This window comes from Ahaetulla prasina, chromosome 14 (assembly GCF_028640845.1).
Source record: "Ahaetulla prasina isolate Xishuangbanna chromosome 14, ASM2864084v1, whole genome shotgun sequence".
In the NCBI taxonomy this organism is placed as follows: Eukaryota; Metazoa; Chordata; class Lepidosauria; order Squamata; family Colubridae; genus Ahaetulla; species Ahaetulla prasina.
Genome location: NC_080552.1, coordinates 16,000,217 through 16,234,914, shown reverse-complemented (window position 1 = coordinate 16,234,914; position 234,698 = coordinate 16,000,217). Strand labels below are relative to the sequence as shown.

General features: G+C 44.8%; 1 protein-coding gene and 1 long non-coding RNA gene across 2 annotated transcripts; both read right to left on the bottom strand.

Moving 5' to 3' along the window:
• Window positions 1-2,128: 2,128 nt before the first annotated feature.
• On the bottom strand, window positions 2,129-15,095 carry LOC131185276 (uncharacterized). Its single transcript, XR_009152115.1, has 3 exons — window positions 14,753-15,095; window positions 9,836-10,052; window positions 2,129-3,323 (listed from the first exon to the last, which is right to left on the bottom strand). It is a non-coding gene; the product is annotated as an uncharacterized LOC131185276 (long non-coding RNA).
• A 3,261-nt stretch (window positions 15,096-18,356) lies between these two features.
• On the bottom strand, window positions 18,357-223,729 carry XYLT1 (xylosyltransferase 1). The gene is made up of 12 exons (XM_058156862.1): window positions 223,136-223,729; window positions 165,235-165,273; window positions 129,784-130,312; window positions 89,878-90,053; window positions 87,344-87,546; window positions 63,477-63,557; window positions 53,002-53,218; window positions 48,650-48,826; window positions 47,075-47,337; window positions 45,709-45,904; window positions 34,406-34,739; window positions 18,357-26,488 (listed from the first exon to the last, which is right to left on the bottom strand). Exons 1-12 carry the CDS (start codon window positions 223,535-223,537, stop codon window positions 26,166-26,168), a joined length of 2,940 nt encoding a protein of 979 aa, XP_058012845.1. The 5' UTR covers window positions 223,538-223,729; the 3' UTR covers window positions 18,357-26,165.
• Window positions 223,730-234,698: the final 10,969 nt, after the last annotated feature.

Below are 234,698 nucleotides of genomic sequence, written 5' to 3'. Positions count from 1 at the left end.
TTTTGAGTAGTTCGGAGAACCAGCAAATACCGCCTCTGGCTTGCCCCAGAGTGGGGTAGGAATGGAGATTTTGCAATATCCTTCCCCCCAGGATATGTTTGCAAGCACTGTACCATTTTCAGGGGAACAAGAGTAAGAAAAGGGTATCACCTACCCTTTTCTGCTGAGGATCATCTAGTTGGCTGTTCCAGACAAACCAAATGCTAAATTAACTCCAACAGGGCTACTGTTCTAAATTTTAGGTGGGGGTGACCTTTTGCTACTTAATGCTCACATGTCTCCCTTTGATGCTAAAAATATGATGAGTCGAGCTGGTACTACCGAAGAACATTGAATAGACATCACAGGGTTGGAGGGTCTATTCAAACTATCATGGATGATTATCCATGGACCTTGAGTTCAATACTCTGTTGTCTTCTGACCCATCACTTTGAAGGGTCAATTTGAAGACCTATCAATCATGTTAGATCCTATAAAAAAAAATCCACTTAATTTTCCTGGGATTTCTCTAGTTCAGATGGGTGCTTGGACCCCACTCTTCTTAATGAGGGTCCTCATTTGGATTCAGCTAGCGAACGTATTTTCATGTCCTCCTGTTTTATTTCAGATTAGAATTCCAGTTCTGTCAGCTACTTTCTGACCTCATTAGGTTCTTTTTTTTCCCCTTTTGTGGATTGCTTTTTTTGTCCATTTCTGGGCAGAAAGAGTTATTTTGCTTCATCTCTTTAACCTCTCCATTCCTTCTGATTCTTGCCAGTTTCTTCTTGGGGATTCTTCTGTTGTTGTTTTTTTCCTTAGTCTGGTGCTATTAAAAATAGCAAGCCTAAAGAATGATAAACACTTCTTTTTAATCCTTAAGCAAGTGCTAAGAAAAAACCAACAGTTGGCAGGGAAGATTGAGGAAAGAATAGAATAGAATAGAATAGAATAGAATAGAATAGAACAGATGGAACAGAATGGAATAGAATAGAATAGAATAATGGAGTGGAATGGAGTGGAGTGGAGTGGAGTAGAGTAGAGTAGAGCAGAGTAGAGTAGAGTAGAGTAGAATAGAATAGAGTAGAATATTAGAATAGAATAGAATAGAATAGAATAGAATAGAATAGAATAGAATAGAATAGAATAGAATGGAATGGAATGGAATGGAATGGAATGGAATGCAATGCAATGCAATGGAATGGAATAGAATAGATGGAACGGAACGGAACAGAATAATGGAACAGAATGGAATAGAATAGATGGAATGGAACAGAACAGAACAGAACAAAATAATGGAATGGAATGAAATGAAATGGAGTGGAGTGGAGTGGAGTGGAGTAGAGTAGAGTAGAGTAGAATAGAATATTACAATAGAATAGAATGGAATGGAATGGAATGGAATGGAATGGAATGGAATAGATGGAATGGAACAGAATAATGGAACAGAACGGAACAGAATAGATGGAACGGAATGGAACGGAACAAAATAATGGAATGAAATGAAATGAAATGGAGTGGAGTGGAATGGAATAGAATAGAATAGAATAGAATAGAATAGAATAGAATAGAATAGAATAGAATTTTTTTATTGGCCAAGTATAATTGGACAGACAAGGAATTTATGTCTGGTGCATAAGCAAACAACAGTGATAAGTCATAGATCATAAATCATAAGATACAAACAACAATTGATAAATCATAATTTACCAATAGGAGAAGGTAGTAGGAAAGATGAGAGGTGAGAAAGATGAGATGATGAGAATGACAATTCAAGCAAGAACTGATAAGACCATAAAATAGACAAAAGAATAGAAAATGAAGAAGCTAATGTGCTCGGGGATTTTAAGATTAAACAGACAAGCACCTGCCATGTAACCCCCCAAATCTCAGTTGTTGATAAGAAAGACCACAATGTCTGGATAATGGATGTGGCAGAACCTGGAGACAGCAGACTAGAAGAGGAAAAACTGAAGAAAAACACAAAACACAAAGGCCTGCAAATAGGAGTAGAACGACTGTGGCCAAAGAAAGCAAAGATAGTACCAATAGCGAGAGGTGCCTTTGGTGCAATTCCAAAACATCTGGAGCATATGTCAGCTTGCCTCAGAACAATGTTTAAGAAAATAAAGACCCAACTCCATCATTTTGAAGAAATTGGTAATTTTTACTAGATAGCAAACAAAGCTAAGCCAGAACTGAAAGTATATTAAAAACACAGACGTCATATCCTCTCCTGAACCCTTCTCCCACTAGAGTTCAAACAGTTATAATCCAATGTCGTCTTCCTCCTTGGCCACGTGTAGTTTCACTTCTGATATTCCGATATTCTCCCTCTATCAATCTTCTGGATGGAATGCGAAGCAGGCAACTCCCGTTACATTCACGTGCCAAATTAGTTCAAACGTCTGTTTGAAAGACTATCTCCCCCCCCACACACACATGCAATGTCAGCGGAATGCTGGCAACAGTACAAACCTCCCCCCCTCCTCCATAAATCATGTAAGACATTCAGTAAGAAGAAAACCTTTAACGAAGTAATAAAACAGTAAGACAGTCTAGTAGGAGAAATACACTTAAATAAAGCGGAGACCGACAGCATCCCTTGAACACCATCGGCATTGACAAAACCAGCACCAGTCAATTGCAAAAGGCAGCTTTTTTTGAAAGCTAACATCCTGTGACGATACATCTAACTAACATCATCAAACAACATCTGTCTACCCCATGTTCTTGGGAAGGACTCCACAAGTGGACCAAAATGCCAACTCCAGTCTGAACATCTGGCTGACTGTGCAACCAACCATAATGCAAAAAAAGAGTCACATTCATTTGAGCTAGTCATTTGTATAGCAAAGTAAGTCTGACTCGCTGTTATTTTTACGTATTTATTGCCCGGCTATATCCTAACTTTCCATATATTATATTTCTCAGATCGTACGAGGCCTTTTCAGAAGCCGTTCGTTTAAGAGGGTTGATTTTGTAGCGACACTACTAGCAAGTTCATGGCGAGATCCTTCATCAGCTCCTTTGTGTCAAAATACTCCCGTCCTCTAATATTTCTCCTTAATTAATTTCACCCTATAAACAGAAAATATATACCGGTACGTTGAAATCCGAGTCTTCCCTGATAGGGCTTAATACGATTAAGAGAAGATTAAATCTTTGCTATGTTTTAGTTTCATTCTCGCTGCTCTGAAGACTCTACGGAAGAGATGCTTCTCAAAAGATTCCAGCTGGGTGTTCACTCAACCGTTAAAAAGATTGTCTATGATGTCTGGTCCAAAAGAAACATCGACAAAATCAGGATTATCTTCAAATAGATGTCCATATGTCTGGAAATGATCCTGCACGAAAGACATTTTTGAGATATTTCAACAGATTTCAGAGATGGAAAGTGTTTTTTTTTGGTCACAACAGTATACACAAACATAATATATAAGCAAAAGTATGCATCAACTATATTAATTTGATATAATGAAAGGGAACAATATGACAGGAACGGGAGGCACTTTTGTGCTCTTATGCACGCCCCTTACAGACCTCTTAGGAATGGGGTGAGGTCAATAGTAGACAGTTTTTGGTTGAAGTTTTTGGGATTTTGAGAAGAGACCACAGAGTCAGGTAGTGCGTTCCAAGCATTAACAACTCTATTACAGAAGTCATATTTTCTGTAATCAAGATTGAAGCAGTTAACATTAAGTTTGAATCTATTGTTTGCTCTTGTATTATTGCGATTGAAGCTGAAGTAGTCTTTAACAGGAAGGACATTGCAATATTTATTTATTTTTATTTATTTATTATTCATACTTTTATACCGCCCTATCTCCCTAGGGACTCAGGGCGGTGTACAGCCATATAAAAACACATAAATATACAAAGTAAAACATTAACCTAAAAAACTTATTATATAGGCCGAATATTTAAAATAGAAATATAAATAATAAAACCCGATTTAAAACCAAATTTAAAATTTAAACATTTAAAATTTAAAAAATCTAGTCCAGTCCTGCGCAGATAAATAGATGTGTCTTAAGCTTGCGGCGGAAGGTTCGAAGGTCAGGAAGTTGACGAAGTCCTGGGGGAAGCTCATTCCAGAGGGTGGGAGCCCCCACAGAAAAGGCCCTTCCCCTGGGCGTCGCCAGTCGGCACTGCCTGGCCAACGGCACCCTGAGGAGTCCCTCCCTGTGAGAGCGCACGGGCCGGTGGGAGGCATTCGGTGGCAGAAGACAGTCCCGTAAGTAACCCGGCCCTATGCCATGGAGCGCTTTGAAGATCATTACCAAAACCTTGAAGCGCACCCGGAAAACCACAGGCAGCCAGTGCAGTCTGCTCAGGAGAGGTGTTACATGGGAGCCCCGAGGGGCTCCCTCTATCACCCGCGCAGCCGCATTCTGAACTACCTGGAGTCTCCGGGTGCTCCTCAAGGGGAGCCCCATGTAGAGAGCAATAGATGATTCTGTGTGTTAAACTCAGGTCTTCTAGTCCAGCCCTCTGCTCAAGCAGGATAACTCATAACATTGCAGACAAATGGCTGTACACTCTTCTTAAAAACCTCCAGTGTTGGAGCATCCACAAGTTCTGAAGGCAAGTCGTTCCACTGATTAATTGTTTTCAAGGTCAAGAAATTTCTCCTTAGTTCTAGATTGCTTCTCTCCTTGAGTAGTTCCCATCCATTGCTTCCTGTCCTGCTTTCAGGTGTTTTGGAGAATAGCCTGACTCCCTCTTCTTTGGGGCAGCCCTTCAAGTATTGGAACTCTGCTATCATGCCACCCCTAGTCCTTCTTTTCACTAGACTAGACATACCTGAGATTTAGCTGAGATTTGGCTGAGATTTAGCAACCCTGAAATGATGACCAGAAGATGTTTTTAGATACCAGCTAACATGTTCTCTCCATGATTGGAACTGTAGGGAGTTAGCACCCAACTCTCTCCTAGGAAAATGAGATATTTTAGGAAATCTTAAAAGGGCAGAATATTTCCCCTAAAAGCGAGGCAGAAACTCAGCCTCCCCACACCTTTGTCAATGGGCCATTAAGGCCTGGGCCAGCCTATTCTACATAACAAAGATCTACCTCCTTCCGGCAGAGCCATAGTAGGAATTGCCCAAAGCCCTTTCATTACATCATCACCTAGCAAGGCTCAACCAAGCCTGGGAAACAGACAACCGACAGTTACCCCTGCATGGCCCCATGGGAGTCTGACAACCAATCAGGATACAAGCTCAAATTCAAAGCCCAACAGAGGGTATAAATCTCTCTCTCCCTCCCTCCCTCCCTCCCTCCCTCCCTCCCTCCCTCTCTCTCCCATGCAGTTCTTTTTTGCCCAGGACCTCAACGCCATGTGGTCCTATCCATCATTAAAAACCATCTTTCCAAGCAGTCTCCATGTTTCCAGAGTCTTTCTCCCCACTTGGAACGGAACCCAAAATGGACCTTTCTTCCAACAGAACCATTAAGATGGACATAAAGCTGCTATCCTTCTTTAATTTTTCCTGATGCAGTTCGGCAATGTCAAGGTAATGTTAAGGACTTGATAGCTGAAATCTAAAATGACGGTGATCAGGGGAAAAATTTTTTTTATCTTGCCCTTCTTTTTATCGGTTCTTCGTTCACTGATGAAAAGGACTTCTTTCATCAGGGTCTTTCAAAGGGGAAGGGAACTTAGGTAGCGCTGGGCGACGCTTTGATTCAAACTTTCAGCAATTCCATCAATTCAGGCGCTTTGAATCAATCAGCTTGATGGGCCTTTTCACACGCAGGCACCCATGTCAATCAGAGCTAATCCAATTGATATAATGACTCAGATGACAAGCTCATAGAGAGTCAACTTGACCCTTCAAATCACAGTGTGAATCTTGGTTGGGTTGTATACCTGAGGATGAAACAGATATATTTTAGAATAGAATAGGAATAGGAAGGGAAGGGAAGGGAAGGGAAGGGAAGGGAAGGGAAGAGAAGAGAAGAGAAGAGAAGAGAAGAGAAGAGAAGAGAAAGAGTAGAATGGATTGGAATGGGATGGGATGGGATGGGATGGGATGGGATAGAATAGGATAGGATAGGATAGGATAGGATAGGATAGGTAGATTGAAATGGAAGGGAAGGGAAGAGAAGAGAAGAGAAGAGAAGAGAAGAGAAAGAGTAGAATGGATTGGAATGGGATGGGATGGGATGGGATGGGATAGGATAGGATAGATTGGAATGGAATGGGATGGGATGGGATGGAAGGGAAGAGAAGAGAAGAGAAGAGAAGAGAAGAGAAGAGAAAGAGTAGAATGGATTGGAATGGGATGGGATGGGATGGGATGGGATAGAATAGGATAGGATAGGATAGGATAGGATAGGATAGGATAGGATAGGATAGGATAGGTAGATTGAAATGGAAGGGAAGGGAAGAGAAGAGAAGAGAAGAGAAGAGAAGAGAAAGAGTAGAATGGATTGGAATGGGATGGGATGGGATGGGATGGGATGGGATGGGATGGGATGGGATGGGATGGGATAGGATAGGATAGATTGGAATGGAATGGGATGGGATGGGATGGAAGGGAAGGGAAGGGAAGAGAAGAGAAGAGAAGAGAAGAGAAGAGAAGAGAAGAGAAGAGAAGAGAAGAGAAGAGAAAGAGTAGAATGGATTGGAATGGGATAGGATGGGATGGGATGGAAGGGAAGGGAAGGGAAGGGAAGAGAAGAGAAGAGAAGAAGAGAAGAGAAGAGAAGAGAAGAGAAGAGAAGAATTGAGTTGGAAGGGACCTTGGAGGTCCTTTCTATGTGGCTGACTAGGAGGTTCATAAACATCGTCCATGTCCTTTCAGGACGGAGAGATCTCAAGGGCTTTCGGTTAGCTGGCTTGGTTGGGCATGGATGACAAAGAACTGACTCCAAATATTCTTTTCAGAAGATGAGAAAAAGTTGGCGATTTCCTCATGGATGGTGCTTGGTGTTCTGGCAATTAATGACTCACTTGCACTACAGTTACATGTGAATGTCCCGCCTTTGTTATAGAACAGAACAGAATAACAGAGTTGGAAGGGACCTTGGAGGTCTTCTAGTCCAACCCCCTGCTTAGGCGGGAAGCCCTACACCATTTCTGACAAATGGTTATCCAGCATCTTCTTAAAAAACTTCCAGTGTTGGAGCATTCACAACTTCCGGAGGCAAGTTGTTCGTTCCACTGATTAATTGTTCTCACTGTCAGAAAATTTCTCCTTAATTTTGGGTTGCTTCTCTCCTTGATTAGTTTCCACCCATTGCTTCTTGTCCTACCCTCAGGGGCTCTCAGTTTGTGTTGCTGTCATAATTTTGAGGTAGCCAAGTGAAGTGTTGGGGGGGGGGCGTAACTTCGAACCATCGCTAAATGAACTATTGTAAGTCCAGAACTAGCTGTACTGGTTCTTATGGTCTGTGAGAAATGAAATGCTCTCTATGCAGTGTTTTCCTTAGCAGTGATAAGGTAAAGGTAAAAGGTTCCTCTCACACATATGTGCTAGTCATTCCCGACTCTAGGGTGCGCTGCTCATCTCCGTTTCAAAGCCAAAGAGCCAGCGCTGTCCGAAGACGTCTCTGTGGTCATGTGGCCGGCATGACTCAATGCCAAAGGCGCACGGAACGCTGTTCCCTTCCCACCAAAGGTGGTCCCTATTTTTCTACTTGTCTTTTTTACGTGCTTTCGAACTGCTAGGTTGGCAGAAGCTGAGGCAAGTAACGGGAGCTCACCCCGTTCTGCGACACTCGGGATTCGAACCGCTGAACTGCCGACAAGCTCAGCGTCTTCACCTCTGCAAATCTCTCCCAGCCATCTTGAGTGAGCATTATTCTTCAAATTTCCAAGGACTGCATAGTTACCACTCCAGTAAGCATCTCAGACGTTTGTGCTAATGTCATCTCCTTCATTTCAAACTTTTTCTCTCTCTCTTCTCCTCAGTTCTCCCCATGAGTGCTTCCTTGGCTCTGAGAGCGTCAGAAACAGCTGGTTTGAAGGGTATTTAAACACTAAAAATACCTATTTTTTTTAATTGCCTATTACAACAACAGAACAAGCGGCATGCTTCCACCCATCGCGAAACAGACGTCAATCCCAAGCGAAAATGGTTTTTGTGTTTAATATTTGTTCCAGGTGTGCTTAAACAAGAAACAACAATAAACCGGGTTCCGTAGGCAGCGGCTCGTGATGTTTCAAGGTATATATTTTCTTTTCTTTTTTTTTAGAAGCACATGGGTAGCGCATTCAGGATTTCTTGATCCTTCTTAAAAACCCAAACCAGCAAACAAGGATGGAAGAGAGAGAGGGAGGGAGGGAGAGAAAGAGAGAGAGAGAGAGAGAGAGAGAAGAAGAAGAAGAAGAGGAAGAGGAAGAGGAAGAGGAAGAGGAAGAGGAAGAGGAAGAGGAAGAAGAAGACGAAATGGTTAAACCATGGCTCCGAAATGAGTGAAAACTCAAGAATGAGGTTTGGTTTGGTTTGCTTTATTTCATCCTGACCAAAATTTTGACATCCTGGCTGAATATTAAAATAGGATTATTAGATCTGGGTTGCAAACATGCAGACAACCTCTGATGGATGGATGGATGGATGGATGGATGGATGGATGGATGGATGGATGGATTGACTGTTTATATATCGTCAAGTCAGCGTCAATTCTTAGCAGTCATATAAATGAATCTTGATCAAGTGCTCCTTCGGGTCTTCTGACTAAGCACCCAATGTGTTTGCCCTTGAGCCCATCCCCCTTATTCCTGGTTGTTGTTGTTGTTGTTTACATTTATATCCCGCCCTTCTCCGAAGACTCAGGGCGGCTTACAGTGTGTAAGGCTTACAGTGTGTAAGGTTGAGTTCTTCGTCTCATTATTTCCGCTTTTTCTAACATTAAGAACTTCTCAGAGGAGATGATTGGCTTCTCTAAAATCTGGTAACTTGTGGCTGAACAAGGCAACCTGTAGATGGCAGCAAAGCCATTAAAAATATATAACATTTTACTGCCATTAGTGGTGGTTCAGGTCACTGCAGCCCAGATGTGCTAGCCCTATTAAAGCCCACTGCTGGCCTGTCTTGTTACCCTTCCTTCCTTCCTTCCTTCCTTCCTTCCTTCCTTCCTTCCTTCCTTCCTTCCTTCCTTCCTCCCTCCCTCCCTCCCTCCCTCCCTCCTTTCCTCTTTCTCTCAATATTATTCCTCCCGTTCCTTCCTTCCTCCCTCCCTCCCTCCCTTTCTTTCCTCTCTTTCACTCTCAATATTTTTCCTCCCGCTTCTTCCTCCTTCCCTCCCTCCCTCTCTTTCACTCTCAATATTCTTCCTCCTGCTCCTTCCTTCCTTCCTTCCTTCCTTCCTTTTTTCCTTTCTTTCACTCTCAATATTCTTCCTCCCGCTCCTTCCTCCCTCTCTCTTAATATTCTTCCTCTTGCTCCTTCCTTCCTTCCTTCCTTCCTTCCTTCCTTCCTTCCTTCCTTCCTTCCTTCCTTCCTTCCTTCCTTCCTTCCTTCCTCCATTCCTTCTTTCCTTCCTTCCTTTCCTTTTTTCCTTTTTCACTCTCAATATTCTTCCTCCCGCTCCTCCCTCCCTCTCTCTTAATATTCTTCCTTCCTTTCCTTTCTTCCTTTCCTTCCTTCCTCCCTCCCTTCTTTCTCTTTCACTCTCAATATTCTTCATCCTGCTCCTCCCTCCCTCCCTTTTTTCCTTTTCTTTTTGTATTAAAACATTGTAATATATCCATTACAAAGAGGCAGACGAATTTTTGTGAAGGCATGCCTCCAGTTGTTGACCCCTAGTTTCAATATGGCAAATAAAGTCAGTGTTATTTGCCAGGAAGTAGGGAGAAGGAGAACCCCCCCACTCACACACCACAATAGGGTCTTTGATCATGTACTTACAATTACCATCATGACTTTTTTTAAAAAAAATCCCCTTCCTCTCTTTTAATGGCTCCAATGGCTCCTGATGAGCTTTTTTTCAAAGGAGGACAATGGAAAATTCAGCCTGAAATAAAAGCGGGCTTCTTCAAAATTGTGTACTCGGAGTTGTTTTCTAGCTTGGCCCGAAGTCTGGATTTTCTTTGGTTTAGCTTGCACGGAGGGAGGTATTGGATGGCTGGGGAAGACGGAAGAGGATAAATTAAGCAATTTCAGGATTTGGCAATTTTGTCTTATTAGCAGTCAGTTCCTTAAGGGGAGAAACTGTGGTGGAGTAAATTGCATTAGGAGAAACAGCTGAATTGGATTTACAGAAAAGAGAATCCAGCTTTTAGTTCTTTTGCTGTTTAAAAAAAACCCACCAGTATTGTAAATGTGTTGTTAAAGAGGATTGTTTTATTTTATTAGCTGGTTTACTATGCACATTTTCCCTATCTAAGTTCCATCAAAGGTTATCCACCAAGGCAACTCCTATTATTCTTTTTTTTTCTTTTTCCAATGAAAAGTTGAATAGGGCTGATGAGCTTTTTTGTGTGTGTGGCTGAGTCACAAGATGCAAAACTAATTTGAACCTTAAGTCACCGAGAAGAACTTTTATTGTTCAGCGGGCCGCACGATTTTTTTTGATTTTTGTTTTTTGAGAGAGAGAGAAGGGTGGTGGTGGTGGTGTTGTGTTTTTAGAAAGAGCGACATCGCTATGTATTCACCAGTTATTTGCAGCACCGCAATTGAAGCTTTATGGAAATATATTTGGGCTATATCATTTGTGTTCTATTTGCACTATCAAGATGTTGAGACTTTACAAATAGTGCAACAAAGAACAACAAAGAGGATTAGGGCAGTGGTGAAATCTGAACCGGTTTACTACCGGTTTGCTGGCTGCGCATGTGCACTGTGCGTCCATGCGCAGCGCACACCACGCACCAAATGCGAGGTGGGCGCGCAGTGCATGCCAGAAGGAGGCATGTAGTAAGTAGATCACCACTGGACATAAACTGTTTCAACTCCTACCCTCTAAATGATGCTACAGAGCACTGCACACCAGAACAACTAGACACAAGAACAGTTTTTTCCCGAAGGCCATCACTCTGCTAAACAAATAATTCCCTCAACACTGTCAAACTATTCACTAAATCTGCACTACTATTAATCTTTTCATCGTTCCCATCACCCATCTCCTCCCACTTATGACTGTATGACTGTAACTTTGTTGCTGGCAATCCTTATGATTTATATTGATATATTGACCATCAATTGTGTTGTAAATGTTGTAACTTCAGCCTTCCATCCTTTATAAGGTAGGTAAAAACCCAGATTGTTGGGGGCAATAAGTTGACTTTGTATATAATATACAAATGGATGAAGACTATTGCTTGACATAGTGTAAGCCGCCTCGAGTCTTCGGAGAAGGGCGGGATATAAATGCAAAAAATAAAATAAAATGTATCTTTTCTTTTATGTACACTGAGAGCATCTGCTCCAAAGACAAATTCCTTGTGTGTCCAATCACACTTGGCCAATAAAAAATTCTATTCTATTCTATTCTATTCTATTCTATTCTATTCTATTCTATTCTATTCTATTCTATTCTATTCTATTCTATTCTCTGCATGCGTGGGGGGAGGTGGTCAGCTGTGGTGTGATCTTTGTTTCTTACTTTTAAAAGCAATTTTTTTACAACCTCTTCTGCTGAATAGGTTGTAGAAAAAAGGCTTTTAACAGTAAAAAAAAAAGGCTCTGACAATCGCGTGGCTCAGCTGGGGGGGATTTTTGCTACCGGTTCTCCAAATCACCCGCTGCCATTACTATCAGATCAGCTGATCTGGTCCAAACCGGGAGCATTTCACCCTTGAATTTGGGAACTGGAGGCTAAAACATATGAAGAACGGTTGCAGGAACTGGGTATGTCTAGTTTAATGAAAAGAAGGACTAGGGGAGACATGATAGCAGTGTTCCAATATCTCAGGGGCTGCCACAAAGAAGAGGGAGTCAAGCTATTCTCCAAAGCACCTGAGGGCAGGACAAAAAGCAAGGGGTGGCAACTAATCAAGGAGAGAAGCAACTGAGAACTAAGGAGAAATTTCCTGGCAGGTAGAACAATTAACCAGTGGAACAACTTGCCTCCAGAAGTTGTGGATGTTCCAACACTGGAAGTTTCCTGTCTGGGCAGGGGGTTGGACTTGAAGACCTCCAAGGTCCCTTCCAACTCTGTTATTCTATTCCATTCCATTCCATTCCATTCCATTCCATTCCATTCCATTCCATTCTATTCTATTCTATTCTATTCCACCTAAGGAGACAGTTAGAACAATTAACCAGTGGAACAACTTGCCTCCAGAAGTTGTGGGTGCTCCAACAGTGTAGGTTTTTAAGAAGAGATTGGGCATCCATTTGTCTGGAATGGTATAGTGGTATATGGTAGTGCCTCCAAAATTTAGAAACTAGAAGACCTCCAAGTTCCCTTCCAGCTACTCTACTCTACTCTACTCTACTCTACTCTACTCTATTCCTATTGCAAAGTAGCCAGATTGGGAACAATCAGAGATGCTTGTTTATTTGGTCTACCCCCTTTTCCAACCACAGGGACTTCAAGAGGTTTACAGGTAATAGCAACCTTAAAGCCACAGGTAGCCCTAACATCACAATAAACAAGGACCATCATAGTTTTCCCATCTGTTTTTAGTTTTCAGGCCTTCCGTCACTTGCCGGGAGCCTGATTTGTTTAAACGTTGGGTCATTGCACTCATAACATTGCATTACTTACGCTTGTTCTCTTTCCCATTTTAATTGAACACGTAAACAGTTTTTAATCCTTCCTCGTGACGCCATCCTGGAATTTGGTTGCAAGGCTCTCCCCGGGGTCCCCCCTCCGCCCCCTGAGCCAGCCAACACCTCCTTGACTGGGATGGTTAGTCACAGCTCCCTGCCAGCCAAATCCAAGCCACCTCATAGCAAGGCCCATTTTCCACGGTGGATTTTACACCTTGAAGAAGGCAGAAGTTCTGTTTGTAAGTGTGCACGCTCCATTTACGAGATGTGCGCTGGCTTAACGGATGCTTGCTTTTTTTTTTTATTGAAAAAGTTTTTACAAAAATTTACACCACCCTTTTTTCCCCCCTCTCCCCCACTCCATCCCCTCCCCACTCCCTCCAAAACCACCCTCCTCCCTCCTCCCCCCACTCCCGACTTCCCAGAACAAACACACAAGGTATAGTTCAAAAGAAAAAACAATCATTCGCTAAATTTTCCCTAACACAAATTATAATCCTCCCCTTCTTCTCAAATCTTAACTTCCCCCATACAAATCAGAGATAAATACATCCTAATCATTCAAAGGCAATCTGATATCTCTTAATCTGATATCTATTTTGCATATATTCAATCCATTTTTTCCATTCAGATATTTTTCTTGTGTAGTGTCTTTCAAAAAGGCTGAGATTTTAGCCATCTCAGCCAAATTAGCAACTTTCAATATCCATTCTTCTATTGTAGGTAACTCTTTTTTCTTCCAGTATCGTCCTATCAGTAGTCTTGCCGCTGTTATTAAGTTGGATGCTTGGTATTTGAATGCTTGCAGAGATCCCAGGCTATGCGGCCCTTTTCTCTTCTCCAAATTAGATAATTTGCGAACCTCTGGAAGCCACTTCATTGTTCCACCATCCTGCAAACTTCAGAACGGGCTGGTTGAAATTTACGACGCATGATTTGATGGGTTTCAAATTTTTTTTACTACCGGTTCTGTGGGTGTGGCTTGGTGGGCGTGGCATGGCTTGGTGGGCGTGGCAGGGGAAGGATACTGTAAAATCCCCATTCCCTCCCCACTCCAGGGGAAGGATACTGCAAAATCCCCATTTCCTCCCGATCAGCTGGGACTCGGGAGGCAGAAAATAGATAGGGGGCAGGGCCAGTCAGAATTTTTACTACCAGTTCTGTGGGTGTGGCTTGCTGGGCGTGGCATGGCTTGGTGGGCGTGGCAGGGGAAGGATACTGTAAAATCTCCATTCCCTCCCCACTCCAGGGGAAGGATACTGTAAAATCTCCATTCCCACCCCAATCCAGGGGAAGGATACTGCAAAATCCTCATTTCCTCCCGATCAGCTGGGACTCGGGAGGCAGAAAATAGATGGGGGGGTGGGGCCAGTCAGAATTTTTACTACCGCTTTTCCGAACTACTCAAAATTTCCGCTACCAGTTCTCCCGAACCGGTCAGAACCTGCTGAAACCCACCTCTGTAATACAACGGTGGCCTAACCTCGACATTAGAGCTTCAAGGGTCTTTTAAAAACCCTTTTCCTTCCTTTTATATTCTGGCAGTTTTGCCGTGGATTGAAATGGGAGTTTTACACAGTCAAATCCTGTTATGAGTTCTGACAGGCCCGAAGAGAAGGCATCCGTTTTGAAGAGCTTTGATGTTAAAACACGTTTCAAGGAACTGATGTTTCTTTCTCCCTCCCCTCCCCTTTGCATTGTGAGGATAGTTATAAAAGGGCTGTGACTTTCTGGTGGGATGACACATGACAAAGAGGTTTTGGGTTGGGATGGAGAGCGGATTGACTTGGAAAGGTTCTTGATCTTCTTAGGAGGCAGCTTATGAATCAGAGGAGAACAAAGAACTGGCTAGTTCTTTCCTAAAGTCTTAAGATGACCACAGGGCAGCTCTTTTGAGCCCAGTTATTATGTTTTTTAAGTCTCAGTACTTCTGAGCGGTGGCTCAGGGTCTAGGACGTTGAGCTTGTCGATCGAAAGGTCGGCAGCTCGGCGGTTTGAATCCCTAGTGCTGCCGTGTAATGGGGTGAGCTCCCGTGACTTGTCCCGGCTTCTGCCAACCTAGCAGTTTGAAAGCACGTAAAAAATGCAAGTAGAAAAAATAGGGACCACCTTTGGTGGGAAGGGAACAGTGTTCCGTGTGCCTTTGGCGTTGAGTCATGCCGGCCACATGACCACGGAGACGTCTTTGGACAGCGCTGGCTCTTCGGCTTGGAAACGGAGATGAGCACCGCCCCCTAGAGTCGGCAACGACTAGCAGATATGTGCGAGGGGAACCTTTACCTTTACTTCTGAGCCAGAATCTTGCCCTAGGGAAAAGTTGGGAAATTCATTTTTTCTCTTGGAAAAAATTCCATTACATCCATCATAACTCTATAAAGCTATCCGGAGATGCTTGGGATAATGAGGTGAGTGGGATGTAAATTTAGTAACTAACTAACCAACTAACTAACTAACCAACCAACCAACTATTTGTGGGTTCTTGGTGCTCTGCGAGCTTGGCTTTTCATTACCCAACTAGGTAACAGCTTCAGTGCTAGCTAATGCACCGTCAGACTTGATGTTACCTAGTTGGGTAATGAAATGTCTACAAACCACCATGCTCAGAGAACATTAAGGACCTAGCAGTCCTCCTCCTCCTCCTCCTCCTCTCTGCAAACCAGGGATGAAATCCAGCAGGTTCTGACAGGTTCTGGAGAACCAGTAGCAGAAATTTTGAGCAGTTCAGAGAACCAGCAAATACCACTTCTGGCTGGCCTCAGAACGGGGTGGGAATGGGGATTTTGCAATATCTTTCCCCTGGAGTGGGGTGGGAATGGAGATTTTGCAATATCCTTTCCCTGGAGTGGGGTGGGAATGGAGATTTTGCAGTATCCTTTCCCTGGAGTGGGGTGGGAATGGAGATTTTGCAGTATCCTTTCCCTGGAGTGGGGTGGGAATGGAGATTTTGCAGTATCCTTTCCCTGGAGTGGGGTGGGAATGGAGATTTTGCAGTATCCTTCCCCTGGACTGGGGTGGGAATGGAGATTTGGGGGTGGGTGGGAATGGAGACCAAGCCACGCCCACCAAGCCACTACAGAACCCGTAGTAAAAAAATTGAATTTTACCACTGCTGCAAACCCCACTCTCTTCTAGCATTGATGATGTTACTAGTTGGATAATGAAACATCTGAAGGAAACACCCAAGCTCAGAGAGCATCAAGGACCCCACAGCTGTTCTCCACAGTGCATCCCTCAAATACACCTTGACCTATGACAATTGAGCCCAAAATTTCTGTCACTGAGACAGTTACATGAATTTTGCCTGTCTTCCCTAGTCCTTCTTGTCACTAGACTAAAAGGTAAAGGTAACGGTTCCCCTCGCACATATGTGCTGGTTGTTCCCGACTCTAGGGGGTGGTGCTGATCTCCGTTTCGAAGCCGAAGAAGAGCCAGCGCTGTCCGAAGACGTCTCCGTGGTCATGTGGCCGGCATGACTCAACGCCAAAGGTGCACGGAACGCCGTTCCCTTCCCATCAAAGGCGGTCCCTATTTTTCTACTTGCACTTTTTACGGGCTTTTGAACTGGCAGAGGCTGGGACAAGTAACGGGAGCTCACCCCATTATGCGGCACTAGGGATTCGAACCGCTGAACTGCCAACCTTTCGATTGACAAGCTCAGTGTCTTAGCCACAGAGCCACCGCATCTGTTTTTACTAGACTAGACATACCCGATTCTTGTAACTATTCTTTGTTATATTTTAGCTTCCAGCCTCCTAATCATCTTTGTTGCTCTTCTCTGCACTCTTTCCAGCGTTTCAACATCTTTTTTTGTTTATATTGTGGTGACCAGAATTGGATGCCGTATTCCACGTGTTTTTTTTTTAAATTTGCATTTATACCCCGCCCTTCTCCGAAGACTCCAAGCGGCTTACACTATGTTAAGCAATAGTCTTCATCCATTTGTATATTATATACAAAGTCAACTTATTGCCCCCAACAATCTGGGTCCTCATTTTACCTACCTTATAAAGGATGGAAGGCTGAGTCAACCTTGGGCCTGGTGGGACTTGAACCTGCAGTAATTGCAAGCAGCTGCTGTTAATAACAGACTGTCTTAGCAGTCTGAGCCACCAGAGGCCCAGTGTGGCTATGAATCAGGATCCTTGAGAGTCTCCATAGACTTACGGTGGAGAAAAACCAACTTCCTGTATCGGGAACTCTTTAAAATGGATAGGAAGCCGAGCAGCCTCCAAGAGCCATAAAACAAACAAGCCAGAGATTTAAAGACAAACCTCGACTGGCCCTTTCATTTCAGGACATTGCATTGTGCAACTGCAGACACTCGGTGATGGTTTAGTGCGCTGAGCCAGCAAATTGTAAATAAATACTGTGGTTTTTTTGGTTGCCTTATTATAGGCATTCTGCATTTGGAGAATGCAAGTGGCACAGTGCTAAGGTTTTTCTTTTGTATTTTTTTTACAAGATGCAGTTTTTTTTCTGCAAATGTTCGCTGCATCAGATCATTCTATCTTACCCTTCTACACACATACCCCTCCCAACCTGAGTCTCTGGAGTCCTTTTGGTATAGCTAAAGCACATAAGGCATCAGCTAAATGTTTTTTTAAAAAGATGACTACGCTAATTCATGCAAACGGGGTCGTTAGCTGTTAAGAGGCTTGGCGAAATGAACATTTAAAATAGGTCCCTATTTAGCTGGAAAATATAGCGGATAATGATGACCCGATCATTCTGTCCTAACCTCAGGGTTTATTCATAAAATTAATTGAGGGGAGGCGGGAAGAAACCCCTGGATGTTTATATCTATATCTATATCTATATCTATAAAGGTAAAGGTTCCCCTCGCACATATGTGCTAGTCGTTCCCAACTCTAGGGGGCGATGCTCATCTCCGTTTCAAAGCCGAAGAGCCAGCGCTGTCCGAAGATGTCTCCGTGGTCATGTGGCTGACATGACTCAACGCCAAAGGCGCACGGAACGCTGTTCCCTTCCCACCAAAGGTGGTCCCTATTTTTCTACTTGCATTTTTTACCTGCTTTCGAACTGCTAGGTTGGCAGAAGCTGGGACAAGTAACGGGAGCTCACCCCATTACGTGGCACTAGGGATTCGAACCACTGAACTGCCGACCTTTTTGATCGACAAGCTCAGCGTCTTAGCCACTGAGCCACCACATCCCCGTATACACCCCCCCCACACACACATATAATTTGAATAAATTTGAACCCTTTTTCAACCTTTCTTGGTAAGTGAATTCTCTGCTGTTGTCAAGTCAGTCACACGGTTGTTAAGTGAATCGGGCTTCCCCGTTGACTTTGCTTGTCAGGAGGTCGCAAAAGGGGATCACGTGACCCGGGGTGGGGGGTGGGAGAAACGGATGACGCTACAGCCGTCGTAAGTATGAGTCAGTTGCCAAGCATCCAAATTTTGATCACGTGACCATGGGGACGCTGCGATGGGGGTAAGTAAGTCTGAAAAAGGTCATAAGTAAGGTCAGGACTTTGAACGGTCCCTAAATGAATCGTTGTAAATCAAGGACTACCTGTAATCTTAACCCCATGTGTTGGACACGATAATTATGCAGGAACGGAAGAAGAAGAAGAAGAACAAGAAGACGAAAAGATCAGAGCCGTTTGAAAGTGCGTTTTTTTTGTTTTTTGTTTAATACATTAACCATTGTCCTGGAAGAAAGAACATACAACAGCTAAAACTTCCAAACACGATTGTTATTTATTTATTTAATTTTTCGTTTTAAGGCCACGTTTAAAAAAACAACAACAACAACCACGATGGGAGGACCTTAAGGCTTCTTTTTTTAAAAAAAACAAACAGGAGCAACTCATCGGATGCCATGGCAAGAATACTGAGTTGGAAATAAGGATTCCCATAGGGAAATCTGTCAACCCACAGCCCAAGTCTCAAAAACTTCTGAAAACAAGCTTTTTCGCTTTCGTTCTTAATGGCAACGGACGGATCAATGGAGCACATATCCAGCATATTCCCAGCAAAAAAATTGAAGCTGCTAGTCGTCTTGACAAGGGACAGAACCTCTATTATTATTTTTGTGTGTGTGTTTTTTTTTGTGTTTTTTTTGTTTCGTTTTAAACCCATCAAAGGTGATATATATATTTATATCTATATATATATTTCCTTAATCACAAACGGAATCAAAGAACGAGCCATTATTATTATTATTATTATTATTTATAATATACAAAGGCAGCACAACCAATTGCGCCGGATATGAAAGTGCTCTGTTATCAGAGACAACTGTACAGTAACTTGCTGTTTAATTGGCAAGGTTTTTTTTTTTTTTTTACAAATCTAATACTCAAGAGTTTTTTTTTTCTTTCCCCATCTTCTACTTTTATTGATTACCAAAATAGAGAAAAAGAGAGAGAGAGAGAGAGAAAGACACAGAGAAAGAGAGACGGAGAGTGAGTGAGAGAGAGAAAATTTGCATAGATTGTACATTCAACTCAAAAGAGATATTTTTTTTTTAAAACCCCGTTTTCCTCCCCTGTCTGGTTTTTCTGTTCCTCAAACGAACGTAATTTTTGAAAATTATCAGTGAGGTAGTACCTTTGGTAGCACCCGTGAGCAAAAAAAAACGAAGACAGAAAGGATAAAAACGAAAACAACAACCAGAACAGACGGAAACGAGAGTTGGTCGGCAGGGGAAATTGGCCTTCCTTTCTAAGGTTGTACGATCATAGGGGGGAAAAGTCTATTCAAAACCGTTTGGAGAGGGGGGCTGTGTCTACAAGTAATCCTCGACTTACGGCCACAATGGAGCCCAAAATTTCTGCGGTGAAGTGAGACGTTTTATGTGAGTTTCGCTCAGTGGTGGGATTCAAATAATTTAACAACCGGTTCTCTGCCCTAATGATTTCTTCCAACAACCAGTTTGCCAAACTGCTCAGAAAGTTAACAACCGGTTCTCCCGAAGTGGTGCGAACTGGCTGAATCCCACCACTGGTTTCGCTCCATTTTTGCAACCTTTCTTGTCCCGGTTGTTAAGTGAATCGCTGCAGCTGTTAACATTAGCAGCCCACATAACCCCGAGATGCTGCAACCATCTTCAAAGAGGAGTCAGATGCCAAACATTTTGAATCACCTGACCATGGGGGATGCCCCGACGGTCGTAAGTGTGGAAAAACAGCCGTAAGTCCCATTTTCCTGTGCTGTCGTTAGTTTGAACGGTCGCAAAATGAACTGTTGTAAGTCAAAGACTGCCTGTAGTTGTCACTCCCCTCCCCCCCTCAATTCAGAGGAACTGTTTTGGTCGAGAACTTTAGCTACTCAAATTGCTTCCAATGGCTGGATTTTTTGGGGGGGAAATTGCTTCTGAATCCTAGGATGAAAATAATTATTTCTTATTTCAGGTGTCCTGCGGTTATCGGATATTTTCTACTTGGCTGAATCTCAATCCTTTGGCTCCCCTTGCGCTTGGGAACGGCAGGAAGTGAGATCAAAAGAACTTCTGACTCATGATTAGATGGGTCAAGCTTTGGTTTGTTTGACCAAAGAAACTTTAAGGGACAAATAGCATCTGCCAGTGGGATTCCTGGCTTCTTGACGGGACCTTCACAAACCATCTAGGGCAGGGGCATCCAAACGTAGTAATTTTGAAGACCTCTGGACTTCAACTCCCAGAATTCCTCAGCCAGCATGAAGTTGAAGTCCCCCAAGTCTTAAAAATAATCAAAATTGGATATCCAGGTTCTAGGGTTACTGGTTTTGCACCAGAGGTGGGTTTCAGCAGGTTCTGACCAGTTCTGGAGGACCGGTAGCAGAAATTTTGAGTAGTTTGGAAAACCGGTAAATACCACCTCTGACTGACCTCGCCCCCATCTATTCTCTGCCTCCCGAATCCCAGCTGATCAGGAAGGAATGGGGATTTTACAGTATCCTTCCCCTGGAGCGGGGAGGGAATGGGGATTTTGCAATATCTTTCCCCTGGAGTGGGGAGGGAATGGAGATTTTGCAGTATCCTTCCCCTGAGTGGGGAGGGAATGGAGATTTTGCAATATCCTTCCCCTGGAGTGGGGAGGGAATGGAGATTTTGCAGTATCCTTCCCCCAAGAGTGGGGAGGGAATGGAGATTTTGCAGTATCCTTCCCCAGGAGTGGGGTGGGAATGGAGATTTTGCAGTATCCTTCCCCTGGAGTGGGGAGGGAATGGAGATTTTACAGTTTCCTTCCCCTGCCACACCCACCAAGCCATGCCACACCCACCGAGCCATACCCACAGAACCAGTAGTAAAAAATTTTGAAACCCACCACTGGTTTGCATGATCAAAACCATAGAAGATAGGAAAGCAGAAAGTCAGCGGGAGCAAATCCGGAGCCATTAGATGTGGATAAAGGATTATTCCCCTCTTCCCTGGTTATTGGCGATGCTAGAACTATAGGACAACTCTATGTGAAGGGCCAGGTTCCTTTTTAAAAAAATAAAAAATAAAAGCTTGTGTAAGATGCAGAGGAGAAGCAGTTAGGGGTGGGGCTGCTGGGGGTTCACAGGGGTTCGGGAGAACCTCTAGCTAAGATTCTGTGCAATTTGGAGAACCCCCAAATCCCATTCCTGGCTGGCCCGGCCCCCCACCTGGGAGTCCTGTTTTGGATGCAGGTAAGTACAGGGAGTGCACGGAGGTTTGTGGAGGGCGAAAAACAGGCGTACTGGAAGTTCGGGAAGGCTAGAAACGGGCCCGTTTCCAGCCTCCAGGGGGCCTCCAGAGCATGGGGAGGCTGTTTTCACCCTCCCAGAGACTCGAGAAAAGCCTCCGGAGCCCAGGGAGGGCAAAAATGCACCCCCCCCTGCCGTGGTGCAGGAGGCCAACTAGGCCACGCCCACCCAGCAACCGGGCAGAGAACCCCTTGCTAAAATTTTTGAAGCCCACCCCTGGAAGCAGTCTTGACTACTTGGTGTGTCCTCTGGATATTTAGGTCTGTGACCCCCTCCCAGCTTTGACTGGAAGGCATATTTGGAAGGCACTGACTGGAGTAGAGTAGACCCATATTGTATAGTAGAGTTTCTTAGATTACAGGTCTGGAAAGGAATGTAAGATCCACGCAACCTTTCTGGCTCATAATCTCAGGAGGAACCTTGTTGCAAGGCAGATTCTAGATGGCGGAGACATATGAGGGGAACCTCTTCTTCACCGATTTCTGAAGCGGATCTTTCTTCTGAAAAACAGTCCCAACAGCCTTACCCCACAAAACCTCTGCACCCTCCAGATAGGTGGACGTCAACTCTCGTTCTTGTTTCAACACACATGAGGCGCCTCTTAAATATCAAATTCGTGCTGCATTCAACCCGTTCTCCTGGCCTATCTGTCCGCCGCCGTATCACAAATAGGTTGGCCTTGATCCTGAACTGTATATTTTGCTTCCTTTGACAAATACACCTTGCAACAGACTAAAAGGTGAGTAGCGAACACGACGGCAAGAGAGGAGTGTTGATCTGAAACTTATTGGTCCTTTAGAATTGAGAAGGTTGGGTCAGAAATAAAGGCCATCTGATCCCCATCATCTGATCTTCAGCAGAGACTTAGATGTTTCTCCGTTTGGGTCAGAGGAAAGTTCTCTATGGAAGAAACGAGGTAATGTCTCCTAGGATAGGTGTCTCCAACCTTAGCAACTTTAAGACTTGTTGTTGTGACTTGTTCTCCCTCCTCTCCTCAGTTGGGCCCCTCCCATCTCCAACCGGGTCTTTTATCAGACTCCGAGTCTGATAATGAAGATGAACGGCCTGTCATGCCTCTTTCCCCTGGCCCTGGCCCCATGCCCAGAGAGGATGCCAGGAGTGAACGAACAAGCCCGATAAACCTCACTCATACGGTGTGTGTTCCTTTAGCTCAGCCGTCAGAGGAAGCCAGCCAGGTGCTGGAATTACTGAGAGCAGATCCAGCTGAAGACAATTCAGATTAGGAGGACCCTCACTTTCGGAGATCTGAGAGGCGACGCCAGCAGAAGGAGGGGTGGGGCAGGCCTGGATAAATGCTGAGTCATGGAGCCACACCCCACAGCCTATATAACGGACCTGCTTTTGGCATTCCAACCTTGATCCAAGCAAAGTCTTATCGAGTTTGCTCATACCGGACCCTATCGCTGAAGTCACAACTTGGACTCCTGCCTGCCCTGATAAACCTCGAAGGGACTTGGCAAGCTGCAGAGGCTTCGTTGCCAAGTTTGCCACGGACTTCCTTGACTCGTTCGTCAGAGTGGGGGGTGGGACACGACACTTGTGGACTTCAACCCCCAGAATTCCTCAGCCAGCAAAGCTGGCTGAGGAATTCTGAGAGTTGAAGTCCACAAGTCATAAAGTTGCTAAGGTTGGAGACACCTGTCCTAGGATACGTCTTGTGACAGATGTGGATGGCTGAATGGACAGATGGAGATACCATATGAAGGCCACAGACAGCTCTTCATGATGGAGATGCTGGTATGGAATGAGACTTTTGACTGGATGGCTTGTGATGGAAGAGTTGTCTTCTCACTTGGAGCGACTTGAACATTGAGTAAAATATCTCCTGGTCTTAGGACTCTAAAAAGCTCTAAAAAACTCCTACAAGCTCTGACTGTACAGGTAGTCCTCGACTTACAACCACAACGCAGCCCAACATTTCTGCCGCTACGTGAAACAGTATTTGTCTCAACAAGATTTCTCCAGTTTTACGACCTTGCTTTTGCCACAGCTGTTAAGTTGGTCGCTGCGGTTGTTACATTAGTATCACGGTTGTTTAAGTGAACCCGGCTTCTCCGTTGACTTTGCTTATCGGGAAGGTCGCAAAAGGGGATCACGTGACTCCGGGGACACTGCAACCGTCATAAGTACATGCCAGTTGCCAAGCCTCCAAGTTTTGATCACGTGGCCACGTGGAGGGATGCTACATCGATCGTGTGAAAAACATAACGCAAGTCACATTTTCAGTACCGTTGAAACTTTGAAAGGGCCCTAAACAAACTGTCGGGAATCGAGGACTACCTCTACATGCTTGGAGATGATGTCATTCCTACACTGGGGACCTCCGTTCTAGTGACTATTGTCAGTATTGGGGGTGGTTGAACAAAAGCAAAAATGGAAGGAACAGAAAGGAAAGGGGGAAAAAAAAAAGACGATTTTTCTTTCGTTTTAAAGGCCTTTCCTTAACAGGGGCAGCGCTAGTTCGCAAGCTAAGTTCGCTCCCGAGCTGCGTGTAAGCGTACTCTAACCATTAGTCACTGACTAAAACACAAATAAATAACGTCAAGTCGTCGTCTCCTTTCTTTCTTGCGCCAGCTAAACATTTAATGCTCTGCCTTTGCGCCACCGCAGCTGACGCTGCGACTTCAAAAGTCCCAAAAGCAAAACTCTCATAGCTTTCAAACCATGGAGGAAGGCAGCGGTAGAATTCGTGAGCCCAGTCTTCCCAAGGTCAAGTTTAAATCTGAACTCGTTTTAAATGGGAAACCAGGTTTTGCTGTTGGGTGGTTTGTTCCTGGTTATCTTTTCAGCCCTTCTCCTCTTCTTGTGGTCTTTAAATGTGAGCGGGGTTCGAAATGAGAGGAAGGACCCCCCCAAAAGGAGAAAGACAGCTTGTGTTAAAAAAAATGATCGGTTGGATCCCAGAGGATCCCATCAGCGGATATATGAACTGAAGATCCAGAATAACAGAGTCGGAAGGGACCTTGGGAGGTCGTCTAGTTCAACCTCCTACTCAAGTAGTGCGTCTCTCCGCACAGAAACCTTTGTCCCTCTGCTGTCCGAGTGCAATCTAGGCTAAAGTAATTCACTAGAGATCAGTTAGAATGAGGTCATTTAATTAGGAATAAAATTGGGCTTTTTTTTTTTGCACCCTTGACTTAATCTCAACAGCTCCCAAAGCTAAAACACGACTTGGACGGAGCCTGCAAAGAGTTAAAAAATAAATAAATACAAAACTGGATTAAAACGGATGCTCCTTGGTTTTAGGAGAAGTCTGAAAACGGCCTTTCCCATTTTTCTCCACCAAAATGGAATGCTGTGTAAGAGTAGAAGGCAGCTAATTTCTTTCCAGCTATCAGTTTCCCGTCTGAACGTTTTTTAAAAAGCACTTTCTCCTTTCTTTACGAGGCACCACACAATAGATCAAAACTAAACATTGGTGTTTGTGTGAGTATGTGTGTGTGTGTGTCAAAGGGATATGCCTTTCCAGCCTGCCACTCTGTGGAGCATATGATGTGTTCGTCTCGTGCGCTGCAGAATGGAGAAACCGCTTGCTTATGCCGTCTCATTTAGCCTTATGCCGTCTCATTTGGCTTATGCCGTCTCATTTAGCCTTGGTTTGTCTATGTTCACACAACAGAATTAACCTGCTTCTTGAATCGACCCTTTTCTAGCCGTTGGCAAAAGACGGAACCGCAAGCCGACAAAACAGGTTGGACGCCTACCATCCCTAAGTCATGATTAGTCAAGTTGAAAACCCACAAGCTTAGCGCATTAAGAATTGAATCACTTGATCCAACCTGGTTAAAAAGATGCTGAGCACAGCTCTTCGAACATGACCCATCACTCATGCTTACTAGTTATCGATTGCTTTCTGAGCGATCAACCAAACTTCCTTCAAAAGAAAATACTGAGATTCAGATGGTAACAGTCTAGTGTCTAACTAGACAAACAAAAATCCCTAGACAAAAGGAATTTTTTTTTTTTTTGGATTTCTGGAAAACTACTTTCCAGTCTGACTTGGGAATGTGAAAAATTCAACACAGGACTTTTTACACCCCAAATTGACTTTCTCCTTGGAGCTGACTCCCTCGATAGCTGTATTCGGAAGAGCAGACGTCTCCAAACCTGGCAACTTTAAGACGTGTGGACTTCAACTCCCAGAATTCCTCCACCCGTGCTTCTCTTTAGTCTAGACAAGTCTTGGGTGATCATTAGCTCAGCGGGAGGACCGAACTCCGCATCTCTGTTGGCATGAGAGAATGAAATTAACCCTGTATAATATTGTACCATCTGTGGATTCAATATAATCAAACTTGCAAGTTTGGCTACCTGGAGTAATGATGTCAATGTTTTTGTGAGATGTCAAAGGTGGAGGTTTGAATAATGAGGACTACTGTGGTGGGGGGGCGGGTGGGGGGGGAAAGAGAGGAATTTTAGCAATTGTGGCTAAGCTGCTTTGCTAAGACTTTTGGGAAAATGAAAAAAAAAATAGTGGCCGGGATACAGCATATTGTTCTTTGAGATTGGGAAATAAATTAGCTCTGATCAGAGTTGGAAAATATGCTGCCCCCGCCTTTAAAAACTTCAGTCGTTTCGTACAATGGGTTTTGCCTTTCCTGCCTGTTCCCCAACTTCCAAAACCTTTGAGATGGCAAAACTGGTCAGTAAAAGAAGCTGGGATTTTCAGCCCCGGCCGTCTTGAACACATGGATTCGTAGGTTTTCTTAAAGACCACTCCATCAGTTCACTAGCAACCTGTGCCAACCCCATCCGAAGATGACCGCGAGAGCAAAACGCTCAAGATTCCCTTTTAAAGCCAGCGAAACGGGGCACCGGGTGCTACCTCAAGCGTCCATCTGGTCTCACCGGGCCCAACTCGGACTTTGGATCGGGGCTGAGGGAACTCCAGGATGTCTGGCTGCAGGCCTGCATGACCGAACAGGAAGTTGGGCCTGTAGTACAGACATCGACCGCTGACCACACGCTTCCCACCAAACTGTCCACCCAGCTCTCCAGCTTGGTGCCCGTCAACATGGCGTTCTTCTTCAACTGCTCCAGTTGTGCAGCGCTGACTGGAATGTTTAGCACAGGGTTGAGCCCTTGGAAGCTCTGCTCCATGTAGGAGTTCTTCGGGGGTCCGCCATGCAGTTTGGTGGCTTCTTCTAAAGGCAAGAGAGAAGTATTTGGGTTAGAAAAAAAAAGTAAAAATCTATTTCCAGAATAACAATGCTAAGGAGTCGATCTACACCTGATTAATTTTGATCCCTTCTGAAGTTCCTAGAACAGAAGGAACCTCTCAGCCTCTGGTGGCTCAGACTGCTAAGACAGTCTGTTATTAACACAGCTGCTTGCAATTACTGCAGGTTCAAGTCCCACCAGGCCCAAGGTTGACCCAGCCTTCCATCCTTTATAAGGTAGGTAAAATGAGGACCCAAATTGTTGGGGGCAATAAAGTTGACTTTGTATATAATATACAAATGGATGAAGACTATTGCTTAACACAATGTAAGCCGCCCTGAGTCTTCGGAGAAGGGCGGGATATAAATGCAAATTAAAAAAAAAAGAGTTCTATCTAGAGTTCGTGAAACCAGCTTAGTTCTTGGCTTCAGCTCTTGAAGAAGTGCACTGAAGCTGAGCGAGGTTCTGATTTAAGATAGAGCTCTCCAAATTTGGGAACTTTAAGCAGTGGTGAAATCTGTACTGGTTTACTACCGGTTCGCTCGCTGCGCATGCGCAGTGCGTACCATGCACCAAATGCAAGGTGCGCGTGTGTACGCAGGGCATGCCAAAAGAAGGCGTGCGGTAAGTAGAACAGCGCGTGGGGGGTGATCAGCAGTGGTGCGCAATCTTTTTTTTTTAACTTTTAAAAGTATTTTTTTACAATGTGTTCGGACGAATAGGTTGTAAAAAAAATGCTTTTAAAAGTTAAAAAAAAGGCTCTGACGATCACACGGCTCAGCTGGGATCATCACAGCCTCTTTTTTTAGCTTTTAAAAGCATTTTTTTTACAACCAATTCAGCCGAATAGGTTGTAAAAAAATGCTTTTAAAAGTAAAAAAAAAGAGGCTCTGACGATCAGGCAGCTCAGCTGGGATTGTCAGAGCCTCTTTTTTTTAACTTTTAAAAGCATTTTTTAAAAGAAAAGGCAAGTGGGAAGGGGGCAACTGGGCATTTTATTTTTTTTTACATTTATATCCCGCCCTTCTCCGAAGACTCAGGGTGGCTTACATTGTATAAGGCAATAGTCTCATTCTATTTGTATATTTATATACAAAGTCAACTTATTGCCCCCCCAACAATCTGGGTCCTCATTTTACCTATTTACCCATTTATAAAGGATGGAAGGCTGAGTCAACCTTGGGCCTGGTGGGACTAGAACCTGCAGTAATTGCAGGCAGCTGTGTTTAATAACAGGCTTCTTACAGCCTGAGCCACACCGCGGCCCTCGGTTGGTTGGGGGTCCAGGGATTTTTGCTACCGCTTCTCTGAACCACCTACCGCCATTGCTACTGGATTGGCCGAACCGGGAGCATTTCACCGCCGACTTGTGAACTTCAAATGCCAGCTATGAATTCTGGGACTTGAAGTTCACAGGTCTTCAAGTTGCCAAGTTTGGAGATGCCCTGACTTAAGACCTAAAGACCATCTCTAAGAGTAGAAGGCAGCTAATTTCTTTCCAGCTAGCAGCTCCCCGTCTGAACTTTTTTAAAAAGCACTTTCTCCTTTCTTTACGAGGCACTGCACAATAGATCAAAACTAAACATTGGTGTTTGTGTGGGTATGTGTGTGTGTGAAAGGGATATTTCTCTCCAGCCTGCCACTCTGTGGAGCATATGATGTGTTCTTCTCGTGCGCTGCAGAATGGAGAAACCGCTTGAGTTTGGCTTATGCCATTCTCATCTAGCCTTCGTTTGTCTATGTTCACACAACAGAATTAATCTGCTTCTTTGAATCAACCCCTTTCTAGCTGTTGGCAAAAGATGGAACCGCAAGCCGACAAAACAGGTTGGACACCTACCATCCCTAAGTCATGATTAGTCAAGTTGAAAACCCACAAGCTTAGCGCATTAAGAATTGAATCACTTGATCCAACCTGGTTAAAAAGATGCTGAGCACAGCTCTTCGAACATGACCCATCACTCATGCTTACTAGTTATCGATTGCTTTCTGAGTGATCAACCAAACTTCCTTCAAAAGAAAATACTGAGATTCAGATGGTAACAGTCTAGTGTCTAACTAGACAAACAAAAATCCCTAGACAAAAGGAATTTTTTTTTTTTTTTGGATTTCTGGAAAACTACTTTCCAGTCTGACTTGGGAATGTGAAAAATTCAACACAGGACTTTTTACACCCCAAATTGACTTTCTCCTTGGAGCTGACTCCCTCGATAGCTGTATTCGGAAGAGCAGACGTCTCCAAACCTGGCAACTTTAAGACGTGTGGACTTCAACTCCCAGAATTCCTCCACCTGTGCTTCTCTTTAGTCTAGACAAGTCTTGGGTGATCATTAGCTCAGCGGGAGGACCGAACTCCGCATCTCTGTTGGCACGAGAGAATGAAATTAACCCTGTATAATATTGTACCATCTGTGGATTCAATATAATCAAACTTGCAAGTTTGGCTACCTGGAGTAATGATGTCAATGTTTTTGTGAGATGTCAAAGGGGGAGGTTTGAATAATGAGGACTACTGTGGTGGGGGGGGGCGGGTGGGGGGGAAAGAGAGGAATTTTAGCAATTGTGGCTAAGCTGCTTTGCTAAGACTTTTGGGAAAATGAAAAAAAAAATAGTGGCCGGGATACAGCATATTGTTCTTTGAGATTGGGAAATAAATTAGCTCTGATCAGAGTTGGAAAATATGCTGCCCCCGCCTTTAGAAACTTCAGTCGTTTCGTACAATGGGTTTTGCCTTTCCTGCCTGTTCCCCGACTTCCAAAACCTTTGAGATGGCAAAACTGGTCAGTAAAAGAAGCTGGGATTTTCAGCCCTGGCCGTCTTGAACACATGGATTCGTAGGTTTTCTTAAAGACCACTCCATCAGTTCACTAGCAACCTGTGCCAACCCCATCCGAAGATGACCGCGAGAGCAAAACGCTCAAGATTCCCTTTTAAAGCCAGCGAAACGGGGCACCGGGTGCTACCTCAAGCGTCCATCTGGTCTCACCGGGCCCAACTCGGACTTTGGATCGGGGCTGAGGGAACTCCAGGATGTCTGGCTGCAGGCCTGCATGACCGAACAGGAAGTTGGGCCTGTAGTACAGACATCGACCGCTGACCACACGCTTCCCACCAAACTGTCCACCCAGCTCTCCAGCTTGGTGCCCGTCAACATGGCGTTCTTCTTCAACTGCTCCAGTTGGGCAGCGCTGACTGGGATGTTTAGCACAGGGTTGAGCCCTTGGAAGCTCTGCTCCATGTAGGAGTTCTTCGGGGGTCCGCCATGCAGTTTAGTGGCTTCTTCTAAAGGCAAGAGAGAAGTATTTGGGTTAGAAAAAAAAAATTAAAAATCTATTTCCAGAATAACAATGCTAAGGAGTTGATCTACACCTGATTAATTTTGATCTCTTCCGAAGTTCCTAGAACAGAAGGAACCTCTCGGCCTCTGGTGGCTCAGACTGCTAAGACAGTCTGTTATTAACACAGCTGCTTGCAATTACTGCAGGTTCAAGTCCCACCAGGCCCAAGGTTGACTCAGCCTTCCATCCTTTATAAGGTAGGTAAAATGAGGACCCAGATTGTTGGGGGCAATAGTTGACTTTGTATATAATATACAAATGGATGAAGGCTATTGCTTAACATAGTGTAAGCCGCCCTGAGTCTTCGGAGAAGGGCGGGATATAAATGCAAATTAAAAAAAAAAAGTTCTATCTAGAGTTCGTGAAACCAGGTTAGTTCTTGGCTTCAGCTCTTGAAGAAGTGCGCTGAAGCTGAGCGAGGTTCTGATTTAAGACAGGGCTCTCCAAATTTGGGAACTTTAAGCAGTGGTGAAATCTGAACCGGTTTACTACCGGTTCGCTGGTTGCGTATGCGCAGTGCGCACCACGCACCAAATGCAAGGTGCGCGTGTGTACACAGGGCATGCCAAAAGGAGGCGTGCGGTAAGTAGAACAGCGCGTGTGGGGGTGATCAGCTGTGGTGCGCAATCTTTGTTTTTACTTTTAGAATAGAATAGAATAGAATAGAATTTTATTGGCCAAGTGTGATTGGACACACAAGGAATTTGTCTTGGTGCATATGTTCTCAGTGTACATAAAAGAAAAGATACGTTCATCAAGGTACAACATTTACAACACAATTGATGGTCAATATATCAATATAAATCATAAGGATTGCCAGCAACAAGTTATAGTCATACAGTCATAAGTGGAAAGAGATTGGTGATGGGAACTATGAAACGATTAATAGTAGTGCAGATTCAGTAAATAGTCTGACAGTGTTGAGGGAATTATTTGTTTAGCAGAGTGATGGCCTTCGGGAAAAAACTGTTCTTGTGTCTAGTTGTTCTGGTGTGCAGTGCTCTATAGCATCGTTTTGAGGGTAGGAGTGGAAACAGTTTATGTCCAGGATGTGAGGGATCTGCAAATATTTTTAAAAGCAATGGGTTGTAAAAAAATGCTTTTAAAAGTCTCAGCTGGAATCATCAGAGCCTCTTTTACAACCAATTCAGCCGAATAGGTTGTAAAAAAAATGCTTTTAAAAGTAAAAAAAGAGAGGCTCTGACGATTAGGCAGCTCAGCTGGGATCGTCAGAGTCTCTTTTTTTAACTTTTAAAAAGCATTTTTTAAAAGAAAAGGCAAGCGGGAAGGGGGCAACTGGGCATTGGGTGGGGGGTCCAGGGATTTTTGCTACCGCTTCTCTGAACCACCCACCGCAATTGCTACTGGATTGGCCGAACTGGGAGCATTTCACCACCGATTTGTGAACTTCAAATGCCAGCTATGAATTCTGGGACTTGAAGTTCACAGGTCTTCAAGTTGCCAAGTTTGGAGATGCCCTGACTTAAGACTTAAAGACCATCTCTAAGAGTAGAAGGCAGCTAATTTCGTTCCAGCTAGCAGCTCCCCGTCTGAACTTTTTTAAAAAGCACTTTCTCCATTCTTTACGAGGCACCGCACAATAGATCAAAACTAAGTATTGGTGTGTGTGTGTGTGTGTATGTGTGTGTGCGCGTGTGTGTGAAAGGGATATTTCTCTCCAGCCTGCCACTCTGTGGAGCATATGATGTGTTCTTCTCGTGCGCTGCAGAATGGAGAAACTGCTTGAATTTGGCTTATGCCGTCTCATCTAGCCTTCGTTTGTCTATGTTCACACAACAGAATTAATCTGCTTCTTTGAATCAACCCCTTTCTAGCTGTTGGCAAAAGATGGAACCACAAGCTAACGAAACAGGTTGGATGCCCACCATCCCTAAGCCACGATTAGCCAACTTGAAAGCCCACAAGCTTAGCATGTTATGAAGTTTGGAGATATCCTGACTTAAGACCTGAGACCAGTGGTGAAATCCAATTTTTATTTACTACCAGTTCTGTGGGCGTGGCTTGGTGGGCATGGTGTGGCTTGGTGGGCGTGGCAGGGGAAGCATACTGCAAAATCTCCATTCCCACCTTACTTCAGGGGAAGGATACTGCAAAATCCCCATTCCCTCCCCACTCCAGGGGAAGAATACTGCAAAATCCCCATTCCCACCCCACTCCAGGGGAAGGACATTTCAAAATCTCCCTTCCCATCCCACTCCAGGGGAAGGATACTGCAAAATCCTCATTCCCACCCCACTCTGGGGCCAGCCAGAGGTGGTATTTGCCAGTTCTCCAAACTGCTCAAAATTTCCGCAGCCGGTTCTCCAGAACCTGTCAGAACCTGCTGGATTTCACCCCTGCTAGAGACCATCTGTAGAAGAACATTCAAAGAAGCTTCTACTTCTGCTTTGAAAGCCAGGCTAGCATCCAGGGAGGGTTGGAGGCCAGGAATGACATCATGACTCGTCTACAATTCGTGCCACGTTGCTTTTGACCCTCTAACAGCAAGCTCCAATTTTCAGGAAAAGCAACATTTCTGCATCCGCTGGAACTTACAAAGTCTCGCCTTGCCCTCCTGCCGGCTCGGGGGGACGCAGACACAACACCCAGCCTGTGTGCTCTTCCTGTTGAGCCATCTAACTAAAGCTTGATTAAAGTTTCAAACAGGAAGCACCCCAATTATTTCAAAGTCATCATCTATTAAATATGTGCTGGGGTGTGTGTTCTCCTCCCCTACCATTAATGACAGCCTCTGGGTTATAAATTTGTCCAACTGTTCCTTGCTTGGCCTGAGGATAAGTCTTCCTAGCATGTCTCCTATTTTTAAATTTTTTTAAAAAGGGCACTTGTTCTTGTAATTTCCTGTAAAATTTTAACTTTGGTATGTAAGTCGTCTGTAAGCTTGAGCGGAACTCCCGAGCCACAAGCTGAGCTGGAGCAACGGAGGCAGACAGTTACTTGTCCGCGGAGCTTTTCTGAGTAGCGAAATCCGCTCCGTTAATTCCCCAAAAAACCCCAAAAAACAAAACCCCCCAAAAAGGGATCCTGCGGAGAAAAGATCACAACGGAGTCTGCAGGGGACGGTCAAAAAAGGCAAGACGCGCGACACACACATCAAAAATAAGTAGAACTTCAATCGCACCGCCACAGCTGCCTTCCTAACCTTTTGATCACACCCCGCGGACACAGCTGGAAGAGCAAAAAAAGAAAAAAAAGAGAAGCTTTCTCTCTTCTCAGCCAAACCTAAAATGATCCAGGCTTTTTAAAGGTGCGTGAGGACAGGAGCGAAAGAGATCTACCTTTCAGGTACGTATTATAGGGGAAAGGTTTCCTCTTTTCAGTCGGGTTCAACTCTAGGGAATGAGGCTCATCTTCATTTCTTAGCCAGCGTTGTCCAAAGACGCTTCCGTGGTCATGTGGCTCACCGTCCACTCAGGCCCTAATCACTTCCCATCTTGACTACTGCAATGCGCTCAATATGGGGTTACCCTTGAAGAGCATCCGGAAGCTCTAATTGGTGCAAAATGCAGCGGCCCGCATGGTTTTGTGCAGACCCTGGTGTGCACATGTATCACACCTCTCCTGCAGGAGCTGCATTGGCTGCCGATTTGCTTCTGGGTGCAATTCAAGGTGGTGGTTCCCCGCCTTTTCAGTTGAGACAAACATCTTCAGCAGTGGGTGGAATATTCTGATTTTAGAAATACTGTATCTAGATTGAATAGCCAAGAAGCAGATTCTGACAGAGAGCCAGGAGAGGAATTTGGGAGGCAAATTAAAAAAAAAAGAAAAGCATAGCAGTTAAAGTATTGAAGCGGGCAAGAGATGATGGATAGATGATTTTTCTTTTCTGTTAGTTTTGAGTTTCCGTTTCTCTCTCTTTATTTTCCTATTTCTTTAGGTAAGTGACTTGACTAGAAGTTAGGTAGGATAGAAAGAACATGGGTTTTTTTTAGTAAAAGGTGATATGATTAAATGTTAGAATAAGTGATAGAAATAAGAGAAGGGGGGAGTGTACATTTATTATTATTATTATTATTATTATTATTATTATTATTATTATTATTTATTATTTAGATTTTTATACCGCCCTTCTCCCGAAGGACTCAGCCAGATTAAAACAATACAATATACAATTTTAAAACAACAAATTAAAATAACATATTCTATAATGGCCGAAAAATTTAAAAACCGTCAAATTTGATCCAATAAAACAGAATAAAAACAATAAACAATAAAACAAAAGTAACAATAAGACAAAACATGGAATAATTGAATAATGGCAGATTGCAACTGGTTATAATTGTGTATCCTGATTAGAAATATATATGTTGATTGAATGTTATAATTAGGATTAATTTTACTAGTTTTATTTGTATTAGGACGTATGACACTCAGGTGCACACGGTTCACACATTGATTTGATATGTTTGTAAACAATAAAAAAAAACTTATTTTTTTTAAAAAAAGCAGTGGGTGGAATGCGCTGATTTTGCTTCAATCGGTTTTGTTCGCTCTCTAATTTTGAAATAATAATAATAATAATAATAATAATGGCTTACTTACCTTGTCGGATGGCTTGCTTGTTCAAAAATGTCAGAGGGGAAACCAGGAATTTGGTTTCTGCCACAGGGACCCAATGATGCAGGATTTTAATCGTCCATACTCCGGGCCGGAGGGGTAAGTTCAGAGGTGGCTTGTAATGGGTGAATTCGGCACTGGATTCGATCAGGATATCGTAGGTGGCAGCGATGACGTTGACGGGGTCCACCCAGATCACCGTCACGGTGACGTTGGGACCTTTCGCCCACTTCTGCATGCCCACCGGCTCATCCGTCGGAGAAAGGAGGCCTCCAAAATTGCGGAATATTCTCTCTTTCGCATCCCAGTCTGTTCCAACCTAAAAGAACAGGAAGTGATGGTGTCAGAAATAACTCTGTGATTTTATCTCTGCCGTTTAGGAAAAGGTTGCATATGACTCATACCCTGTGACCGTGATGGCAAACCTATGGCACGCGTGCCACCCATATCGGTGGGCACATGAGCTCAGCTCCAATGGGACCGGAAGTCGGCAAACGGGCCATTTCTGGTCTCTGGAGGGCCTCTGGTGGGGGGAAGGCTGTTTTCACCCTCCCCAGGCTCCTAGAAAGGCTCTAGAGCCTGGGGAAGAGCAAAAAATGGGCCTTCCAGTCCCACCAGAAGTTGGCAAACAGGGCCTCCAGGGAGGGTGTTGAAGCCTGTTTTCACTCTCCCCAAGCTCCTAGAAAGGCTCTGGAGCCTGGGGAGAGAGAAAAACGGACCTACCAGGCCCACTGTGCCATCGCGTGCCAGGAGCAAGGGGGAGAGCAGGAAGGGGGGCGTTGTGCATGCATGTGCGGGGCACATAGAATTATGGGTGTGGGCACATGTGCGCACGATCGCCGTCTCTCCCCCGCTCCTGGCACATGATGGCAAAAAGATTAGCCCTCACTACCCTATGAGAAAATTTCGGCATTCATTGATACCTCCAGAATGTTTAAAAAAAAATTGTGGCTGGGGAATTCTGGGAGTTGAAGTCCACCCATCTTCCTGTTCTGATCTAGGCTTCCTGAGTCATTAAAACACATGAGTAGTCCCAGAAACCTCTTTTATCGCAACAGCTGTGAATTCTGTTCACTCACAGAGTAGTCCAGATTAGTTGTAAAGAGTCCTTTGGGATAAGGCTGATAATCACCCACCTTCATCTCCTTTGACACGCTGCCAAAGACCTCATTGGCAAAGCCACACGGAGTCCAGAATCAAACAGAGCTTCAGGTTTTAAGCTGAGCCGAATGAACAAACGTTGTTTCCTGCAAAAGCCCACTTGCCTTTGCTCCTCCTTATGTCTTATGGGAGGGGCCAATCATCTCCCAGCTCTACTCCTGAGTCGTCCCTTTTGTTTTAGCTGTTTTTTCCTTCTGGCAGCTCTGCATATGCACACGCTGGGAACAGGGTCCCCCTGTTACTCTGTCTCGCTGATGTCCAACTCTGGAGGCAGCACATAACTCCCAGATGGCCCTGGCCCCATCTCTGCCTCTGATGCAGAGCCCTCATCAGAGCCTTCCCCAGACTCCAGGACTGGCCCATGGTCCTCCCTAGCCTCCTCACTGTCCGACTCTACTGCACATTGGGTTGATTTGAAAATAGTGTGATGATGATGATGATGATGATGACAACGATGTTGTCATGGAAACTCTCCCAAAAATAGCCCCAGAGGAAACTTACCGTGTGGAATATTTGGTGCTCTCTGAGCTGAATTGTTTTCTTGCGGACATTTCATGACACAACTAGGTAAATCACGTCAAGTGATAGAAGGGAGACAGAGAATAAACCTTCATGCCCTCCTAGTTTTGATGATGTCACTGAGTTGGGTAGTAAAATGTCCACAAAAACAACCACCACCAGAGAGCACCTAGGACCCCTTATTTCAATCCTGAGCTATATATATTTTCTTTTATTGGAAACTTGCCATGTGCAAGATGCTTGCTGGGGAGGCTAATCCCCCAGAGGTGGGATTCTGAAATTTTAGCAACCGGTTCTCTGCCTGGTTACTGGGTGGGCCCGGCCATAGTGGGCATGGCCTAGATGGCCTCCTGAACCACAGGGGGGTGGGCTGGGGGTGTTTTCACCCTCCCCAGAATCCGGAGGCTTTCCTTGAGCCTCCGGGAAGGCAAAAACAGCCTCCCCCAAGCTCTGGAGGTCAGAAATGGGCCCGTTTCTGGACCTATAGTACTTTTGGTTGGCTCATTTTTCACCCTCCCCAGGCTCTGGAGGCTTTCCTTGAGCCTCTGGGAGGAGGAAAAAGGCCTCCCCCGGGCTCCAGAGACCCTCCGGAGGCCGGAAATGGGCCCGTTTTCAGACTTCCAGTACTTTCGGTAGGCTCATTTTTCACTCTCCCAGAGCCTCCGTGTGGACCTCGCACTTACCTGGCATCCAAAACAGGCCATGTGGAGACTCCTAGGAGGGGCAGGGTGGGGTGGGGTCAGCTAGTCCTTGCAGCAAGCGGTTCAGCGAACCAGATTAAAATTAACATCCGGTTCGCCCGAACTGGCTGAATCCCACCCCTGCCAATTACCTTGGTTCTTGGTTCATTAGATATCCAAGCTCAACAACAATAGTGGTTCCACACCAAACAATGCTGCTTGCTCATTCACCTTGTTACAAAAATTCAAGGCAACATCATCATAATAATAATAATAATAATAATAATAATAATAATAATAATAATAATAATAATAATAATAATAATAATTTAATTTGTATACCGCCCTTCTCCCGAAGGACTCAGGGCGGTGAACAGGCAGATAAAATAAAAACGATACATTTCAATAAAAACAATATTTAAAAAACTTATTCCAATAGCCTAAATTTAAAATACAATACAAAATATAAAATAAAGCCCAATAAAATCCATATTTAAAAACCCTATTAAGCCAGTCCTGCTCGAAAGAATAGATATGTTTTAAGCTCGCGGCGAAAGGTCCAGAGGTCTGGAAGTTGTCGAAGTCCTGGGGGAAGCTTATTCCAGAGGGTAGGTGCCCCCACAGAGAAGGCTCTCTTCCTGGGGGTCGCCAGCCTGCACTGTTTGGCCGACATGCATAGAAATACCTGTTTTCAACGGCTTTGTGAGGTTGTTGGGTTGTCCCAGAGTCGCCCAGGTAGAGACCATGGGGGACTCTGGAACCTGGGGCTCCCCATTCCTGAACCCATAACTTCACGGCAACATAGTACCAGTTTAAATAACATGTCAATAAATGATTTTTTTTTTATAGGTAGATGACAAATTATATATAAAAAGAGCAAATTCTACCCAAATTCATTAAAAAGTTGACCTAAGGCCTAAGTATTGATCTGGTTTACTCAACATGCATTAGATGACTTCAGTTCTCCTGAATATAAAAGCAAGTGATATTTAAATATCGAAGTTTCTAATACCAACTCCAGATTAATAATGCTGTTTCTTCTGGCCTTTTGCAATTATTCCAGGAAGAAGCCAAATACTTTTTTTTTTTTTTAAATGGCTTCAATATACAATTTCAACCCTTTTAAGCATAATTCCAGAGGGGAAAAGGACAAATTTACTAATGCAGGAACTGAAGCACAGGCTTTCAAGATTCAGTTAAGTGAAATGTTTCATGAATGATTACGGCTGTTACACCATGAGTTTTCAAAAGATCACCTTCAATTTTTGGACCAATCTAATACATTGCCTTCTCTTTGTTTTGCAATAGATGAATCATTTCCACGATGCTATACACCCTAACGATGCCATTTTAATTAATTAGCATCAAGCATTAGATGTTTCTTCTAGCGAAGGAGAGAGTTGAATACGTCTCTATGTTTCAATGAGCAAATATTAATTAGACAGAAGAAAAAGAACAGGATTTCTTTTTAGCTGAAGGAGGGGAGGCGAAATAAAATTAATTTTGCCATCTCAAAATAATGTCTGGACAAAGGTCAAGAAAGTTAAGGTGGCTGTCTGGACTATGTGATTGCACGCTATGGACACCATCTTACATATGATGGGCACCAGTGGGTGAAATCTAAACCGGTTTGCTACCAGTTCGCTGGCTGCGCATGCTACCAGAGAACCGGTAGTAAAAAAAATGCTTTAAAAAAGATTTAAAAAAGATTCCCAAGCTCGCATGCCACAGCTGTGATCATCGGAACCGTTTTTTAACTTTTTAAAGCATTTTTTACTACCAGTTCCAGAGAACCAGTAGTTAAAAATGCTTTTAAAAGTAAAAAAAAAAAGTTCCAAAGATCAGCTGAATGACACGTGATCGTCGGAGCTTTTTTTTTTTTTTTACCTTTTTAAGCATTTTTTTACTACCAGTTCTTTGGAACCGGTAGTTAAAAATGCTTTAAAAAGTTTTTTAAAAAACAACTTCCGACGATTGCGCGTCACTCACCTGATCTTTGGAACTTTCTTTTTTTTACTACCGGTTCGGGTGAACCAGCCCAAACCGGTAGTATTTCACCCCAATGGGTACCACCCTAGTTCCTGTGTGTAGACATTCCTGATGTTAGGGTTCCAAGTAACACAGCCCCCCACAACGAAATCAAACTCTTAGGCTTGAATTTCCTCAAAGCTAACTTTTATTAGAGATGTCATATTGGCACATCAGGGGAAAACCCGAATCTGAGAGCTTCTGGGTTTTCCACACCCAAAAGGAAGTTCAAGACCTTGCCCATTTCTCCCACATGTCCACCACACATCCAATCAATTACTGTCCAGAACAGATGATACCTCCTCTTTCTTCTCCACACACCTGCAGGGCCCCATGGCCGTGATTTTCTATAAAGAATTTTATTGTGACAACATATCTTCTCCTCTCTATGCAATCCCCCCTTCCAATTTCCCAAAGTAGGATTTTTGGCAGGCCTGCGTTAATTCTAGATCCTAGAATTAGATCCTTGGGATAGCCTAGATATACAGACTGAGGAATTCTGGGAGTTGAAGTCCACATATCTAACTAAGGTTGAAAAATACTGCCCTTAGGTTATTCTAATATAGGGGTTCCCAACCTTGGCAATTTAAAAAAACAGTGGACCAACTCCCAGAATTCCCCAGCCAGCCATGTGTCTTGGAAGTCCATGTGTCTTAAAGTTGTCAAGGCTGGGAAACCCTGTTCGGATATCAATTTAATGCATAATATGAATCAATTTTAATTTAAGTTAATATTAATATGAATCTACTATGAGCCCCTTTAGGTCATCTGTAGGGAAAAATTTAGAGAATGTGTAATCAAAGAATGATGAATATCTGATTAAAGCCAAAACTTTGATTTTTTTCCAAAACTTAGGTAAAGGTTCCCCTTGCATATATGTGCTAGTCGTTCCCAACTCATCTCCATTTCAAAGCCAAAGAGCCAGCCCAGTCCGAAGACATCTCGGTGGTCATGTGGCCGGTATGACTAAACGCCAAAGGTGCATGGAACGCTGTTATCTTAATAATAATAATAATATCAGAGTTGGAAGGGACCTTGGAGGTCTTCTAGTCCAACCCCCTGCCCAGGCAGGAAACCCTACACCATTTCAGACAAATGGCTATCCAACATTTTCTTAAAAATTTCCAGTGTTGGAGCAATCTTCCCACCAAAGGTGGTCCCTATTTTTTCTCCTTGCATTTTTTACATGCTTTCGAACTGCTAGGTTGGCAGAAGCTGGGACAAGTAACGGGAGCTCACCCCGTTACACGGCACTAGGGATTCGAACCACCGAACTGCCGACCTTTCAGTCGACAAGCTCAGCATCTTAGCCACTGAGCCACCACATTCCTTTTCCAAAACTTAGCGATATATATATAGTCTCAAATCCACCAACTCTCCCAATCCAAAAACTTCACTTAGCTGGATCTTCCGAGCAAAAGACGGCTTCCTTTTAAAGCTAGAAAACTTTCTCCTACCCAACTGTGAGCTTTCTAATTGCAGGGAGTTATTTCTGGCTACGGACGCTAATTTTATACCAAACATTTGGGGAAATGAACTCCCCCCCCTATAATCTGGGGAAGGTTATTTTCCTGCTTCTTTTAAGAATACTCTGTCTGATTTCAAGGAGAGAAAGTGCAAAAAATAACAAAATAAAAGAAATGCAGCAACTTTTGAAAAAAAGACACAAAACGGCACTTTGCAAATAGGGCAAAAAAGCTTTCAGCGGTCGCCCAGCCTACCACAAGTTGCAACCTACTATCTGGACGGCCAACCCAAATTGCCATTTAGCAAACGTTCAAAGAACATCAGGTTAGTAGAACAAGGGTGTCTATCCTATCTCGCTGTCCTCAAAGCCACAAAACCAGTGGGCCACCCCTGCTAAGGAGAGACCAATTTAGATGGTTTCTTTTTATATTAAAAAAAAAAAGAACATGAGATACATTCAGAGGACCAGGAACTCGGCGGCTACTAATCTGGATACTATTTTCTGCCTCCTAATTCACAGGGCAACTTATTTTAACTACCTATTTGTTCTTGAGAATGTTTCACATTCTTTTAAGCTGGTCATCTTGGGACACAGTTTATGCATTGGACAGAATGATGATTTAATACAACCCAGAGAACGGTTCTTATTCTACCCTGGTGGTTTTCTAGTATCATTATTTTCATTTTAAAATTAATTACAGGGTTGAGAAGGATCTATCTCAACTGCAGGCAGCAGCTGCCTGACCTTGGCCGATCTTGGAAAAAACTAACCAGAGACAGGATAGGTTAGTACTTAGCTGGGAGACATCCAAGGGTTGTACCTTAGCCGGAGAAATTGAGAATATATCTTGGAAGAAAACTGTAGCTAAGTATTTTTATAGTGATGCCAAGAAAACAGCAAGGGTGTATCCAGGAATTGGAATTGGATCCTGGATACACCCTTGTATCCATCAAGACTTAAGTCTGACTTCAAGGCGACTATGGAAAGGGACTAAATCAGAAATAACAGGAATAACACCGTTGAAAGAGTTGGAAGCTACTTGTCAATGTATACTGTGTAGGTTTCTCTGTTCCGAATCGATAGGAATGCAAAGCAATTTGGTTTTGATTGATTTTGTGATTGTTCGTTGCCCAGGGTCACTTGTTGGCGGTGGGCAGCCATATCAATTGAATAACAAACTAAGTAGCTAGCTAACTAAATAAAATAAGGAAGGAAGGAAGGAAGGAAGGAAGGAAGGAAGGAAGGAAGGAAGGCTGGCTTCAGGTAGACTGATGTTTCTGCTGAAGTTCTTCATACTACAGATGTTATTGTTATACTTACGCAACTGAGAAATTCCTTTATCTGGGAAAGTTCAACTTCTGCTTTGGGATCGCTATCCCACATTGCTATGGGGCTTGTTCCTCTTCTACAAACTATTAACATCTCAAATTGATGCACAAGGAAATATTGGGATGGCTGCTTTTCAGGAGCGCATCACTTATGGAAATACGAAGTATCTTCAAAGGTGTTCAGTCCAATCATAGATATAGATACAGAATGAGATAGACAGAGAGAGAAACTGATAGACAGAAATGTGTAGATATAGAATGAGATAGATAGACTATCAGTGAAGATAGAGATTATACTGAAGAAAGAGATAGATAAATAGATAGACAGAGATAGATAGATAGATAGATAGATAGATACATACATACATACATACATACATACAGATAGAGACAGAGACAGAGACAGATATATACATACTGATAGATGATAAATGATAAATAGATATAGATAGATAGATGCAGATAGGTCTTTGGTTATTCGGGTTTTCTCCAGGCAATTTTACGCAGGAGAAAACAGGAATAACCAAAGACCTACATACAAACACCTGCGAAAACCTCAGAAAACAAATCGATGCAGATATATATATGTGTATACAGATAGATAGATGATAGATTATATATATATGTATGTGTGTGTGTGTGTGTGTGTGTGTACACACACATGCACACACACACGCACGTATACATCATAAATACATACGGGAGGTTAAACAACCAGCCTGGTGGTGCGACCGGAACAATCTGGAACTGAACACACTCAAAACCATAGAAATGATGGTAGACTTTAGGAGGAAACCCTCTCATACTTCCACCTCTCACAATACTAGACAACACAGTAACACTTCAAGTTTCTAGGTTCTACCATATCGCAAGATCTAAAATGGACAACTAACATCAGAAATGTCATCAAAAAAGCCCAACAAAGAATGTTCTTTCTGTGCCAACTCAGGAAGCTCAAACTGCCCAAGGAGCTGCTGATCCAGTTCTACAGAGGAATTTTTGAGTCTGTCATCTGCACCTCTATAACTGTCTGGTTTGGTTCTGCAACTCCTGTTTCAACTCCTACCCTCCAAATGACACTATAGAGCACTGCACACCAAAACAATTAAACACAAGAACAGTTTTTCCCCGAATGCCATTACTCTGCTAAACAAATAATTCCCTCAACACTGTCAAACTATTCACTAAGTCTGCACTACTATTACTTTTTAAAAAAAATTTGCATTTATATCCCGCCCTTCTCCGAAGTCTCAGGGCGGCTTACACTATGTCAAGCAATAGTCTTCATCCATTTGTATCTTATATACAAAGTCAACTTATTGCCCCCAACAATCTGGGTCCTCATTTTACCTACCTTATAAAGGATGGAAGGCTGAGTCAAACTTGGGCCTGGTGAGACTAGAACCTGCAGTAATTGCAAGCAGCTGCTGTTAATAACAGACTGTCTTACCAGTCTGAGCCACAGAGGCCCTTTTAATCTTCTCATAGTTCCTATCACCCTTCTCCCCCACCTATGACTATATGACTGTAACTTTGTTGCTTGTATCCTTATTATTTATATTGATATTGATGGTTTCCTGATTGCTTATTTGAACCCTATGACTATCATTAAGTGTTGTACCTTATGATTCTTGATGAACGTATCTTTTCTTTTATGTACACTGAGAGCGTATGCACCAAGACAAATTCCTTGTGTGCCCAATCACACTTGGCCAATACAAAATTCTATTCTATTCTATTCTATTCTATTCTATTCTATTCTATTCTATTCTATTCTATTCTATTCTATTCTATTCTATATACATACAGATAGATAGATGATAGACAGATGATAGATAGATAGATAAATGATAGATAGATGGTAGATGATAGATAGATAGATAATGATAGATAAATATATAGATGATAGATAGATAGATGGATGGATGATAGATAGATACAGTACATAGACAGACAGACAGACAGACAGACAGACAGACATCCTTCCTGAGCAATCTGGTCTTCTCCTCAGTCCCATCTGCAGATCCCTTGGCTCCTGATTCAGTTTTTGCAGCTTGAAAATCCCAACTTTTTCGCTCCCCCTCTTAGGCTGATGCATCATTTGGCCAAGACAAATAATGTTTTGACTACTGGTTTGTCTCTAATCATTCATCATAAACAGGGACTGTTCAGTTCACATGGGGAACACTAATTGCCTGCTGCCTAGTTAATTTTCCCCTCCGTGATGAATGGCAACTGTTAAACAAGGCCAGAAACCAACTTTCTCCCTTCCCACCCCCTGTTTTCCTGATTCGGTTTAATGCAAAAAAAAAAAATTCTTGGACACTCTTAAGTTCAATGAAAGCCATCTTGTTTCTGCCTTCAAAAAGTGAGCAAGGAAGCCACTGGCTTCATTTAGGCAACATGCCGCTGAAGCAGGCTGGATAAAGACTTGGAAACATGTTCAAACAGCATGTTAAACGTGTTGTGTGAACCAGTCAGCTTGGTTAATTAAGGTTTCAATGCCTAGTATACCTTCAGAAAAATGGGCTAATTCAGTAAACAGCAATGGGTAATCCATTTTGTTCTAAGACATAGAAGAACCCAATCGTAGCAGGTTTATTCTTATTCATGAAATTTCTACACTACTAATCTCACCTAAATGACTGGGTGTTTGGCCATGCTGAAGCTCCTGTCAGCCAAGGAATATTGGCTGGTGGGAGCCAGGGGATGTGCCTTCTCTGCCATAACACCTGCCCTCCTGAATAGCAATAGCACTTAGACTTATATACCGCTTCACAGTGCTTTACAGCCCTCTCTAAGCAGTTTACAGGATCAGTGTCAACTCGCAAAGATCCCTGGCCTGCTCTCGAGTTGCCATAGGCAAGGGGGATGGGAAAATCCCACCACCAGCCTCTGGTGGCTCAGCAGAGTCTGTCTGTTATTAACACAGCTGCTTGCAATTACTGCAAGTTCAAGTCCCACCAGGCCCAAGGTTGACTCAGCCTTCCATCCTTTAAGTTGACTTTGTATATAATATACAAATAGATGAAGACTATTGCTTAACACATTGTAAGCCACCCTGAGTCTTCAGAGAGGGGCGGGATATAAATTCAAATTTAAAAAAAATATGGCAAACCAGCATGACAGCCAAAAACAAAAGCACATTCCAGACATCTCTCTCTCAAGGCTGTCTCCCAAGGTTACCCACATCAGCTGGAGAGGAGTGATTTCTACAACCCGCAAAATTGCTCCGTTGGTGAATGTGACTGATGACACACCCTGGGGGGAGCGGGGAACGGGGTCAAGCCAGGGCCATAAATTACGTGGGATCAGAGCTGGCTTCATTTAGAATGTAAAGCTCCAGTGGACATGAAGCTTCTAATAAATAACTGGATTTCTTTTGAAGCTTCATCCAAGGCTCATGATTTAGTTAAGGCATTTATTGGAACTCTGACAGCCAGCATATTGCCCTCAACAATCTGGGTCCTCATTTTACCCACCTCGGAAGGACGGAACGCTGAGTCAACCATGAGCCTGGTGAGATTCGAACTGCCAAATTGCAGGCAGCTGGCAGCAGAAGTAGCCTGCAGTACAGCACTCTAATCACTGCGCCACCGTGGCTCATAGTCTCTTTTCAAGATGATCAAGATGGTTTCCAGTACCCTGTTGCTCTTTTCTAATGCCAGGAAAACTTGGTTGTATGCCCATGCTTGGAGTGCCAACTGGGGAAAGGGCCCTGTTTCTTGGCTGTATTAGATCCATTGTAATAGTTTTACTTTGTGCCATATAATTTATTTTGTACCATTTTAATTGTTTTAATAGTTGTAATTGTTTTAAATTATTTTTGTGTTCTATAATGTATGCTGCCTAGGGTAACTTGTTTGGGCAGCTAAAGAAATCAACCCAACCCAATGAAACCCAACCCAACCCAACTCAACTCAACTCAATCCAGCCCAACCCAACTCAATCAAACCCAACTCAACCCAACTCAATCAAACCCAACCCAACTGTCAATAAAATCATCCATTTCAAAACTCCACTATGCCTCCCACCCTAGCACTTCCGCTAGGGATTTGAAGTATCTTTACTTTACTTCTAATTATGTAGATGAGCAATGTGTACCTCCAAGAACTGTAGCCTTCCAAAATCGCTTGGGGGGCTTGCAATCTTGAACACCTTCTTAGGTATCACCCATGTTTCTAAGGTCTCCAGTTTACTGGCAGCCAAATTGGTTGTGTGATGTTTGATGAGGAAGCCCTGAAAATGATCAGCGAGAAAGTAGAGGTGGACTGACACTGGATGCCCCATTGGGTAGTATCTGGAAAAAACAACAACAAAGGATCGAAGAAGAAAGAATAATGATATTTATTAAAACAATAACCAAGAAGCAAAGGATCAGCTGCAGAAAAAACTTTTAGAAGCAAAATTCCTGGGTTAACCTTCTTTGGATTTAATGCAAGATAGAGAAGCAGAGGACACAGAAGATAGTTAGAGAGACGAAGGAGCAATAGAAGACCAGATATCTGGTGAACAAGAGAAACCAAGAATTTCACAGATGATCACTAAATTTCAGGGAATCTCTCTTCTCTTCCCTTCAAAAGTCATTCTCTTTCATCTATCTGCCCGAGAATGAGGAAGGGAAACAAGTCCTCCAGGTGACCGTTTTCTACCCAGCTCTAGCAAAAACTACTCCCAATAAGTAGTTATGGAAATCATATAACTCCTACAGATGGGGCCACAGACTTCAAAGGAGAGAAAAGTCAATGCCGCAAAAAAAATTAAAAATTCTACGCTGACACAAAATGTTGGAGAAGAATATAAGGAGGACAGCTCAATTTCTATCTCTAGCACATTGGACCATGGTCTGGCCTTCAAGAGTTGGTGAGGAGCATGCTTATGACAGCACCAATGGGCAATACTTATAAGGAAGGATGTTAGGACCAGGGATGGGATTCAGCTGGTTCGGACAGTTCAGGAAAACCGGATGCTAATTTTCCATCTGGTACGCCGAACTAGTAGTTGCAAGGACTGATTGGCCCCATCACCCTGCCCCGCACCTCTCTGGAGTCTCCACATGGCCTGTTTTGGATGCCAGGTAAGTGCAGGGCCCTCACGGAGGCTCTGGGAGGGCAAAAAATGGACCTCCCAGAAGGTCTGGAAATGGGCCTGTTTCTGGCCTCTGGAGCCTGGGGGAGGCCCTCCCGGAGGCTCGAGGAAAGCCTTCGGAGCTTGGGGAGAGTGAAAACATAACCCCCTCCTGTCATGGTGCAGGAGGCAGAGCAGGCCACGCCCAGCATGGCCACGTCCACCCAACAACCGGGCAGAGACCCAGTTGCTAAAATTTTTGAATCCCATCCCTGGTTAGGACTTGTAGTTGACCGACCTCTAGAGATCCCAGCTTCGCAAGGATGTCTAAAGAGAGATGCAACCCGTAGTTGGTGTGACGATTTGGAACTGCAGGGTGAAAGGAAGACTTGTTTGATCTTACCGACAACTGTTGTCACCCTCCGTATGGAAGGATGTTTCAATTTTCTTCAGGCCCAAACGGGAAAAAGAGTGGTAGAGAGTCAATGCAGCATCACTAATGCTGTGGATCCCATCTGGTTCATCATAGACGTTCTCCCAGTAGGATCGAAGGCCCGGGGTACCAGAAGGATAGTTGCCATAGAGGTAATAATCCAACTGAGAGATGACTTCCTGATTGACAACCGCCTCAAACTTGCGGGCAAAGAAGGTTGGTCTTGCCGTTTGCTGTGGGGGAGGAGCAGGTTTCAGAAGTTAGATCCGAGTGCTTGAATTCAAGGCTTTGATTTCTGAATGCAAAGTCTTCACTGTGGGCCAAGCTTGCCTGGGAGCTGATGGAGACTAAAATCCCAAACATCTGGAGGACATCAAGTTGCTTAATCCTAAACTGTTCTTCCATGCTAGCAAATCAAGAAAGTTCTTAAAAATACTTCAGTGTTGGTATCTTATATGGCATCCATCCATCCATCTATCTATCTATCTATCTATCTATCTATCTATCTATCTATCTATCTATCTATCTATCTATCTATCTATCTATCTATCTATTGATCATCTATCATTTATTATTTATCCATCTATAATCTATCTTTTCTATCTGTATCTCTCCATCAATTCCTCCATCTAATCTATTAATCTATCCATCCATCCATCCATCCATCCATCCATCCATCCATCCATCCATCCATCCATCTGTATGTATATTAGCGGTAGAGACCCTTTGAGAGCTATATGCAACAAAATTTAATTTTAATGTATGCCAATCAGTGTACATTCAGTGACAATAAAGTTATTCTAAGTCTATCTATATTTCTGTCTGTCTGTCTGTCTCTCTATATATAATTTATCTTCTCTCTCTCTCTCTCCATCCATCTATCATCCATCCATCCATCCATCATCTATCTATATGTATATTAGAGGTAGAGACCCTTTGAGAGCTATATGCAACAAAATTTCATTTTCATGTATGCCGATTAGTGTGCATTCAGAGACAATAAAGTTATTCTGTCTATCTATATTTCTGTCTGTCTGTCTGTCTGTCTGTCTCTCTCTATATATATATATATAATTTATCTTCTCTCTCTCTCTCTCTCTCCATCCATCCATCTATCATCCATCCATCCATCCATCATCTATCTATATGTATATTAGAGGTAGAGACCTTTTGAGAGCTATATGCAACAAAATTTCATTTTAATATATGCTGATTAGTATACATTCAAAGTGACAATAAAGTTATTTTAAGTCTATCTATATCTCTGTCTGTCCCTGTCTGTCTGTCTGTCTGTCTGTCTATATCTATCTATCTATCTATCTATCTATCTATCTATCTATCTATCTATCTATCTATCTATCTATCTATCTATCCGTCCATCTGTGTCTATAACTTTACAACTATCAAAACAATTAAAATTTACCAAAGAAATTCATTGACTCTTTCCAACCCTGGATTTCAAGGAGGGAGGGAGGGAGGGAAGGCAGACAGGCAGATCTGGCTGTATACTTCTGGGAAGAAGGACCCATTCAGGTCACAACTCACCTGGAACCGGTGAAAATCAGATGGCTTAAAGTCATTGGGCGAACACCCACACCAATCCACAATATTCTTGTACTGACATTTGCAGCCCAGTTTTCTGTTCCAGTTTGTGATACGCAGGTTATTGTCCACCATGGTGTCACAATGAGGGCTGTTTTCCAGGACGGTGTGGAAGAAAGACTGCGGAGGGGGATGGGGGTTGGGAAACAACAACAATCCCAGAGTTTAGACAGCAAGCAGGCATGGAAATTCAATAGGGAAGCCAGATTCTTGTAACAACCATGCTACTAACTTCACAACTGCACTGGTTCACTTAACTGTGGCGAGAAAGGAACATAAAACAGGGCGAAACTCTTTAACGACTGTCTCGGTTAGCAACAGAAAGCTTGTGGTTGTATGATGAGGATTGCCCATAATACCCAAAGCACCCGAAGGTCAGACAAGGAATAATGGATGGAAACTGAAAAAGGAGAAATTCAACCTGGAAATAAGGAGGAATTTTCTGAAGGTGAGAACAATCAACCCATGGAACAGAAGTTGCCTTCGGAAGTTGTGGGAGCTTCGTCACTGGAAGCTTTCAAGAAGAGACTGGACTGCCATCTGTCAGAGATGGTGTAGGGTCTCCTGCTTGGGCAGGGGGTTGGACTAGATGACCTACAAGGTCCCTTCCAACTCTGTTAACCTGTTAATTGTGCAGGGAAGATGAGTAGCAAAGGCTAGACTGAGTTTTACAAACTTCTATGCCTTTGACAAAGAACTGGCTCTTGGGTATCTCCCTTTCAGGGAGAAACTAAAGATTAAAAGGTTGTTGTTGTTACTGCTCTTCTTCTTCTTCTTCTTCTTCTTCTTCTTCTTCTTCTTCTTCTTCTTCTTCTTCTTCTTCTTCTTCTTCTTCTTCTTCTTCTTCTTCTTCTTCTTCTTCTTCTTCTTCTTCTTCTTCTTCTTCTTCTTCTTCTTCTTCTTCTTCTTCTTCTTCTTCTTCCTTCTCCTCTCTTCTCCTCCTCCTCCTCCTCCTTCTTCCACATCTGTCATCGGACATTGGTGATCATGTTGGCCATCTTATTTTTATCAACAGCCGCACGAAAAAGTGCTGCTGAATTTTGTCCCGACCAGATTTTGAAGCCATGATGTTCTTCTTCTTCTGCCTGGTCCCTTGTTTGCCTTCAAACTTTCCCTGGAGGTTTAAGTGAAGTCTGTCGTATCTTTCCAGGTGTTGCATCACATTTCTGAAATATTCTAATTTTTGCTTTTTTTTTTTATGGTTTAAAACCAAAATATTGAACCAAACTATGGAACCCATATACTAAATAGAAAAAAAAAATCCCCAAAATCCCTTCAGGAGAGTTATTTATGGCAGCGGTGAACTTTGAAGTTTGACATACGCTCTGCGACCTTAATAGAGGCAGTCCTCAACGTACGACCACAACAGAGCCCAACATTTATGTTGCTAACTGAGAAAATTTGTTAAGTGAGTTCTGCCCCATTTTACGACTTTTCTTGCGGCCTTTGTTAAGTGACTCATTGCCGTTCTTGAATTAGTAACCCGTCAGAAGGTTGCAAAAAGGGATCAGGTGACCCCGGGACACTGCAACCGTCATAAATATGAGTCATTTGCCAAGATTTTGATCACGTGACCGTGGGGATCCTGCAATGGTCAAAAGTGTGAAAAACGGTTCAGTGCCGTCGCAACTTTGAATGGCGGCTAAATGAAAAAGGGCCTCTGGTGGCTCAACAGACTAATGCAGTCTGTTATTAACAGCAGCTGCTTGCAATTACTGCAGGTTCAAGTCCCACCAGGCCCAAGGTTGACTCAGCCTTCCATCCTTTATAAGGTAGGTAAAATGAGGACCCAGATTGTTGGGGGCAATAAAAGTTGACTTTGTATATAATATACAAATAGGATGAAGACTATTGCTTGACGTAGTGTAAGCCGCCCTGAGTCTGCGGAGAAGGGCGGGATATAAATTCAAATAAATAAAATAAATAAGAAGAAGGGGGAAAGAGAGAGGAGGGAGGGAGAAAGAGAGAGGGAAGGAGGGAGGAAGAAAGAGAGAGAGAGGGAGGGAAGAAGGTTGACTCAGCCTTCCATCCTTTATAAGGTAGGTAAAATGAGGACCCAGATTGTTGGGGGCAATAAGTTGACTTTGTATATAAATATCCAAATGGATGAAGACTATTGCTTGACGTAGTGTAAGCCGCCCTGAGTCTTCGGAGAAGGGCGGGATATAAATGCAAATAATAAAAAAAACTGTTCGTAAGTAGAGGACTACCTGGATTAAAAAGGGAGCCAAGGAAAGAGAGGATGCGGCTTTGAATGCTTGGCTCCTTGTCTCTCCGCTCAAGGTTTTGTTTCTGTGGATAGATTCCCCAAGGCCTTCGCTGCAGGCCAGGCGAGTGTGCGAACAAAACCATTTTCAAGAAATATTATCAAAACAAACCCCCCCGATAAAAAACAAACAACAACACCCCGAACTGCAAAATAAAACAAAATCAAAACATCGACAAACAACCTGGCTGCTTTACTTGGAAGTTCTAATAGGTTTATAATGATCTCATGCTGAATTATGACACTCGCCCCCCCCTCCCACCCCTTCCCAAGGACAAGCTGTCTCCTGCAATTATTTCCAAAACGCTTACGCCATTATTTGCTGTTTGAAGGCAGACAAGAACTCTGATCTGGAAGGGAAGCTTGTTTTTTCCCCCCCCTTTTTTTCTTTGAAAAAATAAAATTAGATCACTGCAATTTCAATGTTTAGAAGTCCCAGTGCAATGAGACAGCCCCATTGGATACGGTGGCCTTTGTACGTTGAGGAGAAGAAGGAAGAGGAAAAGCTGGAGGAGGAGGTGGAGAGGAGAAGGAGGAGAGAAGAAGGGAAGAGGAAAAGCTGGAGGAGGAGGTGGAGAGGAGAAGGAGGAGAGAAGAAGAAAGGGAAAAGTAGAAGAGGAGGAGAAGGTAGAGAGCAAGAAGAGAAGAGAAAAAGGAGGAGGAGAAGAAGAGGAAGAGGAGGAAAAGAGGAAGCAGAGAGGAAAAGGAGAAGAGGAAGAGAAGAAGAGGAGGAGGAAGAGGAAGAAGAGAGGAAGAGGAGAGAGGAAGAGAAGAAGAGAAGAAGAGGAAGAGGAGGAGGAAGAGAGGAGAGGAGAGGAGAAGAGGAAGAGAAAAGGAAGAGGAGGAGAGGAGAAGGAGAAAGAAGAGAGGAAGAACAAGAGGAGGAGGAGAAGCTAGAGAAGAAGAGGAAGAGAAGGAAGAAGAGGAAGAGGAGCAGAAGAGGAAAAGGAAAAGGAGGAAGAGAAGAAAAGGAAGAGGAGGAGAAGGAGAAGAGGAAGAGGAAAAGGAGATGAGGAAAAGGAGGAGGAAGAAGCACATCAGCACCCACTTTTCCAAAGACAAATAGCTCCATAGATTGTCAAAACAATAAAGGAGAATTTATTTATTTATTTATTTATTTATTTAAATTTGTATACCGCCCTTCTCCCGAAGGACTCAGGCAGTTAACAGCCAGTTTAAAAACATAATAAATACAATTAAAACACAATAAAATTAATATAATTTGTGGCGAAATACTAAAAAGCTAACAATGATAATAAAACTAAAACCCATTAAAAACCCATAAAAAAAAACCTAACCCAGTCCAGCGCAGATAAATAAGTGAGTTTTAAGCTCACGGCGAAAGGTTCGGAGGTCCGGAAGTTGACGGAGTCCTGGGGGGAGTTCGTTCCAGAGGGTGGGAGCCCCCACAGAGAAGGCCCTTCCCCTGGGCGTCGCCAGACGACACTGTCGCGCCGACGGCACCCTGAGGAGTCCCTCTCTTTGAGAGCGCACGGGTCGGTGAGAGGTATTTGGTAGCAGAATGTTTCCTCGCAGACTTTTCATTACCCAAACTGGGTAACACCATCAGTTGATGATGCTACCTAGTTCGGTCACGAAACATCTGCTAGAAAACCACCAGGCTCAGAGAGCAACAAGGACCCCCCAGTTCAACCCTGAGCTACAAATATTCTCTTCTACGGATTGTTAATTCTATCATGTTTACAACATGTAAACAGAAGATCGGAGAGCTTCAAAGAAGCCACAATATCGGAAGACGTGGATTCAGGGCATGGAATCTCGCTTGGCTTTTCAAAGATGTTCTGGTTGAGAGGGCTATAGGTTGACTCCAGCTGGTTCTATCCGGTTCGGGCGAACCGGTAATAGCGGTTGTCGGAGGCTCTGCCCACCTACCCGGACATCATCACATCCCGTTTTTGACGCTCTGCGCATGCGTGGAAGGCCCTGTGCCTTTGCAGAGGTGGCCTGTGCGCTTACATTTGCGAACCGGTAGGGAAAGATAAGTGAACACTACCCCTATTTGACTCACCTCAGCAGGAAGCAGAGTAAAGGAGTAGAACTGTTTCATCTTGGTGACCAGGTCATCCGTTGAAAATGTGATGTATTCGACAAACTTCCGGTTCAGTAGAAACCAATCGGAACCACCGTCCACAGTGATTCCTTCTGGAATTTTCCGGTCCCCGAGTCTCCACATGTGGGTGTCACATTCCAGAAACAATCTATCAAGGCCTTGTTTTCTAATAAATCTGGACAACAGAAGCAGAATAGCAAAGGATTAAAGAAGATGTTCCTTTTTGAGATTTATTTATTTATTCTTTATTTATAATTGAATTTGTATACCGCCCTTCTCCCGAAGGACTCAGGGCGGTTAACAGCCAGTTTAAAAAACATAATAAATACAAATTAAAAACACAATAAAATTAATATAATTTGTGGCCGAAATACTAAAAAGCTAACAATGATAATAAAACTAAAACCTCATTAAAAACTACATTTTTAGGCTAGCCCTGCTCGATGGAATAAAAGAGTCTTCAGCTCACGGCGGAAGGTCTGAAGGTCGGGGAGTTGGCGAAGCCCCGGAGGCAACTCATTCCAGAGGGCAGGAGGAATAAAGGTTCCCCTCGCACTTATGTGCTAGTCGTTCCTGACTCTAGGGGGCGGTGCTCATCTCCATTTCAAAGCCGAAGAGCCAGCGCTGTCCGAAGACGTCTCTGTGGTCATGTGAAAAGCATGACTCAATGCCAAAGACACATGGCACGCTGTTCCCTTCCCACCAAAGGTGGTCCCTATTTTTTCTACTGGTATTTTTTAAGTGCTTTCGAACTGCTAGGTTGGCAGAAGCTGGGACAAGTCACGGGAGCTCACCCCGTTATACGAAACCAGGGATTTGGCAATTTGAACTGCCGACCTTTTGATTGACAAGCTCAGCATCTTAGCCACTGAGCTAAAAAGTGTTATTAGACACCCCCCCACACAAACTCACCATCCCTGACAGCTCGACCATTTCTGGAAACCCTAATTAGTCCTTGACTTACCGCCACACATTTAAGCGATTACCATGAAAAGAGGATAAAGAATCTTGTGAAACAAGATAAACACGGAATAAAGCCATCAGACCAAGGCCAACCAAAAACATTTTGCTTCCTTCTGTTGGAAGAAATGTCCATCTGGGTTCAGTTCCAAGTGGGAAAAAAAAAAGACACTGGAAACATTGAGACCGGTTGGAAAGATGGTTTTAATGGTGGACAGGATCACATGCCTTGAAGATCTTGGGTGAAGGGGAAAAAACGGGAAGAGATGCTGAGAGTGCCTGAGTTTGATACCCTCTCTGGGTTTTTGAATTTGAGCTTGTCTTCTGATTGGTTGTCAGACTCCCACGGGGCCATGCAGGGGTAACTTTGTAGGTTGTCTCTGTCCCAGGCTTGGTTGACTCTTGCTGGGTGATGATGTAATGCTCAATTACATCATTCCTATTATGGCTCTGCTCGTAGGAGGTAGAGCTTTGTTATGTAGAATAGACTGGCCCACGGCTTAATGGCCCATTGACAAAGGTTGGGGGTGGGTGGGCTGAGTTTCTGCCTCCCTTTTAGGGAAAATAATCTGCCCTTTTTAATATTTCCTAAAATATCTCATTTTCCCAGGAGAGGGGTGGGTGCTAACTTCCTACACTTCAAAAGACAAGATGGTGCCCTTCCCATTTCTTTATTTTAAAAATATCTCTCATCTTCAAAGGGTGCCAATCTCTGAGCAGTAGAATTTTGCTCTTATTTAGACAATTATGGGCCCGCTTGAGAATTAATATTGTGAATTAATTTTGTGCTGGTTAATGTCGGGCTAAAGCTTGTAACCTCCGTTTGTTAATTTGTTGCTATACAGTTGTGTGTTTTTTTTAAACGCGTGTACATCACCCGGACTCACCTTTGTGTGAGATAGATGGCCGTGTAAATGGTTTAAATAAAAATAAATTGAAAAGACACGAATCGAAGAGTTCAACTAACGGAAAGTCTTCCAACTTGCAGTGTCAATACATTTTAAGACAGGTGGTAAACAAAGAGGATATATAAGCTAGTGAAGATGGTTTACCAGCAACAAAAAGAAGAACGTGAGTGAAGAAGGAATGGCTGGGCTATGAAACAAAGATTTGATCAATAGTGAGATGGGTGGGATATAAGTTTAAAAAACAATTTTAAAAAGAAAGGTCTACAGATTCATCTAATGTTCTCAATTCTTAAAAGCTTTAAGAAATAGAATGACTGTGGCAAAAGAAAGCGAAGATAGTACCAATTGGAATAGGTGCCTTGCATTGGTGGGATTCAGCCAGTTCGCACCACTTTGGGAGAATCGGTTGTCAATTTTCTGAGCAGTTTGGCAAACTGGTTGTTGGAAGAAATCATTAGGGCAGAGAACCGGCTGTTAAATTACTTGAATCCCACCATTGGCACCTTGGCTTCAATCCCAAAACAACCGGAGCACCCCTTGAACCCTCTTGGCATTGACAAAATCCCCATCGGTCAATTGCAAAAGGCAGCTTTATAACGGCTTACATCCTGCGATGATACCTTTAATGCCATCAAAACAACAACATCTGGCTGAATGCGCCAACAAACAGTAACAATAATGCAGTATCGAACAACAGCATCTGACTTGGGTAGGATTCGACGGGTTGATGAAAATACCAGTTCCAGTCTAAACATCTGGCTGACTGTGCGATCAACCATAGTAATAATTGCACTGATAGTAATAGGTGCCTTGGTGCATTCCCAAAACATCTGGAGCATGTTGAACATCATCAGCATTGACAAAATCACCATCGGTCAATTACAAAAGGCAGCTTTATCCGGAACAGCTTACATCCTGTGATGAGACTTTTAACACCCTCAGGCAACAACACCTGCCTATCTCAGATCCTTGGAGAGGACTTAATAGGTGGATCAAAATGCCAAATCCAGTCTAAACATCTGGCTGACTGAGCGACAAATCACAATAATAACTTCTGAAACTCTGCCGTCTGAACAATTAACAGCCCGACTGTCATAAACAGACTTTCTTTTACAACCAAGCAAGTCAGGTAATGAAAAAGAACCACATCTTGGATCTAATTAAATCCAATTCAAGGTAGGCACTTCAAAATCTGTTCCCCATTTTGAGGAGACAAAAGTGAGTTTAAAAAAAAGAGTGAGCTGGTTTTGTTTTTTTTTAAAAAAAACAATCCATCAACAAGATTCTAATTTCCCTTTCAATTACATAGGACTGTGGGAAAAAAAGCTTTGCAATTTTAATGCAAAGGTTCTAGAAACTCCAAGCAGATAGATGATCGAGTCAATTCCACGCAGAATCAAATATTTATGGCGATGGGGTTTTTATAGCATTTATTTTTATTTGAGGCTGGGCTGGGGGTGGGAGGGAAAAAGGGGAACCCATTAGGGGATCCATTACTTTGAACGCATTATGTCCATGCGTTATTTGAGAGAAATAGGACATTTCTGTAGCCCCAAAAAAGAAAGGTCCATAGATTCACCTAACGTTCTCGTTCTGAAAGTTAAAAGCTTTAGCAAAGTTTTAGGTTAAGAAGTGTTTAAAAATACATGACATTGTGGATTCACACACCATTTAGAGAAACAGTTCAGTGATGGGAAAGGAAGGATTTTGTTATCTGATGCTTGCTTTAAGAGAGCCACAAAAAGACTGGAGAAAGTCAGAACGTTTGCTTGGTGTCCAATCACAGTTGGACAAAGATCACCCAGATAGCCAATGATTTCTGATTGCCAAAAAAAAAAAAAAAAAAAAAAGGAGGGGGACGCGGTGGCTCAGTGGGTAAAACGCTGAGCTTGTCAATCAGAAGGTCGGCAGTTCAGCGGTTCGAATCCCTTGTGCCGCGTAATGGGGTGAGCTCCCGTTACTTGTCCCGGCTATTGCCAACCTAGCAGTTCGAAAGCATGTAAAAGAATGCAAGTAGAAAAATAGGGACCACCTTTGGTGGGAAGGGAACAGCGTTCCGTGCGCCTTTGGCGTTGAGTTATGCCGGCCACATGACCACAGAGACGTCTTCGGACTGCGCTGGCTCTTCGGCTTTGAAACGGAGAGGAGCACCGCCCCCTAGAGTCGGGAACGACCAGCACATACGTGCAAGGGAAACCTTTACCTTTACTCTGATTGCAACTTGGAAAAAAATCTAAAAAAGATTTTTTTTTAAAAAAAAAGAGCTGAAGAAGAAAGAGAAGTGCAGTAAGCAATTCAATCTGCAGTAAGGCCGTCTAGCAAAAAGGCACAAAGAAATTACTGTCTCAGCTCTGACCACCAGCAATTTAAATATTCGTCTTCTGACATTCATCAATAGAATTTGTGGCAATGACGTCTAAGCCACGGCGTTGCAAAGACCGAATGACGGCTTCCTCTCCCCTTCTTCGCTCCCCTTAACAACGAACAGATGCCTTGGGAGCCTTTCCTAAACAAACGGGTCGACACTGTCCCTTTTAACATATGTTTGCCGAGTCACTGGATCCACCCAGCAAAATTGTGCCAGAGCTACAAAATGTGTTGCTTTAACTGTGGCTTTTCGAACTCTTGATTTTCTTCAAAAGAAAAAACTGGACTTCAGTACCCAGATTTCTGCTCCCGTCCTAGGATGAAGGAATGGAAACTTCTGCTTCAGAATGGAGCTGATTGGCTTGTTCAAAAATTAAATGAATACTTAGCATGTGTTGGAAGAAATGTCCATCAGGTTCCGTTCCAAGCGAGGAGAAAGACACTGGAAACATGGAGGCTGCTTGGAAAGATGGACAGGACCACATGGGTTTTGAGGTCCTGGGCAGCTGAACACATAGAGTGGAGAGTGAGGGTTATTGATACCCTCTCTTGGGCCTTGCCCTTGAGCTTCCTGTTCCTGTGGCAAGGGCATGTATTTCTATTGGTTGCTGTAGTCAGACTCCCACGTGGGGTCAGTTTGTCTGAATCAGGTTTGAAGTCTGCTTGGTGATGCAATGAAGAGGCTTGTGTTCTGAAAAGGTGTTGGGCCATTCCTCTTGTATCTTAATGGCTTTACCGGTTGGGAGTGAGGGTTGATCCTACCATTCAGTCCTCACATCCTGGACATAAATTGTTCTAACTCCTACCCTCCAAATGATGCTATAGGGCTCTGCACACCAGAACAAGACACAAGGACAGTTTTCCCCCCAAATGCCATCACTGTGCTAAACAACTAATTCCCACAACACTGTCAAATTAACTACTAAGACTGTATTAGTATTCTTCTTCTCATCCTTACTAGTACTATCTATCTCTTCCCACTTACGTATGGCTATATCCATGTTGCTTGTATCTTTACAACTTTTATTGTTTCCTTGTATGATTAGCATCCTATGACTATCACTAAGTGTTGTATCTTATGATTCTTGATGAATCTATTTTATTTTTTCTTTATGTGCACTGAGAGCATATGCACCAAAGACAAAATTCCTTGTGTGTCCAATCACACTTGGCCAATAAAGAATTCTTATTCTGTTCTGTTCTGTTCTGTTCTGTTCTGTTCTGCTCTGTTCTACTCTACTCTACTCTACTCTACTCTACTCTACTCTACTCTACTCTACTCTACTCTACTCTACTCTACTCTACTCTACTCTACATTCTATTCTATTCTATTCTATTCTATTCTATTCTATTCTATTCTATTCTATTCTATATTCTATTTTATTCTATTCTATATTCTATTCTATTTGGGGGTTCTCTGAACTGCACAGAATCTTAGCTAGAGGTTCTCCCGAACCCTTGTGAACCCCAGCAGCCCACCCCTGGATAGGGTGTATTACTGACAAATGGCAACCTGACTCACAACTAGCCAAAGAGGTGGTAAAAAAATGCTTTTAAAAGGCTCTAACGATCCCAGCTGAGCTGCACGATCATCAGAGGCTTTTTTTTTACTTTTAAAAGCATTTTTTCAGTTGAAGAAAAAATGCTTTTGAACGTTAAAAAAAAAACCTCTGATGATCGCGTGGCCCAGCTGGCATGGGCAGAGGGTGGGGGAGCGATTTTTGCTACCGGTTCTCCAAACCGCCCATTGCCCCTGCTACCGGATCAGGCGATCCGGTCCGAACTGGGAGCATTTCACTCCTGAATACATTCCATTATATCTAGAAGTTGGGGAAGGTTCAAAGATACTGAAAACAGCACCTCTGTGAATTTTTTCGCAATTTGTGTCCCTTCCAGATGTGGGGACTTCAACTCCCAGAATTCTCTAGCCAGCTGAGGACACTCAATTGGAGAATGGCTGTTGTGACAGATCCAAACACGAGCTTCTGATCTTACATAAGACTCTTTTTCCCTGGATTCCAAGAAGAACAATTGAGATTTGAAACACAATCCAACCTTGAGTTGTTTTCCAACAGGACAGCCAACGCTTTCTGTTCCATTTTCTTAGCAAGATCCCTCCCCCCCCCTTTTAACAGCCACTTCAAAAACGCATTTGTCAAATTGTGTGGACTTTAAAAGAGCCAAGAAAGGCAGGGTGCAAAGTACAAGCAATAAAGGGGTTTATTGTTTCATTAGAGCAAACCAGGTGCTTTTATACCAGGGAACTCAGTGTAATAGAACACTCTCTGTGAAGTAGATACTACTTTCTAAAGGCTTTTGCGCTTGTCTTCCTCTTCACCTCCTTTCCCCCTTCCCCACATCCCACCCAAAAATGCTACTATTTCAAGGGTGACATCACTCCTGCAATTAACACATCCTGCTTTCCAAACGAAATAAGCACCAGGGCCGCAGCCAAATGGATCTCAAGAAACCACCCTACTCAATTCACTAACACACAGGTAAGCAGGGTGAAATTTCCAAGGAGGGAGAAGGTGTAATGTTAACACACTCTGGAGAGAACGTGAATGCTGATAGGACCACCCAAGGCTAAAAATACCAGGTGACAGAGATAATTGTGTTTTATGAAAACGTGTTGTGACTCCAGCCCCCGAACCTGGCCCCATGCCCGAAAGTGACTCCGAGAGTGAGGGGGAAGGGCCGGTAAGGCTTACCTTGGGAGCTCCGATGCCTTTGGCCCGGCTCCAGGAGCCAGAACCAGACCAGTCGGAGGACGTAATGAGGCTGTCATCCCCTGATTCCTCCCTTCCTCAGGCTACGCCATCACACCCAACTGATAATAATCTTGGATTAACCCGCGCTTCAGAAGATTAGAGAGGCGGCGTCATCAAAGGGAAGGGTGGGGCAGGATATATAAGGAGCTTTGGGACTGCTCGCACTCCACGGGGAGCAAAAGATTAGCTGAACCGTTTCAAAGAGAGCTGAAGTCTTACTCTGCGAGTCATTTGTTTGAACTTTGGCGGGCAGCTGCGATTTCTCTGCCAGGACTGATAAGAGCCATGAATCCACTGGCTGAAGGCCAGCTCGTTACTCCGAAGTGGGGAAGGAGACAGAACAAAACGTTCAGAGGGCTCAGCACTGGATGGGTAATCCATTCCCTCCGTTGCTTCTTGGCCTTGGCCTTCAAGGTGCTCGAGCGGAAGTGATTGAGGCCCCTCTTCCTTGTGGCAGCCTCTCAGAGAGGCCATTGGGCTGTCTGTTTTTTTTTTGAAGACGTTTTGCTTCTCATCCAAGAAGCTTCTTCGGCTCTGACTGGATGGTGGGGGGAATGGAAGGGTTTATACGCCTTGCAAATCCTTCCATCCAGTCAGAGCTGAAGAAGCTTCTTGGATGAGAAGCAAAGCGTCTTCGAAGGAAAACCAGAAAGTCCAGTTGCCTCTTGAAAAAAAGCACCTTTGGGACAACCATGACCTCGGATGACGGAGAATCTCCATAGAAATTCAGCCCAGGGGTGAAATGTAAAATTTGTTACTACCAGTTCTGTGGGCGTGGCTTGGGGGGGTTTAATGTGACTGGGTGGGCGTGGCCAACTTTATTTTTTTTTTTACTTTTAAAAGCATTCCCTATTTTTCGACTTGCATTTTTTACGTGCTTTCGAACTGCTAGGTTGGCAGAAGCTGGGACAAGTCACAGGAGCTCACCCCGTTACGCGGCGCTAGGGATTCGAATTGCTGAACTGCCAACCTTTCGATCGACAAGCTCAGCGTCTTGAGCTTGTCTTGAAGTCTTGAGCGTCTTGAGCTTGTGGACGAGCCACCACGTCCTTTAATATGGAATTGTACATTTTCCTATTGGAGCAGACTTAACGTTTTTGTTAAAGGAGACGGCTTGCTTGCTTGCTTGTTTGTCTGTTTCTCCGGTACATTTTTCTTTCGCATATCCATTTCCCTTTCAAAAATAAAAATAGCAGGACCTGATACCTCCTGATGCGGTGCGTTTCTGGAGTTTCACAACTTGTAATTGCTCTGTTTCTGTTGTTGCTTGCGATGAATCTTTTTTTTTTAAAAAAACTAAGAGTTCAAACCCCTTTAGGTCAAATTTTTAAAGACAAGAAAAAGTGATTCTGAATAATACATAAATCGCTGCGGAAAGGCAGGGCAGGCCTCTATCTCAGCAACATCCCCAGATGTAATTAACTGTTTATGTATTCTGGAGAGATCTATTAAAACCGCAAACGATTATTCTGCAAGAAGTGGGGCCAAATGGCGCATTAGTGCCTCTTATCACTAAATTAATCAGCACATTTAATTCATCCCCATCCGTTATGGTCGCAAGCAGGGATAGCTTCTGAGGCCAAACTTTTATTTGTTTTCGCGATGTGGGATCTTCTCGTTGTTCTTTCGTCGGTGGTAGAGTTTGAGGCCAGCGATCAGATCTCTGTGGAAAACCTTTTCGCATTTCCTTCCTAGAAGATTGGTTAATACAACGCAACTTCTTTTTGTTTGTGCGTGTGTGTGTGTGTAGTTTCCTGAAGAATAAAGAGAAAGTTGTGTCCGACTCTAGGGAATGGCGCTCATCCCCATTTCTTGGCCAGTATTGAACAAAGACATTTCTGTGGTCTTTTAGCCAGCATGGCTACATGGATGGAATGCTGTTACCTTCCCACTGAAGTCATCACCCTCATTTCATGACCCCATAATCCAGCGGTTCTCAACCTGTGGGTCGCGACCCTGTTGGGGGTCGAATGACGATTTGCTAGGGGTCACCTAAGACCATCAGAAATATGGGAAGTATACTTGCGAATCGAAGAATCACGCTACAATGGTTGACTCCACAAGCCAGCTGCAGGCTCTTCAAATCGCTAGCCAAATTCGGCTTCAGGCGCAATGAATTAAAAAAGAGAGAAATCTTTGCTCTGATGTCTCCCTCTCAAGCCAGCTGCAATCACTCCCAATCGCTAGCCTAATCTGGCTTCAGGCGCCATAAACTTAATAGGGGAGGAGTCTCCGCTTTAATGCCTCTGTCCTCAAGGCAATCGCAAGCAGTTCAGATCGCTAGCCAATACGGCTTCAGGCGCGATAAATTCAAAATGAGAATAATTTTACGGTTGGGGTCGCCACCTCATGGGGAATTGTATTAAAGGGGTCGCAGCAATATAAAGGTTGAGAACCACTGCCATAATCCCTTGCGAGGGTGGAGTGTGGCAGGGGTGAAACGTAAAATTTGTCACTACCGGTTCTGTGGGCGTGGCTTGGTGGGGGGTGGTAATGTGATTGGGTAGGCGTGGCCAACTTTTTTTTTTTTACTTTTAAAAGCATTTTTTCTACAACCTCTTCGGCTGAAGAGGTTGTAAAAAAAATGCCTTTAAAAGCCTGTGATGATCAGGCAACTCAGCTGGGATCGCCAGAGGAAAAAATGTTTTTAAAGGGTTCTGACGATCCCAGCTGAGTTGCCTGATCGCCAGAACTTTTTAAAAACATTTTTTCTGCAACCTCTTCAGCCAAAGAGTTTGTAAAAAAATGCTTTTAAAAGGCTTCTCTGGCAATCAGGCAACTCAGCTGGGATGGCCAGAGGAGCCTTTTATAAGTTTTTATTTTTACAACCTCTTCGGCTGAAAATGTTTTTAAAAAGTTCTGACGATCCCAGCTGAGCTGCGCGATCATCAGATTTAACTTTTGAAAGCGTTTTTTTGGCTGAAGAAAAAATGCTTTTAAAAGTAAAAAAAAATAACAACAACTCTCATGATCGTGTGGCTCAGCTGAGGTGGGGGGGGAGGGAGGGATTTTTGCTACTGGTTCTTGGAACCACCTACCGCCATTGCTACCGGATCAGGCGATCCTGTCTGAACCGGGAACATTTCACCCCTGGAATGTGGGCAACTGAATGGAGCTGAGTGTTTACTGGCCAGATGCCCTTCCTGTCGCCAGTACGGAGGTTTTTCCCCCCCAGCTGATATATTCCCAGTGTGGCCAGAGAGAGAAATATCTGCCTCTATCTAGGATCGAACTCACAGCCTCCTGATAGGGAGGTGACAGCTCTGTCTCTAGGCTACGACACCACTCTACCTTCCCACTGAAGTGGTACCTATTTATCTACTCGCATTTGCACGGTGGGCAGGAACTGAACCACATGAACCTGAAGAGTAACGTCAGTCTTATTCTCGATGATCTCATCAAAATGCAGAAGAGAGGCGCCATTTACCTTGCGTTGTCCCTCCCGTGGGATTTCAAGAAGTTCATGTTCCGGTATCTGGACAGGAATGCGACAAGCTGGTCGTTCGTCCTGCAAAACATTTGGGGTGGGGGAAAAGAATATTTTTTTTTAAAAAAAACCAACGTTTGCCCTCACCAATGCATCAAAAAAAATGATAGTGTGGATTTGCCTATGCAAGGAGTCCTCGGTCTTACAACCGTCTGTATAGTGCAGAGGTGTCTGCAGGCCGCATCCAGCCCGCGATGTGGTCAGATCTGGCCCGCAGGACTGCCTTGGAAAATGTAAGGGGATGGCCTGCATCGCTTCGGCCCGGTCTACCCAATGCGAAGAGGAAACATGCCAGCAGTTTGGGGAGTGGCATCAAGCGGGCCACGTCCACCCAGTTGACCATGCCCAGTGAGTGGTGTCAAGATGGCCACATCCAGTGAGTGGTGTCAGGATGGCCACACCCACTCAGTTGGCCACGCCCACACAGTTGGCCACGCCCATCCAGTTGGTGATGTCAAGATGGCCACACCCAGTGAGTGGTGTCAGGATGGCCACACCCAGTGAGTGGTGTCAGGATGGCCACACCACTCAGTTGGCCACGCCACACAGTTGGCCACGCCCAGTGAGTGGTGTCAAGATGGCCACACCCACCCAGTTGGCCACGCCCAGTGAGTGGTGTCAAGATGGCCACATCCAGTGAGTGGTGTCAAGATGGCCACATCCAGTGAGTGGTGTCAAGATGGCCACACCCACCCAGTTTGCCACGCTTCTCCCCGAGGTTCACCACAGCCCTGATGTGGCCCTCAATGAAATTGAGTTTGACACCTCTGGTATAGTGACTGTTTCAAGTTATAAAATATTTGCAGATCCCTCGCATCCTGGACATAAACTGTTTCAACTCCTACCCTCAAAACGACGCTACAGAGCACTGCACACCAGAACAACTAGACACAAGAACGGTTTTTCCTGAACACCATCACTCTGCTAAACAAATAATTCCCTCAACTCTGTCAGACTATTTACTAAATCTGCACTACTATTAATCTTCTCAGCGTTCCCATCACCAATCTCTTTCCACTTATGACTGTATGACTATAACTTGTTGCTGGCAATTCTTATGATTAATATTGATATATTGACCATCAATTGTGTTGGACATGTTGTACCTTGATGAACGTGTCTTTTCTTTTATGTACACTGAGAGCGTATGCACAAGACAAATTCCTTGTGTGTCCAATCACACTTGGCCAATAAAAAATTCTATTCTATTTATGTACACTGAGAGCGTATGCACAAGACAAATTCCTTGTGTGTCCAATCACACTTGGCCAATAAAAAATTCTATTCTATTCTATTCTATTCTATTCTATTTATGTACACTGAGAGCGTATGCACAAGACAAATTCCTTGTGTGTCCAATCACACTTGGCCAATAAAAAATTCTATTCTATTTATGTACACTGAGAGCGTATGCACAAGACAAATTCCTTGTGTGTCCAATCACACTTGGCCAATAAAAAATTCTATTCTATTTATGTACACTGTGAGCCTATGCACGAAGACAAATTCCTTGTGTGTCCAATCACACTTGGCCAATAAAAAATTCTATTCTATTTATTTTATGTACACTGAGAGCGTATGCACCAAGACAAATTCCTTGTGTGTCCAATCACACTTGGCCAATAAAAATTCTATTCTATTCTATTCTATTCTATTCTATTCTATTTTATGGACACTGAGAGCGTATGCACCAAAGACAAATTCCTTGTGTGTCCAATCACACTTGGCCAATAAAGAATTCTATATTCTATTCTATTCTATTCTATTCTTTTTATGTACACTGAGAGCATATGCACCAAAGACAAATTCCTTGTGTGTCCAATCACACTTGGCCAATAAAGAATTCTATTCTATTTATGTACACTGAGAGCGTATGCACAAGACAAATTCCTTGTGTGTCCAATCACACTTGGCCAATAAAAAATTCTATTCTATTTATGTACACTGAGAGCATATGCACCAAGACAAATTCCTTGTGGATTTGCCTATGCAAGGAGTCCTCGGTCTTACAACCGTCTGTATAGTGCAGAGGTGTCTGCAGGCCGTATCCAGCCCGCGATGTGGTCAGATCTGGCCCGCAGGACTGTCTTGGAAAATGTAAGGGGATGGCCTGCATCCCTTCGGCCCGGTCTACCCAATGCGAAGAGGAAACATGCCAGCAGTTTGGGGAGTGGCATCAAGCGGGCCACGCCCACCCAGTTGGCCACGCCCAGTGAGTGGTGTCAAGATGGCCACATCCAGTGAGTGGTGTCAGGATGGCCACACCCACTCAGTTGGCCACGCCCACACAGTTGGCCACACCCAGTGAGTGGTGTCAAGATGGCCACATCCAGTGAGTGGTATCAGGATGGCCACACCCAGTGAGTGGTGTCAGGATGGCCACACCACTCAGTTGGCCACGCCACACAGTTGGCCACGCCCAGTGAGTGGTGTCAAGATGGCCACACCCACCCAGTTGGCCACGCCCAGTGAGTGGTATCAGGATGGCCACACCACTCAGTTGGCCACGCCCATCCAGTTGGTGATGTCAAGTTGGCCACACCCACCCAGTTTGCCCCCCTCCCCCCGAGGTCCACCACAGCCCTGATGTGGCCCTCAATGAAATTGAGTTTGACACCTCTGGTATAGTGACTGTTTCAAGTTATAAAATATTTGCAGATCCCTCGCATCCTGGACATAAACTGTTTCAACCCCTACCCTCAAAACGACGCTATAGAGCACTGCACACCAGAACAACTAGACACAAGAACAGTTCTTTCCCGAAGGCCATCACTCTGCTAAACAAATAATTCCCTCAACACTGTCAGACTATTTACTGAATCTGCACTACTATTAATCGTCTCATCGTTCCCATCACCAATCTCTTTCCACTTATGACTGTATGACTGTAACCTTGTTGCTGGCAATCCTTATGATTTATACTGATATATTGATCATCAATTGTGTTGTAAATGTTGTACCTTGATGAACGTATCTTTTCTTTTATGTACACTGAGAGCATATGCACCAAGACAAATTCCTTGTGTGTCCAATCACACTTGGCCAATAAAAAAATTCTATTCTATTTATGTACACTGAGAGCGTATGCACAAGACAAATTCCTTGTGTGTCCAATCACACTTGGCCAATAAAAATTCTATTCTATTTATGTACACTGAGAGCATATGCACCAAGACAAATTCCTTGTGTGTCCAATCACACTTGGCCAATAAAAAAAAGGAGGGGTGGTGACCGGGCAGACCCGACTAATTGTATATATGACTGTACATTAAATATGTTATTGGACGTGAATGTAAAAATAAAACTTTTTCAGAAAAAAAAAAAGATGGCCACGCCCAGTGAGTGGTGTCAAGATGGCCACATCCAGTGAGTGGTGTCAGGATGGCCACACCCACTCAGTTGGCCACGCCCACACAGTTGGCCACACCCAGTGAGTGGTGTCAAGATGGCCACATCCAGTGAGTGGTATCAGGATGGCCACACCCACTCAGTTGGCCACGCCCATCCAGTTGGTGATGTCAAGATGGCCGCGTCCAGAAAAGGGAGGGGGTGGTGTCCGGGCAGACCCGACTAATTGTATATGACTGTACATTAAATATGTTATTGGACATGAATGTAAAAATAAAACTTTTTCAGGAAAAAAAAAAGATGGCCACATCCAGTGAGTGGTGTCAAGATGGCCACACCCACTCAGTTGGCCACACCCACCCAGTTTGCCCCCCTCCCCCCGAGGTCCACCACAGCCCTGATGTGGCCCTCAATGAAATTGAGTTTGACACCTCTGGTATAGTGACTGTTTCAAGTTATAAAATATTTGCAGATCCCTCGCATCCTGGACATAAACTGTTTCAACTCCTACCCTCAAAACGACGCTATAGAGCACTGCACACCAGAACAACTAGACACAAGAACAGTTTTTTCCCGAAGACCATCACTCTGCTAAACAAATAATTCCCTCAACACTGTCAGACTATTTACTAAATCTGCACTACTATTAATCTTCTCAGCGTTCCCATCACCAATCTCTTTCCACTTATGACTGTATGACTATAACTTGTTGCTGGCAATTCTTATGATTTATATTGATATATTGACCATCAATTGTGTTGTACATGTTGTACCTTGATGAACGTGTCTTTTCTTTTATGTACACTGAGAGCATATGCACCAAGACAAATTCCTTGTGTGTCCAATCACACTTGGCCAATAAAAAAATTCTATTCTATTCTATTCTATTCTATTCTATTCTATTCTATTCTATTCTATTTATGTACACTGAGAGCGTATGCACAAGACAAATTCCTTGTGTGTCCAATCACACTTGGCCAATAAAAAATTCTATTCTATTCTATTTTATTCCATTCTTCTCTTCTTTTCCCTTCCATACCTTATGATTCTTGATGAAGGTATCTTTTCTTTTATGTCCACTGAGAGCGTATGCACAAGACAAATTCCTTGTGTGTCCAATCACACTTGGCCAATAAAAAATTCTATTCTATTCTATTTTATTCCATTCTTCTCTTCTTTTCCCTTCCATACCTTATGATTCTTGATGAAGGTATCTTTTCTTTTATGTCCACTGAGAGCGTATGCACAAGACAAATTCCTTGTGTGTCCAATCACACTTGGCCAATAAAGAATTCTATTCTATTCTATTCTAATGGTACTGGAAAAAGTGACTTTTGGTTGTTCTTTGCAGTGTAAACCGTTGCGGGATCCTCACGGCCACGTAATCAAAATTCCTATCTTCATATATATTTATGATGTTTGCTCTGTGCCAGGATCACGTGATTCCCCCATTTGTGACCTTCCTGTCAAGCAAAGTCAGTGGAGGGAAATGGATTTGTTTAACGACAGCATGAATCACTTAACAACTGCAGTGATTCACTCAACGATTATAGCAAAGTAGGTCGTAAGTTGGGCGTGATCAGTGGTGAAATTGGACATTGGTCCTACCTGAATGTCCTTTCTCTGTTGGCGGGACCAGCAGCCAGGCATGGGGAGTGACTCGGTCTGTATCCAATGGGATCGAGTCTGCTAGTTGAAAAGCACCTCCTCCTCCTGGTGCCTTCCAGCTTTCGGACGAGGATGATGCGGCAGACCGACGCACTGAGCTGTAAAACAGGAACTGCAAGAATATGCTATTATGCCCTCCCCCCCCCCCCGCATATGACCATGAGAGCCCGAATGACCTCTATAGAAGACAGGAACCGGGCGTTCAGGGAGGGGCTGGCTGCTGGTCCCGCCAACAGAGAAAGGACATTCAGGTAGGACCAATGTCCATTCTCCAGCAGGGCGGGACCAGCAGCCAGGCATGGGACATACCAAAGCAAGTCCTATCGGGAGGGATCCGCCCGGTCCGGGTTAGAACCCCCTTCTAGGACCCTTTGGAGAACCCTGCGGCCGAACGCCGCATCAGCAGATGCATAGGAATCGATCTTGTAATGGCGTATGAATGGATTCGGAGAAGACCATGTGGCTGCTTTGCAGATTTCCTCTAACGGAGCCTGAGTGGCCCACGCAGCTGAAGTAGCCGCGCTTCTAGTAGAATGCGCAGTGATGCGACTTGGAACAGGAATTCCCTGAATCTGATATGCTCTGGCAATGCATGCCTTAAGCCATCTACCGATGGTAGAGGAAGATACCTTAAGGCCGATGGTGGTTGGTTGAAAGGACACAAGAGAGCCTCCGTCCTCCTGAGAGAGGCGATGCGCTTGATATAAATACGGAGGGCTCTCCGGACATCTAGGGTATGCCAGGACCTTTCCAGCCGGTGTGCGGGGTCTGGAGAAAAGGCGGGAAGAATGAGCTCTTGTGATCTATGGAACAGTGAGTTAACTTTAGGCAGGAAGGTAGGATCTAGCCGGAGGACCACCCTATCTGAGTGAAAAACGCAGAGATCCGCCCTGGTGGAAAGGGCAGCAAGTTCAGAAATTCTGCGAGCTGAAGTAATGGCTACTAGAAAGGCCACCTTATATGTCAAATATTGCAGGCCACACTCCATAAAGGTTCGAAGGGGCCCTTGGTGAGGGATGTTAGAACCTTCGTGAGGTCCCAAGATGGATACCTGTGGACTACCGGAGGACAAAGGTTGGTTGCTCCCCTCAGAAATTGACGGATGAGGGGCCGGTGGGCTAGGGAGCGTTTAGCACCGCAAGTTAAAATAGAAGAGAGAGCAGCTACCTGTCGTCGAAGCGTGTTCGCTGCCAAACCTTGTTCCAATCCGTGTTGAAGGAAGATCAGGATAGTGATCGTAGAAGCGTTGGTAGGGTCTATGTTCTTGCTTGAACACCAGGTGTAGAAGGTGCGCCACGTCGAGCCGTAGATGCGAATGGTGGAACTACGACGAGACGCCTGGATGGTGTTGGCGACGTTGGCAGGTACATGTCTCTTCCTCAGGAGGCTCCGCTCAAGCGCCAGGCGGTCAGCTTGAACCACTGAGGGTCCGGATGAGTCAGCTGCCCTTGGCTGAGCGAGATCTTGGTCTGAGGAAGTTTCCACGGGGGAGCCACTGAGAGAGCCACCAGGTCCGCAAACCACGGGCGCCGAGGCCAGTGTGGAGCCAGCAAGATGAGTTCCGCCTGTTCCCTCAGCATCTTCCTGATAACCTTGGGTATTGTCGGAATGGGAGGGAAGGCATAAAGGAGGCCGGGGCCAAGGGCTGCGCAGGCGTCTATGCCCTCCGCCCCTGGACTGGGTACCTTGAGAAGAACCGATCCAGTTGACGATTGTCTCGAGTGGCAAAGAGGTCTACCAGCGGGTTCCCAGCGGAGTGTGATCTCGAGGAACATATCCGGTTCAGTCGCCACTCCCCTGGTCGACTGAGACTCGGCTGAGCCAGTCGGCCTGTGTGTTTGCCACCCTGATATATGAGAGGCCCGTATGGACCTCAGGTGAGCCTCCGCCCAGAGACCCAGTTGCACTGCCTCTTGCAAGAGAGGCTGAGAATGGGTTCCCCAGGCGGTTCACATGAGCCTTTGCGCCACATTGTCCGTTAATACTAGAATGTCTTGATTGAGAACAATGTCCTGGAACGATAGTAAGGCCAGATGAATGGCCCTGAGTTCTAACCAGTTTATGTTGTGGGTCAGGTCCCTTGGGGACCACTGACCCTGAGCCATGTTTGATCCCAGATGGGCGCCCCAGCCATGAAGACTGGCATCTGTTGTCAAGATTAGGCGTTGGGGTTCCCTGAACTCTCTGCCCTTTGACAGGGCTGGGAGATCCACCATAAAGAGAGTGTCTGACTTGTTGTGGAAGTTGGACAAGTATTGGTGACGTAGCTGTGTGTGCCTTTTGATAGGGGAGTAGAAACCACTGCAGTGTCCTGCAGTGGAGACGAGCCCAAGGTACAATGCCGATGCAGGAGACCAGTTTCCCCAAGAGTTGGGAAAGGGTCTTTAAAGGAATAAGGCGTCTCTTGGTTACCCCCCTGACTAGATTCTGTAAATTGGTGAGACGCTCCTGTGACAGATAGACCCGGCCCTCTATCGTGTCTATGATGGCCCCTAAGTGTTGGATTCGATTCGTAGGATGTAAGTGACTTTTGGCCTTGTTGATCGAGAAGCCGTGGGCTTCTAGAACCTGAATGGTTGTGGACAAATCCGCTGCCGCCAGGGTCTCTGATCGAGATTGAATAAGGAGATCGTCCAGATAAGCCTGGATTCTGATTGGAATAGCCCGGAGATGCGCTGTGAGAGCGGCCATTAGCTTTGAGAAGACCCTGGGGGCCGAGGAGAGCCCGAATGGAAGGGCACAATATTGGTAATGGAGACCCCCGTGGCAGAAGCGGAGGAATCGTCTGTGAGCCGGAAGGATAGGGACGTGTAAGTATGCCTCCGTCAGGTCTACTGACGTGAGGAAGTCCCCCTCCCTGATGCTCTCCAAGATGGACTGGAGTGACTGCATCTTGAACCGCCTGTAGACTATGTGGCGGTTCAGAGCCTTCAGGTCGAGGATTGCTCTCCATCCCCCCGAGGGCTTTGGAACTATGAACAGTCGGGAGTAAAACCCCCGACCGTGCTGATCTCGTGGCACCGTTTGGATGGCCTGAATTGAGAGAAGATGTTTTATGGCCGATGCCACGAGCAGCCGTTTCGTCGGGTTGCAAGATAACGGGCACCTGACGAAATGGCCCGGGGGGGTGGAGAGGAATTCAGGATAGACCGAACCTGATTGTCTCCCTGACCCAGGAGTCCGAGGTGGACTCCTCCCATTGGCTGGCGAAGAGCGCCAGTCTGCCCCCAATGGGAGGGACGGGCAAGCAGTCAACGTGAGCGTCTGAATGGGCGACCTCTCCCCCCCCGAAAGGGCCGCTTGAAGGAACCCCTCTGACCTTGACCTGCCTGTCTATCCTGCCTATCCTGTCTACCCTGTCTGGGGGAGAAGGGTCTTTGGGTTCTGGAGTTTCCAAAGTTAGAATCAGCCGCTCTGAAGGGACGAAAATATGGGGTTGGTCTGGAGTCTGAGCAGCGGGACATGCTTGGAAGGATTTTGCGCTTGTCCTTGGTCTCTATAAGTAAAGGATCCAAGGCTGCTCCAAAGAGTGAGGTCCCGAATAAGGGGCTGAGGCCAACCTCCATTTGTTTTGGCGTCGGCTTGCCAACGCCTAAGCCAGAGAAGGCGGCGTGAGGATACTGTGGAACCAATCGATTTGGCAGCAAATCGAGAAGCATTCAGGGTGGCATCGGCTGAGTATTCGATGGCAGCTATAATCTTGTTTAAGTCCTGATGTGACCGAGTCAGTGACTGGTAAACGGTCCCAACTGTTTTAACCATAAAGGGCCGCTCTATTAAAGAAAGAGGCCGAGGAAGAGGCCCTAACGGCCCAGGCAGCCGCCTGATGACTCTTAATCAGGGTTTGTTCGGCCCGTTTGTCTTCCGGGCGAAGGGTTTCCTCTGGAGGACCTGTGACCACAGATGGCCCTGCTAATGCAACTACTGGGGCATCAACTGTGGGGATTTGCAGTAATTTAAGGAAGTTAGGTTCCAAATTATACAAGCGACGGTCCAAGGCATTAGGATTAGGACCAGTTATAGGAGTGTTCCATTGCCTATCGACTACTTCCACAAAGAGCTTGGGGGCAGGCACCTCTTCTGACTCGACCACCGGAACTGAAAACAAGTCCATGGGTGGATCAGTGGTCTCTGAGGTGGGAATTGGGGCCGGTCGGGCCACTCCCAGCCGGGTAGTGACCTTGGCCTTGTGTAGCAAAGACCGAAATAATTGTGGGTTGAAGAGACCCACAAAGGAGGGTTGGTCTGGAACCAAATCCTCATCCTCAGAGAGGTTCTCATCCCTAAGGTCCCCTTCATCCCCCAGTGAGGCCCGAGATGGAGAATGAGCCTGGAAATCTTCAGCTTGAGGTGTGGAGTAGTCCTGCACCAAATCGTGACTAGTTTGGGATGCTACATATTCTGAAACCCATGAATGGGTTCTTGTCTGCCTGGAAGCAGTAATACCCCTCTGAACAGCAGCTGCAATCATTTCTGCCATAACTGCAGGGTCATTAGCCACTGGGGCAACTGCCTGGTGACTCACAGGCCCCATTGGAATAGTGGCACTAGAAGGAACCTCTGCTGACTCAAGTACTGGCGGGGCTGCAGGTAAAACCTCCATTTCAGATACAGAAATAGGACAGAATAAATCAGAATTGGGCAGAGGTTGGGATGAGTCTACAGATATATCAGGAGATAAAGTTAATGGAGCCCCAGGAGACTGCACAGGAGGCTGAACTGGTAAGGAGGTGGATTGCTGTTCCTGTATAGTATCAGCAGATTCCCTCACTGCCCTAGCAATGGCCCTATCCATAGCCTTCTGGCGTTGTAGGGCCTTCTTTTCAGAAGTCTTAGAAATAGCCTTTTGGGGCTTAGAAATGGAGGATTGAAGTGTCTCTGACCTTGTGGGTGCATGAGAGCTCGAAGCACTAGGCCCTGGGCTTGGACTGGTCTGATGTTGCTTCCTTTTACTAGGCCGGACTGGAGGAACGGCGGCCATCTTGAAAGGCCTAACCGATAGTTAGGCCTCAAACCCCACGTGGACAAGGCCTGGATGCGAGGCCTATGAGCCTTTAGAGGCCCAAGCCAAGGCCTATTACAGAAATGACCTAGGACAAATTATAATTAAATTACCATTTAAATAAAAATTCAGTGGGAAATTTTTCCATTCTCTAGGGCCTACTAGGTATTTTGCCACGTGGCTAGTAAAACCGGAGGTGGCTAAAGGGTAATCATACTCACAGACTGAAGGCCTCAGTGAGTGGCCGGAGAGCCAGTCGAAGATCGATGCAGAGGCCCTGCTGAGTCACCAAGCGATCGGGAATGAAGCCGGGGCGCCCACGAAGATCCGGTGACTGGAAAATAGGCCCATCAATGGCCTGATTAAAGACGCCCAGAGCTCAGGTAAGGGCAGGCTGGCGGCCTAGACCCTTTATGGGTAGGCCGAGGCGATCGGGAAGCACCGGGGCGCCCAAACTTAATATTAATTAAAGCCGCCACGCGGCTGTGTTTTAAATTCGGCAGCCGCGAATTTGCCAGCCACGGGGAGGCGTAATTGAGGCCTAACAGCCTCCCCGTTCTTCCAGCAGCTTCTTATGCTGTCCCCAGCGGTATCGGGCTGAATCGCCCTTTCTCGCTGGGGAGGGGGAGGGCTCACCTACAATGGGAGCCTCAACCCCTATACCAGCAGCTGGGAAGGAATAAATAGGGCTGAATCGCCCTCCTAATTACTTAAGAAAAGCTTACTTTGGGAAGAATTCAAAGGGAAGCAGCTCCGAAGTGCGTCTGTTCCCAATCAGATCGAGTCTGAAAGCTGGAAGGCACCAGGAGGAGGAGGTGCTTTTCAACTAGCAGACTCGATCCCATTGGATACAGACCGAGTCACTCCCCATGCCTGGCTGCTGGTCCCGCCCTGCTGGAGAACCAAATTTTTTTACTACCGGTTCTGTGGGTGTGGCTTGGTGGCCATGGCAGGGGAAGGATACTGCAAAATCTCCATTCCCTCCCCACTCCTGGGGGAAGGATATTGCAAAATCTCTATTCCCACCCCATTCTGGGGCCAGACACAGGTGGTATTTGCTGGTTCTCCAAACTACTTCTGCTACCGGTTCTCCAGAACCTGTCAGAAACTGCTGGATTTCACCTCTGGGCATGACTAACTCAACAACTGCCGTGCTTAGCCATGAAAATCCGGGTCTCTCAATTGTAGTTGTAAGTTGAGGACTACCTACATCCATTAGCCCACAGGTCTCCAAACTTGGCCAGTTTGTGAATTTCAAGCCTAAGAATTCCCCAACCGTGGTTGGCTGAGGAATTCTGGGAGCTGAAGTTCACAAGTCTTCAAGTTACCAAGTCTGGACTTGCTTGCATTATCCTAATCACCAACTTCAAATAAAGATTGTACTAAAGACCTTGACGCTCACATGGAACTACTAAAACCTTATTGATTTTAATATTCAATCTTAAAAAAACCCACATCTTTTTGTTAATGAAGGATTCCCGTGAATGAATTGGGAGCAACTCATTCAGGACGTAGACCTGCATATCATTTTCCTAGTTTTTCCTCTTCGTGCCAACGTTAATTTCGTATTTGAGATACATTAGAGGAGTTTTATTGTTTTCCGACACGAAAGGGCCTCCATCTAATCGGCCCCTGGCCCTTTTGCAAAGTTGAGAGACCCGTGTGCGAAAGACATATCAAGTGGGAAAAAAACCCATGTGTGAAATTCTTCCTATTAACTTCTGAGCACTTGGAAAAGGGGAAAAAACAGACTTTAAGGTTGTTTTAAACTCCACGCACAAAGCAAAATTTTTGGAGCTCATTACCAGGAGCAGATTTACTGTCACATCTCTGAATTTTTATGCCATATAAATCTCTGTTACCCTTTAAGATGTCAGAAGCCTCCCCCCTTCTCTCCCCTTCTCCACCCCCTGTTTGTGCTGCCTTCCTAGAATTTCAAAACAAGTTTGTCTTTGCCCCGTCTTCATCAACCTTGCAAAGGGAAAAACAACAGCGGAAAAGCTATAAGATCTTTTCCTGTTAAAATAGAACTCATGTATATGCAGAGAGATGCGTTGCCAGGAAGGAGGAGACTGCAAAATACTTTTGGGCGGTGGCAAGGTTTGGAGAAGTAACCTGCTTTAAAGTTCTTTAGATGAGAAATATTTGTAGCTCAGGGTTGAACTCAGGGATGGGATTCTATTGGTTCAGACCGGTTTGGGCGAACCGGGCTCTCCGACGATCAGCTCTGAGTGAACTGGTTCACTCCGACAATTAGCTGTGAGCGAACCAGTTCACTCTGATGATCAGCTGCGAGCGAATAGGTTCACTCTGACCATCAGTTGTGAGCGAACCGGTTCACTCTGATGATCAGCTGTGAGCGAACCGGTTCACTTCGATCATCAGCTGCGAGCGAACCGGTTATATATGTAGGTCTTTGGTTGTTCGGGTTTTCTCTCGCGTAAAATTGGAAGTGTCTTGGCGACGTTTCGATGAAGTCTCATTCGTCATCTTCAGGCTTCAGCTTCGTGCTTCTGGGAGCAATGTGTGATCGCAGCTGTTTCTTCCTTATATCTATATCTATATCTATATATCTATATCTATATATCCAGCAGTTCCGACAGATGGTAGTCCAGTCTCTTCTTGAAAGCCTCCAGTGATGAAGCTCCCACAATGTCCGAAGTCAACTTCTGTTCCATGGGTTGACTGTTCTCACTGTCAGAAAATTTCTCCTTATTTCCAGGTTGAATCCATTATTCCTTGTCTGGCCCTCAGGTGCTTTGGAAAATAGCTTGACTCTCCTTCTCTCTGTGGCAGCCGCTCAAATATTGGAGGACTGCTATCCTGTCTCCCCTAGTCCTTCTCTTCACTAGACTAGCCAGGCCCTGTTCCTCTACTTTGAATGCTAGTAGCCGAGACAGACTAGTAGCCGTCACCCTTGGCCTCGCACTACTGTGACTTCAAGAGTTCCCTGAAGTCAGTATTTGCATGTCCATTTGGCATTTGCAGTATGGACACACATTTGCACACAAACACATAGAGGCTCGCAAAGCCCTTGTTTGCCGCATGGTTGGTTCACAGTCTCTGAGAGGACGACGAGACGTTTAAGGAATTTACTTAGCGATCTTTCCACATGAAAAGCTCTCAATGCTCAACATCCGACGGTGCATTTCAAGACCAACACGAGCCTGGCTAAGAGAATCTTCTTTCCCCCCCCCTCCTTTCAGGCCTGATCTTGATGGGGTGTTTTTTTTCTGCTTCAGTTTGCTCGGAGAATCCATACAACATTTAACAAGTTTATTAGAGGGGAAAAAGCAGATAGAGATAGAGATGACAGAGATAGAGACTCAGAGATGAATGGATGGGATGGATGGATGGACAGACAGATACATATAGAGACAGAGATAGATGGATGGACAAATACCATATAGAGATAGAGATTACAGAGATAGATGGATAGATGGATGGGATGGATGGATGGACAGACAGATACATATAGAGATGGGGTGGATGGATGGACAGACAGATACATATAGAGATAGAGGTGGATACAGGGGTGAAATGCTACCAGTTCGGACTGGTTTGTCTGAACCGATAGTATTAAATGCTACCGGTTTGGGAAAACTGTTAGTAAAAAAAATGCTACCGGTTTGGGCAAACCGGTATTTCCGATGATCAGCTGTGCTGCACGATTTAGGAAATCCTGCTTTCTAGCAAATCTAAATCACACGGCACAGCTGTTTCCTCCCCCTCACTGTTCTACTTACCTTTGAAGACTCCAAAAAGGCTTCTGAATCCTCCTTTTTCAGCACTGCGCGGTAGCACATGTGGTGCGCATGTGTGCGAAGCGTGTGTTTGGCCCGCATCACACATGTGCAGGCGAAGTGAACCGGTAGCGAAGTGAACCGGTAGCAGACTTCAGAGCATTTCACCCCTGCGTGTATAGATGGATGGATGGACAGGACATATAGAGGTAGATGGATGGATGGATTTCTTACTATGAGTCGAAAGAGGTCTTCAAAGCCCCTTCCATCTCCCAGACCGACAGATACAGATATAGATGGATGGATAGAGATAGAGACATGGATGGATGAATGGATTTTTTTACTGAGTGGAAAGATGGGCTGGATGGCCTTCAAAGTCCCTTCCATCTTCTGGTTTTCATCAATGGAAAGAAGCAGAACTCAATGATGCAACCCCCTTTCCCAGAATGAATCTAACCATCATTCATATTTTTACTGTTTCCCCCAAAATGAGACATTCCCTGATAATAAGCCCAATCAGGCTTTTGAGTGCATGGCAATAAGGCCAAGGGCTTATTTCAGGGTTCAACAAAAATATACGACAGGGTCTTATTTTTGGGGAAACATGGTAGTTCTATTTAGACTCTCTAAATATTTAGAGTCTCTGAGAGGGATGCGGTGGCTCAATGGCTAGGACGCTGAGCTTGTCGATCGAAAGGTCGGCAGTTCACTGGTTCGAATCCCTAGTGCTGCGTAATGGGGTGAGCTCCCGTTACTTGTCCCAGCTTCTGCCAACCTAGCAGTTTGAAAGCACGTAAAAAAAATGCAAGTAGAAAAATAGGGACCACCTTTGGTGGGAAGGGAACAGCGTTCCGTGCGCCTTTGGTGTTGAGTCATGCCGGCCACATGACCACGGGAGACGTTTTCGGACAGCGCTGGCTCTTCGGCTTTGAAACAGAGATGAGCACCATCCCCTAGAGTCGGGAACGACTAGCACGTATGTGCGAGGGGAACCTTTACCTTTACCTAATGACTCTCTATCCCACTGTTTCTGAATTCTGGGAGTTGAGGTCCATATATTTTAAAGTAGCCAAGGTTGAGATACACTGCATGAAACGAAATCAGGAATTCTGGGCTTCCGAGCAGAGCAGGACCCAGGAAATAAGCAGGGAAGACACGTTCGGCTATTCCTCAGTTCTAAACCCCTTTGCAAAGTTTACATATTCCTACCGAGAGCTCGATAAACAAGACATCCCAGTGGAACAAATTAAATGAAATCTGTGTTTTTCTAAATTTTTCACTTCTCAGATTGAGCCAATGGCAGCAGCTTAAAAATAAATAATAATAATAATAATAATTTAAAAAAAACTGGAAGCATTTTGAGAATGACATTAAGCAACATGAAAAGAACTAACAAGAAAAAAAAAGAAAAAGAAAAAAGAAGCTGGAAGCATAAAATCCACAGCAGAGCCGAGAGATTTCCAGGAAAAGCAGAGAGAACAAAATGTGATTAAAAACTATCTTCAATCTGGACCGGAGCCAAAAAGCTGCTAGCGATACTTGATAATCAAACACTCTTTTCCTTTTCGTTTTTTTTTTCTTTTTTCTTTTAAAAAAGGATGTGCGATACGCTACGCAGAATAACGCAAATCCTATTTGGCAGATTTCTTCCCTTAATTAGAACAATTGGTTTTAGCCCAGATGGGAATTGCTTTTAAGTACGGGTTTAGAAAACTGAATCTCATTGTGCTCTTAACTCCCAAATATCTTGACCCGTAGAAACCCCTATCATCTTTTATAAATCATAATATTCCTAATAATAATAAGAATACTTAAGAATGAGCTTTACATCTATATAACACCTCTCCTGCACTGGCTGCCTGTGGTCTTCCGGGTGCACTTCAAGGTGTTGGTTACCACCTTTAAAGCGCTCCATGGCTTAGGACCGGGTTATCTACGGGATCGCCTTCTGCCACTGTTTACCTCCCACCGACCCGTGCGCTCCCATAGGGAGGTTCTCCTCAGGGTGCCGTCAGCCAAACAATGTCGGCTGGGCAACCCCCAGGGGGAGGGCCTTCTCTGTGGGGGCCCCTACCCTCTGGAACGAGCTTCCCCCAGAACTTCGTCAACTTCCTGATCTCCGGACCTTCCGCCGCGAGCTGAAGACGTATTTATTCTTCCGCGCGGGACTGGCATAGAATTAGTATTATTATTTGTAATTTTAAATGGGGTTTTATGGTTTTATGTATTTTAATTTAGGGGCCAAATTTAATAAGTTTTTTTAATCAGTGTTTTTATTTGTATTGCATCTATTTATTGTTGGTTTTTATCTGGCTCTGAACCGCCCTGAGTCCTTCGGGAGAAGGGCGGTATAAAAATTAAATTATTATTATTATTATTATTATTATTATTATTATTATTATTATTATTATTATTATTATTATTATTATTATTATTATTATTAAGAACGGTTGCAGGAATTGGGTATGTCTAGGTCAGTGATGGCTAATCTTTTTGCCGTTGTGTGCCAAAAGCGGGGGGAGCATGGAGGGGTTGCGCTCATGCGTGCCCACACCTATAATTCAATGCACTCCGTGTGCCCATGTATGTGCGCGCAACCCCCTTACACGGCCCCCGCTTTTGGCATGCAATGGTATGGTGGGCCCGGTAGATCCGTTTTTCGCCCTCCCCAGGCTCCAAAGCCTTTCTAGGAGCCTGAGGAGGGCAAAAACGGCCTTCCCCACCCCACCGGAGGCCCTCCTGGAGGCTGGAAACAGTCTGTTTCCTGACTTCTGGTAGGCCAGAGACCCCCATGACCCCACAGTCCTCCTCCTCTCTCCCCCTCCACTCTGCAAACTCCACTCCCTTTTAGCACTGATGATGTTACCCAGTTGGGTAATGAAACGTCTGCAGGAAAACAACCAAGCTCAGAGAGCATCAAGGACCCTACAGTCCTCCTCCTCCTCCTCCTCCTCCTCCTCCACCACCACCTCCTCCTCCTCCTCCCCCTGCAAACTCCACTCCCTTCTAGCACTGTTGATGTTCCCTAGTTGGGTCATGAAACATCTGCAGGAAAACAACCAAGCTCAGAGAGAACCAAGGACCCCACAGTCGTAGTCCTCCTCCTCCTTCTCCTCCTCTTTCTTCTACCACACCATCTTCCTTTCTATCTGTCACAGCTTTGGTTGACGTCCTTCCCCCAACCCCCACCTGCCCACTTATCTCAACATCATATAATGTCTGTCTCCCACCTCTCATTTTTTTTTAAAAAGTTGTTTTGCAAGGCATGGCAGTCCTTTGAGGTAAATTATAGCTGCACATGACACTTTCCACCAATCAGCCAAGACAGAGTGGGAGGGCAATCTCTCCCTGACGGATTCAAGAGACAAGGAGTTATTATGGGACTTCAGTTCTCCTTCTCAACATCAGCTCGATGTTGAGAATTCAGCGCTGTTGCAAAACCTGAATCCGCGAACGTTTTGAGAACACACAAGATCTGGAGGGAGGCAAAACAGGTGGGGTTTTTTTGGCCACTGATTTTCAATCAGCTGAACCGAAGACAGTTCTTGGATGAGAAGTGAAATGTTTTCAAAGACACCCCCCAAAGAAAGTCCAGTGATCTTTTTTTGTGGGGGGGGGGAGCACTTTTGGGACAACCATGACCTGGGAGATTGAGAATCTCCCTAGAGGTGTAATGACCCATTTACAAAAATGAACTGTGTACCAGGAGATTAGGAGAACTATTCTTTTGGGATGTCTCCAATCTAGGGAGACTCATCTACCATAGGTTTAAAATAAAGTGACCAGATTTCAGCGCTGGCAAAGTGGGACACCATTTACGGGGGGGGGGGGGGGCTGCGCATGCGCACTGAGTCTTGCCACCTGGCTGAAGGAGGAGGACTGGCTGCTGCTTCTTCGCTCTTCCAGGCAGGCTCGGCTCTCCTCTCGGCTCTTCCAGGCAGGCTCGGCTCTCCTCGGCTCTCCTCTTGGCTCTTCCAGGCAGCGGGCGATCTCGCGCCCCCTTCTCCACCACTCCCCCTTCTCCGCCTCCTCCTCCTCCTTTTGCATTGCCGCCTCCCATTTTCAGAATGGGAGTGAAAAAAAAAAAATCGGGACTTTTTTGAAATGCCACGGGACGCGGGACAAATTATTAAAAAGCGGGACTGTCCTGCCAAAAGCGGGATGTCTGGTCACTATAGTTTAAAAGGTAAAGGTAAAGGATCCCCCGCACATGCGTGCTAGTTGTTCCTGACTCTAGGGGGCGGTGCTCATCTCCCTTTCAAAGCCGAAGAGCCAGTGCTGTCCAAAGATGTCTCTGTGGTCATGTGGCCGGCATGACTCAATGCCAAAGGTGCACAGAACGCTGTTCCCTTCCCACCAAAGGTGGTCCCTATTTTTCTTCTTTCATTTTTTATGTGCTTTCGAACTGCTAGGTTGGCAGAAGCTGGGACAAGTCATGGGAGCTCAGCCCATTAAGCGGCGCTAGGGATTTGAACCGTTGAACTGCCGACCTTTCGATCGACAATCTCAATGTCTTAGCCCATGAGCCCTTAGGTTTAGTTGGTGCCGATTCTGGCATCTTTGCGAAAAATTGTTGAAACTGGGTTCTTCTGTAGGACCTTTGGAAGTAGAAGTAGTTCAATGGCTAAGTAGGCCGTCCTGACTTTGGTTTAAGTCTCCCTGCTTTAATGCAGGTAGTCCTCAAGTTACGACCACAACTGAGCCCAAAATCTTACGTTCCTAAGTGAAGCGTTTGTTAAGTGAGTTTTACGACTTTTCTTGCCACAGTTTGTTAAGTGAATCGTTGTGTTTGTTAAGTGAGTAACAGGGTTGTTAAGGTGAATCTGGCTTCCCCGTTGACTTGGCTTGGGGATTACATGACCCCAGGACCCTGCAACCGTCATAACTGTGAACTAGTTGCCAAGAGGCTGAATTTTGATCACGTGACCATGGCGATGCAATGGTTGTCGGTGTGGAAAAACGGCCGCAAGTCGCTTTTTTTTCAGTGCCGTTGTAACACCGAATGGTCACTGAATGAACCGTTGTAAGTGAAGGACTACCTATGTTTTTGATTCTTGCTTCGGAGGGTGTTGCTTTTAATAGTGTGTTGTTTTCAATGGGTGTTTCACGAAGATAAATAGAACTGTATGTTATTGGTGACAGATCCATGAAATAAATCAATCAATTGGCTTTATTATATTTTTGCTCCCTATTTTGGGTTGGGTAGCTTTGTTTTCCTTGTCTTTTGTTTTTCTTGTATGCCGACGAGGATACAATTATTTAGAATTAAAAAGAAAAACAAGGCCCAACATCAATATTGAGGACATCAACTGAGTCATTTGCACAATCCAGTCAATCACTACTAACAGAACCGGAGAAGATCCAGGATAACAGGCCTTATGTCTCGGCAAACCTGTTGCTAGGAGACCAGAGAGGTTGCTAGGGAACCGTTGCTGAGGTTATCAAAGGATGGGCATCCTAAACTCCAGGTTGCTTGTGGCCCCTTGGAGTCCCATTTTTTTTTTTTTTTTGCAACTCTTGGAATGTCCCCGGATTCCCATCGGGGCAAGTCCATGAGAGAGCAAGCCAACATTTTGAGGCAGTTGAATATATGAAAACTCAAATTTAACTTCTAAAGATATTTTATAGCATTAAATAATGCCGATGTCCCAAACGTCCTCAAATCATTTTTTTGTTTTGGTCACCACACTATAAAAAGAAGTGCTGAGACTTTGGGAAGAGTGCAGAGAAGATCAACTAAGATGATTAGGGGACTGAAGGTCAAAACCAGGGGTGAAATGCTCCCAGTTCGGACCAGATCACCTGATCCGGTAGTGATGGCGGTGGGTGGTTCGGAGAACCGGTAGCAAAAATCCCTGCCTCCCCCCCCCCATGCCCAGCTGAGCCAGGTGATCATCAGAGGTGGTTTTTTTCTACTTTTAAAAGCATTTTTTCTTCAGCTTATTGCGTGGCTCAGCTGGGATCGTCAGAAGCTTAAAAAAGCATTTTTTCTACATCCCAGCTGAAAACAGAGCTTGCAAGGGCTGCATGTGCTCTCTCCCCGCCCCGCCCCCCAAGCTCCATTTTTCCTGGCAGAGGATTGCAGGAGGCCGTCACAGCCAAAAACAGAGCCTGGGAACCCGTTTTCGCTGGCAGAGCGCTCGGGCCACCACAGGCACGCCCCAAACATGAGTGATATCATGCTGGCCATACCCATCCTGCCCCTCTCCCCCCAAGGTCAAACACAACCCTGATGCGGCCCTCAATGAAATCAAGTTTGACACCCCTGTTCTATAGGTATGGGGAGTGTAACTCAGTAGCATGTGAAGGACCGGAGATCGCCTACTATCCTGTTTCCCCCCGAAAATAAGACATCCCCGGATAATAAGTCCAATCAGGCTTTTGAACGCATGTGCTAAAATAACCTCCCCCCCCGAAAATAAGCCCTCCCTGAAAATATTTAAACACATGCGCAGCCAGTCCCTACCAGGTCCTCTGGTTAGGGTTAGGGGGGCAGAGCTGGAAATCAGGTAAGACAGCAACAGGAGCCCCATCTTGCTCCACAGACTCCAAATTGTAATATAACAACAGAGTTGGAAGGGACCTTGGAGGCCTTCTAGTCCAACCCCCTGCCCAGGCAGGAAACCCTACACCATTTCAGACAAATGGCTATGTCCCCGGATTTTCTTAAAAATTTCCAGTGTTGGAGCATTCACAAATTCTGCAGGGAAGTTGTTCCCTTTACTGATTGTTCTAACTGTCAGGAAATTTCTCCTTAGTTCTAAGTTGCTTCTCTCCTTGATTAGTTTCCACCCATTGCTTCTTGTTCTACCCTCAGCAGCTTTGGAGAATAGCTTGACTCCCTCTTCTTTGTGGCAACCCCTGAGATATTGGAACACTGCTATCATGTCTCCCCTAGTCCTTCTTTTTATTAAATTAGACATACCCAGTTCCTGCAACCGTTCTTCATATGTTTTCGCCTCCAGTCCCCTAATAAGTTTTTTAATTCTTATTTTAATCTGTATTTATATGTTTTTATTTGCCTGTGAACCGCCCTGAGTCCTTCGGGAGATAGGGCGGTATACAAATGTGATCAATCAATCAATAAATAAATAAAATCATCTTTGTTGCTCTTCTCTGCACTCTTTCTAGAGTCTCAACATTATTAAGACCTCTCCAAAAATAAGGCCAAGCACTTATTTCGGGGTTCAAAAAAAATATAAGGACAGGGTCTTATTTTCGGGGAAACACGGTCTGAAAATGAGACAACGGCCCCGTGTCCCAGTTTCTCTATCCCAACGGGTAGCATCATTCCAAGACTTCCTGCATCCTTTTCAGGTGGAGAGATGCTGGGGTTCAGCCAGTACTGGTCCCGTGGACTTGAAGATGTCCCCCTTTTTATGCTTCTAGGAAGCATTTCTCGGAGCCATCAGCTGAACACCTCCCTCTCTTCCTTCTTGTCTCCCCTCCTCCTTGTTTCGAGGGCATGGAGGAGCCGAAAGGAAAAAAAGCAACTTCGTTGACCTACATCTTAAGGATACTGTTGGGTCCTGTTTAAATTCCTCTAGAACAAACAAGACGAACGGTCTTCCCGGCCAGCAGATTTACTGTGCCAAACAGAGAGCAGCCTGTTCTCTGGAGCATAACTAATACGTCGATGCATCTTATGATGGTCCTAAGCAACACCCATGACTTGCCTATTATGGGATATGACCTTTCCTTGAAGATATACCATCCACAAGCTAGCAATCAAACAGAGGATGTCCAAGGTCCACCCCTCAGTAGCCTACGAACTGTTTTATGTCTCTGCTAGCTAATATACTCTTGATGATCATTAGATTGTGTTCTCTAGGCAGCGCATTAAGTAAGACGGTTTTGTTCACCTAGCCCAGGGGTCTGCAAACTTGGCTCTTTTAAGACTTGTGGACTTCAACTCCCAGAGTGAATTGAAGTCCACAAGTCTTAAAAGAGCCAAGTTTGCAGACCCCTGACCTAGCCCAAGTGGTGGGGACAATATGAGGGCGTGCAGCTCCAGAGTTGGAGCGAGATACAAAATTTAAGAAGAAAAATAGGTGACTTACCGTACTTTTCGGAGTATAAGACAGACTCCCGCCCCCCAAAAGAGGGTGGAAATGTTGGTGCATCTTATACACTAAATACAGCCATTTTTGGCCTCCTGAAATCCTGTCCCACGCATCCTGTTTTTGCCAAAAACGGGACACGCAGAGGGTTTGGGAGGCCTGCAGAATGCTCCTGGGGGCTGGGGAGGGCAAAAACGCAACACATGGGGGGTTTGGGAGGCCAAAAACGGGCCATTATTCACAAAAATGGGACACGCAGAGGGTTTGGGAGGCCTACAGACTACTCCTGGGGGCCGGGGAGGGCAAAAACGCAACACGTGGGGGGTTTGGGAGGACAAAAACAGTCCCATTTTTCACAAAAAACGGGACATGCAGAGGGTTTGGGAGGCCTGCAGAGTGCCCCTGGGGGCCGGGGAGGGCAAAAACTGGACGTGCGGAGGCCAAAAACTATTTTTTTTTCTCGTTCTCCGCTTCAAAATCTTGGTGCGTCTTATACTGTATACTTTGCTGGCTGAGGAATTCTGGGAATTGAAGTCCACAAGTCTTAAAGCTGCCAAGGTTGGAGACCCCTGTGTCTCCAACCTTGCACTGAACTTGAAGATCCAATTTCCTCCCCCTGTGCACACCCCAGCCCTTCACGGGTCGTCCTTGACTTACAACCATTTTTTTAATAACCGGGCTTCACACTTAAGACCGTTGTAGCATCCCCACAGCCACCTGATCAAAATTGGAGGGCTTGTCAGCCAGCTTGTATTTATGACGGTTGCAGTGTCCTGGGGTCCTGTGATCACCACTTATAGACTTCCTGGCTGGCTTCTGGCAAGCAAGGCCAATGGGGGGAGAAGCCAGATTTGCTTAATGACCATGTGATTCATTTAACAACTGCAGTGATTGGCTTAACACCAGTGGCAAAAAGGAGCAAAACTCCCTGAGTGGCTGCCTTGCTGAACAACAGAAATTTGGAGCTCAGTGGAGATCGTAAGCCAAGGACAACCTGTATAGCTAAAAGTCTGTAGAGATTCTCCATCATCCAGGTCATGGTTGTTCCAAAAAGCACCTGTTGTGCCTTGTCCTCCCTCCTCTCCTCAGCCGGGCCCCTCCCGTCTCCACCCGGGCCTGTTATCAGACTCCGAGTCTGATAATGAAGATGAACGGCCTGTCATGCCTCCAGCCCCCGGCCCTGGCCCCATGCCCGAAGAGGATGTCAGGAGTGAACAGATTAAGCCCGATAAACTTCCCTCCTACAGCGTGTGAGCAGGAAGCCAGCCACATGCTGGAATTACTGACAGCAGATCCAGCTGAAGACAATTCAGAGTGGGAGGATCCTCGCTTCCGGAGATCTAAGAGGCGATGCCAGCAGAAGGAAGGGAGGGGCAGGCCTGGATAAATGCTGAGTCATGGAGCCTATATAAAGGACCTGCTTTTGGCATTCCAACCTTGAGTCAAGCAAAGTCTCATCTAGTTTGCTGCTATCGGACTCTATCGCTGAAGTCACAACTTGGACTCCTGCTTGCCCTGATAAACCTCGAAGGAATTTGGCAAAGCTGCAGAGGCTTCGTTGCCACGTTTGATACGGACTTCCTTGACCCGGTCGTCGGAGGGGGAGGGGGACACAACAACACCTTTGGGACAACCGTGACCTGAATGAATGAGAATCTCTACGGACATTTAGCTATACAATTTGGGATGAACACCTTTGGAATGGTGTGGGAGTAGGAATGGATTCCCAGAGGAAAAAATGGCTGGACTACAGGAACCAGGAGCACTAACTCAGGTGACTCTGAGGACACAGATAAACCTCCAAGTGCTTCAAGGACCTTCTAAAAGGATGCAAATGACAAGTTGCCTGCAAGGAATATCAACCCTTCCGTTCACCACCGTCCTGTCAGAGCCGAAGAAGCTTCTTAGATGAGAAGTGAAACGTCTTCAAAAGAAAAAAGCACCTGTATCTCTTGCAATCGGTCAGCAGACAATCGGTCCTGTTACCTGATAGGATAGTCCGCAGCACTGAGGTTAATGAAGAAGTCCCACGGCCAGTCCTTCATCTCCAAGAGGTCCTGCATGCTCTGGAGGTAGGTGGAAAGAAGACTGGCTCCGCCCCAGATGGTAGCCATGCGCCAGGAGGTGACTCTCACATTCGGATACTGGCTTGCGAACTGGAGCACTTGCCGGTGTAAATAGTTGGAACGCTTTATGGGGACAAAACAACGTTCAGTGAGAGGCAGTGACATCTATGCGCACATAGCCCTGGCTGGGGTGGTGGTTATGGTGTTCCTTGGTGTACTTTGAACTTGGTTGTTTTTTTACGGATGTTTCAGGACCCAACTAGGGGACATCATCTGTGCTAGAAAAGAGTGGCATTAGACCACTGGTTCTCAACCTTTATAGTGCTGCGACCCCTTTAATACAATTCCCCACGATGTGGCGACCCCAACCATAAAATTATTTTCGTTTTGAATTTATCGCGCCTGAAGCCGTATTGGCTAGTGATCTGAACTGCTTGCGATTGCCTTGAGGACGGAGGCATTAAAGCGGAGACTCCTCCCCTATTAAGTTTATCGCGCCTGAAGCCAAATTAGGCTAGCGATTGGGAGTGATTGCAGCTGGCTTGAGAGGGAGACATCAGAGCAAAGATTTCTCTCTTTTTTAATTCATGGCGCCTGAAGCCGAATTCGGCTAGCGATTTGAAGAGCCTGCAGCTGGCTTGTGGAGTCAACCATTGGAGCGCGATTCTTCGACTCACAAGTATACTTCCCATATTTCCGATGGTCTGAGGTGACCCCTGGCAAATCGTCATTCGACCCCCAACGGGGTCCCGACCCACAGGTTGAGAACTGCTGCATTAGACTGATGATGTCCCCTAGTTGGGTCACGAAAGGTCTGCTAGAAAACCACCAAGCTCAGAAAGCACCAAGGACCCCACAGTTCAACCCTGAGCTACAAATACTCTCCTCTATCGGTAAAAGTTGGGCATGACTAAGTTTGCAGTTGCATATCCATACGCATAACCCAATGTATGATGGGTATAAATGGAAAGAACCTCAAAAAACTGAAAACCAAAATAAGAGGAAGGAATCCGAGAGTACCACGAAACACTAAGGAGCAGACAATGTACAAAGGCAGGCGTAAACAAGAAATAAGTTGATGCAGCTATGATATATACAGGTAGTCCTTGACTTAAACCACAATTTATAACCACAACTGAGCCCAAACGTTTCTGTTGCTAAGTGAGACATTTGTGAAGTGGGGTTTTTGATCCCTTTTTATGAGCTTCCTTGCCACAGTTGTTAAGTGAATCTTTGCAACTGTTACATTAAGTCACGCAGTTGTGACAGTGACTCTGGCTCCCCCATTGACTTGTGCTTGCCAGAAGGTTGCAAAAGGGGACGCTGCAACCGTCATAAGTACATGCCAGTTGCCAAGTGTCTGAGTTTTGATCGCGTGACCACAAGGGGATGCTGCAGTGGCCGTAAGTTTGAAAAATACTCGTAAGTCGCTTTTTCAGGGCTGCTGAAAAGTTTGAACGGTCATAAATGAACTATTGTAAGCGGAGGACTACCGGCATGTTTAACACTGCAAAACATTCTTCACATTCTGTCATTACCAGTTTACCCAGCACCGGAAATGTGAGCGCATGCATGCGCCATCCGTGTATGCGTGAGACATCAAACAACATGGCAATTTTGCTCATGCACATCCACACCTGTGTGTGACATCAAACAACATGGCAGTTCGTTTGTGCGCGCCATTCACACATGTGTGCGGCGTCAAAACCATAGTGATATAGGATGGGATTGTGCCTGGGTAGGTGGGGTGTTCTGTCCCCCCTCGCCTCCATCCGAGCGATGGCTTAATTAGCCGGCACTATCAGCTCTGGCAGCAAACTAGCGAGCGTCTGCCAAGTGACTCTGTTATCTCCCTTGATGCCGATGAGTCACCCAGGAACAAACAGTACTTCAGCTCTTAGTTAAGCAGTTGATTTGCCTGCTACAAAGAGGCATAGCAGCCCTCGCTGGTTTTATATCCTGTGGGGTGTGGCTCCATGACTCAGCACGTCCTAGGCCTGCCCCACCCCTGCTTCTGTTGTTCCCACCTCTCCTGCCTACGAAACCTAGGGTCCAGCCAGGCCTGATTGCCATCAGCCGGGTCTAGAGGCGTGGCTTGGGGGGGGGAAAGAATCAGGGGACGGAGACCTCATTATCTCCTCCACCTGGCCTCCTCTGGCTCCTGGAGCTGAGCCAGGGAAGCCGGTGCTCCCGAGGTAAGTCCTGACAGCCCTTCCCCTTCACTTTCCAAGTCACTTTCTGGCAGGAGGCCCGGCTTGGGGGGCACAGACACAACACTCGTGCATGCCGTCTACACATGTGTGCGCCGTCAAAACCATAGTGATATAGGATGGGATTGTGCCTGGGCAGGTAGGGTTGCTACTACCGGTTCGACCGAACCGCTCTGAACTGGCTGCGCACAAAGCAAGCAGATCAAGTGCTGGGAAACAACAGAACTGGTGCTAGGTTACCTACCTTGTCAACGTGGATGTAATAAAAATGATCCTGATGATAGATAGCCTTGAACATGCGCATCAGCTGGCGAGAAGCTCTGCCATGGACGACCAGGACAAACGCGATCCTGACTGGGTCAGCTGGCATGTATTCTATAGAGTCCTCATCCCACTGGAGATTGTTATTGGCTTTCCCTGCTTGGAAAGAAAACATCATCAGGGCACAGAGCATATCTTAAGGGAGGAGCGTAGTCTATATTTTGGCAGTTGGATAAGAGATGGAAGTTGGCAACAGGAGTTAGAACTTCTAAAACTACAAGGTAAAGGTAAAGGTTCCCCTGGCACATACGTGCTAGTCGTTCCCGACTCTAGGGGGCGGTGCTCATCTCCATCTCAAAGCCGAAGAGCCAGCGCTGTCCGAAGACGTCTCCGTGGTCATGTGGCCGGCATGACTCAATGCCAAAGGTACACGGAACGCTGTTCCCTTCCCACCAAAGGTGGTCCCTATTTTTCTACTTGCATTTTTTACGTGCTTTCGAACTGCTAGGTTGGCAGAAGCTGGGACAAGTCACGGGTGCTCACCCCATTACGCGGCACTAGGGATTTGAACCGCTGAACTGCCGACCTTTCGATCAACAAGCTCTGAGTCTTAGTTGCTGAGCCATCGTGTGTCTCTTTAAAAAAAAAAACTTTACAAGAGAAAGTTTAATTTTATTATAAGTGTTCATTACTGTAACTTATTAATTTTGATTAATTCTGATTAATGTTAACAATGAATATGTATTAATATTATGAGGGAAAAACGCTGTTATTATGATATTACTATTAGAGAACACAATTATTATTACTATGATGAATATTATTCAAAAGATTGTAACCAGACTGTCTATATGGATTTTTGAACATGTTGCTCATTCTATTTATATTAATAAAAAAAAAAGGAAAAAAAAAGAGATAGAAGTTGGTAGAAGAAGTGAGGTGCAGCTAAAGCCCACATCTGGAGAATTCAACTCCCAGATATATTTTTTTAACCAGAATGGGGGGCGGGTCTCAATTGGTGGAAGATGCTAGAGAACCAATCCCAATTTAATTATCTTCCACTTATATCGGGTGTGGTGAGCTTGGTGGGTTTTTTTTGCAGACAGTTTATTACCAAACTAGGTATCACCATCAGTGCTAGAAGGGAATGGGATGTGAGGAGTGGAAAGGAGGAGGAGGAATAGAATAAAATAGAACAGAACAGAACAGAACAGAACAGAACAGAATACAATAGAATAGATTTTTTTATTGGGCAAGTGTTTGATTGGACACACAAGGAATTTGTCTTGGTGCATACGCTCTCAGTGTACATGAAAGAAAAGATACGTTCGTCAAGAATCATATGGGCTATTTACGGGACCGCCTACTGCACAAACAGCCTCCCACCGACCTGTGCGCTCCCACAAGGAGGGCCTCCTTGGGGTGCCGTCGGTGAAACAATGTCAACTGGCGACCCCCAGGGGCAGGGCCTTCTCTGTGGGGGCTCCTGCCCTCTGGAACGAGCTGCCTCCAGGGCTTTGCCAACTCCCCGACCTTCGGACCTTCCGCCGTGAGCTGAAGACTCTTTTATTCCATTGAGCTGGGCTAGCCTGATTAAGTAATTTTAAATGGGGTTTTAGTTTTTTGTATTAGTTAGTTTTCTAACATTTTGGCCATTATTTATATAAATTTTTAGTCTGTTTTTAATGTGTATTTATTGTATCTTTTAAATTGGCTGTTAACCGCCCTGAGTCCTTCGGGAGAAGGGTGGTATACAAATACAATAAATAAATAAATAAATAAATAAATAAATAAATAAATAAATAAATAAATAAATAAATAAATAAATAAATAAATAAACAAGGTACGACATTTAATGATAGTCGTAGGGTACAAATAAGCAATCAGGAGGAGGAGGCAGGACGACAACTATGGGGTCCTTGGTGCTCTCTGAGGTTGGCTGTTTTCTTGCAGACATTTTATTACCCAGTTGGGTAACCTCATCAATGCTAGAAGGGAGTGGGGTTTATGGAGGAGAAAGGAGGAGGAGGAGGAGGAGGAGGAGGTCGACGACTGTGGTGCTGTCATGGTGCTGTCTGAGCTTGGATGTTTTCTTACAGACGCTTCATTACCCAAGTAGGTAACATCATCACTGCTAGTAGGAAGCGGGATTTGTTGATGGTGTTATCTGGTTGGGTAATGAAACATCTGCAAGTAAACTCACCGAAGTCAGAGAGCACCAGAGACTCCACAGTTCAACCCTGATCTACAAGCATTCTCTTCTACAGATATATGGAGTGAGTCTCAACTCCCAGAGGTCAGGCTGACCAAGAATTCTGAAAAGTAGGACACTGGAATGGGAAAGACCAAGCTAAATTGACCTTCTCAGGGGAAAAAAATAAATTTAATTTAGAAGGATTGTACAAGATTTATCTGCAGAGGTTTCTTGACCTTGGAGGCTTTAAAAAAATTAAATTATGTAGAAGTGAAAGAACGGAGCAGAATGAACACGGAAAACTAAAGTTCAGTGAAATTCTGCAGAGGCGAAGGACAGTTCTAGGAATAGAAAATCGAAAGGAAAAGGGGCTTGGTTGAAATGCTAGCTTTCTGAGAAGATAAACTATAAAATATTTTATATTAATGTCTACCAACTATATATATAGTTATATATATATATAAACCTCAGAAAACAAATATATATATATATATATATGTAGGTCTCGGTTATTCGGGTTTTCTCCCGCGTAAAATTGGAAGTGTCTTGGCAACGTTTCGACGAAATCTCATTCGTCATCTTCAGGCAAAACACCAGCCTGAAGATGACGAATGAGACTTCGTCGAAACATCGCCAAGACACTTCCAATTTTACGCGGGAGAAAACCCGAATAACCAAAGACCGATCGACCAATCTACCTACCTACCTACCTACCTACCTCTCTCTCTCTCTCTCTCTCTCTCTCTCTCTCTCTCTCTCTCTATCTATCTATCTATATACACACACACACACACACATACACACACACACACACAAACATTCTTGCAATCATGGAGTTAAATTTTTTTTTTTAAGCAAACACGGACCTCAGCGTTCTTGTAAGAAATAATTTATGACTCTTTATCTTTATAATTTAAGATTATACATGGAAAATTCCTTTCCCTCGAGTAACTCCTGGAGTTTCAGCAATGGCTTATGATGAAGGGGAGAAAATGTGTAATGAGAGAATTATAACTCCTGAAAGAGAAATACCATAAATATATATTTACTGTAATGAATATCAACTCCTACCCTCAAAACGACGCTACAGAGCACTGCACACCAGAACAACTAGACACAAGAACAGTTTCTTCCCGCCATCACTCTGCTAAACAAATAATTCCCTCAACACTGTCAAACTATTTGCTAAATCTGCACTACTATTAATCTTCTCTTCGTTCGCACCACCCATCTCCTCCCACTTATGACTGTAACTTTGTTGCTTGTACCCTTACGATTTATATTGATATTGTTTCCTGATTGCTTATTTGTACCCTATGACTATCATTAAGTGTTGTACCTTATGATTCTTTTTTTTTCCCGGGCAAATTTTTTTTATTTTCCATAATAATTCCCACAATTTGACCAGTGTACAGTACAATCACTTATCCAACAATCGATCCTATACTCAGATTATGCTCAATCAGGCCTGCTCGGCTGCCACTCCCTTCCTTAATCCTTCCTACCCTTCTCATCCTTCTTCTATTTTCCCTTATGATTCTTGATGAATGTATCTTTTCTTTTATGTCCACTGAGAGCGTATGCACCAAAGACAAATTCCTTGTGTGTCCAATCACACTTGGCCAATAAAAAATCCAATCCTATCCTATCCTATCCTATCCTATCCTATCCTATCCTATCCTATCCTATCCTATCCTATCCTATCCTATCGAATCAAGAAGAGGGCCGTGAAAATATTTACAGACCCCTCGCATCCTGGACATAAACTGTTTCAACTCCTACCCTCAAAACGACGCTATAGAGCACTGCACACCAGAACAACTAGACACAAGAAGAGTTTTTTCCCGAAGGCCATCACTCTGCTAAACAAATAATTCCCTCAACACTGTCAGACTATTTACTGAATCTGCACTACTATTAATCTTCTCATAGTTCCCATCACCAATCTCTTTCCACTTATGACTGTATGACTATAACTTGTTGCTGGCAATCCTTATGATTTATATTGATATATTGACCATCAATTGTGTTGTAAATGTTGTACCTTGATGAACATATCTTTTCTTTTATGTACAATGAGAGTATATGCACCAAGACAAATTCCTTGTGTGTCCAATAAAAATTCTATTCTATAAAAAAAATTCTATCCTATCCTATCCTATCCTATCCTATCCTATCCTATCCTATCCTATCCTATCCTATCCTATCCTGTCCTATCCTATCTTATCCTAAAGTCCTATCATGGAAGACATTCCAATTCTTCCATTAAAATTCATATCCCTGATTTCCCCAAAGCTGTTTTATTTTTTTAAAGAAACCCAACAATACAATGACCTAAGTGGATTTTTTTTTTATCCCTAGCATTAAGCAATTCTTTGCTGATTTATTTGCAAATAAATCAAGATCCTGGTTTCAGACCTACCTACCCCCATGACTTAACAGGATGTAAAGCCTTATGTCGAACGTTGACTCATGAGCCAACAAACTGTGCGTTGGTGATGGGAAGAAGTTAAAAATAGGAGGAACAAAATCAAAGAAATTTCTGCTTCTCTCTCATAAATTATTCTTTGGGCTTTATGTTTTCTCCCTAATGCTTTTATACCGAACTCCCTAGAGGTTTACTCATACAGAGAGAATAAAAATGAAGGCTAATTTTTTTTTCTCCCTGCTCTTGTATAACATGTTCTGCTATCAATCCCAGCGGAGCTGTGATTTCAAATGATGGGCAAAATAATTGTCATTTTGTGCTTTTCTGACACAGAAGCAATATAGGCTCTATTTTCAGCTGTGCATATTTCTATCTCGTATTCTCTTTAGATTTTTCAAAACACGATCCTGGAAACCCAATTCCAACATTTGGGCTACCGAAGACGTTTTAGGAAAGGGCTTTCCGTGGACAAATGAAAGTCCTTATTATTTAATTCTAGGCAGTCCTCGACCTACGACCGCAACTGAACCCCAAATTTCTGTTGTTAAGTCAGGCATTTGTGACATTAGCTTTGTCCCATTTAACGATCCTTCTTGCCTCAGTTATTTAACTGTGAATCCCTGCAGTTATTAAGCTAGTAACACCGTCGTTAGGTGAACCTGGCTTCCCTATTTGCTGGTCAGAAAGACTCAAAAGGGGATCACGTGACCCAGTGGTGAAAAGTAAAATCTGTTCGTACCAGTTCTGTGGGCGTGGCTTGGTGGTGGTGGGGTAATGTGACTGGGTGGGCGTGGCCAACTTTTTTTTTTAACTTTTAAAAGCATTTTTTTCTACAACCTCTTCGGCTGAAGAGGTTGTAATAAAATGCTTTTAAAAGGCTCTGACAATCCCAGCTGAGTTGCCTGATCGTCAGAGCCGGTTTTCTTTTAAAAGCATTTTTTTTTGCCTTTAAAAGAAAAAAAAAAGCCTCTGACAATCAGGCAACTCAGCTGGGATCGTCAGAGAAGCCTTTTAAAAGCATTTCTTTTACAACCTCTTTGGTTGAAGAGGTCGTAGAAAAAATGCTTTTAAAAGGCTCTGACGATCCCAGCTGAGCCGTGCGATCATCAGAGGCTTTTTTTTTATTTTTAAGTAAAAAATAAAGTATTAAGTATTTTTATTTTAAGTAAAAAAAACAAAAAAAGCCTCTGATGATCGCGCAGCTCAGCTGGGCATGGGGGGTGGAGCAACCATTGCTACCATTTCTCCGAACAGCCCACCGCCATCGCTACCGGATCGGGCGTTGTTGTGGCTCCAGCCTCCGAACCTGGCCCCATGCCTGAAAGTGACTCTGAGAGTGAGGGGGAAGGGCCGGTAAGGCTTTCCTCAGGAGCACCGATTCCTTTGGCCTGGCTCCAGGAGCCAGAACCAGGCCAGTCAGAGGACGTAATGTGGCCGACATCCCCTGATTCCTCCCTTCCTCAGGCTTCGCCTACAGACACAGCTGATAATCATACTAATCAAGCCTGGATCGACCCGCGCTTCAGAAGATTAGAGAGGTGGCGTCATCAAAGGGATATATAAAGAGTTTTGGGACTGCTCTCAGTTCCACGGGAAGCAAATTAGCTGAACCGTGTCAAAGTGGAGCTGAAGTCTTAATCTGTTTGAACTTTTTGGCAGGCAGCTGCATTTTCTCAGCCAGGACTGATAGGAACCATGTAACCACTGGCTGTAGGCCAGCTCATTACTCCAAAGTGAGGACGGAGACAGAACAGGTGTTCTGGTCCAAACCAGGAGCCTTTAATCCCTGATGTGACCACAGGATGCTGCAGCCATCATAAATACCGGTACACGCCAGTTACCAAACATCTGAATCTTGATCATGTGACCATGGGGATGTTGCAACGGTCGTATGTGTGAAACTTTTCTCCAGTGCCATTATAACTTTGAATGGTCACTAAATGAACTAAGGGCCTCTGTGGCTCAGACTGCTAATGCAGTCTGTTATTAACAGCAGCTGCCTGCAATTACTGCAGGTTCTAGTCCCAGCAGGCCCAAGGTTGACTCAGCCTTCCATCCTTTATAAGGTAGGTAAAATGAGGACCCAGTTTGTTGGGGGCAATAAGTTGACTTTGTATATAAATATACAAATAGAATGAAGACTATTGCTAACATAGTGTAAGCCGCCCTGAGTCTTCGGAGAAGGGAGGGATGTAAATGCAAATAAAAAAACAACAACTGTTGTACGGCGAGAACGACCTGTATAAGCAGACCCATGTAAAAAGGATGAGAAGATATTCAAGGAACTCTGAACGAAACAGAAAGCATGAAAATTTTATCGGGTAATTTCTGTTTGGCTAATGACTCGTTTCCCCTAAAACGAAGCACATTAAGGACTTGAAGCCATCCATCACTGTTTACAGTTCCAATATTAGCTTATTATTCTTAGCAATCTGTTCCAAGGGAAACAGTGGAGTTAAAAAAAATGACAGAATATAATATTTTCACATTAAAACAGGAAGGAGGAGAGAATAGCTGCGTATCATTCTGTCCGATTAAATAACTCTGAAGCCCTCATAAGAGGAGAAAGGGGAATTACAGTATATAGGCAGATAACAGATTTGTTTATCTTAAGTAGCAACCTCCAAGATACAACATCAATATTCCGTAAGATGCTGTGAAGCTTGAGAATTTCAACGCCAGCAGATACCGTGTATTTCAACATCAAAAATACCAAACAAGTTGAATATATATATATATATATATATATATATATATATATATATATATATATATATGTAGGTTTTTGGTTATTCGGGTTTTCTCCCGCGTAAAATTGGAAGTGTCTTGGCGACGTTTCGACGAAGTCTCATTCGTCATCTTCAGGCTTCAGCTTCGTGCTTCTGGGAGCAATGTGTGATTGCAGCTGTTTATATATATGTAGGTCTTTGGTTATTCGGGTTTTCTCCCGCGTAAAATTGGAAGTGTCTTTGCGACGTTTCGACGAAGTCTCATTCGTCATCTTCAGGCTTCAGCTTCGTGCTTCTCCCAGAAGCTGAAGCCTGAAGATGACGAATGAGACTTCGTCGAAATGTCGCCAAGACACTTCCAATTTTACGTGGGAGAAAACCCGGGTCTGTGTGTATAAAATGTATAACAGTGACAGAGTTGGAAGGGACCTTGGAGGTCATCTAGTCCAACCCCCCTGGTCACGCAGGAGACTTATACTAGAGATTCGAACCGCCGAGCTGCCGACCTTTCTGATCGACAAACGCAGGGTCTTAGCCACTGAGCCACAGTCTGCAAAGCCTACTAAATTATATACATTCAGGTTTGTTCTGGGTGCAAGATTTCACCAAGTGGTTTGATGACCAAAATAAACACTTTTTCAAAAAAACATTGGACCAAGGAAAGAGAATAGAAGGTTTTATTATATTTGCTAGCAATATCAGCGCTTATATGATGAGCCAGTGGTGAAATCCATTTTTTGTTACTACCGGTTCTGTGGGCTTGGCTTGGTGGGCGTGGTGTGACTTGATGGGCGTGGCAGGGGAAGGATACTGCAAAATCTCCATTCCCACCCCACTCCAGGGGAAGGATATTGTAAAATCTCCATTCCCACCCTGCTCCAGGGGAAGGATATTGCAAAATCTCCAATCCCACCCCACTCTGGAGCCAGCCAGAAGTGGCATTTGCCGGTTCTCCGAACTGCTCAAAATTTCCACTACCAGTTCTCCAGAATCTGTCAGAACCTGCTGGATTTCCCTCCTGGGGGGAAGGATATTGCAAAATCTCCATTTCCCCCCTCCCCATTCCAGGGGAAAGATACTGCAAAATCCCCATCCCCACCCAACTCCAGGGGGAAGGATACTGGGAAGGATATTGCAAAATTTTGAGTAGTTCAGAGAACTGGCAAATACCACCTCTGGCTGGCCCCAGAGCGGGGTGGGAATGGAGATTTTGCAGTATCCTTCCCCTGCCACGCCCACCAAGCCACGCCCACCAAGCCACGCCCACAGAACCGGGCGTAGTAAAAAAATCTGGATTTCACCACTGCCCCGGATGACTGGGAATCTCCAGAGACTGAATTGTCACTGAAATAAGAGCTTTGATAAGATAATGGGAAGAGATTTAATCAGCCTTAAAATATCCCAGCGTTACCAATGTGCTGAAATTAGTTGACATCCACTAGCACCGATGGCTTCTCACCAATTCCCTACTCAAAAACTTCCTCTTTTCCTCTTCCTGATCTTCAACAACGTCCAGATCAATTCCGTCTTTATTCCCACCCAACATCGTAAGGGTTTCTGCTGATGGCAGCTATCATGACCGGGATGGACAAAATAAAACGCATTTGCAAAGCAAGAGGCAAGGACAGATCTTTTCAAAATGCTTGTTGGGTTAATTTAAGCTTGATGCAATTGACCGAAATAAATCAATCCGCTTGAATGCAACAAGGGCTATCGATGTGACCTCTGTATTCCCACCCACCCCGCGCCAAACAGGATGGAGAACTGACAATATAATCGCACAAGGTTGGTGAAAACCAGCAGGGAAAACAATGGATTTTAGTAGGGTTTAATTTATTAGTGCGTAGAAGCCAGAGAAAACAGCCTGAATACCATAAAAAGACTTGCCCCAGCCTGCAAATCTAACAGATGTGCCAAGATTAACCCTGCCCCAAACTCTGCATTGCAATTTTTCCTTCCTCTATGAAAGAGGTTTCTGTTCTTCTACTGATCCTCAGGCTGTTAAAAATGGCAAAGGAAGGTAAAGCAATTATCCCTGGGGTCGTCAGGAAGCTAAAGATCTAAATAATGCACAAAATGCGTAGGTACAGTATACTGTATGTGGTACCTTGCTCAATAGTAGTCACTGTGAGAGGGATCTTGGAGTCCTAGCGGACAACCATTTAAATATGAGCCAGCCATGTTGCAGCAGCTGCCAAAAAAAGCCAACACAGTTCTAGGCTGCATAAACAGAGGGATAGAACTGAGATCGCGTGAAGTGTTAAGACCACTTTATAATGCCTAGGTAAGGCCACACTTGGAATACAGCATTCAGCGTTGGTCGTCACAATGCAAAAAAGATGTGGAGACTCTAGAAAGAGTGCAGAGTAGAGCAACCAAGAGGATTAGGGGACTGGAGGCTAAAACATATGAAGAACAGTTGCAGGAACTGTGTATGTCTAGTTTAATAAAAAGAAGGACTGGGGAGGCATTATAGCAGTCTTCCAATATCTCAGGGGCTGCCACAAGGAAGAGGGAGTCAAGCTATTCTCCAAAGCACATGAGGGCAGGACAAGAAACAATGGATGGAAACTAATTTAGGGAAGATCCAACCTAGAACCAAGGAGAAATTTTCTGAGGATGAGAACAATTAACCAGTGGAACAACTTGCCTCCAGAAGTTGTGAATGCTCCAACGCTGGAAGTTTTTAAGAAGATGCTGGATAACCATTTGTCAGAAATGGTGTAGGGCTTCCCGCCTAAGCAGGGGGTTGGACTAGAAGACCTCCAAGGTCCCTTCCAACTCTGTTATTCTGTTCTGTTCTATAACAAAGGCGGGACATTCACATGTAACTGTAGTGCAAGTGAGTAATTAACTGCCAGAACACCATGTACCATCCGTGAGGAAATCGCTAACTTTTTCTCATGTTCTGAAAAGAATATTTTGAGTCAGTTCTTTGTCATCCATGCCCAACCAAGCCAGCTAACCGAAAGTCCTTGAGATCTCTGTCCTGAAAGGACATGGACGATGTTCATGAACCTCCTAGTCAGTTACCTAGTTTAAAAACAGGGTAGAAGCAGTGGTGAAATCTGAACCTGTATGCTACCTGTTCGCTGCGCATGCGCAGTACACGCAAAAAGGAGGCTTGAGAAGGTAAGTAGAACAGTGAGGGGGGGATCAGCTGTGCTGCGTGATTTAGCTTCGCTAGAAAGCAGGATTTCCTGCTTTCTAGCATAGCTAAACCGTGTTGCACAGCTGATAGTCAGAAATACCGGTTCGGTGGAACTGGTAGCTTTTTTAAACTACAGGTTCATCCAAACCGGTAGTTAACTACCCGCTCGCCTGAACTGGTAGCTTTTAAAACTACTGGTTCACCGGTAGTTGTTTTTTTTTACTACCGGTTCACCCAAACTGTTAGTTTTTATCACTACCGATTTTCCTGAACTGGAGTGAACTGGTAGCATTTCACCCCTGGGTAGAAGGATCCTGGGAATGACCATCTTTTGTGTCTCTACGTGAAAATAACATTGAGGAACCAGGGTTAGAGATGCTGCCTAGGAAATATTCAGATAAGAGAGAGAGAAGCCCTCAGTGGCTTAAAGGATCAGAGGAAGAAATGTTAGGATGGGCTCGCCCTAATTGACTGGGTGATTAAAAGCGGTGGAGAAAAAGTGCAACCTTACAATGAAGTAGCCAGTTCATCTAATGTCAGGCAGAAAAAATCAGGTCCACACTGATTTATTCAGGAATTTTCTCAATGGTTAACACCTGCTAGGAATTAGATAAGGGTCCACCAAAGTCAAGGGAATTCCGATTGTGGCTATGTAGATATTCTAGGCTGATGCCTTTTTTAACTCTGACTCCATGTTCTGCCCTTTCTTCTCCTCCATCTAGTCCTCTTACCCGTCTGGTTTACCTGGGAGAGTTGACATCATCTTTGAAAGTCTGAAGGTTACAAACTTCTTCCTTAGTTTCTTTCTTTCTCTGACTGTTAAGCCACTGGGGGCGCCTCCTTCTCTTACTTGGTTGTTTCCTAGGCAACATCTCTTCCCTTTGTCCCTCAAGTTCATTCTCACATACCATTACATCCTCTTCTAGGAGTTGGAGAGAGGGTCTGCAGAAGAAACTGATCATTATGCTCTTGTCGTGTCCCCCTCCCCCTCCGACGACCGGGTCTAGGAAGTCTGTATCAGGCGTGGCAACGAAGCCTCTGCAGCTTTGCCAAATTCCTCCGAGGTTTCTCACGGCAGTCAGGAGTCCAAGTTGTGACTTCAGCAAACTAGATGAGACTTTGCTTGACTCAAGGTTGGAATGCCAAAAGCAGGTCCTTTATATAGGCTGTGGGTGTGGCTCCATGACTCAGCATTTATCCAGGCCTGCCCCACCCTTCCTTCTGCTGGCGTCGCCTCTCAGATCTCCAGAAGCGAGGATCCTCCCACTTTGAATTGTCTTCTGCTGTTTGAGAAAGGGAGGGGTCAGAAGGAGTAGGCCTGAGTAATTCCAATCCGTGGCTGACTTCCTCTGATGGCTGAGCCAAAGGAACACACACCGTATGAGTCAGGTTTGTTTGTTCATTCCTGACATTCTGTCCGGGCTGGGGCTGGAGGCATGACAGGCCGTTCATCTTCATTATCAGACTCGGGTTCTGATAGCAGGCCCGGGAGGAGATGGGAGGGGCCCGGCTGAGGAGACTGAGGAGAGGAGGGAGGATGAGGCACAACAGCTCTTCTAGATTCCATATTGCTCAAGGAGAAGGAAGCTACCATGAGGATAGCTTCGACCCTACTTCAAACAAAGGTGTTTCAAATCGCGGAACGAACAGAGCTCATATGGCTCTTTCTCTCAATTTTAATCATATGTTGGACTGGAATATCTAAAGACTGTTAAAAATCTACCAGAAGATGCACTTTCCCCCACCCTGAAAGAGGGTGAAAATTCAGGTGCATCTTATACACCCACCTGCCGGCCCCCCATCCGCCGGCTGTTTTTGGCATCTATGCGTTGTGTTTTTGGCCGCTGCATGCTGTTTTAGACCTGTTCCAGGCTGCGGGGATCGCCACAGCACATCATCACCTCCATGCCTCGCATTTTTGGCCTCCGCATGTTGTGTTTGACCTCTGAATGCCCCATTTTAGACCCGTTCCAGGCTGCAGGGATCGCCACAGCACATTGCTGCCGATCCCCGCGCATCGCATTTTCAGCCTCCACGCATCACGTTTTCGGCCTCTGCATGCCTTATTTTTGGCTTCCGTGTGTCACATTTTCAGGCAGTTCCAGACGGCTGGAAGTGGTGGCGGCGGCAGAGGCCAAAAACGCAAGGCACAGAGGCCAAAAACACGAGCCACGGAGGCAGTGATGGTCTGTGGCAATTTCTGCAGCCTGGAACAGCTGATTGGGGGTATTCCGGGAGGCCAATCCACCCGCCAATCAGCTGCTTGTGCTGAATCAGGCAAGATAATGTGCTGAAGCTGACTAGGCTGTTTGCTATTTGCTGCAAAGACTCTAGCCAGATGAATATTGATGGATGCTGGTAGGCAGAGGCAGAATTTTTTTCTTGTTTTCCTCCCTAAAAACTAATGTGCGTCTTATGCTCCGGAGCGCCTTATACTCCGGAGCGCCTTATACTCTGAAAAATATGGTATTTGGGACCCATCATGATAAAATTGTGATAGGCCGGTGTTGCTTTTAATTTACTCACAACACCTACTGCCATGCCTGGTTTATTTCTTTTCCTCCCTTTTACGGAGGCTCAGTCTTGGAAAATTACATTTTCACATAACCTGCAAGCAACAAATGCCGAAACCACAGATTTGGTTGGTGTGATGGAATGTTTCCTGGATTCCCAAGAGGGAGGGGTTGCAGATTCCAGAGGAGCAAAAGACAACGCAGTTCAGATAGTCTGTGTGAGAGAAAGAGGATGAAGATGGCTCCTCCTTAATCGTTCCCAGAATCTATGCTTTATGTTAACCTGCTTTAGTTTGGCAAGATTCTGTCTAAAAGTGAGGAACAATGAAGAAATCTACTTGGAAACTTCACAATGCGCCTTTCTTGGTTTTTGGAGCCTGACACTCCCAAAATCAAGTCCACCATTCCTTATTCTCTGTATCGGTCTCTTACTGTTATCCTTGGGAGAGATGGGCAGTCTTGAAACATGAAATATAAATAAAGAAATTCGCCACCGAGCTGAGCCAGTAACCCAGCCTCTTATTTCTGCTTTATTTGCAAACTCCACAGCTACACCTGGCACATCAGTTATCCTAATAAACAGCTCTGCGGACAAGAGAAGAATGCAGCTCCGTGGACCATTTATTTTGATTGTGCCAATAAGTGAAATTAAAAACAAAGAGAGAAATATTACAAATCATTAGAGTTTCATGAAACAAAGCTGTGGATCCAGGCTGTTGTTTTTTTAAAAACTTTTTGGGGATGGGCAATTGTTGTTGGTATTTTTAATGTCCCTTATTCCTGCTATTAGCATAATTGATTTCAACGGTACAAAGAATTCCCGAGAAACTAGATTGACACTGTCCAAAGCTGACACCAGCCACTCACCTTCAATCATAGCTGTCAATCTCCTGGGCAGCATCTTATGAAGCAAACCAATATTTGATTTTATTTTTGCTGGATTCGGAGATAATGCTTTTTTGGCAATTTACAACTGGATACATTTGTCATATATTCTTCCTCTCTCCACTCCACTTATAATATGATTATTATGGGGACACAGTGGCTAAGATGCTGAGCTTGTAAACTGAAAGGTCGGCAGTTCAGCAGTTCAAGTCCCTAGTGCCGTGTAACGGGGTGAGCTGTTGTTACTTGTCCCAGCTTCTGCCAACCTAGCAGTTCGAAAGCAGGTAAAAAATGCAAGTAGAAAAATGGGGACCACCTTTGGTGGGAAGGGAACAGCATTCCGTGTGCCTTTGGCGTTAAGTCATGCCGGCCACATGACCACAGAGACGTCTTCGGCCAGCGCTGGCTCTTTGGCTTTGAAACGGAGATGAGCACCACCCCTTAGAGTCAGGAATGTCTAGCAGACATGTGCGAGGGGAACCTTTACCTTTACCTTATTATTCCACTCCCTAACTGAATCCAAGCTTTCTCCCGAGTTATGTTAGACACACACATCTGATCCCAGCTTTAAAATCAAAGGCAAAGCTTCCATTCCAAGATGCTCAAATTCCGATCTTGGCCAACGGCCTAGGAAAGCTCCATATATTTCCAAATCTTCTGTTTTAACGTAGCCAAAGGGGAAAACTATTATCAATGTGCTGGGAGGACAACCAGATTCCTGACATTTCATTTTAATTCCATTTATCTGTCCAGGGAAATAAAAAGCTTGATTCCCTTGGCACATCTGACTACTTTCTGAAGAAGCTTGTCAGAAAGAAGAAAGGAGTGACTTACTCTCCAAAGTACCAGAAGCAACGTGTGGAAGCTTGTTAAAGAGAGATTCAACCTAGAAGTAAGGAGAAACAACTCCTCCCCCTCCTCCCCCTTTCTGCAAACCTAACTCCCTTCTAGCACTGATGATGTTCCCTAGTTGGGTCATGAAATGTCTTCAAACTCAGAGAGCACCAAGAACCCACAATCCTCCTCCTCCTCCTCCTCCTCCTCCTTCTCCCCCTGCAAACTCCACTCCCTTCTAGCACTGATAATGTTACCTAGTTGGGTCATCATGAAGTGTCTGCAAGAAAACCACCAAGCTTTTTGAATCAAAAAAGTACCATCGTGTGATCAAATGCAGCATCCAGGTCTAACTGGGCGTTTTCCATGTTCACATTTATTGTAACTTGAAACCTATTTATTTCATATGGCTGGACTAGCTTGATTTTACCTTTAAAATTTTAATTGGATGATGGGTTTTAAATTTTGGTAATTTTATGGGGTGTATTGTTATTTTAAATTTCTGGGCAAGTTTAAATCAGTTTTTTAAGGGGTTGTTTTAATTATTGTGTATGTTTTGTATTTTATCTGCCTGTTCACCGCCCTGAGTCCTTCGGGAGAAGGCGGTATCAAATAAAATATTATTATTATTATTATTGTAACTTGGCCATCAAGAAATTTTCCCGACTCTGAGAACAATGAATGAATGGAATAGCTTGCCTCCTGTAGTCGTTGGTTCTCCATCACTGGAGCTTTTCAAGAATAAGGGACCCTTGGTGTTATGTCTTGCCCGCTCTCACTGCAGCCGGGGCCTTCTTATCTGCTCCCGAACACGGAGGAATGTATGCCTCCCGGCCCCAGTCCTGGCTCCATGCCCAGACAAGCCTCCATGCCCAAGCAGGCTGCAGAGGAGGAGCATCCTGCCCCAGCCCTGGCTCCATGGCTTTGAAACGGAGATGAGCACCACCCCTTAGAGTCAGGAATGACTAGCAGACATGTGCGAGGGGAACCTTTACCTTTACCTTATTATTCCACTCCCTAACTGAATCCAAGCTTTCTCCCGAGTTATGTTAGACACACACATCTGATCCCAGCTCTAAAATCAAAGGCAAAGCTTCCATTCCAAGATGCTCAAATTCCGATCTTGGCCAACGGCCTAGGAAAGCTCCATATATTTCCAAATCTTCTGTTTTAACGTAGCCAAAGGGGAAAACTATTATCAATGTGCTGGGAGGACAACCAGATTCCTGACATTTCATTTTAATTCCATTTATCTGTCCAGGGAAATAAAAAGCTTGATTCCCTTGGCACATCTGACTACTTTCTGAAGAAGCTTGTCAGAAAGAAGAAAGGAGTGACTTACTCTCCAAAGTACCAGAAGCAATGGATGGAAGCTTGTTAAAGAGAGATTCAACCTAGAAGTAAGGAGAAACAACTCCTCCTCCTCCTCCTCCTCCTCCTCCTCCTCCTCCTCCTCCTCCCCCTTTCTGCAAACCTAACTCCCTTCTATCACTGATGATGTTCCCTAGTTGGGTCATGAAATGTCTTCAAACTCAGAGAGCACCAAGAACCCACAATCCTCCTCCTCCTCCTCCTCCCCCTCCTCCTCCTCCTCCTCCTCCTCCTCCTCCTCCTCCTCCTCCTCTCCCTCCTCCGCCCCCTGCAAACTCCACTCCCTTCTAGCACTGATGATGTTACCTAGTTGGGTCATCATAAAGTGTTTGCAAGAAAACCACCAAGCTTTTTGAATCAAAAAAGTACCATCGTGTCATCAAATGCAGCATCCAGGTCTAACTGGGCGTTTTTCATGTTCACACTTTTGCCGCGAACTTGAAACCTATTTATTTCATATGGCTGGACTAGCTTGATTTTACCTTTAAAATTTTAATTGGATGATGGGTTTTAAATTTTGGTAATTTTATGGGGTGTATTGTTATTTTAAATTTCTGGGCAAGTTTAAATCAGTTTTTTAAGGGGTTGTTTTAATTATTGTGTATGTTTTGTATTTTATCTGCCTGTTCACCGCCCTGAGTCCTTCGGGAGAAGGGCGGTATACAAATTAAAATATTATTATTATTATTATTATTATTGTAACTTGGCCATCAAGAAATTTTCCCGACTCTGAGAACAATGAATGAATGGAATAGCTTGCCTCCTGTAGTCGTTGGTTCTCCATCACTGGAGCTTTTCAAGAATAAGGGACCCTTGGTGTGTTCTCAGCTTGGTGGTTTTCTTGCAGACGTTTCATTACCCAAACTAGGTAATTGTTGTGTCTCGTCCGATCTCACCACAGCCGGGGCCTTCTTATCTGCTTCCGAACACGGAGGAATGTCCTAGTATGCCTCCCGGCCCCAGCCCTGGCTCCATGCCCAGACAGGCTGAAGAGGAGGGGCACCTCGTCCCAGCCCTGGCTCCATGCCCAAGCAGGCTGCAGAGGAGGAGCATCCTGCCCCAGCCCTGGCTCCATGCCCAGGCAAACGGAGCAACTAGACCCCTCCCCTCCTCCACAGCATGTGAGCCTGAGGAGGTTTATTTCAACAGCTGCTGATTGGAGTGACCTCGCGTCAGAAGACTTGATAGGCGGAGGCAACAGAAGGAAGGGAGGGGCAGGCCTGGATAAGTGCTGAGTCATGGAGCCACACCCCATGGCCTATATAAAGGACCTGCTTTCTGGCATTCTCTGAGTCAGGCAAAGTCTAAAGATATCTTGCTGAAGTCGCTTTCTGGTCTCCTGCCTGCCCTGAGGACTTTGCTAGGACTTTGGCAGAGCTGCAGAGGCAAGCCTGATTCGGATTTCCCTGACCCGTCCGTCAGCGGAGGAGTGGGACACGACATCTGGTGTGTTCTCAGCTTGGTGGTTTTCTTGCAGACGTTTCATTACCCAAACTAGGTAATATCATCAGTGTTAGTGATAATGATGTTATCTAGTGACCAGCACACCGAGTGAATAGCACTGATGATGTTACCTAGTCGGGTAATGAAACGTCTGCAAGAAAACCACCAAGCTTAGAGAGCACCAATCTCCCCTCATTTCAACCCTGAGCCAAAAATATTCTCCTTTATTGGTTTTCAAGACCAGGATGGTATACGTCTTCTGCCTTGAGCAGGGGGTTGGACTAGAAGACCTCCAAAGTCCCTCCCAGCTCTATGATTCTATGTTCTAGAGCAGGGGTCTCCAACCTTGGCAACTTTAATCCTGGAGGACTTCAACTCCCAGAATTCTCCAGGCAGCAAAGCTGAAGTCCTCCAGGATTAAAGTTGCCAAGGTTGGAGATCCTTGCTCTAGAGCAGGGGTGTCAAACTGGATTTCCTCAAGGGCCGGATCATCATTGTAGATCTCCTCCGTGGGCCGGGAATGGGCAGGGAGCGTTGGGAAGAGATGGGACGGACACCTCCTGTACCACCAGGCCAGCCAAAATGGGACGCCCCATTTTCAGCCTGGACGGCCTCCTTTTGACTAGCAGAGTGCTGCAGGAGGCCGTGGAGGCCAAAAACGGGCCACATGGGGGCCTCACGGGGCCTCTACATGGCCTGTTTTGGCCAGCAGAGGCACCATGGGCCTGTCGCTTGATATTTCCAGCCTGGCCCCACGGGCCAGATTTAAGCACACCGCTGGGCCGGATACATTCTTGAATTTGTCACCCTTGTTCTAGAGGGTCTTCTTACAACGATATGCAGTCTGATCAACCCGCCAGTCTTGTATATAAATCACAGCAAGGAGCGAAACGTTGCCTAACCACATCTGGATGAATACGAGGCGTAGCTGTCATCCCCAGGACCCTCGCGACAAGCTCGCAATTTCTGTCCTGCAGGGTTTCCTATTTGAAATTCTAGAGTCGCTGGCAATTACTGGAACCGTTTTCATGTTTTACAAATCAATGCCTAATAACTAGGAGATTGGTACCCGCCAGAAACAAAAACAAAAACATAACAAAGCAACAACAACAACAAAAAAAGCCTGCCTCTCGCTGATGACAAAAACTATTTTGCCAGGCCAATAATCTTAATAGCAAACTCACGTTTTGACATTTCTAATTACCAAAATGCCATCGTCCTTCAGAGACAAAAAAAAAGGGGGGGGAATGAAAAAAAAAATCACAATTATTTCTGTGCTTTGCTGGAGCATTCAAGCTCGGCGTGGTTCTCCCCATTGGCTCTCAGGCATCAACTGATAGTAGTCAGATGTTCCTTAAGGCAGAACAAGAACCGATTCCCCATTAAGGAGACACCTGTCTCTACCACTTAACAGTTAATTATTTCGGCACAACCGACCTGCTCAGGATACATCGGAATGAGAAGAAAAGATACAGCTGCATGCAAGTATTTGGACTACAGGTAGTTGTTCTAACCCAGCTCCCCAAACACGACATTGCTAGTTGAAGCAATGATTCCTTTATTAGGAGCGCCAGCAACCCGGGCAAAAAGTTTCTCTTTCAACACAGGCTAATAAGTCTGTCGGCCGGAAGATGAATAGTTGTCTGCTACATCTATTCATCTCTGCCCCCTGCCTTTTATCCCTAGAGCTAGGCTGGGGCTTCGCTAGCAGTGGTGGCTCTTCTGCCCCGAGGACCGGCCCATAGATTTCCACTGCTCTCCTCTCAGCACGTCAGGAACTGGACTCAGCTGTTCCTCCTCTTCCTCATCAGCCACATCCAGACCTGGCGGCTAGAGACTCTCCGTCTGAGGGCTGATGCCTCTCTCTCTCTCTCTCTGCCAGCTCCATTCCCTCTTCCCCCTTGGAGATCTCAGGTTGTTGGCCCTGACTCTCACGCCTCCTCTTCCTTTGATTCAGCTGCAGAAGGGGCCGGCAGCTGACAGGCCACAACAGTAGTCTTTGACTTACGACTGCAATTGGGACCAGAATTTGTCACAGAGCAAGGCGATTGTTAAATAAGCTGCACCTAATTGTATGACCTTCTTTCCCAAGTTAAGCAACAGAAATGGAGCTATTAAACGAATCATGTGATTGTTAAGCGAATTGTTAAGGGGCTGCCACAGAGAAGGGGTGGGGTGGGGGTCAATCTATTCTCCAAAGAACCAGAAGGCAGAACTAGAAGCAGTGGATGGAAACTGATCAGGGAGAGAAGAAATCTAGAACTAAAGAGAAACTTCCTGAAAGTCAGAACAATTAATCAGTGGAAGAAGTTATGGGTGCTCCAACACAGGAGGCTTTTAAGAAGAGATTGGACAGCCATTGGTCTAAAATAGTATAGGGTTTCCTGCTTGAGCAGAGGGTTGGACTAGAAGATCTCTCAGATCCCTTCCAACTCTGTTATTCTGCTATTCTCCAGTCACCCTTTTTTGTAGTTCCCAGAAGTCACTTGGTTTGTCTTTCTAAATTTTGGAGGCACTACCATATACCATTCCAGACAAATGGATGCCAGACAAATCTCTTCTTAAAAACCTCTACTGTTGGAGCATCCACAACTTCTGGAGGCAAGCAATTCCACTGATTAATTCTAACTATCTCCTTAGTTACAGTAGAGTAGAGTAGAGTAGAGTAGAGTAGAGTAGAGTAGAATAGAATAGAATAGAATAGAATAGAATAGAATAGAATAGAATAGAATAGAATCAGAGTTGGAAAGGACCTTGGAGGTCTTCTAGTCCAACCCCCTACTTAGGCAGAAAACCCAACACCACTTCAGACAAATGGTTATCCAACCTCTTCTTAAAATCTTCCAGTGTTCGAGCATTCACAACTTCTGGAAGCAAGTTGTTCCACCGATGAATTGTTCTGTCAGGAAATTTCTCCTTAGTTCTAAGTTGCTTCTCTCCTTGATTAGTTTCCACCCATTGCTTCTTGTCCTGCCCTCAGGTGCTTTGGAGAATAGCTTGACTCCCTCTTCTTTGTGGCAACCCCTGAGATATTGGAAGGCTGCTATCATGTCTCCCCTGGTCCTTCTTTTCATCAATTTAGACATACCCAGTTCCTGCAACCGTTCTTCATATGTTCTGGGTTGCTTCTCTCCTCGATTAGAACTTGTGTTCTAATCAAGTTGTGTTCCTTTGCTGAACGAACAACAAACACGTTGAGAACTTGTGTGTTCATACCTAGCTTACTGGGTTAAGTCTAGTGGCGACTTTCCAGACCATCCATCTATTTTACCCTAATATTTCTACTCTTGAGGAATAGAATTTTTTCCCCATTTTCTGGAGCAGAGCTATATCCTGCAAGGTAGGATAATTTTCTAAAGAATGAAAGTGAGAACTTCTACACAGAAAGCTGAAAGCTCTACTAGTAGGCTACAGTCTGGGTCAGTCTCTCATTTTGATGATCAATCATGCTTTGTCCCTTCTCTAGACAGAAAAGAGGACATTGTGACAACCTCTGATGAATGGAGGCTTAGATAGACCACTTCCTTTCCTTCCCTTCCTTCCCTTCCCTTCCTTTCCCTTCCCTTCCCCACCCATTCTCCACCTTCCCTTCCTCCTTTCCTTTCCTTTCCTTTCCTTTCCTTTCCTTTCCTTTCCTTTCCTTTCCTTTCCTTTCCTTTCCTTTCCTTTCCTTTCCTTTCCTTTCCTTTCCTTTCCTTCCCCTTCCACTTCCCCTTCTCTTCCCTTTATTCCTTTCCTTCCCTTTATTCCTTTCCTTTCCTTTTTTCCGTTCCTTTCCTTTCCTTTCCTTCCCCTCCCCTCCCCCCCTTTTTAATTTGAATTTATATCCCACCCTTCTCCGAAGACTCAGGGCGGCTTACACTATGTTAAGCAATAGTCTTCATCCATTTGTATATTATATACAAAGTCAACTTTTATTGCCCCCAACAATCTGGGTCCCACTTCCTTTTCTTCTCTTCCTTTCCCTTCCCCTTCCCCTTCCCCTTCCCTTTCCCCTTTCCTTCCCTTCCCTTCCCTTCCTTTCCTTTCCTTTCCTTTTTTCCTTTCCTTTCCTTCCCCTCCCCTTCCTTTTCTTCTCTTCCTTCTCCTTCTCCTTCCCCTTCCCTTTCCTTTATTCTCTTCCCTTCCTCGTCCTTTCCTTTCCTTTCCTTTCCTTTCCTTTCCTTTCCTTTCCTTTGCTTTCCTTTCCTTTCCTTTCCTTTCCTTTATTCCCTTCCCTTCCTCATCCTTTCCTTTCCTTTCCTTCCTTCCCTCCTTCCTTCCTTTTCTTCTCTTCCTTCTCCTTCCCTTCCTTTATTCTCTTCCCTTCCTCGTCCTTTCCTTTTCTTTCCTTTATTCTCTTCCCTTCCTCGTCCTTTCCTTTCCTTTCCTTTCCTTTCCTTTCCTTTCCTTTCCTTTCCTTTCCTTTCCTTTCCTTCCTTTATTCCTTCCCTTCCTCATCCTTTCCTTTCCTTTCCTTTCCTTTCCTTCCCTCCCTTCCTTTTCTTCTCTTCCTTCTCCTTCTCCTTCCCTTTATTCTCTTCCCTTCCTTCCTTTCCTTTCCTTTCCTTTCCTTTCCTTTCCTTTTCTTTCCTTTCCTTTCCTTTCCTTTCCTTTCCTTTCCTTTCCTTTCCTTTCCTTCCCTTTATTCCTTCCCTTCCTCATCCTTTCCTTTCCTTTCCTTCCCCTCCCCTTCCTTTTCTTCTCTTCCTTCTCCTTCTCCTTCCCCTTCCCTTCCCTTTATTCTCTTCCCTTCCTCGTCCTTTCCTTTCCTTTCCTTTCCTTTCCTTTCCTTTCCTTTCCTTTCCTTTCCTTTCCTTTCCTTCCCTTCCCTTCCCTTCCCTTCCCTTCCCTTCCCTTCCCTTCCCTTCCCTTCCCTTCCCTTCCCTTCCTTCCCTTTCTTTCATCTCCTCTAATCTATTTTGGGTTCTTATATCCTTCCAATTGAGAGTAACCACAAAGTGCTAATCGTAGCTTATAAAACACCCAGACCCAAATAAAATTAACAGAGAAAGCAACAATATTGATGCAGCAGGGTAACAAACTGTGGTCGACAATAGGGGGGAAAAAAAGAAGAAGGATTTATTAAAGCAAATGCTACAACTTAAGAGTCAGAGGAATAATCAATAGCGATTCCATCTCTCGTTTTGGCTTTGTTTCAAGAGAAGTAATAGTCTGAGCCATCAATAATTAGGTTTTTTTTCCTTTGTTTTATCCTTCCCTACCCCGATGTCCTTCAGCTAGGTGGACTTCAGTTCTCAGAAATCCTGCAGGACTTTTGTCAAAAGTTTTTGAAGGTTCAAAGCCACATATTTGGGAGATCGCTATACAGGTGGGCCTTCACTTATAACAGTGAAGTGAACATTTAGTGACCAATCAAAATTACAATAGCACCTGATACTAAATTGATATTGAACTTGATAACAGCAGCAAGATTACTGATTGGACAGTACTGGAAGAAAAAAGAACTACCCATAATAGAAGAATGGATATTGAAAGTTTCTAATTTGGCGGAGATGGCCAAAATCTCAGCCTTTTTGAAAGACAATACTCAAGAAAAATATTTAAACGAATGGAAGAAATGGATTGACTATATTCAAAATAGGTATCAGACTAAGAGATATCAGACTGCCTTTGAATGAAGGACGTAACTTTTGACTTTAAAGGAGGAAGTCAGGATATGTGAAAGAGAAGGATTATAATTGTGTTAGATTTTAAAAATTTAATGTATGAATGTTAGTTTTTTGAACTATACCTTGTGTTTGCTCCAGGAAGTCTGGGGGGGAGGGGGTTTTTTGAGGGAGGGGGAGGGAGGGGGGATGGGGGGGAGAAAAACTTATTTCTTTTTGTAAAACTTTTCAAATTAAAAAAAAAAAATTACAATAGCACCAAAGGTTCCACATATACTATAGCAACCGGTTCGCCCAACATTGGAAATGTGAGCGTGCGCACAGGCACACTTGCTTAACTTGCGCACACGTGCCATCTGCGCATGGGTGCGACATCAAACAACCTGGCAATTCGCTCATGCGTGCCATCCGCACATCCGTGCAGCATCAAAAACACAGCGGTATAGGATGTTATTGTGCCCGGGTTTCCACTACCGGTTCACCCAAACCGGTCTGAACCGGCTGAATACCATCTCTGAATGGCAGTGAGGAAAAAAAAAAAAAGCCTTATTCCACACTTATAACCGTTGCAGCATCCCCAAGGTCATGTGATCAAAATTCAGATGCTTGGCAACTGACATGTACCGGTATTTATGACGGTTGCAATATCCTAGGGTCACGTGATCCCCTTTTGCGTCTTTCTGACCAGCAAATAGGGAAGCCAGGTTCACCTAACGACGGTGTTACTAGCTTAATAACTGCACGGATTCACAGTTAAATAACTGAGGCAAGAAAGATCATTAAATGGGACAAAGCTAATGTCACAAATGCCTGACTTAACAACCAAAAATTACTCTTAGGCCAACCCTGCTCGTTGAAACAAAAAAGTATTGAGCTCGCACTTAAAGGCCCGGAGGTCGGGAAGAAGGTGTAGCCCCAGAGGCAGTTCGTTCCATAGGGTAGGTGCCCCCACAGAGAAGGCTCTTCCCCTGGGGGCCGCCAGCCGACATTGTTTAGCTGACAGCACCCCGAGGAGACCCTCCCTGTGGGAGCGCACAGGTCGATGGGAGGCTATTGGAGGCAGTAGGCGGTCCCGTAAGTAACCTGGTCCTATGCCATGGAACGCTTTAAAGGTGATCACCAACACCTTGAATTGCACGCAGAAGACCACCGGCAACCAGTGCAGCTTGCGTAGGAGAGGTGTTATATGGAAGCTCCGAGACGCTCCCTCTATCCCTCGCATCCTGGACATAAACTGTTTCAACTCCTACCCTCAAAACGACGCTATAGAGCACTGCACACCAGAACAACTAGACACAAGAACAGTTTTTTCCCGAAGGCCATCACTCTGCTAAACAAATAATTCCCTCAACACTGTCAGACTATTTACTGAATCTGCACTACTATTAATCGTTTCATAGTTCCCATCGCCAATCTCTTTCCACTTATGACTGTATGACTATAACTTGTTGCTGGCAATCCTTATGATTTATATTGATATATTGATCATTAATTGTGTTGTAAATGTTGTACCTTGATGAACGTATCTTTTCTTTTATGTACACTGAGAGCATATGCACCAAGACAAATTCCTTGTGTGTCCAATCACACTTGGCCAATAAAAAATTCTATTCTATTCTATTCTATTCTATTCTATTCTATCCCCCGCGGAGCCGCATTCTGTACCAGTTGAAGTCTCCCGGTGCTCTTCAAGGGGAGCCCCATGTAGAGAGCATTGCAGTAATCCAGGCGGGAGGTAACGAGGGCATGAGTGACCGTGCATAACGAATCCCGGTCCAGGAAGGGACGCAGTTGGCGGATCAGGCGAACCTGATAAAAAGCTTATAACCGTTGCAGCATCCCCGAGGTCATGTGATCAAAATTCAGATGCTTGGCAACTGACAAGTACCGGTATTTATGACAGTTGTAGCATCCTAGGGTCACGTGATCCCCTTTTGAGTCTTTCTGACCAGCAAATAGGGAAGCCAGGTTCACCTAACGACGGTGTTACTAGCTTAATAATTGCAGGGATTCACAGTTAAATAACTGAGGCAAGAAAGATTGTTAAATGGGACAAAGCTAATGTCACAAATGCCTGACTTAACAACCGAAATTTGAGGTTCAGTTGCTGTCGTAGGTCGAGGACTGCCTAGAATTAAATAATAAGGACTTTCATTTGTCCACGGAAAGCCCTTTCCTAAAACGTCTTCGATAGCCCAAATGTTGGAATTGGGTTTCCAGGATCGTGTTTGAAAAATCTAAAGAGAATACGCGATAGAAATATGCACAGCTGAAAACGGAGCCTATATTGCTTCTGTGTCAGAAAAGCACAAAATGACAATTATTTTGCCCATCATTTGAAATCACAGCTCCGCTGGGATTGATAGCAGAACATGTTATACAAGAGCAGGGAGAAAAAAAAATTAGCCTTTTCTTTCTTCCAGGATTGTCCAATCAACAGTCTTGCTGCTGTTATTAAATTCAGAATCAATTTAGTAAGTTCTTTATAAGTAATCATTTCCTGTTTCTGTTCTACATTTATATTCTCTATTGCATGTCTGGGACTCGCCCATATAGAAGAATGGATATTGAAAGTCATTAATTTGGCTGAGATGGCTAAAATCTCAGCTTTTTTAAAAGACAATACGCAGGAAAGGGAGGGGGGGAAAAGGGGGGGAAAATGTTTTTGTTTTTTTAAAACTTTTTCAATAAAAAAAAATTACAATAGCACCAAAGGTTCCACATACTATAGCAACCGGTTCGCCCAACATTGGAAATGTGAGCGTGCGCACAGGCACACTTGCTTAACTTGCGCACACGTGCCATCTGCGCATGGGTGCGACATCAAACAACCTGGCAATTCGCTCATGCGTGCCATCCGCACATCCGTGCAGCATCAAAAACACAGCGGTATAGGATGTTATTGTGCCCGGGTTTCCACTACCGGTTCACCCAAACCGGTCTTAACCGGCTGAATACCATCTCTGAATGGCAGTGAAAAAAAAAGGCTTATTCCACACTTATTTATTTATTTGCAGCATCCCCAAGGTCATGTGATCAAAATTTATTTATTTATTTATTTATTTATTTATGACGGTTGCAATATCCTAGGGTCACGTGATCCCCTTTTGCGTCTTTCTGACCAGCAAATAGGGAAGCCAGGTTCACCTAACGACGGTGTTACTAGCTTAATAACTGCACGGATTCACAGTTAAATAACTGAGGCAAGAAAGATCATTAAATGGGACAAAGCTAATGTCACAAATGCCTGACTTAACAACCAAAATTTGGGGTTCAGTTGCGGTCGTAGGTCGAGGACTGCCTAGAATTAAATAATAAGGACTTTCATTTGTCCACGGAAAGCCCTTTCCTAAAACTTCTTTGGTAGCCCAAATGTTGGAATTGGGTTTCCAGGATCGTGTTTGAAAAATCTAAAGAGAATACGCGATAGAAATATGCACAGCTGAAAGTAGAGCCTATATTGCTTCTGTGTCAGAAAAGCACAAAATGACAATTATTTTGCCCATCATTTGAAATCACAGCTCTGCTGGGATTGATAGCAGAACATGTTATACAAGAACAGGGAGAAAAAAAAATTAGCCTTTTCTTTCTTCCTGTATTGTCCAATCAACAGTCTTGCTGCTGTTATTAAATTCAGAATCAATTTAGTAAGTTCTTTATAAGTAATCATTTCCTGTTTCTGTTCTATATTTATATTCTCTATTGCATGTCTGGGGCTCGCCCATATAGAAGAATGGATATTGAAAGTCATTAATTTGGCTGAGATGGCTAAAATCTCAGCTTTTTTAAAAGGAAAGGTATTTAATTGAATGGAAAAAATGGACTGATTATCTACAAAACAGATATCAGATTAAGAAATATCAGATTGCCTTTGAATAATTAGGAAGTATTATTTTATGTAATGGGGAAGGGGTTGGGAGATGAAAAGATTTGGATGAGGTTAATTGGATTAAAAGGGAAAATTTTACTCTATGTTTGGTTTATGTATAACAATACCTTGTGATTGACCCGGGAAGTGGTGGGAAGGGAGGGGAAGGGGGTTTCTGGGAGGAGGGGAAAAGGGAAAATGTTTTTGTTTTTTTTAAACTTTTTCAATAAAAAAAATAATAATTAGCCTTCATTTTTATTCTCTCTGTAACCGACTCATATTTATGACTGTCCTGGGTCACGTGATCTTTTTTTTTTTTTGGCGACCTTCTGACAAGCCAACTCAATGGAAAAGCGTAACAACCATCTTACTCATTCTGCCCTCATTCACTTAACGACTGTAGCAAGAAAGGTCGTAAAATGGGGCAACATTCATTTCACAACTGCCTCTCTTAGCAACATAAATTATAGGGTTCCATCGTGGTTGTAAGTCGAGGACTTGGGGAAAGTTCCTTTAAGGCAATGAGACACTAATGGAATAGTATTTAGGAGGACTTGGAGGCAGTGATGTCAACAGAGCTCTTGAAAATCAAAGATGTTGTAGGTCAAGTTAGATTATTAGTCTAACTAATAATCCTTATTAATGGTACCTGCTTGCAGCTTTTATGGGCTCTAAGAGTGTGTTTTTCAGGCCTCGGTGGAAATGGTGACAAATTAGGATCAAAAACACTATTAGAAAGATGGCGAGAAGTTGGAGGAGGTTTTTATATGTTCAAAAAGGGAATGGTTTGGCATTAACCACCATGGAGAAACAGCTATGAAGATGATGGAACTCACAGAGCTGTCTAAACCGATTCCTTTGATGAGAGAAAAGACAACATCTACATTTATGGCTGAGTAGAAGAGTTTCTCATGAAACTGAAAAAAAAAAGGGGGAAGAACTTTAGATCTGTGGTTTTGATACTGAGAAAAGACTAGGTAAAAAGACTAGGAGAAAAGACTCGCATCCTGGACATAAACTGTTTCAACTCCTACCCTCAAAACGACGCTATGGAGCACTGCACACCAGAACAACTAGACACAAGAACAGTTTTTCCCCGAAGGCCATCACTCTGCTAAACAAATAATTCCCTCAACACTGTCAGACTATTTACTGAATCTGCACTACTATTAATCTTCTCATAGTTCCCATCACCAATCTCTTTCCACTTATGACTGTATGACTATAACTTTTTGCTGGCAATCCTTATGATTTATATTGATATATTGACCATCAATTGTGTTGTAAATGTTGTACCTTGATGAACGTATCTTTTCTTTTATGTACACTGAGAGCATATGCACCAAGACAAATTCCTTGTGTGTCCAATCACACTTGGCCAATAAAAAAAAAAAAATTAGCCTTCATTTTTATTCTCTCTGTAACCGACTCATATTTATGACTGTCCTGGGTCATGTGATCTTTTTTTTTTTTTTGCAACCTTCTGACAAGCCAACTCAATGGAAAAGCGTAACAACCATCTTACTCATTCTGCCCTCATTCACTTAACGACTGTAGCAAGAAAGGTCGTAAAATGGGGCAACATTTATTTCACAACTGCCTCTCTTAGCAACATAAATTATAGGGTTCCATCGTGGTTGTAAGTCGAGGACTTGGGGAAAGTTCCTTTAAGGCAATGAGACACTAATGGAATAGTATTTAGGAGGACTTGGAGGTAGTGACGTCAACAGAGCTCTTGAAAATCAAATATGTTGTAGGTCAAGTTAGATTATTAGTCTAACTAATAATCCTTATTAACGGTACCTGCTTGCAGCTTTTATGGGCTCTAAGAGTGTGTTTTTCAGGCCTCGGTGGAAATGGTGACAAATTAGGATCAAAAGCACTATTAGAAAGATGGTGAGAAGTTGGAGGAGGTTTTGATATGTTCAAAAAGGGAATGGTTTGGCATTAACCACTATGGAGAAACAGCTATGAAGATGATGGAACTCACAGAGCTGTCTAAACCGATTCCTTTGATGAGAGAAAAGACAACATCTACATTTATGGCTGAGTAGAAGAGTTTCTCATGAAACTGAAAAAAAAAAAAGGGGAAGAACTTTAGATCTGTGGTTTTGATACTGAGAAAAGACTAGGTAAAAAGACTAGGAGAAAAGACTCGCATCCTGGACATAAACTGTTTCAACTCCTACCCTCAAAACGACGCTATGGAGCACTGCACACCAGAACAACTAGACACAAGAACAGTTTTTTCCCGAAGGCCATCACTCTGCTAAACAAATAATTCCCTCAACACTGTCAGACTATTTACTGAATCTGCACTACTATTAATCTTCTCATAGTTCCCATCACCAATCTCTTTCCACTTATGACTGTATGACTATAACTTTTTGCTGGCAATCCTTATGATTTATATTGATATATTGACCATCAATTGTGTTGTAAATGTTGTACCTTGATGAACGTATCTTTTCTTTTATGTACACTGAGAGCATATGCACCAAGACAAATTCCTTGTGTGTCCAATCACACTTGGCCAATAAAAAAAAATAAAAAAATTCTAGGTAATAGAAAAAATAAGAGAATGTTTTGTAACCATAGATAATTTTTGTCATCCTGCTTGTAATTTGTTGGCAAGGAAATTGGAAACTTCTTTTTTCTTTCTTTCTTTCCCTTTCTTTCTTTCTTTCTTTCTTTCTTTCTTTCTCTCTCTCTCTCTCTCTCTTCTTTTTGCACTTTTATCTTTTCCTTTCTTCCTCTTTTTTTTTTTCATGTCTTACTTTGCATTCGTTTTGATCGGTTTTTTTTTCAAAACGTTTCATAAAACTCATCCATGCCAAACCCAAAAAGAGAAGAAGTTGGAAGAGGAGCTGGGTATATGATGTAGAACCCCTTCCAGTTGTTGCCAGCTTGCTCTGTTTAGGACATTGAGAGAGGGCTGTTCAATTTTGACCTAGATGACCTCTTTAACCCCCTCTTTCAAACCAGCGATCCTCTCTGTCCCAAATATGGACTTTGTTGTCTTCGAAAGAGTGGCCTGTGTCTTTGAACAGCCCTCCCTCAACAGAGGGGGAGGGATATGACATCATCGATCTCCAATCTACAACACAGTCCTTTCAACAGTTCCAAGAAGGCTCCACATGCATTTGTAGCACTCAGAAAACCCTCCAAGTGGCCTCAAGGACTCTCTAAAACACCGGTGTCAAACCCAAGGCCTGGGGACCAGATCCAACCCGCGGGGTGCTTAAATCTGGCCCACGGGGCTGCCCTGGACATAGCAAAAGACCAGCCCACGGGAGGCCCAGCAAAGGACCAGCCCACGGGCGACCCTCCTGAGCTCTGTTTTCACTGCAGAAGGTTGCAGGAGATAGTTGCAGCCCAAAATGGAGCTCGTGAGGGCTGCGGGCATCCTTCCCTAGCTCCATTTTCACTGGCAGAGGGTTGTAGAAAGCCGTCACAGCCAAAAACAGAGTCCGGGAGCCCATTTTTGATGGCAGAGCTCTCGGGCTGCCCCAGGTGCCCCCGACACAAGTGATGTTGGGCTGGCCACCCCCACCCTGGCCCCCCAAGGTCAAACACAGACCTGATGTGGCCCTCAATGAAATCGAGTTTGACACCCCTGCTCTAAAAGGCATGCAAATGACAAGCTCGGTCTGCAAGGAGTATAAGTCCTTCCATTCCCCACCATCCAGTCAGAGCTGAAGAAGCTTCTTGGTTGAGAAGCAAAACATCTTCGAAGAAAAAAAAAAACCAAAGAAAGTCCAGTTGCCTCTTGAAAAAAAAAGTACCTTGGAACAACCGTGACCCGGAGGCCTGAGAATCTCCATAAGCATGGTACCGTATTTTTTTGGAGTATAAAACGCTCTGGAATATAAGACACACCTATTTTTTGGGGGGAGGAAAACAAGAAAAAATAATCTGCCTCTGCCTCCCAGCAATTTGCCTCCTTGTAGCAAACAGCAAACAGCCTGTTTCAATTTCAGCTTCAGCACAGCCTGATTAGCACAAGCAGCTGGTTGTCGGTTGGATCGGCCTCCAGAGGATCAGCTGTTTCAGGCGGCACGGATTGCCATAGCCTATTGCCGCCTCCGCACACCCCATTTTCGGCAATCCCTGCCGCCCTGAAACAGCTGATGGTTGGGAGGCCGATCCAACCGACAATCAGCTGCTTGTGCTAATCAGGCTGTGCTGAAGCTGAAATTGAAACGGGCTGTTTGCTGCAAGGAAGCAAATTGCTGGGAGGCAGAGGCCAAAGGGTGGAGGCTGGCAGGTGGGCGGGGGTATATTCGGTGTATAAGATGCACTCAAATTTTCACTCTCTTTTGGGGGGGGAAGTGTGTCTTATACTCTGAAAAATACGGTAAGTCTATGCAAGTCACTCTTCCTTCTCAAAACAACTAGCAATGCCTCTAACGTCAGAATGAGGAGGGGGCTAGGAAGAAGAAAAAGGATCCATTTACTTTTGGCATATTACCTGTCAGAGGAAGAAATGAAATATAATTTACGGTGTGGCATTTCCAGCAGCAAATACATTCAAGCGTAAGCAATTAACGCTGGCTGTTTTTTTGGCAGGCTCGAGAAGATTACTCAGAGGGTGTGAGTATGTGTCCTGAGTTACAATAACACATGATTCTTTCCCCTCCCTCCTGCCACGTTTGACTTGTACACAGTCTCTCCCTCATCCCCTGCCCCCAAGCAAAAGATTTACGATGACAAAAATATCTGATGGATGAGACGGCTACTTCGATGTCTCCTGAGTGACTTTTGGGTGTGCAAAACGCAAGGCTAATTGTGCCAATTTACTGACAGAAGAGAATAGTGGTAGCTCAGGGTTGAACGGTGGGGTCTTTGCTGGTCTCTGAGCTTGGTGGTGTTCTTGCAGACTTTTCATGACCGAACTAGGTAACATCATCAATGCTAGAAAGAGTGGGGTTTGCAGAGAGGAAGAGGGGGAGAAGGTGGAGGAGGAAGAGAAGGAGGAGGAAGAGGACGATGACTATGGGATCCTTAGTGTTTTCTGACTTGTTGGTATTCTTACAGGCATTTCATGACCAAACTACGTAACATCATAAGTGCTAAAAGGAGTGGGGTTTGCAGAGAGGAAGAGGAGAAAGAGGAAGAGGAGGAGAACTATGGGATCCTTGATGTTCTCTTACTTGGTGGTATTCTTGCAGACGTTTCATGACCAAACTAGGTAACATCATCAGTGCTAGAAGGGAGACAGATTTGCAGCGAGGAGAAGGAGGAGTTGGAAGAGTAGGAGGAGGTCTGTGAGATCCTTGGTGCTCCCTGAGTTTGGTGGGTTTGTTTTCCAATCGAGAAACTTCCATCTCAGACAAACAAGCAGCAAACAACAACCTAATCAAGGCACCACCAAGAACATACTCAACAACCCCAACGGGGCAAACCACTTAGAGAGCAAGCCCCCCCTCCCTTCTAGCACTTGATGATGTTACTTAGTTGGGTCATGAAACATCTGCAAGAAAACCACCAAGCTCAGAGAGTACCAAGGACCCCCGCTGTGAAAATTTCACATAGGTGCTAAATTACACCCATCTTTTGGGATATTTGACTTTCCTCCTACCAACGTTGAGCCCAACGCTAATCCTGTTTAGGGAGAAAGTCCATGGCGCAAAGCACCTTTTGCTAATTGTTGGGCTTTATGGACAAATATTTCCAGTAGATTACGATGGGATTAAACGACACAATTTTTTACCCTATGCTTCACTTCTCGCAAATGAGCACTCCAAGGAATTGCACTTGCTGTATTTCGGGGTTGTATGAAATTCAGAGAAACTCTGATTACAAAAAGCCCACAGATAAACGGACCCAAGGCCTTTGTCCATCTTTATAAATCACGCAGAGAAAAGAACCAGGAAAGCGACGAGAGAATGGAGTAAGAACAAAATTTAGGAAGGCAACGATGTTCCATGCTGAGTCTAAGAAGTGGACGGAAATACATTGATTTTTTTTCTTGCACGAAGCACAGCATTGTAGTTCTTAATAGCTACCAAAACGGATAAGAATAAATTCGCTTTGTCTGGCTGGATCGTAATCCCCCACATTGTGGGGACAACCAACAGAATCGGTTTGAAACTCTCTTTTCGCAGGGAAGTTGCATCTTCCAAATGATCATTAAACGACCAACCTTAAATTGAAGACTACCTGTATTTAATGTGAAGTCATTACTTGCAGAGGTGGGCTGCTGGGGGTTCGCAGGGGTTTGGGAGAACCTCTAGCTAAGATTCGGTGCAGTTCAGAGAACCCCCAAATCCCACTCCTGGCTAGCTTCTATCACCCCACCCCGCCCCTCCCAGGAATCCCCATGAGGCCCGTTTTAGATATAGCTAAGTGTAGGTTTGCACATGGAGGCTCGGGGAGGGTGAAAAATGGACCTACCGGAAGTTCAGGAAAGCCAGAAACAGGCCTGTTTCCAGCTTCCAGAGGGCCTCCAGAGCCTGGGGAGGCGGTTTTCGCCCTCCCGGAGGCTTGAGGAAAGCCTCCGGAATCCGGGGAGGGCAAAAACGCCCCCCTCTGCTGTGGTGCAGGAGGCCGACTAGGCCACGCCCACCCAGCAACTGGGCAGAGAACCCCTTGCTAAAACTTTTGAAGCCCACCCTTGATTTTTTGACTCTTTAATCCAGAGGTGAACTTTAAACTACCCATCAATAATAATGGAACTTTAAGCGACGAGAGAATGGAGTAAGAACAAAATTTAGGAAGGCAACGATGTTCCATGCTGAGTCTAAGAAGTGGACGGAAATACATTGATTTTTTTTCTTGCACGAAGCACAGCATTGTAGTTCTTAATAGCTACCAAAACGGATAAGAATAAATTCGCTTTGTCTGGCTGGATCGTAATCCCCCACATTGTGGGGACAACCAACAGAATCGGTTTGAAACTCTCTTTTCGCAGGGAAGTTGCATCTTCCAAATGATCATTAAACGACCAACCTTAAATTGAAGACTACCTGTATTTAATGTGAAGTCATTACTTGCAGAGGTGGGCTGCTGGGGGTTCGCAGGGGTTTGGGAGAACCTCTAGCTAAGATTCGGTGCAGTTCAGAGAACCCCCAAATCCCACTCCTGGCTAGCTTCTATCACCCCACCCCGCCCCTCCCAGGAATCCCCATGAGGCCCGTTTTAGATATAGCTAAGTGTAGGTTTGCACATGGAGGCTCGGGGAGGGTGAAAAATGGACCTACCGGAAGTTCAGGAAAGCCAGAAACAGGCCTGTTTCCAGCTTCCAGAGGGCCTCCAGAGCCTGGGGAGGCGGTTTTCGCCCTCCCGGAGGCTTGAGGAAAGCCTCCGGAATCCGGGGAGGGCAAAAACGCCCCCCTCTGCTGTGGTGCAGGAGGCCGACTAGGCCACGCCCACCCAGCAACTGGGCAGAGAACCCCTTGCTAAAACTTTTGAAGCCCACCCTTGATTTTTTGACTCTTTAATCCAGAGGTGAACTTTAAACTACCCATCAATAATAATGGAACTTTAAGCGGCGAAGAGAAGTTTTAGCTGTCATTTCAATTTCTTACAAGGCTTCGGAATCATGGAATTTCACGGGCCCATCTGGCTTGGAAATTCTCAGGATGTCGTCCCAACAGATGGGGGAGAACCTGTGATTGAAGGACGCCTGCTCTAACCTGTGTATTACGACGCTGGATCTTGCTACGCCATACGGCAGGCAGCGCCTGAAAGACCAGACCGTAAACTTCCTTCGCGCCTCTGTCGAAGCTGCTGACATTCATATGCAAATGTATTCCGATTTCATTAACACACTCAACACAGACTTGGGATTTCTTAAACCAGATGGCAAATCCTTTTAAGGAAACCTTTCAAGGAAGTTCTCGCCTTGATTTACAAGGCCTGTAGATCCATCAGGACCGAGGGTTGCTTTTAAGGTCTGTGCAACCATCTGTCTTCTAGAAAGTGCCAGTCCTTGGAGGAGGTCCAGACAGGAAACCAAAACTAGGAGCACTAACATAAAATTTATTGCAAGCTTACAGTTTACAGGAGTTTTGCAAGTTTGAAAGCCCCTTCCCCCACTGCCTCACATTTACTTTCTAGGAGATTAGGGAGGGTCCCTGCTGAGATTCTCTTTCCATTCTCGTTCTTTCCATAATATCTCTTGTTCGACTATTGTCTTAGCTGCAACTCTTCTTCCTTTTCCCAACTGTTATTCTCACAATCCGTTATGTAAAGAGGGACAAGTTTGGTTCTCCAGATCTTTTAGATTTACAACTCAATTCTCGGCAGGGATCAAAGCTACAGTCCACAACATTTACCCTGTTTCCCCGAAAATAAGACCCAACCGGAAAAGAAGTTGTAGGAATTTAGCACCCACCCCCCTCCTAGAAGAATGAAATATTTTAGAAAATATTTAAAAGGCAGAATATATTTCCCTGGGTGAGAAATGGAGAAACATGTTTTAAAGACAAAGCAGCTTCCTGACTCCCCCCCACCTTTGTCAATGGGCCATTAAAGCCTCAGCTAAGCTCACTCATTTCCCCCCACCTTTGTCAACCACCATCTGCATCATAATAGAACCCATCTAGAACAGAAACTCACCACATGGCAAGGCTCAGGCAAGCTTGAGGGACAACCTACAATGTTAGCTAAGACCCCCACCCCCTGGGAGTCTGACAGCCAATCAGGGTACTCTTCCTGTGCCCCAGAAAGTTCAAAGCTCAGAAAAAGCATAAAACCAGGGAGCACACAGGATCTCAGCCTTTTTCTGTTCAGGATCTCAAGCCATGTGATCCTGACCACCATTAAACCATCTTTCCAAGCAGCCTCCATGTTTCCAGTGTCTTTGTCCCCACTTGGAACTGAACCCAGATGGATATTTCTTCCAACAATGTCCTAGCATGATTGTTCAGGATGCTCGTAATCTAAGCCCTATCCCCAAAATAAGCCCCAGTTAAGATTGTCAGCCAGATGGGTGCATTTAGTAGTGTATTTCCCCCCCCAAATAAGACATAACCAGAAAATAAGCCGTAATGCGTCTTTTGGAGCAAAAATTAATATAAGACCTGGTCTTATTTTCGGGGAAACAAGGGTAGAAGACACCAAGTTGCCTTTCTTGGGTTGAAGCAGATAACCACAGTTTTAGCAAATAAGTTTTGCAAATCATTTTGATTGTGGTATTTAAAAATTTGGAAAAAGAGGTATGAGAAATGAGGGGTCCTTGGTGCTCTCTGAGCTTCGATGTTTTCTTGCAGTCATTTCATTACCCAACCAGGTAACATCATCAATGTTAGGAGTGGGGTTTGCAGAATGGAGGAGGAGGAGGATTATGGTGCTTGGTGCTCTCTGAGCTTCAATGTTTTCTTGTAGACATTTCATTACCCAACCAGGTAACATCATCAGTGCTAGGCACCAAGGACCATATGAGAAAAGAATTAGCAGGGTATTTTTCAACCACGACTCCCTTCTACCATGGCAAACTTCTATGGCCAACTGGACCAATTCTGACATTCAAAATCCCCCTCTCCCTGTATGCTTTTGATTTTCAAAACAATTATGAAATGTCACCAGGATGATTCTTGGCCAGCATGATAAACAGGAACAAATATGGCACATCACTCCAAAGCTAGGCCAGAATCTGTCTTCCTATTTGCCAGTGGTTTCCTTCAACTGTGAAGTTCCATTTCACCCAACCTCCACTCCAAAATTTCTCATCGCTTACGAATGGGAGAAGAAAGAAGAACTCTTGACTAGAATGGGATCAGTGGTAGGTTTCAAATTTTTTTACTACCGGTTTTGTGGGCATGGCTTGGTGGGCGTGGCATGGCATGGCTTGGTGGGTGTGGCAGGGGAAGGATACTGCAGAATCTCCATTCCCTCCCCACTCCAGGGGAAGGATTCTATAAAATCTCCATTCCCACCTCACTCCAGGAGAAGGATACTGTAAAATCTCCATTCCCTCCCCACTCCAGGGGAAGGATACTGCAAAATCTCCATTCCCTCCCCACTCCAGGGGAAGGATACTGCAAAATCTCCATTCCCTCCCCACTCCAGGGGAAGGATACTGCAAAATCTCCATTCCCTCGCCACTCCAGGGGAAGGATACTGCAAAATCTCCACTCCCTCCCCACTCCAGGGGAAGGATACTGCAAAATCTCCATTCCCTCGCCACTCCAGGGGAAGGATACTGCAAAATCTCCATTCCCTCGCCACTCCAGGGGAAGGATACTGCAAAATCTCCATTCCTCCCACTCCAGGGAAGGATACTGCAAAATCTCCATTCCTCCCACTCCAGGGAAGGATACTGCAAAATCTCCATTCCTCCCACTCCAGGGAAGGATACTGCAAAATCTCCATTCCTCGCCACTCCAGGGAAGGATTCTATAAAATCTCCATTCCCTCCACTCCAGGGAAGGATACTGTAAAATCTCCATTCCTCCACTCCAGGAAGGATACTGCAAAATCTCCATTCCTCCCACTCCAGGGAAGGATACTGCAAAATCTCCATTCCTCCCACTCCAGGGAAGGATACTGCAAAATCTCCATTCCTCGCCACTCCAGGGAAGGATACTGCAAAATCTCCACTCCTCCCACTCCAGGGAAGGATACTGCAAAATCTCCATTCCCTCGCCACTCCAGGGGAAGGATACTGCAAAATCTCCATTCCCTCGCCACTCCAGGGGAAGGATACTGCAAAATCTCCATTCCCTCGCCACTCCAGGGGAAGGATACTGCAAAATCTCCATTCCCTCCCCACTCCAGGGGAAGGATACTGCAAAATCTCCATTCCCTCCCCACTCCAGGGGAAGGATACTGCAAAATCTCCATTCCCTCCCCACTCCAGGGGAAGGATACTGCAAAATCTCCATTCCCTCCCCACTCCAGGGGAAGGATACTGCAAAATCTCCATTCCCTCGCCACTCCAGGGGAAGGATTCTATAAAATCTCCATTCCCTCCCCACTCCAGGGGAAGGATACTGTAAAATCTCCATTCCCTCCGGACTCCAGGGGAAGGATACTGCAAAATCTCCATTCCCTCCCCACTCCAGGGGAAGGATACTGCAAAATGTTATCAGCTGGGACTCGGGAGGCAGAGAATAGATGGAGGCGGGGCCAGCCAGAGGTGGTATTTACCGGTTTTCCAAACTAAAAATTTCCGCTACTGGTTCTCCAGAACTGGTCAGAACCTGCTGAAACCTACCTCTGAATGACATGCCTTCATCTTTTTTCCAACGCTCAGTACGCAGAGAGTTAACTTTGCTTCAGATTAGAAAATCATTTTTTAAAAAACAAAACAAAAAACAAACCCTACACTATTTAGCCTTGCCATAATTACATTGCCCTGGTCTGCAGTTCCCAAAGGAGCATATGGACTTTTTACAGCTGGAAAAGCTTTGTGCTACTGTGAACTCCGAGCACATTCCTTTTAATTACATATGTGCCTGCTGAGGACATATGATGAAGTCTGGCAAACTAATTTGCTACCAGCATGAGACCAGGAATAAATACTAAATATTACACCCCGGTTGGTTTTTCCTCTACACTATCCATTATCCCTAGAGACGAGACTAAATGAAAATTGCCCCAGCCGTTTAAATACGCCAAGGGAAAGGAAAAGCAACAGGGCAGAAAATGATTCTCTCTTTTTTTTTTTAAAAATGAAGGTATCCAATTCTACTTTGATTTCTTCTTTCTTCTCCCGTTCGTGAGCGTTGAGAAATTTAAGGGATGGAGGTTTGGTGCGACATTGCAGAAAAGCTTTGGCAAATAGGAAGACAGAAACTTTTAAAACTGGGAAAGGGACGAGACAGGGATGCCCCTTGTCTCCATTACTTTTTATTTTAACTTATTTTAACTTTAGAAATTCTTTTGAATAAAATACGTGGTTCCGATCGAATAAAGGGAATTAGAATTAAACACCAAGATTATAGATTAAGAGCTTTTGCAGATGACTTGGTTGTTACTGTATCTCAACCAATATATTCAGCTACTGGTTTAAAATAAATAATTGGTCAGTATGGTAAAGTATCTGGATTTAAGGTGAATCAGCAAAAGACAAAGATGATAACTAAAAATATGAATATACAACAAAAAGGAAGACAGATTCTGGTGTACCTTTGGCCTACTTGAAAGACATTAATTCTTCAAGGTCAGCATTAGCCGAGGTCCTAACGTGGAATTAAACGGGAAAGTTTTCATCCCTATCAATTCAAAGTCCCTCAAGTTCTCTCTCTCTCTCTCTCTCTCTCTCTCTCTCTTTTTGGTCCCTTTGAGTCAGTCTTGAGGCAGCCTGGATAGCTCCCTGCAATTTCTTTGACAAGATTTGGAAGTAGTTAGAATAACGGAGCTGGGACTTTGGCATCTTTTTTGTATCGTGGTGACCAGAATTGGATTTGACCTCCACCCTTCTTCCTCCTTCAACAAGCATAACAATTTCAGGATACAGCAACTCCTCTCAGCAACTCTTATCTGCTATGATTTTTTGTTCAAGGCACAAACCTAAGATAGCAATAGCAATGGCACTTAAGACTTATATCCTGCTTCCCAGTGCTTTGCAGCCCTCTCTAAGCGGTTTACAGAGTCAGCCCATTGCCCCCCAACAATCTGGGTCCCCATTTTACCGACCTCGGAAGGTTAGAAGGCTGAGTCAACCTTGAGCCAGTGAGAATCGAACTGCTGGCAATCGGCAGAGTTAGCCTGCAATCCTGCATTCTGACCACTGTGCCACCTCCAGCCATATGAGCCCAGTATGGAAGGCCAAGTCAACCTTGAGCCAGTGAGAATCGAACTGCGGGCAGTTGGCAGAGTTAGTCTGCAATACTGCATTCTAAGCACTGTGCCACCACGGCTCTTTATAACAGACACGCTGTTGAGACCCTTCTCCCTTTTCACCTCCCAGCTTACCTTCCAGCGGGCAGAAACGAGTCACCTTCTCGGGCATGAGCTTCCCTTGCTTGTGTTGACAGTATGTCTCGGCAATTTCTTGACGACACAGCTTGGATTTGGCCCTGGATAGAGCCGAGAGGGCCTCCTTGCCTGAAATGTCACATTTTGGCATCTGATCATATCCAAGCTCAGGGGAGCCATTCCCACTCCGTTTCATATGAGGCTGTCCGAGGGACCTTGGGGTATCTTTCAGAGAGTTGCCATTGTTGTTGGGTTTAGGGGCAGAATTGTCCAAGGGCAGCCGCTCACTGAATTTTTTCCCGAGGACGGAGTTCTCCTTGGCTTTCTCTTCCTGTTCTAGCTTTCTCCGTAGGCGTTCCTTCTGTGCACTGATGGGTTTTTTCACCAGTTCTGGGTGATGCTTCTGCTTCTGGGACCGGGGAGCAAAATTGCTATTGTCAATGTTTTCGAAGTCCTTGGGGACAGAATTCTCATTGTTGCTATCCGTTCGTGTCTTCTCCTTTGGCCGGTGGGAAAAATAGCCGTCCTATAAGTAGGGGGAAAAGAGATTATGGCATATTACTACAACAGTCTATTTCCAATTGCACATGCACACAAGAATAAAGGTAAAGATAAAGGCTCCCCTTGCATATATGTGCTAGTCGTTCCCGACTCTAGGGGGCGGTGCTCATCTCCGCTTCCAAGCTGAAGAGCCAGCGCTGTCCAAAGATGTCTCCGTGGTCATGTGGCCGGCATGACTCAACACCAAAGGCGCTCAGAAGGCTGTTACCTTCCCACCAAAGGTGGTCCGTATTTTTCTAATTCCATTTTTCACGTGCTTTTGAACTGCTAGCTTAGCAGAAGCTGGAACAAGTAACGGAAGCTCACCCAGTCATGCGGCACTGGGTATTTGAACCACTGAACTGCCGACCTTTCGATCAACAAGCTCAGAGTCTTAGCCACTGAGCCACTGCATCCCTTCTCACACAAGAATACACCGGACTATTTTTATTGAGTTTTCCAAGTGCTTCCAAGCCTTATCTGAAGAACTGCACTTTGGAATCTCTTGCATGTAATATGGGTCCCCCATCACTGACCAACTGACCTTTCTCCAACAGATCAGATAAATAATGAAGTTCAACCTGGTGGAAAATCCACAGTATCTTTCTTCAACCTGGACACCACCCTATCAAGGCTTTGTACCAAACATAGTTAGAAAATTATCTTTAAACTAGACCATGTAGGAAATGACCAGGCTGAGCCTGCGGGAAGGGTTAAGCTTGTCATCAGTCTTGAGTCACTTTGCACCCACAAAAAAATCTAAGTCCTGCCACCTTGAATTTCATAGACTCTTATTTACTGCCAATTTGCTTTGGCCACTAGTAGTTCAGATTGTTATAGAGAATCTTGCAATAAATTCTTATATACATTGAAATGGTCTGGACTCTTGATTTCCCATGCTAGACAGACAACCAGTGATCAACTGGGCCATTCTTTCAGTGATATCTCCTTACCTAAACAGAGACACAGAATGTCCATGGGTGGCAAAATAGCAGCAGGACTTCCGACTTCCTGCAGGCTTCCCCACTGACTTTTCTATTAGGAGGCTGGCAGGGAGCACTGGAAATTATGATCATGTGATGGTAGTTGACCGTAGCAGCAGCACGGTCTGATTCAGCCAGTTTGGTCAAACCGGATGCTAATTTTGCATCTGGTTCGTCGAACCGGTAGTTGCAAGGACTGGCTGGCCCCGCTCACCTGACCCCTTCCCTCCCAGGAGTCTCCATGTGGCCTGTTTTGGATGCCTCCGGAGCTTGGGAAGGCGAAAATGCCCTCTCTGCCATGGTGCAGGAGGCCGAGTAGCAGTGGCGAAATCCAAAGTTTTTACTACCGGTTCTGTGGGCGTGGTGTGGTTTGGTGGGTGTGGCTTGGTGGGTGTGGCAGGGAAAGGTACTGCAAAATTCCCACTCCCTCCCCACTCTGGGGCCAGCCAGAGGTGGTCTTTGCCGATTCTCCGAACTGCTCAAAATTTCCCGTTACCGGTTCTCCAGAACCTGTCAGAACCTGCCGGATTTCACCCCTGCCGAGTAGGCCACACCCACCATGGCCACGCCCATCCAGCAACTGGGCAGAGAACCGGTTGCTAAAATTTTTGAATCCCACCCGTGAGCAGCACGGCAATGGTGAAGAAGCCGCAAGCTTGCCAAATTTCAAATCCCATGCGAGTAATGGTTCTTGGAGTTTGGATGAATTAAGTTAGCCAATTTCAGTCAGCCAATTTGAAGTTAGCAAGCCTAGGGCAACAACAGAGCTTTGTTTCCCTGTGATGCTCATTTTATTCAACTGGAGGAGGAAGAGGAGGAGGAGGAGGACACTGGGGTCCCTGGTGCACTCAGAACTTGTAGATGTTTCACCACCCTACTCGTTAACATCATCAGTGCTAGAGGCGAGAGGGGTTTGGGGAATGGAGGAAAAGGAAAAGGGAAGGAGGAGGAAGAGGAATCTACACGTGATCTATAATTGCTCTCACAGAGAGGGTCTCCTCAGGGTGCCGTCCGCCGAACAGTGTCGGCTGGCGGCCCCCAGGAGTAGGGCCTTCTCTGTGGGGGCATCGACGCTCTGGAACGAACTTCCCCCTGGCCTACGTCAAGTGCCTGATCTTCGGACCTTCCGTCGTGAGCTAAAAACACACTTATTCATTCAAGCGGGACTGGCATAATAGTGTTAAATTTTAATTTGGAGTTTTTATTAATATTTTAAAATTTAAATTTTTAATTATCAGCCTTTTTGTAATTTGCTATGTTTTAAATGTTGGTTTTAATTGTATATATCTCGTGTTTCATCTTTGGCTGTACACCGCCCTGAGTCCTTCGGGAGAAGGGCGGTATAAAAATTTAATAAATAAATAAAAAATAATAATAATCTAGTGATCCCCGATTAAGAGCCTCATTGCTTGCCACAGCTACGCTACATGAGTTCCAAATTGGCTTATGTCCCGTGGAAAAAGAAGAATAAGGACAATCTAGAGAACTAACACTTGTTTAAAACTTGCATTCATTTCTCTTTTAGCTACAGTTCTTTCCGGGTAGCATCTGCTTATCACCCTGCTATCATTTGCTTTCCCTAAACTACAATGGTGACTTCAAAAGCAGATGCTGCCGCTACAGTTCACTGGACTAACTAGAACCATTCCATTTAAAAAACAAAAACAAAACAAAACCCCACAACCCTTATGAAACTCTCCAACAAAACAGAAAGAAGAACCGAAAAGGGTGAACTTTTATAAAATCCAAATTCAACACAAGTTATCGTTGTTCCGCCAATGTAGCTGCTTGATTTGTACGAGTCGTTGGCATTGGCAGGAGACAAAACCATCTTATGTCGGGATGAACTGGTGATCAAGGATATGCTAAGGCTTCCAGGATTGAGGTTAAAGGTAAAGGTAAAGGTTCCCCTCGCACATACGTGCTAGTTGTTCCCGACTCTAGGGGGTGGTGCTCATCTCCCTTTCAAAGCTGAAGAGCCAGCGCTGTCCGAAGACGTCTCTGTGGTCATGTGGCTGTCATGACTCAATGCCAAAGGTGCATTGAACGCTTTTCTCTTCCCACCAAAGGTGGCTCCTATGTTTCTACTTGCATTTTTTACGTGCTTTCAAACTGCTAGGTTGGCAGAAGCTGGGACAAGTAACAGGAACTCACCCCGTTACGCGGCAGCACTAGGGATTCGAACTGCTGAAATGCCGACCTTTTGATCAACAAGCTCAGCATCTTAGCCACTGAGCCACTCTGTCCCTTGGATTGAGGTTACAATCCTTATTTTTAACCAAGATTACAAGCTGACTGTGATGGGCTCCTACCCTCTGGAACGAACTTCCCCCTGGTTTACGCCAAATATCTGACCTTCGGACCTTTCGCCGCGAATTGAAAACGTATTTATTTACTCGCGCGGGGCTGGCTTAAATTTTGTTGTATTTTTAAATTTATATTTTATATTTCTAAATTTTATATGAATTTTAATGGGTTTTTAGAATTTTAAATGTTTTAAAGTTTTCGGCCAATTGTATAAGTTTTTTAATTTTGTTTTAATTGTATATTGTATTGTTTGGGTTTTTTATTCTGGCTGTACACCGCCCTGAGTCCTTCGGGAGAAGGGCGGTATAGAAATCTAATAAATAATAATAATAATAATAATAATATATCTCCACCTTTCACCTAAACCTTTCACCATCAACGCTGACCCCAGCCAGAGCGTAGAAAAACTCAAAGTAGTAGTCCAGGACTGGACAATGTGGAGAGACCTGGCCCATAGAGTTGGACATGACTAAATGGACTTCTTCTCCTTCTCCTTCTTCTCCTTCTCCTTCTTCTTAAGTTTTTTATTTTTATTTCTCATAAACATACTTAAATGTACAGTCTCTTATCCATTGTTAATCATACATGTTATCTTTGGACTTTCATATTAGTTCATTCTTCATCCTAAAAAAATTAGGGTATATTCGGGGTTGCTCTTCTACCATTCCCTCTCCCTTATTTTACAACAACCCTTTCCTCCCCTTCTTCCCTTCCCTTCCTTCTTCTATCCCTTTCTATTTTCTTCTTTCCTGCTCTTTTTCACCTTCTCTCCTTCCCTTCCCCCACTCCTCTCCTCTTCCTCCTCCTCCTCCTCCTCCCTTCTTCACTACCAGATTGCAGCCACTGACTGATTGACAAGCTAGTGCTCAAGCCATCTTGCAAGATGTAAAACAGGAGAACCAGAGAGTTGAAAATAATTAGACCAAAAGGGGCCTGATTTAGTTCTTTGAAAGTGAGGAACACCAAAGCCCATCTATGTCCATAACCAGGGTCAGGAATGAACATCATCTGAGGTCCCTCTCTGCTGGCAAAGTCCAGACCTGTAGCCAAGCCAAGATCTTCTCCTGTCCCCTTTCCTTGAGTCCCTTGAATCATAGATCATTCTATTCTTCATGCATGATTGCCGGTTAGTCACAGAAACAATATTTCTCCTGCAAACATATGAGCAAAATCCTGGAAAGTCTACCAAAAAATGTAAAAGCCAAGCATAACAGTTCTTGAGAATTATGTCCCCAAAGGTTCATAAATACAATCCATTTATACTCTTAATCTGCAATGCGTAGAAACCGCTGCTTTTTATGAGATTTCTCCAGAAGATCACAGGCAGTCCTCGACTTATGACCATGACTGAGCCCAATTTTTTTGTTGCTAAATGAGACAGTTGTTGAGTGAGTTTTGCTCAATCAACCAACGGAACAGCTCAGTCAACCAATGAATCAGTGGTGGGTTGCTACAGGTTTGCCTCAGATTGGGTGAATCAGTAGTAGCGGTGGCAGGAGGCTCCGTCTATCTGCCTGGACGCTTCTGTGCATGTGCAGAAGCATCGAGCGCACATGAGCGAACCAGTAGCAAACTAAATTGAAACCCACTATGCAATGAACAGCTCAATCAACCAATCGAATAGCTCAATCAATCAACGGAACAGCTCAATCAACCAACGGAACAGCTCAATCAACCAACGGAACAGCTCAATCAACCCATGGAATAGAAGTTGCCTTCAGAAGTTGTGGGAGTTTCATCACTGGAAGCTTTCAAGAAGAGACTGGACTGCCATCTGTCAGAAATGGTGTAGGGTCTCCTGCTTGGCCAGGGGGTTGGACTAGATGACCTGCAAGATTCCTTCCAACTCTTTTATTCTTTTATTCAAACAAGCCATCATTCTCAGCCTGTGGGTCACATTTAGCAAACCGCAATTTAATCATCCCTGATAGCAAGGGGTGAAAAGATAAATTTGTAAGCAGCCCAGAGTTAAGATGGACGGCGAATACATTTGACAAATAGATATATAAAAAACAAATAAAGATACATAGTTGCTTTCAAACGTTTTCTTTCTTTCAATTTGCTAGTTTTTGCCTTGGCTTTTCCATTTTCTCATCCGCCGTATGATGAGCAACTGCCTTGCGTTTCCAGAAAGCTGGGGCCTGACACATTAAAATGTTTATTTGCAACAGATTTCAAGATAAACAAAACAGGATGGCTTGCAGCAGTAAACCCTAGCTTTTTTTTTTTTTAATTTTATTTTTTTGGAGCTTGGGAGGCTGATAGCTTCCAAGTCCTCAAAAAGCCGTTCTGCATCAGAGAGAAACGAGGTTCGCCTTCTCCAGTTCAACCATGGCCAATAGAAGAGCAGAATGAACTCTGATCATTGTGAACTTCTTTGAAAATCTCACCATTTTGGCAGGAGAGGATGAGAGCCAAGCCAAAGGGAGCAGATGGAAGAAGAAGACAGATGCTTATGAAATTGGCTTTATCCATATGCTTCCCCTCGTTTAACTCTTTATTATTTATTTATTCCTCTCTGTTCTTTTTTTCTTTCTTTTTTTTTTAAAGATGGAAAGTCAAATGGCATTTTCATAATTAATCCGAAATTGCAGAGTTTGGGGACACGCTCCGAAACCCTAGTTCCTGAAACCAATTGCGATGCAATGTACCAGTGGTGGCTTGCCCCCGGTTCAGACCGGTTCGCAAGAACCGGTAGTAAAACCGGTTGGAGGCTCTGCCCACCAACCTGGATGCTGTCATAGGCAATCTGCGCATGTGCGATCCTGTCGTGTCCCACTCCTCCTCTGACGGCCGGGTCTGGGAAGTCTGTATCAAGCGTGGCCACGAAGCCTCTGCAGCTTTGCCAAATTCCTGTCAGAGTTCTCAGGGCAGGCAGGAATCCAAGGTGTGACTTCAGCAACCAGATGAGACTTTGCCTGACTCAAGGAATGCCAAAAAGCAGATCCTTTATATAGGCCATGGGGTGTGGCTCCATGACTCAGCACTTATCCAGGCCTGCCCCTCCGTTCCTTTTGCTGACGTCGCCTCTCCATTCTCCGGAAGCGGGGATCTGTCCACGTTTTGTCCTCCTGCTCAGCTGCCGGCGATTCTAGCACATGGCTGGCTCCCTGTTCACACGCTGTGGGAGGGAGGTTTGTTTGCTCAGTCTGTCTGGGCACGGTGCCAGGGCTGGGGGCTGGAGGCATGCCAAGCAATTCTTCTTCACTATCAGTCTCTGGCTCAGATAGCAGGAGATGGGAGGGGCCCGGCTGAGGAGAGGAGGGTGGGCGAGGCACAACAGATCCCATTTAGAAACGGTAGTAAAGGTAGGTAAGTAGTGTATCCCACCTCCGAATGTACAAGTAGTCCTCGACTTACGACCATGATGGAGCCCGATGTTTCTGTTGCTAAGCAAGACAGTGGTTGACTGAGCTTTGTGCCGCTTTGCAGCCTTGCTTGTCACAGTGAATCACTGTAGTTGTTCAATTAGCAATTGAACAAAGTACTGAGTTTTGCCCCGGTTTGCGACTTTTTTTTGCCGCAGTTGCTAAGTGAATCACTGCGGTTGTTAAGTTAGTAACTCGGTTGTTAAGTAAATCTGGCTGCTCCGTTGACTTTGCTTGTCAGAGGGTCGCCAAAGTTGCTAAGTGAGAAATTTGCTAAGTGCCTTTTGCCCCATTTTACAACTTTTCTTGCCACATTTGTTAAGTGAATCACCGCAATTCTTTAAATTAGTAACACTGTTGTTAAGTGAATCTGGTTTCCCCATTGACTTGGGTCGCAAAAAGGGGATAACGTGACCCCAGGACAATGCAACCGTCATAAATAGGAGTCAGTTGTCAAGTCTCTAAATTTTGATCACGTGACCATGGGGAATGCTGTAACGGTCGTAAGTGTGAAAAACGGTCATAAGTCACTTTTCGCAGCGCTGTTATAACTTTGAATGGTCATTAAACGAGGGTAAGTTGAGGACCACCTGTAGGGCTGACTCTCAGAAGGGAGGGACTGCATTCCAGAGAAGCAAGAGAAAACTCAGTTCAGAGACTTTGTGTGAGAGCAAGAGGATGAAGACACTTCCTCCTCAATAGTTCCCAATTAAACTAACATTTACTTCGGCAAGATTCTGTCTAAGCGTGAAGAATAGCAAAGAAAACCTGGAAGAATCACAATGCATCTGTCTTGGTTTTTGGAGCCGGACACAAGCTGACTTTTAGCTTAACCTACGGCTTGAATGCAAGAATAAAAATCTATTAAGTGAAACTAGAAGGCAAAAAACCTTTCAATTTTTCAGCAAGACTTGTTGGAACATATTCAAATCTGGCAGTTATTCACATAATATTCAATATCCTTGCAACGCCCCCCCCTTTTTTTTTTGCAAGTTCTCCAGGTGTAAATTCAATAACAGTATCTTTTGAAGGTAATAAACGGAACTAATTCAGTAATATATCCAAGCAGCACCTCTTTTTTTCCCTTCCTAAACCACCTTTTTACAAATTAAAATATGTCATGTGCTCCGAGTATTCACAGGCAAGGGGAATGCAATAAATATCAGTTCCTTCCCTCCTTTGCCTTTTCTTCAAGAGGGACATAAAAAAATGAAATGCTAAAAAATGCACCTGCATCTAATCAGATGAATTATAAACCTCTTTAGACTTTGTGGAATTCCTTTTTACTTCAAACGCAAACACCTTAATTGCTCTGTTTGCAACTGTATTTCCACCTTCGCAACCTGCAAAGATTTGCGCTGTTTTTCCCCCCATATTTCATTAAAAAACATCTTACCAATTTGGGGAGGAAAAAGCCGTTCTCTTTTTAAATGAAGAAATTCGTTGATGTGTATCCAGATCTGTTTATTGACTTGGCAAAGAATGAAGTTAAGAGTCTCAATTTCTCTTGCCAATTTTTTTCATTTCTTTCTTGGAAATGTTTTTCCATTTCCACCCCCTCCCCCTTTCTCGTCCCACCTCAGCTTTCTTAACCCTTTCTGCCAACCATTTATTCTTTGACTACATTTCCTTTCACAGCTTTCTCAAAACCAAACTTTTCTTTCTAAAAAATTAAGCTGTGGAGTCTTTGGTGCTCTGGCTATTTTCCTGCAGATATAACAGCTAAGTAGCACTGATGATATTATCTAGTTGTGTCACGAAAACATCTGCAAAAGAAGCAACCAAGCTCAGAGAACCGTAAGAACCTCACAGTATGTAGATATATTTTTGTATTAGATATATTTTTGAAGGAGAGGGGAATTGAGAGTGTGATTATGTGTGGAGTGACTAGAGATTATAATTTAAGATTTATTTTGGATTATGATGGTTAGTTTTGATACCCTGCATTTTGTTCTGGGAAGTCGGGTGGGTGGATGGGTGGGGGGTAAGGGGGAGGGGAACTGGGGGGGTTGAGGGTAGAGGATGGAGTGATGGTTAATGTACAGGGATTATTGAAGATGTATAAACATAATTAATGTAAGGTCGGGTCTGCCCAGCTACCATTTTAGAATGGTGGGGAGGGAGAAAGGAGGAGAGAGTAGGAGGTAGGAAAGAGGAGAAGAGGGGTAGGAAAGAGGAGAAGAGGAAGGAAGAGGGGTAGACCAGGAAGAAGGAAGGTGTAGGGTGGAGGGAGGAGAGGATGTAGATAAGAGAAGGGGAGGAAGGTTTGGAAAGTAGAAGAAGGTAGAAGAGGGAAGAGAGTTAAAAGGAGGGGATGGTGACTGGGCAAGCCCGACTAATTGTATATGACTGTACATTGGATGAGTTGTTGGATATGAATGTAAAAATAAAACTTTTTTATTAAAAAAAAAAAGAACTTCACAGTTCGATCCTGAGCTACAAATAAAGGAAGTCCTCGACTTACGACCACAACTGAGCCCAACTTTTCTGTTGCTAGGCAAGACAGTGGTTAAGTGCATTTTGCCCCATTTTACGATCTTTCTCACCGCGGTTGTTAAGGGAACCACTGCCGTTGTTCAGTTAGTGACAGGGTTGTTAACTGAATCTGGCTTCTCCATTAAGTTTGCTACTCAGAAGGTCGCAACAGGGGATCATGTTGAGGGCTACCTGCAGGACGAACTCTCAGAAGGGAGGGGCTGCATTCCAGAGAAGCAAAAGAATACTCAGTTCAGACAGTTTGTGTGAGAGCAAGAGGAGGAAGTGTCTTCAATAGTTCCCAATTAAACTAACATTTACTTCGGCAAGATTCTGTCTAAGCGTGAAGAATAGCAAAGAAAACCTGGAAGAACCACAATGCATCTGTCTTGGTTTTTGGAGCCGAATGCAAGCTGACTTTTAGCTTAACCAATGGTGTGAATGCAAAAATAAAAATCTACCATGTTTCCCTGAAAATAAGACCCTGTCTTATATTTTTTTGAACCCCGAAATAAGCGCTTGGCCTTATTTTCGGGGAAGTCTTATTATTTTGGGGCACATGGAGCACGACGGGGCTCCTCTTGCCATCTTACCTGATTTCCAGCTCTGTCTCCCTAACCCTAACCAGAGGAAATGGCGGGGACCAGCTGCGCATGTGGTTAAATATTTTCAGGTAGGGCTTATTTTTGGGGAGGGCTTATTTTCAGGGGGGCCCTTATTTTAGCGCATGCGCTCAAAAGCCCAATTGGGCTTATTATCAGGGGATGTCTTATTTTCGGGGAAATAGTATTAAGTGAAACAAAGAAGCAAAAAAACCCTTTCAACTTTGAACGGTCACTATAAATGAACGGTTGCAAGTTGAAGGCTACCTGTAGCATTCAAAAATTTTAGCAAGGGGTTCTCTGACCTGTTGCTGGGTGGGTGTAGCTATGGTGGGTGTGGCCTAGTCAGTCTCCTTCACCACGGCGGAGGGAGGCATTTTTGCCCTCCCTGGGCTCTGGTAGCTTTTCTCAAGCCTCCGGGAGAGCAAAAATGGCCTCCCCAGGCTCTGGAGGCCCTCTGGAGGCTGGAAACGGGCATGTTTCCGGCCTTCTCAAACTTCTGGTTGGCCTGTTCTTCACCCTCCCCGAGCTTCCGCACGCGCCCCGCACTTACTTGCATCCAAAACGGGCCATGTGGGGACTCCAGGGAGGGGTGGGGTGGGATGGACGGAGCCAGCCAGGAGTGGGATTTGGAGGTTCTCCAAACTGCACAGAATCTTAGCTAGAGGTTCTCCCGAACCCCTGCGAACCCCCAGCAGCCCACTTTGGAAAATAGTTTGATCCCCTCGTCTACTGTAGGAGCCCCTCAAATATTGAAACACTGCTATCATGTCTCCCCTAGTCCTTCTTTTCATTTTCAATAGCTGACCCCAAATTAGTGGATCTATTTTCATACCGTCCAGCTATTTCTTTAAAAAGGGGCCTCTGGTGGCTCAGCAGATTAAGTCTGTCTGTTATTAACACAGCTGCTTGCAATTACTGCAAGTTCAAGTCCCACCAGGCCCAAGGTTTGTTTTTTTTTAATTTCTTTTTGTCACAACAGTATACACAAACATTGTCATAAATAAAACAACAAAGGTTGTTTTATTAAATAAATAAATAAATAAAAATAAAACAGCATAATAAATAAATTAATTGAATAAATAAATAAAACAAAGGTTGACTCAGCCTTCCATCTTTTATAAGGTAGGTAAAATGAGGACCCAGATTGTTGGGGGCAATAAAGTTGACTTTGTATATAATATACAAACGGATGAAGACTATTGCTTAACACAGTGTAAGCTGCCCTGAGTCTTCGGAGAAGGGTGGGATATAAATGCAAAAAAACCCCCAACATATTCCAAAAGGCTATACCCATTTATCCCCCCCCAAAAAAACACCCCAAAAAAACAAGAAACCCAAGCCCCATAAAATCCAGTGGATCTTAGTTTATTCCAAAGAAGCAGATATAGGGTTGCAGATTAATTGTGCGATCCGTCTATTCACTATCCTAATTTTAATAACCTCACTGCAGCTTATTTATTGCCTGTGTTCATTAACTCGGGTTTCAATACAAATCCATATAGCTTTCTTTAATTAATTTCATTCCAAATTCGATTTTAATTCCGTTTGCTAATAGCTTCTGTAAGACTACCCAACATGTTTCAACATCCTGCAGTACCCGGCCAGCGCAAATTCCAATAAATTGAGTAAATCTAGTTCATTAAATCCAGGCAGTTCGTTATATCTAATTCAACATGGATCGATCGAGTTCTATTTGGTACATTTCATTCCAAGTTTTAAATTAGTTCAGTTTGTTAGTGCCTCCTAATAAATCTTATCCTCCATGTTTACCTCTTCAAAGTTCAGCCCCTAAACTTTTTCCAACTTTGCCATTTGAAATATTTCAGCTAATGCGATTCTAGGCATTCCTCTATCTTTAGATTCCCGCCCCCCTCATTGAAAAAAAAAAGATATTGAGACTCTAGAAAGAGTGCAGAGAAGAGCAACAAAGATGATTAGGGGACTGGAGACTAAAACATATGAAGAACATTTGCAGGAACTGGGTATGTCCAGTTTAATGAAAAGAAGGACTAGGGGAGACTTGATAGCAGTGTTCCAATATCTCAGGGGCTGCCACAAAGAAGAGGGAGTCAAGCTATTCTCCAAAGCACCTGAGGGTAGAACAAGAAGCAATGGGAAACTAGTCAAGGAGAGAAGCAACTTAGAACTAAGGAGAAATTTCCTGAAAGAACAATCAATAAGTGGAACAACTTGCCTGCAGAAGTTGTGAATGTTCCAACACTGGAAATTTTTAAGAAAATGTTGGATAACCATCTGACTGAGATGGTGTAGGGTTTCCTGCCTGGGCAGGGGGTTGGACTAGAAGGTCCCTTCCAACTCTGTTGTTATTATATTATATTATATATATTATATTATATTATATTATATTATATTATATTATATTATATTATATTATATTATATTATATTATTATATTATATTATATTATATTATATTATATTATAATATTATATTATATTATATTATATTATTATATTATATTATATTATATTATATTATATTATATTATATTATATTATATTATATTACCTCCAAGGTTCCTTCCAACTCTGTTGTTATGTTATGTTATGTTTGTTATGTTATGGAGATAGAAAGATAGCTAGATAGGGGGAGAGAGAGGGAAGGAGGGGAGGAGAGGGAAGGAGGGGAGGAGAGGGAAGGAGGGAGTGGGGAGGAAAGAGAGAGAGTGAGGGAGAGGGAGATATATATATATATATATATATCCTATAGGATTGAAAAATACATAAAATTCCAGTAGGACTGAAAAATTTATGAAGAACTTATTTATATTATCTATTCATCATCCATCTTCCATCCATCCACCCATCCACCCACCCATCCACCCATCCATCTATCTCAGGGATGGGGAATGATGGCCCTTTAATGACTTGTGGACTTCAACTCCCAGAACCTCCATGGCTCCCAATATTTCTAGTTGAAATGAGGGATCCTTGGCGCTCTGTGAGCTTGGTGGTTTTCTTATTTGTTTGAAAATGCTTCTTCACTTCATTGCTAGCACTGATGTCATCTAGTTTGAGTCATGAAACATCTGGAGGAAAACCACCAAGCTCAGAGAGAACCAAGGACCCCACAGTAGTCCTCCTCCCTCCCACCCTTCCTTCCTCGACAAACCGCACGTTCTTCTAGCATTGATGATGTTACCCTAGTTTGGGTCATGTAACAGCTGCAAGAAAACCACCAAGCTCAGACCTCCCATCCATCCATCTCCAGAGGATCAGCTCTAGGGGACCTCCAGGGCACCAGTGGCCTCTTTTTGGATCAGGGTCTCCAACCTTAGCAACTTTAAGCCTGCCGGACTTCAACTCCCAGAATTCCCCAGCAAAGCAGGCTGGGGAATTCTGGGAGCTGAAGTCTCTCAGGCTTAAAGTTGCCAAGGTTGGAGACCCCAGTTTTAGATCATGCCCAGGGGTGGGCTTCAAAATTTTTAGCAAGGGGTTCTCTGCCCGGTTGCTGGGTGGGCATGGTGGGTATGGCCAAGTTGGCGTCCTGTACCATGGTGGCGGGGTGTGTTTTTGCCCTCCCCGGGCTCTGGAGGCTTTTCTTGAGCCTCTGGGAGGGCGAAAACAGCCTCCCCAGGCTCTGGAGGCCCTCTGGAGGTCGGAAACGGCCACATTTCCAACCTTTCTGAACTTCCAGTAGGCTCATTTTTTGCCCTCCCTGAGCCTCCGTGCGCGCCCTCCATTTACCTGCATCCAAAATGGGCCACGTGGGGACTCCTGGAAGGGGAGGGGCAGGGTAGGCGGGGCAAGCCAGGAGTGGGATTTTTTTGGGGGGGGTTTCTCCAAACTGCACAGAATCTTAGCTAGAGGTTCTCTCGGATCCCTGCGAACCCCCAGCAGCCCATCTCTGCATCCATCCATCCATCCATCTCCAGAAGATCAGCTCTAGGGGACTTCCAGGGCACAGTGGCCTCTTTTTGGATCATGCCAAATGTTAGCGTTGATCCTATGGACCATCTTCAAATGCGGCCGCGCAGGGGATAGAGGGAGTGTCGCGTAGCTCCCATGTAACACCTCTCCTGCGCAGGCTGCATTGGTTACCAGTGGTTTTCCGGGTGCGATTCAAGGTTTTGGTCATCACCTTTAAAGCGCTCCATGGCATGGGACCGGGATACTTATGGGACCGCCTGCTGCCGCCAATAGCCTCCCATTGTCCGGTGCGCTCTCACAGGGAGGGCCTCCTTAGGGTGCCATCTGCCAAACAATGTCAGCTGGCGGCCCCCAGGGGAAGAGCGTTCTCTGGGGGCTCCGGCCCTGTGGAATGAGCTACCTGTGGGGCTACGTCTTCTCCCTGATCTTCGGACCTTTTAAGCGCGAGCTCAAAACCTTCTTCTTTCACCAAGCAGGGCTGGCTGAACGATTTTATTGAGGGTTTTTAGTGGGGTTTTTAAGGGGTTTGACTCATTTTTAGAATTTTACATATTCATTTTAATTACTTAGCGTATTGAATTAGATTTCTAACTAATACAAATTTGAAAAATAAATAAATAAATAAATAAATGAGAAACCTTGGCGACCCTTTCTGAAAATCCGTTCCCTGAAACACAACGGCTTCCTGATGATTTTTTTTCTCCTCCTCCTCCTAAATTACATTTTCTCAAGGCAGAGGACAGAGAGAGAGAGAGAGAGGGCGGTTTAGTCCAGACGGTCTTAAATATCCCTTAAGATGCTTTCAGATGCCTTCTCTAAGTATCCAATTTTTGCTCTCTAACTCTGCAACGGTGCTTGTAGTCCTTTTTTTGTTTGTTTGTTTTTTGCTCTCTCCTCTTCCAATCAGAGCTGTCAGGCCATAATTTCTTTTATCTTAACGGAGAGCAGGGTTCTTCCTGTGTTGGACTGCCAAAATTACCTCTATTATAACATTATTTGTACCGGTATCTTCTCTCTGCCCCCCGTGTCTCTTTTCATTAAGTAGCTTTCCAGCATGTGCCATGTTGGCTCTGCTTTTAGAAGCAGCTGGGCTAAAAATAAGAGTGTGACAGGCCTCAAGGAGAGCTTAATGTGAAAGCTAAATTTGCTGCCGAACGAGCGCTCCGGTTGGAGACACTAGCTCCGAGATTTATTAAACTGAAGCTTGGCAAGATCCCTGCGTTTGTTTTACTGTCTTTCAAACCCTGCAGCATCCACCCAACCTATTTAGCAATAGCACTTAGACTTAGATACCGCTTCACAGTGCTTCACAGCTCTCTCCAAGCGGTTTACAGAGTCAGCCTATGGCCCCCCAACAATCTGGGTCCTCATTTTACCTACCTCAGAAGGATGGAAGGTTGAGTCAACCTTGAGCTAGTGAGAATCGAACTGCTGGCAGTCAGCAGATTTAGCCTGCAATATTGCATTCTAATCACTATGCCACCAAGGAAGGAAGGAAGGAAGGAAGGAAGGAAGGTAGGAAAAGCAATAGCACTTAGATTTATATACCACTTCACAGTGCTTTACAGCCCCCTCCAAGCGGTTTACAGAGTCAGCCTATGGCCCCCAACAATTTGGGTCCTCATTTTACCCACTTCGGAAATCTGGAAGGCTTGGGTCAACCTTGAGTCTGTCAGGATCGAACTCCTGGCTGAAGGCAGAGTCAGACTGCAATACTGCATTTTAAACCACTGTGATCAAAATTTGGATGCTTGGCAACGGGTTCATACTTACGACGGTTGAAGTGTCCTGGAGTAACATTTATCTTTTTTTTTTTTTGCGACTTTGCAAATAAGTGAAGTCAACGGAAAAGCTAGGTTTACTTAACAATTATGTGACTAAAACTGCAGTGATTCGCTTAACCACTGTGTCAAGGAAAAGTTGTAAAACGGGGCAAATTTCACTGAACAAATGTCTCACTTAGCAACAGAAATTTGGGGCTTGGTTGTGGTCGTAAGTCAAGGACTACCTGTACTTTTTATTTTTATTTATTTTTATTTTATTAAATTTTATACCGCCTTCTCCCGAAGGACCCAGGGCGGTGTACAGCAAATAAAATACAGAGTATATACAATTAAAAGAAATTAAAAGAAACTATTAATAAATGGCCGATAATTTAAAAAATTTACACATATTTAAAATCGCTAAAACCCCAATTTAAAATCAACTATTTATGCCAGTCCTGCTTGAGTGAATAAGTATGTTTGTTTAAAATAAATAAATAAATAGATGTGTTTATGCATACTTGATTGCTCTATGCCCATAATACAGGAATTATTTATTAGTTTGAGCGCAGCATGTTACCTGACCAAAAGGATTGGGGTGCTATTGTTAAAGACCAAGTTTAGGTATGAAAAGGCTGTGTCAGGACCCACTGACAGCTTAGCGTAATGTGTGAACCATTAGCAACAGTTCTCCAGGTTTAAACAGCTATTTATTTTATTTTTTATTTTATTAAATTTTTATACCGCCCTTCTCCCGAAGGACCCAGGGCGGTGTACAGCCGAAATAAAATACAGAGTATATACAATTAAAAGAAATTAAAAGAAACTATTAATAAATGGCCGATAATTTAAAAAAATTTACACATATTTAAAATCGCTAAAACCCCAATTTAAAATCAACTATTTATGCCAGTCCTGCTTGAGTGAATAAGTATGTTTTTAGCTCACGACGGAAGGTCCGAAGATCAGGCACTTGACGTAAGCCAGGGGGGAGTTCGTTCCAGAGCGTCGGTGCTCCCACAGAGAAGGCCCTACCCCTGGGAGCCGCCAGCCGACATTGTTTGGCGGACGGCACCCTGAGAAGGCCCTCTCTGTGAGAGCGTACGGGTCGATGGGAGGCATACGGTAACAGCAGGTGGTCTCGTAAGTACCCGGGTCCTAAGCCATGGAGCGCTTTAAAGGTGGTAACCAGCTATGTTGACCCAACTACAGTTTAGGGTAGTGCGTGAACCCTTACCAACTATACTCCAGGTTTTTCGTAGGCTGTGTGAACCCATCTAGAGCTTAGCATGAAGGCAGTACCAATAATTCTTCCATGTTTCCAGCTTCTGCTCCAAGGGGCAAGGCATTGAGCCAACAACTTTCTGTAGGCAACGCAGATGGTCTTCTGTTGAGCTACATCGGTCCTTTTCTTGACCCTTTGGTAATTGGATTTGATATTCCCAAGATGCAAATTTCACACTAAGCTAAACAGGACAGTAATCAATTGCCCACAGCCTGTTTTTAATAATTATACTGGGTAATTATAGACTACTGATGATTACGGCTACATATGAAGTAATCAAATCACTCAATGTTTTAATGTCAAAAGCTTCTATTTGGGCATTTTTCTGCTCCATCGCTTCTGCTTTAGGAGAAGAATTATGGACTTGAGGGAAAGAAAAATAACAAAGAACTTCAGGATAAATGCACGGGGAACAAAACCTCTAAAGATACTGAACTGGGGCCAATTATACTCGGATTTTCTGCTCTGTGAAAGAGCTGTCTTTTTTCATGACAAAGAAAGGCAAAATATAGTACCCACCGGGACAGTAAAACCAGACTAAATTAAAATATATTAATGGACTGGATTCCATTGTTCCAACATTGCTGCTTTTAGTTTATGTACTCTGCATTCAGGAGAAAGGAGAGATACGGCTGCTTTTAAAGGAACACAAGACTGTATTTTAGCAAGTTTAGGATTCATGCTGTCTGGGGAATTCTGGGAGTCGAAGTCCACAGGTCTTAAGTTGGACACCACTGGTTTAATAGATTAACAGAGTTGGAAGGGACCTTGTAGATTCATCTAGTCCCAAGCAGAAGACCCTACACCATTTCTGACAGATGGCAGTCCAGCCTCTTCTGGAAAACCTCCAGTGATGAAGCTCCCACAACTTCTGAAGGCAACTTCTGTTCCATGGATTGATTGATCTCACTGTCAGAAAATTTCTCTTTACTTCTAGGTTGAATCTCTCCTTGTTCAGTTTCCATCCATTATGCCTTGTCTGGCCTTTGGGTGCTTTGGAAAATAGCTTGACCCCCTCCTTTCTGTGGCAGCCCCTCAAACATTGGAAGACTGCTATCACGTCTCCCCTGGTCCTTCTGTTCCCTAGACTAGCCATGCCCAGTTCCTGTAACCGTTTATCATATGTTTTAGCCTCCAGTCCCCTAATCATCTTGGTTGCTCTTGTCTGTACTCTTTTTAGAATCTCAACATCTTTTTTATGGTGTGGTGACCAAAACTGGATGCAGTACTCTAGGTGTGGTCAGCAATAGATGCAATCTACATAGACTTCTGCAAAGCTTTTGATTCAGTAGTACATGATAAACTACTCCTCAAACTAAAATCCTACGGCATTTCAGGACCTCTTCACAATTGGATAAACGCCTTCCTGTCAAACAGACAACAAGTGGTCAAAATTGGCAACGCTATATCAAATCCTGTTCCTGTCAAAAGTGGCGTTCCCCAAGGTAGTGTTCTTGGTCCAACGCTCTTCATACTATACATACCGTATATACTCGAGTATAAGCCGAGTTTTTCAGCACGTTTTTTGTGCTGAAAAACGTCCCCTCGGCTTATACTCGAGTTTTTTTTTAAGCCCTCGGCTTATACTCAGTTTTTTTTCTTTTTCACATTTTACCGGACGGGGAAGCCCTGCGGTGCAGTGAGAGGGCGGGCGGGGAGCCAGCCTTCTCAGCTGAGGAGGAGGTTTCCCAACCGGTGGTGCCTCATTCCCCACCCTCGGCTTATACTCGAGTCCCCAGTTTACCCCAGTTTTTGGGGTAAAATTGGGGACCTCGGCTTATACTCGGATCGGCTTATATTCGAGTATATACGGTAAATGATTTCTGTGACCTCATCTCGTGTTCTCTTTGCTGATGATGTCAAACTATTTAATACCACTATCAATACTTCTACCCTTCAAGAAGACCTCGACTTAGTTTCCGATTGGTCTAAAACTTGGCAACTCCAAATCTCTACCAGCAAATGCTCAGTCTTATGTACACTGAAAGCATATGCACCAAGACAAATTCCTTGTGTGTCCAATCACACTTGGCCAATGAAAATTCTATTCTATTCTATTCTATTCTATTCTATTCTATTCTATTCTATTCTATTCTATTCTATTCTATTCTATTCTATTCTATTCTAAGGCTTTATAGAGTGGTATTAATACTTCACTTGATCTCAATTGCATTCCTCTGTTAATGCAATTTAGGATTGCATTGACTTTTTTTCCTTCTCTGCCCTTCAGGTGCCTTGGAAAATAGCTGGACCCTTTCCTCTCTGTGGCAGCCCCTCAAATACTCGAACATTGCTATCATGTCTCCCCTGATCTTTCTCTTCATTAGATTTAGGTTTAGCGGCCAACACAACATTTGTTGACCAGGTCAAAGGAGCTCTTGTTGGACAACTACCAGGCAACTGCGCGCAGGGGTGGGCTTCTGGGGGTTCAGGCAATCCTCTAGCCAAGGATCACTGGGGTTCAGCGAACCCCCAAATGCCACCCATGGCTATGCCCACCCTGCCCCTCCCAGGAGGCTCCACGCGGCCCGTTCATCATTCCAGGCAAGTGCAGAAATGATGGGAGAGCAAAAAAATGGACCTACCGGAGGTTTCAGAAGTCTGGAAACGAGCCCGTTTCCAGCCTCCAGAGGGCCTCCAGAGCCTGGGGAGGCCATTTTTGCCCTCCCGGAGGCTCGAGAAAAGCCTCTGGAGCCTGGGGAGGGTGAAAAATACCCCCCTGCCCTGGTGCAGGCGGCCCAGCAACAGGGCAGCGAGCCCGTTGCTAAAGGATCTGAAGCCCATCCCTGACTGTGCGTCACACTACATCTCTACATCAGCCGTCGCAAAGAGATTCCTCTGGATGCCAGTCCAGGATACAAGGCGGACAAAAACAAACAAACCCTCCACGGATTTATGAAATATTACACTGCAGCTTTCAGGGCCCTGCATGTGGTTCCTCTCGAAGGAAGACAGAGCCCAGTTTTGTGATCAACAGGATGTTGTGACTTCTCTTCTTCTAACCCCCCTTCCTGGCTTTGAAACGTCTCTCTCTCTCTCTCTCTCTCTCAAAAAAAAATGAGCTCACTGCCAAACCTTGGTGCACAAACCCAGCATTGTTGGGGAAGAAAAAAAGAAAAACAGAAAGAAAGAATGAATCCCTTCTCTCTTTTTCGAAGAAATAAGCCTTCCTCCCGCTGAAGTTATCTCAAAAGGCTTGGGGCAAAAAAAACCCCGATAGACAAATGATTCTTTTTGACGGGTTCAACGGCAAATATCGGAATGCATTGCAGAGGGTTGGTTTTTTTTTTTTTTTTTGGCAAAAGGTGGTTTGTTTGGGCACGATTGTGCAAAATCTCTGCCGGGCAAGAAACAGCGACACGCACACACATTTTACACGCTCACACATCACCACTAAGGAGGGGGTCCATGCTAAGCAGACACAGCTAGGAGAGAATTCTTCTTTCGCGATAAAGGAGTTTAAATTGGAATGAAACGAGCTTACAAAATTCAGCGGCAGCTCATTGCGTTCCCCCCCCCCTGTTGTTGTTTTTTAACCATTTCCCCTTCTGTGCTATTCAAGCTCGTACTTTATACTTTATTGTCACTGCACCTCGTACAACAAAATGAAATGCCATCTTCGGGGTACGTCATACCTAAGGAAACTATAAAAATACAACACAAACACGCATCCTTCACATTCTGTGCAACTGAATTGAAACCCCCTGATATCGCGTTAATATTGCACTAGACAGTAGAATTCAATATAGTTACGGATCTGGAATAAAAGCTGTTTTTCAGCCTCTTCGCCCTCATCGTTTGCCCATTAAAAAAAAAACCCAAAAAACAGAAGGCCATAAATTTGGATCGCGTGACCTCAACCTTTGTAAGTGCAAACGGGTTGCCCAGGCGCCTAAATTGCATTCACGCAAACACGATGTGTACAGGGGTGGGCTTCAAAAATTTTAGCAAGGAGTGCTCTGCCCAGTTGCTGGATGGGCGTGGCCTAGTTGGCCTCTTGCACCATGAGGGTGGGGGTTTGCCCTCCCTGGGCTCTGGAGGCTTTCCTTGAGCCTCCGGGAGAGTGAAAATTGCCTCCCCAGGCTCCAGAGGCCCTCTGCAGGCTGGAAACAGGCTGAAAATTTCCGGTAGGCCCATTTTTCGCCCTCCCCGAGCCTCCATGCGCGCCCTGCACTTACCTGCATGCAAAACGGGCCGCGTGGGGACTCCTGGGAGGGGAGGGGCAGGGTGGGTGGGTGAGGCCAGTGAAGTGTGGAATTTGGGGGTTCTCCGAACAGCACAGAATCTTAGCTAGAGATTCTCCCGAACCCCTGCGAACCCCCCAGCAGCCGACTCCTGTGTGAGTGTGTGTGTGTGTGTGTGATGTGAAACTCATAACTTTGACGATGCGTCGCAAAGTCCTTTTTTTTTTTTTTGAGGCCAGCGTAACTTTGAGCCGCCGTTAAGGGAATTAAGTCCCCTGCACTGCAGAGATTTTGCTATTCTGGTCCAGTTTCTAACAGCCGCAATTGTGTCCCATTGGGAAGCCATCTGCCCTATAGGTCGGGTGCCCCTTCTCAAGCTCTCCCCCCACCCACGCATGCAACTCCTCAATCCAAACTAGCCCGCATCTAATTGAATGTATAGGATGCCCCTCAGGAGGCTGTGCTTACAGGGCAGGTCTTTTCTTGAGGCGGCATTTAATGCCGCCGCTAATCATGGAGATTACGCTGAAACAATTACAGCAGCTAATTAAAGAACAATGCCAGTTTTTGGCATCTTTTTGCAAACAGCCCGACTGGGAATTTCTTAACGGCAAGCAAAGCAAGGGTAATTAAAAAGAAAGCTCCGTTCCCTGCCACCCTCTCCTGTACACACGGGTTGCTGGATCAGGCTGATAAAATGGCGAAATGCTCAGACCAAATAAGAATAAGAGATGTATGCGAAACAAACACTTGGGGCTGGGGAGGGTATCTAATCCTTAACACTCTTAAGGAAACTTTTGAAGGGATTCAGAAATGGAACAACCAGAGAAAGGTGGAAGGTTGCAGGGGGAGAGAAAGAAGGGACTGAAACCAGGATGAGCTGCTGGGGGTTCGCAGGGGTTCGGGAGAACCTCTAGAATAGAACAGAACAGAACAGAATAGAATAGAATAGTTGGAAGGGATCTTGGAGGTCTTCTAGTCCAACCCCCTGCTTAGACAGGATACCCTACACCACTTCAGACAAATGGTTATCCAATCTCTTCTTAAAAACTTTCAGTGTTGGAGCATCCACAACTTCTGGAGGCAAGTCGTTCCACTGATTAATTGTTCTCACTGTCAGGAAATTTCTCCTTAGTTTTAAGTTGCTTCTCTCCTTGATTAGTTTCCACCCATTGCTTCTTGTCCTGCCCTCAGGTGCTTTGGAGAATAGCTTGACTCCCTCTTCTTTGGGGCAACCTCTGAGATATTGGAACACAGCTATCATGTCTCCCCTAGTCCTTCTTTTCATTAAACTAGACATACCCAGTTCCTGCCACCATTGTTTACACCGTTTCCCCGAAAATAGGACCCAACTGGAAAATAAGTCCTAGCATGATTTTTTTCAGAATGCTCGTAATATACGCCCTACCTCCAAAATAAGCCCCAGTTAAGATTGTCAGCCAGATGGATTCATTTAGTACCGTATTTCCCCACAAATAAAACCTAACCAGAAAATAAGTCCTAATGTGTCTTTTGGAGCAAAAATTAATATAAGACCCGGTCTTATTTTCAGGGAAACATGGTATGTTTTAGCCTCCAGTCCCCTAATCATTTTTGTTGCTCTTCTCTGCACAGTCTCAACATCTTTGAAACTCTAGAACAGGTGTCGGCAGCCTTAAACACTCAAAAAGCCATTTGGACCCGTTTTCCAAAGAAAAGAAAACACCGGGAGCCACAAAACCCTTCCGGTGCCTGTCTATTTCCTGAGCGGCCACAAAATTAGCATATGTAGTTGAATTAAATGTTCTGTTTTCTCCTGAAACCTTTCTTTTCTTGGATTTATCCATGGTTGGCCTACCGGGAGTCGAAAAGCGCAATAAATCACGTGCCAGCTGTGTATCACACATTGCTAGTTGTCACTTATATTTTGAGCATCAGGGAGCCTCAGCAGAGGGGTGAAAGACATGTGCGGCTCCAGAGCGGTTGCTGACCACTGCTCTAGAAAGAGTGCAGAGAAGAGCAACCAAGGGGATTAGGGGACTGGAGGCTGAAACATATAGAATAGAATAGAATAGAATAGAATAGAATAGAATAGAATAGAATAGAATAGAATAGAATAGAATAGAATAGAATAGAATTTTTTTTATTGGCCAAGTGTGATTGGACACACAAGGAATTTGTCTTGGTGCAGATGCTCTCAGTGTACATAAAAGAAAAGATACGTTCATCAAGGTACAACATTTACAACACAATTGATGGTCAATATATCAGTATAAATCATAAGGATTGCCAGCAACAAAGTTACAGTCATACAGTCATAAGTGGAAGGAGATGGGTGATGGGAACTATGAGAAGATTACCAGTAGTGCAGATTCAGTAAACAGTTTGACAGTGTTGAGGGAATTATTTGTTTAGCAGAGTGATGGCCTTCGGGAAAAAACTGTTCTTGTGTCTAGTTGTTCTGGTGTGCAGTGCTCTATAGCGTCGTTTTGAGGGTAGGAGTTGAAACAGTTTATGTCCAGGATGCGAGGGGTCTGTAAATATTTTCACGGCCCTCTTCTTGATTCGTGCAGTATACAGGTCCTCAATGGAAGGCAGGTTGGTAGCAATTATTTTTTCATATAAAGAACAGTTGCTGGAATGGCGCCGTTAGTTGCTACAACACATCGATCTTTCTTCCTCCGACCCACCCAGAGTTTAACTTCTTAACTTAAATTCCTTCCCATGCCGGGCTCTACGTTATGGGCCTCTTGGTCCCACCCTATGACAAATTTCGGAATCCTCCCCGCACAAGGGAATCCTTTAAATCTGGATTTCCTAGCAGCCTCCCCTCCAAAGGGCAGCCAGTTAGAATTCCAGAGAAGATGCTTCTTTGCGTATCTTACTCTGACCTTTGAAGGATCTGCTCTGCCGGCTTGTATTTTTCCAAGGATAAAAACCACAGCTGACAGCATGGAGGATTTGTGCGCCCGGGTGAGCGCACAGACACACGTACGCTCGCACACACGGTCCATCGCATTCGCAGGAACAATATCAGAGGTCATCATCGCGTCGCTCGGAGGCAAACAGACGCAAAATAATTCCCCCCATGTGCCGCTGCACGGAGCTTTGGTTAAGACGGGGGCCTTACAGCGGCGTTTGAATCTTGCACTTTTGGTAGGTCGAATAGGATAGGTCAGGTGATGGCTAACCTTTTTCTCGTCGTGTGCGGAAAGCAATGTGGGGTGGGGCTGTGCATGCACGCACAACCCCTCCACATTGCCCCGTGCATGCACACGTGACCCCCACACTCCCTCCGCCACCCATGCATGTATGCGCGACCCCCCCACCCCTCGGTTTGGGCCTAGTAGGCCTCCCTGCAGCCTCCTGGACCCAAAAACAGTCCACGGCAGGGCACCTACCCCCGCATGCACACACCCCCCCGTGCCCCCCATGCATATAAGCGCAACCCCCTATGCTCCCCCCTGCCTTCCCAGCATGTGAGGCGACCCCCCTCCCATGTTTTGGGCCTAATAAGCCTCCTGCAGCCTCCTGGACCCAAAACAGTCCAAGGCAGGGCACCTCCCCGCATGCACACACGCCCCCATGCCCCCATGCATATACACGCAACCCCTATGCTCCCCTGCCTTCCCGTGCATGTGAAGGTGACCCCCCTCTCCCATGTTTTGGGCCTAGTAGGCTTCCCTGCAGCTCCTGGACCCAAAAACAGTCCATGGGAGGGGCGTGTCGCCCGCTCCTGCGCATGTGCATAGGCATGTGACCCAAACATGCCTGCGCATGCGAACGCGACCCCCCTGCACATGCGCACGTGTCTCCTGCATGCGCCCTGCCCCCGCACATCCCAAATGACTTATCATTAAATGTTGTATCATTAAGTGTTAAATTTGTACCCTATGACTATCATTAAGTGTTGTAGGTGTTGTACCTTGATGAAGGTATCTTTTCTTTTATGTACACTGAGAGCATCTGCACCAAAGTCACATTCCTTGTGTGTCCAATCATACTTACAATAAAAAATTCTATTCTATTCTATTCTATTCTATTCTATTCTATTCTATTCTATTCTATTCTATTCTATTGATCCATTTTGTGATTGCGTAAGAAAATGGTGTCCATATATATTGAGCTGGTGTCCCCGCCTCGCCATCTGTACTTCTATACTTATCCCCCTCTCAAAGGACCACATTAAGGGACATTTTCCAAAACCTATTTTCCAGTAAATCTACAACAGCTTTCAACCGATTATTAGTAAAGCTTATAATACACTCAAACTGAACATCACTTTCCTAAAGGTGCAATTTAAGTGTAAAGCAGAGATTGCTGGTATCACAGGGCCCAAATGTGCAAATATTTTGCTTTCTTAAAAAGACACAAGGCTTTTAAAAAAGAAACACAAAAAAACAGCTTCCCTGCTATTTTTAGCTTCGCTTGAAGTATCTGCTTTAAGCACACGCTGATTTATAGAACTGGCTATTAGATTTGCAGCCTGACTCATCTTCGAAAACTCAGGGTTGGTGATGGTACTTAAGATGAATAAATAATTGTGCATCATGAAAGAAATAAATGGAAAAGCTGTTTAAATTTTTTTTTTTAAAAAAAAATAGAGCCATCATTGTTTACAAATTATTTTCCCAGTTACATGCCTTCTCCTTTCTAATGTCTATAGGATTAATTGCATTTGGGTAGAAGCAGTGGTGGGATTCAACCAGCTCGCACCACTTTGGGAGAACCGGTTGTTAACTTTCTGAGCAGTTTGGCAAACTGGTTGTTGGAAGAAATCATTAGGGTAGAGAACCGGTTGCTAAATTACTTGAATCCCACCACTGGGTAGAAGTTAAAGACTGGTTGCTCATCCCCTTTTCTGACTCCCTTCCTGTTCTCACCCCCACACCCAAATTAAGAGAACGGCTCCTGAAATTTATTTCCAAAGTCCTAAATTTAGGCAAACACTCAAATGTACATCTGGCTGCCTTTGCATCCTGCAACCGCTGGTATTGGGGGTATTGTAAAAGCAGTGGTCAAACTTGCAGGCAGAGTTAAAAGAGGAATCAGCCTAGAACTTGCAGGCAGAGTTAAAAGAGGAATCAGCCTAGAACTTGCAGGCAGAGTTAAAAGAGGAGTCAGCCTAGAATGGATGGCGATTCTATGGCACATGTGCCGGAAGTGGCACGCAGAGCCATTTTTCTGGGCACGCGAACTGTCACCCAACTCACCGCCAGCTTACCGGCAGCATGCGTGCGCGCCCCAGCTGGTCTTCGGAGCTCTCCTGAGCATGCGTGCGTGTTTGCGCATGCGCAAAAGAGCACTGGGGCGCAGCGTGCGCATGCCCAGATGCCGTTCACGCACGTACATTGCACATGCAAAAACCACACGAATGCGCAGATAGATGTGCACAGCGCAAGGTGGGGTGCATGCGTGAAAGCTGTGCGCATGTGCAGATGGTGCGGTTGCATGCACAGCACAAGGTGGGGGGGCGTTTGAAAGCTGTGCTCATGTGCATGTGCAAAGTGCGCAAAGCACGGACCTGTTTGGCATTCAGTGAGTAAAAGGTTCGCCACCACTGGCCTAGAATCTCTGTGCAACCACAAACAAGCTAAGTCCAACTTCCCTTGAATTACTTATCTAACTCCTAGCACATGCTAACTATTAGATGAGGCTCAATGTAAGTCAAGGAGGGTTGGACTTAAGTCTGCTTGTGGCTACCTAAGGATTGTAGGCTGATTCCTCTTTTAACTCCACCCTCATGTTCTGCCACTCCTTCCCCTACAAAGATAGATATTGTTTTGTCTGTGCCCCCCGAGCTGGTCTTCGGAGCTCTCCTGAGCATGCGTGCGTGTTTGCGCATGCGCAAGAGAGCACTGGGGCGCAGCGTGCGCATGCCCCAGATGGCGTTCACGCACGTACATGGCACATGCAAAAACCACACGAATGCGCAGATAGATGTGCACAGCGCAAGGTGGGGTGCACGCGTGAAAGCTGTGCGCATGTGCAGATGGTGCGGTTGCATGCACAGCACAAGGTGGGGGGTGGCGTTTGAAAGCTGTGCTCATGTGCATGTGCAAAGTGCGCAAAGCACGGACCTGTTTGGCATTCAGTGAGTAAAAGGTTCGCCACCACTGGCCTAGAATCTCTGTGCAACCATAAACAAGCTAAGTTCAACTTCCCTTGAATTACTTATCTAACTCCTAGCACGTGCTAACTATTAGATGAGGCTCAATGTAAGTCAAGGAGGGTTGGACTTAAGTCTGCTTGTGGCTACCTAAGGATTGTAGGCTGATTCCTCTTTTAACTCCACCCTCATGTTCTGCCACTCCTTCCCCTACAAAGATAGATACTGTTTTGTCTGTGCCCCCCGAGCTGGGCCTCCTGCCAGAAAGTGACTTGGAAAGTGAGGGGGAAGGGCCGTCAGGACATACCTCGGGAGCACCGACTTCCCTGGCTCAGCTCCAGGAGCCAGAGGCAGGCCAGGTAGAGGAGATAACGAGGCCTCCGTCCCCTGACTCTTTCCCCATCCCCCCGGCCATGCCTCCAGACCCAGCTGATGGCAATCAGGCCTGGCTGGACCCTAGGTTTCATAGGCAGGAGAGGAGGGAACAACAGAAGCAGGGGTGGGGCAGGCCTAGGAAGTGCTGAGTCATGGAGCCACACCCCACAGGATATAAAGGCAGCGAGAGCTGCTGTGCCTCTTTGTAGCAGGCAAATCAACTGATTAACTAAGAGCTGAAGTTTGTTCCTGGGTGACTCATCGGCGTCGAGGGAGATAACAGAGACACTTGGCAGATGCTCTTGCTATTTTGCTGCCAGAGCTGATAGTGCCGGCTAATTAAGCCATCACTCGCGTATATTGTTAATGACACCCAAGACCAACATCCCCCTCCCACAAATTCTCACCAGCAAGTAAGACGTCTATGGAGATTCTCAATCAGTCAGGTCATGGTTGTTCCAAAGGTACTTTCCTGAAAGGCAACTGGCTTTCTTGGACCTCAAGAAAGTCCAGTTCCCTTTTGGGACAGCAAGTAAGACCTGCTACAGTCCAAATTGGATGACTTCCAGATGGGTAAAGGTCAGCCCCCACCCTCCCTCAACTGTGGCCGTGCTGCCTGCAGAATTCTGGGAGTTGAAGTTCACCCACGAAGGAGGCCCACTGCTTTAAAGGAGGACCACAGAGTGAAAGAGTATGTTTCTACACACACACACACACACACACACACACACACACACACACACACACACACATTTTGCCCACTTCCATCACAAAACAAGCCCAAACATCTCATTTTCCATCCAGGAAAATGCAAACCGAACCTCCTCTCCTCTTTTGAAGACATTTCAAACGCACTTCTCGTTTGTCCAACCGAAAAGAGAAACCCTCACCACATTTCTGACATCAATACAATTGAACGTGTCCAGAAGTGTTTTACAAGAAGAGTTCTCCACTCCTCTGAAAACAACAAAATACCTTATCCCACCAGATTTGAAATCCTAGGCTTAGAAAACTTGGAACTCCGTCGCCTTCGACAAGACCTAAGTTTAACTCATAGAATCATCTATTGTAATGTCCTTCCTGTTAAAGTCTACTTCAGCTTTAATTGCAATAATACAAGAGCAACCAATAGATTTAAACTTAATGTTAACCGCTTTAATCTAGATTGCAGAAAATATGATTTCTATAACAGAATCATCAGTGCTTGGAACACTTTACCTGACTCTGTGGTCTCTTCCCATAATCCCAAAAGCTTTAACCAAAACCTTTCTAATATTGACCTCACCCCATTCCTAAGAGGACCATAAGGGGCGTGCATAAGAGCACGAACGTGCCTACCGTTCCTGTCCTATTGTTTTTCTTTTTCTTCTTCTTATATATATATATATGCTTATACCTCCTAATATTCCCTCATATATATGTTGATATACTATATAATCTTTTTGTGTGATGCTTATATATATTGTTGTGATAAAATAAATAAATAAATAAATAAATAGATAGATAGATAGATAGATAGATAGATAGATAGATAGATAGATAGATAGATAGATAGATAGATAGATAGATAGATAGATAGATAGAACGGGCAAAATGGAAAGGCAGATGTTTTTTTGGGAAATGGCTCTAGACTAGACCATCCCCCCCCTCCCTTTTCCAGTCTGGAAAATCCCAAGTTTGCTTGCTCATGTCGACTGTTTGCTTTGGCCACCGACAAGCCAGCTGTGAGTCACCCATCTTTGGCTGGGTGTAGCTTCCCCAAGTGCCCTCACCCCACCCCCACCCCTGAGGTCACCGTCCAAACTGGGTTTCAACAATTCGATCATTTTGCCTCCTGACTTGCAAGTCAAAAGAAGCGAACGGGTTCGTAGCTTTAATCTCAACCTGACCATTTTCAAAAAGGTCCAAACGGTGAAGAAGGCTCCCTTCGACTGGGAGAAATGTATTCAGAGGTGGGGGAAACGGCGGGGGGTGGTGGTGGCCGAGAAGCTAAAGACTATTCTGGTCATTACTTGGATGCCAATTTTTTTTTTTTTTAAATGTGACAACTTCTATTCCCTCCAACTGTCAAATCACACCTTCCTGGGGTTCTCCCCCCCCCCAACCCTGTGTGGAAAATTCCGCTTTGAAAGATTGCTCGCAAGAGCGATCTGGATCAAATTTAACTGATTGCTCGCTGCTTATTGCTGGGATCAAGGATGTTAGCTCCCCACACTCCCAGCGCTGTCTGAGGTTTGAGGCAGAACCTCCTGGGGTAGGGTTGGAGGCAATGTTCCCTCTAATTTTTCACGAGTCTGAGCAAGCACACTAACTCCCTGAGCGGTCCCTTGGACCACTGTGAGCAACATCAGACGTGCGGGTCATGCCAGCATCGCATCCATTCAAGTCACATGATTTATTAAATCCATTCATTTATTTTATTTATTTATTATTATTTTATTTTATTTTATTATTATTATTATTATTTATTATTATTCATTTATTAAATCCATCCATTCAAGTCACATGATTTATTAAAAGAATCAAACAGATTCGGCTAGCTAAAACTTTTAGCTAGATTCGGCTAGCTAAAAGTTTTAGCTAGCCGAATCTGTGCTGGGCAGCTAATCAACGTAATTTGACAGGCGTTGATTAGCTGCGCAGCACAGATTCGGCTAGCTAAAAGTTTTAGCTAGCCGAATCTGTGCTGGGCAGCTAATCAACGTAATTTGACAGGCGTTGATTAGCTGCGCAGCACAGATTTTCTGTGCGCGGAGACCGTGTCAGCAGTGCGCATTTGCGCACGCGCGCAGCTTAGAGGGAACAGTGGTTGGAGGTGATGCGTCTATAGAAATTCCCAGAAATTCATTAGTTCTGATGGTGGGGGGAAATGGAAGGAATTCTTCCAGCCCCTTTCTCTCCCCTACCCTCCATCAGAACTGATGAGGCTTCTTGGATGAGAAGTGAAATGTTTCCTTCTTCTTAAGAAGAAGAGGGGGGGGGGGAGGAAATAAACAACCACCACAGTCCAAGTTGCTTTTTGAAAAATCACCTTTGAGGTCGGAGGTGTGAACTAATTTTTTTTTTTTTGCAATAAGGAATTGCGATGCAGGCAAGAGATCAGATGGATAGATGGAAAAGTGGCAAGGCAGGGTGGGGGAAGAAAAGGGGAAAGGAAAAAGAAAGGGAAGGGAGGGAGGGAGGGAGGGAAAGGGATGAGGAGGGGAAGAGAAGGAAAGGGGAGGAAAAAGAAAGGAAAGGAGGAGAGGAAGGAATAAAGGGGAAAGGGAAGGGAAGGAAGGGAAGGGAAGGAAGGAAAGAAGGAAAGGGAGGAAAGGAAAGGAAGAAAGGAAAGGAAAGGAAAGGAAGAAGGAAGGGAAGGAAAGGAAAGAGAAGGAAAGGAAAGGAAAGCAAGAAGAGATGAAGGGAAGGGAAGGAAATAAAAGGAAGAGATGAAAGGAAAGGAAAGGAAAGGAGAGAAAGAAGGAAAGGAAAGCAAAGAAAGAAGAGATGAAGGGAAGGGAAGGAAATAAAAGGAAGAGATGAAAGGAAAGGAAAGGAAAGAAAAGAAAGAAGGGAAGGGAAGGAAAGGAAAGAAAGAAGAGATGAAGGGAAGGGAAGGAAATAAAAGGAAGAGATGAAAGGAAAGGAAAGGAAAGGAAAGAAAGAAGGAAAGGAAAGAAAGAAGAGATGAAGGAAAGGAAAGGAAAGGAAAGGAAAGGAAAGGAAAGGAAAGGAAAGGAAAGGAAAGGAAAGGATTAAGACCATGTCATGTAGTTATGCATTTGGGGCTACTTTGCTACAGTCACCAAGGAGATGGTCTCCAGTTTCACCTTCGATCACCTTCCCTAACGGTCATTCTGCCATCCTTCGAAATACCTTCCTGTTTGGGCTCCGACGATGCTAGTTGACCCTTGTTTCTCTGCTCTTCTTTTTTTTTTTTTTGAGAATTCCAATTTACAGCCATTTGGCCAGGTCAAATTTTAGATTTGGTTTTTCCCTTCAACGGCATTGCGTATGGGTCACGAAGCGAGTTGGATCCGCAAGCATTTCATCTGGCTTTCGGGTTGCTTTTCTTTTGCAATTGTTCGTTTGGTTTTGTAATCTTCGGGAGTTTGTTTTTTGTTTTTTTTTCTGTACAAACACCCGTCAATAGCAATCCCTCGCTGTGTCCCAAATTGTGTTTCCCTTCTATTCCTTGCTTTACTTAAGAGTAAACCCCTCCCACCTTTATTTCTGACAAAGCAAAGCCAGCCACCGTGGCTTCTTGGAAAGGAAACACGATTCTCGTGTCATTTAATTTTCCTGTTTCCCAATCAAGAACGCCCAATTCAGCTTGTGCCTGAATCCATTATACCTGCAGTATACTGAATAATCGGACCAGCCCAAGTACGTATGGCTTTAATTATGTTCCCTGCATTTAATTGGGTGTTCAAATTTTTTCAGATTCATTTTATATAACGAGATCGTTCTTTTTTAACTCGCTCAGGGGGGAAAACCGGACGTTTCCTTTTAAGCCTAAATATTTATGTCCTCTTTCTAGTGTTCTAAAGCACGGCCGTTTTTCACACTTACGACCGTCGCAGCATCCCCGTGGTCGCACGATCAAGATTCAGATGTTGGGCAGTTCATATTGACGATGATTGAATATCCTGGTGGTCATGGGCAGGAGTGGGCTTCAAAAATTTTAGCAAGGGATCGGGGTGGGGGGTGGGGGGTAAGGGGGAGGGGAATTGGGGGGTTGAGGGTAGAGATGGAGTGATGGTTAATGTACAGGGATTATTGAAGATGTATAAATATAATTAATGTAGAGTCGGGTCTGCCCAGTTACCATTTTAGAACGGTGGGGAGGGAGAAAATAGGAGAGAGTAGGAGGTAGGAAAGAGGAGAAAAGGAAAGAAGAGGGGTAGAAGAGGGAGAAGGAAAGTGTAGGGTGGAGGGAGGAGAGGATGTAGATAAGAGAAGGAGAGGAAGGTTTGGAAAGTAAAAGAAGGTAGAAGAGGGAAGAGTGTTAAAAAGGGGGGTGGTGACTGGGCAAGCCCGACTAATTGTATATAACTGTACATTGGATGAATTGTTTGATATGATTGTAAAAATAAAACTTTTTTTATGAAAAAAAAAAATTTAGCAAGGGGTTCTCTGCCCAGTTGCTGGGTGGGTGGGGCCTAGCTGGCCTCCTGCACCACGGTGGGTGGGGAGGGGCGTATTTTCCCACCCCGGGCTCCAGAGGCTTTCCTTGAGCCTCCAGGAGGGTGAAAACGCCCTCCCCAGACTCCGGAGACTCTCTGGAAGCCAGAAACGGGCCCGAACTCCCGGTAGGCCCATTTTTCGCCCTCCCCGAGCCTCCCCACTAGGTGTGGGTTCTTCTTACCTTTGCTACTGGTTCGTGGTGGGATCGCATGTGCAGAAGCACATGCACAGAAACTTCCTGATGATGTCGGGGTCAGTGGGCAGAGCCTCCCCCTGGTTTTACTTATCGGTTCGCAAGAACCGGTCCGAACCGGGGGCAACCCACCACTGCTCCCCACGCACCCTGCACTTAGCTGCATCCAAAACCCGCCATGTGGGGACTCCTGGGAGGGGTGGGGTGGGGAGGGGCCAGCCAGGAATGGGATTTGGGGGTTCTCCAAACCGCCCAGAAGCTTAGCTAGAGGTTCTCCCGAACCCCTGCAAACCCCCAGCCGCCCACCCCTGAGTCATGTGATAATCTTCTGCGACCTTCTGACAAGCCAAGCCAGTGGGGAAACCAGATCCAACTAACAACGGTGTCAAGAAAAGTCGTAAAACACAACAAAATCATCTTAACCACCGTCTCACTTAGCAACGGAAATTTTGGTCTCAGTTATGGTCATTAAGTCAAGGACTATCCGTTAAAGGAATTTGAAAGAAATGCTCGGAACATTGAGAATAAAAACAGGAGAAGTCGACTTCAATAAAACTGCAATGCAAGATTTTGACACTGTTCTTCATTCCCATGTCCCTCCAGTCTATTGATTTCCCTAGCTGGCAACTTTCCAGATCTCCAACTTTCCGTAGACAAGCTGAATTCATGGGGAAAAAAAATAAATAAACTGCAGATATTTCTTTGCCGAGGTATCCTGACGTTTAAACCAGGAAGCCGCCAAATTACTTCTTTCTAGCAAGCCAACGTTTGGAACACTTTTGGTTTCTGATATCCCATCTCTTTTCAGCTCATCCTCACTGAGCGACCACAATCGGGACAGGCCACTCAGTCATCAAGCAAAGGAGTCACAAAGTGAAGTTCTGGGTGCGTTCACGACGTGGCTTCAGTTTCCCTTTGCTTTCCCTGACCTGCGAAAGTTGTAAACGCAAGGATTGTTCGCCAAATGGCTTTCCCATCACCGTCGTCACTTCGCCAAAGGAGGCAGTCACTAAACGAGGCCTGCCCGTAATTTGAAAGGAAAGAATTCCACAGGAATGAGAGGAGAAAATTGAGAAATCTGCAGCAAAAGCGTTGGGTTTGTTTATTGGAAGCCAACATCCTTGGAGAATTTGGCTTCCAGCATCAAAGAACGCCCCCATTCTTAGACTAATTACAAGCTAAAACCTTACGGTTATGAATTACCGTACCTTTCAAATGAACCATTTTAATAGGTCTTCATGACTCAGCCTCTTGAAAGTTGTTGATTATTACTTAATTACAGACGCCTGTATGCTTTGTTCTACATATGGAGCTGATAGCAGCCGAGTGTTCGCAGAAATTTATTATTTCTATTTTTTTGCCATTGAATTTTGCCATTCCTTTTGCACTTCCCTATAAACTGACTTCAGCCCAACCATAAAAAAGAAAAAAGAGCAGGGGTGAAATGCTCCCGGTTCAGACCGGATCAGCCGATCCGGTAGCGATGGGGGCAGGTAGTTTGGAGAACCGGTAGCAAAAATCTCTGGCCCCACCTCCACCCATGCCCACCCAATCGCCTGGTCCCCACTTGCCTACTTGGCAGCTTGCTGCTTCTTTCGGGCTCGCTCGCTATTCCTGCCTTGCTTCGACTGCTGCAATCAATTGCATCAGCTAGCAGCTCAATCTGCCTGCTTGCAATCCATCTCATCGGTAAGCAACTCAATCTGCCTGCCTTGTGCCTGCAATTTGGTAAGTAACAGGGCTGGGGGAGCTTTAAAAAATAGTTAATGGGTTTTTTTTTTAGGAGTTTTATTTAGTTTTTTTAGACATAGCAATTTAAAGTTAAGGAAGTTTTAAATTTAGCTGCTTTTATCTAAAAATATAAATAAAATAAAATAATAAGAGAGGAGAACTGGCAAACACCACCTCTGGCTGGCCCCAGGGTGGGGTGGGAATGGAGATTTTATAATATTCTTTCCCCAGGAGTGGGGAGGGAATGGGAATTTTGCAGTATCCTTCCCCTGGAGTGGGGTGGAAATAGAGATTTTGCAGTATCCTTCTGCTGCCACGCCCACCAAGCCACACCCACCAAGCCACACCACACCCACCAAGCCACACCCACCAAGCCACACCACGCCCACCAAGCCACGCCCACAGAACCGATAGTAAAAAAAATTGAATTTCACCACTGATTTGAACCATATTTTTCACCCTTTTGTATGAAATGAAAAATCCAACACTCACCTGAGCTTCAAAGCCTTTATCAGGGTTCAGAGGTTGATCCTGCAAAAAGAACATCAAAAAGTTGATTAGTTTCAGACAGCTTGACTGGTCAGCACAGACTAAATTACAAGTAATGAATACAGTTCCATCAGTTGTTCTCCAGCCTCTCTCTCTCTCTCTCTCTCTCTCCATCCATCTACCTACCTACCTATCTATCACCTCTAGCTAAGATTCGGTGCAGTTCGGAGAATCCCCAAATCCCACTCTTGGCTGGCCCCGTCCACCCCACCCCACCCCTCCCACAAGTCCCCATGTGGACTGTGCCCCCAAACCGGAACGTGCATGCATGTGCGTGAGCCGGAGCACCGGAAACCCAAAGACCAGCTGGCCGGCGTGTGCACGCCTGTTTTTTGGCTGTTTTCAGGCCATTTTCTGGGCCGTTTTCCGACCATTTTTCCAGCCGTTTTCTGGGCTGTATTCAGGCTGTTTTCCAGGCTGTTGTCTGGGTTGGTTTTCCGGCCATTTCCTGGCTGTTTTCAGGCCAAAAATGGCCCTGAAAATGGCCCGAAAAATTGCCTGAAAAGAGCCTGAAAAACGGCTCAAAAAAGGACCAGAAAATGGCCTAGTTTTTGGCCGTTTTCAGGCCATTTTCCGGTGCTCCGGCACCTGCGAAAACCACTGGCGCACTGGAAAGCGTAAGAGCAGCTGGCGACAGCGTGCATGCCCATGGAGAGGGCTCTGCGTGTCACCTCTGGCACACGTGTCATAGGTTCGCCATCACGGATATAGGCATTTCAATTGGAAGGAGATTTTGGAGAAAGACCTCCAGTGACGCTTTCGGGGTATTCCTAGATCAACCTGAATAGTGTTTTGGCCTCCTAGCAGAGATTTTTTTTTTAAAAAATGTTGCAAGTTCCCATGAAATGCTAAATGAATTTATGCAGCCCTCATAAATCAAACCAACCATTTAACTGGGGTCAGGGAGACCCAAGACTGGAAATATAACAACTGAGTTTCATTTCTAAGCAGGAGACCTTAAACTCTGCAGGACCGCGACTGCCCCAAGTGAATCCTCCTCGCCTGAGTTTTGATAATGTTCCCACTTCACAATAACATTTTTCCTTCCTCCCCGCTCTTCTGTTCTTCCCCACAGCTCTTGCAATATAGCTAAAAACTAACATTTAAAAAAAAAATTGTTTGTGAAAATAAGTGTACTTCTTCTTGGCTATTCCCATTTTGCTGTCCAAGCAATTCACTTTTCAATTATCTGAAACTTTCGGGGCTATTTTTAAAGGCCACCCCCAGATGGAACGCACTGCAATCATTCGAGCTGCCGGTTATCAGAAGGGGAATCATTGTTTCAAAACTGTTTGCGGAAAAAAGAGGCCAGTTTTCTCTACCGGGTCAAGTCAAAGGATCCTTGAACCCCATCGGACTCCTTACGCAGAAGAAAATAGAACATTGGAGGATTCTTAAGGAACAAGGAATTGCTTCTTAAAAGCCACCAACACTGAAAACATTTATCTTGTTCTGAAAAGTGAATTGGGGCAGCCTACTTCCCAGGATGTATGGCTGTGAAAGTCGGATCATAAGGAAGGCTGAGCGCCAAAGAATGGAAGCCTTTGAACTCTGGTGCTGGAGAAGACTCCTGCGAGTCCCTTGGACTACAAGGCGATTCAACCGGTCAGTCCTAGAGGAGATCAACCCTGACTGCTCTTTAGAAGGCCAGATCCTGAAGAGGAAACTCAAATCCTTTGGCCACCTAATGAGGAGGAAGGACTCCCTGGAGAAGAGCCTAATGCTGGGAACGATGGAGGGCAAAAGAAGAAGGGGACGGCAGAGAAGGAGGTGGCTGGATGGAGTCACTGAAGCAGTCGGCATGAGCTTAAATGGTCTCCAGAGAAGGTAGAGGACAGGAAGACCTGGAGGAATATGGTCCATGGGGTCGTGATGGGTCGGACATGATTTTGCAACTAATTGTTGACTACCTGTAGTATCATATTTTCCTTGATCCCAACCAGAGGTGGGTTTCAGCAGGTTCTGACCAGTTCTGGAGAATCGGTAGCAGAAATTTTGAGTAGTTCAGAGAACTGGTAATAAAAATTCTGACCCAGCACTCATCTATTCTCTACCTCCCAAGTCCCAGATGATCGGGAGGAAATGGGGATTTTGCAGTATCCTTCCTCTGGATTGGGGTGGGAATGGAGATTTTGCAATATCCTTCTCCTGCCACGCCCACCAAGCCACGCCCATACAATTGGTAGTAATTTTTTTTGAAACACACCACTGATCCCAACTCTGCCAAATAGATCACATAAAGGTACGCAACCACTTATAAAAACCAACAAATATGGACCCAAGGAAAAACTTGTCCATCAGCCACACCCTGTTCGTATCAGTTCCACTGCAGCACTAAGCGCAATTTGCTTTAATTTCGCATCACACCTTACACAGGTACACATGCCAATATACAAGTAGATACAGGGAGTCCTCGACTTATGACGGTTCATTTAGGGACCGTTCAAAGTTTCAACGACACTGACAATAGTGACTTGCGACCGTTTTTCACATTTACGACCGGTGCAGCATCCCCAGGGTCAGGTGGTCAAAATTCAGATGCTTGGCAACCGGTTCACATTTATGACGGTTGCAGTGTCCCTGGGGGGGGGGTGTCACGTGATCCGCTTTTGCGACCTTCTGACCTTCACAACCGTGTGACTAACTGAACAGTTGCAGTGATTCACTTAACAACAGTGGCAAGCAAAGTCATAGAATGGGGCAAAACTCGCCCCACAAAAGGCAAGACAAGAAACTAATCAAGGAGAGAAGCTACCTGGAATTAAGAAGAAATTTCCTGACATTGAGAACAATTCATCAGTGGGAAAAACTTGCCTCCAGAAGTTGTGAATGCTCCAACACTGGAAGTTTTTAAGAAGAGGTTGGATAACCATTTGTCTGAAGTGGTGTAGGGTTTCCTGCCTAAGCAGGGGGGGTTGGACTAGAAGACCTCCAAGGTCCCTTCCAACTCTATTATTCTATGTTCTACTTTCTCTATATCCATAAGAAGCTACCTTATGCAGCCGGGATCATTGTTCCCCTTCTTTTATGCCCTAATTGGGATTTGGGTGTGGAAAAAAATGCATTTTTTAAAAAAATTTTTTATTTGCATTTATATCCCGCCCTTCTCCGAAGACTCAGGGCGGCTTACACTATGTCAAGCAATAGTCTTCATCCATTTGTATATTTATATACAAAGTCAACTTATTGCCCCCAACAATCTGGGTCCTCATTTTACCTACCTTATAAAGGATGGAAGGCTGAGTCAACCTTCGGCCTGGTGGGGCTTGAACCTGCAGTAATTGCAAGCAGCTGCTGTTAATAACAGACTGTCTTACCAGTCTGAGCCACCAGAGGCCCATTTATTTTAATTCTGCATTAAAATCTTAAAAGGCCATTGAAAAAGAGCTGAAACTGAATATTGCACATGGCTTTTGGCAGCAAACTCTCCTTGCCAGAAGAGAAATAATTTAATCATTTGCTAGACCAGGTATCACCGCTACATTAGTAAGATAAACTTCGTTAGGAACTATTCACTGTTAATTTGAGGCTGGGCACTCGGAGCCAAGAAAATGATTTGCACGATCTGTTGCAAATGCTTCCCTGCAGGAGCTTCCCAAGCGGGTGGAAAGAAAGGATGCGAAACCGAACAATTCAAAAACACAAGGGGTTCTCGACTTAATGGCCACACTTGTGACTGGAAACTTTGGGGTTACGCGAGGAGCTTGTTAAGTGACTCGAACCCGTTTTGTGACCTTTACTTCAGTGGTGGGATTCAGATAATTTAACAACCGGTTCTCTATCCTGATGACGGGCTGGGTGGGTGTGACCATGGTGGGTGTGGCCAGGGGTGTGTGACAGGAAGCACTTGGCCTCCCGCACCCCCCTGGGAACAAAAATGGGCCGGGGGGGACGCGCCGCCTTCCCGCGCCCAGTTTTGGCCCTACTAGGCCTCCCTGCAGCCTCCTGGGAGCAAAAACAGGCTGCCTGGGGCTCGCTGCACCCTCCATGCCCCGTTTTGGGCTAGTAGGCCTCTCTGCAGCCTCCTGGGAGAGAAAACGGGCTGTGGGGGGGCAGAGCACTCCCCTGCACCCCATTTTGGGCCTAGGAAGCCTCCCTGCACTTACCTGGGAGCCAAAATAGGGCACATGGGAAGGGGTCGGGCGGGGCGGAGTCAGCCAGCAATTTAACTACTGGTTCGCCCGAACCGGCTTGAACTGACTGAATCCCACCACTGACCTTTATTCTCCCAAAATTGGTCACTTTTGACAGAAGGAAGATCCCCTTGTGCTCTCTGTCCGCCCAACTTCTCAATAACTGGGTTTACTGAACGTGCTAAACCACAAAGAGACCACCTTTTAGCTTAGACTTGTGGAAACAAGGCAAGTTTTTTTTTTCCTCCAGAGAGTTTTCTAATCTCCTTTAGATCCAAGGAAGAGAAAAGGTTGTGGATCATTTTCCATGCAGGAGGTCTCCAGCTGAATCCCCAAAACGGACACGCAATCCTGGGCAGACATTGCTAGCCAGTGGCTGTGTTCCTAAGACTCACAAAGCAAGGAACCGCTTTAGTTCCCTAGTTCAACTTGGGTTTAAATTCCGCCTTATTAGCATTTGTGTATGAACTTAGCCCATTTGATTTATCTTTCAACGAGGAGTCCATAAAGATGGTTCATCCATACTTAGGTAAACCGGGGGCGGGGGGAGGAAGAGGAGGATAGAAGGAGAAGGAGGAGGAGGAGGTGGATGGAAGAAGACGCAGGGGTAGGAGTAAGAAGAGAAGGAGGGGGAGGTGAAGGAGGAGGAGGAGAAGGAAGGATAAGTTCATATGAAAGACATTTCCATACACAATTATTTATTCTCCTTCCATCTTCCATTCTTCTCCTCCTCCTCCTCCTCCTTCTCCTTCTTCTTCTCCTCCTCCTCCTCCTTCTCCTTCTTCTTCTGCTTCCTCTTCCTTCTCCTCCTTCTCCTTCTTCTTCCTCTTCTTCTTCTTCCTGCTCCTGCTCCTCCTTCTCCTTCCATCTTCCATTCTTCTTCTTCTTCTTCTTCTTCTTCTTCTTCTTCTTCTTCTTCTTCTTCTTCTTCTTCTTCTTCTTCTTCTCCTCCTCCTCTCCTCCTCCTCCTCCTCCTCCTCCTCCTTCCCTTCCTCCTCCTCCTTCTCTTTCCATCTTCCATTCTTCTTCTTCTTCTTCTTCTTCTTCTTCTTCTTCTTCTTCTTCTTCTTCTTCTTCTTCTTCTTCTTCTTCTTCCTTCTTCTTCTTCTTCTTCTCCTCCTCCTCCTCCTCCTTCTCCTCCTCCCTCTTCCCTTCTCCCCCTCCTCCTCCTCCTCCTCCTCCTCCTCTTCTTCTTCTTCTTCTTCTTCTTCTTCTTCTTCTTCTTCTTCCTCCTCCTCTTCTTCCTCCTCCTCCTCCTCCTCTTTCTACCCCCATTCCCCCTCCCCTCCTCCTTCTCCCCCTCCAGAGCCCTTCCCCTCAATGAAAGGCAGATGGCCATCCCTTGGCAGGAGCTTTGGCCTCTCTTCCATACAAAACCCGCTCTATTTAAAAATCCCTGGCATGCCCACCACAGCTCCCATCTCCGTTAAAGCCTCCTGCTTGCCAGTCGACAAAAGCTAAGAATATAATTCCACCACTTCTTTTAAAAAGCAAATCAGGTCTCTCTCTCTCTCCCTCCCTCCCTCTCTCTCTCTCTCTGCCCACCCCCAACCAAGCCTCCCACAAACACCGAGAATAGCTCCTTTTTCCCTACTTCCTCAGAAGGCCTCCTGTCGGGAAAAACTCACAAAAGGGTGGCCTTGCCAGCCAGCGCCCTGTGCCACTTCCTGTCCAACAGGCTCCATGCTAATAACTCATAGAATCATCTGCTACAATGTCCTTCCTGTCGAAGACTACTTCAGTTCTCCTCCGAATACAACAAAATACCTTATGCCACCAGACTTGAAATCCTGGGTTTAGAAAATTTAGAACTCCGCCTTTGACAGGACCTGAGTTTAACTCATAGAATCATCTATTACAATGTCCTTCCTGTTGAAGACTACTTCAGCTTCAATCGCAACAATACAAGAGCACACAATAGATTTAAGCTTAATGTGAACCGCTCCAACCTTGATTGCCGAAAATATGACTTCAGTAACAGAGTTGTTAATGCTTGGAATACACTACCTGACTCTCTGGTCTCTTCCCAAAATCCCCAAAGCTTCAACCAAAAACTGTCTACTATTGACCTCACCCCATTCCTGAGAGGTCTGTAAGGGGCGTGCATAAGAGCACAAGAGTGCCTACCGTTCCTGTCCTATTGTTTCCTTTCGTTATATCCAATTAATATAGTTATTACATACTCATACTCATATATATGCTTATATATTGTATAATTATTTCATGCTTATGCTTATATATACTGTGTGACAAAATAAATAAAATAAATAAATAAACAACAATACATGAGCACACAATAGATTCAAACTTAAAGTGAACCGCTCCAATCTCGATTGCAGAAAATATAACTTCAGTAACAGAGTTGTTAATGCCTGGAACGCACTACCTGACTCTGTGGTCTCTTCCCAAAATCCCCAAAACTTTAACCAAAGACTATCTACTGTTGACCTCACCCCATTCCTAAGAGGTCTGTAAGGGGCATGCATAAGCGCATCAGCGTGCCTACCATCCTGTCCTAATGTTCCCTTTGGTTGTATTCAATGTGTGTGGTTATTTCATGCTTATACTTATATATATATCGTTGTGTTTGACAAAATAAATAAATAAATGAAAATGAATGAATGAATGAATGAATGCTCCTAGGCTGAGAAATCGGCCTTTTGCAAAGCCCCTGAGCTTTTCAGGTTTGCTCCCTTAAAACAGGGCACGGATTCAGCCAAGTCCCAGCATCTTGGATTACCGTTTAGCCTGCCTTGGAAATACAAAAAAAAAAAAAAAGGTTTTTATCCTTGCCAGGAGTAACAAGGTTGAAATGAAAAGAGGGAGGGGAGGAAAAAAAAAAGAGAGAGGAGGTTTTGGAATACAGTGTACAGTGGCAGAGAACAAATGCTTGACCCATACAATGGGGGCCTTTCAGGAACTGGCAGCAAGGCTTAGTGGGGAGGGCCATTTGGGGTTTAAAAGACACCTCCGCTACGTTGATTGCAACTCGGGTTTCCAAAAATTGTTTCTCGATTCCCAGACTATGAAATGGGTTCCAACCAGGGGTGAATTCTAGCAGGTTCTGACAGGTTCTGGAGAACCGGTAGAGGAAATTTTGAGTAGTTCGGAAAACCGGCAAATGCCACCTCTGGCTGGCCCCAGAGTGGGGTGGAAAAGGGGATTTTGCAATATCCTTCCCCCGGTAATGTGGAGGGAATGGGGATTTGGCAGAATCCTTCCCCTGGAGTGGGGTGGGAATGGAGATTTGGTAGTATCCTTCCCCTGGAGTGGGGTGGGAATGGAGATTTTGCAGTATCCTTCCCCTGGAATGGGGTGGGAATGGAGATTTTGCAGTATTCTTCCCCGGAGTGGGGTGGGAATGGGGATTTTGCAGTATTCTTCCTCTGGAGTGGGGAGGGAAAGGGGATTTTACAGTATCCTTCCCCTGCCACACCTACCAAGCCACATCCACAGAAGGGTAGTAGAAAAATTTGAATTTCACCACTGGTTCCAACCCTATTTCGCAATTCCAAATCACGTTTTTGCTAAAGTTTTTTTTTTTTAACAAACTAAAAAAAAAAAGAGCAACCTTAAAAAAAATCTGCCAAGGTCTTGACATGGCATCTTAATCAGGTTAACAAAACTGATGTATAAATTTTCAAGCTTTCGAGTTACTTTTCATCAGGCAAAACATGAAAAATTCAGCGATTTCTTCCCCAGCCCTGGTTTTTTTTTTCCTTGCATGTTTTAAAATTTACTTTGACTTATCTTCCCTGTTACAAAATTCTTGGAAATGCGAGAACTTGTAAAACTGTCCTTGCCAAGTAAAGAGATTGAACTGATTTCAATATTAGACTTCAAAACTCTTCTGTGTAAGTTTGGTTATTGCACCACTTGGCCTATAAAGATGTATCAGCAGAGATCACTTGTCGCATTATTTAACAGAGAAAAACCTCCTTTCAAATCCTATAACAATTCTATCAGCCCATCTCGCTATCTGGGAAACACAAAATTAGCAGTCGGAATCTCAAATAACAAGGACTTTCAAATAACATTATCTTGAAAAAAGTTGAATGGCTCTGTTGTTTAGCCAGTGTAACTTATTCACCTAGGACACTAATCAGGAGAAAGAAAGAAAGAAAGGAAGGAAGGAAGGAAGGAAGGAAGGAAGGAAGGAAGGAAGGAAAAGAAAAAAGAAAGAGGGAGGGAGGAGGGACAGAAAGAAGGGAAGGAGGGATAGAAAAAAAAGATGTTTCTTTTTCTTTTTAAAAGTTTTATTAAAGTATTATAGCATAAAATACAATGAAAATAAAGATTTAAAAAATGTAATGGGGGGGAAGAATGCAGGATGGAAAAAAAGGTGTGTGGTTGGATTTTCTTTTCTTTTTTAGTATTTTTACTGTTAGAAAAAGTCAGAACTCAACTGGAGGCGGTTTCTTGACTGCTGTTTAAACTGGCCAGTTTATCTTCCTGGAGACTGAGTTATTTGTTGATTTTACTGAATATTTTGTTGCTAACTTAAATTTCCTAAAAATGTCCTCTTATTTATTTATTGACTGTATGGAACATTTTGTTGCCGACTTGATTTTCCTAAATGTTTCCTTATTTATTTTTATTTTATTTATTTATCACATTTGTTGACGTTACAGAATATGTTGATGCTGACTTGATTTTCCTAAATGTTTCCTTATTTATTTGTTGACTTTGCTGAATATGGAGTTTATTGCCTTGTTGATTTTCCTGGATACTTAAGTGCATCCCATTCATAGCTGACTTGGCCGCAGCTTACCTCTGTCAGTCATAAAATTAAAAATGGAAGCAAAAACCAGAGACATCTGCAGGGAGGGGTGGTGAATTGGGACGCGTGATGTGTTAAAAGACAAAAAACGAGGCTGTGCTATTAGGGAACAAGCTCCACCCCTTTTGAGCAAGCATCATGATGATGTCACAAAAGAGGCGGGACTTGCCCCCATAGCCTGCAAAGTCCACATTACACTCGCCTCTGGAATAAACTAACATGGCTACCAACCAGAGGTGGGTTTCAGCAGGTTCTGACCAGATCTGCAGAACCGGTAGCAGAAATTTTGAATAGTTCCGGGAACGGGTAGTAAAAATTATGACTGGCCCCGCCTCCATCTATTCTCTGCCTCCCGAGTCCCAGCTGATTGGGAGGAAATGGAGATTTTGCAGTATCCTTCCCCCTGGAGTGGGGTGGAAATGGAGATTTTGCAGTATCCTTCTCCTGGAGTGCATCCAAAATGGACCACGTGGGGACTCCTGGGAGGGGCGGGGTGGGATGGGCGGAGCCAGCCAGGAGTGGGATTTGGGGGTTCTCCAAACTGCACAGCTAGAGATTTTCCCGAACCCCTGCGAACCCCCAGCAGCCCAACCCTGGCTTCCAAAAACCCGCCGTCAAATACCATCTGGAGAACAATTTGTGGGACTAGAGGTGTGTGAGAGTGAAGAGCGTCTGAGCTGGGTCTTTTGTAAAAGGCCACGAGCATCACTCCAACCATCATGTTAGGTGTGACCGCAACCCGCTTTCCAAGTTCCGGATCTTCCCACTTGGCACAAAACGAGGACTACCGCTAACGTCAAAAAGCTTCCCCAGGTTAAAAAAACCCAAAGGCAATGGAGATGATGAAAGGCAACACAGAAACACGAAGTTGCAACAGGCTGAAATAGCCTGGAATAGAATTCGAAACCCGTTCTTGGGCGAAGCCTAGATGCCGATTTGTTTGCGCTGGGCATTAGCGTGGTTGTGCAAACCCAGCATTGTGGATTGTTCCAAGAAAACAACAGGCCTAAGAAAGCAAACAAAAGTCATTGTGGCGCAAGAAGCATTTCCTCTTTTTTTATTTTTTTGCTACCTTCTGGCAAACATCTCTGTTTTATTTCCCTCCGCAGACAACGGAACTTACAGGACAAGCTAGCTTTTGTTTTTAATTCCCCACGGGAGGTGACAGAAGTCCTGTCTTATTTTCAGTTGTTCCACCTTTCGGCCCTCGCCCTCCTTCACAGCTGGATTCTGCTCTCATTTCAACTTCTAGCCCGCATCCCAACCCAGCTGCCAGCAGCCTCTTGTTCTAGAAATGGCTGGTGTTTGTTAGGATTGGCAAAGTGCAAAGTTGAGGCTGTGATTTTATTTTCCCTGTGCTGAAAAATGCAGAAAACAATGCAGGTTCCTCCCTCCCTCCCTCCCTCCCTTCCTTCCTCTCCCTTCTTCCCTCTCCTTCCTTCCTCTTCCTCTCTCCCTTTCTCCTCCCTCCCTCCCTCCTTCCTTCCTTCTTTCCTTCTTTCCTCCCTCCCTCTTCCCTCCTTCCATCCTGTCTCCTTCCTTTCTCCCTCTCCCTCTCCACCCTCTCTCCTTCCTTCCTTCCTTCCTTCCTTCCTTCCTTCCTTCCTTCCTTCCTTCCTTCCTTCCTTCCTCCCTCCCTCCCTCCCTCCCTCCCTCCCTTCTTCTCTCCCTTTCTTCTCTTCCTGTGAACTGGGTACATCAGTATGACTTTCCCATGTGGATTTCAATGCTTCTGCGCATGTGCAGAGGTCTGTTTTCCCACCAGTTTGACATGATCGGTCGAATCAAAATGGGTTGAATTGTAGAACTTGGGAGCATATTCACTGAGAAGAAAGCTAGTGCTGGATGGGTCCTTTCTATGTCAATTGTACAGCCAGTTTGGTGTAATGGTGAAGGCATTAGGCTAGAAACCAGGAGACCAGGGGTGAAATCCAGCAGGTTCTGACAGGTTCTGGAGAACCGGTAGTGGAAATTTTGAGAAGTTCAGAAAACTGATAACGGAAATTTTGAGTAGTTTGGAGAACCAGCAAATACCATCTCTGGCTAGCCCCAGAGTGGGGAGGGAATGGGGATTTTGCAGTATCCTTCCCCTGCCACGCCCACCAAGCCACACCCACAGAACTGGTAGTAAAAAAATTTGGATTTCACCACTGCAGGAGATTAGAACTCACCACTGTGAATTCTAGTCCTGCCCTGGGCACAAAGCCAATTGGGTGACATTGGGCTAGTCCCTCTCTCTCAGCCCTACGAAGGAGGCAAATGTCCAACCACTTCTGGAAAAACCTTGACAAGAAAACTACAGGGACTTTTCCAGGCAGCCTCTGAGAATCGGACATAATTAAATGAAAAAACAAAGACAAAAGAAGTTTTACACAAAACTGTTTCTCAAACTGTTTCTTCTACAGAGGAATGATTGAGTCTGTCATCTGCACCTCCATAACTGTCTGGTTTGGTTCTGCAACCCAACAAGACAAACACAGACTTCAGAGGATCATTAGAAAGGCAGAAAAAACAATGGCTACCAACCTGCCTTCCATTGAGGACCTGTATACTGCACGAGTCAAAAAGAGGGCTGTGAAAATATTTACAGACCCCTCGCATCCTGGATATAAACTGTTTCAACTCCTACCCTCAAAACAACGCTACTGAGCACTGCACACCAGAACAACTAGACACAAGAACAGTTTCTTCTCGAACGTCATCACTCTGCTAAACAAATAATTCCCTCAACACTGTCAAACTATTCACTAAGTCTGCATTCCTATTAATCTTCTCATCATTCCCATCACCCATCTCCTCCCACTTACGACTGCATGACTATAACTTTGTTGCTTGTATCCTTACGATTTATATTGAGTTTCCTAGTATGATTCGATTGCTTATTTGTACCCTGTGATTATCATTAAGTGTTGTACCTTATGATTCTTGACGAATGTATCTTGTCTTTTATGTACAGTGAGAGCGTATGCATCAAAGACAAATTTCTTGTGTGTCCAATCACACTTGGCCAATAAAGAATTCTAATCTAATTTAATCTAATCTAATCTAATAAACAGCGATCATATCTCATTGTAATTGTCCAGATACAATCCATAATTATAAGCACCTCGTTCCTAAATTGTATATAACTGAGCAATTGTGACCAAAAAGTACTTCTTTTCAGTGTTGAAGGACTCTTAGCAAAAAAAAAAAAATCCAGTCAAAAGTCCTTTTTATGGATATTGGCTGACACTGCATTGAAATTAAAGCCTTTTTTAAAAACTTTTTTTTTTACAATTAAAGCCTTTTTTGTTTTATTCTTCGTTAAAAAAATACCCCCACCATCCAGGAAGTTCTGCTATGCAAAAATCTGTCTTTTAAAAACTCTGAATTCCCGCAGCAAGGTATCTTGAGTGCGCCTAGCCTTTTCTTAGCTAATTATCCTGCCAGTAAAGTAATAACTTGTTTATAGATATGTCAATTCAGCTTTTCTTCCCACTGAACTCCTTGAGAATGTAAAATATCATTCTCGCAAGCAAACGCCAGGCATTTTAATCAATGCTGCCCAATCCTACCTCAGGGGAGAATTATTTTTAAGCCCATTAGCATGATATATTCTCTCGATGGTTTAAATGGGTTTTTTCCACCCACGTTAAAAAAAGAAAAGAAAAGAGAAGGCAAGAAAACGGCGTGACTTTAGAAAGAAGATGCTGTGGGTGGAAAAAACCAATATAGGTGGAAGAATTAATAACGATAATAATTTATTAAAGTTGCATGCCTCCAGACTCTCAATTAACTTTGGGCTAGAATAAACATTAAAATAGAAAATACAATCAAACTGAGCCAAGAAATGGTCATTCACGCCACAGGAAAGCCTCATCCAATCAACAACGGGGAGGTCAAAGATGCCCCGCCTCCCATAGAAGCTCCTCCCACATGGGAGGCTTATGCTAACTTGTGTCCAAACAAAAACCATTTTTTTTTGGAGACATCGGTATTTTATAATATATGGGAACAGTGGTATAAATGGATAGAAAGGAGATAGATAAGGATATTTAGTTACTAAGTATAAACAATAGATAAAACAAGAACACAAATACATACAATTTAATGTTTGTAATCATTGCACGGATTATTGTTATAAGAAAAACACCACAAATAACTGTTAAGTAATATAACCTTTTCCTTTTTTTCCCTATGTTTTTAATGTAAAAAAAGTTTAATGAAATATATTTAAAAAAAAACGAGACGACTTCCGGTGTCCAGCGGCAACGGTCATCTGGAGGCTTCTCCTGCCCCCAGTGCCCGAATCCGGCCGCCGCCGAGGCCCTCAGGGGCCAGGTGTTCCGAAAAGGACACCTGCCGCACGGACGGCTCGCCAGGGGTCTCCCAGCCGACATACAGGACTGTGGGGACCGATGCTGGCGCGTCCTAGGCTCGGCGGGGTTTGGAGGCCACGGGCCACGGCCATTACTTTGGTCGTCGCCTGGGCCGCTGTGCCCGGTGACACCGGGGCTTTGGATTTATAACTGCAGCAGCCTGGTGGTGAACAGGGAACGGAGAAGAATTGAGGAATGGAGAAGGGAAGGAGATATCGGTAAACGCGAGTGGAGTGCTCGGGAGTGCGGGGGGGTTTTTCTCCCCTGCGGCTGGAAGGAGCACGAGTCATTCTGGAGAGAGGATAACTTAAAATAAGAAGATTACGGTTTTGTGGAGCTCTGGAGAAGAGGTGATGGAGAAATTTAGGAGGGAGGTTTGAGGCCCCTCCTCTGAGGAACAGTGGTGGCGTCCAGCTTCCGCCTTCACTATGAGAATCTTGATGACATCACTTCCCTTGACTTCCTGGTTGACTAACTGTACTCTGGACTCGTTGCTCCTGTGAGTGCCCCTGGTGGATCCGGAGGAAATTACAAGGATACTGTGCTTGCCTGAGGATTTTGTATTTTTTTTCAAATGGCAAAGGTCAGAGACCAACTGCTGGAGAGATGGAAGAATTCTGGAAAAGTTATCTAATATGGACAAGAAATTGGATGATTTGCAAAGAGGCCAAAGCGAAATAAGAGTAGAAATTGTGACTATCCAAAAGGATTTAAAGGATACTCAACAAGTCTCAGCAGAAAACAAGCAGAAAGTGGAAGGTCTGGAGGGTGAGATGCGGGCAGTGCAGAAAAGAGAGGAGGCGACAGGCAATGCTGTGCTTGGACTACAGATGGATAAAATGTCTTATTTCCTTAGGTTTCAAAATTTGGAAGAAGTGGACCAAGAAGATTTGAGAGATGTTGTGACTAAATTGTTGGGAGAATTTCTTGGGAGAGGTGTTGATTTCATGAATTGGGATGTGGATCGAGTTTATAGAGTTAATTCACAATATGCATACGCATGCAGTTCCCAGAGAGGTTCATGTCAAATTTGTGAGAAGAGGCGAGAGATGAAATTCTTAGAAAACATAGGAGTGGGGCACTGATTTACAGGGGCAGGAGATAGCCATTCTGAGGCAGATTCCCAGACAGGTACGTGAAATGAGAAAGAAATATTACTTTTGTCAAGCAAATTGTACCAGAAGGAGTGGGCTTCAGATGGCTGATGCCAGAGGGATTGATGATTTTCGGGAGGGCATTACGAAAAAATTAGTACAATTGCGGAGGCTACGGCCTACGTGGAGGAACACAAAGCCCTCCTGGAATCAGATGACCCAGGAATTGAAGAAGGGAGGTTATAGACCATGGGGCGGAGGCGGCTGCCGCTGTTGCGGCCCTGGAGTTGGGTCAGGCTGAACCCAGAGTTCTGAGATCCAAAACTAGGAAGTGATAAAGATATTTGGTATTCTGTTGGTTTTCCTTATTCTTTTTTGTACGATATTCTGTTTATTCTTGACCCTTCTTTATTGCGTATCTAAGATTTGTAAACTTAGCTACTTTGTGTCACCTGCTTGCCATATGGCTGTTGTATGTGTTAAAAAATTTGAGTTAAATTCTTATCTAGGATAAGAAAAATGAAAATTTACCATACCTGATATGTATTTGTATAAACCTTTTTTGACCAATAAAAACTTTTTGAATAAGAAATATATTTAAAAAAAACAACAACAACCCTTTTTTTAATCTGCATTGGTCACTTTGGGAGATCTGGGTACAGGTAGTCCTCAATTTACAACCGGCCTTCATTTAATGATTACTCAAAGTTATGATTGTGCTGAAGTGTCTTATGACCGGTCTTCAGCTTTACTTCTATGGCAGTGTCTCCATGGTAGTCCTCGACTTATGGCCACAATTGAGCCCCAATAATGGCTAAGCCACCCAATGAGAAGAGGAAACATGCCAGCGGTTTGGGGAGGAACGTCAAACTGGCCACGCCCACCCAGTCGGCCATGCCCAGTGAGTGGCATCAAGCTGGCCACGCCCACCCAGTCGGCCACACCCACCCAGTCAGCCACGCCCCCCCCAAGGTCAACCACAGCCCTGAGGACTGCCTCAATGAAGCTGAGTTTGACACCCCTGTCCTAGATGGCCTCTCCTGAGGTCTACAGAAATCATTCTTCCCCCTAGGAATCCAGGCCCTGCGGGTTGGAGCCCGACAACTAAGCCAGTTGGGGTTTTGCTCAGCTCTGGCTCAAATACAATGTGTGATCCCAGCGATTGTGGTTTGGAAATTACAGTCAACGGGTTAGTGTGTGACCGTGAGCCTCAGCCAGCTCTGGCCCGTTAAGCCAACGTGGCTTGGCTGGGAGCCAAGCCAGGCATTCCGAATACGAAAAGTATCTCTTAGTGTCAACCTGATCCCCTTTTCCCAATTCTTCGGTATCTTTACTCGATTGTAAGTCTTTTAAACTCTAGGGCAGGGGTCTCCAACCTTGGCAATTTTAAGACTTGTGGACTTCAACTCCCAGAGCCCTCTGGGAGTTGAAGTCCACAAGTCTTAAAATTGCCAAGGTTGGAGACCCCTGCTCTAGGGCATTTATTTCCAGTTAGAAAAGGACTATAAACCCCTGTCTGCTCTCAAAACACAAAAACTCCAATTCATATTGTGTAGCTAGTGGATAATTCTGCAACGAAAGGGGTTTAAGTCAGAGAGTCAGGGATGATTCTCACCCTGGTCATCGCTTCTTTATCCTTCTACTATCGACGACGAGATATAGAAGCACAGCCAGCCACACAAACAGGCTGAAGAACAGTTGTTATCCGTGGGCTGTCAGACTCCCGAATGAGAAATAACATTACAACTACATAGTATGATGGACTGCAGGGCCGGGGCAACATGTAACATGTTCACATCGGTGCAATAGGACTGGGTGCTTTGTTAATACGATTTATTGGGTTAGGGATTTTCTGTCTTCACTGTGAGTTGTATTGTGTTGTGGGGAGGATGCACTGAGGGAGCGCAACCAATTCTCATTGTACATATGTTGTACACCGACAATAAAGATTTGAATTGAATTTCTGAATTAAGGGGAAGAATCCGATGGGAAATTTAGGGATTATTATTAATTTTTTGGGGGGGTTCCCGATTTTATTTTGAACGTTTGCAGAAGTTGTGTTGGTTATCTAAAGTCATGTGCTCTGGGCTATTTTTGGGACGAATGTATGAAAACACATCCAGGGTTGAGTCAAACTTTGCTGCAGTGAAATATGGGTAGCCCTTCTCGACATACGACCGCAATGGAAGAGCCCCAAATTTCTGTCGCTAAGGAAGACCGTTGTTGAGTTTTGCCTGATTTTACAACCTTTCTTTTTTTTGGCCACATTTGTGATTGAATCACCACAGTTGTTAAGTGAATCACGCGGTCGTTAAACCAAATCCGGCTTCCCCCACTGACTTTGCTTGCCAGAAGCTGCTTGGGAAGGTCCCAAAATGGTGACCATGTGACCCTGGGACATTGCAACCGTCATAAATATGAGTCACCTGCCAAGCGATCGAATGTTGATCACCTGACCGTCGGGATTGTTGCAACAGTCTGTGAAAAACGGTCAAAAAAGTCCCTTTTTTCAGTCCCGTTCGAATGGTGACTAAACGGACTGTTGTAAGTTGAGGACTCCCCGAAGCAAAGCACAGTAAAGCCGAAAGCAGAAACATTTACATCCATCTGGAATAAACTCCTCCATCGTGACCCCGGGAGTTCAAATGACTATTTTTGCAGTGTGCGTTTGTGTATGTACACACACACACACACAAGGGGGAGGGGAGAATGAGGGGAAATTGTAGCATTCTTCCTCTCTCTGGCACATTTTTGCTTCGGTTTCCATTTCTCGCACTTCTCTTTTCTCTGGGCCAGACCAAAAAAAAATAATTGTTCTGTTTTTGACTTTTCAGCGAGCTCTTTCGTAAGTCGGGAAGAGAGAACGGTATCGAGAAATGACGAAAGAACCAAAAGCTACTATACTCGCTGCAGGGAAATTCTCAAAGAAGGGACAATTTCTGGGAAGGTCCAGCCAAAGGGATCCGGTGACGTCGAGGATCTAGGGAACTGGCTTGCAAAATCCGATGACTCTCATCGTTTCTCCAACTTGGCAATTTTAAGACTTTTGGACTTTCACTCCCCCAAAATTTCCCCTGTCTGGAATAAGATTCTGGGTGAATCCAAGATGTTCTTTGAGGGAGAGATTCATGGCTCCATCCTGCACAATCCATGTCTTGTTAAAGCAGGAAAGGAAGACCAGATCTGACACTGGAACTTTTGAATGAACTACTGTCCCAGCACCCACCAGGCGAAACCTTCTCAAACGGGACAGACGGCTCAGGTTTTGAAATTTTCTATGAAAGGTATCTATTAAGGCAGCAGCAGCCAGTCAACTTTTCTCCTGTGGTCTCCAAGAGACAAGAGTCCGATTCTTCTCCATTGGATGCCTAAAAGTGAGATGTTGGCTCAAGAGGAAAAAACCCAAATTAGCTGGCCTAATCCATTGGGGGATGGGAGTGGGGAAAGACAGTGACCAGGGAAGGCCAAAATGTTTCCAGCCCATCACATAGATCAGGGGTGTCCAACTTGGTAACTTTTAAGATTTGTGGACTTCAACTCCCACAATTTCCCAGCTAGCATTACTGGCTGGGGAATTTTGGAAGTTGTAGTTCATAGATATACAAATACAAATTTGTATTTGTACAAATACAAATTCATAAATATACAAATAGAATGAGACTATTGCCTTATACATTGTAAGCCGCCCTGAGTCTTCGGAGAAGGGCGGGGTATAAATGTAAACAAAAAAAAAAAAATAGATCTTAAAAGTTGCGAAATTTGGACACCACTGACTTAGATGATGGTACAATAAGACAGAGGATGGAGAAACTAATAACCCAAAGCGATTGGTCGCTCAAACTGAGTTCACCAGATGTCAGGCTTGGTTTCACACCGCTTAGCAAAGATTTTATTATTTATTTATTTATTTATTAAATTTGTATACCGCCCTTCTCCCGAAGGACTCAGGGCGGTTCACAGCCAATAAAACCACAATACATATAATACACATTAAAAAATAGTATAAAAAACTAATTCAATATACGGCCTAAAAAGTTTTAAATACAATTAAAAAACCCATTTAAAAGCCCCAATTTAAAACCCCAATTTAAAACTACATTTAAGCTAGTCCTGACGTCGAAACAGCAACGTCTTCAGCTCGTGGCGGAAGGTCCGGAGGTCGGGGAGTTGACGGAGCCCTGGAGGCAGCTCATTCCAGAGGGCAGGAGCCCCCACAGAGAAGGCCCTCCCCCTGGAGGTCGCCAGCCGACATTGTCTGGCTGACGGTATCCGAAGGAGGCCCTCTCTGTGAGAGTGCACTGGTCGGTGGGAGGCTACCGGTAGCAATAGGCGGTCTCGTAAATACCCCGGTACTAAGCCATGGAGCGCTTTAAAGGTGATAACAAGCACCTTGAATTGGACCCGGAAGATGCAAAACAATTTAAAAAGGAGGTGTCAGGATTAAATTCCAATGATTTAAAAATGGCACTTTGTAGAAGAAACCTACACAGAGTAAATAAAATGACCCTGATGTACTGACTGGCTGGGGAATTTTGGGAGTTGAAGTCCATAGGTCTTAAAGTTGCCAAGGTGGGACACCCCTGGTCTATATTATTCATTGTCTACACCAGGGATCTCCAACTTTGGCAACTTTAAGACTTGTGGACTTCAACTCCCGGTATTTCTCAGCCAGCTTTGCTTGTGGACTTGTGAACTTCAACTTCAACCAGGGGTCTTCAACCTTGGCAACTTTAAGACTTGTGGACTTCAACTCCCAGAATTGGGAGTTGAAGTCCAACTCTGGGAGTTGAAGTCCACAAGCCTTAAAGTTGCCAAGGTTGGAGACCCCTGGTCTACACAGGCTGGAGAGGCAGTTTCCACATGAAGCTTTTTACACCCAACTGAAAAATGGACAACCTCGTTTTCTGCCAGTGGGGGAAAAGAATCACCCAATTTAATGTATACCCTAAAGCAAGATTAATAAAACTTTAAATAACAACAATTTATTCCCCAAATCTCCCAAAAGTTAAGTCTGGTGGAAACCACCGAAAAATTGTCCCAACCATGGACTAAGTCATATCATGACCTGTTTAATTCTGGTTGTGTGTGTTCCATGATTTGTAAACCGTAGATTGTGCTTGCGTAACACACCTAACAGAGTTAGATGAAGAGCCCATGGCTGCATTCTCAGTAAATGTTATCTTGATTTGTTTGTTCATGGCTTACTGTGTTGGGTGTACTCTGTATTTTTGGTTAATTTGGGTTCAGTGATTGAGGCAAACCCAGAAATAAGTAAAATCAGCTATGAAGTCTAGCATGGCCATAAATATGTCATTACATGGTATGAATCCAAACAGTGATGAATTTTTTCATAAATCAACGCCGGGCGTTTCAACTAGCCATCATAAAGCACAGCTCAGCATGAAGTTAAAACAGTCAGTAATTCCAGTCAGTTTCACACCACGACTGAAGATTAGAAGGCATAAGAGCGCTTCAAGTTTGGTAGCTCAGCTTGTTTCAATAAACCATCATAACCTACAGCTCAGCGTGATGTAAACTAGTTGATAAGTCCAGCCAGTTTCACGCCACTAGGGAAGATTAGAAGGCAGGAGGGTGTTTTCAAGTGTTGTCAGCTTGTTTCAATAAACCATCGTAAACTAGAGCTCAGCATGAGGTAAGCTAGTCAGTTTCACACCACGACTGAAGATTAGAAGGCTTAAGAGTGTTTCAAGTGTTGTTTCAATAAACCATCATAAGGTACAGCTCAGCACGATAAAAAAAACCAGTTGGTAACTCAAGTCACTTTCGCACCACTACGGAAGATAAGAAGACGCAAATGTGCTTCAAGTGTTGTATCTCAGCTTGTTTCAATAAACCACCGTAAAGCACAGCTCTGTGTGATGTCAACCAGTCAGGAAGACCAATTTCATACCACGGCTGAAAATTAGAAGGCAGAAATGTATTTCAAGGGTTGAATCTCAGCTGCCCTTCACAGCTGAGTAGCGTAACACCTCTGAATACAACAAAATACCTTATGCCACCAGACTTGAAATCCTGGGTTTAGAAAATTTAGAACTACGCCGTCTTCGGCATGACTTAAGTTTAACTCATAGAATCATCTATTGCAATGTCCTTCCTGTCAAAGACTACTTCAGCTTCAATCGCAACAATACACGAGCACACAATAGATTTCAGCTTAATGTTAACCGCTCCAATCTTGATTGCAGAAAATACGACTTCAGTAACAAGAGTTGTTAATGCTTGGAATGCACTACTTGACTCTGTGGTCTCTTCCCAAAATCCCCAAAGCTTCAACCAAAAACTGTCTACTATTGACCTCACCCCATTCCTGAGAGGTCTGTAAGGGGCGTGCATAAGAGCACAAGAGTGCCTACCGTTCCTGTCCTATTGTTTCCTTTTGTTATTTCTAATTAATATAGTTATTACATACTCATACTTATATATATGCTTATATATTGTATAGTTATTTCATGCTTAAAGGTAAAGGTAAAGGTTCCCCTCGCACATACGTGCTAGTCGTTTCCGACTCTAGGGGGCGGTGCTCATCTCCGTTTCAAAGCTGAAGAGCCAGCGCTGTCCGAAGACGTCTCCGTGGTCATGTGGCTAGCATGACTAAACGCCAAATGCGCACGGAACACTGTTACCTTCCCACCAAAGGTGGTCCCTATTTTTTCTACTTGCATTTTTATGTGCTTTCGAAACTTCATGAAAACTTCATGTTTATGCTTATATATACTGTCTGATTAAATAAATAAATAAATAAATAAATAAATAATTAAAAAAAAAACTTTCCAACCCAAACGCCCTCCAGATTTGTAGACTTCAACTTCCAGCATTCTCACCCCTACCCCTCATGGCTGTGCTGACTGGAGATATTCTGGGAGTTGAAGTTCCCTCACGATTTTGAAATCCGGGTTGGGAAAACCCTGCTGGAGTAATTCGGCTCAATAAAGACTGACCGTTGCTCAGTTTTATCAGGGAAATTCACCGGACACCTAACTGTAACTGCGAAATGATGAATATTTCCTTTCACATTTTCTCACCAGCTTCCCCGCAGTCACCTTTGAAGTCCATGAATATGCGCTCAGCATGATGCACACTAATGGAGTCAGGCAGATGACAGCTATGTTTATATTGGTTTTTAAACTCTATCTCTTGAGGGCAAAGCCTGTGTCATGTGTTTACAAAAGGATGATAAATGCGCACTTCCAAGATGGTTAACGCATAAATAACTCACACCTCAGCTCGGGTGCCTTTAAGTGCATCTACACTACTAATATTTGATGGGTGTCTGGGACAACCGAGTGAGGCGGGAGGGCTGGGTTTCAACCAAGAAATGTAGTTTCTTTAACCACAGTTCATTGAGTTGACAACAGTTTGTTGAAGTAACCACAGGTTATTGAGTTAGCCACCATTTATTGAACAAACCGAGTTTACTGAGTTAGCCACAATGTATTGAATTAACCACAGTTCATCAACTTAGTGGAGGCAATGCCCACACCCAAGTGAAAATGGACAACCTGTTTTCTGCCCTTTGGCGAAAAGAATCTCGCAAGTTAGTGTAAACGTATCTTTTCTTTTATGTACACTGAGAGCATAGGCACCAAGACAAATTCCTTGTGTATCCAATCACACTTGGCCAATAAAATTCTATTCTATTCTAAACCCGAAGGGCGGAATAATAAAGCTTTAAGCAACAACAAAAAAAACAGCCAGCTGAATTAGTATTAATAATAATAACAGAGTTGGAAGGGACCTTGGAGGTCTTCTAGTCCAACCCACTGCCCAGGCAGGAAACCCTACACCACTTCAGTCAAATGGTTATCCAACATCTTCTTAAAAATTTCCAGTATTGGAACATTCAACAAAATGCGTTTAATAAATAAATGAAATAATACTATAGACTAAAGCATAATGGCTGAATTCACATTGCAGATTGTAAAAAAATAATAATAATTACATTGGCTTTGTGAAAACCTGGTTAGATTTTCATAGACATTGGCTAAACTAAGCTAAAATGAGCTTGGAACACTTGTAGTTCACAGTGTTATCAGATCCCATCAAGGATCAGCCACACTTAGCTGCATTAGTGTTAAATAAAAAAGCTTAATAAATAAATTAATTTGTTCAGCATTTCTCAGTCTTGGCTGTTTGAGGATGGGTGGACTCGCAGCTCTTAGAATTCCCCAGCCAGCATCCTGGGCTGGGAAATTCTGGGAATAAAGTCCACCCATCTTAAAAGTTGCCAAATTTGAAAACCAGGATTACGTGACCCTTATGGCCCTTTTTAACAGAATAACAGGGTTGGGCCTCGGAGGTCTTCTAGCCCAACCCCCTGCTCAAGCGAGAAACCCGATACCATTTCAGACAAACGACTATCCAATTTCTCTTTTTCAAAACAAAGAACTACCGTTCCATGATGCTCCAACCTAGACTGCAGAAGAATACTGAATAACGGTGGGAATATCTGGACCAACCGCCACATCTCCCAGGGGGACGGCTGATTGGGTTGCACGACGGGGGTCATTGACCAAAGACCTTGGCTTTCTCCTAGAGCGGCCTGCATGAGGACTAGCAGGCTGAGCCAAAGAACTGATGAAAGAGGCAGCTCTTGAGCTGGCCTTAGGCTGTCACCCTGCAAGAACAACTCTGAGCAAGACGCAACAGAAGAAAGCTTTAAAAGAATGCCAAAAGAAGATCTTTTGCTTAGGAAAGGGCTGGTCTCAAAAGAACAAAGGCCGTAAGGAGAGATTAAAAAAAAAAAAGCCAGTTTAATTCTCCCGCAATCCTTTCGTCCTTCAAATCTACCACCTCTTGAATCCCCCCCCCCAAAGCAGCATTCTTTAAATAGCAGCTGCGGGATATCAACATTAAGAAGAATCCCTCCTTGCCTGTGCTTGCAAGCTATGCAAGGATGCAAGGCGTGAACCGCAGAGAATCGTTTCGACGTTATTGTTATTCAGGCAGGTTTTTTTAAAAAAAAAGAAACCAGCAAAAGCCATAGAGGACCCGAGCAGCCAGCCTGTCGGAGGTGACGAAATCTTTGCTGGTTTGGCCATTTCAGCGCCCAAATCCTCCAGGAACTGGGTAGGGAACAGTGTGATCGCCCTGTCCAAGATTTTGAAGAAGAGAGACTGGGCAGTCTCAAATTGTACGGGGTGGTCCTCGACTTACGACAGTTCGTTTAGGGACCGTTCAAAGTGACCACAATACGCTGGGGAGAAAAAAAGTGACGTGCGACCTTTTTTTCTTCCCGCACCGATGATGACGGTCGCAGCCTGGTCACGTGATCGAAACTGGAACGGTTGGCCACCGACTCACGTTTATGGCGATTTTCAGGGTCGTGGGAGAGGGGGGAGGAGGGGTGTCGCGTGACCCACTTTTTTGCGACCTTCTGAGAAGCAAAGTCGGCGGGGAAGCCAGATTCATTCAACAACCCGTTGATAGCAACCTGTCAACGGCGGTGATTCGCTTCACAATCCACGGCAAGGAAAAAGCTGTCAAATGGGTCCAAACTTACTTCGCAAATGTCTCGCTTAACGACAAGACGTTTCGGGTTCAGTTGTGGTCGTAACCCTAACCCTAACCGACCACTGTGCTAATTTAACCATGCCGATGAACTGCTGAACAGGAGGAGGGGGCAAAACTCCCTTAACAAATGTCTCACTGAGTCACATAAATTTGGGGCTCAACTGGGGTCCTAAGTCGAGGACTACCTGTATAGGGTCTCCTGCTTGAGCAGGGAGGGGGGGTTAAGCTAGAGCAGGGGTCTCCAACCTTGGCAACTTTAAGACTTGTGGACTTCAACTCCCAGAATTCCTCAGCCAGCAAAGCTGGCTTGTGGATTTCAGAATTCTGGGAGTTAACATAACATAACATAACATAACATAACATAACATAACATAACATAACATAACATAACATAACATAACATAACATAACATAACATAACATAACATAACATAACATAACATAACATAACATAACATAACATAACATAACATAACATAACAAACATAACATAACATAACATAACATAACATAACATAACATAACATAACATAACATAACATAACATAACATAACATAACATAACATAACATCAGAGTTGGAAGGGACCTTGGAGGCCTTCTAGTCCAACCCCCTGCCCAGGCAGGAAACCCTACACCATCTCAGTCAGATGGTTATCCAACATTTTCTTAAAATTTCCACTGTTGGAGCATTCACAACTTCTGAAGGCAAGTCGTTCCACTTATTAATTGTTCTAACTGTCAGGAAATTTCTCCTTAGTTCTAAGTTGCTTCTTTCTTTGATCAGTTTCCACCCATTGCTTCTTGTTCTACCCTCAGGTGCTTTGGAGAACAGCCCGACTCCCTCTTCTTTGTGGCAGCCCCTGAGATATTGGAACACAGCTATCATGTCTCCCCTAGTCCTTTTTGTTAAACTAGACATACCCAGTTCCTGCAACCGTTCTTCATATGTTTTATCCTCCAGTCCCCTAATCATCTTTGTTGCTCTTCTCTGCACTCTTTCTAGAGTCTCAACATCTTTTTTACATCGTGGCGACCAAAACTGGATGCAATATTCCAAGTGTGGCCTTACCAAGGCATTATAAAGTGGTACTAACACTTCACGTGATCTTGATTCTATCCCTCTGTTTATGCAGCCCAGAACTGTGTTGGCTTTTTTAACAGCTGCTGCACACTGCTGGCTCATATCTAAATGGTTATCCACTAGGACTCCAAGATCCCTCTCACAGGTACTACTATTGAGCAAGGTACCACATATACGGTACTGGTGCATTTTGTTTTTTTGGCCTAAATGTAGAACCTTACTTTTTTTACTGTTGAATTTCATTTTGTTAGATAGCGCCCAATGTTCAAGTCTGTCAAGATCTTGAAGTTGAAGTCCACAAGTTTTAAAGTTGCCAAGGTTGGAGACCCCTGAACTAGAGGACCTCCAAGGTTCCTCCCAGCTCTTTTCCCATTGAGATTGAAGCTTCTTGAGCTCTCCGGTTGCAGGGGGTGGTGGGCTGCGGAAAGCTTGGCTTGAGGGGCCCTGGGGTTGAGCCCAGCCTAGGGGCTTTCAGGCTTTTGACAGCTCCTCCTCCTCCTTCCAACCCCGTGGCCAACGCGATGGACGGGGCCCCTTTTAATCCCCTTCCCCGCCAGCGGCATCTTCCCTGGGAATTCCATCCTGCCTCAGCAGGTCCCCTCTTGTGCCCAGCTGTGATGGATGGCAGGCAAGGCTGCCTCCTGACCCCGATCGAGTGCCGTGTTCAGCGCTCGGGGGCCATAATTCACGAGGACCGGCCTTGGCTGCCTTTCGTCCTCCAACAATGGTTGGCAGGCAAGGCTCATTCAGGGCCCATTATGAGCGCTTCCACTTTTCTTTGCCTTCCCCAAAGTGAGCCGGCGTGGATGGAATATTTAGGAGACTGCTGGGCTCGCACACAATGAAGTGGCCTCTCTGCCAAGGCTTTATGGAGCAGCCCCCCCACCCCCACCCCAGGCTGGCAAGCCAACGTTGATAGGCCTGGGGGAAGAAGGGGGTGCTGATTTTGTTTTGAAAGAAAAGGAGGGAGGGAGGGTAGCTATGGGGAAGGAAGGAAGGAAGGAAGGAAGGAAGGAAGGAAGGAAGGAAGGAAGGAAGGAAGGAATTTAGTTATATGTATTCAAGGAAGCAAGGAATTTAGCTGGAAGAAGGAAGGAAGGAAGGAAGGAAGGAAGGAAGGAAGGAAGGAAGGAATTTAGCAGGAAGGAAGGAAGGAAGGAAGGAATTTAGCTGGAAGAAGGAAGGAAGGAAGGAAGGAAGGAAGGAAGGAAGGAAGGAAGGAAGGAAGGAAGGAAGGAAGGAAGGAATTTAGTTATATTCAAGGAAGGAATTTAGCTATAAAGAAGTTATATGTACTCAAGGAAGGAAGGAATTTAGCTATAAGGAAGGAAGGAAGGAATTTAGCTAAGAAGGGAGGGAGGAAGGAAGGAAGGAATTTAGTTATATGTATTCAAGGAAGGAAGGAAGGAAGGAAAGAAGGAAGGAAGGAATTTCGCTAGAAGGAAGGAAAGAAGGGAATTAGTTATATGTATATGGAAGGAAGGAATTTAGCTGGAAGGAAGGGAGGGAGGGAGGAGGGAGGGAGGAATCCAGTTAGGGAGGGAGGAAATATTACTCTCTTATTTTTTCTCCCTTTTTCAAAGTTTCAATAAAAATCCTGTATAAATCAACTGGATGCCAATGTGAAAGTCACCTCGAAGTTCCTTGACAATTTAAAACTTTGAATGACACAGGAGTATGTGTGTAGGGGGTTATGTGCACGGAGGGGACACATAAGGACACTCAAAAGCTTCTAAAACTCCCCATCCCTTCTCAGAAAGACCTAATTTACTCCTCCTTTACAAGTTACCTTTGTGCCTATCAAGCAGCCGGAGCTGGCTGGATATGTTTCTAAAAGGGAAAATCCTTTGAAATTCTATCATCTTCTAAGCTGGTTGAAGATTTAAGGTACTAATTCAAGATAAAGCAGAGCACGTACCATGTACAGGATGTTTGGCAGCATCTTCCTTTTTTTAAAAAAAAAAGCTGGTTCTTTTGTGAGCTTCTTTTTTTAAAAAAAAAAAAAGCACACAAAACCTGCACACACCCAAAGGGTTGCACAAGCCTTGAAAAGACACACACACACACAAACCAATCCTGTCCTCTTTCATCTCTCATTCAGAAATTTTCATATGACCACAGAGGGATTGTCAAAGAAGCAATACTTAAAGACAAACAGTCAATGCCACTGATTCAAATTCCCCCAAGAACACTTAAGCCACCATTAAGGACATAGCCAGCACTTCAGACAAACCAACTTCCTCTGTAATGTGCCAGTTTACCTATCCTAGTAAATAGAACTTTGAAAAATGCGTTCTTCAGAGTTTTTACTTGGAGTTGGGGTTTTTTTCTGGAACGCTGACATTCTGGTCAAATGGTTATCCAGCATCTTCTTAAAAACTTCCAGTGTTGGAGCTTTCACAACTTCTGGAGGCAAGCTGTTCCACTGGTTAATTGTTCTCACTGGCTAATTTTCTCCTTTGTTCTGAAAAATCCCTTCATTGGGTTCATTCTCACAACTGTGAGTTGTCTGAGTCTCTTTTTCCACAAATATGAAACTGAAGAGCCAGCAGTTCTTTTCCCAGACAACTGATCCTGAATCATCAACATCAAGAGGTTCTTCGTGGTTTTTTTTCCATTCTCAAAGAGTTGGGTTTTTTTGTGTGCACCAAGAGGAGATAGAAGATGAAATGCAACAGAGTTACCCCTCCGTGGCCATTTCTTGGGACTAGCGACTTGCTTAACTTCATAGGTACGGTATATACAAGTGGTCCTTGACGTACGACCACCACTGCGAGTGGAAAAACTTGTCATTTTAAGTGGTGCGTTCATTAAGTGAGGCATCTCAGGAACAGCATCTGACTATACGGCTTTTTCCATCGTGGTCGTTCAGTGGATCACCACAGTCATTAAGTGAGGCATCACACAATCATAACTTGGGACCGGTCCCTGCTGGCTGTCCTATTGACTTACCCCACAAATCAAACTAGCATTATATAAGCATAGTTTTTTTTCTCCTGGCCCCACCTACTTCTTTCTCTTTGCCCCACCCCTTCTTTCTCCTGGCCCTGCCCACATTTCTCTTCACCCCACCCACTTCTTTCTCTTCATCCTATCCACTTCTTTCTCCTGGCTCTGCCCACTTCTTTCTCTTCATCCCGCTCACTTCTTTCTCCTGGCCCCACCCACTTCTTTCTCTTCACCCCACCCACCTCTTTCTCTTCACTCCACCCACTTCTTTCTCCTGGCCCTGCCCACTTCTTTCTCTTCATTCCGCTCATTTCTTTCTCCTGACCCCACCCACTTCTTTCTATTCACCCCACCCACTTCTTTCTATTCACCCCACCCACTTCTTTCTCCTAGTCCCGCCTGTAATGTATCTTTCATGTATGCGCTGATGGACTCGCCTCTTGCTGTCTCGCTCCCAATTGAACGTTGCACGTACTTGGACGGCGTTGGTGCATAATGGGCTTTCAATAAAGTCTGCAGAGTTTGCCACGGTACCGACTGTACCGGCGTTGGCTCAGCCAGGGATTCTGCGGTGTCGAAAACTTCTGGACCACAGTGGCTCAGGAAATACGCTCGTTTCCTGTTGTCTGAAACTCCTTGAAATTCGTTCGCCTTGAGGAAGCACTCGAAACGAGCCATGTATGACCCCCACTTTTCCTTAGCTGGGTCGAATGGCGCTGGCGGTGTGTAGCCGGACATCGCTGCTTTCCGCCCCTTGTTTGCTGGGTTCGCGTCTTCCTGGTGAGTTCAGCTCTTTTCCTGGCGCTCTTAGCCTCGAAATCCCATCCTCGTCGCCAGTGTTAGATTCGGGCAATAACGAGGCAGGAGACCAGGATAGTGACAACAGCTCTTTACTATATGGTGAACCCAGCAACCCGGGCTGGAAAAACCTCTCTTTATATACAGTTTAGCCGGTGGCTTCAACCAATCAACAACGTGCTTTTTTCCCGCCAAAACTTTTAAAGATACATTACACCGCCCATTTCTTTCTCCTGGCTCTGCCCACTTCCTTCTCTTAATCCCGCCCACTTCTTTCTCCTGGCCCCACCCACTTTGAAGTCGATCCCCAACAAGTGTGAGCGTTCCAGGTTATGCATTTTGGGTTGCCAAATAAAAAAAAATAATAAAAAAAAATAGACAGTTCCTGTATTCTTCCTATCTTCCGAAATGAAACTCGCTCTTTTCTTCTCGAGTTGGCGATTCCTAAGCATTTTAAGTCATTTTAGAAATCCGTGCCACTGCTTCTCTGCTTCTGCGTGCATATAAAGCCAAGTCTGCCGTTTAATCTTTTACAATCTGGGCCAGAGGCAGATAAGACACAACCATCTGGTTCCCAGCCTCTAAATCTCCAACTTTTACACCCAAAATCATTAACATTTGCTTAGTTCACTAAGAGAAAAGCTGCCATGGGCATCAACCTTTCTTGCCACTAATTAACTCACGGTTTGGCAATCTTTCCAGGAGGCCTATTCAATTGGGGGAGGGGGGGGGAAGAGAAAAAAAACCCCACCAGAATATGACATCCTTTTAATTATTTTACTAAAGATACACGTCAAACCGGGGAAAGGAATTCCGGATTTTGTTTCTCCCATCCCAACAAGGTTCCCTAAATTCCCCCCCCTTTTTTTTTTACAAAAACACTTTTTTTGGGGGGGTCATATCCCAGGTTGATTTTAATCAGGGGTGTCTAACTCGATTTCATTGAGGGCCGCATCAGGATTGCGTTTGACCTTGGGGCGCTGGGGTGGGCGTGGCCAGCTCAACGTCACTCGTGTCGAGAGGGCGGTGCTTGTGGCGGCTGGAGTGCTCCGCCAGTGAAAACCGGGCTCCCAAGCTCCGTTTTCAGCTGCGACGGCCTCCTGCAACCCTGTGCCAGCGAAAACGGAGCTGTTTCCAGGGTGGCCCCACGGGACAAATCTAAGCACCCCTGGGCCTTGAGTTTTTTTTTTTTTAAAAATTTGCATTTATATCCCGCCCTTCTCCGAAGACTCAGGGCGGCTTACACTGTGTTAAGCAATAGTCTTCATCCATTTGTATATTATATACAAAGTCAGCTTATTGCCCCCAACAATCTGGGTCCTCATTTTACCTACCTTATAAAGGATGGAAGGCTGAGTCAACCTTGGGCCTGGTGGGGCTTGAACCTGCAGTAATTGCAGGCAGCTGCTGTTAATAACAGACTGCATTAGCAGCCTGAGCCACAGAGGCCCTGTTTGACACCCCTGACCAGTGGTGAAATGTAAAATTTGTTACTACCGGTTCTGTGGGCGTGGCTTGGTGGGGGAGGGTAATGTGACTGGATGGGCGTGGCCAACTTATTTTTTTTACCTTTTAAAAGCATTTTTTCTACAACCTCTTCGGCCGAAAAAAAATGCTTTTAAAAGGCTCCTCTGATGATCCCAGCTGAGTCGCGCTATCGTCAAAGACTGTTTTTAAGGTTGAGCAGATCATTGAGAAGCCTCCAATTTCAAAGCATTGCTCCCAGAAGCATGAAGCTGAAGCCTGAAGATGACGAATGAGACTTCGTCGAAACGTCGCCAAGACACTTCCAATTTTACGTGGGAGAAAACCCGAATAACCAAAGACATATATATATATATATATATATATGTTTTCTGAGGTTTTCACGGGTGTTTGTATATAGGTCTTTGGTTGTTCGGGTTTTCTCCCGTGTAAAATTGGAATTTGCTTAGCTTTGAAATTGGAGGTTTCTCAATGATCTGCTCAACCTTAAGAACATAAGAAATGTCCTGGTGGATTGGGCCCAGGGGTGAAATGCTCCTGGTTTGGACCAGATCGCCCGATCTGGTAGCAACGGCAGTGGGTGGTTCGGAGAACTGGTAGCAAAAATCCCTGCCCCCCCCCACATGCCCAACTGAGCCACGCGGTCATCAGAGGGTTATTTTTTTTTTTTACTTTTAAAATGCTTTTAAAAGTCCCAAAAAAAAAAGCCTCTGATGATCAGCTCAGCTGGGATCATCAGAGGCTTTTAAAACCCCTTCCGCCAAAGTAGTTGTAGAAAAAATGCTTTTAATAGGCTCCTCTGATGATCCCAGCTGAGTTGCCTGATCGTCAGAGCCTTTTTTTTTTCTTTTAAAGGCAAAAAAAAATCCTTTTAAAAGAAAAGAAAAGGCTTTTTTGTGTGTGTGTCATCATCATCATATTTGGCAGTCCCTCAAATATTGGAAGACTGATATCCAGTCTCCCCTGGTCCTTCACTAAACTAGTCATGCTCAGTTCCTGCAACCGTTCTTCGTATGTTTTAGTCTCCAATCCCTTAATCATCCTGGTTGCTCTTCTCTGCACTCTTTCTAGAGTCTCAACATCTTTTTTTATAGTGCGGTGACCAAAACTGGATGCAGTACTCTAGGTTTGGCCTTACTAAGGCTTTATAGAGTGGCATTAGGGGTGGGCTGCTGGGGACCAGCAGTTCAATTCTCACCAGCTCAAGGTTGACTCAGTCTTCCAGCCTTCCGAGGTGGGTAAAATGAGCATGCTTACGCACAAGGAGTGGGCAAGGGCAAATGGCTCACACAGCTAGAGTTGGGCACTCATCTTCTGCTTGTGTGGCCTGATTTTGAATAGGATGCGGCCCGGTACCTGAGATTGTTTAAACCTCTAGTTTAAACAGCATCTCATTTCGTAGAAGTGGACACATAAATAAACATAAATACTTCAAGCTGGCTTTTGCTGTGTGAAAACAATCGGGAAATCTCATTCATAGGGGCTAAAAGAACCACTGAACCTTGCTTTTTAACAGCGCATGCCTGAATCAACCGTCCGATCAACCTTTCTTTGGGGGTGGGGGTGGGGGGGTGGCTATGCCTTTGAGTCGATCTTGACTCAAGACAGTATTCTTCTTGGGCTGCGTTAAAGAGAAGCAATTCAGCAGCCCCGCGCTCCGCTTTGCTTGCAGCCTTCCGAAAAGAAAGAAAACCACAACTATGCATAAGGTACGCTGACAGCTCGTAGCACCTGCAAACCGCAATTAAGCCTCGGCACAATCCATCACACTGCAAAATTCAATGCTAATTACCCTCCCCGCGAACATCTTTAGCACAGCAATGCGTTGAACTCCATAAAAACAATGCGATTTCGAAAGGCGTTTAACGGTGTCAGCAGGAATATAACAGGTCCTGTATGAAATATGCTCAGGTGCCTATAAATAACACCATCACTTTCCGAAAATCGGCATCTCTTAACCCTGTTCTTTTGGTGTAGAACTCTAAACGGTGACTTGGATAGAATAGATAGAATAACAAAAGATGGAAGGGACCTGGTAGGTCATCTAGTCCAACCCCCTGCCCAATTTTTATTTGAAAGTTCAAATAAGCAAACGGTTGGTAAAAATTATGGTTTGTCTTGATCTTGAACTTCGGGAATTGGACTGATAAGCTCTAAGGGCCGTAATAGCTCAGGCTGTTAGAAGCCTGTTATTAGAACACAGCAGCCTGCAATTACTGCAGGTTCAAGCCCGGCCCGAGGTTGACTCAGCCTTCCACCCTTTATAAGGTAGGTAAAATGAGGACCCAGATTGTTGGGGGGGCAATAAGTTGACTTTGTAAATATACAAATAGAATGAGACTATTGCCTTATACACTGTAAGCCGCCCTGAGTCTTCGGAGAAGGGCGGGATATAAATGTAAATAAAAAAAAAATAAGTAAGGCTGGTTTGGTTTACCCCTAGCTGTTTTACAAACCTGGCCAGCTGTGATTTACTCAATAAATCCTGGTTTGTTCAATAAACCATGGTTAAGCAAACATTGATAGAAGGGCATTTTCAAATGCAGGTCATCCTTGACTTACAACCACAGCGGGGCCCCACATTTCAGTGGCTTAAGTGAGACATTTATCGCGTCAGCTTTGCCCTGTTTTACGACCTTTCTTCCCACCGTCGTTAAGTGAAACCATGCAGTTGTTAAGCGAGCCACAACGTTGTTAAGTGAATCCTGCTTCCCGAGTGACTTTGCTTCTCGGGAGGTCCCAAAAGGGGATCACCTCACACACACACACACACACACACACACCCTGGACACTGCGACCGTCATAAATCTGAGTCAGTTGCTAAGCACCTGAATCTTGATCTCGCGACCATGGGGATGCTGCGACGGTCGTAAGAGTGAAAGACAGCCGTAAGCCACTTTTTTCAGTGACTTCAAATGGTCGTAAGTCGAGGATTCCCCCTTGTAACTTGAAACGGTCACTAAATGAACCGTTGCAAGTCGAGGACGAACTGGGTTTGCAAGGCCGAAAGAACTTTCCCTCCCCCTCCCCAAATGGTTCAGACAGCAAACACCAGAGAAGGTTTTCAACTGTTGTGGACCGAAAAAGCATGCATAAAACCCTCGGCAAATCAGACAGTAAAAATTCCACTTAATGACTATTCATTAATGAGAGAGGAATGCCAAGGGAGAAGAGCCATTAAGCGCATCTGGCAAAATTTGACGGAGAATCTTATTGCATAATGAGGAAATTGTTCTTCAATCAATTATACGAATCCAGCACAAATCGTCCCTTTTGGTTTCTAGCGAGCTCAGGACTGTAACTTGCTTGAGATTGTTCACTGCGTCGCTTTAGCACGCCCAAACGATCGCCGTCCTAAAAAAAGGGGCCTTATGACTGGGTCCTCGCGCTTATGACCATCACAGCATCCCAGTGATGGGATTCAAACTTTTTTACTCCCAGTTCTGTGGGTGTGGCTTGGTGGGCATGGCATGGCTTGGTGGATGTGGCAGGGGAAGGATACCGTAAAATCTCCATTCCCTCCCCACTCCAGGGGAAGGTGACTGTAAAATCCCCATTTCCTCCCGATCAGCTGGGACTCGGGAGGCAGAGAATAGATGGGGGCGGGGCCAGCCAGAGGTGGTATTTACCAGTTCTCTGAACTACTCAAAATTTCCGCTACCGGTTCTACGGAACTGGTCAGAACCAGCTGAAACCCACCTCTGAAGGAATCATAATTTCGGATGGATCCGAGATTTGATTGCGACTTGATCATCTGTCCAGAAAGTTCCAGAGCTCGGGTGGATTACAAATCAGCCAAACCATCAATAGCAATAGCACTTAGACTTAGATACCGCTTCACAGTGCTTTACAGCCCTCTCTAAGCGGTTTACAGAGTCAGCCTATTTCCCCCCAACAATTTGGGTCCTCGTTTTACCCACCTGGGAAGGATGGAAGGCTGAGTCAACCTTGAGCTGGTGAGAATCGAACTGCTGGCAGTCGGCAGATTTAGCTTGCAATATTGCATTCTAATAACTATGCCACCAAGGAAGGACCAAGGAAGGAAAGAAGGAAGGAAGGAAGGAAAGAAGGAAGGAAGGAAGGAAGGAAGGAAGGAAGGAGGGGACGGAAGGAGAAAATGAAAAGCAATAGCACTTAGACTTATATACCACTTCACAGTTCTTTACAGCCCTCTCTAAGCGGGTTTACAGAGTCAGCCTCTTGCCCCCAACAATCTGGGCCCTCATTTTACCCACCTCGGAAGGCTGGAAGACTGAGTCAACCTTGAGCTGTCAGAATTGAACTCCTGGCTGTGGGCAGACTTAGTCTGCAATGCTGCATTCTAACCAGTGCACCACCAGGGCTCCTAATGCAACATCCAATCAACTACAGCAATAGCAATAGACTTATATACCACTTTATAGTATGTGCCACCAATAATCTGGGTCCTCCCTTTATTGACCTCGGAAGGATGGAAGGCTGAGTCCAACCTTGAGCCCGGTAAGATTCGAACTGCCAAATTGCAGGCAGCCCGTAGTCAGCAGAAGGAGCCTGCAGTACTGCACTCTAACCACTGAGTCACCGCGGCTCAAACTAAACATAAGTAGTTAGGCGTATTGGACTGGCGGAAGAAAAAAAAAATGACTTGGTGAAGAAAGCAACCGTATTTGTCTCCTTAACAAATTGTCGGAGACCAGCCTGGACTTGGATTTGAGATCGGCCAATGATTTCCAAGGAAGTTTAAATGATCTCATGGGTATTACAAAGCTGCCACGCCAGATGCTGTAGACAGGACACCAACCGGGAAAACCTAACCAAAAGGAAACTATCCAGATGTTTTCAACGTTTGTGCGATCCCTGGAAATACCGCGAGGAAATAAAACTGCGCTGGTTAATTTTCTACGAGAGTGGCTTCTCAGAAGGAGAGCTATGAATTCTGCCAAGGAGAAAAGACGCCCCTAAGAAATGCAGGCAGTCCTCGACTTACGACCACAACTGAGCCCCAAATTTCTGTTCCTAAGTGAGATACTTTGTGAACGGAGTTTGGCCCCATCTGACAACTTTTCTTGCCCGAGTTTTCATTGCAGTTCAATGTCAGCGTTCCAGAAAAAAAACACACCACTCCCAAGTAAAAACTCCGAAGCAAGAATCTGGTGGATTATTCAAAATGTCCTGAAGAAGAAGAAAAAGTTCCTGCTGCAATTTTTCCACTTGGGAATTATAACGGATTGTACAGTGACAGAGACTAAATTGATCTTGAACTTAATAACAGCAGCAAGGCTGTTGATTGGACAATATTGGAAGAGAAAAGAGTTACCTACAATAGAGGAATGGATATTGAAAGTTACTAATTTGGCTGAGATGGCTAAAATCTCAGCCTTTTTGAAAGACAATAACGCAGGAAAGATATTTAATGGAATGGAAAAAATGGATTGATTATTTACAGATATCAGATTAAGAGATATCAGATTGCCTTTGAATAATTAGGATGTATTATTTTATATAATGGGGGGGGGGTTAGGAAATGAAAAGATTTGGATGAGGTTAATTGGATTAGAAGGGAAAATTTTATTCTCTGTTTGGTTTATCTATAACAATACCTTGTGATTGACCCGGGAAGCCGGGGGAAGGAGGGGGAAGGGGTTTGCGGGGAGGAAAGGGGAAATGTTTTTGTTTGTTAAAACTTTTTCAATTAAAAAAAACTCCGAAGCAAGCATCTTTCAAAGTTCTATTTACTAGGATAGGTAAACTGGCACATCTGGGAAAACCCGAATCTGAGCGGTCTGGGTTTTTCCTCAGTAAATCAAAAAAAACCCCAAAACCATCCCCTGACTCCGCAGTGGATCACATTCTCCAATCTCCAACTGTCCCATCTCGAGACAGCACTCCGACCACTCCTTCTCCAGATGCAGGACCGGCCTGACCTTGACTGACAGGAAGAATGCTATTATGTCTAAAGACAACCCCCCTATTAAATTCCCCCCCTCCTACTTTCTTACACATGAGAAAGTGGCAGCACGGAAGCTTCCGGCCTAATATGGCTGTAAGCGTCATAAAAATGAATCAGTTGCCAAGCGTCTGAATTTTGATCACTTGACCATGGGGGAATGCTGCAACGGCCGTAACTGTGAGAAACGGGTGTAAGCAGGGGTGGGCTTCGAAAATTTTAGCAAAGGGTTCTCTGCCCGGTTGCTGGGTAGGCGTGGCCATGGTGGGCGTGGCCTAGTTAGCCTCCTACACCACGGGAAGGGGGGCATTTTTGCCCTCCCCGGGCTCCAAAGGTTTTTCTCGAGCCTCCGCGAGGGCGAAAACAGCCTCCACAGGCTTCGGAGGCCCTCTGAAGGCCAGAAATGGGCCCATTTCCGGCCTTCCTGAACTTCCGATAGGCCTGTTTTTCGCCTTCCCTGAGCCTCCGTGCGCACCCTGCACTTACCTGCATCCAAAACGGGCCACGTGGGGACTCCTGGGAGGGGAGGGGCGGGGTGAGCGGGGCCAGCCAGGAGTGGGATCTGGGGGTTCTCCAAACTGCACAGAATCTTAACTGGAGGTTCTCCCGAAACCCTTACGAACCCCCAGCAGCCAACCTCTGGTTATAAGTCACTTTTTTTCGGTCCCGTTATAACTTCCAACGGTCCCTAAATGAACTATTGTAAGTCGAGGGCTACTTGTATGTGTCATTTCTGTCAAAACAGCTACCTCCCTAGTCATGTTTACTTAGATATCACATTGGCTCCAAGAGGCTCAACCATTCATGGATGTTTTGGGCAAAGGGTGGTTGGTTTTTTTTGGGTTTTTTAAAGTGTTCCTCTTTTAAACGAAGGAGATATTTCTGCCTTCGCTTACCATCCATGGAATGGAAAGCCCAAATTTGTTGACAGAAGATGACTGTAAAATTTAAAAAAAAAAAAAGTCAGCTTCTGGTTCCTTACACCAGAAAGTGACAAGCTTCACCAGAAACCACACAGGATGAGGGAAGTGGGAGTGGAGAAGCAGAAATGAAGTCATGTGGTGCCACGTCGGATGTTGCTCATACTAAACTAATACGGGACGGTTAGGTCTTCTGAGTCTACCTCTGAGGAAACGCAACCAACTGGGTTAGAAAGCCGAAGGGCTTTCTCTTGTACGCGTCCATGCTTCTCAAGAATAGAATAGAATAGAATAGAATAGAATAGAATAGAATAGAATAGAATAGAATAGAATAGCTGGAAGGCACCTTGGAGGTCTTCTAGTCCAACCCCTTGCTTAGGCAGGAAGCCCTACACTACTTCAGACAAATGGTTATCCAACATCTTCTTAAAGCTAATGGTCAGGAAATTTCTCCTTAGTTCTAAGTTGCTTCTCTCCTTGATATGTTTCCACCCATTGCTTCTTGTCTTGCCCTCAGGAGCTTTGGAGAATAGCTTGACTCCCTCTTCTTTGGGGCAACCCCTGAGATATTGGAACACTGCTATCATGTCATTCCCTAGTCCTTCTTTTCATTAAACTAGACACACCCAGTTCCTGCAACTGTTCTTCGTATGTTTTAGATCTATGCTCTATCTCAGAGGTGTCAAATTCGATTTCATTGAGGGCCACATCAGGGTTGTGTTTGATCTCCGGGGATGGGGGGAGGCATGGCCAAGAGGCGCATGGCCAGCTTGACATCCGTTTTTGACCGCGACAGCCTCCTGCAAAGCTGGCTGAGGAATTCTGGGAGTTGAAGTCCACAAGTCTTCAAGTTGCCAAGGTCGGAGACCCCTGGTGTAAAGCACTATGAAGCGGTATATAAGTCTAAGTGCTATTGCTATTGGAAACAGGTTACAGAGGCAAAGTTGTTCTCCACTCTGGTTGTTCAACCGTTATCGCCACAGTAGACTTGATCCCCCCCAAAAAACCCCTCCTGCTCATGTTATCCTCAGCAGTAAAACCCCAGTCTTGGAGCTAAGAGAGGAGAGATATAGGGAAATTACACAGTACAGGATTTACCGAACTGTTCACATCAGGAGTGCACCAAAAAAAAATATCCCTGCTTACCCAGATCAGGCACACACACATACACACACCCAAAAAGAGACAACCACTCGGCATCAAAGTACTTTTAGCCAAGAGGAAGAACGGATCCGATCTCTCTATCCGAGCAGCTTAAGACTAACCAGCTGGCAGCTGGGATCATTAAAGCCATTATGTTTTTAATCTGAATATGTGGCTGTATTTTTTGGGGGGTGGGGGAAGGAAAAAACAACAACACACAGCCTGGCTTGGATACCTGTCATGCTAGCCGGGGGGGCCAGAAGGCCATCCGGTGTCACAAAAGAGACATAAAATGCATCCTATACGCTGCCACACTGCTAAATTCCGGCGAGGCGAGCAGCCAAGATCTGAGCAAATTGAAAACCGGCAAGGTATTATTATTATTCTCGTGGTGTCCACGGCCAGCAGCTTTGTTTACTTCATTTACACAAGAACATTGTGAGAATGAAAAAAAAGAAAGAAAGAAAGAAAGAACCAACTGCTCTCAGGAGGCAGCTCGTAGAAATAAAATTACAAGATGGTTGACCGGCTTTGATAGAACAGTGGGAAGCGAAGAAGTCCTTCAACCCAAGAGAAGCCATCAAGCAGGTCACTCAATGACCTCAAGAGAGGGATGAAAGGTCACCACAATCCAACAAATGGAGGGGAGACAGATGGAAATTCAGTATGATCAACATCTTTGGCTAGTTGACCTTGATACGTAGAGCCACAGGTTCAGAGAGCTGGAGAAGACTTTTATAAGTTTTCTGGGTCCAGTTCGGTGGTGGGTTTCTACCGGTTTGCCCCGGTTCTTGTGAACCGGAAGCTCCGCCCACCCGCCTGGATGTCATCATGGACGCTCTGCTGATGGGCAGAAGGCTCTGCGCATGCGCAGAAGTACTGTGTGTAAGCAAAGCGAGAGTGCACGCATACGCGCTCACAGTTCCAAACTGGTATTGAAGGTCAGTGAAACCCACTACCGGTCCAATTGCCAGGGTCAAGCAACCAGAACAGCTCCAAGAATGGTCAATTGGTTTCTTTATGGCCAATCACCACTATACAAGAATCTCGCCAGAGTGTCTATTGATATAGCAGTAATGTGACTGTGGCATTATTGTATATTTCCCTTGGGAAATTGGACATACAATTCATTTAACAACACCTTGTTTTAGCAAGAGCAATTCTGATTATTGGTGATGATTGTGCTTGTAAGTTGAGCACTGTCTGTATTTATATCTATAAGGAAGACTCCACAAAAGTTCCAAGAGTCCCTTCTGATCCAACAGGTTGCCAACTTCCAACATCTATTTGAGAAGGCCGCCAAAGAACTTCAAAATAGTCAAAGTTGAGTAAGGGGTGTCTTCGTATCTTACGTTCGATTTGGCTGATGAAGAAGTCAGAGAGATCTCAATGTGGTTGAACTATTATTTCATAGTAGTTCAACTGCTGATACAGAAGTACTGCTGATCCAGTTCTACAGAGGAATTATTGAGTCTGTCATCTGCACCTCCATAACTGTCTGGTTTGGTTCTGCAACCCAACAAGACAGACACAGACTTCAGAGGATAATTAGAACTGCAGAAAAAACAACGGCTACCAACCTGCCTTCCATTGAAGACCTGTATACTGCACGAGTCAAAAAGAAGGCTGTGAAAATATTTACAGATCCCTCATATCCTGGACGTAAATTGTTTCAACTCCTACCCTCAAAACGACGCTACAGAGCACTTCACACCAGAACAACTAGACACAAGGACAGTTTTTTCCCGAAGGCCATCACTCTGCTAAACAACTAATTCCCTCAACACTGTCAAACTATTTACTAAATCTGCACTACTATTAATCTTCTCATCATTCCCATCACCCATCTCCTTCCACTTATGACTGCATGACTGTAACTTTGTTGCTTGTATCCTTACGATTGATATTGATATAGATTGTTTCCTGATTGCTTATTTGTACCCTATGACTATCATTAAGTGTTGTACCTTATGCTTTTTAATGAATGTATCTTGTCTTTTTATGTACACTGAGAGCATCTGCACCAAAGACAAATTCCTTGTGTGTCCCACTTGGCTGATAAAGAATTCTATTCTATTCTATTCTATTCTATTCTATTCTATTCTATTCTATTCTATTCTATTCTATTCTATTCTATTCTATTCTATTCTATTCCTATTCTATCCCTATTCTATTCTATTCTATTCTATTCTATTCTATTCTATTCTATTCTATTCTATTCTATTCTATTCTTGTCTAGTCTAGTCTAGTCTAGTCTAGTCTAGTCTAGTCTAGTCTATATTCTATTCTATTCTATTCTATTCTATTCTATTCTATTCTAGTCTAGTCTAGTCTAGTCTAGTCTAGTCTAGTCTAGTCTAGTTTTTCCAGAAGCTCTGAAGCTGACAAAACCAGTAAAGTTTTAACCAGTAAAGCTGGGAAAACTGGTGTTTAACCACATCCTAGAAGACAATGGCTTCACCAACTACGATGGACCATGTCACACAACCCACCCTACATAAGAAGACCTTCAATTTGAAGTTAAAACAGAGGTCCATTCTTGGCTTTTATTTAGTAGGGGGAAGGGAGGCTAAACTAAAACAAGTCACCATTGATGAGAAAGGAACTGGTCCGAGTTGACATTTAAATGATTATTTACAGCTTTAAGATGCAAGCTTAGCTTTAAATTAAATTGACTCTGCAATGCCAATCCTCGCCTTCCTTGCCTATGAGCTTCTCTCTTTAAGAACAAACATCCCATTCAGCAGAATATTTCACAGACATAATGGGCTATCATTGTAGCAGTAATGTGACTGTGGCATTATTGTGTATTAAGTGCAGCTTGCTCATTCTGGACCAAGCCTCTTTATTGAATTTCTCCTTATAATTTCACCTGCAAACCTATCATCACTCCAGCCACGTTAAAAAAAAAGCAAGACAACGGAACGCTTCAACGGTTGAAACTTCAGAAGATTCCCTCCATCGAGTCTAATAATCAAGAGGAAGCTTAGGAAATATTCCACGTTAAACCTTTTCTCCCCAAAACAAATGTGAACACACCGCTTGGACCAGGGGTCTCCAAACTTGGCAACTTTAAGACCTGTGGACCTCCATTGCCAGAATTCCCCAGCCAGCATGGCTGTGTTCACACTTTAAGGCTCTACAGCATAGCTGGCTGGGGAATTCTGGGAATGGAGGTCCACAAGTCTTAAAGTTGCCAAGTTTGGAGACCCCTGGCTTAGACATTCAAGCATTTCAGTTTAGGATCTGACACTCACTGCTGCAAAAAAAAAAAGAAAAAAGTTTTTTCTCGTTCACAGGAGGAAGGAAATCCATTGGCAGAAGAATGATGACTAGGGGTAAGAAAAGAAGAGCGAGAGAGAACCAGGGGTCGGAGTTAAGAGTGTAATCAGCCTGGAATCCTTACAGTGTCACAAGTATCCGAGTCCAGCTTCCCCTGAATTCTGTTGGCCCTTATCTATCACCAATTTACTATAGACCGTTAGTTGACTAGATTATTCTGCACAGGTAGTCTTCGACTTATGACCCCCATTTGAACCCAGAATGTCCATTGTTAAGCAAGACAGTTATTAGGTGAGCTTTGCCCCATTTTACGACCTTCCTTGCCTCAGTTGTTAAGTGAATCAATGCAGCTATTATATTAGTAACAGCATGGTTGTTAAGTGAATCCGGCTTCCCCATCGACGTGGCTTCTCAGAAGGTCGCAAAAGGGGATCCCATCACATGACCTCGGGACACAGCAACGGTCATAAATATGAACCAGTTGCTAAGCATCTGAATTTTGACCCTAGGATTATGGGGATGTTGCAAAGGTGTTGTAAGTGCGAAAAACGATCCAACGGCATTTTTCTCCATGCTGTTGTAACATTGACCGGTCACTAAACGAACTGTTGTAAGTTGAGGACTACCTGTAATTGATATAAATTCTGTTCATTCTGGAGACCATCAAGTTCAGGAGCCATTCGTACTTGATATTTCAGGAATATCAGACTAGAGACATCACCCTGCCAGCAAAAGTGGGTATAGTCAAGGCTCTGGTTTTCTCAGTTGCAATGAATGGCTGTGAAAGTTGGATCATAAGGAAGGTTGAGCACCAAAGAATGGAGGCCTTTGAACTCTGGTGCTGGAGAAGACTCCTGCGAGTCCCTTGGACTGCAAGGAGATCAAATTGGTCAGTCCTAGAGGAGATCAACCCTGTCTGCTCTTTAGAAGGCCAGATCCTGAAGAGGAAACTCAAATCCTTTGGCCACCTAATGAGGAGGAAGGACTCCCTGGAGAAGAGCCTCATGCTGGGAACGATGGAGGGCAAAAGAAGAAGGGGACAGCAGAAAAGGAGGTGGCTGAATGGAGTCACTGAAGCAGTCGGCATGAACTTAAATGAGCTCCGGAGGATGGTAGAGGACAGGAAGGCCTGGGGAAACGTTGTCCATGGGGTCACGATGGGTCGGACACAACTTTGCAACTAACAACAACAATTTCAGGAATGGAACAAACTACCTTCAGATCTAAAGATAACTTTTGAGCATTGTAGAAGCTAGGATGGACGGGAAGAAGGTGACTCCTAGGTAAATCAGATCCCAAGGCTTAGATCCCACCACAGAGGAGATCCCATTCCATTCAATTTGAAGAAGAGGGGCATGGAACAAACCTTTATAAATACCAGAACTTCCAACTTCCAAGATATGGGTAGAAACCATCATTTAAAAAATAAAAAGGTATACAGCAGAGATTCCTTGATTGTAGCCACTGTTTTTCTTCCCCTGCTAATTTTCTGGAATAGGCAATTAGCTTTACACCTCCTTGGGACATGAACGTACCCAATAATTATTGCATCTTCTTCCCCATATGTACTTCCTCTTAGTAATTTTTTCAGAGTTCCTTCCTCTGCATACTCAATGCTGCTTTAACTTCGGGTTTTTTTCCCCCTGGCATTCACACCTGGACATTGGAAACAGACCAAAGTTCTCCCCACACTGGTTTTCAGGGTGCTTTAATATTGTGATTTAGATGGCAACACTTCCAGAGTGAGGATCACAAAGAAAGAATATTACCAATTAATAACAGCAATTATTATCCGAAAGCTGGTATTGGCCCTTTGCAAAACACAATGCCTAACAATGTTTGCACTGATCCGAGAAAGAAATTGTGTGCTTGCTACAAAATAAGAATGAACTGAAAAAAACATTCATTACTGGTTGGATGTTATTACAACAACAGTAATTATGCTTTGAAAGTCTTCAGCTGGTGAGTGAGGAAGGAAGGAAGGAAGGAAGGAAGGGAGGAAGGAAGGAAGGAAGGAAGGAAGGAAGGAAGGAAGGAAGGAAGGGAGGGAGGGGAGGGAGGAAGGAAAGAGGGAGGGCGATAAGGTAGGAAGGAGGGTGGGTGGGAAGGAAGGAAGAAAGGGAGGGAGACAGGAAGGAAGGACGGAGGGAGAAAACAGATAAAGAAAAGAGAGAGAGAAAGTGAGGCAGGGATGGAGGTATAATAAAGGAGAATATTCATAGTTCAGGATTGAAATGAAGAGTCCTTGGTGTTCTCTGCGGTTGGTTGTTTTCTTGCACAGATTTCATTACCAAGCTAGGTAACATCATCAATGCCAGAAGGGAGTGGGGTGTTCGGAGGAGGAGGAGAAGAGGGAGAGGGAGAAGGAGAAGGAGAAGAAAAGGAGGAGAGGGAGAGGAAGAGGAAGAGGGAGAGGGTGAAGAAGAAGAAGAAGAAGAAGAAGAAGAAGAAGAAGAAGAAGAAGAAGAAGAAGAGGAGGAGGAGGAGGAGGAAGAAAAGGAGGAAGAGGAGGAGGAGGAGGAGGAGGAGGAGGAGGAGGAGGAGGAGGAGGAGGAGAAGAAGAAGAAGAAGGAGAAGGAGAAGAAGAGGAGGAGGAGGAGGAAGAAGAAGGAGAAGGAGAAGGAGAAGGAGAAGGAGAAGGAGAAGAAGTAGTATCTCTGAGCTTTATTGATTTCTTGCAGATGTTTCATTATCCAAACTCAAGGTGGCAAACAGAACTAATTCTCCCCTGGAGATCCTTTTTTTCCAAAGCGAAATAAAATAAATACGGGGAAACAAACCAACATTTATTGAGTGAGTCGGCAGAGAAAATAATTGGGAAAATTCATCTGCATCCTCTTCTAAATGAAAGTAAAGGGGGAAAAAAACCTGTTTGTGTGTGCGTTATGCATACATGTGTGTGTGTGTGGGAGAAGTGTGTGACTGTCAAATTCACAACCTATTCTAAGCCTTTCTACCATGTTTTCCCCCAAAATAAGACATCCCCTGATAATAAGCCCAATTGGGTTTTTTGAGTGCATGCGCTAAAATAAGCCATCCCCTAAAATAAGCCCTCCCTGAAAATATTTAAACGTATGTGCAGCCAGTCCCCGCCATTTGGGCCGGGATACTTACGGGACCGTCTACTGCCACCGATTGCCTCCCACCGACCCGTGCGCTCTCACAGAGAGGGACTCCTCAGGGTGCCGTCAGCCAGGCAGTGCCGGCTGGTGACGCCCAGGGGAAGGACCTTTTCTGTGGGGGCTCCCACCCTCTGGAACAAACTTCCCCCAGGACTTCGCCAACTTCCGGACCCACGAACCTTTCACCGCGAGCTTAAGACACATCTTTTTATCTGCACAGGACTGGGCTAGAATTTTAAAATTTAAATTTGGTTTTAATGGGGTTTTATTATTTTATTGGGGGTTTAATATTCGGCCGTATTTAATAAGTTTTTTAAATTGGGGTTTTAACTTGTATTTATGTGTATATTTTACTTGGCTGTGAACCGCCCTGAGTCCCTGGGGAGATAGGGCGGTATAAAAATATGATTAAATAAATAAATAAATTTCCTCTGGTTAGGTTTAGGGAGACAGAGCCGGAAGTCAGATGAGACGGCAGGAGAAGCCCCGTCTTGTTCCACGCGCCCCAAAATAATAAGACCTCCCCCCAAAATAAGGCCAAGCGCTTATTTCGGGGTTCAAAAAAAATATAAGACAAGGTCTTATTTTCGGGGAAACACGGTACGGGCTGCTGATTTTTTTCTTTCTTTTAAAAATGACACCTCTGTTAGCACGTTTAAACTTTGTAGCATTCATTTTCACTTTATACTTCGCAACTAAGCTAGTGGGAATTAAGAGCACATTGATGCTCTCTGGGTACAAACCTAATTCACACACGATTTCCTTTTAGAATAAGATGTATGGGGAAGGAGTAAACATTTTTTATTTTATTTATTTATTAATCGTATTTATATACCGCCCTATCTCCCAAGGGACTCAGGGCGGTTTACAGGCATTAAAAACAAATAAATACAATATAGATACAATATAAAAACATTTAAAAAACTTATTCTAACGCCCGTCAAATTAAAAATTAAAAATATAAAAAATAAAACCCAGTTTAAAACCTAAAATTTAAAAACTAGCTCAGTTTTTTGCAGGGAGTCCTCGACTTACGACCGCAATGGAGCCCAACATTTCTGTGGCTAAGAGAGACATTCGTTGAGTGAACTTTGCCCCATTTTGCGACCTTCCTTGCCACGGTGGTTAAGCAGCGAATCTGGCCACCGCGGCTATATTAAGTCAGTAACCCGGTTGTTAAGTGAATCTGGTGTTCCCGTTGACTTGGCTTTGTCAGAAGTCATAGAAAGGGGATCACGTGACCCAGGGGCACTGCAACAGTCATAAGTACATGTCAGTTGCCAAGCGTCTGAATTTTGATCACGGGATCACCATGGGGATGCTGCAACGGTCGTAAGTGTGAAAAACAGCCAAAAAGCCACTTTTTCCTGTGCTATTGCAATTTCAAACGGTGACTAAACAAGCTGTTATAAGTTGAGGACTACCTGTACACTAATTAACTGATCAAAATTAAAGCTAGGTAAAAAAAAGAGAAAAATCAAGTTGTTCTCAATGCCACACATTTTACCACTTTATATTTATCCTCTTAGAAACTTCCTTTTTCCCCAATTTGGATCCCGATTTCTTTTTCTTCCATTCATTCAATCAATCAATCGTGCCTGATTCTCAGAAAACTGCCTGCAGTTTTCTTGGCAAGATTTTTTTACAGGTGGTTTGCCATTGCCTCCTTCATAGGGCTGAGAGAGAGGGACCGGCCCAAGGTGGCTCAGCTGGCATTATGCCTAGATGGGACTAGAACTCACCTGTCTCCTGGTGATTGGCTCAAAGTCACCCAGCTGACTTTAGTGCCTAGGCTGGGTCTAGAACTCACCATCTCCTGGTGATTGGCCCAAAGTCACCCAGCCAGCTTTCATGCCTAAGGCAAGACTAGAACTCACTGCTTCCTGGTGATTGACCCAAAGTCACCCAGTTGACTTTAGTGCCTAGGCTGGGTCTAGAACTCACCGTATCCTGGTGATTGGCCCAAAGTTACCTAGTGCCAGCTTGTGCATTAAAGCCAGTTACCTCTGTTTTTAATGCATAAGCTGGCACTAGAACTCACTGGTGATCGGGCCAAAGTCACCCAGCCGGTTTTCATGCCTAAGGCAGGACTAGAACTCACCGCTTCCTGGTGATTGACTCAAAGTCACCCAGTCAGCTTTTCATGCTTAAAGTGGGACTAGAACTCACAATCTCCTGGTTTCTAAGCTGGTATCTTGGGTCTGTTTGGATGTGTTTGTCCGAAGGCAATGCGATCGGCCTTACCATATGAACAGGATTCATTTGAAAGGCGAGGGAAAGACACAAGGAATTTTACTGATTGGTGGAATCAAAGGGAACCTGATTGCAAAAAGAAAAATTAGAAGTGCCAGCATAAGACAAAGCATATAATGGCCCCACCTCCGTTAAAGTCATATTCCCCTTGCTCCCAGTTACTATGGCAGCTTCCATCCCATCACATAAAGGTAAATTTAGCCATAATTTCCACCTCCAGCATCCACATTATTCTCCCTGTCCTCCTCCTTCAGCGATCACAGGAATTTATTACTTTTGTTTTTTTAAAAAAAATACTATGATTACAGGGGCCCTGAGAAATTTAATGGCAGGGGAGAAAGTCTTTTGAAGATAAAACTACCAGTGTAATCTCCCAGTTCCTCAAACAGAGATAACATATATACAAATTCCCGCTCCTTCGGCAGAAACTTCCTTGCAGGATCTTGATGAACAAATGCCCAGTTCATTAAATTTGGGGACTTTTTTATTTTTAAAAAAAAAGAGGAAAGAAAAAAAAAACCAGGACAAATTTAACCCCATGGTTTCATAGCAATCAAGAGGCTGTCTTTTAAAAACTTCCCCATCTCATTACAACGGAGCAAAGGATCTTGTTTGCTCCGATTCCTCTAATGAATTCATAAACATAGAATGATTTCGGGTTCAGGCAACTCCCCATTGTCTCCAAATCGTGTCGGCCCCAAGAACAGGGGTGAAATGCTCCCGGATCGGACTGGATTGCGCGATCCAGTAGTGATCGTGACCGGTGGTTCAGCGATCCGGTAGCGATGGCAGAGCAAAGCTCCGCCCACCCGCCTGGCTGTCATTACTTCCTGATTTTAACCAGGAACTCATGTGTTTTTTACCTTCTGCGCATGCGCAAAAGGTTTTGCACATGCGCAGGTCTGTGCGCACATATGACACATATGGCGTGTGCACTTCCGAACCGGTAAGGAAGGAAGGTAGATTTCACCCCTGCCCAAGAAGGTTGGGGACTAACAAGCTGCAGGGGAGTTATATGAGAATCAGACAAATGTATGGAGATGTTTAGCTTCCAGGAAACAATATGCTGGCTGTGGGAATGAGTGGTTTTTTTTTTATGAAGTTCCTGCATGTGGTTGCACAGTTTCTGGTTGTGTGGAATTAGCAGTAGCAATCACCTTTAGATTTATATACTGCTTCCCAGTGCTTCCCAGCCCTTCCTAAGCAGTTTATAGAGTCAGCCTCTTGTCTCACAATGATCTGGATCCTCATTTTACCGACCCAGGAAGGATGGAAGGGTATCTTTGGGCCAATCACCAGGAGACTCTCAGTTCTGGTCCCGCCTTAGTCGTGAAAGCCAACCGGATGACTTTGGGCCAATCACCAGGAGACTCTCAGTTCTAGTCCCGCCTTAGTCGTGAAAGCCAACCGGATGACTTTGGGCCAATCACCAGGAGATTCTCAGTTTTAGTCCCGCCTTAGGTGTGAAAAAACTGGATGACTTTGGGCCAATCACCAGGAAACTCTCAGTTCTAGTCCCGCCTTAGTCATGAAAGCCAACCAGATGACTCTGGGCCAATCACCAGGAGACTCTCAGTTTTAGTCCCGCCTTAGGTATGAAAGTCAACTAGTTCAGGGGTCTCCAACTTTAGCAACTTTAAGACTTGTGGACTTTAACTCCCAGAATTCCTCAGCCAGCAAAGCTGGCTGAGGAATTCTGGGAGTTGAAGTCCACAACTCTTAAAGTTGCCAAGGTTGGAGACCCCTGAACTAGGGGACTTTAGGCCAGTTCCCTTCTCTCAGCCCAACCCACCTCACAAGGTTGTTGTTGGGCAGAAAATAGGAGGAGGAAGGCGCGTTAGGTATACATGCGACCTTGACTCATTTATACATACAATGAAGGTGAGGATAAAATAAATTAAATAAAAATTGCACCAACAGGCCAATCTCGCCTGCATCGAAAGCGGCTTGCTTCCCTATTAAATCCAGCTGAATTAAAAACCTAAGCTCAAGAGCTGGCCCCCACAACTATTGCCAACCCCCCTCCCCCACCCCCCTCTCCGCTGGCACACAAAGCCTTTATGCAAACACCCAACAGGATGTGTATATATATATATAATATATATAAAATCGCTAATGATGAGTGGGAAAAACCTGGATATCTCCGCCACAAATACATCCCAAAATAATGAAGTCTCCAAAGAGGGCTGCTAATAATAGAGTGAGCTCTATTATAAAGCGGTTCCTTCCATCATCGCTTTTTAACTAGGCTCTCCGCAACTGGGCTCCAGGGATCATCAGGCTGCCTTCGGGGACCCATCGCCTAAAAAAACCGCGAAGGGAAATGCAGCCTCGTCGAGCACAGCCTCTTATCGCACTATCTCACCCAGGCACGCAAAGAGACGATTTCCCCAGGCTCTCACACAGGCTGTGCTGGACTGCCTATTTCTAGCCCAAGGAGCAGAGAGAGGGCAGGGTGAATGCAGGTCTTCATCGTTCCGGCAGGCCATCAGGGTCAGGAGCCATTGGTACTTGGATGCGTCAGGAATGGAATGTGTTGTGTTGTGACCCAGGCCCAAGTAGGTAGTATTAAACGCAATCAGTTCAAAAACAAACAGACTTTATTAGAACAGCGAAGAATTAAACTCATTCTCAGCCTCGTCCAAACTAAATCAAAGCAAATTCTTCAGAACACAATTTTTCAGTCTTATCACCAACTTTGGTCTAATTAGGCAAACTGCCAAAGGCTTTTCTTGGCAAAAGTTCAAAAGCAGAAGACGCCGACAAGAAACAAATGCAGCAAGACAAGGAGCAAGTCTATCAACGTTGTTTTCCAACAAAGAACTCAAACGCCGTTGCTGGTCTTTTTAGTCTTATGGGAGGGGCCTTTGTCTATCTCAGTATTTCTCAAAATGTGGCAGCTTTAAAACCCCGTGGTTTTAAAGCCATGCTGGTTGGGAAATTCTGGGAGTTAAAGTCCATGGGGTCTTAAAGTTGCTACATTTTGTGAAATAATAATAATATAATAATATAAAAGAGTTGGAAGGGACCTTGGAGGTCTTCTAGTCAAACCCCCTGCTTATGCAGGAGACCCTACACCAGGGGTGGGCAATTAATTTTTATCAGGGGCCACATGAGAAGCCTGAATTGTGTCAGAGGGCCACCAACTTTCTTTCATTGTAAAATACTTAAATTAAATATTTTCAATAGCTGGTACTGATAATCAGAAGAATAAAGCACTCTGTAAATATGTATATTAGGTTATGTGAAACTGTGGTCTATTGGTTAAATAAGAAAAACAATTATTGAACCAGTGCAATTTATTTTTCAAAATAAAAGTTTAAAAAAAAGTCTAATTTATGGTGTTTATGATTGGCCTCACGCGGGCCGGACAGGGACGTACAAAGGGCCGGATGTGGCCCGCGGGCCTTAATTTGCCCAGGTCTGCCCTACACCATTCCAGACAAATGGTTATCCAACATTTTAAAAATTTCCAGCATTCACAACCTCTGGTGGCAAGTTGTTCCATTGATTAATTGTTCTCCCTGTCAGGAAATATCTCCTTAGTTCTAGTTTGCTTCTCTCCTTGATGAGTTTCCTGCCCTCAGGTGCTTTGGAGAATAGCTTGACTCCCTCTTCTTTGGGGCAGTCCCTGAGATATTGGAATACTGCTATCATGTCTCCCCTGGTTCTTCTTTTCATTAAACTAGACAGACCCAGTTCCTGCAACCATTCTTCATATGTTTTAGCCTCCAGTCTCCTCATCATCTTGGTTGCTCTTCTCTGCACTCTTTCTAGAGTCTCCACATCTTTTTTACATCGTGGCGACCAACATTGAATGCAATATTCCAAGTGTGGCCTTACCAAGGCCTTATAAAGTGTTCTTAACACTTCACGTGATCTTGATTCTATCCCTCTGTTTATGCAGCCCAGAACTGTGTTGGCTTTTTTGGCAGCTGCTGCAACACGGCTGGCTCATATTTAAATGGTTGTCCACTAGGACTCCAAGATCCCTCTCATAGTTACTACTACTGAGCAAGGTACCACATATACAGTACCTGTACCTGTACCTGTACTGTACCTGTGCATTTTGTGTTTTTGTGTTTTTTTGCCTAAATATCGCTCTATCTGCCATTCCAACTGGGCCAGACCGCAGTTCCCATCATCCCCAACTCCCAGAAAGCCCCACTGCCGCTCCCATCACTTCCAGAAAGCCATTAGAGCAATTAGAGACCCAAGGTAACCATCAAAGACAAGCTGTAGGTTTCCTCTTAAATAACTTCTAAGAGGAAAGGAAAAAAAACCAGGAAAGCCACTTTAATTCTTCCCACCGTCATCATCTCGCTTCCTTGTTCCTTTTCAGCTGGCCTAATGCATGCCCATTCTGCAACGGCAGTCAATAGCAAGGTTTCCATTGCTGGGTTGGTTGCCGGGGAAAAACCAACTGTGGAAAACAGGCAGTAGCTCGGCTGGCTTTATTCAGAGATCAAAAACTGCCTTGCCAGATTACTCAGCAGTCTGAATGGCAAACCAGGTTTCTAAAACATGCGTTATGAACAATTACGATAACAGACGCCGATTCACTACAGAACAAGTAAAGTTCTTCTTTTTTTCCCCTCTTTTTTTTTAACCTGACCACACACAGAAAAAAAAAATTTTTTTTAAATGTTCCAGACAAGTTTGGGACTTTATAGCAACGGTCACCAACTGGTGGTCCCTGAGAAAATTTTGGTGGTTTGCAGAAAAATTATTTGCATTCTTTTAAGATTGCACTAAATCAGGGGTCCTCAAACCACGGCTCCTGGGACAGATACGTGCCATGAACATTTGTGTTGCTGCAGCGTTTCCCTCTGCTTGGAAAGCCTATGCTCCTAGTCCTCAGTGAGGTATATACTCAGTGAGGTATATACTCCTTCTGTATATAACTCATGACTGTAACTTGTTGCTGGCAATCCTTATGATTTATATTGATATACTGACCATCAATTGTGTTGTAAATGTTGTACCTTGAGGAACGTATCTTTTCTTTTATGTACACTGAGAGCATCTGCACCAAGACAAATTCCTTGTGTGTCCAATCACACTTGGCCAATAAAAATAAAAATTCTAAAATTCTAAAAATTCTAAAAATAAAATTCTATTCTATTCTTGGCCAGATCCAATTTGAACTGAGCTGTTTTGCCAACCCTTTCTCATGGGGGCTGTTTAGCTCCAACAACTGCTTCCTGTTGGGGCCCTAAGGAGCCCGGGCGGGGAGGCAAGGAGTGGCTGGCAAGGGAGGGGTGAGTAGTGGTCGGCGAGGCATCCCTCGATGTCAGTAACATCAAATTAGCCACGTCCACTCAGTCACATGACCACCTTGCCATGCCCACCCAGTAGGCAGATCATATTAGTGATTTGAAATTATGAATTTAGTGGTCCCTGAGGTCCGAAAGGTTGGGGACCCCCCCCCCTGCTCTATAGCGTTCATTTGGAGACCAGAGTGAAGATACGGAGTTCAACTTAAAACAGTTCATTTACAGATGGTTCAAAGTTTCAGCAGCACTGAAGAAAGGGGACTTACGGCCATGTTTCACACTTACGACCTTTGCAGCCTCTCCATGGTCGCGTGATCAAAATTCAGCCGCTTGGCAACTGGCTCATATTTATGACGGTCCCGGGGTCACGTGATCCCCTTTGGCGGCCTTCAGACAAGCAAAGTCAAGGATGGCGGTGGGGGAAGCCAGATTCACTTAGCAATGTTACTCCTTATCAACTGCAGTAATTCACTTAACGACTGAGGCAAGAAAGGGCATACCATTGGGCAAAACTCACGTAGCAGTCGTCTCACTCAGCAACAGAAATTTTGGACTCAGTTGTGGTCATAAGTCGAGGACTACCCGTATTATCCTAAGTGTAAATAATCGGTTTGGAGGCTAAATCATATGATGAGCGACTGAGGGAATATCTAGCCTACCGAAGAGAAGGATTAGGGGTGACACGATAGCTGTCTTCCACAGGGCAGTGCGGTGGCCTAGAGGTGGAGCTCTCGCCTCACAATCTGGAGGCTGTGAGTTCGATCCTAGGTAGAGGCAGATATTTCTCTCTCTGGGCACAGTTGAGAATATATCTGTTGAATATAACTCCGCATTGGTGACAGGGAGGGCATCCGGCCAGTAAACACTCAGCTCCATTCAGTTGCCTCAGATTACGAGGCAAGGGATTATGAGGTCGTTAAAAGGAGAAGGTGACGATGACAGCTGTCTTCCAGTATTTGAGAAAAGAAGGGATTGTTCTGACCTAGGCATCGCCAGCAGCACGAAGCCAAATCCTCGTCCGATAAACCCCTTTTATTTAATTTACAGGGAATTCCTTTCCAGCGAAGTCTTTCCTCTCCCACAGTCTTTCAAGATCGTTCACAATTACCGACCTTTATCGGGTTTGGAGAGTGGCCAGGCCGATATTTCAGACTCCAGAATACTTGGCCAGAATGCAGGAATGAACTAATTGTCTCCTGCAAACTCCACTCCCCTTTCGCTCCTCTTTTATTCCCTCTGGGAGGGGCCCTTCATCGTTCACCTGTGGCTTTACTCCCAAGTCGACCCCTGTTCCTTAATTGTTCCCTTCTCCTGACAGTTCTGCACATGGGCACATTGGGAACAGGCTCCAGCTGTCCTTCTGCCCCATTTATCTCCGACTCCGAAGGTAGCTGATAACTGTTGGACGGCCCTGGCCCCCTCTCTGCCTCCGATGCAGAGCCCTCATCAGAGCCTTCCCCAGACTCCAGGACTGGCCCATGTTCCTCCCCAACTTCCTCACTGTCTGAATCTGCTGCCAGATCCACTGGCTGCTGGTGGGCCACAACAGGGATGGACCTATTCTCCAAAACACCATAGGGCGAGACAAGAAACAATGGGTGGAAGCTTGTCAAAGAGAGATGCAACCTAGGAGGAGACATTTCCTGACCATGAGAACAATTACTCAATGGAATCGCTCGCCTGCTGGGATGGTGGGTGCTCCATCACTGAAGGTTTTCAAAAATAGACTGGACAACCATTTGCCTGCTATGGTACAATAGAATAGAATAGAATTTTTTATTGGCCAAGTGTGACTGGACACACAAGGAATTTGTCTTGTGCATACGCTCTCAGAGTACATAAAAAGAATAGAATAGAATAGAATAGAATAGAATAGAATAGAATAGAAAAGAAAAGAAAAGAAAAGAATAGAATAGAATAGAATTTTTTATTGGCCAAGTGTGATTGGACACACAAGGAATTTGTCTTGTGCATACACTCTCAGTGTACATAAATAGAATAGAATAGAATAGAATAGAATAGAATAGAATAGAATAGAATTTTTTATTGGCCAAGTGTGATTGGACACACAAGGAATTTGTCTTGTGCATACGCTCTCAGTGTACATAAATAGAATAGAATAGAATAGAATAGAATAGAATAGAATAGAATAGAATAGAATAGAATAGAATAGAATATAGAATTCTTTATTGGCCAAGTGTGATTGGACACACAAGGAATTTGTCTTGGTGCATATGCTCTCAGTGTACATAAAAGAAAAGATACCTTCATCAAGGTACAACACTTACAACACTTAATGATGGTCATAGGGTACAAATAAGCAATCAGGAAACAATCAATATCAATATAAATCGTAAGGATACAAGCAACAAAGTTACAGTCATACAGTCATAAGTGGGAGGAGATGGGTGATGGGAACGATGAGAAGATTAATAGTAATAGTAATGCAGACTTAGTAACTAGTTTGACAGTATTGAGGGAATTATTTGTTTAGCAGAGTGATAGCATTCGGGAAGGTCTCCTGCCTTGAGCAGGGGGTTGGACTAGAAGACCTCCGAGGTCCCTTCCAGCCCTATGATTCTAGGAGGATTTCAGGAACTAGTTTGCATACGGCAAGGCTAGGGATGGGAATGAGATCCGATCATGGGACCACCGCAAAAATGTGCCTCTGTTATTTATCACAATTATGGTTTTGTTTCCGGCGTCTTTAACTCCCTCTTCCAGACAAGCTGGAAATGCTTTCTTGACAAGGCGGCAGCCCAAGCTTGCAGCCATCATATGCTATATCTTGAAAATTTAAAACAGTTTCTGCGATTACAGGAAACAGAAGTCAACTGGAAAGGATTAAGTGCTTCCTATCTTTCTTTTTTAAAAAAAAAAAATGCGATAATGAGAGCAAGACAGATGGGGTTCCTGAGAAATGATTTTGGGAGAGGGGGGGAGAAGGAAAGAGGTTTCCAGGGTGTCTTCTAAAAGCAGGACTATCTGCAACCAAAATTTTGGGCTCAATGGTGATCAGTCATAAGTCAAGGACTATCTCTGCCTTCCTTTGCATGGCAACCTTGTCCTAGTAAACGCCTTCTCCTTTCTGGCTATTTTCTTCTCCGTTAGAGGCATCAAAATAATCCAGACGATATAAGGTTTCCTGCTGAAGCAGGAGGGTCGGACTAGATGGCCTCCAAGGTCCCTTCTAACCCTGCTATTTTATGAGTCTGTAAGGGAAATGGATTCCAGCAAGAGAAACGTTCCCAGACTTGTCTTCCATCAGCAATAGAAGGCCAGACAGCTTACGGTCAACTTCTGCATTCAAGTCACTGGATGAACCGTCTGGATGAGCCAACCTTCAGCTCAGCCTGCTCAGCTCAACCTGAGAAGCTAGATTTCTCTCTTAGGTGAGGCAAAGGCCTTCACCGGAAGGCTGAGGATGCTTCGACAGTGTGCAGTTCAGAAGCATCCAATGTGATGACCTCACTAAAGTCTAGGACAGTGTTTCCCAATCTGGGAACCTTGAAGATGCATGGACTTCAGCTCCCAGAATTCCTGAGCCAGCATGCTGCCCGGGGGGTTCTGGGAGCTGAAGTCCACACGTTGAAGATTGTTCCACGCGTTGAATTCTAGGAATTGAAATCCACGCATTGCCCAGATTGGGAAACTCTGTTCTAGATGCCCAAAGGAATTGGTCGATCGTACCATCCCTTTCTTCAGAAAAGGAGAATCACAAGAGGTTCAATGGGGCCTGTACGGTGGGGGTGGGGGGGAGACACAACATATTGGCTGGGGAATTCTGGGAGTTGAAGTCCACACATCTTCCAACTGCCCTGGTCTAGTTGAAGTCCACACGTCTTCCAACTGCCCTGGTCTAGGATCTGGCGTAGAAATTCACAAGAGGATCCAGATGAAGTCCACTGGAAGTTTTTAAGAAGAGGTTGGATAACCAATTTGTCTGAAGTGGTGTAGGGTTTCCTGCCTAAGCAGGGGGTTGGACTAGAAGACCTCCAAGGTCCCTTCCAACTCTGCTATTCTATTCTATTCTATTCTATTCTATTCTATTCTATTCTATTCTATTCTATTCTATTCTATTCTACGCTCTATTCTATTCTATTCTATTCTATTCTATTCTATTCTATTCTATTCTATTCTATTCTATTCTATTCCACACCTGCTTTCCACCTCCTCAAACCTACCCCACAGGCAGACGAATTTTAAGAAGGTCCTCAGACGTCAATCTTGACAACAAAACGATGTAAAAGGGAGTCATTAACACTCTACGTTGAACGCCCACATTTCCGAAACATGATGCCAAAACGAGACGTAAACCAACATCAAACTCAATTCTCAATGCTCCCCGATGTCTGACCAACAAACAACCCGCAGCCGAATCCTCTAGTTTGCCTCCAGATTTAAACCCGGATCTATTCCAGGCAAAAAAAATAAAATAATGCCATTTCCCCCTCCCCAATCTTTCGGTCCTTGGCATTTCAATGACATCGAAGCAATTTAGGGCGGCAAAATAATAATCACGAATGCATGGAAGTGCCACCAAAGTACTTGGTGAATTAAAACCGACATCTCTCCCTCTCTCTACAGAGGGGAGGAAATGCCAGTTGCAGAAAGCAGAGCAGCCCTTGAGTTAATAAGAGTTCCAGCCAAACTGAAATGTAGCAAACAACCAGCTACCCTACAACCAAGAGGTTGTATAAAACCTAGCCTGGGTTAGCTCTGGGGTAGGGCACGACACTAGCTCAGCTCGATAAATAAATGTTCTTATGGGGCCCACCATCCCAAGATAAACGTGTTTTTTGCCTGGGATGCAAAGGAGAAAGTGAAAGAACACAGATAATTCTACATCTTTCCTTGCCTTGGTAAGATCCCATTGAGCTCTGGACTTAACTACTGGGAGCAGTTTCTCTCTCTCTCTCTCTCTCTCTCTCCCCCCCACCCCGTTTGTTAACATTTTAAGGACCTCTGAGCAGCAAGTAGGTAGGTAAGCAAAACAGAGGCCACCCACCCACCAGCAGATCCCCCAGCCCCAAAATAAGTGCTTCACTTGCTACCAACTAAGCATCTCTCAGGAATCTCCGGCTTTGCACTGTCGCCTCCTTGGATAAGCCCAGACCCCCTTGGAAGTCTACGTCTGGGGGAAGAAGCTCTCTCCAAGCGGTCGAGCCCCCCCACCCCACCTCTCGGCCCTGCACGCTGTGGGCCCAAGGGGTGGGAGGGCAGAGAGCCAAGGTCGCCAAGCCGGAGGGTTCCCCTCCCTCTCCCCATCACTAGCCTGACTAGGTGGCTCCGTGGCTGAGCCACTGAGCTTGCCGATCAGAAAGGTCGGCAGTTCGGGCGGTTCGAATCCCTAGGACGGGTCTCCTGCGTGAGCCGGAGGGGGTTGGACTAGATGAGCTCCCAGGTCCCTTCCAACTCTTTGTTACTGTTGCTGTCCTGCCAGAGAAGCCCACCGTCCTTCGCCAAGGTTGCGCCGGGCGTCAGCATCCTCCCCCTCCGGGCTCTGGCGAAGGGGATGGAGGTGGGGGGGGGGCAGTCCAGGAAACCCACCCACCACATCCCTGGGAAGAGTTCCCCCTCCCCGTCTCGACCTCCCCGGCTTTCCACTGGCGCCCCCTCCCCTCCCCTTCCACCATCACCCTCCCCCCTTTTTTTGGGGGGGGGGAGGTTGGTTGGCCCGTCTCCGTCTCGGCGGGGCAGCCGCCACTCACCATCATCGCCTTGCCGCGGGAAGCGCCGCCGGCAGCCCGGCGGGGTTGCGGCGCCCGGGGGCCGTCGCGGCTCTCCAGATCGCGCTTCTCTCGCCGGCGGCTGCTGCTGCTGCTGCTAGTGTGGCCACTCCGGCTGGGGCTGGGGCTGCTGCCGGCCAGGGCGCCTCTCCGCGGAGGCGGCTGCTGGTGCTGCTGGTGCTGCTGGTGCTGCCGTTGCTTCTGCTGCTGCTGCTGCTGCTCGTCAGCCGCATCCAGGCTGCTGAAATTCCAGACCAGCAGCGTTTGCACCAGCAGGACGGTGAGCGCCAGCAGCAGCGCCGAGTGCGAGCGCCGAGCCAGCCGGCGGCCGCACGGAGAGGCCACCCCGGCCGCGGCCGCCGCCGCCGCCGCCGCCGCTCCCATCGCTTTCCCCCTTTCGCCTCCTCGCCCGGCCGCTGCCAGCCAGCCAAGCCAGTCAGCCCGCCAGCCGCCGCCGCCCGGAGTTTTGCAGGCGGCGGGCGAGACGTCAGCAGGAGGCGGAGAAGAAGAGGAGGAGGAGGAGGAGGAGGAGGAGGAGAGGCGAGCGCAGGCCCGGCGCTGGGGCAGCCCCCTCCTCGCCAGCCCTTGGAGGGGTGGGAGGAGGAAGAGGAGAAGGAGGGAGAGGTGGGCCAGCAAGAGGAGGAGGAGGAGGAGCCGCCGCAGCTGCTCCCGAAGCCGAGAGCTATTCGCTCGGCTGGAGGGGTGTGTGTGTGTATGTGTGTGTGTGTGTGTTTGTGGACGCGCGTGGGTATGTTCACACGTGACGGGATTCTGTCTCTACGCCACGCGGATGGCGGGTAGGGGCTTGGGGAACCCGCGTGTTAACCACGCCGCAGCTGCTCCCGAAATCTAGCTATTCGTTCGTGTGTGTGTGTGGACGCGCGTGGGTATGTTCACACGTGACAGGATTCTACGCCACTCGGATGGCGGGCAGGAGCTTGGGTACCCGCGTGTTAACCACGCTACAGCTGCTCCCGAAGTCTAGCTATTCGCTCGGTCGGAGGGGTGTGTGTGTGTGAACGCGCGTGGGTATGTTCACAAGTGACGGGATTCTGTCTCTACGCCACTGAGATGGCGGGCAGAGGCTTGGGGTACCCGCGTGTTCGCTCTCTCTCTCTCTCTCTTTATGCGACCTTGTGTGTTCACACGTGACGGGGACTGCCCTAACCCACACGGATGGCTGGGAGAAGTTTGAGGTCCCCGCGCGCTAGCCACGCTGCGGCTGCAGCTGCTCCCGAAGCCCCGATGGTGGAAGGGCTGTGTATGTGTGTGTGTCTCGACGCGCGTGTGTATGTTCACATATGATGGGGACTTTGCCTCTACCCCATCCGGATGGCGAGTAGAGGTTTGGGGTACCCGCGCGCTGTCCACGCCGCAGCTGCTCCCAAAACCTCACTGGTGGCATGCCTATGTACGCGGAAGTCTACACGCGCGTGTGTGGGTGGGTTCACACGTGAAGGGGGGTCCGTTGTTTCTAACCCACACTGATGGCGGGCAGCGGCTTGGGTGGATACCCTTAAAGACGCTTCGGCTGCAACGCAGGAAGAAGCGCGCCTGGCAAAGCGCACAGAGTCCTGGAATGGATCAAAGCGCGACTATGTGAACGTGGACCGGGTACCACTGGGCTTCCCAGCCGCCTGGTGGAATCTGGGCTCCTCTAAACTGGCGTTGGATGTCAGTTCCAGAAACAGATGATCATCACCGCTGGTCCAGTACTGCCAACTGCTGGTGGGGAAGAGCCTTAGAAGTGGGCAATGTATTTTTAAATATTTTTTGTAAGCTTAGAAATATGTATAGGGCTTGGACTCTGGGCTTGGTGGCCTTGACTGACCTGAAAAGCTAAGAAGGGTGAGACAGATGGGTAAGGCACCACTAGGAAATCCAGCAGTGTAGAGGGGAAATTGAAGTTTGGAAGAAGACATTTGCTCCCCATTTTCAAAATCGTGGCCAAGAAAAAGGAGAAATTCAACCTAGAAATAAGGAGGAATTCTCCGACAGTCAGAGCAATCAACCAATGGAACAGAAAATGCCTTCAGAAGTTGTGGGAGCTTCATCACTGGAAGCTTTCAAGAAGAGACTGGACATCTGTCAGAAATGGGATAGGGCTTCCTGCTTGAGCAGGGGGTTGGACTAGATGACCTACAAGGTCCCTTTCCAACTCTGTTATTCTGCTCTGTTCTAAAATTAATCAAAATCACTCCAGCTGTGAACTTGAAGGAGATGTAACGCTGGCCTATGCAATTACAGGGCTGGTGTCAAGGAGACTTTGTTTTAATAAAGGGGAAATGTAGGATACAGTGTGTATTTTAATAAAAATGTTACAGTTTACCTTTTTTAAAAAAAGTATCAGACTCTTGTAATGAGAAGCTTTTTAAAACAAGGACAATCAAATGGGAGCCATAAATAGGAATCAAGAACAAAGAATTGAGGAGAATGCTCAACCACTTACTTTCTCTCCCCCCCCTTTTTTTTTGGATGATATGGGTAAAACACATATACATGTTTATTTGGGTAGATCATATTACCCTGGAGGCTTTCTGTCTCCAGGGTAATATGATTTATGGGTAATTTGAGGGTTTAAGAGTCAAGATAGCCACCTCTGCAGGATGGTTTAATTGCTTTTTCTGTACATGCCAAATAAAGTCTCCATGCTGGCTGGGGACTTCTGGGAGATGAAGTCCAAACATATTCAAATTAACAAGGTTGAGAAACACTGGACTAGATGATCCTTCAGCTCCCTTCTAGGAACACAATTCTATAATTCTATGATGTGTCTGTCTGTCTGAAAATCCATCCATCCATCCATCCATCCATCCCTGCCTTTCTGTCTATCTGTCTGTCTGTCTATCATCTAGCTGTCTGCCTATCTATATCATCTATTGCATCTATCTCTATCTCTCTATCATCTATTTATTGCATCCATCTATCTATCTATCTATCTATCTATCTATCTATCTATCTATCTATCTATCTATCTATTTATTGCATCTATTCTATCTATCTATCTATCTATCTATCTATCTATCTATCTATCTATCTATCTATCTATCTATCTATCTATCTATCCTATCTAATCTTCTTTGTCTGTCTGCCTGGACTACCCTCTATTTCTCCCTCCCTCCCTCCCTCCCTCCCTCCCATGTTTGTCTGTCTCTGTCTTTCTGTCTCTCTCTGTCTATTCTCTCTCTCTCTCTCTCTCATCTATCTATCGCATCTATCTATCTATCTATCTATCTATCTATCTATCTATCTATCTATCTATCTATCTATCTATCTAGTCTATCTAATCTTCTTTGTCTGTCTGCCTGGACTACCCTCTATCCCTCCCTCCCTCCCTCCCTCCCTCCCTCCCTCCCTCCCTCCCATGTTTGTCTGTCTCTGTCTTTCTGTCTTTCTCTCTCTCTCTCTCTCTCTCTCTCTCTCATCTTCTCTGTTTGTCTACCTGTTCCCCCTTCCACCCATCCAGCTAACTATCTAGTTATCTATCTATCTCTCCATCTCTCCCTCCCTCCCTCCCTCCCTCCCTTTCATAATCCTAGCATTTAAGCTCTTCCCATGAGATCAGTTGATGCTATGATAAATCCAGGGCATATGGCAATTTAATGATTGACCCAAGATAAAAACTCTATAAAGTACAGCATTTGTAGTACCGGCCCTGCCTTTCCGGATGTCGTCAAGACTTAACAGCCTGGATTTACACATCATACTAAGCCATGTTGCGGTTTGTTTGGTTTGGGCTCAACAAGATCTAGTCAATGGTGATTTACTGAATAAACTATATTTAAGCACACCCTGACATTGGTCCGTGCCTGGGGGAAAAAAAAAAGACCTGACCACAAAAAAGCTTAATTTTTAAAAAGAATATCTACAATGGGCAAACATTTACATCTGGAGATTCTTGTTACTTCCCCCTCTGCTTAGTCCTTGGAACTACACTTACCTAGTTTGAAATCAGCTATACAAGGAAAGCAACAACGTGTTACTTTGGGGACAGCAGCCAAGAAATTAAAAGATGCTTACTTCTGGGGAGGAAAGCTATGGCAAATCTAGACAGCGTACTAAAAAGCAGAGACATCACCCTGCCAACAAAAGTGCGTATATTCAAGGCGATGGTTTTCCCAGTTGCAATGGATGGCTGTGAAAGTTGGACCATAAGGAAGGCTGAGCGCCAAAGAATTGAGGCCTTTGAACTCTGGTGCTGGAAAAGACTCCTGCGAGTCCCTTGGACTGCAAGGTGATCCAACCGGTTGGTCCTAGACGGTGGTGACATCTGAACTGGTTTACTACTGGTTCTCTGGCTGCACCAAATGTGCCATGTGCACGCATGCCCAATGTGCACCAAACGCGAGCTGCATGCACACAAGCACAGTGCGTGCCAAAAGGAGGCTTGTGAAAGCAAGTAGAATAATGTGTGTGTGAGGTGTGTGATCAGCTGTAGCGTGCAATCATGAGAACCTTTTAAAAAACTTTTTTTAAATTTTTTTTTTATTTTTATTGCAATTTTCGTTTTTTCATAACAATTGGCTTACAAGCTGAAGAAGGAGAAAGAGGAAAGAATTATCCAACAGCTATATGATGAGATGGGGATTCCACAAAATAACGAAGAAGAGGAAAAAGAGAACAGCACAAGATTATTATATGAACCTTTACAAACCAAAGGAAAGAAGCAAAGGATGAAATTGACAACTGCCTATTGGAAGAAGGGCTTATGCCCCTAGAAGAAGAAAAAAAGGGCAATGTTAAATAAAGAAATAACACTAGAAGAATTGAAGGTGGGGTGGGGGGGTAATCCTAAGATTTAAAAACAATAAGACACCAGGACAGGATGGTCTCCCAGGGGAGGTCGATAAAAAATTGAATGAGATTATAGAACCAGTCCTACTAGAAATATGTACTGGTTCGGGCGAATAGGTAATAAAAAAATATGCAGATCACCCGTGATGACATCATGGCAGGTGGGCGGAGCCTCCCGCCGGTTTTACTATAGAACTAGACCAAACCAGGAGCAACCTACCACTGGAGTGGGAAAAGGAGAAAGAGGGAGGGAGAGAGAGGGAGGGAGGGAGAGAGGGGGGAAAGAGGATGGGAGAGGGAGAAAGAGAGAGACAGAGGGAGTGGGAGAAAGAGAGAGGTAGGGAGAAAGAGGGATGGGGAGAGAGGGGGGAAAGAGGGAGGGAGAGGCAGAGGGAAAGAGGGAGAGTTGGGGGAGAGAGAGAGAACAGCCTTGTGTCCCTGAACACGAGCAAGAGATCTGTCCCTGGGTGTGTTTTCATGAGCGGATGAGAGGCTGAAATTCAAGGAGGCAGGAAAAGGACCTTTAGATTAGTGGGCGCAGAAATGCCTGACATTTATTGTGTGAATGTCGCCTGTGTGTGTGTGTGTATGTTTTAAGCAAATTCTTGTTTGACTTTAAAGAGAAGCGTTACTTGGTTCAGTAAATAGCCTGTTTGCTTTAGGTAGGAGTGTTTTGTAACATAGAATAGAATAGAATAGAATTTTTTTATTGGCCAAGTGTGATTGGACACACAAGGAATTTGTCTTGGTGCATAAGCTCTCAGTGTACATAAAAGAAAAGATACCTTCATCAAGAATTCTAAGATACAACACTTAATGATAGTCATAGGGTACAAATAAGCAATCAAATCTTACTAAGAAACAAATAAAAAGGAATAGAATAGAATAGAATAGAATAGAATTTTTTATTGGCCAAGCGTGATTGGACAAACAAGGAATTTGTCTTGGTGCATATGCTCTCAGTGTACATAAAAGAAAAGATACCTTCATCAAGGTACAACATTTACAACACAAATGATGGTCAAATATATCAATATAAATCATAAGGCTTACCAGCAACAAAGTTACAGTCATACCTCGATGGCTCTCTTCAAATACTTTGCTTTTCTTTATATTACAAAATTTAGCATCAGGAGTGGAGAAAATGGAATCGTTTTTATGAAAGCGGAGCAACTACACCTGGCCATGTTTGCTTATTTATTTATCCCCCCCCCCACTTTTTTCCCCTTTTTTTCTTTCCCTTCCAGGTTTCTTCCTTTTCTCCATGCATTTGATCTTCTTTTCTCTCTCATTGGACAACCAAGGAGTTTGTCTTTGGTGCATATGCTCTCAGTGTACATAAAAGAAAAGATACCTTCATCACTTACAACACTTAATGATAATCATAGGGTACAAATGTAACGCTTAATGATACAACACTTAATGATAGTCATAGGCTACAAATAAGCAATCAGGAAACAATCAATATCAGTATAAGTCGTAAGGATACAAGCAACAAAGTTAGAGTCATGAGTGGAAGGAGACGGGTGATGGGAACGATGAGAAGATTAATAGTAGTGCAGATTTAGTGAATAGTTTGACAGTGTTGAGGGAATTATTTGTTTAGCAGAGTGATGGCGTTTGGGGAAAAAACTGTTCTTGTGTCTAGTTGTTCTGATGTACAGTGCTCTATAGCATCATTTTGAGGGTAGGAGTTGAAATAGTTTATCTCCAAGATGTGAGGGGTCTGTAAATATTTTCACAGCCCTCTTTTTGACTCGTGCAGTTTACAGGTCCTCCATGGAAGGCAGGTTGGTAGCCATTGGTTTTTTTTGCAGTTCTAATTATCCTCTGAAGTCTGTGTCTGTCTTGTTGGGTTGCAGAGCCAAACCAGACAGTTATGGAGGTGCAGATGACAGACTCAATAATTCTTCTGTAGAACTGGATCAGCAGCTCCTTGGGCAGTTTGAGCTTCCTGTTTCTTCCTGAGAAAAAAACATTCTTTGTTGTGTTTTTTTGATGACGTTTTTGATGTTAGCTGTCCATTTTAGATCTTGCGATATGGTAGAACCTAGAAATTTGAAGGTCTCTACTGTTGATTCAGTGTTGTCTAGTATTGTGAGAGGTGGAAGTATGGAAGGGTTTCTCCTAAAGTCTACCACCATTTCTATGGTTTTGAGTGTGTTCAGTTCCAGATTGTTCCGGTCGCACCACGTTGCTAGTTGTTCAACCTCCCATCTGTATGTATGTATATGTGTGTGTGTGTGTGTGTGTGTGTGCGCGCACACACACACACACACACACACACACGAGACGTGGTGGCTCAGTGGCTAAGACGCTGAGTATGTTGATCGAAAGGTCAACAGCAGTTCAGTGGTTCGAATCCCTAGTACCGCGTAATAGGGTGAGCTCCCGTGACTTGTCCCAGCTTCTGCCAACCTAACAGTTCGAAAGCAGGTTAAAAAATGCAAATAGAAAAATAGGCACCACCTTTGCTGGGAAGGGAACGGCGTTCTGTGCATCTTTGGCATTGAGTCATGCCAGCCACATGACTATGGAGACATCTTTGGACAGTGCTGTCTGTTTGGCTTTGAAGCAGAGATGAGCACCGCCCCCTAGAGTCGGGAACAACTAGCACATATGTGCGAGGGGAATCCTTTACTTTTACCTTTATATTCCTATATAAGGTACTTTCTCCATAGAAAAGTTGTTGTTTTTCTTACAGCCAACGCTTTCAGACCAACAGCGTATTTGCCTCTATTGTTTTCAAACCCTTTCGGTTTGTGTGAAACCAAGACATCATGACATGTTGGCTGCATGTTTATTGTGCGGATGAAGGGGGGGTCTTTTATCTCAATCAAGTAAAATGGGGTGGGGGGGGGAGAAAAAGATTAAAAAAAACCCAAGAAGCGGGCTACAACTCGGGGACGGAAATAAATTCAATTTAGCCTCGTGTAATTGCTTATTTGATTCCAGATATGACATGCTGTTAGGATGTCAATTGACATTCTGTCCTTTTCAGTTTCGCAAAGCTTAACTCGAACACGCTGCCCTCTAGGTACTGCCTGAAATGGAACGCGACTTGATCTTCGGTTCCCAGGAAATTAGCGCGTTAAATGTGTTTGAAAAATGGCTATCCGAAACGTGACATTTCCCCCCCCCCTCCCCTCTCAGCTGGTGCTGAGGCTGCCTGCTAGAAGAAGAACTAGGAGAGGAGAGATGGCTTCCTTTCAAATGCTCTGGGTAGAAACCGGATACAGATTAGAGATTAACAGACTTGGAAGGGACCTTGTAGGTCATCTAGTCCGACCCACCCACCCTCCTGCCCCAAGCAGACCCTATAGTCAATCGTGGCACTTCAGCTTTTTCCTCCACTACTAATCCAAAGGTTTGGATTTAAACAGGTTTAAACATGGGTCAAGCTTAGTCCAGACCAATGTTTCTCAACTTTGGCAACTTGAGGATGTGGGGACTTCAACTTTCAGAATTTCTCAGAAGCTACCCTCTCCTCCTCCTCCTCCTCCTCCTCTTCCTCCTCCTTTTCCTCCTCCTCCTCCTCCTCCTCCTCCTCCTCCTCCTCCTCCTCCTCCTCCTCCTCCTTCTCTTCCTGCTCCTTTTCCTCCTCCTCCTCCTCCTTCTCTTCCTCCTCCTTCTCCTCTTCCTCCTCCTTCTCCTTCTCCTTCTCCTCCTCCTCCTCTCTTCCTCCTCCTCCTCCTCCTCTTTCTCCTTCTCCTTCTCCTCCTCCTCCTCCTCCTCCTTCTCCTTCTCCTTCTCCTTCTCCTCCTTCTCCTTCCTCCTCCTTCTCCTTCTCCTCCTCCTTCTCCTTCCTCCTCCTCCTCCTCTTCTCCTCCTCCTCCTCCTCTCCTCCTTCTCCTTCTCCTTCTCCTCCTTCTTCTCCTTCCTCCTCCTTCTCCTCTCCTCCTCCTTCTCTCCTCCTCCTCCTCCTCCTCCTCCTCCTCCTTCTCCTTCTCCTTCTCCTTCTCCTCCTTCTTCTCCTCCTCCTCCTCCTTTCTTCTTCTTCTTCCTCCTCCTCCTCCTCCCCCTCCTCCTCCTCCTCCCTCCCTCCCTTTCCCCTTCCTTCCTTCCTTCCTTCCTTCCTTCCTTCCTTCCTTCCTTCCTTCCTTCCTTCCTTCCTTCCTTCCTTCCTTCTTCTTTGAATAGAATAGAATAACAGAAGTTGGAAGGGACTTTGTAAGCCACCTAGTCCAAATCCCTGCCCAAGCAGGAGACCCTACACCAGTGGTAGCTAACCTTTTTGCCATCACGTGCCAGGAGCTTCTCTGAAGCGGCTTTGACCTGAGTAACTCTGCACTTTTCTTTCCTTTAAGATTAAATAAAGTGAAGGAATGGCTACGAGCACGTAAAAGTGACGAGAGCTCAAAATAGACCCATTTGCCAAACGATGACAGCCCTAAATATAACTCAAGAGAGAAGATTGAAAAGCGGATCTGCAGCAGGAGAGCTGCTCCCGAGCTTGTTTCCCAAGGGTTCCTCAGAGATCTTCGATTTTTCGGAGAAGTGGGTGGGGGCGACTGCCATTAAGAGAACACTTTTTTTTTTTGTTAAGTTCATCCTTCTTCTGCAGGTTAATCAGGGTCTTGTTTTTTGAGAACAGGTTGTGCGAGGTGATACGACGACCTGCTTTCTCCATCTATGGAGGTTGTCGTTGGCGTCTGGCCTTCTATTCATCCCAACATCAAGCCAGATGTTCTCTTGAAGGCACGTCTTTGACCGACTCTGTGCAGCCATGGTGGCCGGTGGGAAGCCCTTCTACGGAGAAGAATATAAATAGCTCCTTCAACCTAGAAATAAGGAGGAATTTTCTGACAGGGAGAACAATCAACCAATCAACCAACCAACCAAGCTTGCCTTCAGAGGTTGCGGGAGCTTCAATCACTGGAAGCTTTCAAGTAGGGACTGGACAGCCATCTGTCAGAAACGGTGTAGGGTCTCCTGCTTGGGCGGGGGTGGGGGTTGGACTAGATGACCTACAAGGTCCCTTCCAACTCTGTTATTCTGTTAAAGCTTGCCTTCAGAAGTTGTGGGAGCTTCATCACTGGAAGCTTTCAAGAAGAGACTGGATGTTGTGTCTCGTCCGCTTTCACCGCAGCCGGGGCCTTCTTATCTGCTTCCGAACGCTGAGGAATGTCCTAGTATGCCTCCCGGCCCCAGCCCTGGCTCCATGCCCAGACAGGCTGAGGAGGTAGAAGTATCTCCAGCCCCCAGCTCTGGCTCCATGCCCAGGCAAACGGAGCAACTAGACCCCTCCCCCTCCCCCACAGCATGTGAGCCTGAGGAAGGTCAATTGCCAACAGCTACAGACTGGAGTGACCCTCACTTCAGAAGAATTGATAGGCGGCGGCGACAGAAGGAAGGGAGGGGCAGGCCTGGATAAGTGCTGAGTCATGGAGCCACACCCCATGGCCTATATAAAGGATCTGCTTTCTGGCATTCTCTGAATCAGGCAAAGTCTAACATATCTTGCTGAAGTCACTTTCTGGTCTCCTGCCTGCCTTGAGAACTTTGCTAGGACTTTGGCAGAGCTGCAGAGGCACGCCTGATTCGGATTTCCCTGACCCGGCCGTCAGCAGAGGAGTGGGACATGACATTGGACATCTGTCAGAAATGGGATAAGGCTTCCTGCTTGAGCAAGGGGTTGGACTAGATGACCTACCTGCTTGGATGGGGGGGAGGTTGGACTAGATCAGTGGTGGGTTAGATAGAATAGAATAGAATTTATTGGCCAAGTGTGATTGGACACACAAGGAATTTGTCTTGGTGCATATGGCTCTCAGTGTACATCAAAGAAAAGATACCTCCATCAAGGTACAACATTTACAACACAAATGATGGTCATAGGTTGCCCCCAGTTCGGACCTGTTCTATAGAACCGGTAGTAAAACCGGCGGGAGGCTCCGTCCACTGACCCAGATGTCATCATCGGCGAACTGGTACTAAAGGTAAGCAGAAAGGTAAGCAGAACCCACCCCTGGACTAGATGATCTACAAGTTGTCTTCCAACTCTTGTTAAATTCTTGTTCTTCACTCAGCAAATAGGTAAACCGGGGGTCGCACTTCCCAATTTATTGTTGGCCATGGAAGTCTGCCTCCAGGCAATACACTAAACCTCAGCAACTTTAAGACCGGTGGACTTCAACTCCCAGGATTCCCCAGCCAGCCACGTGTCCAACCCCCAGCTCAAACAGTAGACCAGGGCTCTCCAACCTTGGCAACTTTAAGACTTGTGGACTTGTGGATTTTAACTCCCAGAATTCAGCTTTGCTGGCTGAGGAACTCTGGGCGTTGAAGTCCACAAGTCTTAAAATTGCCAAGGTTGGAGACCCCTACTATCCTTGTCACAGGGCTACCCAATCTCTTCTTGAAAGCCTCCATCGATGGAGCACCCGCAGCTTCTGGAGGGAAGCCGTTCCACTGATTAAGTGTTCTTCCTGTCAGGAAATTCCTCCTTAGTTCTAAGTTGCTTCTCTCCTTGATTAGTTTCCACCCATTGCTTCTTGTCCTGCCCTCAGGTCCTTTGGAGAATAGCTTGACACCCTCTTCTTTGTGGAAGCCCCTGAGATGTTGGAAGACTGCTGTCATGTCTCCCCTAGTCCTTCTTTTCATTCTCATGCAATTTCCAGTTGGGTTCTTCCTCCTGATTTCTCATTTCATTCTGGTCTCCTTTTTTGCTCTTATCTTGTTAGCCTCCTCCTCGTATCTATCCCTCTGGTCCAAATTGCTTCTTAAAGCTGCTCCCCCATATTTAACTAAC

What these genes read in the sequence shown, in the direction of transcription:
- XYLT1 (XM_058156862.1), bottom strand. Translation starts at nt 223,537, where the DNA reads ATGGGAGCGGCGGCGGCGGCGGCGGCGGCCGCGGCCGGGGTGGCCTCT. An exon ending in ATAAAGGCTTTGAAGCTCAG is followed by an intron (nt 130,313 to 165,234) that starts GTGAGTGTTGGA and finishes CCCTACTTATAG; the next exon opens with GACGGCTATTTTTCCCACCG. An exon ending in ATTACATCCACGTTGACAAG is followed by an intron (nt 87,547 to 89,877) that starts GTAGGTAACCTA and finishes GTCCCCATAAAG; the next exon opens with CGTTCCAACTATTTACACCG.